The sequence below is a fragment of the Odocoileus virginianus genome, chromosome 18 (assembly GCF_023699985.2).
Source record: "Odocoileus virginianus isolate 20LAN1187 ecotype Illinois chromosome 18, Ovbor_1.2, whole genome shotgun sequence".
In the NCBI taxonomy this organism is placed as follows: Eukaryota; Metazoa; Chordata; class Mammalia; order Artiodactyla; family Cervidae; genus Odocoileus; species Odocoileus virginianus.
Window position 1 is genome coordinate 49,346,140 of NC_069691.1, and position 262,436 is coordinate 49,608,575.

General features: G+C 43.6%; 2 protein-coding genes and 2 long non-coding RNA genes across 12 annotated transcripts; 3 read left to right on the plus strand and 1 right to left on the minus strand.

Annotated features, from left to right (window-relative positions):
- The first annotated feature begins 16,868 nt into the window (after positions 1 to 16,868).
- On the plus strand, positions 16,869 to 20,160 carry HMGB2 (high mobility group box 2). Of its 4 annotated transcripts, none has more exons than XM_070480684.1 (5): positions 17,757 to 17,847; positions 18,201 to 18,384; positions 18,638 to 18,783; positions 18,870 to 19,044; positions 19,604 to 20,160. In XM_070480684.1, the coding sequence occupies exons 2-5, from the start codon at positions 18,235 to 18,237 to the stop codon at positions 19,760 to 19,762; spliced, it is 630 nt and encodes a 209-aa protein (XP_070336785.1). In that variant the 5' UTR covers positions 17,757 to 17,847; positions 18,201 to 18,234; the 3' UTR covers positions 19,763 to 20,160. The 4 variants fall into 4 exon arrangements, with proteins under 4 accessions (XP_070336783.1, XP_070336784.1, XP_070336785.1 ...); XM_070480685.1 differs by lacking the exon at positions 17,757 to 17,847 and adding an exon at positions 17,853 to 17,871; XM_070480682.1 differs by lacking the exons at positions 18,870 to 19,044; positions 19,604 to 20,160 and adding an exon at positions 16,869 to 17,098 and having other exon boundaries at positions 17,661 to 17,871; positions 18,638 to 18,744.
- A 7,350-nt stretch (positions 20,161 to 27,510) lies between these two features.
- GALNT7 (polypeptide N-acetylgalactosaminyltransferase 7) lies at positions 27,511 to 160,056 on the minus strand. 4 transcript variants are annotated; one of them, XM_020898299.2, is made up of 12 exons: positions 159,869 to 160,056; positions 91,643 to 92,103; positions 53,550 to 53,716; positions 48,812 to 48,942; positions 48,492 to 48,571; positions 45,490 to 45,672; positions 42,517 to 42,634; positions 41,014 to 41,136; positions 37,229 to 37,447; positions 34,900 to 34,998; positions 33,906 to 34,034; positions 27,511 to 29,901 (listed from the first exon to the last, which is right to left on the minus strand). In XM_020898299.2, exons 1-12 carry the CDS (start codon positions 159,992 to 159,994, stop codon positions 29,764 to 29,766), a joined length of 1,974 nt encoding a protein of 657 aa, XP_020753958.1. In that variant the 5' UTR covers positions 159,995 to 160,056; the 3' UTR covers positions 27,511 to 29,763. The 4 variants fall into 4 exon arrangements, with proteins under 4 accessions (XP_020753958.1, XP_020753941.2, XP_070336788.1 ...); XM_020898282.2 differs by lacking the exon at positions 45,490 to 45,672 and adding an exon at positions 45,822 to 46,004; XM_070480687.1 differs by lacking the exon at positions 45,490 to 45,672.
- LOC139039527 (uncharacterized) lies at positions 61,231 to 76,187 on the plus strand. Of its 3 annotated transcripts, none has more exons than XR_011492864.1 (5): positions 61,231 to 61,373; positions 73,664 to 73,768; positions 73,958 to 74,041; positions 75,231 to 75,437; positions 75,805 to 76,187. It is a non-coding gene; the product is annotated as an uncharacterized lncRNA (long non-coding RNA). The 3 variants fall into 3 exon arrangements; XR_011492865.1 differs by lacking the exon at positions 61,231 to 61,373 and adding an exon at positions 61,739 to 61,959; XR_011492866.1 differs by lacking the exon at positions 61,231 to 61,373 and adding an exon at positions 71,023 to 71,728.
- LOC139039528 (uncharacterized) lies at positions 158,794 to 182,121 on the plus strand. The gene is made up of 3 exons (XR_011492867.1): positions 158,794 to 159,212; positions 168,979 to 169,085; positions 181,577 to 182,121. It is a non-coding gene; the product is annotated as an uncharacterized lncRNA (long non-coding RNA).
- Positions 182,122 to 262,436: the final 80,315 nt, after the last annotated feature.

The following is a 262,436-nucleotide window of genomic DNA, read 5'->3' on the forward strand; positions in this document are numbered from 1 at the left end:
AAATAAATTTGTTTTGTTTATAAGCTCCCCCCACCCACCCACCCCCCCCAAACGGTATTTTTTATAGTAGCCTAGACAACCTGGGCTTCCCTGGTAGCTCAGCTAGTAAAGAATCCGCCTGCAATGCAGGAGACACTGGTTTGATTCCTGGGTCAGGAAGTTCCCCTGGAGAGGCGATAGGCTACCCACTCCAGTATTCTTGGGCTTTCCTGGTGGTTCAGACAGTAAAGAATCTGCCTGCAATGTGGGAGACCTGGGTTCAATCCCTGGGTGAAGATCCCCTGGAGGAAGGCATGACAACCCACCCTAGTATTCTTGCCTGGAGAATCCCCATAGATAGAGGAGCCTGGAAGCTTACTGTTCATGGGGTTGCAGAGAGTCGGACACGACTGAGTGACTAAACACACAGACAAAGACACATCCCTCAATAAAATTAAAGGAAAAGTATAGACTTAGCATACAGAAGGAAATGATTCACCTCTGGCAAGTAGAAAACTGTGGAGTAGATGACATGTAAATTCACCATCCCTGATTTAAAGTTATCTCTTTAGTAAATCTGTTGTCCCTACAAAGAAATTTTCTTAACAACCATGGTTCATTGTTTATTTCTACAACTTCTCATATTCAGCAGGAGGTGTAGAAATGTTCTAAGTATAACTCAAGTCAAGGTTGGAATCAGGTTTTGGGGAGCTTCAAGTCCATGGGGTCCCAATGAGTCAGACATGACTTAGCAACTGAACAACAACAAAGTTTATATAATCTGAGGGATCTTTAAGAAAAAACATACGGAATTATGAATGCAAAATTAGATACAAGCCTTGTCCAGGTGACGGACTCTGAACCTTATGTCCATTTGCTTCATGGTAAATCTTCCTCACAAGAGACAAAAAAGAAATATAGATTAAACCTAAATAATAAGGGTATTTTTGACATCATCAAAATATTCTTTGCTTTATTAAAAGCTTTAGAGGGTTCAAAATATTCTTTAAAAAAGAATTTTTCCCTGCCTTTCTTCCCTCTAAAGCTTTTAATGTGATTGAATTTTTTTCTAGTTTTACTGCAAAGTAAGCAATTCCATAATTTCAAAAATATGCAAATTGGTCCTTAATCCTCACATGAACATGACTGTAAGTTCTAATGACACAAAAAGATTCAGTATGAAAAACCAAAGACCATTTCCCCTCATCTCTCCAAATCCATGTCCCTAAAAGCAACTAATGTTAATTTCCTATGTTTCCTTCTAAGAAAACAATTATGTATATATACCATAAATTGGCTTCCCTCATGGCTCAGAGGGTAAAGAATCTGCCTGCAATGTAGGAGACCCAGGTTCAATCCCTGGCTTGAGAAGATCCCGTGGAGAAGGCAATGACTACGCACTCTGGTATTCTTACCTCAAGAATTCCATGGACAGAGGAACCTGGTGGGCTACAGTCCATGGGATGGCAATGAGTTAGACATGACTGAGTGAAAAAACATACAAGTATATACATCTTTATACAGGAATAATTCTACTTTATTGCAACTAAGATCATGCTGTTTTACTCCATGCTTTGTCCTAGTTTAAATTACAATAAGCACAGCAAAAAAAGTGCATACCACATAACTGTCCAGTTTAAGCAGTTGTGGTAAAATAACCATCCATATAACTGCAACCCAGCTCAAGAAATAGAACACTGTCAACAGGGCCAAGGCTCAGAAGGCTCAGGGCCACTGCCTCCAACTCCTTACTCTCTCCACTCTGCTTGTAGCTCGGTGATTACCATGATGAAATTCTTAACCGCTTTTTTCGAATTTGTGGGTTCTGTCGGCTCTCTCCTCACCCATCTCTGCTCTGCCTTCGCACTGAAAGCTGATGGCAGGGAGTGACTGCTGGCGTGGGCAGTCCCTCCCTCTCCCTGCCAGCAAGCTGAGTGGGGAATCAGGCCCCTGAACGAGTCTGCCTTTGACCAATAAGAATCGCTGTACCCAAGGGAAAGCAACATTAAATAGCAGATTAGAACAACACTGTAGCAGGTCCAGAGACACACCAAGGAACAAAGGGGAAGATTTTTGTAGGCAGCACCACCAATCGTGCAGCCCACCCTGATTGACTGCTGGCACCCTATGTGCTCCTTTTCCCTCATAATCTTCTCCAGGCCAGCAGCAGCTGTGCTGACTTATGATGTTCACTGCCTCCCTTTTCTTTATAATTTTACTGCACAGTTATGAACTCTTGAAAAGACTTTTTAGTTGCCTGTTTTTGAACTTTATGAAAGTGGAATAGTGTCCTTTGTTACTGTTTTCTCTGACTTCACTGATTTGAAGATCTGCTTGTACCTCCCTTAACTAGCTCTTTCCATTGTGGATGAATAAAATACACTTTATTTAACCCATCCTATTGTTGATGGACATAGGAGTTGGTTCCAGTTTGGGGCCATGATCATTCTTGTGCATGTGCTCTGGTATATCTGTGATCGCAGGTTAATAGGACAGGTATTGGTGAACAGAACTGCTGAATCATGTCTGAATTTCCAAACATATACATATGGTCTGGTAATTCTAAATCCTCTAAAATTTAATGAGGTTTGCTTCTTAACCAAGAATATGGTTAATTTTTTAAAATATTCTGTATGTAGTTAAAAACAATTTATTTTCTGTGTTAGGTTAGTGTTCTATTTATGCCCATTGGGTACTATTAAATGGACTAATCACTCATATATCCTTAGAGACTTTTTTGTCTGTTTGTTTCACTAAGTAAAAATAGCCCACTTAGTTTGATTTCTCTCTTTAGTTCTGTCAATTCTTGCTTTTTGTATGTTAAGACTATATTATTAACACATATTAAAAACTGTTATGTAAACCCAGAGCTGAACATTTTAACATTCTGTAGTGACCTTCTGATCTTAGCTTTAATTGTTTTATCTGGTTGCTATCAATATATCAATAGTTATAGCACCTGTCTTTTATTTGATGTTGGCATGATATATTTCTCCATCTTTTTACTTTCAGCTTTTCTGTATCCTAATGTCTTAGATGTGTTTCTAGAACATGTGGTTTAGCATGTTTTCTTTTTAAATCTAGCCTGATAATCTTTGTGTTTTAACTAGGGCATTTAGTCTATTTAGAGTTATGTAATTACTAATAAATTTTAATATATTTAAATCCAACTATAAATCCATGGCTGATTCATGTCAATGTATGGCAAAAACCACTACAATATTATAAAGTAATTAGCCTCCAACTAATAAAAATAAATGAAAAAATAAAATAAAACAAATCCAACTATACTAATTCTTCACTTTTTGTGCTTTATATTTGTTTTGCCTACTCTATGTTCTTTTTTTGTTTTCTTTTGGATTATTTTTTATAGTCCCATTAATTAGTTTGGAAATTATATATTTTGTTTTGACGCTGAAACTTATGTCTTCTTTACATTTTTTAGCCTAGGATTAATCTTTACCTTGCCCTCTTTCATTTGGGAATCTTTTTTTCTTTTCTGACTTCTTTTAAAAGCTTTTTTCTGTCTTTGATCTTCTGGTTTCATTTAAGGTAAAATGCCTTTTCTTTTTAAAATTCCTACTTGGACTTTATTGGCTTCTCAAAGTAATATATTAGCATCTTTAATCAATTTAAAAAAACTTTTCAGCCATTATTTCTTCACATATCACCTGGTGCTGCAGTCCATGGGGTGACAGAGTCGGACACAACTTGGTGACTGAACAATGACAACAATCATCTGGGCCCTTACTGTCTCATTCATTTCTGGGGCTCTAATTCCATACATATTAGACCGTCCCAGTGTTTCCTCCATGTCTCCTGCTCTATCTTTACTATTTTATTTTCAATTTTGTCTCTCTTTTCTTCATTTGGGATGTTTTGTAAACCTACCTTCCTACTCATTGTCTCTTTAGGTGTGCCTAATCCAACTCTAAAATTTACCCAGAGTTTTAATCCTTTTAATTGTTCTGTTTTCTAGTTATATAACTCCAATTTGGTTATTTTTCAAATCTTAAAAGTCACTTTTTATGGTTTCCAGTTTCTTGACAAATTTTATAAGCTTGACTTTTTCTCATGAATAGAACAAGCATAGTGGTATAAAGACTATGATTGTTATTAAGTCTTTTTCTTTTGTCTGTGGTTTCTGTTGGTGCTGGCTGATTATGACTATCCTTTCATCCCATCATCTTGGATTATTTGCTATTCATTTTATTTGAAAAAGTAATTATGGAAATAATTTAAGGCACTGGATCATGTTGCATTCTTCCAAATAGGAGTTTCATTGCTCTTTCAGGTCCTTAAAGGTGCTAATAGTCTTGAACCAATACTTGAGGATTTCTGAGCCAAACTAATGATCCTAGCCCACATCTCCACTTTTGGGCTATGCTTCTTGAGGTCCTGTCACAGACTGGGAGATGTTTCACTAGGGTTACCATCTTTAATGTGTATTGGACTCCAAGACTAGACCCATATGACTGACAAATGCTCAGCTTTTTTTCTCACCTCTTAAGTTGCCTGGTTATAACTAGTACCGTTCTCATGTTAAAAACAACATCTGCAATCTAATACTGTTCAGAGTCCAACATCTTGGTCAGCCTATCTCTGCTGCTTTCATGATTTTCTTCTCACCAGAATGTGAGGTGTACAAAAAGCAGAGATAATTCGCAGGTAATGTAGGAGCTTGCTCTACAAATACAAAACTATTTGTGGCTGACTACCAAGATGGAATAGTATTAATCTTCAAAAATAAGTTGAATATAGCTTTAAATCCCCAGGATAAACCAGAATTCTCAGGACATCTCTTCATCCATAATCCAACTGGATTATGATAAGATCCAGTAAAACCCTCACAACATTCCTGCACTATGCTCTAATCATCTGGGTCCAGGAGAAACATTTTACAAACAATTCTCTTTTTAGCATATCAAAATAAAATGCAGTTTCTCTCTGAGGCTGTTTCACTTAAAAATTTTATCTACGCTGTAGACCTCATATGATTTTCCATTAAACTACTTTGTCATATTATATTCTAGACAATAGGTTTAGTGTCATAGTAGTTGTGAACATCCTTAAGTGCATGCATTCTAAGTCACTTCAGTTGTGTCCGACTCTGTGTGACCCTACAGACTGCAGCCTGCCAGACTCCTCTGTCCATGGGATTCTGCAGGCAAGAATACTGGAGTGGGTTGCTGTGCCTTGCTCAAGGGGATCTTCCCAACACAGGGATTGAACCTGCACCTCTTATGTCTCCTGCATCGGCAGGTGGGTTTTTTACCACTAGTGTCACCTGGGAAGCCCAAACATCTAAATAACTGGCTGTAATTAGGCTGGTGATAACTAGAACATTCTTGTTCATTATCTAAAGCTAATAATTACAGTACTTTCAGAGACTTTCTTCGTTTCTTTTAAGAACATGGGAGAAAAATTAATCATATAATCATTGTAAAAGAACATGGAGTCTGTTTAGTTCTGAAACTTTTTTTCATTTCCTGAAATCTATCCATAGCAACATGGAAATGAAAATAAATTCACAGAAACAATTTTCAGCAAACAGCTGACTAGCAAAACCCCAACACTCCAAATTACATGTGAATACTGTAGCAGGCAACTGAGACCAGAAAGAGTACGTGTGTGCAGGAGCTCAAAACGGCATTTGGGGAAAGGACTGAGCTTGAACAGAGTTCAAACATCCAAGAGGGTGAGACATGACAGAAAGGAACTAACCAGAGATAGCAGATCTTAGAAAATACCAGTAAAATAACTTTCTAGAAGCAGCAGTATTATTTTGGAAAGCAAAGCCTTGGTCCCTGAAGCCTGTGAATAAATCAGGAAGTTGAGAACTATGTGCAGAAGCTCTTCAGAGCCAGGTTAGGTAGTGAGAGGCAGAGGAAATGTAACTTCATAAAGCTGCCATATTCTAGGGAAGTCATTTGCTATATAGCAAAGGAGGAGAAAGCCCACGAGAGATTAGTTCTGTAGAGTTATCGTGGCCCTTTTTTCTACCTCCTGATGATAGTCTAGGAAAATTAAAATATAAGGATTTTGAAAGTCATATGCATAACAGTTACTGAAAGATACAGTAAGAAAACTGTGAGAGTGGCACAATTTTCTTACAGAAGATGAAACAAATGAAATTTATAATTTCAACATGAATCTGAAAAGCTTAACAAAACAATCATAGCTGTGAAGTAAAATCACAAAGAAATAAGCATAAGACTCAGGTAGCTGGGAGCCAGACAATAGGTTATTAATGTCTACATTTTATGAGAATATAATCAGAGAATTGAGTGTTTTGACATCTTGGGGATGTGTAGTAAAGAATGAACCTTACTGGTTTGGTCTCTGCCCTCATGTCCTGGGAGGTAATTTCTAAGAAGAGTAGCTTTGTTTACCTGGGGCCTGGGCCACAAGGTATCCTTTCTACCTCCAGAGAGGCTGGAGACTAAAAATCAGCCATGAGGGCCATCAACCATGTCCACATACCTGAGCCCCAGTAAAAACTCTGGAAACCAAGACGCAGATAAGCTCCCCTAGATGGCAGTATTCTGTGTGTGTCATTGTACATTGTTTCTGGGAAAGTAATGCTGTCCATGACTCCACTGGGACAGGACAACTAGAAGCTGCACATTTGGATTTCTGGCCTCTGTGTGTGCACCAATTCTCTTGGCTGATTTTAATCTGTTTCCTTTTGCTGTAATAAACCATAACTGTGAGTATAACCATTTTCAGTAAGTTTTCTTCATCCTTCAAATATATCATCAACCCTAACAGGGGTCTTGGGAACCCTGAACTCTGAAGCTGGTGTCTGAAGTGAGGGTGGTCTCCTATGGACCACTTCCCTAACTTTGCAGGAAGTTTTTGAAATTTGGCCACAAAAGAATGTATAATCAGGTTTGTAAGTCACACCTACAGATGATAGTCTGGCCTTTCCCATTTCAATGATCTCAGGTTGCTTTCTTGCTCCCAGGATTAGCATCTTTGCCCTAGGGCTGTCTTCTGAGAATGAAGACAGCACTTTCAGGGCATTTTGGAAGAAGGGCCTGGCTCTCCTCTCAGCAGGTCTCACCTAATGACTGACAGGATGTTGTAACAGATATCCTAACTCTCCTGCCCCTCAGGTGGGTAACTTTGAGGCCTGGGTTTCATACTAATTCCTAGTTTTCCCATGGGATTACTCCAGGCAGTACCAGTGGTAGCCAGCCAGCTTGATAAGGCACTCTTTATTTACTGCCTTCCCTTCTTTGTCTGACTTCCCCACCTCTGACTGGTGTTTCCTGAATCCTCCAGATAAACTACCTGCTGCACTCAAATCCTTGTCTCGGGATTATAGAAGGCATTTCCACAAGGCTATTTCCCTAAAATCCGCCCAGGAGCTAAAGTACTTGGTCCAGTGGGTGAGCACATGATTCAAGCCAAGCCAGCTGGAATCCTTCCCAGGGAATTTTGTTCAATCTGAAATAGGGAGATGGGAGCTCTTTTCCCTCTTTTCTTTTTCCTCCTCCCTCTCAATGTATTTCCAGTAGAACCTAGGACAAAGTAGGAACTTGCTAAATATTTGCAGAATATTTAATGCATACAAGTCCTACGATTTCTTTGCTGCCAAAAGACATTAATGATCAGGCATTAATTTCAAATGTGTGAAACACTCTTATTACAGTATACCACAGTGCCATAGCACAGTGCAGTAGCTGATTGAGCATGGGCTCAGAAACCAGACTGCTTGAGACTCAAGCTCAGCCACTTGCCAGTTGTTTGACTGTAGTCTCTCAGATTCCTTCTCTAGCATCTCCTCTGGATTGCAAGGGTTCTGGAACCCTAAACAACATGCCCCAGACTCACTTGCCAGGACATCTCCAGTTGGGTTCTGCTGACGGGAGCTCAGTAGTCAGGAGGAGGGCGGAAGGCGCTCTTCCTTTCTTGGGGCTCCAGTAGCCTCAGCAGCACTATGCTCCTCTGGAACGGGGGGGGGGGGGGGACCCGAAGGCTGCTGGCTTCCTGTAAAGCAACTAGCAAGATCATCCTAATAATCCAATAGTTCACTTCCAAAAATCTCAGGAGCACACATTTGTGGGTTTTGGATAACACAGCTGTTTCCCCAGGGCAGGGATGCTAAGTCTTCTTGCAGCACCCCCTGGATGGCAACTCTCCCCCTTTTGGCCCTTCAGTCCTTCCGTCAGGATGCCCTCAAAGCAAAGGGAATAACACTCCTGAAATGTCCAAAGTGGCTTTTCTTTTCCTGACTGAATATGAAATGATACTGTAACCTAGGGCAACTAACTTACTCTCTTTGCCTCAGTGACTTCCTCTGTAAAGTGAAGATAACAGTAGTATTTCTATCTCATGGGCATTATTAGGATTAAGTATTTTTAGAGCACTTAGAACAGTGGCTGGCACAAAGCAGACACAATGTTTGTTAAATAAAATGGCATCGCGTATCACATTCTCTTGTTAAATACATATGACATTAGCCTCGAATGTTGTAAGTCTAACACCCCCCAACACACATCTGTCACTATGTGCAACCTGCCCCATGGTCTGCCCTTATCATTACTTACTACTTGTTACAGTCACCTCTCTACCTGTCTTGTCTTCTCCTCTGCTCTTGTATCATAAATCAGCATGTATGTTTTCAGCATTTTTTTTCTCACCTGCTTTAGACATAATACAGGCATTCAGAGGCAGGGAGCTTTACTGTTTCCCTGAAGCTGCTGTAGGGATGGGAGGGGTGTGCAGGCTGGGCAGCAGCACTGGCACTGACGGACAAGCATAGACGCTAACACGAATCCAGACTGTTGAGAGGGGAATGCTACAGGGATTTTGTGCAGGAGAAAGGATTGAGAAATACAGATTCTTTGGGTTAAATCCATGTTAAGATTATTTTACATTTGTATGCAATTATCCCACTGATTTCTGTTTTTTATTTTTGAGCATAGACTTGCTTTTGATTTCCTACTCAGCAGGGAGAGCACACTCAGGTCCTAGGTTACATTTACTCCATTCCCAAGATCCTTGAGACCAGTCCTCACCCTGCCACTCCCCGAACCACCCCCCTCCAAAAAATACCCCTCCACACACGGGTTACTGAACAGACAAAATACTGCTGTGTCTGTACAAAGGAGGGATCATTGTCCAGAGAACCAGTTATAGAAATTCCTAGAATGACAAAGTTCTCCACAAAGTAAGATCAGTTTAACTTTCATTTCAGCTTGTCCTACTAGGCAAAGAAGAACTCTTTCTTCTTTATTAATTAGTCCAATCTTCAACTATGGGTAATTTTTTTAGTCTAACTAGAATTCTAGGCTTTGAATTTAGATGGATTTTTTTTAAAGTGTATCTGAAAAATTTCATATTGTTTGCAATCATATTTTTAAATACCATCAAATTACTAAGCATAGTAAATTATTTAGAAGGCAAAGTTGTATGTCACTTCTATGAGTATTTACTCCAGAATTTACAATTTTTACCATTACCAAACTTTAAATTGTCATTGGCCAGATAAAAGATCTGCATACTATTAATATATCACAAATTGACTGTCACTGGAAACACCTACACAAAAGTAGACAAAAAAAATTTTTTTTTAAGTTACAAGAGTTCTTTTCCTACTGTATGAAAGCAATATATATTCGGTTAAATATGAGCCAAATGAACAATGCTATTACCCAATTCAATAAATGCTGACTCTTCACTACTCTTTTCTAAAACAGAATAGTAGTCATTTCCTCTCAAATGATCCCTGTTTTCATACTGTATTTTGCAGTTCTCGTTGTTAAATGTTAAATTGCTCTTGACTATTCTGGATCCAGTACTCTGCAAATGGAAAAATAAATCATTGGTCTTTGAGGAAAAAAAGCTTTACTGAGGCATATTTCACATATCACAAATTTACCCACTCACATGTACACTTCAAAGATTTTTAGTTAATTTATACAGCTGTGAAACTATCACCATAATTCAGTTTCAGAACATTTCCATCTTCTGAAAAAAGCTTTGTGCCTCTGTACTGTCAAATTGGTTTCTACGTTCAGCCTTAGGGCAACCACTCTTCTGCTTTCTGTGCCTTTTCTAGAAATTTCACATAGACAGAATCATACAATATGTTGTCTTTTGTCTTGCTTGCCTTAGTATAAAGTTTTTAAGGGTTCATCCATGTTATAGCTTAAATTAGTGTTTGTCCATTTTCCCCTTGATTCCTTTTTATTGATGAAGAATTCCAGTATATAGATATACCACATTTTTGTTTATTCGTTCATCAGTTTGTGGACATTGAAATTGTTTCTAGTTTTTGGCTATTATAAGAAAAGCTGCTATAAACATTCATATACATGTCATTTCTGCGGATATAGGTTTTCTTTCCTCTTGGGTAGATCCTAGAAATAGAATTGCCAGATAAATATATATTCAAATCTTGAGAAACTGCTTAACGCTTTTCCATAGTGACTGAATCCATCAGTACATTGATGCGTGAGTGTTCCAATTTTTCCATATCTTCACCCACACTTGCTATTTCCTGCCTTTTCGATTATAGGCACCCCAGTAGGTGTGAGGTAATATTTTACTGTAGGTTTAATTTGCATTTTCCTGATGATTAATAAAGTAAAACACATTTTCATATGCTTAGTAGCCATTAGTCATTGGCTTTTTAGCACAGACTTATTCAAGACCTGGTATCCTACGTACAGGAGGATGATTTTTTGCACATGTACATACCTATATATGTACTTATGTAAATATATATACATATATCCCTATATATATGTGTGTGTGTGTATATATATATATCCCTATGTAGGGATTCCTAGGTGGTTCACTGGTAAGGAAGCCGCCTGCCAATGTAGGAGACTCGGGTTTGATCCCTGGGTCGGGAAGATGTCCTAGAGGAAGAAATAGCAATCCACTGCCATATTCTTGCCTGAAAAATTCCATGGACTGTGGAGCCTGGGTGGCTACAGTCTGCAGGGCCGCAAAGAATCAGACACAACTAACCGAGCACGAGAAATATCTTTGTAACTAGGACCCCAAACAAAGCATGCTAGGCATATTACAGCTTAATACAAATGATTACTTTTATCATTTTCTGATACAACACACAGAAGATCCTTACTATTTAACTCCATTTATTTGTCCTATCTCTTTTTATAGTCTACTTCTGTGCTGTGCTTATTCACTCAGTCATGTCCAACCTTTGCGACCCCATGGATGGCAGTCCGCCAGGATCCTCGGTCCATGGGGATTCTCCGGGCAAGAATACTGGAGTGGGTTGCCATGCCCTCCTCCAGGGGATCTTCTCAATCCAGGGATCAAACCCAGGTCTCCTATATCGCAGGAGGGTTCTTTACCAACTAAGCCACCAGGGAAGCCCAGAGTCTACTTCTACATGCTATAAAAACCCACAGTTCAGTTCACTCAGTCGTGTTCGCTTCTTTGCGACCCCATGGACTGCAGCACGCCAGGCCTCCCTGTCCATCACCAACTTCCAGAGCCTACTCAAACTCATGTCCATTGCGTTGGTGATGTCATCCAACCATCTCATACTCTGTCGTCCGTCCCCTTCTCCTCTCACCTTCAATCTTTCCCAGCATCAGGGTCTTTTCAAATGAGTCAGTTCTTCATATCAGGTGGCCAAAGTATTGGAGTTTCAGTTTTACCATCAGGCCTTCCAATGAATATTCAGGACTGATTTCCTTTAGGATGGACTGGTTGGATCTCCTTGCAGTCCAAGGGACTCTCAAGAGTCTTCTCCAATACCACAATTCAAAACCATCAATTCTCTGGCACTTCAACTCTCACATCCATACATGACTACTGGAAAAATCATAGCTTTGACTAGACAGACCTTAGTTGGCAAAGTAATGTCTCTGCTTTTTAATATGCTGTCTAGGTTGGTCATAACTTTTCTTCCGAGGAGCATGCATCTTTTAATTTCATGGCTGCAGTCACCATCTGCAGTGATTTTGGAGCCCAAGAGAATAAAGTCTGTCACTGTTTCCCCATCTATTTGCCATGAAGTAATGGGACCGGATGCCATGATCTTAGATTTCTGAATGTGGAGTTTCAAGCCAACTTTTTCACTCTCTTCTTTCACTTTCATCAAGAGGCTCTTTAGTTCTTCTTCGCTTTTTGCCATAAGGGTGGTGTCATCTGCATATCTGAGGTTATTGATATCTCTCCCAGCAATCTTGATTCTAGCTTATGCTTCATCCAGCCTGGCATTTCCCATGATGTACTCTGCATATAAGTTAGATAAGCAGGGTGACAATGTATAGCCTTTCCCAATATGGAAAGTACAATATGTAGTATAATGATGTACTCCTTTCCCAATATGGAACCAGTCTGTTGTTCCATGTCCAGTTCTGACTGTTGCTTCCTGACCTGCATACAGAGTTTTCAGGAAGCAGGTCAGATGATCTGGTATTCCCATCTTTTTAAGAATTTTCCAGTTTGTTGTGATCCACACAGTCAAAGGCTTGGGCATAGTCAGTAAAGCAGAAATAAACATTTTTCTGGAACTCTCTTGCTTTTTCAATGATCCAATGGATGTTGGCAATTTGATCTCTGGTTCCTCTGACTTTTCTAAAACCAGCTTGAACATCTGGAAGTTTACAGTTCACGTACTGTTGAAGCCTGGCTTGGAGAATTTTGAGCATTGCTTTGCTGGCATGAGATGAGTGCAATTGTGCGGTAGTTTGAGCATTCTTTGGCATTACCTTTCTTTGGGATTGGAGTGAAAACTGACCTTTTCTAGTCCAGGATAAAAACCCACAGGACATTATTATTCTGTATTAAACAAATAATTCTCTTAAAATTTACATAATTATCCTTGCCTGTAATTTTTTTCTCCTCCTGAGGATTTAGGATCATTTTCCTTAAGCAGGATTGCAGGAAGTGAATTATCAGGGTTTTTTTTTGTCTGAAAACATCTTATTTCAGCTTGATTCTTGAAAGCTTTTTCTCTACACATAGAACTTGGTTAGCTTTTTTTTTTCCTTTAGTAACTTTAAGATGTCATTCTATGATCTTCTGGATTTCATGGTTCTGTTGAAGAGTCAGGATTCAGACTTAGTGTTGCTTTTTAAAATTTACTGTCTTTTCCCTCTGGTTCCTAACATGTTATCTGTCTTTTGTTTTCACATTTTTATTATGATTTGCTCCAGATACCCTCCTCTACTAGCAGAGATTTGACCTTTATTCTATGAGACAGAACCAACCTCTCTAACAGGTAGAAGGATAAGAGGCTGAGTATCTCAATCCAATGAGGGACTGAGTCATATGTATCCAGGCCGTGTTGTGAAGTCTTAGTAAGATGCGGCTCACATCTGCCTCACTCCTAATCCCTGAATATTGTCATATGGGTTTGAGGTCCTAGTGGTCTCTGTCTCCTTATCCTTGAAAGACTGTCAAAGATTCATTTCTGCTCTTTTGGTGGACATTTAGTTTACACTAATTCACAAAAGTAATAGTGTTTTTTTTTAAAGAAAAATAAATAACTTCATTTTCTTATCACTTGTCATTGAAAATGCTAGCAGCAGAAGAGGTTTTAGTTTTTTCTTAAACTGCATTTTCATTTCTTCAAAAATTTACTGTTGAGTGACATCACTCTGTTGACTCTCTGAACAGTTAGGCCTCAGAACTAGTGGTCTACTCACATGTGGATGTACCCATGTGATAACACTTCAGTATGCTTATCCTTCTTTCACCGCCTTTGAAACAACTTGAAAATATTAAACTCCAATGTAAGAGTCAACTCCAATTTAAGATTCATCTTTCAGAAACTAGTATGTGTTGCAGAGCAATTAATAGCTTTCTGTTTTTCATATTAACTATGCAACTTGAGAGAACAATTATTTTATGTGCAACTTATCTTATGGAAAGTATACTTAATTGTGACTATATGAGTTGAGGGGCTTCTCTGGTGGCTCAGTGATAAAGAATCCACCGGCACTGCAGGGGACTAAGGAGACTGGAGTTTGATCCCTGGGTCAGGAAGATCCTTTGGCGGAGGAAATGGCAACCCATTTCAGCCTTCTTGCTGGGAAAATCCTATGGGCAGAGGAGCCTGAGAAGCCACAGTCCACAGAATCACAAAGAGTCAAGACACAACTAAGCAAGTATATCATCAGGTAATGATGAGTTGATAAATGAATAAAATTAATAGTAATTATTGAGAAATTATTCACTGCTTTGTGTGTGTGAGGGGGAGATACAAAAAATGTATATATTTTTCTTCCCTCAAGGTTTTCCAGTCTGATTTGATGATTAGATTATGAAAAGTACAAATTTTTAGGATAACTGACTCAGTAAATCACATGAATTTCAAAAGGTAGTACAACCCAGAACACTTCTACACAATCCTGCCAGGTTGACATTGCTATAGATAAATTCCAGTTTATCTATAGAACAGCTACTTATAGGATAGGGGACAAACTTTAGAAACAGCTTTGATCTTAGCTCATAATTAATTTACTGCTAAATATTTTCACTGTTTACAGTTTGTGAGATGCTGAATTCAGGCAAAGTTTGGCAAATAAAGTGATATACTGGTATCATCTAGTGGAAAAAAACCTTGGTAAGATCATTTTACCAGAAGACTAAGATGACTGAACAGTAGCATGTAATCCAAAGTTTGTTCTATATATTTTAGTACATTTGAGTAGCTGTAAAATTCTTACTTCATCAAATACTGTTCTGAAGTAACTGGGCTCACACTTATTGGTACTTATAATCAAAGGATTTGCTGGAACCAAGTTATTTATCTTTTAATATTAATTATAATCTCTTAAGCACCTAAAAATTGTTAATATTAAAATATTCCTCATATTATGATCACATTGGAGAAGGAAGTAGCAACCCACTCCAGTATTTTTGCCTGGGAAATTCCAAGGATAGAAGAGCCTGGCAGGCTACATTCCATGGGGTCTTAAAAGAATTGGACACAACTTAGTGACTAAACAACACACACACACACACACAGGAGAAGGAAATGACAACCCACTCCAGTATTCTTGCTTGGAAAATCCCATGGACAGAGAAGCCTGGCTACCGTCCATAGCATCGCAAAGAGTAGGACACAACTGAAGTGACTTAACATAGCATGATCACATACGAACAGAATTATAGAGGTTGTCCCCCAAATGTCACTTTACTGTCAACTAAGTGTCTAGAAATGTGAAATGTAAATGTACCATTCAAAAATCACAGCCCTTGTTGGACTGTAATTTATACATTTTAAAAAATAAAAAACATAAACACTTTCCTCTTTATCATCTTTTAGAAAGATGCCAGTATTCTAAAAAAAAATAAATCTGGAAAATTAGTTTTGGAATATACAAAATTGATGTTTCTGAAAAGAAATGGCTTTAAAGTTGACCACCTTTTCTTTGGACATACAATCTTACTTTCCCATTTAGAACCATTGCAGGATTAGAAGCAGAACGAGAAACATCTTTAGTACTATCTCTTCATAGGAAATTTCAGTTTTCTGATAAAGTCACAATAGTATGAATATACTAAGTAATTCATAATAGTGAACTGGCCTTTTGTATATTTAATCCATTCTTTCTGAACAACATTTGGGATTAAGATTTTTGTGTGTGTGATCCAACTCATCATCTGACGCACTTGCTCAGTTGCTTAGTCGGATCCGGCTCTTTGTGACTCTATGCACTGTGTCCTGCCAGGGTCCTCTGTCCATACCAGATTCTCTATATAGTTTCTATTTAAAAAAAAAAAAAAAAAACTGTTCTATAACCAACCACTGTCTAGATCTCACTTAAACCTTATTTCATTTGACTTCATTGTGCATCTCAATGTTACTTTTAGATCAGGAAGTACAGCAGAGTGAAGACTTACATGGAGCATAAAAGTAGACTAAATATAGAAATGTTTTCCTGTTCTTTGCTGTGACGAATAAAGAATGGAAATTGGTGTCAGCAGGGTTGGCTCCTTCTGATGGTTGTAAGGGAAAGATCTATTCCAGACCCTTTTCCTTAGCTTGTAGATGTCCATCCTCTCCCTGCCTTTTCACATCATCTTACCTCCATGCCTGACTCTATGGCCAGACTTAACCTTTCTACTTAAAAGGATACTAGTCATATTAGATTAGGGGTCCACCCAGTTCCAGTATGACCTCATCGTAACTAATTACGTTTGCAATGACCCTATTGTCAAATAAGATAAGTTACAATTGTGCTATAAAAACACACAATCCAAATAAAAAAAATCATATACATTATTCAAATAGCAACAAAAAGATCACTAATGCCTTAGTTTTCAAATTTATTTTTAAACTCAGTGATACTAAGTACACGCATAACATTGTGCAATTAACATCATTTCCATTTTCAAAAACCTAGTTTTTATTAATAAATCTAGATTGATAGCTGCTGGAACTGAGGTTCAACCGAGTAGGATAACTGTATATAAACCAAATAGGAGCACGCAGTCTAACAAATGCCAGCGAACTTACTGAGAAAAAAACAGAATATTTAAAATCTGTTGAAACCAACTGTCACTGTAACATATGCGCCAACAGGAAAAATAACCCTCCAAGCTAAATACGAAACAGAAAAAGCTTAAGATGTCAGTCAACGTCCTCCTACCCCTGGAAGGGCGACTCTTAACAACTGGAAGCAGTAAGTTAAGGTCGCTAGGATGCGCTCGCACCAGAAACTAAAACGAAGGTTCGTAACTTGGGCTTGGAGAACCCTTGAAACGACAGGGCACGCTTAAATGCGGTGGGGGGGTCGAGAGCGTTCACGGGATCTTCGACAGGAAGGTTTTAAAAACGACCTTATTGCGGGGACAGGACAGGGACCATCGCGGTGATAGCGGGCGGGCCTTAAAGGACGGGGTCGCAAGCTTAGAACCCTCGGCGGAGCGATCCGGCGACGGATGATGGGTGAAGGATGGGTGTGAGGTGTGGACCTAGCCCCGGGTTCGTGGCCAGGGAACTAGGCCCGGATGCAGGGGCGGGGCCGGGAAGACACCGCCTACCGGCGTCCCCGTTTACCCCGGAATATGACGCCCAGACAAAGGGAGAGGAAAGAGGGGTCCCGCAGGGACTTCACAGGCGTGGCTATAGCCTCGAGGGCTCGGGAACATCTCCCCCCACCCTTCGCAGGTTCGTGCCACCCGTCTTCCTCTGGTCCTACCCAAGCCTCTGCGACAACCGGCGGGGCTGGCCTTCGGCCGCAGCGCACGCTCCTCAACCTGCCCATTTGTTATTCTCTGGATGGGGCGGCGACCACCGAGCCGGGAGCCTGGGCTGCGGGCCGCGCTGGGGCGGGGGACAAACAGGATCGGGGCCAGCAGGGACGTTACTTCTGCCGCATCAGCGCCGGCAAACCAAGTACCGTGGAGCCGGAAGATCTGCCCTGCGGCTCGCGACTGGGAATTTTTAAATCTGGCTGGGTTTACCCCGCGGGCCAGCCACGCCCCGCGCCGCCTGCCTCAGCCAGTCAGCGCCAGGCCCGCCATTTTTCAAACCCTCTTCTGGCCGCCAATCAGGATCGAGTAGCACATTCCTCTCCTGACCGGTTCTAACGGGTCTGGGAGTTAACGACCCGGGCGACCCACCGAACCTGCTAGGCTGCGGCTGGGGGGACGGACCTGGTGACATACCGACCAATAGAAAGCCGTCTTGGTGAGGGGGCGTGGCCTCCTTGTGTTTGAATAATCCCCAGGGCCAATCGGAGAGGCGGGGGAGTGGCCTGTGACCCGGCTCGTCAAGTTGCCGTGGCGCGGAGAAGTCTGCAAAACAAGAGGCGGAGGATTGCGTTAGCGAGGAACCAGTTCACGCCGGAGCCAGAGCAGCAGCGTCGCGGTGAAACGCGGCCGCTGCGCGGAACTCTGAGGAAAATCTCTCGCCAGGCAAGAGCCCGCTCCGGGCCGTGGGTGCGCGGTCGGCTGGCCTCCTTTCGTAACGGCTTGCTGGGGCGCCGCGGCTGCTGAGGGAGAGCCCCGGCGGTGGTTTCCGGGTGCGGGCCTGACGGGCCGGGTTGCGGAGGCGGGAAGCTCGGTCGGACCCGGCTCCGGAGTCTTTCGAACGCGGGGCGCGAGGCGGCACCTGGGACGCGGCTCGCGGCGTGGAAGCCCGGGGCTTTCCTGTCAGGAAGGGCTGGGCTGGGGCGGGCGGCAGGCCCGCGAGTGTGGCGTGGGGGAGGGCGGGGGCGTTTGGGCGGGAAGCAGCCCCGCCCGCCAGCGCTCGACCGCTCTCCCGCCAGGTGGACACGCCGCCTCCGCCGCAGCAGCAGCATCATGGGGAAGGGCGACCCCAACAAGCCGCGGGGCAAGATGTCTTCGTACGCCTTCTTCGTGCAGACCTGCCGCGAGGAGCACAAGAAGAAGCATCCCGACTCCTCAGTCAATTTCGCAGAGTTTTCCAAGAAATGTTCCGAGAGATGGAAGGTGAGCCGGGGCGCCCGGGGGCCACACGCGGGCGGGTGGCCGTGACTTTGAACTTCCCCTCGCGACTGACGCGCGCGCAAGTTTTATTACGAGTTTGAAGTTCAGGACTTAGGGTGCTTGTTTATTTTAAGGGAACTGAGGCAAAACGGTCCTTACTGAGGAAAACCGGGACCTAAAGAGGATCACGCTCTTTTGGAGACGGATGCGAGTTTCGAGTCCTGCTATATATTCACTACTCTTTTTATGCTTACAGACCATGTCGGCCAAGGAAAAGTCCAAGTTCGAAGACATGGCAAAAAGTGACAAAGCTCGCTACGACAGGGAGATGAAAAATTATGTTCCTCCTAAAGGTGACAAGAAGGGAAAGAAAAAAGATCCCAACGCTCCGAAAAGGCCTCCGTAAGTGTCTTTTAAAACCAACCGAATTACCCCCCCCCCCCCCCCTTTTTCATTCAGGTTATTACAACTTTGTTCCTTCCTTTCAGATCTGCCTTCTTCCTGTTTTGCTCCGAACATCGCCCAAAGATCAAAAGCGAACACCCTGGCTTATCCATTGGGGATACTGCAAAAAAATTGGGTGAAATGTGGTCTGAGCAGTCAGCCAAAGATAAACAGCCATATGAACAGAAAGCAGCTAAGCTAAAGGAGAAATACGAAAAGGTGTGTTGTCCCTTTTTTTTAAGCCAGTGTGAAATCCAGTAATATTTTCTAAATCAGTATGTTGGAAATAGAAGCTGTAGAAATTTGGGAGCTATACATAGTTCTGTGTTAATGGTTTTCAGCTTTGTTTTGAAAAGGTCTAGTGAGAATTGTACACTTAGGCAACACAAGCTAATTGAAACTTTTCTTTTGACCGAAACCAATGTCTGTAGCATTGGTAGGTTGGTGCATTCAGACTCATTTGTAGTAAAATAGGTCTCTTAGTTAAGAAGACTGGAGGGCCAAATGTTTTATGTAGGTGTATCTAAGATGTGAAGTTAGGGGGTGAGCTATGAGATTAACAGATAATGGTAGTGAAAGTACTGACATCAGTCTAATACACCCCAGTTATTTTACGTCATTATCTTTCTAAGACCTTGGGGGATCAAATGCTCTCAGAACCCGAGTTTGACTGTCATTGGGGTTATTGGCCAATAATCGCAGATTGTTTACAATTTAGTGGTTTTCACGGTTGGGTAATGACACCGGATGCTGATTTTATTTTTTTTAACTATTTCAGGATATTGCTGCATACCGTGCCAAGGGCAAGAGTGAAGCGGGAAAAAAGGGCCCTGGCAGGCCGACAGGCTCCAAGAAGAAGAATGAACCAGAAGATGAGGAGGAAGAGGAGGAGGAAGAAGATGAAGATGAGGAAGAGGAAGAGGAAGATGAGGAATAAATGGCTATCTTGTAATGATGTGTGTGGAGTATGCGTGTGTGCTCAGGCAATTGTTTTGCTAAGAATGTGAATTCAAGTGCAGCTCAATATTAGCTTCAGTATAAAAATTGTACAGATTTTTGTATAGCTGATAAGATTCTTTGTAGAGAAAATACTTTTTTAAAAATGCAAGTTGTGGCTTTTTGAGGGGCTACTACATACAGTTAGATTTTCAAGCTTCTGATGTTAAATGTTTCTAAATATTTAATGGTTTCTTTAATTTCTTGACTTGTGTATGGTAGCACAGCAAACTCATAGAAATTAGCATCAATAGCAAATTTTGGGTTTTCTAGAACGAGAATGTTGCATTTTCTTTTTTTAAAAAAAATTTTGTAATAAAATTATATATATTATTTCTATTGTCGTTGTCTTATATGCTAAATTAGCTTTTACTTTCATGGTCTGGAGCCATATCACTTTTTGTCTTTCTGCCTAATAGTTCTTTGACATGGTTGATGTAGTAGAATGTTTTGTTAAAAGTCAAACATGCCCTTATTCATATTTACACAGCATTCTTTAAAAATCAATTCTGGAATTTAATGAACTTTAAAAATTTATACACTGAGCAAGTTTTGTTCTTGACATTTATGTTCATTTGTTAGCTAACTTGTCCCTTGGGCCTTTTCTTTTTAGTTGACATTTTAAGATTTCAAAAATCAGTGTGGTCTTAACCCTAGAAATCTGGGTAACTAACCCAAGAAAGCTTTTGAGATGATTATTGTGATTTTCCATAACTAACGAGATGAAATTCCACTAGGATTTCTATTTACAGGTGAAAGCAGTTATTAAGAAATGCTCATTTGAGAAGGCAGTTGCTTGTATTTGAATTAGGTAACTATTTCAAATCGTTACCAAGTTAGTGAAAGTTGGCCAAGTGTTGGCTGGAAGAGTATAGAAGAAACCTATTGGTTGGTAGTTTGACAGTTAAACCTGACAATCTTGGTTACCTATTCTAGTTTTTACAATAGAAACCAAAATTCTTAATACCCAACCATGGGAGCCTTGGTTGTCTATCTTACACCATATTCAGAGTAAAATATTAGGATTTCTTTCTTACACAACATTGTTAAATGGGAGGTGTAAGTTACAGCATTAATCCCAGAGCAGATGGACTCAGGTAAAATCTCCAAACTTATTAGTGATGGCCATCCATTATCATATCACAGTTGTTATTTGGGGGCCTTTTCTGATCCTAAAAACTACTTTTACGTGTCTAAAAACTATTTCCTGATGTTAGGTGACTTAACACTAAAATATTGTGGGATAATGTTTTTCCCCAGCTCTACGAAATCCTGCGTGGACTTTGCCTGTGGGTTTATTTCTCTCCATTTGCATATGGGGTCAATATCTACTTTGAAGTGTTCTGATGATTAAGAATGTATTTACAAGTAGTTTACAATAGTCCTTAATGCTTAGAAAAGATACTAGTTTCTAAAATTGAAATACAGTGAAAGTCTGTTTCTTAAGGATTTTTTTAAAAATTAGATCCATGAAGCAGACCTATCAGGTTCCTTGTCACTTTTTGAGATTTTTTGGGACTAGTTTCATTTTTTTCTTTAAATGAAATCAATTTTAAATGTGTAAGCTAAGAATGACACATTTTTTAAAAAATGAGCTGCTGTGTCATCTCAGCATTTGCAATGAGTCCTCATTTGATATTTTAAGTGTTGATCAAAATTTGCAACACCCTTGTTTTTAAGACTAAATGACTTCAAGGAGTGGTTATGTTGGAAAGCATTAAAACATGGTTAAGAATCAGGTTCTATTCCAGACGAGTCAGTACTTGGTGGGGGGGGGTGTGCTTATGAAGATCACACCCCCCGTTTTTTTTTTTTAAAACAAGTCATTTCGTTATGTAAATGGGCTATATAGTGGGTAGTTTACAATCTTGATTTCCAACTACCAGCTTCTCCCAAGAGGCAACTCCAGGAGTACAATGATACATCCTTCAAGAGAGACAGAAGCACAATAGTCATGTGATTTCATATTTGTTAATATTACACAAAGGAAGCTTACTATATATGTTGTCCTGCCCCTTAATTCTCATTTTAGGTTCTTGGCTCAACAGAATTGCCACATTCTACTTAAATAGCCATCTGCATAGTACCCCACTGAATAGATCATAATTTAACCAGTTCCCTAAAGATAGTTATGTTTGAATTTTTTTAAGAACATTGCCATGAATATCTTATAGTTACAATTTCAGAAATTTCTATAAAAAGCATTTAAAAGTTTGCACATTAAAAAATGTGCTAATTATAATAGCTAAAACCTGTACTTGGTATACGCTGGAACCTGCTCTCTGGCTGTTAACTTGCTGAAACTTGCCAAAATTGCTCTCAGAAGTTGTGCTGTAACATACTCCGCAGCAATGACTACTGTTTCAGAGGGCCTGTTTCCTCAGCAACGTTATCAGTCTCAAACTTCTTAATCTTTGCTATCCTGATATATGAAAAATGGTTCCTCCTATTATGGATTTAGCATATTTTTATGTTAAAGAGCCATTTGTATTTCCCATGGCCTTCTGTCTCATTGGTCTTTTTTTAGTCATTTGTGGGAAATAAGGAAGATGACCTTTTGTGACATGCATTGTAAATATAGGTATTTTTTTCTTTGTTGTCTTTTGACTTTATGATGCTTGTTTTCATACAAAGATTTATTTTTATGAGGCAAATTTATCCTTTAGTGGCCTTGGGAGACCTTTCCCAAAGTTATCTTTGCTTTTGTCTTATTTAATTAAATCTTTGATCCTTCTGGAATTTATTTTGGTACAAGAACTGAAGTAGGGTCTCAACTTTCTTTCCAGATGGTAGCCACTACTTTTGGTCTTCTAATCTATGAAAGCTGGGTTAGAAGATCCTAAGGTGCCCTACGTATCAAAGCAGTAACTTGCAAACTTGCTCAATGGAAGACAGTAAGCATTTTTGTATTCTGGTTTTCAGCAGAAATCATTTACTGTAAGTGGTAAACCATGTTTGTCTTAGCACAAACAGCACTATCTTAAAGCTAACTTCATTACATGCCACTAAAAATGTTGACAAAGCAGTAATGACTATTTCTTGGGGAATAGCAAGAAGAAAGCTAAAGGACCTGTTTTGCCAATGCATAAGATATAGGCCTTTTAAAAATAAAAAAACATCTGTAGAAATAAGCCATCTGTGTACACGTCATGCCAGAAAGAGCAGGTGATCTATAAACATTTGTAAGCATAAATGCCCAGGGTAAAGGTGACAGCTACTGTTCAGCTCAGTCCTGTTGCCTAATGGAAATGTGAGTCTAAGATCCCAAATCTCCCAAAATTTTAAGCGGAACCAGAATTCTAGATACTTTAAAAAATGTGAAGTCTGAATTGTAAACATTGGCGGTAAATTCAAATGTTGAATTCAAAGAAAACATGTCTGTAGGTAAGATTCTGTCAAGGGTCACGGATTGGTTACTTCTATAAATTAGTGTATGCAAATGTAATGATATTTATTTGAGTTAGGGCTGTTGGTAAAAGTTTATGTATAGGCCTCCCAGCTAAGCATTATTTTCCCAGTTGTCTAGAAACCCTTGCCCTGTATGGAAACTCATCTAACTCCTTATCTTGTACAGTCTCTGAAATCTAAAAGGAATGTCTCTGGGCTCTTGGGCCTTTGTTCTTCAGGATTTGGCCCAACCCTCTCTTACCCTCATCTTGGGAGTCACCATAGCTAATAGAATACTGGCTCAGGAGCACAGTGTTTCACATTAAAATGAAACAACTTTTAAGCAAAACTGCAATTCAGTCATATTCATGTGTTATTCTTCAATTCTCTATATTTCTGCAGTAAAGCTGAGACAGCTTATACAGAGAAAAAACTAAAATACAAACAGAAAAAAGTTATGAAAAATTAAGAGTGAGCTCATTTCAAAAAAGTGAGCTGATGAGCTTATATTGAGAATCAGATCAGTTTGAATAGGGCTCAGTTTCTCTTTTTAAGTGAATTATTTTTTTAATTAAATTTTTTTTTTCTACTTTTTGCCTATGCCATGCAGCATGTGGGATCTTAGTTCCCCAACTAGGCATCAAACCTAATCCTCCTGCAGTAGAAGCATGGAATCTTAACCACTGGGAGGTCCCAAGGATCTTTCTGCTGATCAGTTTGGTAACATCAGACCTGGCGTGTAAACTTTCAGTTTCCTCAGGTGTTAAAATCAGATTTTTCTTTTTCTGAACATTAAATGAGGCAATACATCCAAGACACTTCTCTTGGTGGTAAAAAAAAATATTAGCTAAAAGTATGCATGATAACATGTATATATATTAATAATATAGTTGTCATAATAAGCCTACCAGATTCATTTCTGAGATTCTTAACTCTCTAAGTGGAGAGGAAAACTAGTTATGTGGAAAATACAATAGAAATTCCTTCCACAGAGCTCTGGGGATACTCAATACTGGAGCTGTGTCCTTGACTTCAATACTAAATTTGGGAATTTGGACAAGTTATTTAACTTTTTTTAAGTATAGTTGATTTACAATATTGTATTAAGTTTTAGGTATACAGCATAGTGAATTCAGTTATTTTGCAGATCAAATTCCATTATAGGTTGTTATAAGATATTGGGTATGATTCCCTGTGCTATATGGTAAATTCTTGTTGCTTATCAATTTTTAGTTTGTTAATCCCATACCCCTAATTTGTCATTTACCTCTTTGCTTTACCCTCTGGTAACCATAAATTAACCACTTAATCCCATATTATTTATCCACATATTTTGATCGCATATTCATGTGTGACTTACTGTAGTTTTAGTTGTCTTTAATTTCACAAAACATATTTGTTGAATGGTCTTTTGGGAATTGCCTTTTTCACTCAACACTGCCCTACTGTCGTGTCTATAACCAGTTCATTCATGTTCATTGCCTTCTAACAATCTATTGCGCGATAATACCACAATTGACCCACTCTTCTGTTGATGGATATTTAGGTTGTTCCTGGAGTTTTTGCTGTTACAAAGGACACTGGTATAAAAATGGCTATACAGTTCTCCTGGCTTTCAAGCACAGCCCCCTCCAGTGATCTTGTCCTGTAAATCCCAGCTGACTCGGGCAGCCTCCTCAGCTGGGTTGTTTCACCAAGGCTTGAGCTCCGCTTTCCTGGATGGTGGTTGGGAAAGTTCTTCAGGCAGATGGACATGCTGAACCAGGGTTCACCCTGTGTGCTTCCTTTCTCTCACGTTATCACAGCCTGCTCTGCCTGTTAGCCAGTTCCTGAAAACAGCTGCTGCATATTTTTTTTGTCCAGTTTTATAGCCGTTTAGGACAACAGCATACTGTTGAGGATGGTAACAATTACTATGCTGTAGCCAGACAGGGAAGTCTATTCATCTCTATTTTTTTACTGAAAGTTTTAGTTTTGTTTTGGGCACTTAATCATTAAGACAGCTGGAGTTTATGTGCTCATATCAAAAGCCCCAGAGAAATTTCATTTAAAGATAATTGAAAGAATGTTCTTAGACTTTCTTCCAGATGCACAGTTAAATTATAAAGTAGACCACTGAAAACTACATTCTATACATGGTATGAGGTAGAGGTAACAATTTATTCCCTTGTGGATAACCATTTCAACCCCAGTGTAAGAAGCTTAAGTTATGATCTTAAACTCTTCACTTGGAAAGTGGAGGCAATGACATGTCACATATGAAAGACAGGTGTATACACATACACATAGCCCTAGAGGGTCTACAGTATAGCTGTCTTGTTCTTCTGATTAAAGACTGATTTTAAGACTTTGAAACCAGATAACAATAAGTACCATTTATATTACTCTGACTATATGCCAGGAACTATTCTAAGCATTTCATGTATGTTAACTCATACAATCCTGATAAAAAGCCTATAAAATAGGCACTGTTATTTCCTTCATCTTACTAATGGGAAAACTGAGGCATGGAGAAGCATTGATAACTTGCCAGGGTAACACAAGTAATTTGTAATGAAACAGGGATCCCAGTACAGACAAGTCCACTGTCTGCTATTCATATGAGCAGATTGTAAACATTCTGTTATGAGAATTAAGGAGCCCTCATCCCACTGCTGCTCAAATGCCCAAGGCCTGATCCACTTACAAAACTGAAACACACCAATCAGTCATCAGCATTTCAAAATCTTAAAATTGAGACTGGCAAAGCAATTATTGAATTTAGCTTAGAAACAACCCTTCTATTAATCTCTAATCCCAGGGACAGTGCTTCTCCCAAATCATTCTCTCTTTTGTCCAATTTTTTTTTCAACAGATTCTAATGAATAATAAGCATTCTCATAGGGCTTGGTACTTCTAAAAGTGCTTTCCACATGGATGAATATTCATATACCCAATTACTGATCCATTAGCCGTCTGGCTCAGGTCATGCACTTGTCATGGTCTTCCATTGAATTGTAAGTGGATAAAAAAAAAAAACCCCACACACAGCTTGTCCAGAAATGATGATATATAGTCCTAGATCCCTGTAAAAGAGTACAAGGAAATAAACGAGCTCACATTCACTCCATGCTGGTGCTCTGTCACTTTTTCACGTTCTTCAGGCACAGCAGCTGAGAAGTGAAGCCACAACAACAGCTGAGTTTCCCAGACCAACAGAGCCACTTACTGGAATGCTGGCAGCAGTACCTTCTCTTGAGGTGTCATGGGTTGTGCTATGAGGTCCTACAGCCCACTTCTCACTTCATTTGGGAAGGCTTCCTTTTCTAGTTGATCTAGAAGATTGTAAAGACTTTCCTTAAATTTTTGTTTTTAATAGGCAATGGTATAGGAGAATACACTGCCAAGGAAGATACATGTTGCTGGGGTTGTGTTTTGTATTTGGTAAGTGACTTTAAAAAAGTGCTATACATAAGCAACCAGGGACAAAAATAAGTCTTTATGTTTCCTTCTTAGATATAGGCTCTGAGTATTCAAAGCAAATTCTAATCAACACTCAAGCACATACTCAACATATTGTTGTTGCTGTTAATCAGTCACTGAGTTGTGTCTGACTGTCTGCAACATGGACTGCAGCATGCCAGGCTTCCCCATCCTTCACTATCTTCCAGTGTTTGCTCAAACTTACGTCAGCTGAGTCAGTGATGCCATCCAGCCATCTCACCTGTCGCCCCCTTCTTCTCTTGCTCTGAATCCTTCCCAGCATCAGGGTCTTTTCTAATGAGCTTGCTCTTCAAAGCAAGTGGCCAAAGTATTGGAGCTTTAGCTTCAGCTTCAGCATCAGTCCTTGCAACGAATACTCAGGGTTGATTTCCTTTAGGATTGACTCGTTTGATCTCCTTGCTGTTCAAGGGACTCTCAGGAGTTTTCTCCAACACCACAGTTCAAAAGCACCAATACTACTGTATCTTGCAAACAACGTGTGTGTGTTCTCAGTCATATCTGACTCTTTGCGACCACATGGACTGTAGCCCCATCAGGCTCCTCTGTCCATGGAATTTTCCAGGCAAGAATACTGGAGTGGGTAGCCATTTCCTTCTCCAGGGGGTCTTCCCGACCCAGGGATCGAACCTGCATCTCTTGTGTCTCTTGCATTCATAGGTGGATTCTTTACTGCTGTGTCACCTGGGAAGTGACACAATAAAATAAAACAATAATATAAAATAAAATAAAACAATAAAATCAAGCAATTATTTCAAACATGCAGTGTTTCGATATATATAAAAAGGATTACAAGTACTAAAAAAAAAAAAAACCCATGGATTAAAATACAATATTTTATTTATTTCTCACCTAAAAAACAAGCAACCCAGAATTAAGATATACATAAACCTCTCAAATTTATCCCTAATAAAATTTTGACTATTTATACAATTTCTACAGAAACATACAGTGTATCAAAATCTGCATAAATCAAATTTATAAAATGTGTAGAAATGCATAGTGATATTATCAACTTACAAAGCAAGGATATGGAATTATTTCCAAAACAGCCTACAGTAGAAAATAGTCATTATGGCAGCAGCTTCTGATGTTTTTCATGTTTGGTAAGGTTTCTGATTTCAATATATAGAGTCATTTTTTATAGAGTATCTTAACGAATTGCACAAAATACCCATTTAAAATTTACATGCACAGTTTCTGTGCCACTGTTCTTAGGCCTATGCATAGTTAACAAGGTTATAATCTATTCAACAAGTAAAATGCGACCTATCTGCAAACGCACAAGTATTAAATACCAATTCTCTTAGTTTCTTACTTATGGTTGATTTATTTTGCAATCATATAGGCAAAGAAATGTATTCCTTTTTAAAGATCCCTAGAATGAAAGCTCAAATGGTTGATCAGAGATCAGGAGCAAAATACAAATTGACGATTCAAAATTATAAATAAAACTCTTTAAGATGTTTAACTTTGACTCTCCAAATTTAAGAGCTAAGCTTGGAAGAAGCAAGTTTGTAGGCTTTTCTTTTTAAGTAAATGTAGGTGTTCTTTTCTGTTTTCTTTTTTAAGCTTTAGTGAAACATATTTTTCTCTAGTAGTAGATTGTGAATTCCTTCCATTGATCATGATAACAGGATCAGTCTTTAATTTACTTGCCATTCCTTGCCTCGTTAATTTCCTTTTTATTTTTTTTTTGCCTCTAATGGAGCATTTTAATCTTGTGGGGAATAAGAGAGTATTTAGATATTAAAATCAACTGACCACTTGCAGCATTTGGTTTTCCTCTTGTAGGTACTATCTCAATAAATGTGTAAATTCAAACAAGACTTCTTTTCATTGGAAAAATACTAACAGAAATATGCTTCCTAAAAAAAAATAAGAAACACTTGGGAACTGATAGATAATTGAAGGAGTTCATATTTGTTCATGAACTGTATTTTTCAATAGACTTTTTTAAAATTTAGACTGTGCAGGGAATTTCATGAAGATATAAATGAAAGGTCCATTCACCCTTGACTTTATAAATTGCACAGCTTAGGTTATAACACACAGTAGTCTTGTAAGGCTTAATCCAACAAGGGTTTGGAAATTCTCACCTTGGTTAGAACAAACCTTTGATGTGTTTAGAGTGGTGTTGTGTTATTTGTGTTACCCTTATTTCAAGGTTTCAAAACTGAGAAATATTTGTAGTTTTCTAAAGTGACAGGTAATGGGGAAAAGCCAATCCTCAATGTCAGAGGACATTTTTTCTCAAGTTAGTTAGGCCCTCCTCCCACCTTAGGAGTTGGGACCGACAGAGGGCAATGGAATGCTGACAAGTAGAGGGGTTAATGCCGCGCAAATCTTCAAACTCTACGGAATAGCCCTGGATGTTCCATCTTGTCATTTCTTTTTTGAGCCATACGGCATTCAATTTCAGAGCAAATGGCAGCAAGTAAATTCAGTCCTCAGACAGGTAACGATTCCATCAATACCATCCTACAAATTGCATTCAAAGCTCCTGAAATAGCATACCAAGAAATGAAAGAGGCACTAAATGTGTTGAAATTCACCTTTCAAAAAAGCAGCATGACTGTGAAGGAAGGCCACCTTGGCTAATAACCTGTGGCAGTGCTTCAAAAAGATGTAAAATTAAATAAAGACACAACAGGTTGATAATCACCAAGTTACATAACAAAGTCTGGTTACTCCAACCTTTTTTTCAAGTGTGTTAAAAAAAAAAAAATCAAACTGCCTTTCAGACCCCTGAGTGTAATCCCAAAGAAGACAACAATGCTTTTAACTCTGTTCTAAATAAAACTGAGCTAAATGCACAGATAACCAACATCATCTTAAACAAAACAAAAAAGATGTAAACATCTACAAAGTTTAAGGTAAAAGCAGTTTTGTAAACAGTAACTGCAGATGATCATGTTATTGTAAAAATCACAGTTTATCAACGTCCTCAGGCTCCCTGGGAGCCTCTGGGTTTGGAGCTGTACAGGTAACAATAGTTGCAGCAGGTTTCAGGCGGTTTCAGTCCTGTATAAGTTTACGTGTCAGTAGGTAGGTTACTGATTTCTTTCATTCCTTCTAAACACTATGGATGTTATTTATCTCCCACTTTTGAGTCATTTTGCCGGAGTCGCAGTCAGAGATGAACACTTGATGGAGGACCTCCGAGCGATCCAAGCACTTTCCGGAAGGAATGTGAGTCAGTCTGTGCAGGTTCTGGAAAACACAGGGAAAGAGCATTACACGTGAACTCTGCGCTATCACTGACATTAGACAGGTCACCTCCTGGCTTTCGTAAGAAGACAATTCAAGCAAATTGGTCAGGCGTGAACCAGCTTCACCTCAGACTCTGGGTTTCTCTTGTCTTCTACATCCTTTTGTTGTTCAGGCATGATGTACTGCAGGTACTTCCAATTCAACACATACAAACTTAAATGCATCATCTTCCCCTCCAGACCAGCTTCTCTAGTTCCTATCCAGCTAATCCAGCTGTCCTGAGCTTAGGACAGCGCAGTTCAGGCTGCGTGCCCTCCGTCCTTCCTTTGAGTCGCCAGCTGAGCACGGACATTTGCAGGGACTTGGGCTTGTACCCTTTCCCATCCCCACCGCCCTTGCTTAGTCGAGTCCTTGTCACCTGCTGGAGGTTCCTTCAATTCAGCTCTCAGAGTACAGTCCTCAGACTAGCTAAGATTGGGTCTGTAGGGTCAAAACAATTTCCTAATAACACAAAGACCCTAACTGCCTTTTCCACTGTATGGACATTTATACAGACAGTGCAAAAGCCGTGCTAGGTCAAACAGCTGGGGCTTAGCATCAATCAAGGGGTCACGTTCTCCATAGCCACAGACACAAAAAGAAAAAAGCCAGTTTCATTTGAGAATGTCCTTGATGAAGCACTAAAACATATTAGTTTTATTAAGTCTTGACCCTGAGAGACAGTAGGTTAGAATGGCCAGAACATGGGCAGTTGCTGGACTTGAGGGCCGAACGAGTGCCTTTTCTTGTCCTGTGACTTGAAAGGACAAATCGCAGGCAGATCACAATTATGCAAACATGGGGCTGGGGAGACATTTTCCAGAAAATAAAGTGAGCCTGTCACTTCAAGGGGGGAAAAAAAAAAACAATGTAAAGCTGACAGTTATTTGTTGCCGTTGATAAAATCTAAGTTTTCAAGCAAAAATTTGAGTTTTGGAAAACTTGTATCCATCATCGAGAATGTGACAGCTTCACAAGATTAAAAGACTTTTCTGGTGAAAAGTGTTTATATTTGTGATTTCAGGGGCAGTGTATGATGAAATGTGCTATCATTTGGAAGATCTGCATGACTTAGTGAGTCAATATTTTCCAAATGAGCTGTGAAAGTGTGATGTTACAAAAGATCCACTTGAAGTTTCAGACAGACAAGTGGGTTTAATGCAAGAGGACAAAATGTTCACTGACAGGGATTCCAGATTCCACATTGCAAATAACTTTTAAGAAACTCCTGGTACTTCCCTGGTGGTACAGTGGATAGGAATCTGCCTGCCAATGCAGGGGACACAGGTTTGATCCCTGACCTGGGAAGATCCCACATGTGGTGGAGCAAAAACTGCTGGCAACTCCAGAAGGGCACCACAACTCCCGAAGCCCGTGCTCTAGGGTCCGGGAGCCACAGCCATTTGAAGCCTGCGTACTTAGAGCCTGTGCTCCGCGATGCACCACAACTAGAGCAGCCCCTACTCACAGCAACTAGAGAAAGCCTGGATGCAGCTATGGAGACCCAGCACAGCTATAAATAAATGAATGAATAAAAAGAAACTACAACCTACACACTTGTGTAGCACAATTATCTGAAAAGGCTATTAAATTATCCCTTGTTTTCAAACTGTATGTCTAGACAAGGCTGGATTTTCCTCGGATACTCAACTAGAACAACATCTCACATCAAACTAAATGCAGAAGCAGAGTAGGAATCCAGAGTTCTTCTATTAAACCAGACACTAAAGGCATTTGCGAAACTATAAAACAAATAAACTATAAAACACTCTTCTCATTGTGGTGGGGAAAATAGCTATTTTTTCATTAAGTGTTATTTATATTAACATGTAATACGGTTATGAGTGTTACTTTAACATGAATACATACATCAAGACTCATAACAGTTCTCAGGTTTAATTCCCAATTCAGAAACCCCATTAACTGTAAGCTGCATAACAAATCTCTCTGGGAGTGTGTCAGCAGTTAGTAAGGATGTAAATGGGTCCAGAGGAGCAGAGTGAGAACTGCTGACTGAGCTGGCCTCCTGCTCACCAGTCCATACTTGACAATGTTTCCAGAATTATCTTCCTAAAAGTACCCACTGTTTCCTATCACTGTGATCCTCAGCTAATGTCAGTCACTCCCCAAAGACCATAAAAAGTTCCATGCTCTTTCCCATGGAGGACAACTTAGGGAACCAGAAAACACCCAGCTCCTAGAATTCTCTACACTAAGACACTACGACTCTGCTCACTCATCTCATTTATCCTCCATGAAAAGCCTTATTACACCTCAAGATTCCGTGCAGTGATACTTCCTACCTGAAACTCACCAGAAACAAAGCCTCCTATTAATCTCTCTTTCCCTATCCTATGGCACTTTATTTCTTTAACAGCTTGTTTTTTGTTTCTTATTTATTATTTTTGACTGTGCTGGGTCTTCCTTGCAGGGCACCAGCTTTCTCTTCTCTAGCTGTAGTGAGCAGGGGCTACTCTCGAGTTGCGGTAAGCAGGCTTCTCACTGGGGTGGCTTGCCTTGTGGAGCACAGGCTCTCAGGTGCATGGGGTGCAGTCGTTGCTGTATCTGGGCTCAACAGCTGCGGCTCCCAGGCTCTGGAGCATAGGCTTTGTTGCTCTGTGGCAGCGGGATCTTCCTGGACCAGGGGTCAGACCTGTGTCTCTTGCATTGGCAGGCAGATTCTTTACCACTGAGTCACCAGGGAAGCCCCATTTTGCTTATTTTTATTTCTACATTTTTTTCCTTCTCTTCCATTATAGTATGATGGGCTTTAGCTATTTTTTGAAAGGTCCCAGTGAATATTAATAGTAACATCTGATGCACAAACTGATATTCAGTGCTGTGCCCTTTAAAATATGGTATCTAAAATATGTGCATTTCATTTTTTATCCATTCCTTCTCATATCATTTTGCATCTGTTAACCTTCTTTTACTAGTTAACTAATATTGTCCTTACTCACCCCTAGGCTTTACTGCTATTATTCATCTTTCTTTGTGGAAATAAATGCTCTGTTCTCTGGGAACTATATTAATCTTCTTCTGTGTAACATCAGCAACTGACACAAACTTACCGCTTCTTGGTAATTATCTATGCAACATATATAATTCCCATAACTGGGAATATTCGGCTAGGCCATTAACATCGTCACTGCATGGCAAACAAGTGTTTTCTGGCAGGGAGGGCATGACAACAAATACAAGATGTGTAAAGAAAGTTAAGGGCTGCCAGATTCTTTCCGTTTGGAGGAGCTTTTTCAACTTTTTGTTTCACAATACATTGATTTACTTTAGCCAAGTCTAGACTTTGAAAATTATACAGAGGACCATTCGAATGTTGGAATCCTCAACTTGGCATATAACATTGAAAATTCACAGCTGAAATAGAAACACTGCTCCCACAGAGTCAAATGAAGAACTAAATGTGGCCTTTAAAACAAGCAACAGGCAACACTATCCTGCATTTAACAAACAGCCAGGAGGAGAAGCTGTGAAGCCTGGAATCCAACACGTCACCTGTTCATCTCTATCGCCACCTGCTGGACAGCAGGCAGAAATATTTTAAAAGTTAATAAGCTAAACGAGCCATTCATTAAAACTATATATACATATGTATGTATAAATGAGACATTCATTAAAATTATATATATTATCATTTATATTAAAAAGATCAGATTTTGATATTAGAACAATGGCGATGATTGCCTCAGGGAACACTTGTTTCCCTGTGTGGATAAATGAGCAGTGGGTCTGCATGGACCCTGGGTGGTGCCCAAACGTGATGATATTGTACTAGAGAATAAAAGGGGCACTCTGTTATCAAACAGTGATTCTCCAGTGATCAGGAAAATGAGAGGGAAATGCAAGCCAGTGAGAAAGCAGGTATTCAGGTTTACATGTCTCAATTCCATATGGTAGGTGTTATTAAAATGAAACAGCATATATTTCAGAACTAAGATGCAGAATACCTTGAAGTACTGCCATTCCTTAAATTCATTCAGATTGCAGTGTGTAATCATAACTTTGGATCCATCAGGCCCCTTCGTCAAACACTGGTCGTACTGCATGAGTTGATTGGCTTCGTTGATTCGGAAAAGCTATTTAAAAAAGAAAGAAACTCAACTCTTATAATAAGACTCAATGATTACCCTATTTCTCTATCACATTTCTGTATGTTCAGAACTACAAGTCAAAAGACAGGAATTACTCATTTTGATGGTAGTGAAGACCACTTCTAACTATTAAAAGCTTATGTTCTTTAGCCTGTTAGATGCAGAATCAGTCGTTAAGATATTAATCACACCAACAGTGTAAGAAAATGAAAATGTGGAAACAGACCTGATAATGTATCACCATCTAAATTAGAGACAAGAAAAATACATAGGAAAGGAAGAAAATATGTGGTTGCTGTTCTCAGTCATGTCTGACTCTTTGCAATTCCATGGACTGTAGTTTGCTAGGCTCCTTTGTCCAAAGGATTTCCCAGGCAAGAATACTGGAGTGGGTTGCCATTTCCTCCTCCAGGGGATCTTCCCAACCCAGAGAACGTATCCTCGTCTCTTGCATTACAGGTGGATTTTTTACCATCTGAACCACCTGGGAACACGACTGGCAATAGCATCCCAGCTTCTTGGAGGGAATATGTGGAAAACTGAATGATATCTGAACAAATAAAACTGTTAGGGAGTGAGGCTTACACAATTATACACTCAAGCAAAGAATATATTCTAGTCTCTTACATGAGACACAAATTCTAGATTGCGGTTGCTTACATAAAAACCAATACTGCTCTTATCCCCTCGTTTAAGCAAATGCTTCAGCACTGTTGGTTTTCCAAAGAATGTTTTACTTTATCAAACAATCACAGTTACCAAACTGAAAACCAGGCTAAACCCTGTGCATCAGCTCGCTGGCTCCCAGTGCACACCAGCTGCATCTGGAAGCCTGCAGCCAGCTGTGTACCTGATTCCCGCCCATCCTGTGGCAGGGGCCCAGCTCCACAAAGCCTCCATTGGTCTTCCCCATGCTGTCGATGCAGTACGCAGTTTCAAAGCCTCTGATCTGAAAAACATGAACAAAGGATCACAGGCGGGTAACGGTTTAGATTTCGATAAGCTCTAGCAGGAGGTCAGAGAACTCTGTCTTGAGGCCGAGGTCCACGTGGAGAGTGGGGTATATGCAGCCTCGTGCGGACTATCCTGTCAGGCCTCTGGGAGCACAGAGCTACAGTCATCTCTCAAACCACTTATGGTCTTTTTTTTTTTTTTCCTTTTCCTACTTACAATATTTATTTGTGAAGCAATTTTGTTACATGCATGGGTTTCCTGTTGTTCCTAGATTTATAAGATTGTTTATACATGACTTGAAAAGCCACTGGTTAGGACTTCCCTGGTGGTACAGTGGACAGAAGTCCACCTGCCTATTCTGGGGACAGGGGTTTGATCCCTGGTCCGGAAAGATTCCACATACGAAGGAACAACTAGGCCCATGCTCCACAACAAGAGAAGCCGCTGCAATGAGAAGCCCGTGCACCACACCTAGAGAGTAGCTCCCGTGGGCTGCAACTGGAGAGAAGCAGCCAAGACCCAGCCCAGCCAAAAAATGGTAAGAATGATAACAACTAATTAATTAATTTTAAAAGCCACTGGTTAGATGGTGTGAAACCACTTATGGTCTGAAAGTCAACACTGGAAGGGGCTCATTTCAATGAAGGACCTTGGCCTATAAATTTATATAAAAGACAACAGAAGAAAGAAATAAAAAAATACCATTAGTACCATTTCAGATTCATGAGAAGCAGATAAAGCAAAGGGACCTGACTACAGTGGTCACAGACACTGGCCCTAAGTATCTAGACCATCAGTAAACCTGGGAAGTAAGGCTCTCACTTCTGACAGCTGTATCCAGGGGCTGGGGTTCATGGCGGGGCGTAGGAGTAGCTGTGACCAGCAGGCCAGCCATTGAGGCTCCTCTCTGACTATGGATGTTGTAAGTAATAATAAATAACGTGTGTGCTCAATCGTGTCTGACTCCTTGCGACCCCATGGTCTGTAGCCTGCCACGCTCCTCTGTCCATGGGATTCTCCAGGCAAGAATACTGGAGTGGGCTGCCATTTCCTCCCCCAGGGTATCTTTCCCACCCAGGGATCAAACCCAGGTTTCCGGCATCTCCAGCTTTGGTAGGTGGATTCTTTACCACTGAGTCAAATGGGGGGTGTCAAGATATAGCTGAAAAATTAAATAATACAGACCACCTATGGAAAAACTGTACATGTTGTAAGTACGTGGCAAACACGTGCTTCCACCTCTGGAATGCATGTTTTGTACAAAAACAATCTTCTCCCTTTTTGGAAATACTACTACAGATTTATAACTTGATTAGAGATCACTATTGGTGTCTGCTGGCAGCTGGATCTGCTTGTCGGGGCTCTGGGACAATAGGTCTGGGTTAAAGGTGGACATCTGAGAGCCATCAGCATGTGAAGGGTGGGCTCTGAATCCTGTACTGGGCAAGCTCACCAAGAGAATTCATCCCTTCCGCACAGAAGGCTCTAGGCTAGTGAGGAATTCTTGAGAGCAAACGATAACCAAACCAAAATGCAGTCTGGGCTTTCAGGGGCTCTGGTCCAGTTGGGAGTTAAACATAGCTCATCAAAATAGAAGACAGAAATACAGGACAGAGAACTGTTAGGACAGAGGAGCAGAGAGAGAGAGAGCACATCCTGCTACCCAAACTACTGACCTCTTACCCACAAGGTCAGGTCCCTTTGCTCTGTCTGCTTCTCTAAGTGCTGGGGCTCCGCAGGGAAAGATCCAGCCTCTTACCTCTGCATTCTTCTCATTCAGCCCCGTGAAACATGCTGCTGGCTCCAAATATGCGTTACATCCTTAGATCTACATGTAGCCTCTTTTCTGGGCCCGAGGTCTCCTGGACAGCCCAGTGGGGTGTCTACCAGGCCATGAGTGCCCTCCTGACCCCTCCCCACGCACCCTCACTGGCAACTTCCTCACCGTGGCTGCCACCCAATTTGCTCGGCAAATTATTGGGTTTGGCCAAAAAGTTCATTGGGGGTTTTCTGTGACGGTGCATGGAAAACCCAAACGAACTTTTTGGCCAAACCAATAAAACCAGACTAGCTGTCTGCCTGGCCCACACCCTCCGCTCATTTGCCTTGTTTTCCACCAGACTTCCTTGCCTCAAACTCTTCACTCTTCCCCGACATTTCCGTCTTGCTCTGCTTTCGCCTCCTCAGTCTCCAAACACACACACGACCACCCAGCTGACACTTACTTCTCCCCAGTCGACATTTTTGGGCGGCAGAGGGTAGTGTGAGGTGATGTCATAAGCTATTTCTTCCATGAACCATTTGAAACTTTTACAGTTGTGATCTTCTCGAAACTTCTTCAGCTCTGATATATCCCCATACGCTAAGGCCTTCGATTCAGGGCGACTGGCGTAGAAATAGTCTTTGTACTCATCCCACCAGACCTCTACAACTCTAACATAATTCTGGGGAAAAAAAGAAATTAACATTATTATAAAAAAATAAAAATATCTGTACTATCATAAACAATCTCTCCCTGACATATGAAATATGACAAACTTGTTTCAAGAGGACTGTATATTTAATTAAGTGCATGCAAGCGAGCTTATGACCCTGACATGTCACTGTCATGAGTGTTCAACCAAAGAGTGGTGGACACAGAATCTGGTGTCACTGTACTGAAGGTCACATGTGCATGCATGCTCAGTTGCTCAATCGTGTCTGATTCTTTGTGAACCCATGGACAGTAGCCCACCAGGCTCCTCTATCTATGAGATTCTTCAGGCAAGAACACTGGAGTGGGTTGCCATTTCCATCTCTTAGGGGATCTTCCTGTCGTAGGGATTAAACCTGCATTTCCTGCATTGGCAGGCAGGTTCTTTACCACTGCACCACCTGGGAAGCCCTAAAAATGTTACATGCTCTAAGATAATACATTCTCTCCTGCTGATGAAGCTGAGTGAAGAAAGCGTTCGTGAGAAGCTGGCTGGAACCACCCCCACCACCTCACCCTGTCCCCTGCCCCTGCCCAGAACAATCTCCTCTCTGAGAACCACACTGTTGGCACACGCAGAAACCACAGGGATAAACAACAGCTCTGCTCACTCAGACACAGTCCTGCAGGCGCCTCTGCCTGTCTGGTAACAGCTATACCTGAACCACTTCACTGTAGCCCAGAATGAAGTGGATATTTCCCCCTCCCCACGCCCCAGTGGAGCATCCTGAAAAGCAACCAAAGAACAATCAAGTAAGTTGACATGTGATAAGTAAGACCTAACTTCTTCTGTTTTACTGAATGCAGGTGCGAATGGAAGCAATGGATGTAGTAGAGACCCAGCGAGGTCCTTGCACTTGGACATCACCTGGCGGTAAACTTTATAAAGGACTCGGGAGTCCATCTTTTTGGCTGGGTGGCCACAATGTTTCTGCTGCTACTACTCATCTCTGCTGCTGCACAGGCAACATGCAAAGCAACAGCAGGCCTCGGTTCCAACGAAACTTTACTTACTAAAACGGGCTGCATTGGGCCCACTGGCCACAGAGACTGACCATTCTACATCAGGAGCAGGAATATCTAATATTCAGATTAAATGTTTTCTTGGCTACAAGGTAACTATCATAGGGTGAGTGCCTGGCCATGGGCATGTCGCTACAAAAACCTGTGGGCTCAAAAAGTTCTAAGTGGCAGCCTCCTAAAAGAGCACAATATTACTGCTAAATATTTTGAATTCTTGCAAATGCATCCAAAGTTAGACATACTCCGTGTCTTCTAGGTACTCATGAACATGAAGAATTCAGGGCACATGTATAAGGTTAAAGTAACAAAAAGGAGGAGCATTTAATTATTTGGGATGGGGGACAGGGCTAGCTTGGTTCGAAGGAGTGGTTAGTGAGTTGGGGTTGGGACTTGCAGCAAAGGGCAACACAGCTATGTGACAAACCACAGTGTGTGTGGAGCCCTGAAGGAGATCTGTTACAACCTCTGCATGCAGGATTCACTGAGAGAAAAGCTGCCTCCATTTCTCCATTTAAAGTGAAAAGTGTGTTAGTGGCTCCAGTTATGTCTGACTCTGCGAACCCAAAGACTGTATAGCCCTCCGGGCTCCTCTGTCAGTGGGATTTCCCAGGCAAAAATCCTGGAGTGGGTTGCCATTTCCTTCTCCAGGAGATCTTCCCAACCCCGGGACTGAACCTGCATCTCCTCCAGTGCAAGCAGACTCTCTACTGTCTAAGCCACCAGGGAAACTCCTTCGGATAATAAGAAGTGAATCTGTGTGAAGCATTTAGATTTTTGTACACAGTCAGCTCTCACGAAGTGCCGGCTCTCAGTGATACCAGTGTCGTTTTCAGGGACTTTGCATGTCACCTCTCAGCTGACAGCCATCCGCATAGAAGGGTCTATGCAGGCAGTGGACGTCAGATTCAGTTTTCAAGGGAATAACCCTGACGGGGAGTGGAGATGGCCTGGGGGGGGACTGAGGGGCTGGGTGAGCACCCATGGGAGGCCTGTGGGCCTTTGCTGGGCAAGGAGAGACTGGAACGGGGGCCGGTGGGAGGTGGGAGGTTGTGAAGGGGCTGCCTGCCTTCGTATCTCCTCGTGGGCCCAGGGGTCACAGAAAAAGGAACCATCTTAAGGAAAAGTCAAAGGCTCAGCTCTGACAATGCCGAGTCTAAAACGCCTGAGGGCCACCTAAGATGAGGGTTCTAGGGAATTCCTGGAGGACCGGTGGTTAGAGCTCTGTGCTGTCACTGTCCGATCTCTGGTTGGGGAATTAAGATCCCATAAGCCGTGCGGTGCAGTTAAAAAAAAAAAATTAAAAGAGGAGAAGGGTTCTGGGCAACAGCCGAGGAGAGAAGTTTGCAGTTCAGAGAAGACCACTGGCTGGAGAAACAGCCCTGGAGGCTGGCGGGGACACACGGAAGCAGAGGACAGAGGTGCTGGCGATGGCTGCATTTGCTGGGCTCTGAGAAGACCCATGGTTAACCTGACAGTGATGGGTGTTTCTGTCTCATCTCATCTCTCTCTGTTCCTCGTAGCACAGGCTTTCCCGAACTGACCTGACTTCATGAATTCCTGGTGACTGTGGGGCTGATTCCAAGGGCAGCTTCTCTTCCTGCGAGGCCGTCAGGCCTGGTGTTAACTGGAAACTCTGTCTAACAGGGCTCCGTGATGGGCATTCTTAAGATAATCTGGCCAGTCAGAGGGCTGTGTTGGTTCTCATAGCCTCGTTTCTGCTTCAGTTATCTATTCCCTTTGGGGAACAGTTCTGAGTTGCAGCTGTAGCCAGAAATAAGACTTCCTTCTGCTTTTGACTTGGTTAAGGGCTTTGGATGCGCTTATGGAGGCCACTCAGCTCCTACGTTGCTCCATCAAGGAGTAAGGCCCTGGTCCTGCCAGCAGCGGGGCCTGTAGACTCCAGGGTGAAACTCTCCTGGTTTGTCCCTCATTTGGGGGACAAAAGATACTAAACTATTAAAAAAAAATTTTTTTTACTGTTATTTTTACTTTTTTTTTTGTTTTTTTTGTTTACTGTTATTTTTAAACTTTTAATTCTGTATTGGGGTGTAACCGATTGACAGTGTTGGGATAGTCAACAGAGAGGGCACTCAGCCATACAAAAGATGCTGAACTTTTACAAGCACTGTTCAAAACTTTGATTTTGTTTACTATACAACCTCCTATTATAATCACTTTACTTTTTAAAAATCAGACAAGAACAGTATTTTACTGATGTGTGAATAATAGAAATGGGTATTTTCTTTCCAACTATTTTCCTACAGTGTTAGCTTTTAAAAATTAATTTGAGGTATCTTCACAGAAAATACTCAATATAGGAATGATAATCAGAGTAGGATACAAGGAATAATCTTAAACAGTAAGAAGTTTCACAAATAAGTCTAGCCTAAGTTAAAAGTGACACCCAGCATGACAGCTTCAAAGGTGTCACCCAGCCATCAAGTTGACATTAAGTGACCATGTGGCGCATATGTGTCAGCTCCCCGCCTCCCCACTTTTAACCAAAAGACTCACCTTTAGGGTAGGAGAAGACCCGACGTAGACGGGTGGAGGGTTCCCCTGCCAGCCCTCAAGACGGTAGATGTGCCCAACACGGGAACAAGGGACAAACAGCAACTTGCCCCCACACTGCCAGATCTGTCAGGAAAGACACATGTGCAGCTGTTTCAAATGCCAGCTCTGTCTTACGAAACCTAAACGAGATTGTGTTCACTGGGAATTTACACACCAAACACATCCTGCAGTGACTTCCTGTTTCTCGAGCTCACAAACTAACAAAGATGCTGCTGGGGAACACAGGTGTGCCTGGGACCCAGGACCCCTTCCTGAGTTCCTGCAGCAGCCGAGACACCCCCATGATAACCTGTAGAGCCACACAGACATCCCAGTCCTCACACCCTGCAACCCCCCTCCCCGCTCCACCAGTTAACACGTCTCCCACTGGGGAGTATTCTGATCAAGGCCTCACCAGTTCCTGCGCCTCTGCTCCCCTCTGCCCTCGCCGCCCTATTTATAGTAGGAGATTATGCTGCTGAAGGGCAGCTGGGGGTCATGCCCTCCCTCTCAGGCTCTCTGATGGTTCCCACTGCCTGCTGGATTAGTAACAGCGGAATAGCAGTGGAGGCTCCTCACTGTGGCCCTAAAATCCCTGCCCACATGGTCTTCCCCTGTCATCTGGGTCTGATTCACGCAATGGCTTCTGCCACTGTTCCTGTCTCCTGAACTCTCATATCCCCTGCCCTGTGCCTTTTCCCGTTCTACCTGCTTAGAAGCGGCCCCCAACCAATCTCACGCCCATCTTCCTAGTTCTGCCTTGAACACTTCCTCCAGCAGGATCCCACCAACTGCTCCTTCATCTCAGCAGCTGAATGGACCGGTCCATCTTCTAATTGTGTTATGAGTTTAAGTAGAATTCCCATCTCTTATCGACTGTAAGTTCCTTGACAGCGGGGACTGGGCTTCTCCTCTCATCCCTCATGGTGCTGAGCTCCAGACATTCAAGACAAGTTGAACACTTATCTATTCAACTCAAACTGGAACACCATTCTCTTTCTTTGGGGAAGAGGGTGGGGAGCTGCAGCTCCTGTGTCAGTGTGAGGACGCACAGTCCCTGCTGGGGTCTGCCTCTGTCCTGAAGCCTCCTGTCCTACAGGGAGGGAAGGCAGCTTCAGCAGCTGATGGTCAAATGGGACCCCAGCACCTGCTGATTCCCCCAGGGGCCCTGATAACAAAAGGCTCCAGTATGGAAAGCCTTTGGGGGAGGGCTGGGGGGTGGGAGAGGAGCTATTTTTATTCTGATGCTTGCTGGCCTCCGTTTTTAGCTGAGCCATGTGCATATGTAGTTGGAGCTTGTATTTTTTTCCCCAAAAGGCAAGTATGTTTGCTAGTCATTCCTTATAATTTAGAGAAATGCGTTCAACAGTCCCCCCTAAACCCTGAAAGAAACCAGCCTTGTCTGATAGTCAAAAGAATCAGTAACTGCTTGGAAAAATTGCAGTTGTTTAACTGAAATGTTACCTTGTATGAGATCTCAAAGTTTTCACCACCCCAAATCTGGAGGCCTGGATCGTAGAGACCCAGTTCAAAGAAGAAGTCTCTTTCGATGGCAAATAACCCTCCAGCCATGGCTGGAGACCTAAGGGAAAGAAATGCTGAAACAACTTTGAAAGACAAACACCCAAGACCCCTTTAACCACAGACAACAAGGCTTTTTGCAATACAGCTAAGTAATGCGTAGAAGAGACAAAACTGATGGCCAAACATTAAGGAATTATAAAGCCTTCACCAAACAATTCTCTTCATAATTCCTTATGAATTCACTACAATTTTTAACTGAAATGGTATTATGTATTTCATCACAAATTAGAGTATTACATCATTTCGCCATTAGAGGGCATCTTAGTTCCTTGGTTGACTTAAAAATTAAGCCTTGTGAGTTAAAACAGAATTTTCGCTTTCACACCTCAAAAGGACTGAGCCATAAGCCATGGTTGGCTAAATGTTCCCGCAATGATTTATGAGTCATTCTAAGATGAGTGAAACCATACACCATGGAAGTAGTATCTCATTTTTTAAACTTTATAGCTCAGGGGTTTGCCAAATAAGGGTGTAGCTCATGGGAAGACAGCCTGGGTTCATTCTGAGTTTGCAAATGTGGCACAGAGTGACACAGGAGAATGAGACAGTTATTTACTGTGTCAGGATGCACGGATGCCAAAGGGTGACTCGTGGGCCTTCTTAAGTGGGATACTGAACTGGGTAATTTTTTGGAACAAGAGGAAAAAAAAAAAAGACTTGGTAGCTTTCTACAGTGAGCCCCTCCCACCATCAGGAGACGTTAGAGGAGAATAATTTTCATCCTGTTCCCTTGGGAACAAAGGATTATCACTGCATACGACTCATGTGGGTCCCTCCATCAGAGCCTCTTCATCAGCACACCTGATATCAATCTATCGACAACTCCCGATGATTCCACTGTCAACTCACATGGTGAGTTCACATCGTGAACCCACTTCTTCCCAGCCTCACTGCCGCCACCCTAGACCACGGACGAGCCCTGACCGTGTCCTCTTTCCTGCCCCATCTGAGCTCCTCAGGAAGCTGGGTAATGCTGCCCTGCTCTGCCGACCCCCTCCTGCCCCAGGGCCCAGTCTCCTGCCACGTCCTCCCTTCCTGCTGCTCACATGGCTGGCCCCTCACCCCTCAGGGCCAGCCTCAGGAACACCTTCTGGGCTGCCCTTCTCACCACTCGCCCTACTTGCTGCTCTAGAGTCATTCCTGTAGTGAACTGTTTAATTTCTGTCTCGCCTGCTTCGTGCTAAGTGCCACGAGGGAACACGGCTCATTAAAGGGAAATGTCATCACATCAGGGGAAAGTCATCCTCTCAAAGGCTTTTCTTCTCCAAGTACGCGGCTGAACTCACTAAATAGCACTGGTGCATTTTCAGTTATATTTTCACACCACGTTTATTTAACTGTCATTTAACATTTTTATGACTATGCCCTTTTGATCTTTAAACATATTCCCACTTATCTCAGTACATATTTGAAAAACGTATCTTCATGTGAAAGCCAGTGAGTTATTTAAAGGGAAACCTTCCTTAAATTTTTCTAGCACATTTTAAAAAATTCTCTTTACTAGTCCATGGGTTTGGCGGGAATATACCTGTAGTCACCACCCCTTATTTTTTCCCTCTCAGAATTCTTTGAGAGTCAGGTTAAGCAGATCAGTGGCAGGCTCCTGGACAATTTTGGGGGAGAAAAAAAAAACACCTCAAATGGAAATTTTGAAAATGTCACATAAAGCTGAAAGGTTGTATAATTTCCTTATGTTTGCCATTTCAGTCTCCTGGTATCACGACATGCCCAGACCCCACCAGCTTTTTGCATGACATCAGACACTGTCCCCAAACTGAGTTCAAGCATCATCAGTAATGTAACAGGAAGAGAGAGACCAAAAGCAGAACCATAAGATCAGAAAAATAAAATTAGACACATTTAGAAACCTACACTAGCATCTAACTAAACAATTCATTTGGGGCCAGTCTAAAAGATGGTAAAAATTTTCCAGTAAAAAGACCAAAAAGAGAGAAGAGCATAAATTGTTCTATTTGAAGAGGCACAAGAAGGGAGAGAGGAAGATTCTGGAATAATGTCCCTTTTAATCAAATGCTCTTCTGAGAATGAAGTCTTATGACTTCACTTATAGGAATTTTGTGTAACATTTCCCAAAGTCATGTATTTTTATTCATCAAATTTAACTGGCATAAAATTAGTATATAAAACAAAAGAAAGAAAAAAAAATCTTGTTACTGCCTTTTGTTGTTAACTCTACCCTCCAAGGCATCAAAGTAGACACAAAGCTTGGATGGTAAGTAAAATTTACACATTTTAAACTTACAGATATTATTTAAACTTATAGATATTATTGTCAAAAGAACAAATTTTCATGTCTAGTCCATTTCCCAGGTGGGCTCAGTGGTAAAGAACTGCCAGTGCAGGAGAGATGGGTTCGATTCCTGGGTCGGGACAATCCCTGGAGGAGGAAATAGCAACCTATTCCAGTACTCTTGCCTGGGGAATCCCACGGACAGTGGAGCCTGGCCGGCTACAGTCCATGGGGTCGCAAAGTCAGACTTAGCGACTAAACAAAATAACAAACAAAAAGCTACTAGGAGAAGACTGCAAAGCTTTTCCTTTTTTTCACCTGTATTTGGAACTGATATTATAAAACATGCCCACCCTCCAAGTCTACCCCCAAATGGAGCTTGCTTTTAAGAAGAAAGCAACAACAAAGATGAAAGGGTGAATTTAAACCCCTGAAACAGCACAAAGAAATAAATTCTTTCAGAGTCTGAGACAGCATCTACAGTGTTAATTATATATATATATGTATGTATATATACATATATATATATTTAGCTTGGCAAGAGGTTAATAGGTTAGCAGCGACTGGAGAAGAGAAAACAAGGTAAGTGATTTAGTGATTACCGATATGGTTCAGTTTTTGTCTTTCTCAGTCTCTTCTCTCGGGGCGTCAGAGGCACCCGTTTCCAGAGCATACTCCAGTCCCATGCTCCTCGGGCATACCCATCTTCGTCACCACCCCCTTGGGGCACAATTTCATATGTGTTGCCATTTATGACATCTATGAGCGGCACAGTGCAAATGGTTCTGTGTTGTGTTGTTGATGGATGGCAGCAAAGATGAAATGCAAGGGCGTGTGGGGACCCACGTGTTTACACCAGGACATGGGGAAGGAAGAAAAAAAAGTACTTAGAGAGAAACATTCCACGTTAAGAAGAGGAAGTAGTGAGCTTTACCGATAAGGTTCAGTTTTATGTTTTCTTTTGGCCTTTTCCTTGTGACTCAGGGGGATTCGCTTCCATAGCAAACTCCAGTCCCAGGCCCCTCGGGCAAAACCATCTTCATCCCCACCTTGCTGAGGCTCAATGGAATAGTCATTCCCATCTATGTAATCTATTAGAGGCACAGTGCATGTGGTTCTGAAACATTTACAGAAAATGAAAAAGCATTTAAGAAACCCAACACTTACTAGCAGAGCGGGTCTAACTGTATCATCTCTTGTTATTCTGGGTTGCTCCATTTTTCCCCACTAAGGGACCTCAGGGCTTCACTAATGGCTCAGACAGTAAAGAATCCACCTGCAATGCAGGAGATGCAGCTTTGACCCCTGGATCAGGAAGACCCCCTGGAGGAGGAAATGGCAACCCACTCCAGTATCCTTGCCTGCAGAATCCCATGGACAGAGAAGCCTGGCGGGCTACAGCCCATGGGGTTGCAAAACACTCAGACACAATTTAGCAACTAAGCAGCAGCAGGGGACATTAATAGCTAATGGGAGACAGATTGAACAAATGCCTTGAAAAGTCAAGGAGGCTGTTTTCATAATAAAAGGGGAGAGGGGACATCCCTGGGCTCACAGACAAAATGTTGGGGACAAAGAGCCGTGTCCTTGAACTTAGCAGGGTTTCCTCATTTTCACTCTGGTCCTACAGGCACCCTCTCTTGGTAACTTCGTATTATTTACCAGGTTCCCCTGCCCATTTTTTTCCCTCCTTGCCCCTCCATTCAAAATGAGTGTGTGTGTGTGCGTGAATTCCCTGGTGGTCCTGTGGTTAAGACGTCAAGCTCCCAAAGCAGGGGGCACGGGTTCCATCCTTGGTTGGGGAACTATCAGGAAACTAAGAGCCCACCTGCCTCATAAGGCCTGGCCTAAGACATAAAAAAATATAAATAAATAAAGATTACAGTTTCTTTAAAAAAAAAGATGAGTGGGTGTGTGTAGAAAGATAATACCTGCAACACTTTCAGCAGTGCTCCCAACTTTTTCCTGCTTTTTACTTCTTTGGAAGAAGTTGTTATGTAAATCTGTTTCTGTACATTTACTCGATCTTCTACCCTACTTCTTTTATTGCAAAAAATTAGCTTTTATCACACACACACACACAAACACACACACACACAAAAACACACACACACACAAATCCCTCAAAACCTGCTGAATGACATAAATAGTGGCTTGAGAATTTGGAGCAAAAAATAATACCTTTTATCTGGGCTTCTTAAAAATGCCAGTGCTATATGACTAATTAGGTATAGTGCCAACTCTGCTAAGATAATTGGTACACTGCTTGTTCTGGTGCTCATTTCATCAGAAAGGGTTTTAAAAGGCATCTCCTAAAATGGAGATTACAGTTTTGTACAACCATGGTTAAGGTGCGTTTTAGATGTTTAGAAACCAACGAGAAGGGGAAAATCCTTGGGGCTCAGAATTTCGACACAGGGGCTTTATTCCCTTCTGTGGACTCCTGAGGCCAGTGGAAGGTCGGGGGGATGACCTCATTCACCCTGCCCACACCCCAGAGGACGGCCCACTCTCACCAGGAGAGGGGAAGGCTGGCTATCTCTCCTCATGAGAGTCTCGTGATGCTCGAATTTCTAAGTATGCAGGGGAAGGTGTCCCAGAGGGATCTCACGTGGATTCTTTATAAACTGTCGGAGTTGGGGCAAGTTCATGAATTTCTCTCAGTCTCAGCATCCTCTTTAGTTAAAGAGAGGCAGTAATATCTATTTTGCAAGGTTGCAGTGAGGATAGAATCAGACAGCACGTAGAGATCATTGTTGATAGATCCTGGGATGATACAGTCCTCTGAAAGGTCTTCCTCTGACTCAGGCCACAGACACAGGGACATGTCTTATTTACTTCTTAAAATTTCCATTTTAATTAATTTATTTATTTTTGGCCACTGTGGGATCTTAGTTCCTCGACCAGAGACAGAACCCATGTACCCGGCATTGGAATTGTGGAGTCTTAATCACTAGACTGCCAGGGAAGTCCCCCTTTATTTTTTTCTAGATTCTGAAATAGTAAGGAGTCTGGACTGAAAGCAGGGAAGGTTTTGGGAACCAGAAGACTGGTACTGCTGTCAACAGTTTCAGATCCGCTGTAAACTGAATGGTGATCATTATGGGACATGGGTGTTCCCATGGGACAGCTGTCCACTTCTAAGCTTTACAGGTCATGTGGAAATCCAAGGCTCTGACACAGATGACAGCTGGCCCATACTATGTAAAATAATAATTTCCAAGGTCAGACAAAAACCAGTGGGCATAAATTCAAAGCATGCTCCTTCAAGTCTTCAGAATGTTACCACAGTGTGGAGGGGGCAGTTAACATTGCTCTTAGAGCAAGCTTGTGGAGCTGGAGGAAGTCTCTTTACTGACTCAACCATAAGGAGATTCTAAATGAGATGTGCTGGGCTTATTCCAAGTGTCTAACTGCCTGCATGTGAATCAGTCCCATGTTTCTGCCAAGCTCCACTCAGGGAAACAACTAGCTAGAAAATAATTCTCAACACACAACTTGATACACTGAATGGAAATGAAATCAGGATGGGAATATTATTTGTCCTTCTAGGATGAGGTTTACTTTTCAACCAGGAAAGGAAATAAAAGCAAGGTAATGTTACCTGTCCTTAGATATGGGAGCTACAAGTGGTGCATACCAGTTAACCGCCACCTCACAGTGGGCATCGAGGTATATCAAAACCTTAAAAAAAAAAAAGGCAGGGTGAAAAAAAACTCATCTACAGGACGTCATCTATCACATACAATTTTAAACCAGATGCTAAGATAAACTGGCCATAGAGTCAATTTTGATATTTAAGTTGTCTGCTTAAGTTAGCATTTTCATTTCAATTTTTAAAAATTAAAATGGTACCTAAAAATGTACATGATCTATTAGTTACAAAATCTAAAATAGACACAACAAATATTGAATGTTTCCTACCTGTCCAAGTTTGGCCTTCTGGGCACCGATACTTCGTGCCTGAATTAAACCTTCTCTTCTCTCATTTCGAAATACCTTGACTAGGCCATTCCATAGCTTAATATAGTCATCCAGTTTTTCTTTTAAGTGTTCTATGAATAAAAAAGTCAGTCAATATTATACATTATATTTGTGGTTATAGATCAGTTAAGCTATCATTTTTCTTAAGAAATAAGGATAGGCAACAGGTCAGTAATTTTACATAGAAGCATGCTCAATGTTAATGTATAGAGAAGCAAGGTGAAGTGTATTATTAAAGTTAAAATCCTGAGCTTAATACACCTATGGAGAACTATTAATAGTTAGCCTGAGAATGATCAAAACTCTAAACATACGGAACAAGTAACAACTATGCCAACTAACATGAAAACTTAAAATGATTCAGATGTTAATACCCTATCTAAAAGCTTTCAGGCACAATAGTTCTTTGGCTTTTGGCAGAGGCAATGGTTCAGGATTTCTGAAGATGCACTTCCTATAAATAACATTACATAGCCTCTTGAAATCCATACAGGGTATAGGTTAACATTTGTTTCTGAGCCATCCTCCCCCTACAATCAGTGATGAAGGGAGTAGTCTTGATGTGATGATCAATATAGTACCAATCAAGCTGGCAATTAACAATAAAAAAAAAAACCATCTTCTTTGTATTTTAAGCATCAACACATGTGTGCATGTGTGTGCACTAAGTCACTTCAGTCATGTCCGACTCTGCAACCCTATAAACTGTAGCCCACGAGGCTTCTCTCTCCATGAGATTTTCCAAGCAAGAATACTGGAGTGGGTTGCCATTTCCTTCTCCAGGGGATCTTCTGGACTCAGAGATTGAAGCTGTGCCTCTTACGTCTCCTGCACTAGCCAGCAGGTTCTTTACCACTAGCGCCAACTGGGAAGCCCCCAAAAAGTGTGTATGTGTAAATATTTATAAATATATATCTATATATTATAAATTTATGTATTCATACTTAATTTATAAATAATATTTATAAATTTATAAATAGATATTTACACATTTATCTAACAAATACATATATCATTTACATATTCATGGATGTATATATGGGCTTCCCTGGTGACTCAGTAGTAAAGAATCCACCTGCAGTGCAGGAGACACAGGAAACCTGGGATCAATCCCTGGGTGGGGAAGATCCCCTGGAGAAAGAAATGGCTACCCACTCTTGTATTTTGGCTTGGAGAATTCCATGGACAGAGGAGACTGACAGGCTACAGTCCATAAAGTCACAAAGAGTTGGATACAACTGAAACCAAAGTAACTGAGTATGCACTCACACAAGCATGCATGTGAAAAGAAAAGTGAAAGTCACGTCTGACTCTTTGTGACCCCATGGACTATACATGGAATTCTCCAGGCCAGAATACTGGAGTGGGTAGCCTTTCCCTTCTCCAGGGGATCTTCCTAACCCAGGGATCAAACCCAGGTCTCTCCCATTGCAGGCGGATTCTTTACTAGCTGAGCCACAAGGGAAGACCAAGAATACTGGAGTGGATAGCCAATCCCTTCTCCAGGGGTTCTTCCAGACCCAGGAATCGAACTGGGGTCTCCTGCATTGCAGGTGGATTCTTTACCAACTGAGCTATCAGGACAGCCCTACACACACACACACACACACATGTTTGTAATTTGGTAGAGAAAATTTTGGGTTATAAAAACAAGATACATTTGTTAAACTTTCCATCTTGGCTTCTGAGCTGCAACAAAATGGTTTTTGTTTGTATCATTATGAGCCCATGAAATTGGTTCATCACAGCCACAACTAATTCCTGGATTCTTAAAGACGTTTCTTGAGTCACAAAAGTTCTTTTCAAGTTGTTTAAAATTTTAGCCCACTAATACAAAAACAAGGCAAAAAACGTCTGTATTTAGTGATGAGCTAGTGGTTAATGGGCAATTCAAGCTGTATACTTAATACTTCACTCATTTTTAAGGAGCTTATAATTAGCAAGACACTCACACATGAGTATTCAAAATTGAGAAGAAAAATTTTTTCTTTCTCTATTTTGGCATCCAGTTTTAATGAGAATTATAAATAAAATTCTCATGCTGAATTACAATTTTTCCCCAGAAAGTCTTGGTAATTTTCCCTTCAGTAAAAGGTTTTTTTTGTTTGTTTTTAAAGCTCTTACTTTACTTTTTTTTTTTTTAGTTCAGTACAGCCCTAAGTTGTTTTTTTCTAAAGCCCTTCTGAATTGCCTTAGGTATTTTTTCATGTATGTTATCTAAGTAAATCTAAAATAAATTGTTATCATCAGAAACCTGTTTCTGGGTAAGATAACTTGGCCGCCATGGGGTCTCACTGATGTCAACACTGAGACGGAGGGATCAGGGTCCCAAACAGGAAACACCTCTCCTGGAGGGTGATCATCCTGCCCAGCCTGGGACCACATGCTGGGCCACATGACTTGCTGTGACCAATAAGAGGCAGGAGGAAATGATGAGCAGTTGTGAGCGGAAGTGCTCTTCCAGGCTCCTTTGCTAAGCCCTGCAAGGATGCGTGGTCCCTGCAGCCCTTTGCTGGAGGCACAGGTGTTCTCAGAGGGGTGTTCTCAGTTTAAAGGCCCGAAACCCTTGAGTTTTGAGGACACTATAACTTCCAGAAACTCGAGGCTTCTGAGCAGCACCCTCTTTTGTGGGGTTTTATACTAATTAGTTAAGTGTTTTGTCTTTCAGAGAAAAATTATAACTCAAAGTTTTAATTATTGAATATACTGGGAGAAGAAAACAACACTAGTTTCAGTCAAGTCATGTTTACCAAACTGTATAATTTTACTGAGGCTAGGATTGACAGACGTCAAGGTTGTTTTGAAATTGGGAGAAGTAATTAGAGACTTTCTGAACTTCTGTCCAAGGGTAGCCCCAACCAACAACTCTGCACTCTGAGAGAAGAAGATCCTATATGTAATTGCTTTTAATATGTTACAAGAGGCTGTTAGAGATTTGGAACAATAGAAGCACTGATCACACAAAAATTAAACTGGGCAAAAAACTTAACCACAAAGTTTTGTTTTTCTTTCCTTAGGCCAAGCAAGAAAGCAAGATTTTAGAATGGGAAACACCTTTTGATGTACCTTCACTTTTTTAAAGACTATGCTGAGCTTTTTACCTTGTATTAATGATGTAGTGGTTCTTAAAATTGGTACAGGCCTGACATGGAATTTGTTATTTTTTGTAGATTTAAGTTTTGCTAAATTTAAAACACTGTTGGCACCAACAATATCACTTAAAAGCATATTATCAAATATTTATCTTGAGACAGGAATAGCATTCATAATGAAAATATTCCTACCATAGAAAATTGCAACCAAGATGTCTCAGTTAAAGGCATTTGATGTCTGAAAAATATAAACTTATACATTCTCTCTGCTCTTTACTCTAAAATTATAAATTCTCTGTTGTGATTGGTTGAAGAAAGTGATTAGGTGTATAATGAGGAGGGGAAAAGGAAGTAAGTAGATCTTATTTCTATTTCTCTCCATGCTAATATACTGTGTGCAAGATCAAGATTCTGGTCGTGCCCTTTCAAAAACAGCAGAGGTTTATAAACTTGGTTTAGAACTTGAGTTTAGAGTTCTAAATTACGTTTTGGAGGAAGCTTTTTTAAAGCCATTTGAATGTTTTTTTTCATGCTGACCATGTTCTGACTTCTTTTCTAACATCCTGGAGAAGACTCTTAAGAGTCCCTTGGACTGTAGCATTATCTATCTTTTGATATTTATGTCACTAAGAAGATATATTCAGCTTACAATAATGGGTCTATTTGAAGAAAAAAACAAAAACCCCACCCCACTTAACTGGAAAATTATTGCTCTATCTCTCCCTTGTCAAGTGGAACCAAGACTAACTGATGCCACCATAAATGCATTAGTGCTCACTCCATAAGAAGAATAAAAAAATAAAACAGTTTCCTTCTATTCAGATATCCTAAATCAAATATAGAACAAAGGAAGCTTTAGTAGATACTATTATAAACAAAATAGCCCATGGTTTCTGGTGAAATTCAATGTTTGCACCATCATTCAAATGCAAAATAAAGTGTCCGACATCTTGAGACTCCATGAATCGCAGCATGCCAGGCCTCCCTGTCCATCACCAACTCCAGGAGTTAACTCAAACTCATGTCCATCGAGTCGGTGATGCCATCCAGCCATCTCATCCTCTGTCAATCCCCTTCTCCTCCTGCCCCCAATCCCTCCCAGCATCAGGGTCTTTTCCAATGAGTCAACTATATAGATTTCAGTATATAGATTTAGATAGGGCTTTGGGTGACATTACAACATACATGCCACTGCATTTTTTCAGTCATTTAATTAATTACCTTTACAATTAAATTTTTATAAAATCCAAGGCCCAAAGAATTGGTATAGTACAAGACCGTGATTAAATGTGCAGACTATATAGATGGTGAGGCAGCTGTTAATTACTACATGTCACCTCTGGCAAGTTACTTAACATGTCTTAGTTTCAAGTGCAAAATGAAAATGAATGATATCTCTCACAAGGATTACTGTCAGAACTAAAGAAACTAATTCACATACAATGCTTAGCACAGTGCCAACTTGTTGATTATAGATGCTATCAATGGATACCATTAATTTTTACAGTATTTTGAGATTACATGTTTGCGGCTATTTATAATTTAAGCTTACTTTATAGATTAAATGTCAATCCCTTAGCCATTACCTTTGTTACTGAAATCATCAATTAACACGATTTCTGCTAAGTATTTCCTTGGAGTCCTTTTAATTACACTGTGGACTGTTCTCATAAGAGTAGACCACCCTTCATTATGGAAGACAATGATGATGCTGGCTGTGAGGAGGTTTTCATCGTAATGCCAGTACTTGCATCTGCAAAAGGAACATTTCATCATATTTATTCAGAGATAAGGTGCAATGCTTGGTTCCAAACTGACAATGACTATGTTTTCTGGTTGGATTAAATATTACTGACTTTAAGGTAAGTAAATGAAATCTGTCGTTCAGTTACTCAGTCCTGTCCAACTCTTTGAGAACCCCATGGAATGCAGCATGCCAGGCTTCCCTGTCCTCCACTATCTCTTGCAGTTTGTCCACTGAATTGGTGATGCCATCCTGCCATCTCACCCTCTCTCAATCCCTTCTCCTGCGTTCAATCTTTTCCAGCATCAGGGTCTTTTCCAATGAGTTGGCTCTTTGCATCAGGTGGCCAAAGTGAATGAAATATAACTTTTTATATTTTAACAGAAACCCACAGTAGAAGAGAGAAGCTGCTGTGAGATGAAGTTACTCATATTCAAGTTACTTCTTCACCAACCAGCACTTACTGTGACAAAGAGAACTTATTTGCGAATTTATGCTTCTCAGCTGGGGATGGTATTAAGGTTTGTTTTTCACGTCTTCAAGCTCAGTTTATTTTCTGTTTTAAAACTCGAGCTTCTGGTGCAAGGGATTTATTTCACTTGCTGTGAATAAACCACTGTACAACTGTGTTTGAAAGCCGTCCTGTTCTAATAGGGCTAAAGCATTCAGAAAAAATTAAATGAGCTGAACTTCAGGATATAGGAAGCATTCCAAAATTAACTGCTGGATGAATAAACAAAGTTCTAATAGTGTTTAGTTATTAGATTGGCTAAAGGGACTTTAACTATTTTACACAAAATTGCTTGAAACAACTGTAGCGGGAAGAATGTTGCCAGAAGCCTTTCTCTAATTGGAAGGAAACCCAAAACAGGGCCTGATAAAGACTTGGGGAACCATGGGAGGTTCAGTGAATTTCACAGAACCATCACACACAAACACACAGAGTCAACCATCCATATCTGTGTGTTCTGCATCTGAAGAGTCAACCAACTGTGAATCAAAAATACTAGGGAAGAAATTCGAGAGTTCCAAAAAGCTTGAATTTGCCATGGCAACTATTTAATAGTGCTTGCCTTGTTTTTCTCTTTTGTTTAGTCCCTAAGTTGTGTCCCACTCTTTGTGACCCCATGGACTGTAGCATGCCCGGCTCCTCTGTCCATGGGATTCTTCAGGCAAGAATACGGGAGTAGGTTGCCATTTCTTTCTCCAGGGGATCTTTCGAACCCAGAGATTGAACCCATGTCTCTTGCTTGGCAGGAGAATTCTTTACCACTTAGTCACTTGGGAAGCCCTACATTGTGTTAGGTATTATAAATAATCAATTAAAAGTATACAGGAGAGTGTGTATAGGTTATATGTAAATACTAAGCTATTTTATATCAAGGACTTGAGTATCCACAAACTTTGGTATTCAAAGGGGTCTTGGAACCTATCTGCTGGTGGATAACAAGGTACAATCATGCTTAAACTATGCATATACAAGCGTATGTGTATAGACATATATGTGTGTATGTACACACACACACACACTTTTTCTCATTGGTTATGGGATAACAAGATAATAAGAATACAACAGGCGAATAAGAACAATTTGAGACCCATGTTTTTTCTGCAGGAGTTAGTTTTCAAAACTAGCATCTGGTGCTTATTATCTTCCTCTTGATAAGTGGAAGGGAAAGAGTATTTTTTAATTCCAAAGCTTTCCATGAAGTAGTAAATAAGCTTATTCCCAAGGTTAAATTGAAAACCATAAAAGCAGTCTGGAACATTATCAGCTTGATAACCTACACCATCATTATCTAAAATAGGACCTGGCCCAACAGAGATGCAAACAACTTTATCTCCAGATGTTTATGTCCCTTTCAAAACTCTCAGCTGTCTGTGTTCTTTGTTGCTCTTCAGTCGTTCAGTCGTGTCCAACTCTTTGCGACCCCATGGACTGCAGCACGCCAGGCTTCCTTGTCCTTCACTATCTCTTGTTCCTAAAAGGCTGTTTTTACAGAAATGCAGACTGAGTCTGGAATCCATTTTTTTCATACTTCTTACATCTGCATTTCCTTGTTGAAGTAGAAAGTACATAGTATATTCTGAGCTAGACACTAGCTCAGCATGAAGGAACACACATGCTCTCTGCTCTCATGAAGCCCACGGTCCCATAGGATGGTAAGACATGAAACAAAAATATGAGTGTGTCATTGGGGAAACCATGGTGCATTTGACGGGTAGATCTCACCCAGTCTCAAGATAGGTGACCACGAAGGCGTCCTGGAGCCATGGGGTGAAGGTGAGACCAGAAGGATGATTTAAAAAGCACTGAGACCAAAGAAGTGTGGAGGAAAAGATAAAAGCACAGCAATGAATTGTGTGCACGTGATTCAGATAAAAACTGAGAGGATGGATGATCTATGTCTTTGGAAGGTAGAATTAAAATCTGAAAAATAGCAAAGAAGAAAATTTACAAGGAAGGGCATTTGCAGTCTAATAGTAAATACTAGTATATACTTACTATGTGTCAGACACTATCCCATGTGCTTTACTTTTATTGACTTATTTAACCTCACCACATCACTATGAGGTTAGTACTATTAATCTCCCCATTTTACAGATGAGATGACCAAGGCTCAGAGATGAATGGCTACTTAATATCACTCAGAAAGTAACGAAGCCAGGACAGAAACCTAGCCTGTCTTGGGTTTAACAGGAAGTCTTGTTAAATGTAAAATAAAAGAAAAAAAAAATACTAGCTATACCTATCCATGAATGGTTAAGATGTGGTTTAAGGTCTGAGAACTGATAATGACATTGAATATAATGTCAATACAAGGCACTCACTGAGCTTATTATGTGATAGACGCTCTCTCCTCTTCCCCTCTTCCCTGCCCTGTGCAGCCTTGAGATACCCAAGGAATAGGGTGGGAGGGCAAGACTCCCTTTGGCAACAAATTAAAGCAGACTTTCCAAAGTTGGGAAGGGCCACACGCTCTTTCAGAATAACAAGTTAAAAAATACAGTAATGGCTGTACCAGTTTACATTCCCACAAACAGTGTTGGAGGGTTCCCTTCTCTCCACAGCCTCTCCAGCATTTGTTATTTGTGGATTTTTTGATGATAGCCTTTCTGACTGAAGTGAGGTGATATCTCACTGTAGTTTTGATTTGCATTTCTCTATGGTACAGCCACTATGGAGAACAGTATAGAGGTTCTTTAGAAAACTAAAAATAGAGCTATCATATGACCCTGCAATCCCATTCCTGGGCATGAAAGTGGAAAGTAAAAGTGAAAGTCACATAGTGGTATCCGACTCTTTGCGATTCCATGGACTGTAGCCCACCAGGCTCCTCTGTCCATGGAATTCTCCAGGCCAGAATACTGGAGTGGGTAGCTGTTCCCTTCTCCAGGGAATCCGTTCCCAACTCAGGGATCAAACCCAGGTCTCCCACGTTGCAGGCAGATTCTTTACCATCTGAGCCACCAGGGAAACATATATACCCAGAGAAAAACATGGCCTGAAAATATACATGTACCCCAATGTTCACTGTAGCACTGTTTACAATGGCCAAGACATGGAAATAATCTAGATGTCCATCAACAGAGGAATGGATAAAGATGTGATGTGATGTGTGTGTGTATGAATATTAGTCAGCCATTAAAAAGAATGAAATAAGGCCATCTGTAGCAACAGGGATGGACCCAGAAAGTGTCACACTGAATAAAGTAAGTCAGACAGAGAAGGAGAATTATCATATGACATCCCTTATTTGTGGAATCAAAAGAAATGATACAAATGAACTTACAAAATAGAAAGAGACTGACAGACTTAGAAAATGAGCTCATGGTTGCTGGGGGGAAGGGACAGTTAAGGACTTTGGGAAGGTCATGCTATATTTAAAACAGATAACCAACAAAAATCTATTGCACAGTACCTGGAACTCTGCTCAATGTTATGTGGCAGCCTGGATGGGAGGAGGGTTTGTGGGAAAAAGGTTACATGTATATGTGTGGCTGAGTCCCTTCACTGCTCACCTGAAACTATCACAACATTGTTAATTGGCATTAAAAATAAATAAATAAATAAATAAAAAGCAATATGAAAGATATAAAGATGTTCCAAGTGTAGGAAATAGAAAAGTGTGCATAAATATATTTTTCATTCCCCCCCACCACCAAAAAAAACCCCAAAAAAATACAGTGTGGAGGACTGCAGATCTTGAAAGATGTAATGAGTGTTTCTGGACAGAAACTAACCCAGGCAGGTATGTTTAATTTTGGATGAGTAGGGACAATGATCTCCCTTTAAAAAAAGAAAAAAAAAAAAAACTATAAAAACAACAGTCTGATAAGAGATTCAGGCAATAATTTTCTTTCTCTGAGTCTAACCACTATGCTTAAAGGAGCAGAACCAGATGGGAAAGATACTGATTTTGATTTACATCAGATACTAGAACTGGTGAAAATATTTACATCATGGGAGGAAATTTGGAATTTGCTGATTTCCATGGCAAAAGATGACAGCTTGGGGAAACAAGCCAGATAAGGACTTTGAATGGGAGACAGAGAGGAGTTGAAAACATAGCAGGGATGAAAGAGGAGAGGAAGAGGACAGAGTGAAGATGAGAGGGAGTCCACGCAGGATGCCTTCCCATCCTAGGGACTCCTTGTGGAGACCGTCGGGAGGGGACATGCTTTCCTACAGGACAGGGGGACGAGAGGTGGATGAGTGAGTTGCCCGATTTCCCCATCTTCTCTCAACCACGTAAGGTCTGGAAATAACTCCGAAGATGTAAACTAGATTGTGTGGGAGCTCAATCGCTCAGTCGTAGTATTTTGTGACCCATTACACTGCAGCCCACCAGGCTCCTCTGTCCATGGGATTCTCCAGGCAAGAATACTGGGGTGGAGGGCCATTTCCTTTTCCAGTGGATCTTCCTGACTCAGGGATTGAACCTCCATCTCCTACATTGGCAGGTAGCTTCTTTAGCACCAGTGCCACCTGGTGGCTCAGACAGTAAAGGATCTGCCTGCAATGTGGGAGACAACCTGGGTTCGACCCCTGGGTCAGGAAGATCTGCTTGAGAAGTAAGTGGCAAGCCACTCCAGTGTTCTTGCCTGGAGAATTTCATGGACAGAGGAGCCTGGCGGACTACAGTCCATGGAGTTGCAGACTTGGACGCCACTGAGCAATTCATACAGTGCCACCCAGGAAGCCCTCATAAACTAGTTTACCTGCCAGTAACAACAACTCTTGGTATATATTTTTCCTATTTTCTTTGTCTTAAAAATTATACAAAGAACGGTATTTTTTTCAAATATATCTCCTAAAGGGAAATAAAAACAAAAATAGTGAGATCTCTAATTAAACTTGAAAGCTTTGTGCAGCAAAGGAAACTATTGACAAATTGAAAATATAACCTATTGAATAAGAGAACATACCAGCAAATTGTATGAGTGGTAAAGGATTTATATCCAACATATATAAACAGCTCATGTAACTCAAAATCAAAAAACCTAACAATCCAACTAAAAAATGGGCAGCAGAGCTGAACAGACGTTTTTCCAAAGAGGAAATGCAGATGATCAACCAGAGCATGAAAGATGCGTGACACTGCTGATCGTCAGGGAAATGCGAATGAAAACCACAGGAGACATTATCCAAATCCTGCGAGGCAGAGGAGCCCGGCCGGCCACTGTCCATAGGCTCACAGAGTCGGACACGACTGAAGCGACTTAGCACGCCCAGTGTTCACAGCAGCATTGTTTACAACTGCCAAGGTATGGAAATGACCTAACTGTCCGTAAACAGATGAATGGATAAAGAAGATGTGGGATATACATATACATGTATATGTATTCACCCAACGGAATACTACTCAGTCATAAAAAGAATGAAATTTTGCCATATGCAGCAACATGGATGGACTTTATGCTAACTGAAATAAGTCAGAGAGAGAAAGACAAATACTTATGATATCACTTCTATGTGGAATCTAAAAAAAATACAGCAAATTAGTGACTATAACAGAAAAGAAGCAGATTTGCAGATATAGAGAACAAACTAGTGGTTCCCAGTGGCTGGGGGGAGGGTCAGTGGTGGGAGAGTGGGAGGAACAAACTATTGGGTGTAAGAGAAACAGGCTCAAGGATGGATTGTGTAACAAATGGAAAGCAACCTCTAAAATTATATAAAACTCTTTTAAAGATGGAGAAAAAAATTACTAAAGCAATACAGAATTTGTTGCACAAAATCCAAACAAGATAGACGTTTATAAAGTAAAGGTAAAAGTTCCCTCCTGTCCCTCTCCCCAGCTGTGTCAAATCTTACCTCCCAGAGGAAACCACTGTTACTAGTTGTGTTTATTTAGATTTCTTTATACTCACGCAGACATATAAACATATGTCTGCGTATATGCACAGATATATTCAGATGTGTATGTACAGACTCTCCTTCCATGTGAGCATGTCTATCTTCATGTCTAATTCTTGGCAGCTATTGCAGAACGTTCCATAGTATGGCTGCTCTGTCACCTACGTGACCTCCCCCTTACGGATGGACATTTCAGTTGCCTCTACAGTGACAGTGGTCACTCTAACATGTCAATCTCTATGCCCTTGCCTGGGAATCTTTCCTACAAAAGGCTCCAGACTGTAAGCTCAGTGAGGACAGGAACCTCATCTGTTTTGCTCACCCCCTTCTAACACAGAGCAGCTGCTCCATAAATATTTACCGAATTGCTTTGTGGATATTTTTGAAATGCCTCTGGATGTGTTTTCTCCTCTGAGTAACGTCCACTCTCCACCCCACAGTGCTCCTATTTTGAGGCACTTTCAAGAATAAGTCAATCCATATGGCAGGTGGGGGTGGGAAAGAAAGGGGAGGCAGATGCTCCTCCAGTGGGAGGCTGAAAATCTGGAAGAAAGCAGGTGGCAGGACAGAATAAAAGCAGATGGATACTGGACAAAATAAAAGCAGATGACAACTCACTGACATATACACTGTTGTTACTATGCATAAAATAGATAACTAATGAGAACCTACTGTATAGCACAGGAAGTCTGCTCAATGCTCTGTGGTGACCCAGATGGGAAGGAAATCCAAGTAAGAGGGGATATATGTATAGGACTCATTGGAAAAGACCCTGATGTTGGGAAAGACTGAGGGCAAGAGGAGGAGGAGGGGGTGATAGAGGATGAGATGGTTGGGTGGCATCACCAACTCAAAGGCCATGAATCCGAGCAAACTCTGGGAGATAGTGAAGGACAGGGAAGCCTGGCGTGCTGCAGTCCATGGGGTTGCGGAGTCAGACACAACTTAGCCACTGAACAACAGCAATATATATGTGTAGCTGACCTGTTCTGCTGAACGGCAGAAACTAACACATTGTGAAGCAATTATACTCCAATTTTTAAAAAGCAGATGGCAGGAGGGGCTTGAGCCCAGCTTCTGTTTCTGAACTTTAGGGGAGAGGCCAGGCGGCGAGGCTGCAGTGTAGGATAGAAATGATGCTGGGGATAGTTGGGCAGCAGGGAGCTAGGTAGTCCCTTCCCACCTCCTGTTTGCAGTCTTCTAGCCTCTAGATGGAGCCAGAGAGCACAGATGTTTCCACCTGCTGTCAGCACAGTTCCGATCCAGGGCTTCCAGGAGTCACCACGTAAGGGGTAAGATGTGCAGGTAAGTGACAGGGTGTTGGACTTAAGCCAGGGCCTGGTCCTGGGGTTCAGAGGGCATTTGTACCCACGAGAGCCCAAGTGAAGATGAGTGAGCACCCACAGTGGGGAAGCTTGAGGAGGGACGCTGAGGCAGGCAGGTGAGGAAGTTTAGTACATCTGGGAGTGGATGGCAGAGATGGACGGTACAGGGGCCAACACCGCTTGGACACGGTACCCTCCGGTTGCTGGGTGCTACAGGAGAAAGGGCGACCCCTTGGAGCACAGGAGCAGCCGGAGGGGGTCTACACTGCAGGCTGTCAGGTCCTGTCCCGGGAGACCTTCCAGCCCCCACAGACCGAGTGACCTTTAATCACAAGCCTTCGGTTGCCCCCATGAGCCCGAAGGCAGGCTCAGGACAAAGCTCAGCTCTTTGGGCGGCTCTGTTGACTTCCCGCTGGGAGAGGAAGCTGCTGAGAAGGGTGCAGAGAGTCAGAGCCAGGGACGATGCAGGGCCTGGACCAGGAGACAGAGCTGGAAGCAGCAGCCTGTGCTGAAGTCATACTGTCTGTTCTGCAGCATCTCTCTCGCTTTACTGGCACAGAATCACGGTAAGTTTTAAGAAGGAGGAGGACCTTCTTCTTTTAAGATGGAAACACGAGGCCACGCTGAAAAGGGAGCATTCTGTGATAGACTCAAGACTGATTTCTCCTTTCTGTTTTCCAAGAGACCTTAATGGCCCTGTGACGTCCAGGGCATCATGCTCCAGGGTGAGTTATCACAGACCTGCTCTGGCCACACATGCTCATCTTCAGATCCCTGGTTTGCAGGGATTCAAACTGCAGTTTTCTGTTTTTTAATTTATTTATTGAAGTAGAGTTGATTTACACTGTTGTGTTAATGTCTGCTGTACAGTAAAGTGATTCAGATTTATATGCGTGCATGCTAAGTCTCTCATTCATGTCTGACTCTCTGCGACCCTATGGGCAGTAGCCTGCCAGACTCTTCTGTCCATGGGATTCTCCAGGCAAGAATACTGGAGTGGGTGGCTGTGCCCTCCTCTAGGGGACCTTCTCGACCCAGGAATTGAACCTGCATCTTGTGCGTTTCCTGCATTGCTGGTGGATTCTTTACTGCTGAGCCACCAGGGAATATGAAACGTATCTTTTTCATATCCTTTTCCATTATGGTTTATCACAGGATATTCAATATAGTTCCCTGTGCTATACAGTAGGACTTTGTTTACCCTGTAGTGTTTTTCTTAGAGTAATTTTACAGAATATTTCTAAGACAGCTCTGTGGGCCAAGTGCTTGTATCAGAAGATAGAAATGAAGAATTTTCTTTCTCCTTTTTTTTCTTTTTTGCCACTTCTGCATGACATGTGGGATCACAGTCCCCTGACCAGGGACTGAACCTGCCCCCCTAAATTGGAAGCACAGTCTTAACTACTGGATTCCAGGGAAGTCCCCAGAATGAAGAATTTTCATAGTGACTTTTCTGTAACTTAAAAAGCCAAAAATAGATTTCATAACAGAAAATGACATGCCAATTAGCAATTTTCTTCTGTTTTACACTGTCCCAGCTAGATTTTTTTTTTAACATCTGCAGTTTCATATAAAGCCTTTATGTATTTAGGCTTCATCAATAAATAATATCTAATTCAGCTGACTATGAAAAACCGGTTACAGCTGGAAGGTTGCTTGGCCAGCCTGAGATCTGAGCATCCTGCTGGTTTTGAAAACTGCCTGCTTCCACTTTCACAATAGGGATTGCTGAACAGACCAGGTTCAGACTCGGGGCCCTCCCCCACCAGATGTCTGGGGATACAAGGAATACAGCTGATCGTTGGTTCCTCTGATCTCACCCCGATGTAAGCTAGTCCCTTCTTGATGATATATTCCTTCTTTTCACTGGGCACATAAAATTGAAGCACGATAAATTATTTTGTATTTCATCATTTTCTCTACCTCCATTGTCTTGAAGTTTGTATCCCTTTCCTCAATTATTAGAAAACTCTAGTAGGGTCTCATTACTTTTCCTCAATGTTCTTATCAATCAGTCTTCCCTTGAAGATTAAAATTAAGTCAGTACTACACTGCTATATTTAAAATGGATAATCAACAAGGACCTACTGTATATAGGACAGGGAACTCTGCTCAATGTCATGTGGCAGCCTGGACAGGAGGGGAGTTTGGGGGAAAATGGATACATGTATTAATATGTGTATGACTGAATATGTGGTCTTCTCCAGCACCACAATTTGAAAGCATCAATTCTTCAGTGCTCAGCCTTCTTTATGGTCCAACTCTCACATCCGTACATGACTACTGGAAAAATCATAGCTTTGACTATATGAACTTTTGTTGACAAACTGATGTCTCTGCTTTTGAATACGCTCTCTAGGTTTGTCACAGCTTTCCTTCCGAGATGCAAGTGTCTTCTGATTTCATGGCTGGGAGGCAAGAAACCAGAATGGTCAGAAGGCAGGGTTGATGGTGGCTGCAGCTCAGCATGCCTGTAACCTCTATCAAGTTCACGCCCCCAGTCAGTTCAATCTAAATTAAAAAGCACAGCCTGGCCACATGTGCAAGCTTTTAAGACAAGTTCCCTCGTTCCAACCGGGCAGTTGCATCTCAACTTCATTTTTCTGGGGCTGAGAGTTGAGGGGCTCAGGTTTATCTCCTGTCCAAATGACAACGCATTGGAAGAAAGGGGGAAATTCTCAGCATAGCAGAATGAGTTGGACCAGAAATTCTGTAGTTCATCATGGCTGATTCCTAAGAGAGGAAGTTATAAAATACACAGCTCTATGTATCTCCCATAACAAACAGCAAGACCACCACCTACAAAGAGCCACGGCTGTATGTATCTCATGTAACAAACGGCAAGGCCTCCAGTGAGCGCTGGCTCTCTGAAAAGCCTGTATCGTCCTATTTCCACTTCCTCTACCCTCCTCCGGCAGGCAGATTCCCGGCTTCCCTGCAGGCAGTGGGGGACAGCTGTCCAGGCCTCACCCACGACTGTTCAGTGGCCAGTGACCCTCAGTCAGTCACAGTGCGGCTGGAATTCCCATCTCCAAAGAGCCAGAGGCCTCCTGAGGTTACATCACCGTGGGGCCCTGCAGCGACCTGGGATGGTGCCCACAGACCCTGGGGTGCAGACCATCGAGGACGCTCCGAGAACGCCTACATCTCTGCTGTGCTGTCCCACCAACACTCTGGCTTATTTAGCATCCTGACAAGCCAAGCAAGGGTGAAGGGCGTGCTCTACACTCAGAGGTGCTCTTGGGAAGACAAGGATCTCACAGGTGGCAGGTGCCAGAGTGACTCCACGGGGGGACTCTGTCCCTATGTGGAGTTCACCAAGGAGGGGGCACCAGGACCTCAGGTTTCAGGAGCACTGGCTGGTGGGCCTGCAGGGAGGAGTCCGTGAAGATTCTTTTTCAAAAGAGCTGGGAAGAATTTGAGGGAGCTAAAATCCTAGCGCCGTGGATCATGTTTGAGCCAAATAAGTGGCATTCTTCCTCTTAGTGACCATTATCTCACTTCATCCCAGGCTGGGGAAATGCATTTCTACCAGGCTGCATGGTACATACACGGTCACACCTGAATAGTCCTGTGGGGGCTGCACTAGGGTTACACGATTTGCTCAAAGTCACAGTTGATGACAAGCCAAGATTTAGATGAGAATGGTTTCACTTGAAGATTATTTCCCCTAAACCATAGATTTACTAGGAAATACTCCCCAACATCAGGCTTCCCTGGCGGCTCAAGACGGTAAAGAATCTGCCTCCAACATGGAAGGCCTGGGTTCGATCTCCTGGTTGGGGAGATCCCCTGGGGGAGGGCATGGCAACCCACTCCAGTATTCTTGCTTGGGAAATCCCATGGACAGAGGAGCCAGGCAGGCTACAGTCCATGGGGTCACGAAGAGTTGGACATGACTGAGCAACTAACACACACATACATAACCAACATATGCTTAAAAACAAACAGGAAAATGAATTTCTATTTTCGCTTAACACCCAGGGGATACAGGGTGGTGAACAGATGGTGGCACTCACTTGTGTGGATCAATTTCTGCCTGATTCCAGGGCCAAGGGCACCAAGTGTGTCCAGGCAAACCAAGAAAGCTGACAGTCACTGGGTAGCTGTCTTCAAATGATCTTTTTTTCTTGAAAAGGAAAACATGCTCAGACAGATGTGTCTACTTAATGATCTGAAATATCAAACCACAATTTAGGGGGGGAAAAAATCTGGCAGGGAATCTTAGTACTGGACATATGTTCTTGTGCATTTCTCTAAAACTCCTTGGGAAATGAGAAAGAACATTTCACAGTGGTAGCCATATGCTTCCAGCTATATTGGACTCTCAGCTCACACAGGAGCTTGCATACCATGTTCTGACTTTATGGAAGCACCAGCTTAAAGACCGATAGATCTGAGCTGAGACAAGCACCGCTACAGGAGTAAGGATCTGGGTGCTGTGGCCTGAATATAATGATGCTAAGGGCATTGACCAATGCTGGTTTGTATTTGTAACTTATTAATTTACACTGTGCCTTATTTCACAAAGGACTTCAGGAAGCTTATGAGGACACACAGGATACAACGATATAAAACTTCAAAATAGAGGAAAAGGAAAAGATGAATAAAGAAAGCCTGAGGGAAAAAAAAGAGGAAGGAAAAACAAGGCTTTAAAAGCACATACCAGGGGACTTCCCTGGTGGCCCAGTGGCTAAGACTCGGAGCTCCCAATGCCAGGGACCTGGTTTCGATCCCTGGTCAGGGAACTAGATGCCACATGCGGCAACTAAGAGCTCACATGCCACAAACTAAAGGTGCCACATGCTTTAATCAAGACCTGAAGCAGCCAAAAGAAAAATGGGCATACCAGAAGGCCAAGGGGTCCTGAATGCACAGTCCTGGAGTGCCATTCACAGAGAAGACCCTCGGACCACATCCACCCCCTGACATTGCACCCCACCTCTGCTCCATACCAAGAACGGATGGGTCACAATTTGGCTTGAATTTTCCAGCAGTGAAACCTGGTCAGGGCTGTGTTTAACAAACCAGCTGTTCGAAAAAAAAGTACAATATACTTGGCGTGCAGACCAGATGGGATTTTTTTTTCCCCTGGGGGGCCTCCTTATGGTGAAGGCAGTGATGAGTCTCCTGGGCTGTTTTCATGGAGGCTGTCAGTGGAGACCAATGGCGTTGTACCAAAACACAAGTCAGTGTAACAGTTGTGTGGAGACCAAGTTGGGAATTTAACTTCAACACTGATTTGAAGATCACACTTTGCAAACATTCCTTAAAATGTTTACTGAGTCATCCCCTGTTCCATGTTTCATCGCTCAGTGAGTGATTATATCCCTTCTCCATGTGCTCCAGTTTCAACAAGGAAGTCACCTTGACCATATGGAGGACTTGTATTCTGAAAGGCAGGTTTTGACCCTGGTAATGACTGAAGAAAAGGTATAAGCTTACAGGGAAGCATGGTGAACTTACTCTGGACTGAGCAAATAGTTTCCCACCGGAGAAGTGTTAGGTGTTGAAGGAGTTATCAATATAGGCTGTAGAACATTTACTTATGGAAGGTCTTAAACACTAGCTTATAGTGATGTTCCTACAGCAAAATGAGGAAATGTATATATATTTTATCCAGGGGTTAAGAATTCGCCTGCCAATGTAGGGAACATGGGTTCAGTCCCTGGTCTGGGAAGACTCCACATGTCTCAGTGAATAGCTAAACCTGTGTGCCCCAACTACAGAAGCCCACATGCCCTCAGAGACAGTGTTTTGAAACAAGAGAAACCACGGTAATGAGAAGCCTGCTGACCGCAACTAGAGAGCAGGCCCCTCTCATTACAACTAGAGTGAAAGCCCAAGCAGCAACGAAGATCCAGCACAGCCAAAAACAAATAAATAGTTTTAAAAATATCTATTTATTGGGCTGTGCTGGATTTTTACTGTGGCACAAGGGATCTTTAGTTTCGGGATTCAAAATCTTAGTTGCAGCATGTGGGATCTAGTTCCCTGACCAGGAATTGAACCTTGGCCCCTTGCATTGGGAGCCAGGAGTCTTAGCCATTAGACCACCAGGGAAGGCCACAGTATGTTTAGCAGTTTACCTTTGTAAATGTACTAAAAAGCCAGGTTGCTTGTTTAGCATGTAGTATAATTGACACATCAGTTTAGTTCAGTTTAGTCACTCAATCATGTCCGACTCTGTGACCCCATGGACTGTAGCATGCCAGGCCTCCCTGTCCATCACTAACTCCCAGAGCCTACTCAAACTCACGTCCATTGTGTTGGTGATACCATCTCATCCTCTGTCATCCCCTTCTCCTCCCGCCTTCAATCTTTCCCAGCCTCAAGAACTTTTCCAATGAGTCAGTTCTTCACATCAGGTGGTCAAAGTATTGGAGTTTCAGCTTCAGCATCAGTCCTTCCAATGAACACCCAGGACTGATCTCCTTTAGGATGGACTGGTTGGGTCTCCTTGCAGTCCGAGGGACTCTCCAGAGTCTTCTCCAACACCATAGTTCACAAGCATCAATTCTTTGGCACTCAGCTTTCTTTAAAGTCCAACTCTCACATCCATACATGACTATTGGAAAAACCATAGCCTTGACTAGACAGACCTTTGTTGGCAAAGTAATGTCTCTGCTTTTTACTATGATGTCTAGGTTGGTCATAGCTTTTTTTCCAAGGAGCAAGCATCTTTTAATTTCATGGCTGCAATCATCATCTGCAGTGATTTTGGAGCCCCCCAAAATAGTCTCTCACTGTTTCTATTCTTTCCCCATCTATTTGCCATGAAGTGATGGAACTGGATGCCATGATCTTAGTCTTTTGAATGTTGAGCTTTAAGCCAACTTTTTCACTCTCCTCTTTCACTTTCATCAAGAGGTTCTTTAGTTCTTCACTTTCTGTCATAAGGGTGGTGTCATCTACATTTCTGAGGTTATTGATATTTCTTCCGGCAATCTTGATTCCAGCTTGTGCTTCATCTAGCCTGGCATTTCGCATGATGTACTCTGCATATAAGTTAAATAAGTAGGATGACAATATACAGCCTTGACATACTTTTCCTATTTGGGACCAGTCTGTGGTTCCATGTCCAGTTCTAACTGTTGCCTCCTAACTTGCATACAGATTTCTCAGGAGGCAGGTCAGGTGGTCTGGTACTCCCATCTCTTTCAGAATTTTCCAGTTTGTTGTACTCCACAGTCAAAGGCTTTGGCATAGTCAATAAAGCAGAAGTAGATATTTTTCTGGAACTCTCTTGTTTTTTTCTATGATCCAACAGATGTTGGCAATTTGGTCTCTGGTTCCTCTGACTTTTCTAAAACCAGCTTGAACATCTGGAAGTTCACAGTTCACATACTGTTGAAGCCTGGCTTGGAGAATTTTGAGCATTACTTTGCTTGCATGTGAGGTGAGTGCAATTGTGCAGTAGTCTGAACATTCTTTGGCATTGCCTTTCTTTTGAATTGGAATGAAAACTGACCTTTTCCAGTCTTGTGGCCACTGCTGAGTTTTCCCAATTTGCTGGCATATCGAGTGCAGCACTTTCATAGCATCATCTTTTAGGATTTGAAATAGCTCAACTGGAATTCTGTCACCTCTACTAGCTTTGTTTGTAGTGATGCTTCCTAAGGTCCACTTGACTTTGCATTCCAGGATATCTGGCTCTAGGTTGGTGAGTGATCACACCATCATGATTATCTGGGTCATGAAGATCTTTTCTGTACAGTTCTTCTGTGTATTCTTGCCACCTCTTCATAATATCTTCTGCTTCTGATAAGTCCATACCATTTCTGTCTTTTATTGAGCCCATCTTTGCATGAAATGTTCCCTGGGTATCTCTAATTTTCTTGAAGACATCTCTAGTCTTTTCCATTCTATTGTTTTCTTCTATTTCTTTGCACTGATCACTGAGGAGGGCTTTCTTATCTCTCCTTGATATTCTTTGGAACTCTGCATCCAAATGGGTGTATCTTTCCTTTTCTCTTTGCCTTTAGCTTCTCTTCTTTTCTCAGTTATTTGTAAGGCCTCCTCAAACAGCCATTTTGCCTTTTTGTATTCTTTTTCTTGGAGATGGCTTTGATCACTACCTCCTGTACTATGTCAGGAAGCTCCATCCGTTGTTCTTTAGGCACTTTGTCTATCAGATCTAATCCCTTCAATCTCTTTGTCACTTCCACTGTGTAGTCATAAGGGATTTGATTTAGGTCATACCTGAATGGCACAGTGGTTTTCCCTACTTTCTTCAATTTAAGTCTGAATTTGGCAATAAGGAGTTCATGATCTGAGCCACAGTCAGCTCCCAGTCTGGTTTTTGCTGATTGTATAGAGCTTCTCCGTCTTTGCTGCAAAGAATACAATCAATCTGATTTCGGTGTTAACCATCTGGTGATATCCATGTGCAGAGTCATCTCTTGTGTTGTTGGAAGAGGGTGTTTGCTGTGACCAGCGCTTCCTTTGGCAAAACTCTGTTGGCCTTTGCCCTGCTTTGTTTTATACCCCAAGGCCAAATTTGCCTGTTACTCCAGGTAGCTCTTGACCCACCAGAGAACCACCAGAAGTTACACAGGACTGGGGAAACAGACTCTTGGAGGGCACAAACAAAACCTTGTGTGCACCAGGACCCAAAAGAAAGGAGCTGTGACCTCACAAGCATCTGACCGAGACATGCCCGTGAGTGTCCAGGGGTCTCTGGCAGAGGCGTGGGTCAGCGGTGGCCTGCTTCAGGGTCAGGGGCACCGCGTGCAGCCGTGCATGCACAGAACCTTTGGAAGGAGCTCGCCATTATCTTCATTGCCTCCACTATAGTTTGGCCTCAGGTCAACCAACAGGGAGGAAACACAGCCCTGCCCATCAACAGAAAATTGGATTAAAGATTTACTGAGCATGGCCCTGCCCATCTGAACAAGAACCAGTTTCCCCCTCAGTCAGTCTCACCTATCAGGAAGCTTCCATAAGCCTCTTATCCATATCCATCAGAGGGCAGATAGAATGAAAACCACAATCACGGAAAGCTAACCAAACTGATTATATGGACCACAGCCTTGTCTAGCTCAATGAAACTATGAGCCACGCCCTGTAGGGCCACCCAAGTCGGATGGGTCATGGCGGAGAGTTGTGACAAAATGTGGTCCACTGGAGAAGGGAATGGCAAACCACTTCAGCATTATTATCTTGAGAACCCCATGAACAGTATGAAAAGGAACAGTATAATTGATACATATGTGATGGTTAATATTATAGAGGAGGAGCTTGGTAATACTGTTTCCAGAAACCACTGAAGTAGTCTCTCTCTTTACCTGTATTAAATTATGTTTACTTCTCCCTTACATCTTTGCTTCATTGTAATTTTGTAGAAAATCAAATACTTGAGATGGTAATGAGTCACCAGAAGTGAGATGAAGTTAGTTATCAAAAGGGTTATGACTCAGAGATGAGATGTTATCATAAGGTAAGTTAAATAAAGAAGGCTGAGCACCAAAGAATTGATGCTTTCAAATTGTGGTGCTTGAGGAGACTCTTGAGAGTCCCTTGGACTGCAAGGAGATCAAACCAGTCAATCCTAAAGGAAATCAACCCTAAATATTCATTGGAAGGACAGATGCTGAAGGTGAAGCTCCAATACTTTGGCCACCTGATGCAAAGAGCTAACTCACTGGAAAAGACCCTGATGCTGGGAAAGATTGAGGGCAGGAGGAGAAGGGGACGACAGAGGATGAGATGGTTAGACAGCATCACCGACTCAGTGGACATGAATCTGAAGAAACTTCAGGAGATAGCGAAGGACAGGGGAACATGGAGTGCTATAGTCCTCAGGGGTCACAAAGAGTCGGACACAACTTATTGACTAACAACAAGATGTTACTGACAGGGTAAGTTCATTCTCACCCTGAAGAAGGCAGATGCCAGAAAATCTCAAGCCACAATTTTGGGAAACACTGTAATTCATTAAACTCTGCCAAAGAAACCCAAGGACTGGACACCTCTGAGATCACAAATAGGGTGAGTCATCAGCTTGCTGCCTTTTCTCGGAGGCCCTAGGTTTCTAGCAGGTCTGCAGGTAAACCACACGCGAGGGAGACAATTATCAGAAAAAGAAAGAAAAAAGGAAAAGGGCAACAGGAATCTGATCTGTGTGGGGTGGCAGCTGGTGGAGCAGCGGGCACCAACGGTGTGATGAGTGGTGGGGAGGGTCAAGGAAACACCCCCAGGCACGAGGAAAGGTTACTGATCCTTCGATCTGGTTGGTCCACTGGGATGCGTCCTGCTGAAATCATCCATGCGGCAGCAAGACTGAGCTGGCAGCTACAAGGAGCATCTGTGTAAAAGTTCCTGCCTGGCTGCGAGGTGATTTTTATTTTCTTGTTTTAAAATTTCTGTTAAAGATACTTCCTCTTCCAAAATATTGAGAAGTAATATTGCTACTTGAGACAACCACAGCCAAACAGAACACCACATGGCAGCTTCATAAGCATCAACCCCTTGGGCAAGAGGTCTGCCTGGTGCCTCTTTCTTTTTTTTTTTAAACTTTCTGGCCACACCGTGTGGCATGTGGGATCTTAGTGCTCCAACCAGGGATGGAACTCGTGCCTCTTACAGTGGAAGCCTGGAGTCTTAACCCCGGGACCACCAGGGAAGTACCCTCTGGTAGCTCTTTTCTAACTAAAACCTTCCCATGAGGGATTCCCAGTCCTAGAATTCCCCGTTTCCCACAGCACGTGCTCTGTGGGAGGCTTTACCTGAATGCATCTATTTTAAGCGAGGACACATTTTATAAAAACATGACTATTTACACCCATGTGAATTTTGATTCAACAGTAGGATACTGGACAGATTCTCATGTTAAACTGTGGGTGCCTCTGTGTTTCACTTCTGCCATGCTTTCCCTCCTGATACTGACTGGTTATGCCATCGAAATCCATCTGATTACAGAGCCAGCCCTCCCTGGGGTCTCCATCCCATCGCAGGGGCAGGGCGGGGACAACACAGAACAGGGTACAGGGAGGGGAGGGCGGCTGTCCCTGGAGCTGACACTCTGCAGGGGCCGGAAAAGGCTGCCAGAGAAACAGATGTGAGAGCCGGAGAGCTGGGGGGTGGGGAGGTAAGGAGAGGCTGGCTGGGAGGGCCAGCTTCCAGCCTGGGGAGGTCTACAAATCCCAGCAAGAAAGTCAGTTCTTCCATGTGCCAGCACGGTGTTTCCAGCATAACTGAAAAAGTATATCTAATTACCACCATTTTAGAAAGAAAGTATTTCATGCGGTAGAAAAAAATCATACTTCTTCAAAATCCACCCAAGGCCTTAGAAAGCAATCCTAGATATTGTGAAGCAGTTTTAAAACAGTTCTAGACGTTCTGAAGCAAATTGAGAGATGTTCAATTATGCTTCTCAGGGAGTAAAAAGGTTTGTTTTCAAATTCCCTTCGAGGGACTTCCCTGGTGGTCCAGTAGGTTGACTCAAAGCTTCCACAGCGGGGGCGTGGGTCCAGTCCCTGGTTGGGGAATTAAGATCCCACATGCTGCACAGTGCAGGCAAAATAAATAAATAAAAGGAGAATTTTTAAAAAATTCCTCTCAATACTGTAAGTAGACATCAGTGATGTAACACTTATGCCGACCCCGGTTCCCACACCCTGAGACCCTCTGACCTGCCTGGCTATTTGCCCACATGGTGCTGACCACATATCTGCTGTCCCAGGGGAGCTTCAGAGCGAACACCCCCGTGGTGAACTTTCATACAAAGACCTAAGGCATGAGAGATGGAGCCATCTCTGCAGCTTCCTCATTCCCTAAGATAATAGAAAACCAAAAACCATTTCCCCCCTACAATTTTTATTCACATAACACTTGTTACCCCAAAAAAAAGAAAGCATTTCTTCCCCTAAGCAAGACCTCAGAGGAGCAATTTAATTGAATCCTTTGGTTATACAACGTCTTGTTTTCTGAAGCTGATGCCAATCTGTTCAGTTTCTCTTCTAGGGACCAGAGACAACCATACTACTGCCACAGTTTAAAGGAAAGAAGTTTGTCTGTATTTACTGCCAGAGTATTCCCCCTTAGTTTTTAAAGATTTCTGTGTGATATGATTCATATCCCTACATACCAGCAGTAACAGCACCCTCTGTACCTCTGCAGAACTCTCAAAACTAGTGGCTGTACTTCTAAATATGTTTCATTAGCATTTTGTATTTTCAGATCCTAGAAATACGAATGTGTACGTGCTTAGTCGTGTCTGACTCTTTCTGACCCCGTGGACTGTAGCCCATCAGGCTCCTCTGTCCACAGGATTTCCCAGGCAAAAATACTGGAGTGGATTGCCATGCCCTCCTCCAGGGGATCTTCCCAACCCAGGGATCAAACCAGCGTTTCTTGGATCTTCTGAATTGGCAGGTGGGTTCTTGACCACTAGTGCCTGGGAAGCCCTAGAAATATGCATACATGGGTATTATCTTGTTCTCTTCTTCACAGGACTTTTGTAAATAACTTGCCCACAGTCAGCTGGGTGGGGGGTACGATACTGGATCCCACTTGTGTGTGAGACCTCCCAGCACCATGTCTGCGAACTTTTGTCCTCAACAGCTGTCCATCCCTTCTCCTGCATTATGACAAGTGACTTCATGGCCGTGGTCCGTTAGACTGTGCTCCTCTGAGATGAAGACCTAAGTAAGAACCAGGTGGAATGGGCTTTGTTTATGGGCTACTGGACAGAATTCTAATCACTTCTCTTGAAGAAGCTGCTGCTGCTGCTGCTAAGTCGCTTCAGTCGTGTCCGACTCTGTGTGACCCCATAGACGGCAGCCCACCAGGCTCCGCCGTCCCTGGGATTCTCCAGGCAAGAACACTGGAGTGGGCTGCCATTTCCTTCTGCAATGTGTGAAAGTGAAAAGTGAAAGTGAAGTCGCTCAATCGTGTCCAACTCTTCGTGACCCCATGGACTGCAGCCTACCAGGCACCTCCGTCCATGGGATTTTTCAGGCCAAGAGTGCTGGAGTGGGGTCTCTTGAAGGAGAGGGGAGATAAAATTTGAGCATATTAAGTGTTCCTGATAGAAGCTGAGGCTAGTTACTAGGGAATTAAACATTCAATGCAGCACCTAACCACATAGGTAAGTGATGTGTTGGAGCTTGAAACTAAGATACCACCACCTCCACCTGGTCACCAGTCCCTCAGAAACTCTGGTTAGGTCTGCTCATCAGCAGGGACTATTTCAGCAATAAGTCTAATAAGTATTCTAAACAGTGCAGGACACTTCCTGGTTCACAGCCCCTGGGCCGACTGCAGCAGCCTTTGTGAGCTTTCTTGGCCCCACTCCAGCCTCCTTCCTGAGCCCTGTAGCACTAACCCCCAAAGGAGGTACCAGCAGGTGCGGGAGGAGGAGACAGAAAAGAAAGATGAATGATCGGGCACCCTGAACCACAACGGGGCCAATTTATTTCTGTTCTCTGAATGGAAACACTTAACAGTCTATGCTTTTTGGTCTTGACATTTCAAAATGCCATTATCAGATTTTCTCTCTTGTATGAATTAACAAAACATATTTCGTTTATCAGATTACCATTTCCAGTGTTATGAAGATTTGCATTTACTGTAACAGGACACTAGGCACTTTGTCCAGTAACTATAGACTAAATATTTCTGTGATTAACCTGTACTCCAAACTAAAATATGCAAGGACACAGTGGCTCCTTATTTTTCATGGATTCTGTGTTTGTTAATTGGCTTACTCCTTAACATGTATTTGTAACTCAAAACCAGTATGTGGGACATTTTTTTAAAAGACTTTTTGTTATGTGGACCATTTTCAAAGTCTTTACTGAATTTGTTACAATACTGCTTGGGTCTTATGTCTTAGATTTTTGGCTGTGAGGCACGTGGGCTCTTAGCTGCCTAACCAGGAGTCAGACCCGCACCCCTGCACTGGAAGACAGAGTCTTAACCATTGGACCACGAGGGAAGCTACTTGGGACGTTTTCGTGGTTATTGAAGAGCACGTGCAGAGAGGGGAAATGTGATCAGGTGGACACAAGATGATGCTCTTCCTCTGATACTCCTTTTTACGGTCTGTTTAGTCCACTTATTTCTCATCTTTGTGCTTTTGGTTGCTGAGTTTGCTGTTTAAAACGGCGCCCTGGGCTTGGGATGCAGTGCTATGTGGGATTGCTGTGTGGGGTTCCTGCATGTGTGAGGCTGTGCTGAGACTGAGGGGGAAGCGTGTGTGTTACACAGGCTCCTTGCAGGCATGCGTCCCCTGGGCTGCTGGCCGTGAAGTCAATGTTGTGATGCAACAATACACATTAAGTAATGTGTGTTTAGATAGAAATACACGTAAAACAAGGTGATGAATTGGGGGTGGTAATGTGCCTGAGGCGTGTGAGAACTCATCCTGTGTTTCCTCCATGAGTGATGGTTCTGTATTCCTCGCCCAGGGCTCACAAGGACTCTACGAGCATCACCACCATGACTGCAGGAACTTCCCTGGCAGAAGTGGTTAAGACTGTGCCTTCCAGTGCAAAGGGTGCAGGTTTGATCCCTGGTGGGGGACCTAAGAACCCACATGCCAAACAGCCAAAAAAAAAAAAGAACAAACCAACCAGAAAACAGAATCAATTTTGTAACAAAATCAATAAAGACTTTGAAAATGGTCCACATCACAAAAAAATCTTAAATAATAATAAAAAGAACTGACTGCACATCAAAGTGCAGATGCACATAAGCTATGTGTCAACAATGAGGACAGTGACAGTGGCCACGTGAAGCCTGCCACTCTGGACTGCCCACTACAAAGGGGAAGAGTGGTGGGTGGATTTCTATTCTATGGGCAAAGGCTTCTGGCTGCCAAAATAACCTGCAAGGTGTAAGAGGTACAGACTGAATTACATTCCCTCCATTAAAATTAGATTTATGCTCTGAAAACAATTATTAGACCAGAGAATAGAACTTTAATCAGTGGAGCCATAAAAAGTCAGGGTAAGCTGGGAAAATTCTGTAAAATGTTCAGAGATGCCTTATATAAAAATGTGCCCTGAATACTGCAGAAAGCTGCCAAAAGAATAGAAAAAGAGACTGAAGAAGAGAGACCTTTAGCGCTTAGCAGGGACAGTAACGGAGAAACGGGGCTTCCCTGGTAGCTCAGTGTTTAAAAACATGCCTGCAATGTAAGAGACATGGGTTAGATCCCCGGGTAGGGAAGATCCCCTGGAGAAGGAAATGGCAACCCACTCCAGTACTCTTGCCTACAAAATCCCATGGACAGAGGAGCCTGGTGGGCTACAGTTGATGGAGTCACAAAGAGTTGGACATGACTGAGCTACTAAAAAACAACAGAGAAATGAGCCTGTTTCACTGGCAAGCCTACCCTTTTAAAAGACTACGTGTTCTCTTGCTTAGACGACAGGATAGGCTCCAATGATGCTTAGAGTTAGAAGAAATACAGGGTTAAACTGGAAAACAGACGTGTGTTTTTAGAAATTACAAAGGTGTTTATTATTACGAAGTATTTATTCACATACTACACCCCACAGCCCTTATGTATCTTAATTCTTTCTTCACTTCTCTTAATAATGCAAATTATAGATTCAGTCACCCCACACTTTCCAGTAAACTAGTTCTTCATCTTAAGCTGACATTAAGGACGCCTCCTCCTCTTATGGAACAGGATGACTGGATAGAGGACAACGGAGAGGGCTATATGCCCTAAGGATGGCGCTGAACACACCCCCTGCATGATGAGAGACTCGCAGAGAAAGAGCTTTTGTGGGGTCTCTGCTATGCCAGTTGACAGTGATTTCTGACCAGTGGGGGTCATGATACCCACTGTGTTGTATGACTTTTACATTTTTTTATCCCCTGGAGGAGGGCTATGGCAACCCACTCCAGTATTCTTGCTAGAGAATCCCATGGACAGAGGGAGCTGGTGGTGGGGTGGGGGTGGGGAGGGTGCGCTATAGTCCATAGGATTCCAAGAGTTGGACATGACTGAGTGACTAAACAACATCAGATTTAATACTCACCAGGAAATAGAGTGCGTATGTCTATCACCCATATCTGCCAAGAAGAGGTGCCAGCTCTCTGACTCCTCTCAGCTGTGAGAGGTCCATGCCTCGCTGCACCCGTGGGCTCGGGGCTCCCAGGCACCTGAGGCTCCATCTCCTCAGGCTCCACCCGCTGCCACACCCCGTCCAGAGCAGGGCCACTGCAGAACCCACCAGGTGGGGGCTGCCAGCTTCAACAAACCCAGAGGTGTGGAGACCCATGGACAATTCGGGGGATTGCTCCTCCACAGCATCTCCTCGGCATGAGCTGGAGGCCAGTCCAGGTGACAGGACCTCACACTGATGGCGGATCTGCCCTATCCCTTAATACAGACCCTCTGCTCGAGGACCACACCCCACCCCCCCCACCCCCTGCTCCCCCTGAAGTGTCTTCTTCCAACTCAGATCTAAGCAGAGGCCCCTGCTACAGAGGGACAGGATTTTAAGTGCCTCCAGTTAAAGAGAGTCACTTTGTAATTGATAATACACGATTATGTTTGCTTTGCTCCTAAGCAAAACACTTTATTACTATAAAGATGCTTCATAATCATGCATCACAGATAATACACTGAAACAACTCTCTGAAGAGCAGGCCTCCCTGGTCTTTTATGAGGGTGGTGAGAGGCCCGGGAGGACCAGATGCCTCCTGCGGGCAGGCACAGGGTTGGGGACGGGTTCTGTCCCACCCTCACCCCTCAGTGCCTGCGGCTGCAGGGCTGGAAGCAGAGCAGCAAGTGTCTCTGCCCTGATCCTACGTCCGCTGTGACTTTCCAAGAAGAGCGGTCACACCCTGCGGGGCCAGGGTACCCCTGCCCTGGGTGGGTGGTGGGGATAAGTGATGGCACCCACATCCTGCTAAGCCAGACTGGCAACCGCTGCACACCAGTTCTGCTCAGCTTTGCGTCTAGAGATGCATTAGGAAGACTGGGGGAGGATGTAGAAACATAGAGAAAACTACCTGGAAAATGGAATAGACCTTGGTGGATGCCTAATCGAGTGGTTTCCAAACTGGACAGGGTAGCCTGGGAGTTTCGAGGAGATGGGAGGACCAATGTATGGAGATGATCCCCAGGGAGCCACCGGGAGAGGATTCTGCATATTCTGTGCCAGAAATGAGCTAAAAACACTGGTGACTCCCTTTCTTCATGGATGGGGAAACTAAACTCAGAGTGGGCTGTGGGGGACTTCCCTGGGAATTGTGTGGTTAAGACTCCAAGCTTCCAATGCAGAGAGTGTGGATTTGATCCCTGGTCAGGGGACTAAGTTCCCACATGTTTCAAAGTATGGCCAAAAAAAAAAAAGAGAGAGAGAGACAGAGAGAGAGTGGACTGTGGGGAATGTGTCCTCAGAGAATTCCTGCCCGGTGAGGGCAGAGACACAGAAGCAACAACCAGAGGTGTGACACCCACACATTACACTTCATAGTGGAAACTGATGGGGAAAACAAGACAGTTCAAATGCCCTGCCAGGCTGGTTTTGTCTTGTCAAGGACATGTTATCTTGTATCATAAGCATTCACATCTTAAGTCACTTCAGCTTTGACTACATTCCTCTGATTCCTCTGTGTATCTGCTCAAAGTTTTGCAATCATTAGAACAAAAATAACAAATGCCTAGTGACTACTCAGGTATTATATAGAAGACTCTTTTTTTTTTTTTTAATGGAAGGGGGAGAGTAAAAATAATCAATGCATGTCCTCAAGTTGCTGTATCTTCCTGTTAAAAAGCTTTTGTGTACCCACGAACAATTACTGAAATACCACCAGTGATGTCTGCATGTTTGGCCACAGGTGTTCTGAAGTCCATCACAAAACCCTCACAGATAATAACTAACTTCATTTTACATCTATTTACTTGGCTATTTCACAGATCTCTTGCCTGTCTCCCCCCAAGGCTGTAAGTCTCATCTGTTTTTCCCATCGTGTTACCCACCCCCTACCCTGGTCCCTTCCCCTCCACTCAACATTGTGGTGACCGGCCCTGCAGAGCAGTGATTATTAACCAGGAGAGATTCTGCCCTACAGGGCACATGTGATGAAGTCTGGGGACATTCAGGTTGTCACGGCTGGGGACAGGGAGGGGCTGTGTGTGCCATGGGCATCGGGTGGAGAGATTCCAGAGATGCCGCTAACCACCCTACAAGGCAGAGGACAGCCCACCTGCCAGGACCGCCAATAGTGCTGAGATGGAGAAAACGTGGCCGAGGAGCAGGAAAGATTTCTGCGGCAATGAGAGAAAAACCTTTGCCCTTTTACCCTTTTTCTAACTTTCTGTTTTCCTCTTTTAAAAAAGTGCAGGCTTCCCTGTTGGCTCAGTGGTAAAGGAACCCCTGCCAATGCAAGAGACACAGGTTCAATCCCTGATCTGGGAAGATCCCACATGCCTCGGAGCAACTACGCCTATGCACCACAACCACCAAGCCCACATACTTGGAGCTTGTGCCCTGCAGCTCGCCACCCGACCACAACTACAGAACAGCACTTGTTCGCCACAACTAGAGAAAGCCCACACAGCAACGGAGACCCAGCACAGCCAATAGATAAATAAACTACATTAAATTAAAAAATCATTTTAAAAAGAAGTTCCTTCCATCTTAAAAAAAAGAAAGTTAATGTGATGCATATACTGCAATGAGGGGCTTCCCAGGTGGCGCTAGAGATAAAGAACCTGCCTGCCAATGCAGGAGCAGTAAGAGACACAGGTTCCATCCCTGGGTCAGGAAGATCCCCTCGAAAAGGGTATGGCAACCCACTCCAGTATTCTTGCCTGGTGACTCTGCATGGACAGAGGAGCCTGGTGGGCTACAGCCCATACAGTCGCAAAGAGTTGGACTTGACTGAAGCAAACTTAGCACTCACGCACATGTACAATACACCTGGCCGTTACTGTATCATCACTAACCAGGCAATGTGGTGAGGAAGCCAGAATCAGGGTCCCACCACCCCAAACTTCTAGTTATGCGACCTTCAACTTTTCTGCTTCTGAGCCTCAGTTTTGTCCTCTGTAAACACAGAGGAGGAAAAACACTCGTGCTGTTTCAGCATAAATCTAAGAAGGGAGACAGTGTGTGGGTGAACACAGTACACTGCCAGACACCCAGCAGGTGCTCCATAAGCGGAAAAGGACGCTGTTGCTCCTGCCGGGTGTTAACTGAGCACCCTGTCATCATCAGCTGCGGCAACAGAAAAGTAAGAACGAATCAGCATGGCCACGACAGTTCATCATGTGGGAGTGGAAGACAAGTTTAACCTCATTTTAAGATGACCGAGAGGGACTTCCCTGGCAGTCCAGTGGTTGGGACTCTGCTCTCACTGCTGAGAGTTTGGGTTCAATCCCTAGTTGGGGAACTAAGATCCCACAAACGTTGTGGCATGGCCAATAAACAAACAAAGCAACGAGAAATATTTCCCCAAAACCATAGGAATAAGTGTAAATGAATGCCTCGGGGCTGGAAACTTCGTGTCCTCAGTGATGGCACAGGACCGCAGCACACCCTCTCCTCAGCCTCCGCCCCCCACGGCCCCTACCCGGCAACAGCCAGGCTCCACCACAGGGACAGTTAACTTCAGTTCAGTCGCTCAGTCGTGTCCAACTCTTTGTGACCCCATGGACTGCAGCATGCCAGGCCTCCCTGTCCATCACCAACTCCCAGAGTCCACCCAAACCCATGTCCATCGAGTCAGTGATGCCATCCAACCATCTCATCCTCTGTCGTCCCCTTCTCCTCCTGCCCTCAATCTTTCCCAGCATCAGGGTCTTTTCCAATGAGTCAGCTCTTCCCATCAGGTGGCCAAAGTACTGGAGTTTCAGCTTCAGCCTCAGTCCTTCCAATGAACACCCAGGACTGATCTCCTTTAGGATGGACTGGTTGGATCTCCTTGCAGTCCAAGGGACTCTCAAGAGTCTTCTCCAACACCACAGTTCAAAAGCATCAATTCTTCTGCGCTCAGCTTTCTTTATAGTCCAACTCTTACATCCATACATGATCACTGGAAAAACCATAGCCTTGACTAGACGGACCTTTGTTGACAAAGTAACGTCTCTACTTTTTAATATGCTGTCTAGGTTGGTCATAAATTTCCCTCCAAGAAGTAAGCGTCTTTTAATTTCATGGCTGCAGTGACCATCTGCAGTGATTTTGGAGCCCAAAAAATAAAGTCAGCCTCTGTTTCCACTGTTTCCCCATCTATTTGCCATGAAGTGATGGGACCGGATGCAATGACCTTAGTTTTCTGAATGTTGAGCTTTAAGCCAACTTTTTCACTCTCCTCTTTCACTTTCATCAAGAGGCTCTTTAGTTCTTCTTCACTCTCTGCCATAAGGGTGGTGTCATCTGCATATCTGAGGTTACTGATATTTCTCCCGGCAATCTTGACTCCAGCTTGTGCTTCATCCAGCCCAGCGTTTCTCACGATGTACTCTGCATATAAGTTAAATAAGCAAGGTGACAATATACAGCCTTGACGTACCCCTTTCCCAATTTGGAACGAGTCTGTTGGTCCATGTCCAGTTCAAACTCTTGCTTCCTGACCTGCATACAGGTTTCTCAAGAGGCAGATCAGGTGGTCTGGTATTCCCATATCTTTTAGAATTTTCCACAGTTTATTGTGATCCACACAGTCAAAGAGTCTGGCATAGTCAATAAAGCAGAAATAGATGTTTTTTTTCTGGAATTCTCTTGCTTTTTTGATGATCCAACAGATGTTGGCAATTTGGTCTCTGGTTCCTCTGCCTTTTCTAAAACCAGCTTGAATATCTGGAAGTTCATGGTTCACATATTGCTGAAGCCTGGCTTGGAGAATTTTGAGCATTGCTTTACTAGCATGTGAGATGAGTGCAATTGTGTGGTAGTTTGAGCATTCTTTGGCATTGCCTTTCTTTGAAATTGGAATGAAAACTGACCTTTTCTGGTTCTGTGGCCACTGTTGAGTTTTCCCAATTTGCTGGCATATTGAGTGCAGCACTTTCACATCGTCTTTTAGGATTTGAAATAGCTCATCTGGAATTCCATCACCTCCACTGGCTTTGTTCATAGTGATGCTTGCTAAGGCCCACCTGACTTCACATTTCAGGAGGTCTGGCTCTAGATGAGTGATCACACCATTGTGATTACCTGGATTGTGAAGATCTTTTGTATATAGCTCTTCTGTGTATTCTTGCCACGTCTTCTGCTTCTCTTAGGTCCATACCATTTCTGTCCTTTACTGAGTCCATCTTTGCATGAAATATTCCCTTGGTATCTCTAATTTTCTTGAAGAGATCTCTAGTCTTTCCCATTCTGTTGTTTTCCTCTGTTTCTTTGCATTGATCTCTGAGGAAGACTTTCTTAGCTCTCCTGGCTATTCTTTGGAACTCTACATTCAAATGGGTATATCCTACCTTTTCTCCTTTGCTTTTCACTTCTCTTCTTTTCACAGCTATTTGTAAGGGCTCCTCAGACAGCCACTTTGCTTTTTTGCATTTCTTTTTCTTGGGGATGGTCTTAATCCCTGTCTCCTGTACAACGTCACACACCTCCGTCCATAGTTCATCAGGCTCTCTGTCTGTCAGATCTAGTCCCTTAAATCTATTTCTCACTTCCACTGTATAATCGTAAGGTTGATTTAGGTCGTATCTGAATGGTCTAGTGGTTTTCCCTACTTTCCTCAAAAAAGGAGGGACAGCCAAACCCTAATCTAGGAGGCTCCATGTCTTGCTCAGCACAAACTCTTCTTGGCTTTCAATAAGAACCACCATGTTACTTTCAGGAAGGCGTTCTCTGCCTTCCTGAAGCCCCCCTCCCACTCCCCTCACTGAGAGAAGCCCCGGCAGGCCTGCACTGAGCCCGTCCGCCTCTAGGGGGAGCTCCCGCCTCACAGAAGACGAGGCAAGGGTCTTTGAAGACCACCCCCCTCCCCCCCGCCCCCCAGGCCCTTCCTCTGCGGGGACAGTCCTAGGAACACGGAGCTCAGATGCTTACATCTTTCTCCAGAGCCCTTTTTCCCAGTTCTGATGTGCCTGCCGGGCCTTGCCATTCTGGAGAAGGTGTGGATGTTTTCCTTTTGCTCAAAATGGCAGTGCTCCTTCTAAAAGGAGTTGCCTGTGTGCTAAGTTGCTTCAGTCCTGTCCAGCTGTTTGTGACCCGGTGGACTGTAGCCTGCCAGGCTCCTCTGTCCATGGGATTTCCCAGCTAAGAATACCACTTCCTTCTCCAGGGCTGCCATTTCCCCCTCCAGGGGATTTTCCCCACCCAGGGATCCAACCCGGGTCTCCTGTGTCTCCTGCATTGGCAGGAGTGTTCTTTACCACTAACAGCACCTGGGAAGCCCCTGAAAGGAGTTACTGAGGTTAACTAAAAATGACAATCTTCTCCACATTAGCTACATTTGGGACTGCGGACGCCCCCTCTAGGATTCTGGGACGAGGAAAGCAAAACCTTGGCCATTCCCCAGCAATGAACTGGACAATATTACTGAAGTTAAACTATTTTTATATCATTTTAACCCATGGAATTACTTTGGGCTTTCTACATTTTAGCATTGTTCACCTTACTTGTTGCAAGGATGATGAAAGAGTAATTCTATCTGATACTAAGTGCATTTCTTACATATCTGTCTTAAAGTGAGCAAAGGTGACTAAGAAGTGCCTCCACGGAATCCTACAAGTCCTCCCTGTTGCTCCCCCCACGGCCCCTACTTGAGAAAACATAATGCACTGACTCCCGGGGACCTGCTGTCCCGGGCGGGAGCCGCCTGAGCGCACGGCCAGGCCCCCGGGACAGCTTGGCCCCAGCCACCCCGCCTCACGTACACCCACTCACCTGGCTGACCTCCCCTGCTCATCACGGGGCCTGATCAGTAAGTGCCTGTATACCCGCCCCAGGCCCAGCTAGAGGTTGCTCTAATCTTTGTATCAGAATGTCGCCACTGAGACAGCTGATCAAAGGGGCCGTGAGGGGCAAGCTCCTCTGCTGGTTTCCCTGGTAACTGATGTGCCCACCTCATTTCAATCCCTCCTAGGACTGCCAACCTCAGTCTTCCCCTGCCCGCCCCAGTGAAGCCTGCCACCTTGTTCTGCCCACCGCCTGCCGCCCGAGGTGGGATGTCTGTCACCCCAGGAGCTGGCTTCAGGTGTATAAGCTCTCCCATTCATGGAACCACTGATGTCTCAGTCGCTGACTCTGGGCTCTTTCTTCAGTCCAGGCAAGTTCAGGGTTTGGTCAGGACAATGACCAAACTCTGAAAAGGCCATCAGCTCCAAAACTCAGATGCTCCAGTGGGACAGGGTACCAACCCCCACTCTCCCCCCTTAATCTTCATGCCAGTTCTCCAGACGGGTGGGAAACTCACCCTGGAGAGAAAGGAAAAGTCAAGGTCTCCCTGGCAAGGTCTGTCACCAGGCTGGGCCGCTCTGGGGTACCTCATGGCACCTCCAGGAACATTTCTCTACCTAACCTCCAGGGAACTTACTCGAAATCCCTGGGTGGAGGTGGAGGGTTCCGGAAAAACAAAACAAGCAGTCTGTGTTTGTAACTTTTTACCAGGCAAACCGTGTCCTTCTACAACTTGGTGGTGGAAGTTTGAGGGGAAATGAAGTTATATTAGTGGGAAGGACCTCATTTACCAAATCAGGCCTCAGCATGTTTGGTAACATGTTCCCACGAGGGGTGGGAGCCACCCCACAGGCCATTGAGGAGGGGCAGGGGTTCAAAGGCGCTGCTCTGCTCATTGGGAGCCTGGAGCAACACATGACCTCATACTCAGTTTCTGGAGGCATCCCTCTAAACTGCTGTGCAAGCTGGGGTGACCTAAGTTACCCCAACCTCTACAGTAAGTCCAGTTTTGTCTCCTGTGGTCAGTAGGGCCTCAAACAATAATCAGCTGTGCCCCTATTACTCAGAAAATTCCAGAGTGCAGTGTGTGTGTGTGTGTGTGTTTAGATGTGTCTGTGTTTGGATGTGTCTGTGTTCAGATGTCGGAAAAGGCAATGGCACCCCACTCCAGTACTCTTGCCTGGAGAATCCCATGGACGGAGGAGCCTGGTAGGCTGCAGTCCATGGGGTCGCAAAGAGTCGGACATGACTGAGCTCCTTCACTTTCACTTTTCACTTTTAGGCATTGGCGAAAGAAATGGCAACCCACTCCAGTGTTCTTGCCTGGAGAATCCCAGGGATGGGGTCGCACAGAGTCAGACACGACTGAGGTGACTTAGCAGCAGTAGCAGCAGTGTTTAGATGTGTGTCTATGTTCAGATGTATATGTGTGTGTGTTTAGAAGAGAAAGAAGAAACTGGGAATCAGAACACGATTTATTTCTAAAGTTAATGTGGAAAATCTCTGACCTCACAGAAAGTGGCTTCCAAGAGCAGAAACTTGCAGGCCAGTTAGAAAGCAATACTTTCTGTATGCAAAAGCAGCAGCATGTCCATTGCGGGTCATCCGAAACCAATTTAAAATGTGCTCCTGCATGTAGGTCAGCTCTACGGCTGCCATACTGTACTCTGAGAAATGAGATGTGCTTCGGGCAGTCCGAGACGGGAAAGGAGCGAGTGCCAGTGATTGTGACCTGTGTTTTTGGATGGGGTTGTGTGGAACCAGCACACACGTGCTAATAGAAACTAGGATAAACACTGAAGTTCATGGTGCACTTATATGATTCACACACACATGTGCGTACATCATTTATGTGCTATGCTGTGCTAAGCTGCTTCAGTTTTGTCCAACTCTTTGCAACCCTGTGGACCATAGCCTGCCAGGCTCCTCTGTCCATGGGATTCTCCAGGCAAGAATACTGGAGTGGGTTGCCAGGGAATCTTCAGGGGATCTTCCTGACCCAGGGATCGAACCTGTGCATTTTCAGGTGGGTTCTTTACCACTAATGCCACCTGGAAAGCCCCATGTACATCATATATAGATTATTCTAATATTCATTTTAATCTCTTACGAGCAGCTCCTTACTTCTAGTCCGTGTTAACTGAAACCCATGGGTCATGATCTGTAGAAACTGGAATTAGAAAAGAACTCCGTAGCATAATTTGAAAATATTAATAGCAACTATTTGATAAATTATAGCTCTATGCTCTGAACAAGAGCATCAGAAAGAGCCTTTATCATGGAGAATGAAGACAGCTCACAACCACAGCTACCTTAAATAAAACTAGAGTATAAACGTCAGTGTTTTGGTATCAGGTAAGAATAGAATTACCAAGTGCATCAGGCAGGAATGTCAATGTGTAATATCTTTAAAAAGAAGAAAAAAAAACCTCAGTTTCCCACAGACAAGCTTAACAAAGTTATTAACAATTAATCGTATTAACATTTGCAAAGCTCTTAAGAGTTTTTGAGGCACTTCATTATTTCGCTCTGTCAATGTGACTGAGATAATTTTCTACAAGACAGAAATTCGACAGGAGTCTAGGCAGGAGGAAAGGTTAAACAGGAGAAGCAGATGAATTTGCTCAACTAGTCAAAATATTTAATTAATTTGTTTGAAACAAAATAGCTTGGATTCTATACCCCCCGATTGTCTGTCTTCTTGGGCAGAAAAAGGGCAAGAATAATTTCCATGTATTTGCATCAGCAGTGAGTTTACAGTAAAGGAAATAAAACTCTACGCTTTATTAGAAGAAAATCTAACAGACCACAAACGGCACTTCCTACACATGGGCTGCTCCAGCGGGGCTTTGAGGTGGAGTGGGCTTTGCCCAAGGCTGATGTCCAGGCACAGCAACTCCCAGCAGAGCAGTTCTTCTGCCCTTTGCCCCTCCCTGGGCAGTGGTGTCCTCTTTTGTGTCTCTGGACGTCAAAGCCTTGGACTGACTCTGATTCCTTCTTCCCGCCCCCGTTTTAACTCTCATTTGCTCTCCGAGTCTCCTCTGTCTGCTTCTGTGGACTCCACTCAATTTCCTGTGGCGATGCCAGGCGCCCACCCTCTGCAGAGTCTGACACTCCTCAGGTTCTCCTTAAGCCTCTGGGGGGTGGTCTCCCCTGCACTGCATTCAGCTCAGACTGTGGAGGGCGTTGGGGGCCTGCAAACACGACCCTCGCTGAGCTTCCTACTGTATCGCCACACCTGCTGCGGCATCCACGTGAGCCGCAGCACCTGCCTTCCTCCCAGTCCCAGGCTAGGGACCTGTAACCTTCTCCTGGGAAAAGCCCTCATCCTCGGGCCTGTCTCTAGTGCACCCCCTGAACCCTTTCCTGCCCCCCCTGTAGCTTGCCATGGCCCCCCTCCCCTCCTCAGGCTCTTACATCACAGTGACCTTTCCCATCCCCCAGGGGTGGACGGCGCGCGCCCTGAAGGCAGGGACCACACTTCTTACTGCACTCCTGATGGGCTAGCACAGCACCTCCTTACTGGAGACGCTCCATCTCTGCTGAACCATGCAGAGAGCCATGTGCATGTTTTTTTTTATAGAAAACAAGTGTGAAGGCAGGTGAAGTCATTCTTGGCTCAAGTCTATAAAAAAAGAAGCAGGCCTCCGGTTCACTCAAAACACCGTTACTCACTCTCCTAACGAGCGATCAACAGCCAGCAAGTGAGTCAGCTCGGGGATGGGATTCAAAACTGAGAGCGACGTGAGGGTGAGTCACCCAGCAGCCGGGCGGTCCTGTCCAGGTTTTCATCTGAAAGGACGACCGAGCGGCCACAGGAACAAGCAGGTGAGCCCTGGCAGATGCCGCAGCTGGACAGACGGCCCAGAGCTGGGTCTCTAGGGGTGGCAGGCGGCTCACTAGCATGTGCAGCAAAGGCCAGAGGGCAGGCTGATCAGCCCCCACCGCTGCAGAAGTTCAGGCCTCGTGAGGGACGCTCTCCACAGGGCTGAGTATTCAAGAGGGTGGGCGTGTGGGACATGAATGCATGAGACGCTTTCATGCTGTCTATAGAGCACGTGTGTGCATGCTCAGTTGCTAAGTTGAGTCTGACTCTTTGCGACCCCGTGGGCGGTAGTCCACCAGGCTCCCCTCTCTGGGGGGTTTCCCAGGCAAGAAAACTGGATCACTGGGAAAGACCCTGATGCTGGGAAAGGCTGAAAGCAGAAGGCAAAGGGGGTGGAAGAGGATGAGATGGTTAGATAGCATCACTGACTCAATGGACGTGAATTTGAGCAAACGCCCTCCTTCCTCCTCCCAGGGATCTTCCTGATTCGCAGACTGAACCTGTGTCTTCTGCACTGGCGGGCGGCTTCTTCACCAGAGCCACCCAGGAAGCCCGCCTCTGTAGCAGAAGGAAGGTGTTAGATACAGTGCAGAACTTAGCCGCATTTTCTTTGCTGTTGACCTTTTTATTTTGCAGAGAATTCTTTAAGACTGAGCACATTCTAATTGATGAATAACTCAACTCAGTAACTATTTATGAGTCTACACTGACTTTTAAAGTGTTCAAACAGGAAAGAAGCCTATCCCATTTTTTCCAAAAGGGTGAGAAAGAATCAAATGTTTTAAAGTCATCTGGATTCAGTTAAAAAAAATCTTTTTTCCTGGGAGTTATGATGTTTGAAGATTTTGAATATAAGTTTTCTCACTAGCATAGAATTTGATAAAAGAGCTTAGGAGCAGTTTGTTAAGATAGTCTTGGTCCTTTTATCTGACTGGGGCCACAGTGTTCGCCTGAACATGCAATAATCTCATTTCTGAGCAGTGCTCCAGTTATGCCAGAGAAAAGAACAAAGAGATGATCAGCCTGTGAAAAGGCATGGCAGGAGGGAGGAAGGGAGATTAGAAGCAAGAAGAAAATTAGAAAGGAAGGGAGCATGCATGGAGAATAGAGAGAAAGACAGGAAGAAAGATGATTGTAGGAGAGCAAGACCCAGAGAGACAGGGGCTTCAGAGGTACCTGGTGTGTCTGGGATTATCAAAGGGGATGAAGGCTCTGCCATCAATGGAAGTGTAAGGAGAAACAAAGTCATGTGGACATGGCTGTGTGGGGCACCCACATTTTCCAAAAGGCAACAGAGGACCCCAAAGTTACATAGTTTAGACAAACTGTGACCTGAAGAAAGTACCATAACAATTAAAAAAAAAAAAAAAAGCCACCACTACTTAAGTTTCCAACCACGAGGCCTGCGGTGAGATTCTTAGTCTATTATGTCCTTCAATCCTGATGCCAACCTGGGGGGCCTGGGGGGATCAGGTTCCTGAGGGCTGTGGGGTAAGGAGCTGGTCTGAGATCGCGTGTCTGGTGGTGGAGCCAAGTGTCTGACCTCAGCAGACTCCTTCATTCACTCCTTTATCTACTCATTCATTCTCTTCCCAGATGTTCCCTGCTGGGCATAGCCAAGCTCCTGGATGTCAGTTACTGGAAGGAGCTGGAGAAGAAGACAAATTCCTTGCTCTCAGGACCGTATCATCTAGCAAACCCTGCCCTGAGGCATGTGGTCCAGGAAGGTGTGGGTGGAGGAGAGAGAAGGGCCACGGGGGTAGGACCACAGCTCTGCCATCTTGCTGGGCAGACAAAAAAAGAACTCACAGCACTGAGCCTCAGAACTCACGTTCATATGTGGGAACCCTCTCAGTTTAAGTCCTGGCCTACAGCAGAAAGTCAGTACCCCCTCTTTCCTTCCCCCTCGGGAGGAGAAGGTGAGGAGATGAGGAGAAGACCATCAGGAGGCTGTCTGAGAACCCCAGTGACAGACTCGAAGTCCGAGTCTATCTCGGGTAACTGGCAGGCACTCCAGGTGGGGACCACAGACTCTGTTTAGGGTCCCAAAGGGTCTGTGCACGACAATTCTAGCAACAAGCTCAGCCCCTGCCAGGAGGGCTGCCATAAAATATAGGATGCACAGTTAAATTTGGATTTCAGATAAACAACAAATATTTTCAATGTATAAGCATATCCCATACACTATTTGGGGCATACTTATACTAAACGTTTTTCATTATTTATCTGAAATTAACTTTGACTGAGCATCTTCTTTTTTCTCTCTCTCTCTAAATGAGGCAACTCTGAAGCCAGGCAAACTTCTGCCTTGATCAGGAACAAACTGCTCCCACATCCTCCCTTTTCAGCCCCCTGAGATGCTCCAACTCTTCTCTGTACTGGAGGTTATATCTCTCATCCCCTGGTTCTCTACTTCTTCTCTTTCTTTTTTTCTCTGCGTCTTTCATGCAACCCCTTTCACTCTACCTAATCAATATATGAAGCCTCCGGAGCAGCCCCGATAGGTCCAGAATTCAACTCCATGGTCATAAAGGATGCTGCTGTGGGGTCTGTGTGTGTGCATGTGCCTGCTATGTTCACCTCCTAACATGAGGACTATGTTAACCCCGCCTCACTGGGAAGACACCTGGAAAGTTCCCTAGTAGCATGAATTATGTTTGCATCTACAATAATGGAAGATGCTTAGATCCTCTGAGTAGAATCAGTTGCTGCATAAACTGAGAGAACAGCTTTGAGTTCATCCAGTAAGCACCACAATCAAAAGCCACGAGCTAGAAACCCTTTGTTTTAAGTCACAATACGTGAAAAGGACCTGAAAGTGTGGGTCACGGTTTCATCTGTCTGAGGACACCTTTATACGTACTCGGGACTTTCCACCTCCAGTTTCAGGGCCAAGGGGACAACAGGTAACTGGTGGGAACCCGCGGTACAGCACAGGGCACTTGGCTCGGTGCTCTGTGGTGACCTGGGGGGGCGGCGGGGAGAGGCGCAAGGGAGACTCAAGAGGAGGGGACACAGACATGACCGATGCATACTGTTCAGCAGACACTAACACAACAGTGTCAAGTAATTATTCCCCAATTAAAAACAAAACAAAACAAAAAAACGGAAGGTGGCAAACATCCAGTTAGTTTCAGGAGCATCCCCAGCAGTGTTCCTGTCTACCATCCTACAATGAGACAGGGAGCTCGGTACGGAGGGAAAAACCATGCACTGAGAAAGTTCTGCTACTAAAACACTTTCAGGTGAAACTAAGCAATGCACTTAACAGTGAGTCCACGGCCTGGGACAAGCTCGTTTATCACTGTGGACTGTGAGAAGGGGAAGTTCTGACCAGTGCCTGTCTGGGGACCACACTGTGAGCGGCAGAGGTGTAGAAGACCCCAGAATTTTATATGCCACACCTGAAATAAAATAACACAAATGGGGAGCTCTCCCCTTTCTGCCCATTTTGTAGACCAAAGATCCTCTAATTCCCCTGAAGTAAAGGCATATATACATATATATACACATGCACAGCATTCTGACAATCTAACTTAGTATCTATCCACACAACCATGCCCCCAGTTTAGAAAGAGGAGGAAGGGGTGTGCTTACTCTTCTTGTCGCAAGTCGTTGACACTGCGGTCCAAGGAGATCATGTCACTAGCCACCATATTAAATCCAAACTCTTTGATGCTGGCTTGAACTGCGTGTTTGAATTCTGGTCCCAGAACCAATGGCTTGGCTTTCTCTCCAGGCCCACCGACCACTCCGGGAGGCTCAGGCTCTTTGGGCTCAAAGTTACCGAGGACCCCTGGGCGGAGCACAGGATCACGGTAGGTGAAAGTCTGGGGTTTAAACGTGAGATATTGCCTCTGCATGATGTCTTTCTGGTTCTCTCCTCCGGGGCGGTGCTCTTGTTCATGTCTGGCCTTGTTCCTTCTTCGAATAGACTCCAAGTCCACTTCTACGCCTTCCACATGAGGCCAGGGCACCACGGGTTTGAATCTGTCATCCCCGAGGGCTAGTCCGTTGCCCCCTCTGTCAGGCACGGGGTTATTAACAGCTCTGTCTTCCTACACAAAAGGGAGGGGGGCATACAGTGAGTACATGAAGGCAACCACAGCAGAGTTTATGACACCAATGTGCACATTTTAAAAACAGCCCAGGCAATGATAAAATGGTATGAATCATGAAACTAAAGCAGGCCATGAACCAGGACCCCCTCATCAGAGGAAACCATTCCTGGCAAGGAACAGCATACCAGCAACAGAGTAATTCTTTGTCCCTGTTGTTGTTTAGTCTCTCTGTCATGTCCAAATCTTTACAACCCCATGGACTATAGCCCACCAGGCTCCTCTGTCCATGGGATTCTCCAGGCAAGAATACTGGAGTGGGTTGCCATTTCCTCCTCCAGGGATCTTCCCAACCCAGGGATAGAACTGGGGTCTCCTGCATTGACAGGTGGATTCTTTACCACTCAGGCACCTGGGAGGCCCAATTCTTTGCCTTACATTCCAAAATAAAGGGGTGGATGCATTTTTTACTTCTCTCCACATAAACTCAACTCTCTATCAAAAACCCCTTAATAAAGCACATTGCTGGACTTCCCTGGTGGCTCAGTGGTAAAGAATCCACCTGTAATGCAGGAGACCCTGTTTTGATCCCTGGGTCGGAAAGATCCCCTAGAGAAGGGAATAGCAACCCACTCCAGTATTCTGGCCTAGAGAATTCTATGGACAGAGGAGTCTGGCGGGTTACAGTCCATAGGGTCACAAGCGTCAGATATGACTGAGCGACTAACCCTTACAAAGCACATTGTTACAGGTTGGAGCAGTGAGGCTCTAAGACCTTTGACCAAAGCAGGCACTTAACAGGTCCTGTGTACGGTGTGGTTTTCCCAGTTGTCTGGTGGACAAGGAATATGACGTTCTGTCGGTCACATGGCCACATGGTGCAGTGGTGCTGGGTGTCAGCCCGCCCACAGCTGGCTTAGTGGCCTAAATGGCAGAGGACGGGGGCTGGGCTATGATCTTGACAGCCCCCACTGAGTATTTCTGCTCTGGGAGAGTTTAGCTAAGTTCAGAACTATAAAACAAGCTCTGACGACCGTAACCGAGGCTAACAGAGCTCTTAAACCACACCCAGGACCTAGCTGGCCCCATTCCAAAGGTGGCCCCAGGAAAACTGGATTCTGTGTGCATGAATGTTCCAGAAGGTTGGCCTCCCTTTCTGTCCAGACGCTCCTCGTCAGCTGCACAGATCTTCCTGTCAGAAGCCCTGCATGCTTCTGTCCCTGGGGTCACGTGTGAAGTTTCTGTTCTGTCAGCGCCAGTCTTTGTACAGCCCTGTTTCTCAGCATCAGCCGCACTTCAGTGGCGTTAAATACACTGACGTCAGTGTCCCACCCCTCAGATACCAAGATTTAATGGATGGGAGTGTTTGGAGTTTTAAGAACGCCCCAGGTGTTTTCAATATGCAGCAGGCTTGGGCTCCAATGGCTTAAAGGCACGGCTGCTGGCTGTAACCAGAAGAGAAAGCTACAGGCTGGGTGTGGCCAGTCTAGGGCAGGTGAGTGGGTCAGAACCAGGACTGCAGACCCGGCTAGCTGATCTGCCAGCCTCCCTCCCCATCAAGCCAGGATCCCCCGAGTCCTAAAGAGAGTCATAAAAGAGTTCAAAACCATCTGACCGGCATTTTTCTACAGTGTTAGAGCTATTTTGAAAAGTCAAGTTAAAGACTTTGGAGAGTGCAGAAGTAAGGCTGATACGCAGGCTGCTGTCCAGTGGTGGTTTATTTATAGACAAGGGACTCTTTGGAAAGTCAGCTAACTCAAATGTGAATTTAGTCAATGTCAAAGTTTTGGTAAGGGCTAGCTGAGGACTAAATTGAAAGAGTTCAAAAAGGAACTTAACAAATGTATGGTGAGACTCCATCGGACTGCGAGATCAAACGAGTCAATCCTAAAGGAAATCAACCCTGAATATTCACTGGAAGGACTGATGCTGAAGCTGAAGCTTCAGTATTTTGGCCACCTGATGTGAGGAGCTGACTCATTGGAAAAGACTCTGATGCTGCGAAAGACTGAAGGCAGGAGGAGAAGGGGACGACAGAGGGTGAGATGGTTGGATAGCATCACCGACTTGATGGACATGAGTTTCGGCAAACTCCAGGAGATAGTGAAGGATAGGGAAGCCTGGCATGCTGCAGTCCATGGGTTTGCAGAGTCAGACACGACTTGGCAACTGAACAACAATCTCTTTGTTTAGGTAATACTCTAAGCATGTGATACAACATTCATAGGATCCTTAACTGTATATCATGAAAGGCAATCTTCCTGCCTTCCCTCTGGTACAGGCACTCACAGCCGGCATTTCCTTGTGAATCTTCCAGGTATAAACACACAGGGGCATGGATGATGAGAACTTTTTGCTGAACAAGGGACACAGATTTTTATTGACCCATTAATTTTAAGAAGGAACCATAAGATGTTACAACCAGTTCAAAGGTGAATCCTTTGAATGACCTGGTGAAGAATAGATAAACATATAAACATCAAGAATACTGCAAAGAATTGACAAATAGATGCAAAAATGGTGGTCCATACCCAGAGGGCAATAACCAACTGCATTCCACAGGATTCGGTTTCCATTTCAATGGACAAGACTCTTGCGCATTACTATCAGTTTTCTATCATTTACAGGATTGTGAAACAGGTTGGAGTCCATGCAGGGATGAGATAACCTGCAAAGCTGAGTTGGAAAATGCACCCAGTAACCTTTTGGATCCATTTCAAATTTTTCCCACAATTTTCATCCTATAACACAGAACTAAGTGTAACATGCGGCACCTCGTCCGACCATCTAAGAGGATGCCTTTGCTCAGGTACATGTGGATAAGCCTTCTGCATCAGGCTTCTGACCACTGCACACCTGAGTCAAGTAGCAGGCACTTGTTGTTTAGTCGCTAAGTCAAATCCGATTCTTTGCGAGCCCATGGAATCTGGCCCATCAGGCTCTTCTGTCTATGGGGTTTTCCAGGTAAGAATACTGGAGTGGGTTGCCATGTCCTTCTCCAGGTGATCTTCCCTACCCAGGGATCAAACCCTCATCTCTTATGTCTCCTGCACTGGCAGGCAGGTTCTTTACCCCTAGCTCCACCATGGGAAGCCCATGGGAAGTACTGCAATAAACAAATTAAAATAGAGAAGTCCTTATAAAACTCTAAGATACCAGACTCAAGTTGCTGATGTTGAACCAAGAACCCCACAAAAAGGAGGAAGACTCAGTCTCTCCCTTCAACTTCTCACATCAAGGCTCCAGTGAACTAGTAACTGGAGAGGAAAAGAGTAAGGGGAGGGAAATAGGTTCAGAAAAGTAGACTGAACAGGTCATCAGCTGTCCTAGGACATCCTCTGTGGTGTCTGATATCCCACTGGAAGAAAGCTGCTTATGGGAAGAATGTGGAACATGACAATGAGTGAAATCTAGGTAGCCAAAGCAGGAGACATCTGTTGTGGTTCGGTGGGCAGGTACTGATGTGAGACTCATGAATATAAACATTTCTCAGGCTCACCCACCTCAACAAGAGAATGTTTAATGGATTCAAACCTCATGCTCATCTTTCTTCAAAAGTTGTTTTGATCTTCCCTTTGTCTAACCTTTGACTTTTCTATTTTTCGGTCATGCCATGTGACTTGTGGATCTTAGTTCCCTGACTAGGGATCAGACCTGGGCCCTTGGCAGTGAAAGCAGATTCCTAACTGCTAGACTGCCAGGGAAGTCTCCAGCCTTTGACTCCTGGTATTGCATGTAGATCTTTTAGGAGCCTGCCTGTTCTCCTCCTCGTTCTAGCTATCTCTCCATCTCCCCAGCAAGGTGACCAGGTTCATTTGATCTTTCCTCCCTCAGTGTCCTCAGCCCACATCTTGCTTCTCATCTCTGGGTCCACAGTCAAAGGCTTCCTGAATATTTCTACTGGGGTCACCCTGGCACCTAAACTTAAGATGCCCTGGAAGGAAACTGCTGTGATTCCACTGCACACACCTGCTTCATTCACCGTCTTCCCCACCTCAGGGCTGGGAACTCCCATCCACTCAACTGATCAAACTCAAGCCCTCCACTTCATCCCCAGCCTCCTGTTCTGACATCTGAACAATCACTGACTCCTGCCTGTCCCACTGCCCGCGTGGCTCCGGAATCTGGCCATTTTCTCCACACCCTCGCTGTAGTGAAATAAGATTCCTATTTTATAGCAGGACAAGAAAAAGTTAAAGAACAACAAAAACTTAAAGAACAAAAGCTCTTCTCTGCTTTTTGCCCCCTCCCTCCCCTCCACTATACATTGCATATCTGCATTATGCATCAACCAGACCTCCCCCATCAACAGAAATACCTGCTTAGTCCCAAAGAGCAGCATTCTCCCAGCATCAACAAAACAGCTCCTTAAGATGATAACATTCCTTCTTGGACGTGTAAGGGTTCACGTGACCCATGACAATGATGCTTAGATCTGGATTGCATAAACTGTCAGTAAGACCTCATTTGATGTCCAGCCCTGTCGAAAATACTTACATACCTGTGCCTTGACTTCTAACAGGTGGAACAGTTCTCAAATGCACTTTCTAGATTATTATCCTCAAATCTGGCTCCCATAAAGTCTCCCATATCTTTCTTAGATCAACTAACTTTTTGTGGACACTGTAAAGGCCTAGGACAGGCCACACTCCCCTCTCAACAGGATTACTAGAATAGGAAGAGCAGTGATGACTGCAAACACTCTGTCCTTAAGTGCTTCACACGTATTTATTGTTGCTGTTCAGCCACTCAGTTGTGTCCAACTCTTTGCGACCCCATGAACTGCAGCCTGCCAGGCTTCCCTATCCTCCACTATCTCCTGGAGTTTGCGCAAACTCATGTCCATTGAGTCGGTGATGCCATCCAATCATCTCTTCCGACGTGGCTCAGACGGTAAAGAATTTGCTTGCAATGCAGGAGACCCAGATTTGATCCCTCGGTCTGGAAGATCCCCTGGAGAAGGGAATGGCAACCTACTCCAGTATTCTTGCCTGGAGAATTCCATGGACAGAAGAGCCTGGTGGGCAACAGTCCTTGGGGTCACAAAGAGCTGGACATGACTGAGCACATGCACACACACTGTACAGAAAAAACAGCCCACAGGGAAGTGACCTAATGTCGGGATCAGTACATGGCAGGGTGAAGCGTGCGTCCAGGCAGAGCCATGCTTCTGATTCCTAGGTGTTAGCGCCTCCCATTCCAACGCTGCACTCAATGTCCTTCATCATTATCGTTCTGCAGCCAAAGCAGTGGTGGTGGTGGCAGCTTAGTCCCCCAGTTGTGTCCGACTCCTTTGTGACCCCCTGGACTGTAGCGTTCCAGGCTCCTCCGTCCATGGGATTCTCCAGTCAAGAATACTGGAGTGGGTTGCCATTTCCTTCTCCAGGGGATCTTCCCAACCCAGGGATCGAACCTGCATCTCCTGCATATCCTGCATTGGCAGGCGGAGTCTTTACCACTGAGCCACCAGGGAAACCCGTAGCCAAAGTGACTTCCCTGAAATTCAGGTATGAACACGTCCCTTCTCCTGCGTGCAAGCTCCACGCTGGTCCTCTTCCCCAAGAGAGTGGGTGCTCTTCCTGGGACATTCCCAGCTCCTGCCTGTACTCACCTCTTCACCTCACCCTCTGGAGCAGGAAGCACTCCAGGCTCTTGGACCACAGGGTCACTACAAAGAAGATGTCACTGTAGTGCCCAGAGCAGCCAGACAGGGTGTATGGGTAGGGCTGTGTTCCTGCAAAACCTCATGTACAAAGACAGGCAAAAGGGGATGGGTCTGCCCCTCCCCCTCCAACTCTGCACTAGACTCTAAGTTCCATGAGAGGGGAGGGACCACATCCATGGGATGCGCCACTGCACCCCCAGTGCTTCTGCCATGCAATCCTCAGTAAGCATTTACAAACAGATGCCTGGATCCCATTTCTGCCTGGTTTATGGAAGGGAGCCTGAGAGTGAAAGGATGAGAATGGGGCACACGGACTGGGAAAGAGGGGCTCGATCAGAGAGAACCTTCCTGGCAATGCTCGAGGAATTCAGCAAGAGAAGAACTTGATGTCCCCTGCACAGTGCTGTGCTTTTAGTAACGCTATATAATAGTCACTGGAAAAAAAATTGGATTTGCTCACTTCTCAAATCCAAAAGCAAAACCAGTATGAGAACTATCTGCATGACTTCAAGTCAATTAAGAAAAATCATGTCAAATCCCCACGTTCTATGATTCAAAGGATGCAGTGAGACAGTGTAATAGTAGTAAGCTCCCTGGAGAGAGAGGATACACGCTCCTCCTCCTGGATGCTGAATGAGACCTGAGCTGGCTTTGCGACTTGCTGGTGTTCACACACCTTCAGAAGCACCAGCTGATTCCCTCTAGTCAAAATCAACAGGTCACTGTGGACCAGAAATGGACGATGGAATCAGTGGGTCATTTTCTAAGATCAGTATGTCCATAAAGGTGGAAATGTACTGAAAAGCAGAATCACTTATTCCCAGAAGGAAACAGGGGACTGTCAGGAATCAGGTCAGACTGCTCACTTTACGTCTCACAATTTACAAAGCTCCCCATCACCCCCAAATCACCGTTATGGTATCTTCCTGAGACAGTCATGCCCTGGTAGAAATGATACGCACACAAAGGAATTTAGAGCCAGTGAAAGTAATGCAGGCATGGCTCTGAAATGCCAGGGAAGCCTTGAAAGCTAAGTTGGTAATGAAGAGCTCCTGCACACACCAGAGGTCCTGAGAAGGCAGCTTTGCTCTGCGACGTGGCCACCGCTGATGGCTGCTTGCAATTCAGTTGTCTTTCTGCCTGAGTCACAGAGCTTAGGCTTTAACAGGTCAAACGAAATTCTACAGTTTAAAAGCCCTTTTGATAAAAAAAAAACACCTTTAATTAGAAAAATCACATCAGCATCCCTTCTCTAGCTGCACTTGATCATGCACCAAGAAGCCCAAAAAGTGGAAGAGATCGGGGAGGTGGGGGTGGGGGGTGGGCACAGTCAAGGAGTTCAGAAGACACAGGGTGTGCCCATGGGCTGGGCATCCCCAGCCTGCCTGCAGCAGGATGTGGGTGGGGGCGCAGTCTCTCTCTCATACCTAGAGCTAGATTCTGAGCTGGCCCTTCCCCCGCTGATATCCTGTGCTGATAAAGACCACCACTCTGGCTCCTTCCAGAGAGCTGAGAGCTGACTGCACTGCACTGGGGATCAGTGGTCCATCTGGGTGTGGGAGGTGGGGGGTTGCTGTCAAGTAATTTGCTCAATCAGGGTTTAAAATGGATACACTCAAGATTAAACAGAGACCTTGAAAAGTGAAAAAGTCAAAAGGTTAGTTAGGTCCAGTAGCCCTCCAGGCTCCTCTGTTCATGGGATTCTCCAGGCAAGAATACTGGAGTGGGTTGCCATTTCCTCCTCCAGGGGATCTTCCTGACCCAAGGATTGAACTGGGGTCTCCTGCATTACAGGCAGACTCTTTCCCGTCTGAGCCACTGGGAAAACCCAAATAGAGACTTTACCAGTCCCTGAATATGTAGGATGCATTTTCTTATGGAAAAGGACCCTATTCAAATACATTTTAAGACCAATGGCAATGCCTCCATTGGCAATAAAGGCAGAACTGGAAATGGAGGAGGGTGTGGCTCATCAGTGAGAAAAAGGATTACCTTCTGATAAAAATAACAAATAAATTAAAAGTGGTTGGCAGTAATATTAGTAAGTCTGGGTAATAAAATCCATCATGTTTCCTCAGAAGCACATGGTACAATTTTAAACAAAATGTAGTTGAACCAAATTAACTGATCAAAATGGTTAAAATTGTGATAAAATTTACTTTGTAAAAACCATGTCCATAAGGAAGGTAAACTGCAAATTCCTTAGTAATATAAACTTTCCATTTTCAACATAGAAATTAGTTACAACTGGAAAAGGGGGAGATTTCATACAAGATCCTTCTCTGTATTAACACTATCACCTCTAATGTTCTATTCTCTAAGTATGAAATAAGTTCAAGCCAGCAGTTTTTTGAACTCCACCCCTCCTCTCAGGTCCCAGGATATTTCTAACACTGCCCTTCTCAAGTTGCCTTGGGATCTGTTCACAGGTTTCTCCCCAGACAAACGTTCTCAGGGTGGTTATCTGTGTCTACACAGTAGGTACTCTGTGCATTTCTTCATGGACTGAACAAATGGGGAATGTCTTGCTCTGGGTTGTGTCACCTATTTATTTGCTGGAATATAAACTGGTTTTGCATCCACTGGCTATGTCACTGCTGGATTTGGTTTAAGGTAGCATTTCTGAGTCAAACCAGTCCATCCTAAAGGAAACCAGCCCTGTATATACATTAGAAGGACTGATGCTGAAGCTGAAGCTGAAGCTCCAAAAATACTTTGGCCACCTGATGAGAAGAGCTGACTCACTGGAAAAGACCCTGATGCTGGGAAAGACCGAGGGCAAGAGAAGAAGGGGTGTGACAGAGGATGAGATGGATGGATGCATCACTAACTCAATGGAGAGGAGTTTGAGCAAACTCCAGGAAATAGTGAAGGACAGGGAAGCCTGGCATGCTGCCGTCCATGGGGTTGTACAGAATCAGGCGTGACTTAGCAACCAAACAAAAACAACAACAAAAGTATTTTGAGAATCTGAGATAACTGAAAACATTACTTTCCCTCTGAATCTAAATCTTAAATAATCCTTTTTTAGTTTTTCTTCTTCAGATTTGAATAAATCATGCCTGCAAGTGCAGTTTGTTATTTCGTGGAAAATGAGTACTTTATTTAAACACAAGAAAGTAAATCTGCTGGTGTTAGCCTGAGCCTGTAGGCCAATTTGCCTCACCAATGGTCTCTTGTTAAATTTGGTCCTTGTTATAAAACAGAAATAAACTAGAGATTCTAAATCATGTCAGAAAACTACCCGACAGTACTCAAGAAGGAATAAATGAAAAGAAGAAATGGGCAAATAAAGGACCAGAATATAGGTTAATGTCTACAAATAAAAGGATAATACATTGGTTATTCTTTTACAGAAAATTTTTATATGTGAGACTGTTTAATGGCCTAGATCAAAGTTAATTACCATACACCACTAACCAAGAGGTCTATGAAACATGCAATTTAAACACCTTTATGAAATCCAAATAACTATTTTTCATGCCTTAGCTCATTAACTGAGTTATATACATATGCTGTAGATTTAAAACAATATTTCTTGTTGTGAATATTTAGTATTACATTTTTAGCTGACAAGAACTGAATTTTAAGAATCAACTATAAGTACTAAACAACTGATCAATAAATCATTTTGTTGTACATTTCAAAAGGTGATGAAGCTGTATTTGTCAAAGTTTATGCCACGATTTCAGTGGCAAGAGTACAGACCTTAAGACAGGACTGTAAAAACAAGTCACACCAACGTCATTTAAAAGCCCCATCTCCCACAAGTAATAAAAGGCAGATTATAACACCTCTCAGAAATCATAAAAGGATACAGTTGGGCAGATTTTAACTCTCTGTGTTTGGGAGATAAGCAATTACTGAATTTTAAAAAGAAAGCTCCTAAGTGATATTTTCATCCTAAAAACAGCATATAATAAGTGTTACACAAAATATTTTAATAAAAGTGTCAACATTTCACAATACAGATTCCACCACATTGCTCCCACAAAATGACCTCTCTGAAGATAAGGAAAGGATTGGGGGAAGGGTGAGGAGAGGAAGAGAAAGGCACAGAAAGGGGAGAGAATGGTGAATTAAAGTCTGTGAAGATTTTAAACACACGAATGATGTATGTGTGCACATACATTACGTATGCAGTGGAGAGTGGGGATATGCATTTAAAAGCCAAATCGCCTAGTAGGATGAGAAGCAAGAAATTAGCCCTGCTGAATAGACCCTTCAAAGGGACAGCAACAGCATTTTGTCAGGTGGAGACAGAGGACCCCCTGAGCTGAACCAGCAGAAAAGCGAGCCCCCCACATCTGCTCCTCCTCTGCCCACCCACTCTAGAACCTTCTCTCAGCTGTGCCCGTCAGCTCCACTTTCTTACCTAGAAGCGCCGAGATTCTCCACTCTTCTTTCCAGATCATCTTTATTTATTTTTTGTATTTTTTTGTATGTGGACCATTTTTAAAGTCTTTTATTGAATTTGTTACAAGGCACGTGGATCTTAGCTCCCTGACTAGGGATCAAACCTGCTCCCCCATGCATCAGAAGTACAGAATCTTAACCACTGGATGGCCAGGGAAGTCCCAAAATTATTTTTAATATATTTTAAAAGAGCAAGTCCTTCATTAGTCCCTGGGGACCACAATGTTATGACTTTTTCTTTTTTTAATCCAGGGACGTGCTTATTTAATCCTATCCTTTGGTTTTTGTCACTAATATAACAAAGAATTGATGCTTTTGAACAGTGGTGCTGGAGAAGACTCTTAAGAGTCCTTTGGACAGCAAGGAGATCAAACCAGTCAATCCTAAAGAAAATCAACCCTGGATATTTATTGGAAGGACTGACTCGGAAGCTCCAATACTTTGGTCACCTGATGCAAAAAGCCCACTCATTGGAGAAGACCCTGATGCTGGGAAAGACTGAAGGCAGGAGGAGAAGATGGCATCACTGACTCAATGGACATGAGTTTGAGCAAAGTCCAGGAGACAGTGAAGTACAGGGAAGCCTGGTGTGCTGCAGACCATGGGGTTGCAAACAGCTGGACACAACCGAGAGACTGAACAACGACAAAAACGTAACAATGAACTTCATAGTCTGACACCAGTCAAACCAAACAGACAGTTTCATTCTTCATTCTCCTTCACATCTGGCAATCCCAGTGAAGACACCTAATGATTTCCAAATCTTCCTGAAAACTTTCTTGAAAAGGATGTCGCCACCAGGATCATCAATAATGCTTAGGATGTGAAGGAAAGCATTTTACTGAGGGAGAGCAGAAAGAAGTCAGACATAGCCTTTGTGTCCAAAGAGACCGTTGGGAATACCCTTTAGAAAGCTGAGCAAGCAGTGCTCTTTCATCCTTGCAGGGAAGAGCTCTGGAAAGAACGGAGCGCCCTTAAGGCAGGTGCTACTGCTGTGCATTCCGAGATGCGAGGAGTGCGTCCTCACTCTGCCCTGGAATCTGCCTCCATCACAGCTCAGAAGACAGCACTGCCGTGTGAGGCTTCAAAGCACAGACGCTGTGACTGGGATAAGATAATCTCTTGAAAATCTGAAAAAAGTAATATCACCTCAAGGAAGAAAATACCTCAACGTTCCCAGGGCAGATGCCCCATTTTAAAGTATGGGACAACATTTACTACTGTGTCGTGACAAGAAATTCATTTTAGGAGGTGGTGACAAGGAAACCTATGTACGTGAGAAAGGAAAATACAGAGCAAATCGGGGTTATTCACTAACAAATGTTCTGACGTTTTATTTTTGAATGGCAGCAGGCCTGCTCTCAAGAGGGCGTGCTTCTCCAGGGATCCGGCAGCTCTATCGTGAGTGTTATTTGACGTTCAGGTCAGTATTTATATGTATCATTAAAAGGTGAAAGAACTGTCCTTCTGGTTATCTAAATATTTGTTATAGGTCTGCTTCCTGCTAGACACTCTCCAAGGTATTAGCAGGTGGCCCGGGCTTCTTCGCAAAGGAAGGGAGAAGGCTGGATCTGTGTTTGCAGACACTGAGGCACAGGGATGGGGGGATGGTTGGGGGATAAGAAGCGGGGGGTGAGAATGGGGTTTGGCAGCCATTCTAGACTAAGGCAAAGGCACAAAAGCATTAAAAAGAACAGGGAATATTCAGGGAACTACAGATGGTTTAGTGTGACGAGTGCAGGGGACACCTGGGGAGGAGGCAGGAGATGCGATGCCAGTGTGTGTGCGTGCTCCGTTGTGTCCGACTCTTTGCGACCCCAGGGGCTGTAGCCCGCTGGGATCCTCCACCCATGGGATTCTCCAGGCAAGAACACTGGAGCGGGTTGCCATTCCCTCCTCCAGGGGATCTTCCCGACCCAGAGATCGAACCCAGGTCTCCTGTGCTGCAGGCAGTTTCCTGCACTGCAGGCCGACTCTTTACCAACTGAGCCAGCACTCAACAAGGCTAAAAACTAGGTGTGTTATTAAATGAACGAGAACCCTGAGGCCCAAGAGGCGGCTTTGCTCTGTGGCAGGACTCACTCACGGTTCTGAGACACATGAGGACACCAGCAGGGTCCAGAAGCCTGGGGCCGGGGGTGTTGGGACTCCTCGGGTTTATCTTCTCCCCAAACACAAATGGAAAGAGCCCACTGTTTTATCACCCGGTGCTACAGATGTCCTGTGGGCCTCATGTTCTGAAACGTCCGACTGACGGACTGTTGAGCCCCCGCTCTGCTGACTGCAGGGACACAGTGGTGCATACGCACCCCTGCTCCCAGGGAGCCCTCCATCAAAGTGGGAGACATGCAATCAAGTCATCACACAAACGGGGTGCCCTGGGAGGTCTGGTCTGGCCTGGGAAGTTAGGGAAGGCTATGAGAAGGAAGAGTTATGCAGGACAAGGTCAAGAGAGGAGGGAGAGCGTTCCAGGTCAGGATTGAGTAGTGCAAAGTCCCCCAGAGGCTCCCTGTGGTGTCAGCGCAAAGAGGGGGCGGGGAGGATGGTTGTCTGTGTGTAGACAGTAGGTACTCAGTGCCTCTTTCTAGAATACCTCATAAATGATTGGAGCAATCATTCCATTTCACGAAATGTCCTGGCTCTGTGGGAAGCAGAACCACAGCTGCTGAAGAGAAATGGGAAGCACCTCTCCAGGAGCAGAGGGAAGCCAGTCCATCAGAGATGCTAAATGTCGCTGCTCTGATACATCCCAACCAACCTTGGACAGTCAAACATGACTGCAACCAGATCTGATTGCCCCTCACGACCAGTGGTAAAATTCTGGTACATAATAAGCATGGCACTCGGGACAGTCAAGACTCACTAAATGCTTTGGTTTTATTTTGCCATTAATCATTCAGGTTTTTTTTTTTCCCTTATTAAAAACATTCCCGAGGACTTCCCTGGTGACTCGGTGGTAAAGAAATCACCTGCCAACACAGGAGATCCCACATGCTGCAGAGAGACTAAGTCTGCGCAGCACAGCTGCTGAGCCTGTGCTCGAGAGCCTGGGAAGGGCAACTACTGAAGCGCCCTGCACCCTAGAGCCCTGATTCCACAAAGAGAGAAGCCGCCTCAATGAGAAGCTTGCACACCTCAACTAGAGAAACACCCGCACAGTGATGAAGGCCCAGCACAGCCAGAAATACATAAATAAGATTGCAAAACAAACATTTCCTTCTTGTACTTGGTACTTTGAAGGTAAGCAAGACATTTATCTTGGTATCTACAGATGGAGGGAAAAAAAGGCACAGGGAAGGCTGTGGCCAAGGTGTCAGAGTACATCCCAAGTCTGCAAAGTCAGCACAGAGCCTCCAGAGGTTTAAAAGAGAAAAAGGAATTTAAAAAAAAAAAGACCACAGTGGTAAACCAATCTGTCACCCAACGTGTTTTACTGAATGTTGACTTCCCAAGGTGATGACAGGGGGAGGAGGAGGCAGAACGCTGGTGATGCAATGAGCCCCTGTCTCTGGTCATCCTTGTCATCAGCCTTGGAGCTGGGTATCAGGGCTGTCCCATTCTGCAGATGAGAAAACCAAGGCACAGGGTCTGAGGGACTTGCTGAAAGCCACACGCTCTGGGGGTGGCAGAGGCGAGACACAGACTCAGGGCCTCTGATGCCAGAGCCCACATTCTGAACCCCTTTATTCTCTCCTGGGACGGAGGCACCCATGAACCTTTCATACCTTTTAACTATACAAATTGATAAATATCATTAGATTTCTGAAGTACAAAAGCTAAAAATACAGTCCTTAGAATCACTGTTTTTTTCAATAAAAAATTTACTTTCAAACCAATACTATCAGCTAGAATTAGTAATAAATAGTTCAGAAAGGGCTGTTTTCATATACAGAATATTCTAGAAGATTACTTATATTTCATATATATTTCATATAAATAATCTTATAGAAATACTAAATCCAATGAGCATTTCAAGAATTAGTAGTAACTTGCCATGAGGCCCACTAGCCTAGGTGACTATTGGGATGTAAGAAAACAGACTATATCTTATTTCATGTGACTTTATTTCTGCAGAAAGAACAAGTGAAAGTGAAAGTCCCTTAGTCATGTCTGTTTGTGACCTCATGCACTGTAGTCCACAGAATTCTCCAGGCCAGAACACTGGAGTGGGTAGCCTTTCCCTTTTACAGGGGATCTTCCCAACCCAGGAATCAAACCAGGGTCTCCTGCATTGCAGGCAGATTCTTTACCAGTTGAGCCACAAGGGAAGCCCAAGAATACTGGAGAGGGTAGCCTATCCCTTCTGCTGGCAGATCTTCCCAACCCAGGAATCAAACCAGGGTCTCCTGCATTGCAGGCAGATTCTTTACCAACTGAGCTATCATGGAAGCACTATTTCTGCAGAGAAAGACAGAAATTAGTTTCAGCTGGTCACAGCTCGGGCACACAGGACTGGGCTGCTGTGCCTGCTATTCTGATTTCACAGAAACAGAGAATGGTTTAAAAAATCTTCTATTTGTCTGACAAATATGAAGTAAATGCAATAAGGTTTTCAAATTCACACTGAGGAAGAGTTACAGCATTCAGTTTCTAGTTCCATCTAAACTGTTGGTCTTCTGCCCCTACCTGGGAGCATTCAAATGTTTCTTTCAGTGTCATTTTACGTGTAAGTTTATGAGTATATACCTTCTGCTCTGGAGAAGGAAACGGCAACCCACTCCAGTACTCTTGCCCGGAGAATTCCAAGGCCAGGGGAGCCTGGTGGGCTATGGTCAGTGGGATCACAGAGTCGGACACGACTGAGCTCACAGCACACAGCACAAGACACCTTATTCCTGTTTTCCTGAAAGGCAGCCTTGGTTTCAATGACAGGGACATCCCCCCAAGATCCTATTTTCAACAAATTTCCCACATATCTAGTTTGGTTGATGCATGTTGCTATGCTTCTAGAAAGCTAATCAGTGGTGAACTTGAGAAACATAAAAATGTCTTTTTCTAAACACACATCAGTGGTTCCTAACATTTTTAGGGTCACAAAGATTTCACACCCTCTTCATGGGGAGGGGAGTACAAACAGTGTAACTCTGGTAGAGTTCTTTGTAGAACCATCTAACCTGTATGTACCAACATCCTTAATAACCTTCCTTCTGAATACAAAATTCCAGAGGTGGGAATGTATTCAAGGGGGATAATCCTAATCACAGTGAAGATAGTATGCATAAAATTTCAGTGCAACATATACCAGCGAGTATACTAGAAACAAACAGAATGTCCATAATGAAGACTAGTCAAGAAAACTGTGCTGCACTTATGCAATTGAATAGTACTTAACTATAAAAATGTTAAAGAAAAATAATTCTCGCAGAAAATCCTTATGATATAATGTTAGTTTTTTAAAAAGTAGGAGACATACATTAATTATGCATACTGCTTGCTCCATATGATCTCAAATACAAAAAGAAAAACACAGCAATGACTAGAAGGAAAGTTACAAGTATTAGTTGTCTCTTTGGTGAGACTGTAGATTATATTTTTCTTATGTCCTGGATTTCCTTGGTTTCTATACTGAACATATGTTTGTATAAAGTTTTTAGGAATTGTTCAGCTTCCTTTTAAACTTGTTTTAATAATTATTAACGAAACTTACTCACTAGAAAAACAGTTCATATGATAACTTGAGATTTTCTTTTTTGTATAAGGAGGCTGAACATCAGTAAGCTATAAAGTTGATAGTCAAAGAGGTTGCCATACATGATTTAGGAATAAGACAGAGAATACACAACAAGCACAGCTTAGAGGAGACTCAGAGAAATAGTGCTTATAACCACAGAGGTTCACACACAGGGCACAGCTAGAAACAGTCTTCATTCGAGGACACAACCAAACTTTAGATAGCATTAGAACAAAAACAAACAAACAAAAAAAATCCCCCAGCTTTAGCAAATTCTTAAAACAAGCACAAAAGCCAAAATGTGAATTCAATTATTAATCACTCAGTCATCTATTATCAATCACTTAAAAGCAAAGGATGTCATGAGAATTATATCTTCTAAAATAAGACAGTCATGAGGTAACAGCCCACATTGCACACTGCATAGCACTTAAATGAAGCTGTTTCTTTTTTAAAAAGAACAAATAAGTACTTTACTTCAGTCTGTTCTCTACTGATCTCCCCTATACCACCTACCAGTTATATCATTCTAAGACACTTCTTTAAAGGGAGTTAAAGATATAAATTTAAAACATTAAAGAAGTTAAAAGTCTTTATCTTGTTGTCTCTCGAAAGCCGTAGACATACACAGTAAATTAGAAAGAAGAAATCAAAGGTAATTAATGAAAAATGGATTTTACCATTTATTTTGATGTCATTTTTTATTATATTGTATTTTAACCATACACTAAAGTATATGACATACACATAATTTTAAGACATTCCATTTCTAGTTTAAAGAATATGATAAAGTAAACAAATTATGTTGGTGGGTGCCAAAATTTGGAGTACTGAGAAGTGATTTTTTCTTTTTTAACTTTTAAATCTTGTATTGAGGTATAGCCAGTTGACAATGCCATGACAGTTTCAGGTGGACAGCAAAGGGGCTCGGTCTACACTGACACGCATCCACTTTCCCCCAGACTCCCCTCCCCTCCAGGCTGCCAGATAACACTGAGCAAAGTGCCATGTGCTGTACATGAGGCCCCTGTTGGCTATCCATTTTAAATATAACAGTGTGTACAGGCAACCATAAGGTCACTCGCTAAATCGGAATCCCTTTCTGTTTTGTAAGTGAGTTCCTTTGTATCAAGAAATGATTACGTTTTAAAAACACTACAAAGAACATACTGTATGCATGTATGTATTTCAAGATCCTCCAGTAGAAATGAAGATAGATACAGCCCCCAAAGCAAGAAGGTAACAAATAGCACACGTTCACACTACAGCTGGGACTAATTCAGGTGAAACCATCAGCACTGTCTGCTGCTGACAGCACTGACTCCCCCACATAAGGGAGAGGAAGGCCAGGGGGTCAGGACACCCTACTTCAGCCCTGCACCCCCAGGTCCAAGCAAACTGCTGGCAGGAAGTCTCTGAACCAGGTGCGGAGTACGCAGCCTTCTGCTTCAGCTTCACGCAGAAGACAGAATACTGGGACAGACAGACAGGCAGGATCGGAGAGAGTCACTTCCTTCTTCAGGAGACACAGGATGAAAGACGGAGCTGCGAGAAAGGTCTGGAACTCTGGGGTCCCCTAAGGCAGCATCAAGGCTGTTTCCTGCACTGATTTCTTTGAGAAACTCTCACGTGTGGTTAAAAAGGGAGTAAAATTCTGAGGACTGGATTAGCGATTCTAAACATCTGATGTTTACAAACAACAGTAAAAGGTTTGCTGTTGCTTAGTCAGCTGTCAAGTTCGATTCTTTGCAACCCCACGGACTGTAGCTCACCAGGCTCCTCTGTCCATGGGCTTCTCCAGGCGAGAACACTGGAGTGGGTTGTCATTTCCTTCTCCAGGGATCTTCCCGACCCAGAGATCCCGCATCAGCAGGTGGATTCTTTGCCACTGAGCCACCAGGGAAGGCCTGGTGAAAGGTAACCTGACGGTAAACATCCGGCCTGGCCCGTATCCTGTAACGCGAGGGTTAAAGGCTGACAAAAGTGAGTTGCAAAGAAAGCCTTTATATTTACGATGAGGGACACGAGCAAATTTTTTTCTTTACTTCTTTGAATATACATCTTCAATAGGAAAAACAGGAATAGGATGATCAGCAGAAAATTTTTTTTAAAAGTCTTTCTCAAGGACAGTTTGTCTTGGAGAAACTATACCAAGTTCACTGGTGATACGGTGGGCACCGTGAGAACCCCCCAGGACCTCTGACCCCAGCTGCACGGGCTACGAGGCTGCCTCCCCCGAGGCCAAGGCCCCTCGTGGGATGGGGCAGCACAGAGGGACTGTCCAGGCGGAGGTCCCAGATTCAGCCTCCCTCTCCCCAGGGGAACGCCTGCGATCCGGGCTCTCTGGGGTGGGCCTGGGACTCCTACAGCCCCCATCACAGCTCAGCCTTGGGGCCAGCCCCTCCCTCCCAAAGCCACTGCCCTCAGAGTCCCGGTCACAGAGCCCCACACCCAGCCCAACGCAGGGCCACTTCCTAGAGAACCCAACTCCCACGAAGATAAGCGTGGTGTTTTCCTGAGAAAGCCGTTTGATAAGCAGAGAGCGCAGTCTTTACATCAGTTTCCTCCCTCTAAAGTTGGAACAATAAGAGGCAAGCATAGGGTCACTGCAAGGATGAAGTGAGGTGATGTATAGAAACACCGAGTGCCTGGCAACGCCACATATGTGACAAATGGGAGGCCGTTATTAAAGAGATATTAAAATGTCTTTCAAGACAGATTACTGCTTAAAGCCCTCTGAAGAACTGTAGGGAAGATGCTGGAGAGAACAGACTCTGAAAATATGAAGTTACTTCATGGCAGTTGTTCTTAAGCTCCCTAAATTTCCTAACCATACCCCTCACCCGCCACCAAATTCTTGACTTTTCTTTTGTTTCACAGTCAATCCCTTTCTTGTTTCTTTCCATTTTTTTCTCTGTGCCAATTATTTAGCAATGACATTACAATCAAATTAGAAAAATGTCTCAAAAGGAATAAAAACAGGTGTGGGGGGATTTATTACTCAAAGCAAAAAGATCTCCCACCTTTTAAAAATCCTGAGACTGGGCAGGGTGAGACAGCATGGATTTATTTGTAAAACAGAAACCTACAAGCTGACACTAATAACTCCCAAGGCTCTGACTTAAAAGATCTGGGGAGTATAGAAATTTGTACTTTTAAAAAATTCCCAGGTACAAAAAGAACTGCAAAGAAAATTTCAACCTCTTCAGGGTTTCATTCTTAATAGTAACACTGATAGTCTAATTTCAAACATATGTATATATGAAAGAGGTAAGCAAATATATTACTACGAAGATTTTCAAAATAAGAAACATAAAAGTGTTCAGAAAGTTAGTTAAATTTAAATCGGAGTACCAGTACGACCACATGATTAAAAGAAATCCACATACTGCTTTGTTCTTAATACTGAAAGGGCCTACAAGCAATGACATAAAAGTAGAATTAGTGTGTCTAACGTCAGCTCTTTACTTCTAAATACCATACCTTCCCTGGCAGTCCAGTGGTTAGGACTCTGAGCTTCCAATACAGGGAACTAGGTCGGGAAACTAGGATTCCTTCTGCTGTGCAGCATGGCCAATAATAATAATAATAAATAGAAAAATAAATATCATCTTTCAAGAAAAGGAACCAGGTCCCATTGGATAAATGTCTGATTCTGGGTCTGAGGCAGGAAATTATAAGGTGAATCAACTGGGTTGTGTCAAGAGAGGAGAGTGGAACTGAAAAAATGGTGGGGAAGTCTGATTTAGTGAGAGCTACTCCAGACATGGTAATTAAAAAGAAAGCATTAAGCATTTACCCTGGCTTTTCAGAAGGAGCTATAGACAAGTCTCAGAGGATGGGGGAATGGTCTGCTTCACAGAAGAATGCCAGCTGGGTCTGAGGAGCAAACACTTGGAAGGGACTGAAGGATGCTGAAGCCCTTAGATGAGGACCAGCTGTTGGGGGCCATGCCCATGGTACCCAACATCACCCTGCATCTGACTGGCAGCTCCTACCACGAACAAGCGATCGCACAGCACCGTTAGTAACGGGACGATCTGGCATCGTCCGCCTCCTAATGTGCTGTAATCTGAAGCGCACAACACAATGAAGAAGCATTACCTAAATCAAATCAAGCCGAGACACACAGAGAGAGGAGGTCTATGCGTACAGAGGTAAGTGGAGGAGAGGGTGGGATAGAAAGTGAGTCTGTCAATATTATTAACTGTTGATCTAAGAGGTGTTCATAGGAATGGATGTTCACTGTACTATTTCAACTTCTTGTATGCATGCATCCTTAGTCGTTCAGTCATGTTCGACTCTTTGCAACCCCTTGGACTGTAGCCTACCAGGCTCCTCTGTCCATGGAACTATCTATATTGGAGTGGGTTGCCATGCCCTACTCCAGGGGATCTTCCAGACCCAGAGATCGAACCCATGTCCCACGTCTCATGTGTCTCCTGCATTGCAGGCAGATTCTTTACCAGCTGAGCTATCAGTTCAGTTCGGTTCAGCTGCTCAGTCATGTCCAACTCTGAGACCCCATGAACTGCAGCATGCCAGGCCTCCCTGTCCATCAGCAACACCCGGAGTTTACCCAAACTCATGTCCACTGAGTCGGTGATGCCATCCAACCATCTCATACTCTGTCGTCCCCTTCTCCTCCTGCCTCAATCTTTCCCAGCATCAGGGTCTTTTCCAATGAGTCAGCTCTTCGCATTAGGTGACCAAAGTATGGGAGTTTCAGCTTCAACATCAGTTCTTCCAATGAACACCCAGGACTGATTTCCTTTAGGATGGATTGGCTGGATCTCCTTGCAGTCCAAGGGACTCTCAAGAGTCTTCTCCAACACCACAGTTCAAAAGCATCAATTCTTCTGTGCTCAGCTTTCTTTATAGCCCCAACTCTCACATCCTTACATGATCACTGGAAAAACCATAGCCTTGACTAGACAGACCTCTGTTGACAAAGTAATGTCTCTGCTTTTAAATATGCAATCTAGGCTGGTCATAACTTTCCTTCCAAGGAGTAAGCATCTTTTAATTTCATGGCTGCAATCACCATCTGCAGTGATTTTGGAGCCCAGAAAAATAAAGTCAGCTACTGTTTCCACTGTTTCCCCATCTATCTGCCATGAAGTGATGGGACTGGATGCCATGATCTTAGTTTTCTGAATGTTGAGCTTTAAGCCAACTTTTTCACTCTCCTCTTTCACTTTCATCAAGAGGCTTTTTAGTTCTTCTTCACTTTCTGCCATAAGGGTGGTGTCATCTGCATATCTGAGGTTATTGATATGTCTCCCAGCAATCTTAATACCAGCCAGGGAAGCCCCTAACTTCTTGTGTATTTGAAGACAATTATCATTATAAAAAACTTAAGAGAAAAAAATTTTTTTTAAGTTTTAAAAATGATTCTGAGGTTTGAGAAAGTTTGGGCTAGGGGCCTCATTTATGGGAGTTAGTTTTACTGCAAAAGGGAAGAAAGGAATTGCCAGAGAAAGCATATCCCACAGAATGCACTGTGCAATTTTTTACTTTAATGTTTTTATTGTTGAATACCTTACTCTTGGTCACAGAATTGTTTTACGTAAGAACGGGTATTATCATCTGCCTCTCTTAGATCAAAGTTTAACCACTCGTAATTCAGGCTTAGAAATCTTACTATACTAATTTAAAAAATGACTATTATTTATTCATCAAATTTATTGAACACTTAACAAGGGTTAGAACAAGGCAGGATACGGTATTAAAAGAGGTGGGAAGGGCTACTGCATGACTTTTTGATGATTAGAGTCAGTATCAAGTTCAAAATTCTGAAACTCACTCGTTAGGCAGCTTTCAAAGGGCTCATCTTGTTAAAATGAGAGGACTGCTTATCCTTAGGAAGCTCCATCACAGTACAAGTGGTTCCTGGAACTGATTTAGAGAAGTGCTGACACTAACTAGGATGGGGTTCTTTTTTTTTTTAAAGGAAGAATTTCACTGTGAAGAAAATTAAACTATTATTGTCCCCCAAAGATCCAGAGTCAGAAACAGTCTGGTGCTTTGACCTTAGTAGTCATTTTATATAAAACACTGGAGTTCAGTGATAGAAGGAGGATAGTCTCAGCTCTAAAATAGGAGACAGGAATTTGAGTTTCCAGTCCACATCTTACCCTATCTATATGTTGTTGTTTAGTCACTAAGTCATGTCTGACTCTCTGGGACCCCATAGACTATAGTCCACCAGGCTCCTCTGTCCATGGAATTCTCCAGGCAAGAACACTGGAGTGGGTTGCCATTTCCTTCTCCAGGGGATCTTCCCCACCCAGGGATTGAACCCGAGCATCCTGCACTGGCAGGCAGAACCTTTACCACTGAGCCACCTGGGAAGCTCACATAGTCTCAGGTAAATTGAGTTAGCTCACTGGTAAACAGGGACGGTAGAGAGACTCTGACTTCACAGAGCTGTCACGAGCATCACATGAAGGGACTCTACAGAAAAGTAGATGTGACAGGTCGGGGCAGGAGGGGTTCACAATTTCTAAAGAAGCGTTTCGAGTGTGAAAGTTTTCACTGCTTCATATGCACAACTTTGAAAAGCAGGTGATTTTAAAACAAATCAGTACCAAGGGGACATAGGGGTATAGACCACAAAGCTGATGTTGAGTTCCCTGTGAAACACACGGGACGCTTATGTGACTGCTGAGGCTGTGCTGGTGGGCAGGACTCGATCGAGACCCACAGGAGGGGAGTACAGAAGATTAAGAGGCAGTATTTACAAACTCTAAGGCAATTTGATCGCTTAATCATATATCTTCCAAATCTAATACAGGTTTGAACTGTGTATGTTTTTTATTATAAGATTTTTTTTAAATTTGTTACAATATTGTTTCTGTTTTTTGTTCTGGTTTTCTGGCCAGGAGGCATGTGGGATCTCAGTTCCCTGAGCAGGGATTGAACCCACACCCACTGCATTGGAAGGCAGAGTCTCAACCACTGGACCACCAGGGATGTCCCTGTGTATGTTTTTTTAATACTTTTTTTATAAATTTCCATTTTTCTGTTAATTCACTCTCATTGTATGGCACAGAAATACTGGTTTGTGACTGGATATAAATTAAAAACACCAAAAAACTAAGTGTGTTCCCTTTACAGAGCATGGTGTGAGGAAAACAGTCTGCCTCTTTGAGACTCCTGTTACATACAGTTCAGGCGCATCTCTCACTGGGTCAACCTCTCTGAACAGTAGTAGTTGAAGAGTGGCTGCAGTCGAATAAATCTGAATGGCACGACAAGAACGTTAAGTCCAGTTAGTTAATGTCCTTGCCTATACAGGAAAGTCTGGTGCGACAGCCACACTTGCCAACATTTGAGTCAGATCTGGATTTTAAAACTGGTATCTGACTTGTACCCTTTCCAGATGAAGATAAAATAGTTAACTGAACAACCATTTAATAGTTAATCTACAGAAATATTAAAGTTCTCAATAAGTTAAACGCTAAGAATCTCCCAAGACTGAGTCTAGAAATTGCTCTTTTAGAATCTGGATTGGTTATCTCTATGGGTGATTCCACAACTCTAATTAGTTTCTTTAAAAAATGTGTGTGTGTATGCAGTTGCGTCTGACTCTTTACGAGCCTACGGACCACAGCCCTCCAGGCTCCTCTGTCCATGGGATTCTCCAGGCAAGAGTACTAGAGTGGGTTGTCATCTCTCCTCCAGGGGACCTTCCCAACCCAAGGATCAAAAGACCCGAGTCTCCTGTGTCTCCTGCATTGGCAGGCAGATTCTTTACCACTGGTGCTACCTGGGAACCTAATGCTTCCCTAATTTAAAAAAGTGGGCCTGAGACCTTAACAGGCGTCTCACCAAAGAGGTGTCATCAGGGAAACACCAATTCAAACCGTGAGACAGACACCACGACAGGGCTAGGAGGATGACCAGAGTCCAGGATGCTGACAACACCAAATACTGGAGAGGAGGTGGAGCCACAGGAATCTTGTTCTCTGCTGGTGGGAATGCAGAATGGTATAGCATCTTGAAAATGGTCTGGCATCTTCTTACAAATCTAAACATACTCTTACCATACAACCCAGCAACCACACTACTTGGCAGTTACCCAGGAGCTGAGAAGATATGTTCACACAAAAACCGGCACATGGATAATTATAGCAGCTTTATTCACAACTGCCAAAAATTTCAAAGTAATCAAGATGTCCTTCAGTAGATGAATGGATGAATATATTGTGATACAACCAAACAATGGACTCTTATGCAGGGCTAAAAAGAAATGAGCTATCAAGTCATTTCTTGACTTGACATTAAATATGTAGTACACGGGATTGCAAAGCATCGGACACGACTGAGTGACTAACACACATACACACACACACACACAAGTGAAAGAAGGGCTTCCCTGGCAGCTCAGACAGAAAAGATTCCGCATGCAATGCAGAAGACCTGCGTTCAATCCATGGGTCAGGAAGATTTCCTGGAGAAGGGAATGGCAACCCATTCTAGTATTCTTGCCTGGAGAATTTCACAGACAGAGGAGCCTGGTGGACTACAGTCCATGGGGTTGCAAAGAAGTCACTCATTTCTTAAGTGAAAGATATTATTCTGAAAAGGCTATGAGTCCAACTCTGTGATATTCTGGAAAAGATGGAACTATGAAGACAGTTAAAATATCAGTGGTTTACAGGAGCTAAAGGGAATGAAGGGGTGAGTGAGTGGAGCACAAAGGATTCTCAGGAGAGTGAAAATCTGTATGTGACTATAACGGTAGTCATGCATTTGTCCAAACTCATGAATGTACAACACCAAGAGGGAACCCTAACAGAAACTATGGATTTTTGGTGACCGGTATATGTCACTGCAGATTCATCAGTTGTAACAGGTGTACCAGTCTGGTGAGAGATGCTGATAATGGAGAGACTACATGTGTATAGGGGGTCAGGGGATAGATGAGAAATCTCTGTATCATTCCCTCGACTTTGCTGTGAACCTACAACTGCTCTAAAAAATAGTCTTTTTTTTAAACCTTTCATCTCATTGATTAATTAGTTTCTCACCAAAGAAAGGATCATACTAAATGATTGATTAGATCTACTCCGTTTGAAAAGTTCAGCTCCATATTTTTTGTTCTGTTTTATTCGTGTTGACTTTTACTACTGGACTGGAGATTAACTTCATAAAGGAAGAGATTATTCCTGTCTTTTCACTGCTGTATCCCTAGTACCTAGTAGATCTCCAGGAAGACAAATATTGACAAAAAGAAAGAGAATCACCAAGATGACCAAGCACCTGCAAGCTGCTGGCTACTTGAGAGCAGGGCCCGTGGCTCAGTCATCTTTGCTTACTGAGCACCTAGGAAAGGGCTGGAAAGAGCAGGGGCCAGGGAGGGCTGATAGAATGAAGTGAACGGACAAGTGGATGGATGGATGGAGGGAGGGAGGGATGGAAGCACTGAGCAATTTCCAAAAGTAAGATATGCTTTTCACTCTCAACTAAAACTATTTTAATTTTACAATTAAATTACAATTTAACTCTTAATATACATTTTTATTTCACTGTTATTATTTACATGGCATATTATCAATCCTACAACCCACACAATGTGAACAGTAATGCTCAAAATAAATGTAAACAGGAAATCTAAGTGGTTGAGAAACTTGTCAGACTTACTCTCTTTTAGAGTATGTGTACAGAATTTCCTTCAAATAGCCCTCCATTAAAAAACAGGCACGCACAATATACAACACACACACACACACACACACACACACACACACTTCACAACAGCCACGGCTGGGAGTTGTTTCTATAGCAAAGGAAACAAAATATTCACAGAGAATTTTAGGCAAATGTGATACTATCTTGTTCTCCATAATTAAAAGAATCCTCTCACATTTACTTTAAGATAAAGCTTTTTAGCTTTCAAAAAAACTTCTCACATTTATTCAGTTAGAAAGTTCTTGGAATGGAACTTCTCACCTAATCCCAAATGCCAACAATCTCTTCTAAGCCTGGAGCAGTTGAATAAGTTTCTTTTTCCTCTGAAATATATATATATATCTCAGAAGCCATTTTTCATTCACAAATGAAATGACTTCTAATCTACAGAAAACATCTCTGTGAAGATTTGAGGGTAAACAATCTATCTTCATTATCATTTAAACTTCTTACGAGATTTCACCAAGCCCAGTGAATAGCATAAAGTATCAGAGTTTAATCTGTTTTCCTACCCTGTCTTGAGAAGCCAGGAGAAAATTTAATGAAGTGATTCAGTCAGATAAATTAAGGTGATTATGAAATTTAATCATAGAACTCTGTGGAGCCTGATGGCTTTATGATGGTATTTTATAAACAACTGTCAGCACTGTTAGCATTTTTTTCCCTTTAAGATGGAGCTTCTGTCAGTGGCGACAATCTTCCATAAGCAAGGTTGCAAACTGATCAGCTTGATCCTTGAAGACTGTCAGAGTGAGGTCAGGCTGAAGAATATCTGTGTCTCCCCAAATCTGCAAATCTAATTTATGATGGGTATTAAGTTCCATTCTCACTGTATATCATTAAGTACCTATGGATAAATATGGGCATGAAGGTTTAAGGAAAAATCCAACAGCAAAACCACCTCCTCAGATCACTTGAAGTGAAGAGATGTAAATGACTCTGACACCTGAGTCTCTGGCCAATGTACATATTAAATCCACCTCAAATAAGAAGGCTGTGCAAGGAAATTTTGAGTTTCTTTTCTAGAAAACTATTTTAAAATGCACAAAATAGGGACTTCCCTGTGGTCTAGTGGCTGAGACTCTGTGCTCCCACTGCAGGGGGCTTCCTTGGTCAGGGAACTAAGATCCCCCATGTGGTCTGGCACGGCCAAAACACACACACACACACACACACACACACACACACAAATAAAACTGTAATATTAAAAAATAAAATATAAACTAATTAAAAATAAAATTTTTTTTCAATGCACAAAGTAAAACATGCTTTTCAGTTCAACATTACAGTCTTAAAGGTGTTAGATAGTTACTAATTATAAGTAGGGCAAATTCATGGAATGATGCCACATGAAATAAAAATGGTATCTTTTGACTAAAGTAGAATGTATGAGGGCTTCTCCAGTGGCTTAGTGGTAAAGAATCCTCCTGCAATGCAGCAGATGGAGGAGAGATGGGTTCGATCCCTGGGTCTAGAAGATCCCCTGGAGGAGGGCATGGCAACCCACTCCAATATTCCTGCCTGGGGAATCCCCCTGGACAGAGAAGCCTGGTGGGCTACAGTCCATGGGGTCCCAAAGAGCTGGAACAACTGAGCACATACACACAAGGATCTATGAAACATTTCACTGATCTAGATTTGGAAATATTGACTGGTTACAAGGTTTACATCTACCCTGGCGCTTTTTATGAGGAAAGTGTCTGCAAGAGTAAACCAGTGCTTGGAAAAACATAAATGGAGGGGAGAGTGAGCTCTCGGAACCAGCTGACATGTGGCCTTTCCTCTCAGTAACCACAAGCCGGTTCCAAAGATCCAAATGTTTGGGAAAATGTAGTCGAAACAAGAGTTTCAGAATAACTGACAAAGAAAGTTGTAGTTCTTAAAGGATGCTATAATTCTAACACTTCATTAACCAGAGAAATGAGCTTCCTGGTTAATTCAAATAGGTAGTTTTACTCTACTACCTGCCCGGAGAAGTCTCCAGGTTGCCATCTTCTCAATGACAACTAAACCTAAAGCACTATGAGATTTTCTATACTTACAGGACCTTAATTACTGAGTTTTTCATATCAACTTCATTTTCATGTGATCTTATTTGTCTCATAAAACAAAGACTTTGGCATGTTTTAATTTTTTCCCTTTATATGACTGTTTAGAGAAACAGATTCACATTGTTGTTGTTGTTGTTCAGTTGTTAAGTTATGTCTGACTCTTAGCGACCCCTTCCCTGTCCTTCAGTATCTCCTGGAGTTTGCTCAAACTCATGTCCATTGAGTTGGTGATGCCATCCAACCATCTCATACTCTGCTGCCCACTTCTCCTGCCTTCAATCTTTCCCAGCATCAGGGTCTTTTCCAATGAGATTCACATATAGGCTTTTATTTATTTATGGTTGTTTGTTTTGCTTGCTATTTTAAATACAAAATTACTGTTTTTACAGCTAGACAAAAATACCAATGTTACTGCTGCTGGAACTGTGATCCAACCTTTGGGTCAGCTCTAGAACTTTCTTTAGGAGCCTAGGTGCCAAGCGCCCCAGGGACTATCAGATCACTCCTTGAAAAGATTCCCCATATCCAGGACATCATCTCAGGTGTTGAGATGAGCAGTGGGCCGCTGCCCAGCTAGCAGCTCTGATCCTTACTTAACTATTCCCTCTAGGACTCAAGTACATTTAAAAAGAGAGAAACACACTACCCAGATCAAGAAATAGAATATTAGTAGCATCCAGTGCTACTTATGCTACTCCTAGTCACTATACTTCAAGGTAACCAATATCTTCACTTCTGTCACCACTGATTTGTTTCATAGTTTTGAAATTTGATATAAATCAGTATAAATGATCTCTTTTATGTCTGGTTTCTTTTGATCATCATTGTGTTTTTTGAGATTCATCCATCTTGCTGCACGTACCAATAGTTTCTTCAAATACACTGCTGTATAATATCCTATTATATAAATACATTGTAATTTGTTTATCCATTAAAAAAGAGAGAGAGAGAGAGAGAGAGAGAGAGAAACAGGCATTTCTCTGGTGGTCCAGTGGTTAGGACTTCATGGAGTGCACGTTCGATCCCTAGTAGGTAAACTTAGATTCCGCATGCCCCATGGCTAAAAAACCAAAACATAAAGCATATGCAATATTGTAATAAATTCAATAGAGACTTTAAAAATGGTCTATATACAAAAACAATCTTTTAAAAAAGAGACAAAAAAGTGAGGGGGCTAACTCAGAACCTCTTGGCCAGCTGGATTTGCAACTTCAACTAACTTCCTCTGTTTGCCCACTGTGTTCCCGGCAAGTAACAGACAGAGAGTCCCAGCACCTGCCTTCGAGCGAGGAGCGGAGGCTCTGCGGGCAGGTAGGGAGAGAAGGGAGCTGCAAGCAGTAACGATCAGGTTACAGAGGGCGCGGGTGCAGCGTCCAAACCACAACTTGGCTCCCGGGCCTGGCACGTGGCCACGGCCCGGCAGAGCAGTTCCTGAAGCTCGGCTGCAGGCTGGGGGCCAGGACGGGCTGGTGCGGCTCTGATACGGAGACTGTGCAGTAATGCCCTGGAAACTGTCGGGCAATAATTGGGGCTGAAGGAGGAGAAGGAAAACGATCCACCGAGAGGCGGGTCTGGGAGCCAGGCGGAAGGCAAAGGCAGCAGGTGAGGCCTGAGCCAGGCAGGTGGCTGCAAAGCCTCGGCTGCCCAGCAGGGTAACTCGACGCCATCGGGCTGAGAACTGGGGTCCCTGGCTGCAGGCCTCTATTGAGGGCAGACAAAAACGTGCGCAGGGAAACAGCGTTCTCCTCGTCCTCAGGGTGCGCCGGGCTCTGCCCTTCTTTCCCTCTGAGGATGTCTTACACTCCCTCGTGCCACAGCACTCCCAGTCCCCTGCAGGCATCCTGCCCTGTGTCCCGGGGGAGGCTGCTCAGCGATAGAGGCCTGAGGCCACTGCCACCTAACACAGAGACCTGGGACAAACACGCGCTGATGACTTCTCAGGATAAAGCTTCTTAGGCGATCAAAATCCAAGGGCTGAAATACTCACAACATGGACTCTTCTGGGGTTTTTCGGGAGCTTGGTACTTCTCCTGCATTTTGAATTGAACTTTATTGTTTAAAGGAACAACACTTGAACTTCTTTTAAAACATCAGGTTAGAGGAGACAGTCTAATGATCGCATGTTAGGTGTGCCTTGCAAGAAAATATAAGTAACGATGGGCTGTGTGTTATTTCCAGAAGCCTCCTGATCTTTCTGTGAACATGAGATTGTTTGAGGTTTACCAAATTTGCCTGGACCCATGGGGAAGCTCCTGCATTAACTTTATAAAGTAAAACATTAGCAAAGAGCAGGAATCAACATCTCAATAACACACAGTGGAAGAATCCATTTAAACTTACCTAAAATCCTTAGTCTAAAATCAAACCTCTACAAAGAATTATAAAGAACTGTTCTTAGTAATTAAAGGAAAGGCTGTTACATAATTCATTATGGAGATGGAAGACTTTTTAAAACTAAAGTTGATAAAAAAAAAACTAGATTTGATGTGCTGCATGTCAGTGCTTTAATATTTATTGGAACAGTTGTATTTTTAACTTAATCTTTAATTTCATAAGAGTGGATTTAATTACAAGGTTTTTGGTTTGGAAGACCTTCAAAAATTACTAAGAAATAACCACCATATAGTTATCAGATCACAGTTTTCAGGATACGTGCAAATAGTCTCCTTTATTGATTGCAAAGTATGTGTGTGCTAAGTCGCTTCAGTCATGTCTGACTCTTTGCAACCCCATGGACTGCAACCCACGAGGCTCCTCTATCCATGGGTTTCTCCAGGCAAGAATACTGGAGTGGGTTGCCATTTCCTCCTTCAGGGGATCTTCCTGACAGTATGTAATAAAAATATCAATCTGAGCCTCTTCTAAGACAATGGTGATCATTCCTATTTGTCCATCACAGTTCATCTGTATCAAAGACTACTGCTCATTGCCTAACCAGATTTGCAAATATCGCCACGCTCCCCAGTTTGTTCTGTTCTCATCGGCTTCCAGCCCACTTTTCCTTAACATTCTCAAATTGCATTGGTTAACAGACCCGCAGGTTACAGGGAGCAGCTCCTCATTGAGGCCACCTGAACACACACAGAGTTCAGCATCAGATGTATCATTTTAATTGTGCAATAAAACTTTCCAGCACAGAAAGACAAATGCTACCAGATAGGCAGAGAATGTAAACAGAGAAATCATATTTCTTCTTATTTAGATTAAGGATCTTGGATACTGAAAATACATCAGATCATTTCAAAAAAGGAGTCTTCTGATTATCATTTGGTCAACTTAAACTTATTAACGAATACATATATTTTTCTCAGATATTCAGTATAGTAAAAGTCATTTAAGAGCAACATAAACTCTATTCATGTACAACCCACTGCATTATTTATTATACCTACTTTCACGAAATGGAATTTTCCCTTAAGTGATCAAGTGTGTGAAAAGGGAAAACGGGGTTGTGGTTCTAGGTCTCAGTATTTTCCATAAAAGATATTTTAAAAACCTGGCTATTGTAGTCAGTCCTAAGAAATCTACTTGTGGAGAAATAATCGCTCTCTAATGCCCAATAGTAGACAGACAGACGGAACTCTGAAACGCTGAAGCCGTGCTGCTCGCCTGTATTCCATTGTGTATGTGAGTCCAGAGTCCAGCAGTCAGACCTCAAAATGCTTTTAATCATTCTGTCACAGCAAATCAGCACATACTCACAGGTCAGGGCATTCCAACAAGAGTGTCATCATACCCAGGAAAAAGTGAGGCAAGTCAGAGGAGGAGGGCGGACCAGGAGTTGTCCCTGGGTGACCTGGAGACCTTGATCTCCTCATGTCTCGGTTGGAATTTTTCATTTGTAAACAGTTAGAAGCAAAATTAGGGTTTTTCTGGTGGCTCAGATTGTAAAAGAATTGGCCTGCAATGCAGGAGAACCGGGTTTGATCCCTAGATCGGGAAGATCCCCAGAGAAGGAAATGACAACTCATTCCAGTATTCCTGCCTGAAGAATTCCATGGACAGAAGAGCCTGGCAGGTTACATACAGTCCATGGGGTCGCAAAGAGTCGGACAAGACTGAGCAACTAATACACACACACACACAGAGGCAAAACTATGGAGACTGTGTAACGATCGGCGGCTGCTAAGGGCAGAGTGATGAACAAGTGGAGCAGAGAGGACTTTGAAAGCAGCGGAAACACGCCATGTGATACTGTAATGAAGGACACACAGAACAGGCGTTTGTGCAATCACACCAAGAGGGAATCCTAAGGGGAACTATGAACTTGTGGGTGATGACGTGGTGGGGAAGGTTCCTCAGTTACAAATAACGTACCATCTGGCGGGGGATGTTGATAATGCGGGAAGCTATGCATGTGAAGGCGCAGGGGGTATACTAAAAATCTGTACTTTCCTCTCAACTTTGCTGTGAACCCAAAAGTGTTGCTTTAAAAAGGTTCTGTTTTTTTTTTTTTTGAAAGACAGTCAAGATAATCTAGACTCAAGACTCTTTCAACTAGGAGCTATAAAACCAGCCTGATTACTGTTAAAAGGCTGTTTAAACAGTCCAGAACTTGTAGGGTGCAATGAATACCAATATTTTATTTCATAGGCCTTGTTAATTACTTGCAGTTTCCATAGGTGGACATATACTGGGCTTTTTAAAAAATTATCACCATTTAAAAAAAATTTTTTTTTAAGTTTTATTTTTATTTTTTTGGCCCTGCCAGAAAGCATATGGGATCTTGATTAACAGTTTCCTGACCAGGGATCAAACCCACAGGCCCTGAATTGGGAGCTAGGAGTCTTAAATCAATGCGCCACTAAGAGGAGCCCAGACAAACTGACTTTTAATAAGAATGTGAATTAAAGAACTAGGAAAATATTTAATAATTACAGTCACTTGCCTTAAATAAAACTGTCAGATAATCCTGTAAGTTTGATCATGTCATACTGAGTTAGTGTTGTTTTTTTTAACACTAAGTTTGCTTTTTAGCAGATAGTTTGCTCCGTATTTTTGACTCATCTACAACAATCCTGGCGTTACCTCTGGATGACCTGAGGCTTATTATCTCCCTGTGTGGGACATGGGCTGCTCCTGTCAGCTCTGAGAGAAAGAGAAGAAAGCCATGTGACTCACCAGCAGAGAACTGCATAAAATCACGGGGCCGTCAACCACACAGGGGCCTGCTGTCATCTGTCCGTTCTGTCGCTGGCTGCAGGACATGGAAATTTCACCTGAAAACCTTGAGCTAAATATGTTTTTCACTCTTTGAAAACTGAGAGGCTGATGAACTTTTATATTAGGTCATGATGACCAGAAATACATTAAAATAATTTCAACGGGCTGCAATTTTGATATAGGCTTTTAAAAAGCAGTTTCAAAAGAGCAATTCATGATGCTGCAAACTAATGCTAATGTCTAAAAGACATCAAGGGAATGGAAGTTCATACAAAATTGACCCAGTCACGTCCATCACAATGAAACTTGCATTAACAAGAGCACGTAGACAGTGTATATGTGTGTGTGTGTGTTTGCATGCGCATGTGAATGTGAGCTGAAACACATACCAGTATTTTACGGTACATTTAATTTCCTGGTAATCAAAAGAGTAATCTGAAAGTCATTTTTGCTGCCAATCCCTTTGTTGTTATTGAAGATCTACGTACAGTAATAGTATGCTTCCTTACACATATGTTAACAATAGTGAGAAGCAGGGTACAGTAAGAAGGATGACAAGTTTGTTATCGGAAGACTCAGGTGTGAAGGTACCCTTACTTGGGAAAGCTGGACGGACTGGATGTGTTGAGTCATAGGTAAAATGAAGAAACAGGACTAGCTCAGTGGTTTTTAATTAAAGGAACTTGTCAGGGGACTTCCCTGGTGGTCCAGTTGGGGAACTAGGATCCAGCATGCTGCGTTAGAGAGGTCAACAATTAAAAAAAAAGGTAACTGTCAGAATCACCTATGTACCTTTTTCAAAACACACATGCCCAGGCTCACACACAGATTTTTACCATACCAGATCCTAATGAGGGTCCAGACAGGAATGCACATTTTGAAAAACTTTCCCAGTGGTTCTAGAGAACTCCTTGTTGTAGTTTAGTCACTAATTCGTGTCTGACCTTTTGCAACCCTATGGACTGTAGCCTGCCAGGTTCCTCTGTCCTTGGAATTTCCCAGGAAAGAATACAGGAGTGGGTTGCCATTTCCTTCTCCAGGGCATCTTCTCGACCCATGGGTTGAATTCAAGTCTCCTGCATTGGCAGCTGGACTCTTAACCACTGAGCCACCAGGGAAGCCCTGAGAACTCCTAGAAATGGTTATTTGCAGTACAAGAACAAAGTAAGATAATCCTACACTTAGAAGATGGTCTCATGTGTGGCTGTTGAGTGTTTGAAACGCGGCTGGCCCACACTGAGATGAGCTGTAATACACATCAAATGTCAAAGGGAAAGGAGAATGTTAAAAAGTATCTCATTTTTTTAAGTATTGACTACATGCTGATACTTTACCTTGGCTACACTGAGTTAATTATGTTAAAATTAATTTCACCTGGGTTAAAGCTTTTTACTGGGGCTACTAGAAATTTTAAATTACATATGAGACCTGCATTTAATTTTCTCATAGACAGCACCAGAAGAGAGTTTCAATCAAGTACCTTCCACAGAAAATAGTTAATTTTTTTTTTTTTTTTTTTTAAACTTTTTGGCTGTGCTTCGAGGCATGTGGGATTTTAGTTCCCCCACCAGGGATCTAATCCATGACTCCTGCATTGGAAGCTCAGAGTCTTAACCAGTGGACCACCAGGGAAGTCCCAATTTTTAATTTTTCTGAAGAATAAAAAAGAAGGATGAGACCAATATAGCAAATATAGAAGGAAAAAGAAATAGAGAAAGTAATTTTCTGCTTTCATTGTCTTCTGCTAGAGATGTGTGCAGGGTTGACTGTCTTTCACTTGGCTGTCAGTGTGTTTATGAAATCATCAATGAAGGTGAGTTCTGGATACTGAAATTCTAGCTCCTCAAACACAGGCGCCAAGCCCACACAGACTCAAACCAGAGCTTTCCTGGCATCCTTCCTGCCAGGAGGTGAGTACTCATTTCCCAGGCTGGCACGAGCCGTGCTGATGCTGCGGTGTTTCCATGTGCCTGTTATTAAATATTTCCGGAATTGCCAGGTTCCTGGGTCTGCCTGAGCAGAGAGGCACACGAGGTCAGGAACTGTGCTGAGCCGCTGGGACGGACTGGCAGGCGGGGTGGGAAAGAGCTCAATTCAAGGAGCCTAAGGCCGTCTGCACCCTCCCGAGGGCACAATGCCAAGGTGCGCGAGGCTGCCAGAGATGGGAGGGCGGTGAGATGCAGGGATGGATGCACGGCCATTCCGGCTGAGGGACCATTTTTCTTTTGGCTCCAAGTCACTACAAAAAAACATTCACAGAATCAGGGAAGATTCGGGTTTTTCAACTGGTAGAGAGTGAGACAAAGCCTGGAGGTGGATGGGGTGCATGTGACACAGAAGTGTGTCTCCTCCTGCCACTGCGATGGTTCCCAGAAGAGATAAGAGATGTGGGACTTCCCTGGTGGCCCAGTGGCTAAGACATCATGCTCCCATCACAGGGGACCTGGGTTCGATTCCTGGTTAGGGATCCCACACCGTGCAACCAAGAGCTAGCATGCTGCACCTAAAAGACCCTGCATGCCTCAAAGAAGACTGAAGATCATGTGTGCCTCAGTGAAGACCTTGTGCAGCCAAAAGGAAAGGGAGCTAAGAGATGGGCTGGCCCCAGGCAACCCCACTCAAAAGGGGCCATGCCGAAAACCTTTCTTCCTGCCGAAAGGAACAGTAAACATGACACCAGCAACACAAGGTCAGAGGAGTGTGAAGAAGAGTGACGGGACAGGGTGGGGAGAGACGTGCCCGGCAGATATTAAAACGAACTCTGCAATTACAACAATGGAAGGTTGGGCACCATTGTAGATTAGACAGACTAATGAAACGAAGTTCAGACACAGACTCAAAGGTATGTAAGAATTTAGTATTTAATAAATGTGGTGCTTCAAAACGTTAGCTTGTTTAATGGATGATACTGGAGCAATTGGCAAACCACCTGGACAAAAACTAGATCCCTAAACTAGCCCACCCACCAAAACACATTCTAGAAATTCTAATAACTGAGATTTAAATGTAAGAAGGAATTCACAGAGTACTGAAAGAAAACATAGTCTTAAACTGAAGAACTTTCTAAACTTGGTACCAGAGGTAGCAACGAAACCATTTGTGGCTGTGACTACAGAAAAAATATTAAAATCCTATCCATCCAAAGCCGTGGTAAGGTTTGGCTTTCCTCCTTCTGAGAACCTACTGAAACTAAAGACAAGGCTGTGGTTATTCAGTTGCTAAGTCGTGTCTGACTCTGCGATCCCACGGACTGTAGCCCACCAGGCTCCTCTGTCCATGGAATTGTCCAGGCAAGAATACTGGAGTGGGTTGCCATTTCCTCCTCCAGGGGATCTTCCTGACCCAGGGATCAAAACTCCATCTCCTGCATTAGCAAGTGGATTCTTTACTACAGAGCCACCTGGAAAGACCTAAAGACAAGGTACAAAGAGGAAACCTGTGACTGGGAAGAGAAAGGCAGAAGGCAGAGCATCCTTTTCCTGTAAGACAAGGAGCAGATGCGACAGTGCTGCGAGGCCAGGAGGAGACGGCTGCGGTCCATGCAGACCACGGAGAAGACGCAGGCCCCCACGGGCAGAAGGGCAGGAGAAAGGGGGAAGCGGGTCCCATTCTCACTGTAAGAAGTGGGCTCAGCCCCTCGGGAAGGGATCTCCCAGCTCCACCCATGCAGAACCACCCTGGAACATACCTATGCTCTCCTCCCTCCGATGCCCATCAAGCCCAGGAAGAAGCAGGGGCAGTAGGTCTGCCTTGTCTAGTGCAGGGCTGCACCCACCGATCTGTGTTTCTCCTTCGAGAACTTCTGTGAGGCCCCCCTCAGCACCATCCCCTCACCCCACATTGAGGACTGACCAGGAACACAGCCTTAAAGAGTGTCTGCTTCTCAAGTTCTCAGTAACGTGGGACAGTTGTCACCTTTCAGCAAAACAAAGACACCTGGCATACAATATCAAGAATGCTATGGAACAGGGATAATTATCAGAAAGAAGAAAAAAATTAATGCATATTATGAATGTGAAAATCAGACTTTCTATCAATTCGTAAGGGCTTCCCTGGTGGCTCAGTGATAAAGGATCCGCCTGCTAATGCAGGAGACGCAGTTTTGATCCGAGTCGGGAATATTCCTCGGAGAAGGAAATGGCAACCCACTCCAGTATTCTTGCCTGGAGAACCACCTGTACAGAGGAGCCTGGTGGGCTACAGTCCATGGGGTCACAGAGTCAGACACGACTTAGCGACTACACAACATAATTATAAAAATAGGACCTGCTGAGTTTTCTCTTAGAAAAACTCTTTCCTCTCTTCCTCTCTTTAGAAGTATAAGCTTGGGCAGACTGTCACTTCTCTCAAAACGTCAAAAACCACTAAGAGACAGAGGTGTGACAGTTCGCTGCCTTTCTATGAAGTAAAGCAGCAAAATGGCATTATAACAGGAGTGGATGAAGAGCTGTTTGTGGGGTCTGGACTGGCTGGAGCATTCCCAGGCTCTGCAGGGCAATTAACATGAAAGGCTGTAGGATGCTGCCTGCAGTTAGCAAGAAGACAATGCTCCTCCTAAGATGCCCTCTCTGATACCAATGGTTGGTGTCTGCTCTGAGTAGGAGGGGCATTTCCATTAACTTAACACAGTGTTGAACCTAATCCCATAGACTGAAAATGACTTGCCAGTTCAGCTTAATACAGAAATAGGATATAACCCAGTTCTCTTTGCTCAAAATAGATTGCACTCTTGTCCTACAACAACTTCGAATGCTTCAAAGCACTTGAGGTTTTTTTCTTTTTTTTTTAATTTGGATTCCACAAGGCAGCAAGGTACACTGGGAACAGCATTTTGCAGTTAATCATATTAATATCAACCCTTTCCATTTCCTACCTGTGTGACTTTGGCCAAATTTGTAATTAGTTAATTAAAATCAGTTAACTTAATAATCCTACTCTTTTTCGGAAAAGGATATGAGGTGGTCTACCTAAAGACACTGTTTCTGAGGCGGCTCAGTGGTAGAGACTCTGCCTGCCAAGCAGATGGGTTTGATACCTGGATCGAGAAGACACCCGGAGAAGGAAATGGCAATCCAGTCTAGTATTCCTGCCTGCAGAAGTCCATGGACAGAGGAGTCTGGTGGGCTATGGTCCATGGGGGTTGTAAAGAACTGCACACAACTGAGTGACTAAAACAACAACAACCTAAAGACATGCCATAAAAATACAGCTTTTTTGTATTTTTAAAAAAATTGTTCTTTTAAAAATATCAGGCAGAAAAGAGAAACAAAGACAATAAAATCAAGGGGGGGGGAGACAAACACAAACTTCATTCTAAAAGGTACTATACAGTTGCTAAAAGTTAAGTGAAAAAAAAATCTGGTTTTGAATTTTAAAGACATTAAAACAACGTCTAAACAATCACTTTCAAACCCATTAGACAACATACTTAATCTGAACAAATTTATTTGAGATGGATAACATCACAGATCTTGAAGGTTTACAGTAAGAATTAAATGCTCTGTGAAAACACCTCAGGTAATCCTAGCTCACAGAAGCTGTCCCATAAAATAGTCTCTCTTTCTCTTAGGCTTTGCTGTGATACATTTCCTGATTTTAAGCCGGGGTTCAGAAGTTGAATTTGAGAAAGGCTATTCTAATCCCTTTTTTATTCAGAACATTACTTTTGCCTCACTGAAATAAAAAGCAACATTCAATGCACTCCATAATATAGAATTTCAGGATTATAGAATCTCTGTACTAAAAAGAATGCAAATGACTATATCCTGCAAATTATATTTGCTGCAACGTCCTTAATGAGAAAACATGGCTTTGCACCCCTTAGCATCCTCTCCAGGTCAGAGAGCATTAATTTTCAAAAGGACTAAAACTGCTGTTAGCAAGCAGAGGAGAATATATACTATTCAAATTACTAGGTCTTACACCTGGAACCTTAAAACATGTAGGAGGTTGTCAGCTCTCTAATATTAGTGTGATAAGGATTACCCCTTATGTCAAGTAATAAAAAACAGTATGTCAAGTAATAAACTCATTTTTTTCCCTTTCTTAAAGTGTAGAAAGATACAGATTTTAGAAAGTGCATCTGGGAACAAAGTGGTTTAGAACATGTCATCTGCATGATGACACGTGCAGATAACTGAAAAAGGCTTTAAAAACAATTCACCTGAGTGGCTGTCTTTCTGCCTTAAATAATCGAGGACGAATGTGGCTCTCTCTAAGAAAAAGACCTGACATTTCCTTCTCTTGGCATAAAATTGTCCTGTTGCAGAAGGTGAGAGCTTTTCAATGGAATGCAATGTAATTAATCCCAAAGGCCTGCGACAGAAGGTAGACATGTAATTGGATAGCTAAATGACTTCTTTCATGTGCAAGTAGAATTTGAATCCTAAGCTTCATGAAACTCCCTCATTTATCTAAACGGTCAGCACATGAATTCTTTGGGTTATGAAGGCTTGCGGCAATTGATATTTTTCCTATTCTCTACCTGGACTGCTCAATCTTCTATGAATTTGAAATCAATAAAATGCTGAAGTATTCCCATTAAATTTGAACTTTTGTTGATTCAGAAGGAACACGATGACTCTTTTAGTGCCTTAGTGTCATTATGCTAATTTACTGCTATTACAGAAGCATGACTCTCATCTCACCTCATCCTTCTACAAGAGGCTCACTGTAGATCTGACGTGCTCCATCCTATCTTCAAACTCTCTTACCACCTTCCACTTATCCAAAATAGAAGACAACCAAACTTGAGACTTACAAATCCTCAAGGATTTTTTTTTTTTTTTTTTTGGTTAAAAGTAAACTCGGGTGCTTCCCTGATGGCTCAGGGCTGAAGAATCCAACTGCCAATGCAGGAGATGCAGGTTCGAACCATGGATCGGGAAGATCCCACGGGGAAGGAAATGGAAACCCACTCTAGTATTCTTGCCTGGGAAATCCCACGGACAGAGGAGTCTAACAGGCTACAGTCCATGGGGTCGCAAAGAGTCAGACACAACTGAGCATGCACACACACAATACTCTAGGCAGGCACTTCCCTGGTGGTCCAGGGGATAAGACTGTGCATCCAATGCACAGAGCCTGGGTTCAATCCCAGGTTAGGGAATTAGATCCTGTGTGGCACAACTATGACCTGTGCAGCCAAATAAATAGTTAAAAAAAGGAAAAAATCCTCTGGGCAGCCTGGTGAGGAGGTAGGATCCCCATCTCACACAAGGGTGAGGCTCTAACAGGTTATGTAATATTCCCCAATCTACCTGGAAGCCCAGAGGGTGGGTGAGGGCTCCTGCACACAAGTGTAGGCCCTGGAGCCTTTGAGTCCTGTCCCCCCTCCTCTCAGCCTGCTTGTCCCCTCACTCGAGGGTGCTGGCTCTTGGTGGCTGGTAAGAGGTGGCAGCCAGGAAGCCTCAGAGGTGGAGGACAGCCCAGCTCCCGCTGACCCTGCTTATACAGACCCTGGGATTCCACAATTAATTCCCAGACCAAAAGAAACTGTGGTGACAGTTATTTTTCAATATTGGACCACATTAGGTACAGTGGCACCGAATTTGTTGCTCAGTCACTAAGTCCTGACTGCAGCACGCCAGGCTCCCCTGTCCTTCATTATCTCCCAGAGTTTGTTCAAATTCATGACCACTGAGTCAGTGATGCCATCTAACCACCTCAACCTCTGTTGCCCCTTCTCCTCCTGCCCTCAGTCTTTCCCAGCATCAGGGTCTTTCCTAATGAGTTGGCTCTTCACATCAGGAAGCCAAATTACTGGAATGTCAGCTTCAGCATCAGTCCTTCCAGTGAATTTTCAGGGTTGACCTCCTCTATTGACCAGCTTGATCTCCTTGCTGTCCAGGGGATTCTCAAGAGTTTTCTCCAGCACCACAATTTGAAAGTATCAATTCTCCAGTGCTCAGCTTTCTTTACGGTCCAACTCTCACATCTGTACATGACTATTGGAAACACCATAGTCTGACTATAAGGCCTTTGTCAGCAAAGCTCAAAACAAAATAGGAATATCTCTAATGTCAAGTAGTGCCATTTTCTATCCCTCTACAGGGTAAGATTTCAGAAAGAAGAGAAAGGGCTTTTTCATATTTTAGAATTGAGTTGATTGGGAAATGAATTACTTTTATCACAAGAGCTGGTCCAAGGCTTATCAAAGCCCTTGATACCCTTTCTCTTGTTTCATTTGCATGAAATTTCTTGATGGTTCTAAAAAAGCATGTTATGATAGATGCAGCATAAACTTATAAAAGCTCAAGTTACAGAAATCCTGCCTGGCATATCTGTTTTGTTTAAGACAGGAATATAATTTCAGAGATAAGAGTGTGAGACTCTGGGGTTACTTTTAGAGCTTATAAAAAAGAAGGCATTCATGGAATCAGTCCCCATACTACCTGTATCTTGACAATCTCAAATGATATAGTTTCTTTTGTTTCCCTGCAAAAAATAAATAAATAAAAATAAAAGAGGATCTAAAATTTTCACCTTCTCTGAAATATACATACCTCTCAAATGTACAAATCTGCCCCTGGATGTCAGGTGGGCTTCTTGGATGGCTCAATAGGTAAAGAATCTGCCTGCAATGTAAGAGACTCAGGGGACACAGGTTCCATCCCTGGGTCAGGAAGATCCCTGGAGGAGGAAGTGGCAACCCACTCCAGTATTCTTGCCTGGAGAATCCCATGGACAGAGGAGCCTGGTGGGCTAGTCTATAGCGCTGAAAAGAGTTGGACACAACTTAGCAAGTAAACACATACTAGATGTCGGGTAAAGAACCAAACCTAGATATGCATCAATCTGATATTTAAACAACAGAAATGAAGACAACGTTCAAAAAGCAAAGTTCAAAGTCATTACTACATTCAAACATTCAAAGTTCAAAGGTCATTACTACACTTGTTGTTTAGTTGCTAAGTCGTGTCTGACTCTTTTGTGACCCCATGGACTGTAGGTTGCCAGGCTCCTCTGTCCATGGAATTTCCCAGGCCAAGAATCCTGGAGTGGGTTGCCATTTCCTTCTCCTGGGGATCTTCTCAACCCAGGGATCGAACACACATCTCCTACACTGGCAGGCAGAGTTACCAATGAGCCACCAGGGAAACATTATTACACTACAGCACCCTAACTGCCGAACTAGTTTGTTTTCATGACAACCAAACACCAATCTTCATATGATCAGACTAACAGTGCCTATGCCTGCTTGAACTCCAGGTTCCTTTAGAAGGTCCTGTGGAATACATGAAATGCGTTAGTCAAATACATTTCAACTCTAGACTCTCCACTATTAAAATATGAACTAGGAGACTGCAATGTAATTACCTATAACTTAATATCATGCATTGTTCAAGAATTAATGTTTCCCTGTTAATTAGGGAACTATCAAACAACTATAAGTGTCTCATTCATATGTGAAAAGAAGTGAGCAGTTGGGGCTATTATTAATTTCCATATCACTTGAAGGCAGCTACACTTTTGACTTTATAATATCAATAAGAGGCTCATTTTAGTTTGGGGGTTTAAATTAAAATGTCAACAGGAGCCACATGGTGAGTCTTTTTCCATATGGCATTGTTAAATTCCACATGACATTTTTCAAAGCTTCTTTGCATTCCACACCTGATCCAGTGTCTGTCTGCTAAGACCACACATCTGAGTACATCAAGCCCAAGTTCCCTTCCCCACCTCAAGAACCACATTCACAGGAAGCATGGAACAGGACAAAATCCTTCATAGTGATCACAGACTGTCCAGAGAAATTTGTCAGGATAAGGAGGACTCCGTTTATCTTCAGACCCAGTGTCCCTAGAGAAGAAAGTATATCTCTGGCTTTCACTCAGATACTGGAGGCCCCAGGACATGAGGGGGTGTTCCATGCTGCTTTTGTTTATTTGCAGAATGATCCTAAGAAGGAGAACTGACTCATGCCCGTAAATTTAAATTCTGGAACGAATGGAACTGCATTAGACCCAGAGAAGTGTCCCAAATATGAAACTTACTGTAAAGTTAGCCTAGCCAGTAATTCAGATCCCCTTCATTCCTTGGAAGACAGTTTTGCCTATCCCTTTAACAGCTGGGGTTTTGAAAGTATTTGTGTATTTATTTGGCTGCATGGGTCTTAGTTGTGGCATGTGGGATCTTTAGTTGTGGCATGTGAATTCTTGGTTGCTGCATGCAGGAACTAGTTCCCTGACCAGGGATTGAACCTGGGCCCCCTGCGTTGGGAGTATGGAGTCTTAGCCACTGGATCATCACAGAAGTCCCTGATAGATGATTTTAAATACCCATTAAGATGTAACTAATGTTGGTCACAAATACTTAGGGAAGAGGCTGAATGAGCAACACTAAGGTATAAGAGGTGTGACAGACTTGTTTAATGATACCCTGTCAAGCTCAACATACAATTTCAAATCCCAGAGGCACACTTTGTACTTTGGTCTTGATATTAAAGGAGAGAAATGGCTTTATAAATACATCATGTATGTGCATGTGAAACCAAATCTTATGAACAAATTGAATTTTTAGTATTAAATGGGCACTGAAAACTGGCACCTGCCACTTAACCAAGGGTTCTGGCTGAACTTTAGCAAAGGAAAATCTAGGTTGGAAGTTCCCGGGTTCACACAGGAACTGGTGTTCTTCAGTTCACTGGTCTCTTCAGCAGTCACAAGAGATGGAGAGGACATGGTCTAGAGTCAGGTCTGGGTGTTCCCTCAGCTAAAAGCCAGATTTATCTCTCATAAAATTCTAATCGAAGATTCACATGAAATCACCTCCAAAAAAGGGCTTAGATTCAAAACTTGATATGAGTTTTGATTTATCAGCAGCAGACATCATCTTTTCCCTTGTTTCTAACTGTAATAAATCCCTAAGTTTACACTCAAAGCTACTGCAATTATCAAAGTATTGACAAAAAAAAAAAAAAAAAATTCCCCAAACTTTCCAAACATTTTCTAAAAGTTGCAACATGGTGTTTACCAATCCTTGGTACTAAGACAGACGAACTACCCACATTAAATTTAAATTGTCCCTCTAAACCCAGGGCATGTACAAAACACGCCTCTATAAATACTCTGTATTAACGAGTTACATTAAATCTGACAATAAGAACTCCAATTAGCTTACATCATTAGCTTTCTTAACCTTCTATGAGCTCTTAATGCTTTTAACACTCTGTACCCTAAGCAAATACTATAAAATAAATAATAAGTCATGAAGCAATTAGTTGGACCATTACAGAAATATTTAATTAGACCATCAAAAAGACCTTAAATCCATTTACAAATAAGAAAGCTGAAAACTAAGTCTAACTGCCTTTACTATAAAATTCTGTAACTACATAGTCTGTGAACAAAATTTATATTAATATTAACCCAAAAACTCAGAGTAAATATAGCAATAAAGGATGAGTATTATTAACAACTAAATGTGTTTAGCCTCTTCTTTAAAACTTAATATTGTAGCCTACAGCTTTGGTACAATCATCTATTTTATAATCCACCCAGATACCTCCCAGTAAATGACAGATTTATTCCCTGTTCATTAGGTGTATATTCTTCAGACACCAAGTAAAAATGATACTTTTTCTTAACTGGAAAAAACATTTTAAGTTTTGAGATTATAGTTAAAGCAAATGTACTACTCACTCGTTAGCCCTATTAGCTAAATGCCAACAAATTGAGAGGTAATTCCTTTTTTCTTCTTTGTTGCCTTCTGGGTTATCATTCATCTAAATAGAAATTACTACAAATTCCATATAAAATACTATATATCACAATTAATGATTCTTTGTCAAAAAAGATCAACAGAAAGCCAGGCATCTTTAAGAAATTATGGAAGGGAGGGGGGTTCAGGATGGGGAACACATGTAAATCCATGGCTGATTCATGTCAATGTATGGCAAAAACCACTACAATATTGTAAAGTAATTAGCCTCCAACTAATAAAAATAAATGAAAAAAAATTATGGAAAAACAAATTATACTCTTGTACAAAAACATGCTTCATCTTTGATGGCTGTTTCTTATACACAAAGGTGAGGTCCGGGGAGAGACACGGGGTGGGAGCAACTTCCTGTCTGTGATCTGGGAATCCTGTACAGAAATCTCTAGTTTATACAAAGAACTCCCATGATAGTAATTCATGTGGGTTACAGCAGAAGATTATTTCTGTACAGGTGCATGTTACTCATAAATAATTTGTGTGTAAGTTACAGAAGCCATTTAAGTTAGCTTAAGCAAAATGGCATTTATTATAAGGATGCAAGCAAATGTCATGGAACCTAATTTGAAGGAAGAATGGGTAGGTCTCAGGGAAATGAGAAGGTTGCCAGGCAGAAGTAGAATTGTTTCCTGGGCTCATCCTTCTCTGAACACCCTTCACCTCTGCTTCTGGGAAGAAAGTCCACCTTATTCCTATCTCTGATGACTGGCTTCTTCACCAAGACTTCTAGGTTTTCTTCCCCAAACTTTGCCCTGTAAGTCAGGGGTCCACAAACTTCTGGGATCTCATACCTGATGATCTGAGGTGGAGTTGATGTAATAGTAATAAAAATAAAGTGCACAATAAACATACTGTGTTTGAACCATCCTGAAACCATCCTGCCAACTCCCGCGTACAGAAAAACTGCCAAACTGTTAAAGTTGGGGACTGCCACTAAGTGACTCTGATGCTTAAAAAGCTGATCATGGCGCCGTGTCTACAGACCACCTCTAGTGGGCAATGCCACATGACTCAAAGGTCCCAGGACCAAGGCTGTGATGAACCTAGCTCAGATACGGCTGCTCCTATCAGCTGTGTCCGTGGACAGGGCCATGCCTTCCCCCACGGAGAGGGACAGACACCAGGCTGTGGCCTCAGGTCCGTCTGAGACAATGCTATCCAAGGGATGACATTAACCACTGGCAGAGACAGGAACACGGAGGGCGAGAGGCTCAGGCAGGTGCAACCTGATTCCTTCCCTAAACATTAATTCTGCTGCCTTTCAAGGTGATGATGACCACGCAAGAGCTCACCTGCACAGGTAAAAGTGACATTACCCCCATCCCCCGACTCTGCCCCAGGCCTGGGCTTGGCTCTGTCAATGTCTGGCGATTCTGATACCCCTCAAGACAGGCCCCGTGTATGGAAACTAGGAATTGTTCTGGGAGGGAAAACGAATATCAAGACAAGATGAGACAGCTACAGCTTGAAGGTTTAAGTAAAAAATAACAGGGCTCTTTTGCTTACAAAAATGAACATCTAGGCAAGAACAGGGCTAAAGGACAGAACTGTAATGGACGCAGCAGGAGGGAGAACACCTGTCAAACTCCAAATTCTGAACCGAGAAGATCCTCTTAAAGCCCAAACAAGAATATTTCTAGGGCAACTGAATAAGGCTTCTTTGTAACACAGAGTAAACATAAGAACACAGGCCATCTTAGCATAGTAACTACTTCCTTCTCCCCAAACCTGCAGTTTCTACCTGCCCCCTTCCCCACCACACGCACCCACAACTGCCCCCCAGCATGCCAAGGTCCTCCTTCTGATGATGAGCCCCAAAGTGCATTCTCCTCCACAAGCTTCCCTTCTCCACTTTCCAGGTACAATTCACTCTATTTGAATCTTGTTGTTTAGTCGCTAAGTCGTGTCCAACTCTTTGTAACGCCATGGAATGCAGCCCGCCAGGCTCCTCTGTCCATGGGATTCTCCAGGCAAGAATACTTGAGTGCGTTGCCAGTCCCTTCTCCAGGGGATTTTCCCCACCCAGGGATCGAACCTGCGGCTCCTGCACTGGCAGGAAGATTCTCACCGCTGAGCCACCTGGGAAGCCCTCTATTTTAATACTTATGGTATAATATTAGTTTCTTCACATTTACCTGGTTCCACAAACTAGGCTGTTGCTTGACTGGTGACACAGCCTGCATCTCATCAGCTTTGTTTCAAGGCCAAGCACAATGCAAGAGACCGACAAAGTCTAAGTGGTTTTCAGACGAGTCACATAAATAAAATAAACTCAAGAAAGGCTCAAGGATATGCATAAATGTTTATAGTAGTTTCATAACAGGTTTCAAAAGGAAAGAAAGGGAAGCCCAAGCTGCATCCTTAACTTGGAGGCTGTGAGGATGGAGGCGAGCTCTTTGGGGTCCTGGTGCGAGACAGGTGAGGAACCTGGAAAACAAAGCCTGTTCCTGTCTCCTGGGGAAGATCACAGGATCTGCCCACATCAGAACCAGTCCAGTCCTGTTCTCTGAGTTGTCTCAGTGCTGTTGGGCCCAAAACCTTCAGGCATGAACTTTCCAAACGAGGGCTTTAGACCCAGCAAAGATCTCACTGCTCACTCGACTACTGTCTCTCCACGCCAGCCCTCCCTTCTCTCTCCGACCCTGGCTTTGGGAACTCTCCCAACATTTCTCCCTGGACGACTGTCTCCCCTTTAGGCTTTGCCAACAGGAGACAGGCGAGGGAGGCAGGGAGGTTGGAGAGATATCCTGTTTGCTTGCTATCTGAGTGAAGGCCCTGCACCACAGCAGCATGGATGGTTCCAGAAGCTAGCATTTACCCCACTCAGCCCCCATCCTCATTCAGCCTCGTGACACTCTAGAGAGACAAGAGGCCAGGGCCCCCACCAGGCTGCCCCTGAGGTGTGAACCCTGAGATGCAGGGCCTCTTGTGAGCTGCCAAATTCTGATAACCCCAGCTCCTCCTGTCGCCACTCCCTGGCCCAGGGGTGGGAGCTCTTCTTTCAATCACTCAGTTTTCTCAAGATTCCCATTGTGCTGGGTCACTTCTCCACTGTGAGACCTACTGCTCAATGCTGCCATGAGAATCTTTTGCTTACTCCTCCAACGACCATAACCCTTTCCACGTGGTTGATTACCTTTGCCAACCCTGAAAAGGCCGTACCTCCTCCACGTTTCTGACCTAAAACATCGGATGCAGGGAGGAGGGACTGTCCCAGTTAGCAGGAAAAAACGACCAGAAACCATTTCATCTATTAACAATGCAACAAAGAGAAGATCAGGATTTTAATAACTCATAGTAGCTCAACGTGACAGCAAACTCCCTGAAGGCTTGTGTTAAAAGTGCTGCTTGGTGGGTGCCTAAGTAAAACCTTGTCCTGTTGATGTGAGCTCAGCAGACAAGCCTGAGAGTCTCAGAACCACCAGTTAATCAGGTGACACTAAAAGTAACAGACTTTAGGGACTTCCCTGGCGGTCCAGTGGTTAAGACTTTCCCTTCCAGTTCAGGGGAGGGTGGTTTCGATTCCTGGTCGTGGAGCTAAGATTCCCATATGCCTCCCAGCCAAAAAACCAGAACATAAACAACAGAAACAATATTGTTACCAAACTCAATCAAGACTTTAAAAAATGGTCCACATAAAAAAAAAGTAACAGATTTTAAGTTTGGGTCAAAAGATTCCCAGAGAAGGAAATGGCAACCCACTCCAGTATTCTTGCCTGGGAAATCCCATGGACAGAGGAGGCTGATGGGCTACAGTCCACAAGGTTCAAAAGGGTTGGACACAACTTAGCAACTAAACAAGAAGACCAAACATGCACCAGATACCAAAACCAAGATGATCTTTCCAGGGAAGGGGAAGTTAGGAAGCCTAAAGGTTGAGTGACAAGTGGTTTTTGACCCCTGTTTTATAATTTTTTTGGCGACTTCCCTGGTGGCTCAGATGGTCGGGACACCCGGGTTCGATCCCTGGATTGGGAAGATCCCCTGGAGAAGGAAATGGCAACCCACTCCAGTACTCTTGCCTGGAAAATTCTATGGACTGAGGAGCCTGGTAGGCTACAGTCCATGGGGTCACAAAGAGTCGAACACGGCGAGCGACTTCACAATTCACAATTCAAAAATTACAACTTTATCATCAAAAAAAAGTACATGTTATTATTCTGTGGCCAAGACCACCATTCCTCCCAATTTCCTTTCTCTTCTTCCGTCTCATTGATTTTCACCCATGTTTGTGGACATGTAGAATACAGACACACTCCCAGCATCCCTCAGAGTGAGGACATTCGGTCAGCGGGACGTAGCTGAAGGTGATGTTAGAGGTGGAGCAGCTGCCCCTTTCTGCTTCCATCCTTCCTACTGTGGGGGCGCAGACCACGAGTTAGTGACGGAGCAACAAGGCAGAAGGGGCACCGATGCCAGCAATATCATACAGGACCACCCAGGAGTGGCTGGGTCAGTGTGGATATTTACGTAGCTGGGAAAAGTCCTAACTTTTTAGACTTCTGTGACACTAGTCAAATCTGGGTTTTGACATAAACCCCAAACATCTAAGCACCACCCTTCACGTTCACATGGAACCAGGAGAGCCCTCCCTTTTCCCTGGGACGGCTGGGATGATGGCAGGAGCATCCTCGTGCACACTGAACAGGCACTGAAAATGCTCAAGACGGATGATGCTAATTTTCAACACAGAACTTCCTTGGAGCAAAGGAAGAATATCTATGATTACTGTAGGGCATTTTCAAAATAAAAGGTGGTGCTTTCGGTGTGAACCTTATTAGACGCATATTTTAAACTTAGAAGCTTCACTCAACCTTGCCTACGTAAAAATAATGTATCCACAAAATATATATGACGTGGCTTTGATTTTCTGTGCCTGCAAAATGTCTATAAAAGTATTTATTTGGTTTAGTGGACCTGCTTTGATTATTTTCATGATGTGAAATTAGTTCCCAGGAACTGAAACATAATTTATATGCTGGACATCTAATTCTACATGAATAGAAATCTCATATGGGTTATACCTAAAACCATGTGTCTAACAACCCAAGTCAAAGAACCACTTGCACTGGGATTCCCTGGATAAAATAGATTCTTAAATATAAATACTCAGACTTATCGGGCTGCTGAAGCAATGGGGCAAGACGTAGGACAAGCCAAGCAGGGTTGTTCCAAGAGACCTACTTGAACTGGTCGATAGGATTTTCCTGTAATTGTGAAGTGTGTGCTGCATATGAGAATTTAACAACAGAACTGAAATCATGTTTGATGAATAATACGGCAGGATCAGGGGGCTGTTGGAGAGCAACACAGGAGCTCACCAGACTTTCCAAAGATGATCACAGGGTCCTCGGGTCTGAGGACTGAGGATGAAGGGCAGGTACCACCCACAGACAAGGAGTGTTTGTCACTGGAACAGAAGCTTCTAGAAGGGCTCAGGCCTGTCTTCTCCAGCCAGTAAGACATGGCTGATGAGCAGGAGACCAAGTTGTTATTATTATGCAGTTGCTCAGTCATGTCTGACTTTTTGGGACCTCATAGACTGTAGCCTGCCAGGCTCCTGTGTCCATGGGATTCTCCACATAAGAAAACTGGAGTGGGTTGCCATTTCCTTCTCCAGGGGGTCTTCCTGACCCAGGGGTCGAACCTGTGTCTCTTGAGTCTCCTGCACTGGCAGGTGGGTTCTTTACCACTGGTGCCACCTGGGAAGCCCTATGCAAGGACTAAACAGGCATAATTCTCATTTTTAAACATTCCTAGTATGGAGAACAATATCTGAGAAAAATAAGAAGTGGTGGAACTGAATCAGTAAAAAGAAGAATTAGTCTTCACAGCACAGAGACAGGACCAAGATCAGTAAAGTTAACGATGCGTTTACTAAGCCTCATAATTAACCCCACAGTGATGACTTCAAGTTCTTAACACTCATTCACTAAATGGAGGTTTAAAAGCTCAGACTGCTCAGCAACCACAGTTCAAAATTACGTGTGGACGGTGCAGGGGAGACAGTGCAGGAGACAGCAGGGTGCGCATCCTGCACAGACCAGAGGCTTGTCCAGCTGTGTTCACCTTCCAATCACTTCTGTTTTTCTCCATCTAACTGTCGGGTTAGCCAGGATGCACCCAAAATTAGCTAAACAGCAACTTTTATAAAGCATCTAAAAACTCAGAATCATATTGATGCTTTTTTATTTTTTGGTAAGGGGCAGGTGGAAAAACAACTCTGCAAATATGATTATATATGATGATGTCGGATCTGTGATTCCCAGGATACTGGCATTTCTTTTTTTCTTCCTAACATCCTCTTTCCCATAAATCACCTCCATGCTAAAATGACCAGATGTTAAAAGATTAGCTTACAGAACTATATCTTAGAAACAATATATAAACTGAAATATTTCGACAGTGACATTTTTAAACAGGCAATCCACAAAGTAGTGCAGACACGGCCTGCCCCTGTGCGGTGCTCAGTCGCTTCAGTCATGTCCGACTCTTTGCAGCCCCAGGGACTGTAGCCCGCCAGCCACCTCTGTCCATGGGATTCTCCAGGCAAGACTACTGGAGTTGCTTGCCTTGCTCTCCTCCAGGGGATCTTCCCAACCCAAGGATTGAACCTCCGTCTCCTGCTTTGTCAGGTGGGTTCTTTACCACTGAGCCATCGGGAAAGCCAAACATACATTTTTACTTCAGGAAAAAAAAGTGTGACCTAGAAGTAAATAAATGATGGTGTTTTCCTCTTTCCCCATTTCAGGCTATGAGCTCACTGAAGGGCATAACTGAAGGGCAGAAATCTAAAAATCTAGGACACCCAATCCTTTTTCACTGATAATTCAAAATAATGAATTCATATCAAATTTGCATAATATAAGTATTTTCACTCTTTTAAGCACCCTGGCAACTACAGACAAATGATTATGCTCTTCGAAGGAGGAGGAGAAAGGGAAGGAAGAAAGAGAAAACAGGATGTATAAAACTAGAACTGCAGATTAACCCAGCCCCAGGGCTCCAAGCCAGGTGAACTGTCAGAGGCCCAAGGTTGGCGCTGGGCAGATCCTGGTCTGTCTACCTGCCGGACACGGGGAGAGACTCAGGGAAGCTGTCACCAGGCCAAAGCCACCAGCATGGCTGACACCGTGTGCACCAGGGTTCAACCCAGGTCACTCATACCACGCGATTGATGTCGGTTTTTACTTTTAATCACCAGCATGTCCTGGGGAGGTACCTGCCACACAGGAGGCAGAGTAACATCAACAGAATTCCCCCAGGATATTAGGTATTCATGGGGGTTAACATGCATAGTTATCAGCCCACTTATTTTTAAAAAGAGAAATGTATAAGTGGGATAGGAGCCTCATCCTTCCGGCTCCCCCCATCACGGCTCAGGCTCAACGTCAAGTCCTAGACCTGGACCCTGGGCCTCAGCAGAGCCCTCCCCTCTAGGGGGACCCTCCCCCACTCTTCCCACACCTTCCAGCTCACACCCCCTGCCCGGGAAGGAATAATGTAATCAACTTGAACGCACCTTCCCTAGGAATCTCGTTTCATTAATTCTGGACTTATTTGGGTCTTTTGAAATTTCAGTGAGAGTCAGAAGAAAACACCAGAGAAGCACTGTGTGCTGTGCTGTGCTTAGGTGCTCAGTCCTGTCTGACTCTTTGAAACCCCAAGGACTGTAGCCCACCAGGCTCCTCTGTCTATGGAGATTCTCCAGGTAAGAATGCTGGAGTGGGTTGTCACGCCCTCCTCCAGGGGACCTTCCCCACCCAGGGACAGAATTCAGGTCTCCCAAATTGCAGGCAGGCTCTTTACCATCTGAACCACCAGGGAAACCCTGGATTATTGCAAAAACACGAGGCTGCTGAATCTCCTGACCCTAAACAGAGCTTGTCTCCTGCTTGCCTGTTTATAGGACACACATTCTTTTTTCAGGGCGGGGTGGGGCGGGGGGAGGGAAGATTTTTCTTTAACTTTTAAAAATTTATTTTTAATTGAAGGATAATTGCTTTACAGTATTATGCTGGTTTCTGCCATACGTCAACATGAATCAGCCACAGGTATACATACGTCCCCTCCCTCTTGAATCTCTCACCCCTCTAGTTGTTACAGAGCCTGGTTTGAGTTCCCTGAATCATACTGCAAATTCCCACGGGCTCTCCCTTTCACACATGTAATGTATGTTTCCCTTCTACTCTCTCCACTTGTCCCAGCCTCTCCTCATGTCCCTGCCACCCTGACCCCACCCCATACCGTGTCCACAAATCTGTTCTTTATGGACAGACACGTTCTGATCAGAAGCTCTGCGGTTGCACCAGGAAATAAACCTCCCCACAGCACAGACGTGGCCTCCACTACCCCCCCCCCCCCCGCCGGTAGCTCATCTCAGAGAGGAATTCTGAGTATGCCTGGGCTTCAGGTCTCTTCTGCTTGTGTCAAATACCCAACAGGTTTCAATTCTTTAACACTGCCTGGGACAGGAAGCATTTACGAAGGCTTATAAATCATTCAGCTGTAATCCCTGTATTCTGAGAACCTCAGGGAAGTCTCTCAGTGAATAACTACAGTCATCCAAATGCTAAAGGATGCTAGCTAGCTTCCCCCCTACTCGCCCCCCACGAAGTGAGTCTCCCCACCTTTCTTTCTGAGGCTCATTCTCCTTCACTCCAGCAGTCAGGCAGGCATCTAAGAGGGGTCAACACCCCAGGAGTCCCCCATGTGCCTGCCATCCAGACACTGGACACTGTACATTCTCCAGGCAGAAAAACGGGATTCCAAGTGGTGGTGCGCAGATAGGAATGCAGGTTTCTCTTGCTTTCTGCTTCACCACAGACCAGTCCAAGCCTGCTGGCTTTGTCTGTTGTTTTAGGGTGTCAGTTATCCAAACAAAAGCAGCTATGAGGAGCAGCACTAGCCCCTAGATTTAAGAAATAAGTAAATCTAATACATATCTAAATGGAAGACACTAGAAATAAATCCAGGACCAGACTTAATAAAGCATTGCACATTTTCTGATCTTTCTTTTTTTAACCCATAAATACTCTGACAAGTGGATTCATGCCTCATCATCTGATGAGAGATGGTGGGCATGAAGGGAAGTAGATTGAAACCTTCACTTGCAGGGTGTTAATACATTAAAGCATCACAGTATGGTTTTCTTTTTTTTTTTCAATAATGTTATCAAGTAATGTTGCATGTTCCACTTGGTAATTTTAATTTCATTTGACTTTCATCACTGCATATATGAGGCAGTTTTAAATGAAGCCTATGCCAACCAAGGAAAATCGGTAGTTCTTTGGCAGGAAGGAATCTCCTGCAAGAACACTGCATCTTTCATGTTACTTCCATTTCCGGTCAATAGGTCACAAGAGGCAACAACTTCTTAGAGCATCTTGTCAAAAAGTGAGGCATGTAAGAGCTGTGGGGAGAGGTGCACGGCAGTAACAGAATGAGCAGAAAGGTGGAGAAAAGGGTTGTCTCTAAATTTAGAAATGAAATTTTAATTTTTCATTAGCACTGACTCATCACGAGAGTTATGGGTGTAACTGTGAAGGCTCAGTTATCTTAATTAAAAAGAACTGGGTATTTTCAGAAAATGTAATCTCTGTGTGTTAGAAAATTCTGAGTAAGCCTGCTGGACTTACCATTCAGAGGCAACATGCTGGGTGCCCAAATGGCAGGCTGGGGTTTTCTAGCTACTCTGTGGTCAATAAAACATATGCCTGACATTTTTAACCTTGAAGGAATTATTCTCATATTCAGTACCCACTGGGACCCAGAAACACTAATCAACTTCTCCACAGATGTCTCATAACCAAAGAAAGCAATCTTCTGTCCAAGGGAGGAAAAACTTGAGTAAATTTATTTTCATGAAGAAGTGAAAAAAATAGTAGCAAAGGCATCATAATTCATTAGAAAACAAAAATAGTGAACATGAATATACTACCTCTGCAGTTACCTTAAGTTTGCTTTTCTATAATATTAAATATCTATTTCTCAACTGTCACAACAACGTCCTTTCAGGTACTGTCTGCATTTTATCAGCCCTTTGAAGCCATAAATCACTACACAAGATATGTCTGCTTTCAGACACAAGTAGCTGGTATTTAAGCTAAAGAAGGAGATGCAAATCAGAATACAAGTTGCAAGCCACTCTTTATCTTTGGGAAGTGATTTTTTTTTTTTTTTGCCAACATAGAACAAAGACTTTAGCGCTGACTTTTTCTCTCCGTGTTGCCAGTTAATTGAGCAGAGGTCGAGGATGGTAACTGCCTCTAAGGAAACAGGCCTGTGCACTGCAAAACACTGTACTTGACTCTGCTGTGGCTGTCTTCCATTCGGGCGCAGGTACGGCTGGTACTATTCCAGTGGCAGTAATTCATGGGAAGGAAGATGAAGCCAGGCTCATTAAAGCCTTCCTCAGATTTCAAAGGGGATGATGAAGAGAGAATCTAAGAATACCCGTACGGAATACGTGTCCTCTGGCCCACACTTCAAGCCATGCCAGCGCTTCTCAAAGCTGCGAGGCAAGGAGGACCTGTGGAAAGCATGGCCTTGGGGGCTCTACCTTCCTTGCAGGTTTGAGGTCGCTTTTCAAAGTTTTCAAGGTTAACAACTGTGTTTATGTGCCCTATGCTTTATTTATTTTCTCTAAAGTCTTTTTTATTTTATACTGGAGTATAGTTGATTAACAAGGTTATGTTAGTTTCAGGAGTGATTCAGTTATACATACACACGTATCTATTCTTTTTCTTCTCCCATTTAGGTTATAGCAGATTACCGAGCAGAGTTCCCTGTGCTATACTATAGGTCCTTGTTGGTTACCCATTTTAAATACAGCAGTGTGCACATGGAAGGAAAGCTATGACAAACCTAGGCAATGAATTAAAAAGCAGAGACATCACTTTACCGACAAAGGTCTGTATAGTCAAAGCTATGGTTTCTCTAGTAGTCATGTATGGATGTGAGAGTTGGACCATAAAGAAGGCAGAGTCCCAAAGAACTGATGCTTTCAAACTGTGGTGCTAGAGAAGGCTCTTGAGAGTCCCGTGGACTGCAAGGAGATCAAATCAGTCAATTCTAAAGGAAATCAACGCTGAATATTCATTGGAAGGACTGATGCTGAAGCTGAAGCTTCAGTATTTTGGCTACCTAATGCCAAGAACTGACTTACTGGAAAAGACCCTGATGCTGGGAAAGACTGAAGGCAAAAGGAGAAGAGAGTGGCCGGGGATAAGATGGTTGGATAGCATCACCAACTCAACGGACATTACTTTGATCAAACTCTGGGAGGTGGTGAAGGACTGGGGAGCCTGACATGCTGCAGTCCGTAGTGTCATAGAGTCGGACACAACTGAAGAGACTGAACAAGTGTGTACATGTCAATTCCAAAACCCAGTCTATCACTCCTCCTCCCCAGATCCTTACATTTATTTTTTTTAACTTTGTATTTTGTACTGGGGTATAGCTGATTAACAATGTTGTGATAGTTCCAGGTGAACAGTGAAGGAACTCAGTAGTACATATACATGCATCCATTCTCCCCCAAACTCCCCTCCCATCCAGGCTGCCACACTTACATTTACAGAAGTTATATGTGTCATGGTTTGGAGCTAAATGATAACTACGGAAAGAAGAGTACCTCAATTTCATACTGAAAATGTACTCCTTTAAAATACCAAGGTACTTGGAAGTCATTCTCTTTTATTAGCACATTTTTGGAATAGAGAATTTTAGAAAACTATCTGCTAAAAGTATTATTCTCTTGACCACCCACTAAGAGCTCCCTGGACTGTAAACAAATTTATTTTAATTGACCACCACAATGGAAACACTCTCTTGCAAACTTCTTTTATAAACACTGGGTTTCGAATTCCCCAAGTCCATCAAGAAGAGCAAGTTAATGAAACTGCATGCCTGTATTTCCCCATTCTACCAAGTCTTTGCTTAAGCACTAAAATCTAATTATATATTTTACATGATCAAAATTTCCAATCTTGACAGTGATCATTTAAAACTAAACCCTCTACCATAGTCGAAAAATCTGCATGTGTAATGAGATTTCAGTCTTTTCTATGCCATTATTCTAAAAAAGCACTTTGTCATCATTTGTTCTGTACCATAAATGAGCTTATTTGCCAAAAAATCAAATGGATTTTAAAATTCATTTTAAACACCCTGGCAAGAGTTAGTAGATTTTTGAACATGGGATTTTAAACACTTTCTTTTACAAGAAAAGATGTAAAATCCTACAGATTGTCAAGGTAAAAACACTAAGACTTACATAAGACACCATGCTATATTAGAGACTATGAGACAAATTGTCAGATTAAATTTTAAGAAAAATAATGATCAAATTGTCTATAAGCTATGGTAAAATACTAAATTTCGTGATGAAATACTGGGAGAAGTGGGTTGGATATAAATCATCCCAAGTAAGCAGAATTAAAACCTCTATCTAATAAGTCAAGAACTGTAGAAAATGTCTCATACAAGTTTTCAAATGGCTGTATAAAGTAGACCTTTGATTTTTCATCTATAAAGGCCATGACTAACCAACAACTCCAGTCCAATATAACCTATCACAGGGTAAATTTTTCTAGGCAGACATTTTCCATCACAAGCATATTTTTCTTAGCAGCAATAAACAATCAAGCAAACAAAAATATCTTAATTAATTTAACCCCACTAGGTTTTTGTCATTTTTGAAATGTTTAGACAAGTGACTAACGAGCCATAAATCTAAAATAGCAGTGGAATCTCCCTCCCAATTTTCCATACCTGGACATCTTTATCCAGGTACCTTTGATATATTCTGGCAAAATGAGGCTCGCATGACTCACTTAAGTACAGGGATCACTTTGGTTTCTTCTGGCGGGATAGAGGAGCTATTTTATAGAATAAGAGATGTTAATAATATGTATATGAAATATTTGGGCTTCCCAGGTGGCTCAGTAGTAAAGAACCTGCCTGCCAATGCGGGAGACATGGGTTTGATCCCTGGGTCGGGAAGAACCCCTAGAGAAGAAAAAGGCAACCCAATTCAGTATTCTTGCCTGGGAAATCCCATTAAGAGCAGCCTGGTTGGCTACAGTCCATGGGGTTACAAAGAGTTGGACACGACAGTGCACATGCACACACACACACACATGAAATATTTCCTTTAAATTCAGCAGAATAAAATTATTTGAAGTGCAATAGCAAATGGTGATGGATAAAGAACCTCTAGAGCACAGCAAATAGGGACTCTGTTAACATACTATTGTACCTTATTCTATATTTTTTTCTGTTTAGCCTTTCTAAAGAATTTATCAAAGAAACTTCTCCCAAAAACATAGAGATATTCCACTGGTGTTATGACATCACTTCTCAACAAGTGCAATTCTTAAAACTCTGTATAACTATTCAGAAGTGTCTTCTATCCTGCACTGAAAACCCAAGGCTGCAACTTCACTTCAGTGGCTGGACTCAGCGGGTTGGTTTGAAAGGCAGGGTTCTTGCTGGTGGAATGAGGCATTCCCATCACTGTGAAGCTACTTGCAAACCTCGCTTACACTCCAGAGAGCATTTTTTCATAGGGTTTTCTTTTTCTTTTCCTTCTTCTAGTGTTTTCATCAAAAGGGAAAAATCAAGAGTCAAAGGATAATGACAGACAGTCTCATAAATAAATATGCTGGCACACCCCCCTTCTCATAAGAGTGACAAAAAAAGCTCTGGCAATTTCTCAGTTAACGGTTAAGACATACTTACTCTTTAAGTACCAACTCTTTCAATGAAGAGTAAACATTACCAGTGAATATTTCAATCCTAAACCACCTCATAAAATATGTTATGCACTTCCCTGGTGGCCCAGTCAGTACAGAACCTGACTGCAGTGCAGGAGGCCTGGGTTTGATCCCTCTGTTGGGAAGATTCCCTGCAGAAGGGAACAGCAACCCACTCCAGTATTCTTGCCTAGAGAACCTCATGGACAGAGAAGCCTGGTGGGTTACAGTCCATAGGGTCACACTGAATCGTATTTATAAAGACAAGAATTACAAATGCAGAAACGATGTGTAAGCTGGATAATCACTGAACGCGCAGTTTACTATTGAGCAGAGTAACATCCCTCCAAAGGACCAAATGTATTCTTAAACCCAGGGACCCAATAAAAGATTAAAAAAAGAGAGAGATGAGGTCATCTCTGCTATACTACTCTCATGCAGAACAGCTCCCAACAGTATGTGATTTAATTTTAATTCATCCAGTTTAAAATATCCTTGGTAATAACATATTCCGACTGCTTGGCTTGGAAACCTCTTAGCAGGCTCGTTGGTATTGATATAATGCTGCAGCTAATTGTACCTTCTAGATTTGGGAGACTGGGCTGTTCTGCGGCAATTCTACAAACCTAATTAGATAATGCAAAGTTAATTTTTTCCTCAAGTTTCTGTGTAGCGGTTCTTACACTCGGTGAGCTGGAACAGGCCTCCCTACTGGTGCGTTTAAATGCTTCTCAGGAGCCACTCTTTAAAACTCTCTGAAGGCCAGGGAGCCCAGGAGGGAATTTATAATGGTGCAGAAATGAGAACGTTTCTCATTCTGAAATATTCAGGATCTTGGCAAATGAAGAAACATGCAAGTTAGTCCTCCTCTCTCCAGAAAAGACTGAAGGAAGTCTTGGGTAATTGCAGTTCAGCGTGTCTTACTGCTGCTTTAGGGGTCACGGGACTGAACCAGAATTAAACTGTAGACCTCATTTCATAAAACTAGCACTACTGAAACGCTGAGCACACAGTTTTGTTATTGTTTCTTCCTTTGGTTACACATCAGCCAAATTAATGTATTATTAAAAACTAAAAATTTCCTAATAGCCTCAGTATAAAATTCCTTTCCTTCCCAATTCCAAATAGTAAAATGTTGTTCTAGCCACTGTTTTACAAGTTACTGGGTTTCAGATTAAAAGACTGCTCCAAATGCCTAATATGTATTATCGTCCTATTTTAATATAATGTATATAGTAGACACAGTATGTGTTATCAAAGTTACATAACTGTGGTTCAGCTTAACATATATGCACATGTGTCTATGTCTACACAGGGGTCGGGCTGGGATGTGGAGCGGCACCTGGTTACGGCAGAAGAGAGAGAACCCCACTTCCTAGGTGGCTCAGACAGTAGAGAACCTGCCTGCCAGCCCAGAAGGTACATCAGTCCCTGGATGGGAAGATCCCCAGGAGAAGGAAATGGCAACCCAGCCCAGCACTGTTCCCTGGAGAACTCCATGGGCAGTATTCTTGCCCAGCAGACTATAGTCCTTGGGGTTGCGAAGAGTTGGACAGGACTTTGTGACAAACCAACCAAACCACCTCATTTGTGGGCAGTCCCTCTTCGGGAGTCACACTTCTTCAATAAAACCCTCCTCTCGGACTGGATCTGTCGTTTTCCCCTGGGAAGGTGCGTGTTCCCTGCTTGAATGTTTCTCCTGAGCCAGCGTACCTGGGGTTCCTGTTAACTGGATGCTCCGCAGGCCCTCCTCCACCCCCGGGGCCAGCCATCAGTGCAGGCCCCAGGGGCTCCTGCAGCTGAGCTTCTCTCGAATCCTTTGTTCTCAGCAGTTCTGGTCGAGAAATACTCTCCAAGTCATCTTACTTCTGTCTATAGCACTGATTCCCACTCTGGGCTCCGTCTAACCTGCAGACACCCCAACTCCACTGACCTGGAATCACTTGATGCCCAAAACGCACTAATGTTTGATCTCACAGCCCCCAGCTCTACTCATCCTCTGAACCAGCACTTTGCAGTCTTTGCAAAGACTCTCAAAAATCCAGTGCCTAGACTAGCAGCTTCACCTGGAACTAGCTACCATTGCAAATTCTCCGCCCCACCCCAGACTTCCTGATTCAGAAAGTCTGGGCAGGAGGCCAGATGACCCGGGTTCTAACACACCCTATGGGCAATTCTGAAGCCTGCTCAAGGTTGAGAACTGCTGCTTCAAACGGTTTGTTCCTTCGGAGGAACCAGCAAGGAATCCCCACCACCTCGTCCAGCGAGCGCAGCTCCTGCTCCCACCAACCACACTGGTAATTCTATCATCATCACCTTCCTCCCCACGCACTCGTTTTCCTGGCCCCCTCCTGTTTAGGGTTTGGCAGGAGCCACGGAGATAGTTCTCTCCTCCCTGAAATCCGGCCTCGGCAATGTTCCCAGACCACCCTGTGGAGCCAGCTCGGAACGTTCAGAGTATTCAGTGTTTCCGGCTCAGGTTCTGTTTCTCTCTCCAGGTTCTCTTCCAGACTACCTGTCCCCGGGGTCTGCAGAGATCTTTTCTGCTTCTGCACGTCCATTCCCTGTCCCCATGCATTCAACCTCCAATCCTCCCTCCCAGGGACCAGCTGTCTGACCGCACCCCACGCTGCCCCAGGCTGGATGCTGCTTCCCTGAGACCTGGGACCCAGTAGCTACTGCAGCCCTCCTTTCACCCTCAGCTACTGAAGTTACTTGTGCATCCGGCCCGCAGACTTGACGATCTAGGGCCACGTGTAGCACAATGACCACATAATTCATCATCTGACCCAGAGCATCCCTGAGGACACCTGGCATCTTATCAAGCGCTGCCCGCCCTCCAGACACGCGGGCACCACCACGCAGGCCTTCTCTCTACTTCTCATGCATTCTGGCCTCTCCCACCCTCAGGGTGACCCTGCCTGTCCCCTGGGCCAGCCAGGTTCTGCCCAGAGAGCTGCAGCCAGGCCTCTGCCACCATCACCTCAGCCTTCTCCTCCCTGCCTCAGCCAGCATCACCTCACATGCTTCTCTCTGTCTGAAATGAGTGCTCCAGTATTTCTGTGGCCCCCTCCAGCACAGTCCACGGGAGCTCATCTGTGTTGTTACAATCGGGGGCGGGAGGGAGGGGAAGGGAAGGGGTTAGAGGGCACAGCTGGTCAGGACGCCTGAGAATGACTGTGTACATGACCTTGGGCGGAATTCATGTCTCTGGAACTCAGGGGCCTCCCTTCTACAGTGAGGATTACATGAGACTGCGCCAGAGGGTTATTACTACAATTAACCTCACATAGGACTGACTGTGTTATCTGTTATCACCATGCATTTTCCCGCCTGAGAGATTCACCACTGACCAGTGAGGAGACAACAAGGGTGTGCATCTAATCAGGGAGTCAGCAGCGGAATGTCACCACTCCCCAGCTCCACCTTGGAGGCTTCCAAAATGCTGCTCTTCCTGCCCCATCAGTAACACCCAACCTGGTTCCTTAGCCTCCCATTCAGTGCCTTCAGAACGCGGCCCAGATGTACTCTCACAATCTTGGGTTCCGCCACTTGTCATGAGTAAAACCAGCTTCCATGTGGTCTCGTCCAGAACGCTCTTCCCTGTGTGAACCCCACCCTGCTCCAGGTGGAGCCGAACGCCAGGCTCTGGCCTCCGAGCACGCACCTCCTGCAGCTGTGGTGGGACCTCTGGGTGGGTGTGACACCCCCTGTGGGTGCGAGAGGGGACGGAGCCCGTGTCCAGGACACCCCTACGTCTCCAGCGCCCAGCCGGGTGCCTCCGGGGTCCTCCATTCACTATTGAGAGCAGATGGAAGGCTGGAGGCTGGGAGGTATGGTAAGAAGGCCTGATTCATGGATGAAAAGAAAACTGCTGTTCTAACAGACAAATACCTTCCGTGTGGTCACTGGGTCAAGACCTGAGTAACATGTTTACCACGTGAAAAGCTTTCCACCTCCTCTACGGCACCGAGTCTCTGAGGCCTGGAGCGACGCGTGGCGCTGATGTGATACGTCTGCTGAGGGAGCGACTGCCATGTTTACATGGCAAATACTCTCCCAGCTCTCACGTTGCTAATGCACCTTCTACCCTTTCACCCTTCCCTCTTCCACCTTACAGAACCCGAACAGAAAAACATTCCTGAGATTCCCTGGTGGTCCAGTGGCTAAGACTTCGAGCTCCCAATGCAGGGGACCAGGGTTCCATCCCTGCTCAGGGAACTAGATCCCACATACTGCAATTAAGACCTGATGCGACCCCAAAAAAAATTCATTCTTTTCATAGCCTCAGGTGGTGTCCATTCTGCTCTACAGAAATTTCAAATTCTTGATTTCACTACTTTTCTTCTTCTGTCAGATTGTGCATTTGTTCTACAGGGATGAAAATTAGAATCCAAAATATGAACAAAGCCAACAATTGAAATTGAAGCTGAATAATCACAACCTGGTTCCAATGTTCGAGAGCTGTTCAAATCTTGCTGACCAAGCTTTTTTTTTTAAATAACTCAAGTTGGAAATTACAAATAATGTTTACAAATGGCCCAAGCTCAGAATTCTGACGTTCATTCATAATGCATTACTTTCTCTCTCTCATCTCTAATTTACTATTAACTGATCTAATGCAGTCTTTACCAGAACCAAACTGAAGCCGGTACCTCAACTCCCTTTTCATGCAGCTCGTCCCATCACAAAATAGTTTCCCAAATTCTGTTTCCATGCTTTCTTTACTAGTAATTGTGCATTCCCTGAATGGCTGTTCTAAGCCTTCTCCACCTGCTAAGGAGACATCCTGTGACTGCTCCCGGAGTGAGGTGTCCTCACACAGACACCAGAGTAAGGAGGGGAAGGAACCAAGGCCATGTGGGTGCTCGAGTCTCTTCTTCAACTAGGATGTGACCCCTTTAGAGCAGGGGCTTTTCCTTGAGGCCGTCCTGGTGCTCTCAGTGGGGTCTGGAGCAGGGGGTGGGGGGGTGTCCCAGAAATTAGAATTGTATTTTGGGTATTCATCCCTGAAGAATGAACGTACAATCTGACAGAGGAAGAAAAGTAGTGCTATCAAGAATGTGAAATTTCTAGAGCTGAATGGACACAGCCTGAGGCTGTGAGAGGAATGCTTTTATAGTCAGGGTCTGTACAGTGGAAGAGGGAAGGTGAGGAAGTAAAATGTGTATTAATAGTATGGACAGAGTTCTGTGAGAACTGGGAGAGAGTGGCAGTCACTCCCTCAACAGATGTGTCAAATACCCACCGAGTGTTTGCTAAGCCCAACCATGGCTCTAACAGGACTGATGTCTGACCTTCTACCACCAGATGGAAAATACTTCCACTGAATCGACGGACACAGAAATTCTTAGGGATGTCTGCATTTCCAGGGCGCCCAGCCCTGCAGGGGAGAGACGTGGATGAATGCTGCAGCACCGTGGAAGGGGAGGGAGAAATTCCACGAGCAGAAAACGTGAATCCTGCCTCTCAAAGACTCAGTGCTTCACAGGAACCTTTAAGAAATGTGACAGCTTCAGAGTCTCAACCCAGGAGAATGCATGTGTACATAAAACTGCATTAATTTCAGAAGACTGTAGAACCCAAATTTCTTAGACTTGGTAACATGGGAGTTTTTCACTGCAGGAATGGGAGAGGACGGCAAAACAGAGAACAAAAGCCAGTCCCGGGCATTTCACTTGGGCAACTGAAACAACAGTGACCTCTTCTGACATTACACTTCTGCTAAGTGACAGCTCCATCCCTAATATATGAGCTTTTGTTTGAAATAAAATACCATGGTCAAGGGCAGTTTTTCTGGTTGCAGCCGATCACAGCTGAGATAAAAGGCTTTGCTAGGGTAGAACCTGACCAACTGGGTAGTCAATTCAATCACAGCTTCATTAACCGAGGCTCCTTTCCTCTGTCTCAGCTTATCACATAAAACCTCTCCATCTAGCAACAGGTCTTGAGTGAGTCCTACTCTGCACGCCCTGAATCTAAATGGCTTTAATAGTTTGACTCAAGCAACATTAGCACATACTGAGAATCACCGGCTCACATGCAGCTTCTCACCAGCACTGAATTTGTTATAGGAGAAGCACAGACATCTTTCAACATCTCCATTTTAGACCTTTATTTTTGGAGGCTAATGATTCAATGTTAAACTCTCAGGGCTGGAACCTTGGAGAAATGATCTAGGAGATACTGTCATTTATTTAATTAAAGGAACTGTCTACACTTTGGAAGTGCTAAACAGATGGTTGTAGTACAAGCTGACCTTAAAATATTCTGAGAACAAAGCCTAAAAAGATAAGTCTTCACATTAGAACTGCAAAATGTAACATTAGAATTTACAGATTTTGGTCTTCAGAACCTTCCATGTAATAAACAACCTGTCACTTTCCTATCACTTATTGGGTGCCTCTGGTCACCTTCCTTCTCCTTCACTCCCTTGTGCAAACACCTAGTCCTGGTGCCTCTGCACCTCCATTGAATAGCTCTTGAATTAACTGACTTTTCTCCCCTCCCTCTGTCACTCTGCCAATTCCATCAACATCACATCCCACCAGGGCTATTATAACCTCCAACAGGAATTCCCATCTGCTCCTGCTCAAAACCAATACCGCCAGAGTGATCTCTTCAAAGCACAAATCTGATCGTGTTTCTCCTCTATGTAAAAATCCTTCCACGAGCTCCATCTTTGGAGTTGATGGCTGCTCTAAAGACCTGATCCCTGGCCTGATCTCTGCACCCTCACTCTTCATGTCCTAACTGTAGTTGCTCAGTCATGCCTGACTCTTCATGACCCCATGAACTGCAGCACTTCATGCTTCTCTGTCCTTCACTATCTCCTGGAATTTGCTCAAATTCCTGTCCATTGAGTTGGTGATGCCTCCAACCATCTCATCCTGTTGCCCACTTCTCCTCCTGCCCTCAATCTTTCCCATCATCAGTGTCTTTTCCAATGAGTCGGCTCCCTGCATCAGGAGGCCAAAGTAATGTTCTAACTCCACTGGTCTTATTCTTCCTCAGATCACCATGCTACCTCCTACCTCAGAACCTTTGCACATACTCCCCCATCTCAGGCCTGCCAGATCAACAGTGATCAACAGTTGATCAACTCCCAGATCAACAGTGACTTTTCTTCAGATCCTCAGAGTCTAACTCAAAGGTCATTTCTTCAGATAAGGCTTTCATGCCCAAGCACCACCATTTTGTTACCCGCTGTGGGTTTTTTTTTTTTTCCACAGCATGTGGCACAGTTTTTATTTATAGATTTGCGAAGTCTTGATTAATGTGATTTTTGACCCAGTAGCCTACATGATTCAAAAGTTTAGGGGCAAGGAGTATTCCCTAACAACTAGCACCAGAACATAGGAGATACTCAAAAATGTTTGCTGAATAGATGAAAACTTATCCAACAGAGTATGATTTGAATGGTAAGATCACCTTTCACATCATTCACACCAGAGAAACAGCAAGAGGCCCAGAGATGAGAAAGTGAAAAGAAATGTGTTTCTGTTGTCTTGACCATAGGTGACCTGTTTTGCTGGGCAGATCTAAAGGAGGAAGTAGTCCAGGAAAAAAGCACCAGGCTGCAGCAAACTTTTGTGCCTGGAACACTGAAAGATTAAGGCAGGAAGCTACAGGGGGTGAACCCGCCAGGACCAGCTTGCTAGAGTAGAGGCAGAATTTGTATTTGGTAAATGGGATTATTCCAGACTATCTCAGGTCATTTATCAGAATCCAGAAAGTCCTATAAATGGACCAGCATTAAGGAGAGGCAGATGTTTCACCAAGGCTGGAATATGTGTAATCAGAAAGTAAAAGACCAGATGGGGGAAGGGAAACTCAGGAGTCTTCCCTAAGCAAGATGTCCTTGGATAGCTGCATCTCAGAAGCTCTTAGCTTAGTTTTGATTAAAAGGGAGCAGCAGTACATTATTTGTGCTGTTATGATTTATTGGCTGTTATCTTCAACTGCTTAGTTAATATTTACCTGCAAACTAATAAAACGTTTGGCTCTTCAGATACATAAAGCAATCTTCTTAATGTTATTTGCTTGAAAGTCTTAAAAAGCTAGCTTTGGTCTTTGGCAAATGGCAGAAATTATACTGGATCCACTGATAAACTAATATTCAATAAACTGGACCAAAAATTAAGTTATAACCACCCTCTATAGGTATTAAATGAGCTCGTGGCCCAGTAATAAAAATATTTCAGTATTTCAGGACCTTGGGGCTGACACTCCATCACTCCTTTGGAAGATTTTGTCATCTGAACTGCAGGACATTCTGAATATGGCTAATTCTGTCACTCTTTCCTGAGTTTCTCCCCCAGGAAATGGCGTTTAAACGTCTCTAGCTCTGTTAAAGGCCATGTGTGATCAGAAATATTTTCAAACAATTGCAGTATTCGCTCGTCCTTGGTAACTCATTTTGAAAGCAAAATCATAAAAAGGTCACCATACTTTTTATTATCCTTAATTTAAACGACTTCAAGGGAAACCCCCCACCCCTCCAAGACGTTACAGAGATCCCAGTGCCATTAAGTCTTCAAATAGACGCTGCAACTTCAGAGTACATCTCAAGAGTAAATCTAACCCCATCACAGGGGCAGGACCTGATAAGGAAATCTCTTCCTACGATTCTTAGTGTTGAAAGGATGCCTTGTCACAGAACTTCCAGACGCTAACTTTCCAGAAGGAAAGTTAATAAAGGGGACCCCTTGGATGCAATGCAGATGCTGTTTGCAGAAGGCGCTGGAAGCGGCACGTCTCCCACCCCACCCTCGGTCCCCCGCCCCGCCCCGCCCCGCCGCGGCCTGGTCGCCCCCAGCTCCCGGGAAGGAGGGGCGCGGCCGAAACGGGGAGCGCGGCCGGTCAGCGGTCACCTACGTCCCGGGGCGACGATGGAGCCCCACCGCCGGGGAGCGTCGGGCGGTGGACAGCGCGTCTGGAGGAGCCCCTCGTCGCGGGCGGCGACGGCTCAAGTTAGTTTGGGCGCTCGGCCGCAGCCTGGGGAGGGGCGGGGAAAGGGGTGTTCCGGCCCGACGGGGCGGCCGGGGGAGGGGCTCCGGGACTGGGGGGCCCGGGAGTGGGCGAGGGAGGCCGGTCCCGGGCGAGGCCTCGGCGGCTCCCTGCCGCTCACGGCGCCGGAGCCTAGGGGGCGGCGCTCTTCTTGGGGCCGGGGGCGGGGCCGCGCGCTCCCATCCCGGCGGACGGTGGGGGCGCCGAGGGCCGAGCAGCCGGGGGGCGCCCGAGACGCGCGGGGGCGGCGGCTGCCGGACCCCGGGGCCTGGTCCGCACCGGGCGGTGGCGGCGGCCGCGGCCCCCTCGCCTCCATCAGGCCTGCACGCGCCACAGGCCGCAGCCCGGACCAGCCCCGCGTCCCCGGCCGCCGCGGCGGCGGTCCCGGCCCGGCCCTCCTCCGCTCCCGCCCGCGGTCCCCGCACGGAGGGCGGCCGCCGAGCCTCCGCCGCAGCGTGGGGCGGGGAGGCGGGGAGGCGGGGGCCGGGCTCGGGGGCCCCCCACCCGCCGCGCCACCTGCGGAGCCCGCGCGCGACCCACCGCCCCCGCTCCCGCCAAGCGCGCGAACAAAACAAGTTGTAGGTCGCCGCCGCCGGAGGGGGGCGGGCGGGTCACTCACCCTCATCCTGCTCAGCGGGCTCGGCTCGTCCGGCCGCGGGGACAGGGAGGACCAGAGGACCACCAGCCCCAGGAAGCTGCCCACCACCAGCAAACTGCGTAAGAGGAGCCCGATCTTCAGCCTCATCTTCCTCCGGCGGCGAGAGGCGCACAGCCCGGCGCAGCCGCCGCCGCCACCGCTCTCCCCTCCCCTCCCCTCCCTCCTTCCCCCTCCGCGCTCGCCGCCTCCGCCCGCCCCCGCCGCCCGGCGGCCGCCCTCCCCGCCGCCGATCCGGAACTCCCCTCGCCGGACGGGCCACCCCTCCCCTCTCTCCCTCCCTCCCCGCCGCCGGGTCTGCAGTCCCTGCTCCGCCGCGGTCCGCTCGACCCCTCCAGGTCCTGCTACCTCGCGGCTGACTAACTTACACTCTTCCCCAGGGCTGTCCTCAGCCTCGGCCCCAACCGCTCAGCACTTAAAAGCTGACCGGGTCTCCCAACTTTTATTGTCCATTGGGGCCGTATCTCCGGCCTTAACGCTCGTCCCCCCTCGCCCCCCGCCGCGTTCCCCCAGGCCCCGCCGCGGGGCCGGCAGGAATGGAACCAGGAAGTCGGGGCTGCAGCCGCTGCCGCAGCTCCACGTGGCTGATTTATAGCCGGGAAGATTTTTTTTTTTTTCCTTATTGATCGTTCTCGCTTCTTCACACGGCTTCTTAAGGAGGTGGATTTGTAACCGCCAGGCCCGGTGTGATGTGCAAATATCACCGGACCGCAGAAGCCCTCTTGGAAAGCGGACGTGTCGTACGTCGTCGCCCTGTCTGCAGCTAATTAGAAGAAAGCCAACCTGGTGTGAAATCAGCAATACCTTGTTCAAGGGCTCAGTTTTATGTATCCTCAGGACCGAGGATTTGGGGGGAGGGGGGCTTAAAAACAATACTCCACCCTCATCGCTTCCTATTTCAGTCCCGATTTTTGCCACTCATGGAGGTTCCTTGATTTGTGTTTTTTAAAAGCCTTTCTGCCTGAAACTTTCATTACCCAGGAAGGGATATTGACAAATGTTTACTCACATGCCCCACCCAGAGGAAATAATTTTTGTGCCCCCTGTCTCTCAGTAAAGATGTCAGTCACCTCACCTCATTGCCGAGTTCACATGATTATGTTATCCGTGTAAGAGAGCCTAATTGCCTAATGGAAGCTGAACAGTTTGTTTGATACCTTATCCTAAGTTTGGGGATGGTAAAGATGGATCCTTCCTGTTAATAAAACTGTCTCTTACCTGCAGGTACTTTAAAACCAGTATTTTTAAAACAAGGTTGTTTAAATCTCTAGAATGACATAGAAAATTTGAATCATCAGGCTAGATAAAGAATTTGACCGGACCAACTCCACATGCTTCATGAGTTGGGTTACAGTACCTACTACATTGGGGAATTCCATAGATGGCCTCATGTCAGAATTTCCACACCGTATTTGCACTGAACAACAGTGGGAAATGTAGAATGGATGACAGCATGTTCAGGTCTGTTCTTGGCTGGATAATTGTGCACAGTAATGCGTGTCAGCCCAGTACATATAGCACCTGGAGTACTGTCAAGGCTTGAATACAAATCACTGTCTGACTCAGCATTTTTAATCAACTGCTTAAATCAAAACCAGTTGCTTTTCCTATAGGACAAGGGAGACTTTGCTGAAGACCTTTTTTTTTTTTAAATGAAAAAGACCTGAAATATTTAATTGATAAAAGTATGAATCGTCTGGGTTATGGAGAAAGTTACCACCCACTCCTGGGTCAATTCAGGTTCATGTGGGGACCTAAGCATTACCTGTACCCAGGTAACTGACCCAGCTCATCTGTGCACCATTTTCGGAGAAACAGTGAAAGGAAGGTGTGCTTGGGGAAAGCTTTATTTAGATCAGAGGTCCTCAACCTCTGGGATCTAATGCCTGATGATCTGAGGCGGAGTTGATATAATAATAATAGAAATAGATTGCGCAATAAACGTAATGCACTTGAATCATTCCCAAATCATTCTTCCCCCCACCCCAGTCTGTGGAAAAATTATCTTCCATGAAATCAGTCCCTGGCGCCCAAAAGATTGGGGATCGATGACTTAGATAACTGGAAAACGGGAACAGGGTCATTTCTAGACCTCACTTGGGCTGTTTACAAATGAGGAGGATTCCTGCACAAAACTGCCTTCCCTAGACAGAGTCTGGGCTTGGAGAGGTGACCTTCAAGGGGTCTTACTCCAATCACAAGAGGGAATAATTCCATTTGAAGTCAGCAGCTAAGGTCCACCAGGAGTAATGAAACCTTTCATTTGTGCTCTCATTTTCAGTCAGAGAAGACAGTTTTTGATTATTAGGAAAATAGGAATCTTTATTTGTACTGTTATGAGCATAGTCAGGCAGGTGTGCTCACTGAAAGTGGTGGTTATTGCTAAGGTGAACAGGAGTCTGGGGCAGAAATGGTATTCAGAGAAGACCCTGTCATCCCTGTATGTTTTGCACAGAGAACTTAAAATATGTGTGAAAGGACACAGAATTAGAAGTTGACCAGTGGGTGTGTAGCTGTGAAAGCCCACAGTTCCTCTGAGCCCTAACAATGTTTAAAAGAAACTCAAAGTATGAAATACATGCAACATTTGCAGCCAGGCTTCCTCAGCAGAATTGACCCAGCTCTGCTTAGAAAATGAGCTGTATGTCCACAGCTCAGGTCAGGGTCAGTTAACCTCTCTGAACCTAGGGCTCTTATCTGCCCAATAGCGATTACAGAACCACCTCACTACATGATCAAAAGGAGTAATGGAGGTCAAGTACATACGCAAATATAAGGTCAGATAGAGGAACAGGGCAAGTGCTGGTGTGTGGGGGTATAATTTTTTTTTTTTTTAATGAATACTGTTGCAGTTGTTGTTTAGTCAGTCGTTTCCAACTCTTTCCGATCCTACAGACTGTAGCCTGCTAGGCTTCTCTGTCCATAGGATTCTCCAGGCTAGGGTGGTTTGCCAATTCCTTCTCCAGGGGATCTTCCCGATCCAGGGATCCAACCCGAGGCTCCTGTATTGCAGGCAGTTTCTTTACCACTGAGCCACCAGGGAAGCCGAGAGTTATCTCGTACAAATTACCTTCAAATTTGGGGTTTTGAAACAACAAACTCTGACTGTTTCACACAGTTCTGAGGGTCAGGAGCCCAGACTGACTCTGAGCACCCCTCCCGGCTGGGCGGCCCTGGCTCAGGGTCTCTCCTGAGGTTGCTGCCTGGCTGTCACGGGGGCTGCCCTCATGGCTTAGCTCTGCCTGGAGGCATGTGCCTCCGAGTTCACTCCCAAGGCCTGCAGGCAGGCCTCCCTGGCCACTGTGGGACATCTGTCACAGCGCTGCTCCAGACGAGGCCTCAGGCTCCCTCCAGAGGGTATGATAGGGAGGGAAAGGGAGAGAAAGAGAGAAGACTCCAGGAGCTGCAGTCTGGTGCACTGTGGGAAGGGGCCACGCAAAGGTGTGAATAATCGGAGGCCAGGGGCTTCCGAGGCTTGAGAACAGTGTTGGAAATCAGCATGCTCTTTTTTTTCACTTATCATTTGTAGTAATTCAGTTACCATTATGCTACACTGAAGTCTTTCAAAAAGAATCCAGGTCTTAAATAATTGCTCTTTTCTGATTATCTTACAAGGAAATACTCTGTATACTCTGTGTACTGTCCTCACTTCTTGTAAAATGAAGGCTTTGGACCAAAGAATCTTGAATACCCTTGCCAGTTCTGAAATTCTGAAATTGACCTGTGATGTTAGTAGATGGTTGAGACTTTTAAATTTCTATTCTTGTTTGGAATACAGCCAAGTCAAATTCTGCCTCTATACTCCCCGCCCCCCCCCCCCCCCCCAAGCATGGAATGCTATTTCTGTAATAAGTTTAAAAAGATGGGTAATTCCTGAGTTGTGCTCATCTGGAATAAAGACTATTGTCACTGGGCTTCCATTTGATGAGGTTAATGGTCTCCTACAGTGTTGTGAAGGCAGAAATGCTTATTTAAAAGCACTTTTAGATCGAATGACATAGAATACCACCTCTCTGGGAGCTGGGGCTGTTTTCAGACTCTCATAATTCAGAAGGGCTCTTCTGACTTGACTGTTTATTTAAGTGGTGAATGAAACACATTCTATCTCCTAACACTCCTGTTTGGAACCCCTTCAGCAGCTTCTCTTTTTGCTCTCAGAATTAAGCCCAAACCTCCCAATTTACTCCAAAGACTGTAGCAAGCCCGCCTCTGCTACATCCACAGCCTTAGGTGGCCTGCAAGTCCTCTGTCCCAACCTAAACTACAGCTACGTTGACTTTCTCCTGTTTCTGAAACAAGTCAAGTTCTCTTGCTCTTTTTTTTTTTTCTTCTTTTTCTGGATCATAATGACAACGCAGTTATTCCCTTACTCAGAACACTCTCTTAGTTTCAAAACCAACTATCTCCTACCAAACTTCCAAGCATCCTTCAGAATCAGTTTATACGTCTGTTCTTCCAGAATGCTCCAGTTCTCTTCAGACCCCAGCCCTTGCCGCATGCTCTCCAATCCCCCGTCCACATTTGGTCATGGCGTGTAGGGCTCGGCCTTAGCATTGCTCACCCAGTGGTCTGCCACCCCCATCAGGCCTTGTCATCCGGGGTTGTCTCCCAGATTTATGCAGTGCCTGACACACACTGGGAGCCAGGAAGTGAAAGCAAATTCCCACATGCTTTGTTTCACAAGTTCACTCTGTTTTAAGCAAATTTGGAATCATTGTGTGATAGAAGATATGCTGCATATAAGTACAGGAGTAGAAAATATCCTTGTTAGAAAGTAACTGAAGAAAAGGTGAACTTTCTGGACATCAGCAAGATGCAGTATGACCTGCGTGCATGCTAAGACACTTCAGCTGTTTCCAACTCTTTGCAATCCTATGGGCTGTAGCCCACCAGGCTCTCCATGCCATGGGATTCTCCAGGCAAGAATACAGGTTGCCATGCCTTTCTCTAGGGGCTCTTCCCTACTCAGGGATCAAACGTGAGTCTCTTGCATCTCCATTGGCAGGTGGGTTCTTTATCACTAGCACCACCTGGGAATCCCTGCACTATGACATAATTGGGAAGTAAAAGATTTTGAATTAGCAGTTATCTGCTCCCTCTCCAGCCTCTAATTCTCAAATCTTTCAAGGTAATCTCTCTGCATAATCTCTCTGCAGTCTATACCTCAGTTTCTTTATTTGTGTGCAGTTTGTATGCACGGACAGCAAGGAGATCAAACCAACCGACCCTAAAGGAAATCAGTCCTGAATATTCATTGGAAGGACTCTTGCTGAAGCCAAAACTCCAATACTTTGACTACCTGATACAAAGAGCCCACTCATTGGAAAAGACCCTGATGCTGGGAAAGACTGAAGGCAAAAGGTGAAGGGACCGGCAGAGGATGAGATGGTTAGATAGCATCACCAACTCAATGGACATATATTTGAGCAAATTCCAGGAGATAGCAGAGTACATGGGAGCCTGGCATACCGCAGTCCATGGGGTCACAAAGAATCGAAACAACTTCACAGCTGAACAACAGCAGCTCCTCTGAAATGTCTGAAAAGGCTTCTTGCACAGTCCATTATTGAAAATAACATAATTATTTTTATAACTAATAACAAATATATCAGGTACTTCTGTCACTAAGAAATAAAAATCTTAGAAACTAAAGCTACACACTGCCCCCTGCTTCACCTCAGCTATGAAGTTCTTTACTTGTTTTCCCTAACCTTTGTGAGTTTCAGTGTGTTTGTACCACTTAATGTGTATAGAGGTGGGAGTGCTTTTTCTCTCCCTTGCTTTAATCATTTTGAATTAGCAGATCTTAAAAGGCGATACCATGTAAATGTTTTGTGAAAGTATTTTAGAGGTAGGTGGCTATGCCCTTATGTAGGGGCAGGGGAAGGAGGGTTCACTGTTCTACATTTTTATCTGACCACAATGAGTGCTGTAATTCCTAGATAATAAACCGAAACTACCTATCTGCTCAACAATTGGGAAGTTTATACTCACAAACTGTTGTACTACCTTGACAAATTTCAGTTTTGAAGACTTTTTCCATGTCATTTAACCACACTCTGCTGAGAACTTGAATTTTTCTTCCGTGAATTTCATACCTTAATTTCATGAAATTGTAATCCTTGAAGGGAAATTAGAAATGTGACTAGACAAGTCTCTCACTTTATGTATGACAGGTGGGTTCTCTGTGCCTCTTACTGACAGGGTTTCTTTCTGTTCCACCTCTGGTGTGTCACAGTCATGGTTTGACAAATTAGCAGTACAGTCGTCCATCCATATCTGAGGGAGAGTGGTTTCAGGATCCCTGGGACCAAAATCCAAAGATGCTCGAGTCCCTTATGTGTATATTTACATATAACCTCTACACGTGCATGTATAGTCCTATCCAACTCCTTGTGACCCAGTGAGCTGTAGCCCACCAGGCTCCTCCACCCATGGGATTTCCCAGGCAAGAATACCGGAGTGGGTTGCCATTTCTTCCTCCAGGGGATTTTCCTGACACAGGGATCGAACTCAGGTCTCCTGCGTCTCCTTCCTTGGCAGGCAGATTCTTTACCACTGAGCCACCTGGGAAACCCAACCTCTGCACATCTTCCTTTATGTTTTAAATCATCTCGAGATTGCTTGTAATACGTAATAGTGTAAATGCTATGTAAATAGTTGTAAATACATTGTAAATGCTATTTAAACAGGTCCCATTAACTAGACAAATTCAAGTTTTGCTTTTTGGAAACTTCTGGAATTTTTCTCCTGAATATTTTCAGAATGCAGAGCCAACGGCCAGCCATGTTACCAAGACAGAGCCTGGTTTGTCCTGAAGGTATCAGGTCTCCATATTAATGAACTGAGTTTCTGGCGATGCAGTTTGCCTAATCATTCTGGCCGGGCCACAATGGATGTAGCTGGATAAACAGGGTCTCTGCAGAGACATGAAGACGTATGGACCAGGAGAAAGACACCCAGGAGGAAGGGGGACATTCTCCTGCTCGTCCAACCTGCAGCCCCAAAGGCACTTGATGAGCTTTGCACCCTCTTCTGAATGGTTTTGATTGGTTACAATAAGATTGGTCTGTTTTTAGTAATGGACTATGCTTAGAAGCCATTTCATACCCTGCAGAGGAGATAAGCAAAGTTGCATACCAATGAAATTGAGGTGGAAGCTCAGTATACACAGAGTGGTACCCTAAATGATCCAGGAATTAGAAGCTGGATTGACTGTTGGTGTGTTTGTGTGCACGCACACTTAGTTGATCACTCCGGTCTGACTCTTTGTGACCCTGTGGACTGTAGCCCACCAGGCTCCTCTGTCCATGGAATTTTCCAAGTAAGAATACTGGAGTGACTTGTCATTTCCTTCTTCAGGGGATCTTCCTGACCCAGGGATTGATCCCACATCTCCTGCACTGGCATAAGGACTCTACCACTGAGTCATCAGGAAAGCCTGGATTGAGAGTAGATATCTGGTAGTTGTAAGCCTTATGTTTTCCAATGATGCCATTCCCCACCTTGCTGATGCCCGGAAATTTCATCCTTTTAGTTATTCTCTAACAACAATGAACAGGAGATTTTCTCTTTATTTAAAAGTGTGTCTCTGTGTTAATGACTACTTGGAGAGCCACCCTGGGAGATGTGGGCCCAGAGTGCTGATCTTCACAAGAGCTCAAAATACTGTCATTTAGAACTTTGGTCATATAATTTTTCACTTGTGGGGGTACATGGCTTGCACGGGTGTTATTGTGGTGAAAGTGAAGTGAAAGTGTTAGTTGCTCAGTCATGTCTTACTCTTTGCAATCCCATGGACTATAGCCTGCCAGGCTCCTCTGTCCATGGGATTCTCCAGGCAAGAATACTGGAGTGGATTGCCATTCCATTTTCCAAGGGATCTTCCCGACCCAGGGATTGAACCTGGGTTTCCCTCATTTCAGGCAGAATCTTTACCATCTGAGCTGCTAGGCCTGTATGTAAACTGAGAGTGAAGTATGGCATTCTTGTAGATCTTTTTGCATAAAAAAATACTGTCTTTTAGATCAGTTCAGTTCAGTTCATTCGCTCATTCGTGTCCGACTCTTTGTGACCCCATGGACTGCAGCACGGCCAGGCTTCCCTGTCCATCACCAACTCCCGGAGCTTACTCAAACTCATGTCCATTGCGTCGGTGATGCCATCCAACCATCTCATCCACCATCTTCTCCTCCCACCTTCAATCTTTTCCAGCATCAGGGTCTTTTCCAATGAGTTGATTCTTCACATCAGGTGGCCAAAGTATTGGAGTTTCAACTTCAGCATCAGTCCTTCCAGTGAATATTCAGGACTGATTTCCTTTAGGATTGACTGGTTGGATCTCCTTGCAGTCCAAGGGACTCTCAAGAGTCTTCTCCAACACCACAGTTCAAAAGCATCAATTCTTTGGCAATCAGCTTTCTTTATAGTCCAACTCTCACATCCATACATGACTACTGGAAAAACCATAGCTTTGACTAGACGGACCTTTGTTGGCAAAGTAATGTCTCTGATTTTTAATATGCTATCTAGGTTCGTCATAGCTTTTCTTCTAAGGAACAAGTGTCTTTTAATTTCATGATTGCAGTCACCATCTGCAGTATTCTGGAGACCCCCAAAATAAATGCTGTCTCTGTTTTCATTGTTTCCCCATCTATTTGCCATGAAGTGATGGAACCGGATGCCATGATCTTAGTTTTCTGAATGTTGAGATTTAAGCCAACTTTTTCACTCTCCTCTTTCACTTTCATCAAGAGGCTTCTTCACTTTCTGCCATAAGGGTGGTGTCATCTGTATATCTGAGGTTATTGATATTTCTCCCAGCAATCTTGATTCCAGCTTGTGCTTCATCCAGTCCAGCATTTCACATATCTTTTAGATAATTGTATCTTTTGGCATATTGCAAGGAGTTTTTAAATTTGAATTTGAATTCCATTTCTTGGGGGTAGGGGGAATGGTCTTTGAGAACTTGGTCTTAGGAATGGCTTCCATTTCTGAAACTATGTAAAAAAGATTTTTAACAAACTAAATCACTTTTTATTGTATATTTATAGCTATTTCTATTCATTCAACAGTTTTTGGAGCCTGTACCATGTGCTTGGCATTCTTCTAGACTATGGGATACAGCAGTAAACTAGAGGAGCAGATATCCTAGTGGTCATGGTGTCGGACAATAAACAAGGTATATAAATTGTTACATATTGCTATCAAACACTGGTATATCACTTAAGTGCCAAGTATTATCTTAAGAGCATATAAGAATAACTCATTTAGTTAAGTGGTATGTGTGTGTATGTGTGCTCAGTCATGTCTGACTCTTTGTGACTTCATGGACTATAGCCCACCAGGCTCCTCTATCCATGGGATTCTCCAGGCAAGACTACTGGAGTGAGTAGCCATTCCCTTTTCCAGGGGATCTTCCTGAGCCAGGAATTGAACCTGCATCTCTTGTGTCTCCCGCACTGGCAGGTGCAACCAATGCACCTGTACTACTGTCCCACCCGTTAAGTGGTAGAGTAGAAGATAAAACGCTGTGGAAAGAAATGAAGGGAAATGGGATTTGAAATGTGGACAGGAGTGAGGGAAGTTTTCAGTTTTAAAGAGTCTGAGACAGTCTCAGTGAGGAGATAATATCTGGACAAGACCTGAAGGGCTGAGGGAAAAAGACAGTGGATGCCTGAGTGGAGGTGGCTTCAGGCTGAAAGGGCAATAGGTTACAGAGACCCTGAGGCAAGAACATTCCTGCTTGTTTTGGAAAAAGCAAGGAAGGAAGGAGAGCTTTGGCTGAGAAAGTGAGGGAGAGCATTAGGATCCAAGTGACGACTGTGGCTTTAGTTTAGAGTGAGATGAGGGGCCCTCAACAGTGCCAAGGGGTGGCCTGGCCTGGCCTCACTCATATCCACATGGAATCACAGTATCTGCTTCTGAGATTGGTAAGGGAAGGAACAGAAACTCAACATTCAAAAAACTAAGATCATGGCATCCGGTCCCATCACTTGATGGCAAATAGAAGGGGAAAAAAATGGGAACAGTGGCAGATTTTCTTTTCTTGGGTTCCAAAATCACTTCAGATGGTGACTGCCCTGAAATTAAAAGATGCTTGCTTCTGGGAAGAACAGCTATGACAAACTTAGCATATTAAAAAGCAGAGCCATCACTTTTCCAACAAAGGTCTGTATAGTCTAGGCTATGGTTTTTCCAGCAGTCATGTATAGATGTGAGAGTTGGACCATAAACAAGGCTGAGCACCGAAGGCTTGATGCTTTCAAATTGTGGTGCTAGAGAAGACTCTTGCGAGTCCCTTGGACTGCAGGGAGATCAAACCAGTCCATCATTAAGGAAATCAGTCCTGAATATTCATTGGAAGGACTGATGCTGATGCTGAAGCTGCTATTTTGACTACCTGTTGTGAAGAGCTGACTCATTGAAAAAGACCTTGATGCTGGGAAAGATTGAGGGCAGGAGGAGAAGGAGGTAGCAGAGGATGAAATGGTTGGATGACATGACTGACTCAATGGACATGAGTTGGAGCAAACTCCACGAGATAGTGAAGGACAGGGAAGCCTGGCGTATTGCACTTCATGGGGTTGCAAGGAATTGGACATGATTTAGCAGCTGAACAACAACCACAACAAGGAAAGGAACAAAGATAAAAGCAAGGACCAGTTAGGTAAGGCTAATTTAAAGATCCAGACAGGGGCTTATGGTAGCCTCATGGATGAGAATTCCGATTGTGGAGGTGGTTAGAATAGGTCAGATTATGAATGTATTTTGATTATTCTTCAGCTATTATGGTTCCAAATCATTGAAGTCATGCTGCTTCCAGGCTCTCCGTAAGTAGTTAAATTAATAACCTGTAAAACAAACTCTTTAAAGGCTCTGGCAGCACCCATTATTTAAAGAAACTCTGTAAGCCATTACTCGGCAGTCTGGTTTAGGTTTTCATGTGTCCAGTATGTCTTCAAGCAGGACTACCTGTGCTTGGAGATAGAATCTCCCACATAGCAATGACAGTTTAGGTGCAGGGCCAAATGAGCTGATGAAAACAACTGAAAATACCATGTGGAATACCTTTACTATCTTTCTATAAACACGTCCATGGATAACAAGAAAATCAAGAATCCTAAAGTCAAAGACTGAACACACAAGTTAAGCTGAGGGGAGAAGCCAGCTTTTGCCTTAGGGCTTTAACCAAAACCTAAGGTGCCTGAATGGGTTTCCCAGGTGATTCAATGGTAGAGAATCTGCAGGAGATGCAAGAGACACAGGTTAGGTTCCTGGGTCAGGAAGATCCCCTGGAAGAAGAAACCCAATCCAGTATCTTTGCCTCAGAAATCCCAAGGACAGAGGAGCCTGGAGGGCCGCAGTCCAAGGGGTCGCAAAAGAGTCAGGCATGACTGAGTGACTGAACATAAACACACACATAGTACATTTATTATTGCTTTAATATTTTTCATTAAAATGATATACTTTTATAAAGTTAAGCTTAACTTTGTACAAAACAATGATACCAGTAATATTACAGGACTGTGGTATTACTTTTTCTACACTCATTAAGAGTAATACATAATTATTAGAATTAAAAAATTCATGTTCTACTTAGTTATCTCTTTTATCCCCAACTTTACTACACTTTAGAAATAACTGACTTATTATATGCCATATTTGTCTAGTTAATGTTTTAGGTTCATGCTTCTGTGAATAATATGGGTTTTGTTCACCTGACTGAGTATCTAGTTTTATGAATTGTGATCTAATTTTGTGATTTATGTTAATAAACAGCTGAACATAAAGTGAATGTTTAATGGGTACTATATATAAGTTAATTTATTTTTATTTTATTTATTGGAAAACTTCTACTGGGGTTAACTTATTTTTTTAACGATTTGTTCTAAAACAGTGAATACTCCTTCCTCACACCCATCCCCTTGATGGAATTGCACTGATATGACATAAAATGTTCCTACAGCAAAACAAAATAAGTTAGTTAATATATGGAAAATTTTTTCTAAGACTGGAATTTTTTGGTTTACAGGTATCTTACCTGAGTAAAATACAGAGATAGCTAATGTCTTGAGGTGATATTAATAATTCTGTTGCCAGAGATGATAAGTGACAACAAAAACTGGCCCTTAATTTCACACTTTGGATGCAGATTTCTTTTTGAATGATAAAATATACAAACTTTGGGTTTTGTGACTCAAATGAAAATACGGAGAGAATTGTAAAATCTACATCTGGGGAAATTCTCAGGATAGAGACCTGTTTGGGATGATTTATGTGTTGTCTGAAAGCAAAGGTGTGGTTTCTTAGTTGTTCCTGGCTTTGTGGCTATTAAGTCTTTTTAAAGAGCTAAGTGTTAAGAGGTGGAAACTAGGAAGACAGGGTGAAGTCAGCAAAATAAAACTGAGGTCCATAGCCAAGGGGATGACATAATAGGCTCCATTAGATAGGTTAAGGTAAAAAATCCACAAGATTTTCTTTTCCTGCATTTTAAAAACAAACACTTTGGCCACCTGATGTGAAGAGCCGACTCCTTGGAAAAGACTCTGATGCTGGGAAAGACTGAGGGCAGGAGGAGAAGGAGGTGGCAGAGGATGAGATGGTTGGACGGCATCATTGACTCAATGGACATGAGTTTGAGCAAATTCCAGGAGATAGTGAAAAACAGGGAAGCCTGGTGTGCTGCAGTCCCTGGGGCCCCAAAGAGCGACTGAACAACACACAGCAACAAAAAGAAAACAGAAATCTTTAGCACAAATCCTGTCTACAGAGACTGGGCAGTTTTGAGGACAGGAGCTGACTGACGAACTCTCACACTCATGGTGGGGCGCGGACTCGGAATAAGCCCTTTCCTGAGTACCTACAACCACAGACACATTGGCTGAGCTGTCATTCTTACCAATTAGATGTGACTGAGCTTCCATTACCTGTATTGTCCCATCATGAGATTTAGCCATCAGGTAGATTTTAATTATTGAACCAAGACGTGAGTAATTAGAAAGGAGGAAGCCTAAGAAGAAACACCAGTTCTTCTGCGTTGACCTACAGGTCAGGAACTGGGAGGTGCTTTTAGTTTTTTGTTGTTGTTGTTTGACATTGAAAAAGAAATATTCTTGGAACTTCCCTGGTGGCCCAATGGCTCAGACTCTGAGTTCCCAATGCACGGGGCCTGGGTTCAATCTTTGGTTGGAGAACTAAGGTCCCACATGCTGCAACTAAGACCCGGCGCAGCCAAGTAAATAAATAAAAAGAAATATTCTTACATCTACAAGATAAACAGCAAGAAAATCGAGGAATGACATACTTCTGATCAAGAGCCTGTAGTCAGTGTCCCTCATGCTTGAGCCCTAACCACACCAATGGGGGCTCCAGTGACCCTGTCTCCTGTCCTCTAGGAGTATCTCATCTTTCCTGTTCTCAGGGTATGATTTAAACAGCCTGTTTCACATGTTACTCTAAATCACCTCGTCTTTTTGGAAATTGGATCCAAATGATCAATAATAAATGGTGATTTTGGCCTCACTTTTGACTGACTTCATTAGGCTTTAGATGGGAATCACAGGGACCCATAAATGTACATTTCAGTTGTCCTGGCGCCAAGCGATAATGGCTGGAGTTCATAAATAAAATAAGAGCAACGATTTTTGTCTTGCGTACACTCTGGGGAAACAGCAGACAGACGCCCACTCTGGTTGGGAGCTGGAGGACTCAGGGCAGGCGGGGCAGCCCTGGAGGCAGAGTTGCTGGACAGTCCTCGTCCTGCCCTGATGGAAAGACTGCTGTTTGATGGTTGGTCTTGGCAACCCTGTTGCATGCTTAACAGTCATCTTCAAGGGACTAAAGAATCTCTGCTCTATATATTATAGTACAAGAATCTCTGTGCAAACTATTAAAATAAGTTCTTTTACCTTCTTTGTCAGAAGACCAGGGCCAAGGTCAAAGTAACTGACCTGAGAACACCGTGTGTGCGTGCATGCTCAGCCCCTCAATCGTGTCCAGCTCTTTGTGACCCCATGGACTGTAGCCCACCAGGGTCCTCTGTCCATGGGATTTCCCAGGCAAGAATACTGGAGTGGTTGCTATTTCCTCCTCCAGGGCATCTTCCTGACCCCGGGATCAAACCTGAGTCTCTTGCATTAACAGGCAGATTCTTTACCACTGAGCCACCTGGGAAGCCCAACCTCAGGAAACACCACACTGGAAATAGGATTTGAACCCATTTCTACAAATGCCCAGCCTAGCATTTCATTTACTCCGAGGCAGCTCCTATGTCACGTTGAAGACTTGATTCGTTTGTCCCATTTAATGAAGTCATTGTAAACCGAGTGCAGGTGCTGGAGACACAGGGCTGGGCGAGATGGGAAATCCCCAGCTTCCACAGAGCTCAGAGGCCCCGAGGCGGGGTGGATGGTCACTTATGTGATGTGTGTGATCCTGAGACACAGTTCAGAGTCAGGACACAATGCAATGGAGGCACCTCACACTGCCTAGTCCAGGGGGTCACAGAGGGCCTCCTGGAACAAGTGGCCTTGGAGAGAAGGCTGAGACCGACGGAGCAGCAGGGGTTCCCGGGCCACAGAGGTGGGTGAGGGGGTTGAACGCACAGACTGAAGTCCCTCTGGCTGGTGTGAGTGGTCTCCATTGGGCAATGGCTAAACTGAGGATTTCAGAAATAATCTTTTTTTTTTTTTTTTTTTTTTTAATGTGGGACCATTTTCAGTCTCCATTGAATTTGTTACAATAGTGCTTCTATTTTGTTTTGGTTTTTTGGTTTTGTGGCATATGGGATCTTAGCTCCCCGACCAGGGATCGAACCTGCACCCCCAGCACTGGAAGGTGAAGTTGTAAGTACTGGAACACCAGGGAAGCCCCTAGAGATAATCTTACAGGCGGCAGGAGAGGGAGGAAAGCAGACTCTACAGAGTGAGGACCGAGAGCCACAAAGAGCCCAGAGTCCACAAGGTTTAGCTGAGAGCCCCTCCCCTTCTGTTACGACATAATGTTGTTCAGTCAACAAGTCATGTTCAACTCTTTGCAACCCCATGGAATGCAACACGCCAGGCTTCCCTGTCCCTCACCATCTCCTGGAGTTTGCCCAAGTTCATATCCATTGAGTTGGTGATGCCATCCAACCATCTCATCCTCTGTTGCCCTCTTCTCCTCCTGCCTTCAGTCTTTCCCAGCATCAGGGTCTTTCCCAGTGAGCTGGCTCTTCACACCAGGTGGCCGAAGTATTGGAGCTTCAGCTTCAGCATCAGTTCTTCCAGTGGGTATTTAGGGTTGATTTCCTTTAGGATTGACTGGTTTGATCTCCTTGGTACCCAAGGGACTCTCAAGAGTCTTCTCCAACACCACAACTCGAAAGCATTTAGTCTTCAGTGCTCTGCCTTCTTTATGGTCCAACCCTCACATCTGTGCTTGACTACTGGAAAAACCATAGCTTTGACTATATGGACCTTTGTCGGCAAAGTGATGTCTTTGCTTTTTAATACACTGTCTAGGTTTGTCATAGCTTTCCTGCCAAGAAGCAATCGTCTTCTTAGATAATGTTAAGAACGCACATATGTTTATTTTCCTAAAAGTAGACTAAAGGAAGAGCAGCCAACTTTCTCCTTCAGTTTAGTCAGCTTATGTTCCTCAGATTGCGGCCTCACTCACGGGTGTGTGACGCCAGTGCTCAGTGCTACTGCAGACTCGGTGGCAAGTAAATGTGTCCTGGTGTCTGCTTGCCCACGTGCTCACTGACAGCATCTGACGGGGAGACAGGACAGAGCACACGGCAGCAGCCGGGCCTGTCTACAGACAGCTATTAGGTGGACTATTGAAAGTTTTGACAAATAACCAAGTTGATCTCAGGATTACCTCTGAGAGTAAGGGGGTTTGGGCTTTTGATTTCTTTTTTTAGGATTAAGAGCAAATTTTATTTTTACGCCACCAAGTTACTTTTTGCTTAAAAATTGGGGCACACACCATATGCCAGCCATTACACTAGGGACTCGAATTAAGGACCTTGCCCCTGGCCTCTGGGGATCTGCAGTCCAGGGGGTGGAGCTGAAGACATTGGAACAGTATCACCATGGGTTGTGCTCCAGAAAAGGAGCTACAGTGATGGGGGCGACTTTGTGAACCTGTGGGGGTGACCCCTCACAGGACAAATGAGACCTTGCCTTTCCCACACTGTTCTGTTGACACAGTTCTAAATAAGATGGCTGAAATCCAACACATTTCTGTTTCCTTTGAAAATTTTCCGAATCAGAAAAGGAGCAGGTAGCAAATTGACTCCAGAAATGAAACTGTTTTCATCACAAGGAGACATTTTCCAAGTGATTAAACACTTTTCCATCAGCACCGATCAGAGAACATCAACCAGTGGACTAGGCTCTGGAAACCTTGATAAGAATGTCAGGTTTGCTTTCTTTGAAAAAAGAAAAAAAGAAAATCTATTCACAGTATTAAAAACATTTATATAACTTTCTTCTTACATGCTATGCACAGATTTTCATATCTCAACATGGAAAAGATTGTGGTTGTATTTGAAACATGAAGGTGAAGTCACTCAGTCGTGTCCGACTCTTTGCGACCCCATGTGCTGTAGCCTACCAGGCTCCTCCATCCAGGGGGTTTTCCAGGCAAGAATACTGGAGTGGGGTGCCATTTCCTTCTCCAGGAGATCTTCCCGACCCAGGGATTGAACCCGGGTCTCCCACTGTAGGCAGACGCTTTACCGTCTGAGCCACCAGGGAAGTAATTTGAAACATGTAAGGGCATAATAAACCTCACCATTCACATTGATTTCATCAGTTTATTCATGCAACACGTGTTGAGTGATTGTGCCGAACCAGAGACACAGAGTCCTACAATTGCAGGACTGATAGGTCCTGCTTTTCCAGGAGCTTACAGCCTGGAAAATCCAAATGGAATGGTTAATTGTTACAGAAAGTGTTTCTTTTCCTTGGCTGTTCTTCTCACTACTACCTTTAATTAAAAATTTAAGATTCTATTTTATAACTATTTTCAAATATTCCTTTTTCCTTTTAGAGTTGTGTGAAAGCACTCTTTTATGGGGTACCTGTATTTGCTTTACGCCATAATGTCTGACGCTATGAACATGTCAACAGATCAAGAGATTCACTGTCTTGATTCACCCTAGTTGATGCCTTCTGTTCAAAAGGAAAGAAAGGAACAGAGGAAGGAAGGAAAGAAGATGCTAATGAGCACAGCTATCCATGAAGCTCCTTATGAATACTATATGATAAAAAAAAATTGAAGCAAAAAATTGAAGGAGCAGAAATTTGGACACACAGGAAGGGGGAAAAGTAATAAGTAGAATTATACACCAAATCAGAGTTATTTTTAATCAGTTGAGAAAACAGGAGGTTAATAATCCATCAATTCAGTCTAAGGGAAATCCTCAATTACCTACACCAAGTATTGAGAAAGTCTTAAATCAGATATGTTAGCAAGAGGAAGTAACTTAGTACAATTCCTGAATTCAACATTACATAAAATTTCAGTCACCAATTGCTCTTGTGAAATCTACCAAATGACTTGAACTATGTCTCTGGCCTAGAAAGGAGCCAATTTAATAAATTATTGCAAAGGAATGATGTTTGAAATCATGAGTCATTGGAAGCTTAATAACAAAAGCAAATCAGTCAAGGGAGAAAATAGTTGAAGTCTGTTGAATCTGAGGTTTTAACTTTTATTTTGCTGCTTTAATTTTGAAATCTCAGCATTAGAAATCAGAATTTGTCATTTCCTTTCTCTGTTCTTCAGTCTCAAGAGACAGTTTATTGAATTCATTGTATTATATACAAACATTTTAAAGTGCAGATTGTTTTACCTCATAGGTTTTTAAAAATGTTGATTGCACCGATAAAAAGTGCTGTGAATAAGAATTTGCACCTGCATACAAGCAGGCATTTATTTAGTTAGTTAGTTATTTTAACTTATTTATTTTACTTTACAGTATTGTATTGGTTTTGCCATACATTGACTTGAATCCACTATGAGTTTACGTGTGTCCCCCATCCTGAACGCCCCTCCCTCCTCCCTCCCCATCTCATCCCTCTGGGTCATCCCAGTGCACCAGCCCCGAGCATCCTGTATCATGCATCAAACCTGGACTGGTGATTTGTTTCACATATGATATTTTACATGTTTCAATGCCATTCTCCCAAATCATCCTGCCCTCTCCCTCTCCCACAGAGTCCAAAAGACTGTTCAATACATCTGTGTCTCTTTTGCTGTCTCGCATACAGGGTTATTGTTACCTTCTTTCTAAATTCCATATATATGCATTAGTATACTGTATTGGTGTTTTTCTTTCTGACTTACTTCACTCTGTATAATAGGCTCCAGTTTCATCCATCTCATCAGAACTAATTCAAATGTATTCTTTTTAATGGCTGAGTAATATTCCATGGTGTATATGTACCACAGCATTCTTATCCATTCATCTGCTGATGGACATCTAGGTTGCTTCCATGTCCTGGCTATTATAAACAGTGCTGCAATGAATATTGGGGTATACGTGTCTCTTTCGATTCTGGTTTCCTCAGTGTGTATGCCCAGCAGTGGGATTGCTGGGTCGTATGGCAGTTCTATTTCCAGTTTTTTAAGGAATATCCATACTGTTCTCCATAGTGGCTGTACTAGTTTGCATTCCCACCAACAGTGTAAGAGGGTTCCCTTTTCTCCACACCCTCTCCAGCATTTATTGACAAGCAGGCATTTAAAACAACCATCCATCATTTTAAATATGTTGGGCTTCCCTAATAGCTCAGTTGGTAATGAATCCACCTCCAATACAGGAGACTCCGGTTCGATTCCTGGGTCAGGAAGATCCCCTGGAGAAGAGAAAAGCTACCCACTCCAGTATTCTGGCCTGGAGAATTCCATGGACTGTATAGTCCATGGGGTCACAAAGAGTTGGACATGACTGAGTGACTTTCTCACACTTTAGGATCAGCTAGTTAAAAGAGGAACTTTTACCACTTAAGTAAATGTTCCTTTACTGATCCCCAGGAGTGTGAGCGCTGCCATTTAAGAGCAGCACAGCCTCATGCAGCTACTCACAACAGCTCCAGACTAGCCCTCAGTCTGCATTCAGACCTACCATCTGCCGTTTGCAGAGCTCATTGGGTAGTAAAGTCCCTTCTCATTTCTATCAATTCAAAGAATGGCTGTTTCAAAGCATAAAGTACATAAAGCACAATTGCACTCATCTCACACGCTAGCAAAGTAATGCTCAAAACTCTCCAAGCCAGGTTTCAACAGTACTTGAACCGCGAACTTCCAGATGTTCAAGCTGATTTATAAAAGGCAGAGGAACCAGAGATCAAATTGCCAATATCCACTGGATCATTGAAAAAGCAGGAAAACATCTACTTCTGCTTTATTGACTACACCAAAGCCTTTGACTGTGTAGATCACAACAAACTGGAAAATTCTTTAAGAGATGGGAATACCAGACCACCTTACCTGCCTCCTGAAAAATATGTATGCAGGTCAAGAGGCAGCAGTTAGAACTGGACATGAAACAACTGACTAGTTCCATATCCAGAAAGGAGTAAGTCAAGGCTGTATACTGTCACCCTACTTATTTAACTTATATGCAGAGTGCATCATGAGAAACGCTGGGCTGGATGAAGCACAAGCTGGAAACAAGATTGCTGGGAGAAATATCAGTAACCTCAGATATACAGATGACACCACCCTTATGGCAGAAAGTGAAGAAGAACTAAAGAGCCTCTTGAAAGAGGAGAGTGAAAAAGTTAGCTTAAAACTCAACATTCAGAAAACTAATATCATGGCGTCTAATATCATCACTTCATGGCAAATAGATCGGGAAACAATGGAAACAGTGGCAGACTTTATTTTTGGGGGCTCCTAAATCACTGCAGATGGTGAGTGCAGCCATGAAATTAAAACACACTTGCTCCTTGGAAGAAAAGCTATGACCGACCTAGACAGCATATTAAAAATCAGAGATATTAATTTGCCAACAAAGGTCCGTCTAGTCAAAGCCATGGTTTTTCCAGTAGTCATGTATGGATGTGAGTTGGACTATAAAAAAAGCAGAGTGCAGAAGAATTGATGCTTCTGAACTGTGGTGGTAGAGAAGACTCTCAAGAGTCCCTTGGACTGCAGGGAGATCCAACCAGTCCATCCTAAAGGAAATCAGTCCTGAATATTCATTGGAAGGACTGATGCTGAAGTTGAAGCTCCAGTACTTTGGCCATCTGATGCAAAGAACTGACTCATTGGAAAAGACCCTGATACTGGGAAAGATTGAAGGAGGGAGGAGAAGGGGTGGACAGAAGATGAGATGATTGGCTGGCATCACCAACGCCATGGACATGAATTTGAGTATGCTCTGGGTGTTGGTGATGGATAGGGAAGCCTGGCGGGCTGCAATCCATGGGGTTGCAAAGAGTCCGACACGACTGAGTGACTGAACTGAACTGAAGAATAGCTGTTTCAAAGCATAAAGTACATGAGGACTTCCCTGATGGTCCAGTGGTTAAGAATCGCAGTTAAGAATCTGTGAATCCAGTACACAGGGCACAGGTTTGATCTCTGGCCAGGGACCTAAAATCCTGCATGCCCCGCATGGTAAAGCCAAAAAATAAATAAATAAAAAGCATAAAGTTCAAGACAATGATAGATTGGAGGACTGAACGCTAGAGTTTTGCGCAAGAGGTTTCAACAGAACACACATCCTCACGCCCCAGGAGAGCCTTGGGCTGCTTCGCCGTAACCATCGGGTGTTCACCAAACTCCGCCCCCTTCTTCCCGGAAACACATCCTTAGTACATTTTCTAGTTGCACCTCCTGGGGTCATGTGACAGAGTTCTGGCCAATAGAAGTTGCTGTACACCACTTGGAGGCGTGACTGCTAGTCCTCCTGGTGCCCAGTTCTCCAGATTTTGCCTTTTCCTTTGACCCACAGATGCACAGAATTCAGGGAAGCTGGGGTCCAGGGATGGAAGAGACCCTCAGGTCGAGTATGGAAGACCTCCCCACTTCCCCGCCCGCCCCCTCCACCTGCACCGTGACCCAAGCAAGATCTTAAGCTCTATTGCATTACACGCCTGAGGTTAGGGTCGTCATAGGAGTTAATCCGTGGTGAATAATACAGGTGTAAAAGGAGACGGTGGGCAGGAGAAAGAGAAACCAAATATCCTTGCTTTGCAGTTCGCCACCGTTGCCACGTTACTCTGTGTGGACGGGAATATAGCAAAAATCAGAACCACACGACATAAAAAATTTACTAAGCCGTTATATGAAGCTTCAAATATTACTGAATACCTTGCAACCCTCCACTATGTATTACCAGGAAGTTCTGCAAATCTGCGTCACCTTTCCCCAGACGTGGAGCTGCTGCCTTGCCCTTGGGAACCAGGTGTTCACCTCTGCCCTCCGCATTTCCCCTGTGATTGTATAGCTTCATTAGCCTTCATTCCTTTTCCAAGTTGTTAAAATCATTTTTTATTTTTCATAAGTTGTTGATAGCCGCCTCTTTGAAATTAATGAATTTGCATGGAGAGGAAGATAGACTCAATTATTTCAACATGAATATAAAAGCCAGTTTTTTTAATTGAATTTTGTTCTTGTTAAAAATTAATATTTTCTCTTGTGTTTTGTTTTATTTTTTTTTTCTACTAGATATTGCAGTGTGTTATAATGGTCTAGTCAAAACCAGAACAGTGATGATGCCGCAGTAGAACAATGGCTTGAAATAGAAGACCCCAAAGCATGTCAGAAGCGTAACAGAAAGCCCAAAAGTCTATGTAAAAGCCGCTCTTCTGTGTACTGTTTTCACATATTTGGGGATATTTCTGAAACTTTGAGTCAGCATCTCCTGTTCCCTATATTTGTGTTTTTCTTTCCCCCTCTTTTCTATATTCTTTTTTGAAAATAATATAGTGTGAGAGCAGAGCCTCTGGAATGGCTTCCAGTCTCTCCTGCTCCCTAGTTCTCTTCCCCCGCTGACCACCGTGTCCCCGTCCCCTCACACTCTGCACCAGGGCCGGTCACTGTGGCCCTCGAACACAGCAGGAGTGATGGCATGTCCTTGAGTTTTAGTCCGAGACGTGGTTTCCATCTCAGGGGCTCCCGCGTTTTCTCTCTTGGCTCCCGCCCTCCCGGGAAGCGGGCCATCGCAGCCCCATGAGAGGAGGCTCAGGAGGGACCCCTGGGGCGAGGAGTGAAGCCCGCGGCCAGCGAGAACCCAGCGCGGCCGACAGACAGCTACGCAGGCTGAGGAGGGGGTCATCCCACGGCTGAGACTTCAAGTGACGGTTGAGCCAGGACCCCGGGTGCCACCCAGAGTCCTGAGTCTCAGAAACAGTGTGAGATGACGAGCGTTTGTTGTTTCATACTACCTTGGTAAGTTTTGGGGCAGTTTGTTCCAGGGGTCCCCAGCCTCCAGGATCTAATGCCTGATGATCTGAGGTAGACCTGCTGCTGCTAAGTCGCTTCAGTCGTGTCCGACTCTGATGTGATAATAATAGAAATAAAGTGCATAATAAATGTAATGCGCTTGAATCATCCCAAAACTATTCTCCCCACCTGAGTCCGTCAAAAAACTGTCTTTCACAAAACTGACCCCTGCCTGGTGCTAAAAAGCTTGGGCAATGCTGTTACACAATAGGTAAGAAAAAGACATAGCACATAAAACCAATAAAACCAATACCTGTCGATGATGAGTAAAGGACAGGATTTGGCAAGTTTTGACACTTCTGTTTCATCTTAATTGTCTTCCTCGAAATTACTTCCTTTGAGTAAACATGTGGTTACCTACAGGACATTAGAAAAATTAACATTTAGCTTTGGGAAATAAAATGTAACTAAAGGATTATTTTCCATTTTATTAATCTCATTAAACAGTATTGCAGTGCATTTGTTTCTGTTAAAAAACATGATACCACTCTTTGGGAAAAAAGCTACTTCAAATTAGTCTTAAAACTGTTGCTTCTTTTTAGCAACGTGTAGCAACATAATGATGGCTTAGTAGAAATTCCTAGGAGATGGTCTGACTTAAGCATATATTAACAAGTTCTTCTGCAGTCCTTGAAGAGAGTATATTTCCTGCACACATTCTCCTTTATACGCCTAAGATTGTTTGCCATCTCTTTTATTATTCTGGTAAAGTTAAACTTGAACAGAGTAACCGAATGCTAACAATGTCTGAATCAGTGAAGCCCCAAATGAGTAAGCTTTCTTCTGTGTGATGGTGCTGGAAAGGTTAAAAGCCCAAGTTCTGAGTCGAGGCAATAGTTATGAGCTGCCCAAGTCCCCGCCAGGATTCCAGCTCAGCATTCTCCACGCTTCACTGAGGCTGGAATCCGGATTTTGAAACTCAATTGTCTCAATCTGGCCACAGTGGTCATTTCACTTTCCCACTAATTTTCCTTAAACCAGAACGCATGTGTGCTCAGTCGTGTCTGACTCTTTGCAACTCCAGGGACTGTAGCTGGCCAGGTTCCTGTGTCCATGGGATTTCCAAGGCAAGAATACTGGAGTGGGAGAATACTGGAGTGGGTTTCCATTTGCTTCTCCAGGAGATATTCTCGACCTAGGGCTAGAACCTGAGCCTCGTGCGTTGGCAGGAGGCTTCTTTACCGCCGAGTCACCGGGGAAGCCCCAGCTAGAATGACTAGGAATAGCTGATTTTTCCATGTAGAAAAAGAATAAAAGTGAATCTTTATTTCACAACATTAAAAAAAAAAAAACTGAATCAAGGGCTTATGTTTGAAAGGCAGCACTTTTAAGCATTTTAGAAGCAGACGTAGAGAGATTATTCTCATGACCTTGGAAGAATTTCTTCGTCAAAATACAAAAATGGCAAAGCACAAAGGAAAAGATCAGAAAAATCTGACTACACTGTGAACTTCTCTCTCCTTTTCTTTTAAGTATTATATAACGGGTAATGATTTTTAAGGGGAGTAGTGTGATTTAATAAGCTTCATTATTTTTGCAATTTTGCTGCAGATCTTAGTAACAGAGTCAGAGAGCTGGCTCCAAGATCACTTGTGTGTGTGTGTGATTCTTGGTTTTAATGGCTGTCACAGCCTTAATTTTTTCATTCATATTTTTCTTACATCCTTAATTTTTTCAATTACAGTTTTCTTTTTGTACTGTAGTATCTTTGTAAGTTGCATCAAACCTAAGGGAAGAGGGAATAAATAAGTAAGTTGAGCAAACCATTAGATTCAGTTTATGCTGCCAACATTTAAGTATTTCTAACTCAAGCCTTCAAAAATTATAAAAATTTTATAGTAAACAATAGATAATTTATGGAGACTTTCTGGCAATGATGAATGCAAATATAGGTAAGTCTACAACTAACTCAGATTTGGAACATCTAAACACCCTATAATCTCAGAAACAGAACACCAAGCCTATCAGTTAGAGATGGTACTTACTAGTCATCTAAAGATTCAGGTTGTCGAATCACCCCGTTAATTTTTATCAGGTTGGGTCTTGCATTGTATTTGCTAAATAGGGAGAATAACAGACTCAAACTCTACCTGTGCTTCCTAAAAGCTCTCTGAGAATACAAAGGAGCACGGGGGCCCTGCTTTTGTTCCTCCCAATTCAATCCCGTTATTCGATGCAGAAGTCACAAAGCTTTCATCAACAGTTACTGACTACTTTTATTGTCATTGCCGTGGGAGTGCTGAAAGACTGTTTGAAATTCATTCAAGTTACAGAGGAGAGTGCGTGGTGCAGCCTTCTGCGTTACAGAAAAGTATTCACTGCAATCAAAGGTGCAAGCAGTAGAGAATCAACACAAATAAAACCAGATCAGCCAGAAAGCCTGTAGGAAACCATGGAAGGAAGATCAAAATCGGGTTCTTTGGAGGTGAATGGCATAAAGCAAATACAGTGTTACTTGCAACAGAATTTTTGTAAAAGAAAGAGAAGCCAGAATAGTCTATTAGCCAGCCACTTCTTCACCAACTGAGTTCCGGACAGTGGTTCCGTTTATAAGGACTCCAGCAGAACTGTATGCAACACTGAGGAAAGTTCACAAAAATGCTTGTGACCGTCATGTTCCGGCCAACTCTAATCGTTCACAATTGAACAATCCCTACAGCCTCATCCATCGAAAAACCATGAATGTCTCACATTTTTTTCTCATGAAAATGTGCATAACATGGATTATAGCTGAAGGTATATTAGAAAAATTCCAAAGATTACTTAATAATTTTTATCATAGTTAATTAAAGTCATTTTAGCAGTTGAGAAAATTCCAACCCTAGGTGAAAAGCCTGCATCATTCTGGACTTCTTCATACCCCTCAGAGACCTAGGTGGCACTAGTGGTAAAGAACCCACCTGCTAATGCTGGAGATATAAGAGACACAGGTTCAATCCCTGGGTTGGGATGATCCCCTGGAGGAGGGCATGGCAACCCATTCCAGTATTCTTACCTGGAGAATTCTATGGACAGAGGAGTCTGGCAGGCTACAGTCCATAGGGTCGCAAAAAGTTGGACATGGCTGAAGCGACTTCACATGCATACACGAAGAAACTTGAGTATTTTACGTGAATAGCACTGTGTTACAAAAGTATAATAGAGATTTACTTCGATGACACTGAAAAAGTGAAATGTGTAATTAAAGAATATATTCAAGGTTGATGATGACATCTGCCAGATAATGTAAGGATTGCCTAAATGTAATGCACTATTTATAGATTGTAGCAATTGATCATATTAGCATAAATGTCAAAGTAGGATTCTGAACACCTGAAAGTCATATTGCTTTGGGAGTGAAGATAGTGAGCTGTGGTCCTGTGGTCATCGGAATGGTGGTTTACAAATTCCAGGCTGTCTCTCCATCAACACATGGTAGGGTTGTATTTCCTGTGCACTGGGAATTAGGTGTGGCAGCTCATTTCTCTGCTACAGAAAGCAAAAGCTCCCCAGGCAGCATCTCCGCCCCCACATCCGGTTTCCCTCCAGCTAGCTGATTGACAGTGTTTAAGAGGGCAGGTACTTGGCCGCTTGGGCCACCCCCCTCACCCCGCCCACCCCCTTCCCACCCAGGGGTCATCAGAGACAGAGTCCTGCTTTCAAACGGCACTAGAAATAGAACTTGAACAAGAAATAAGTAAAATGTGTGCTTTAAGCCACTGAGATTTTCTGTGTCACAACCCACTTACCCGTCACAACACCGTATACAAAGGTACGAAAGAATCCCATCGCCGAGAGTGAAATAAAGAACAGGTTGGTAGCCTCAGTTCTGTTACGTTCTTTCCCAAGAACACTCATAATTGCCTGGAGAAAGAGGCCTCCCAGCTTGTGTGCATTATTTGAGAATTCCGGAGATGCCGCTGGTGGAGCCAGGGGTGGACCGCGGTCGCTGGAGGAAGAGCAGCCAAGTCAGGTAGCTAGTGTGCACTCCTCTGCATTTATTCACATTCAATGAAAAGGAAAAATACCGGGTGGTTCTTTTTAAAAGTAATTTGTTCCCATTCCATTTGAGCTCTGATATTTTTCTTCCTGACCAGGCATGAGCCAGGGCAGCAATTTGGGAGCCCTTTTATTTCTTTATTTTTAAAATTCAAATTATATCATAGATACTGTTGACTTTAAGGTTTTATTATTATTTTAAAACAGAAGGAATCTTGTTGATTTGTTCAAAGCAATGTCCCTGGTACCTAGAATTATTCACAGAATAAGTAGACCCCCCCCAAAAATATATACATATATTTTAATTAAAGTATAGTTGATTTACAGTGCAGTGCCAATCTCTGCGGTACAGCATGGTGACTCAGTTATACTCATATATTCATTCTTTTTCTGTATTCTTTTCCATTATGGTTTATCACAGGATATTGAGTATAGTTTCCTGGGCTGTACAATAGGACCTTGTTTACCCATTCTCAATGTGATAGTTTGTATTTACCAACACCAAACTCCCAATCCATCCATCCCTCTCTGTTTCCACCCACCCCTTAGCAACCACAGGTTTGTTCTCTATGTCTGTGAATCTGTTTCTGTTTTGTTGATAGGCTCATTTATGTCATATCTTAGATTCCACGTACAAGTAATATGGTATGGCATTTGTCTTTCTCTTTCTGACTTACTTCATTTAGTATGATACTCTTGTAGCATCCGTGTTGCTGAAAGTGGCATTATTTCATTCTTTTTATGACTGAGTAATATTCCATTGAATGGATAAAGAAGATGTACCGCGTCTCTAGCCATTCCGCTGTCAATGGATGTTTAAGTTGTTTCCATGTTTTGACTATTGTGAATAGTGCTGCTGTGAATATAGGGGTGCATGTATTTTTTGAGTCATGGCATATTTCTGGATATATTATCAAGAGTGGGGTTGCTGGATCATATAGTAGTTTTATCTTTAGTTTTTTGAGGAACCCCCGTACTGTCCTCCGTAGTGGCTGCAACAATTTATATTCCCACCAACAGTGTACAAGGACTCCCTTTTCTCCACACCCTCCCCAGCATATATCATTTGTGGGTTTTTTGATGATGTTTGTTCTGACTGGGTTAGGTGATACTTTACTGTAGTTTTGATTTGCATTTCTCCAATAATTAGTGATGTTGAGCATCTTTATGTGTGCTTACTTGTCATCTGTATGTCTTCTTTGGAGAAATGAGTAAACTAAAAATAGTTTTTAAAAGAATCTATGTTTCTGTTAGAAGTTTTCATTATCTGTAAGATTCAGTGTTAGTTAACAGTCTGATGTGGCTTCCCTAAAACTCAAGTACCATTTTAAACTTCAGTAATAGAAGTGTCAGGTCTAGGACAAATGGAAAATATAGTTCGTTCTACTCTTCTTAGCCTTCTGATTTATGATATTTGGTTAATTTCCTACATCACACATCAAGGCGGGTATTGACAAATTCTATTCCAGAGCTTCCTTAACTTTTTTCTGACACCATGGTGACCCTAGAACATGATAATATTTGTAGAGTAAGTGTGGGTAAAAAAGCTTTCTTGGACCATTCTTAGTGCTGAAGCACTAAAATGCAGGAACTAACATACTTTTCTTTGAAGATCCTTCATTTCTAACAGAAGTTGTTTAAATGCTGATAATGAAAGAGTGGGCTTCCCAGATGACACTAGTGGTAAAGAACCTGCCTGCCAATGCAGGAGATGCAAGAGATGCAGGAAGATTCCCTGGAGGAGGGCATGACAACCCACTCCAGTATTCTTGCCTGGAGAATCCCATGGACAGAGGAGCCTGATGGGCTATAGTCCATGGGGTTGCAAAAAATTTGGACGCAACTGAAGCAATTTAGCATGCACCATGCAGTGAAAGAATACTTACATAACAAGGGAAAAGGACTTTCTTTCATTTTAAAAACTGCCACAGTACACAGGAGAGAATATGAGAACAAACGTGGTGCTTTCTCTCTAACACCTTGGCCAGGACACCCAGAGAACATGATGTATTTTGACAGGCTTGAAACACAGCTCTGCTGAGTCAGGAGAACCCCTGGGAAGAAGAGGGACTTGAAGACTTGGGATAATGGTTATTCTAGTCACAGCTATCTCAGGACTAATTCTAGTTACAACTAACTCATGGGACGTGTAAGGCACTTCGCACACATTGAACGTATGAAGTCCATTTAACAACCATCTGGGATGGGTGTTATTTCTTCTACTTTTTCATTAAGGAAACTGAGGCTTGGAGATGTATAATGTTATATCCAGGTCCATGCAAGTGAGAAATGGCAGAACCAGGTTTGAATCTAGGACTGAGCCCCAAATCTCATGTTATTTTTTCTGGAAACAGAGAGATAGAAAGGACTTATGTGTCCATAACCATCTGCAGACATTAAAGGATTCTTGGTGGCCAAGAGGGTAGCTGTTTCTGATATTCCAGGAGGTCAATTTAGTACTTGGGAGTGGAATCGTGAAGGAAGACAGACTTAATTTCAGAATTTATTGTTGTTGTTTAGTTGCTAAGCCATGTCCGACTCCTTGCAACCCCATGGACTTTAGCCCGCCATGCTCCTCTGTCCCTGGGATTTCGAAGGCAAGAATACTGGATTGGATTGCCATTTCCTCCTCCAGGGGATCTTCCTGACCCAGGTATGGAACCCACGTTTCCTGCATTGGCAGGTGGATTCTTTACCACTAAGGCACCTGGGAAACCCCTTATTTCAGATTAAGAAATGATTCTCTACGAAGATCAGATTTCCCACCCAATTAGTATTTAGTAAGTGACTACTTCTTAGTTTTAGAGGAGGCTCCTGCTTGGGCAACCTTTGCTTTTCCTCCACTTTCAAGAGTGTGATGTTATAGTGTAAAAAGCACAAGAAGATTCTGTTAGAGATGTTGTTTCTCTTACATGCTTTTTCTTAGGAGGGATTTGTTTTTTGGGCTAAGTACATGTAGTTGAACCCTGGAGGAGGACATGGCAACCCACTCCAGTAATCTTGCCTTGAGAATCCCCACGGACAGAGGAGCCTGCTGGGCTCCAGTCCACGGGGTCACTAAGAGTCGGACACGACTGAGCGACTAAGCACAGCAGACGTGGATCAAGAGCCGGTTTCCATGGGAGAAGCTTTAGTGGCTCTCCTGAGAGTTTACAAGGGCCTTTCTTAGAAAACTGCCCTGTTATTCTGAAGCTTCTAGGACCTGGTCAGAAATACATTCATTCTGAAAAATCAAAATACAGTCTCAAACCTCTACCACCAACACGATTGAAATAGAAGATCCATTACTTTTCCCCTCCTTCCCCAACAAGCAAATGGACATCAGTCAACAAGATATCTTAGAGTCCATAGATTGTCCTACTTTGGGAGTGTTTTAAGTAATTTTTAATATGGTCTTGTTGAGGGGTGTGCATGTGTAAGATGTATTTATTTTCAGATTTCCTCCTGTAATTTACTTCTTTTTTAACATATTTTTTTATTACTGTGCAAAGCTACTATACAGTCCATGGGGACTCAGAAATTCATTTAATATGACATATTTGTGAAAGCTAAGTCTAACTGAACTATTTTTTTTTTTTTTAGCCACACACCTCCAGATATGTAAGATCTTAGTTCCCCGACTAGGAGTTGAACCTGAGTCCCCTGCATTGGAAGCATGAAGTCTTAACCACTGGACTGCCAGGGAAGTCCCATTACTGCTTTTATTAGTGGGAATAATGCCTACTTCCTTTTCCCACCACTTCCAGTTCCTGCTTTAGAATTGCAGCTACTCTTATAAATCATAGATTCCCTGGGAAGAATACTTTCGTCCTTGAGAGAGCACAGGAGGATTGACATAAAGCCTCTGCCCTGAGCAGAATGGAGAGATTGCAGAGCGGGGCAGCATCCAGGCTGCTTTGCCCCCCTCTCCACTTTTCACTTCCTTTAGGTCAGGCCAGTTGGGGCCCCAGGAACCCTCCCGTCCCCTGAGAATCCCGGGATGATTTTTGTTTGTTTCGTTTTTAAGAAATAGTTTTGTTTTTTTGGTTTTTTTTGGCTGCACCGGGTCTTAGCTGTGGCATGTGGAATATGGTTCCCTGACCAGGACCTGAACCCAGGTCCCCTGCATTGGAAGCTCAGAATCTTAGCCTCTGGACCACCAGGGAAATCTGCTGGGATGATTCTGGAACTGTAGCTGTTCTCCTCTCGATTTTTCATTTCCCAAACCAGAGATAACTGAGACAAGACTGAGTCAGCACAAGGAAGGAAATTCTAGATGAGGATGTGAACTTTCAGTCTCTTGCAAACCCTTTTCCTTGGTTAAAGGTACCAGTCATTATCAGGAAGGAAGAAAGATTGAAGGTAAAAAGAAAATTTGATGGATCTGGATTCCAAGTAATTCTGTCATTAATAGCATTAATTATTTGGTAAACAAAGGTGAACATATACATATCAATAAAATTTGCTGAAAGATGTCTACCTAGATGAAATAGCTGTATAATTTACCTCCTGCCCTATCCTTCCTATTTTTATTTTTGTATTTATTTTATTTTTATTTATTTGGCTGCACCGGCTCTTAGTTGATGGCGTGGAACTCGCAGTTGTGGCTTGTGGTTCAGTTCCCTGACCGGGCATTGAACCTGGACCTCTTGCATTGGGAACATGAAGCCTTAGCTACTGGAAAGCCAGGGAAATCTCATCCCTACTACTTTGAAAAAAACCTATTATGTGCCTAATAGATGATCATCAATCAATTCTTGTTGAATAAAAAAAATGATACCATATGATTGGGTTAGGGTGGTTTTAGTCTTTGAAATCTGTATCTTGAGAGGTGAAACCATCTTAAAACTGAAGTCCATTCTGTTGTAGATCCATCGGTGAGGACCTAAGAGTCAACACATACCTAATTTTGCTTCGTAACAACAGGGCCAATGATAGTTTCTTCTTTGATGAGCCCAGAAGATTACATAGTGTTTAGAAGAATATTATGAGGATTCAGACTGCTAGGCCCCAGCTCCATAGCTTACCTGCTTTGTCACTTGAATAAGTTTCTTACCTAGATTCCCATGCCTGTAAGTTAGAGGTCACTCCTATGGCTATTGAGAGGATAAATGCGATAAATCTTTTAAGGTACTTAGCATAGGGCCTGACACTCAGTAAGCAGTGAATGAACATTATCATCATTATTATCATTATTAAGCTATAAATATATAGAATAAAAGGACATATGTACACAGGGAAGTGTAACACAAATAAGAAGGTCGTTTGATTTTCGTATCTGTGCACTTAAATTTTCTTGAGCTTTTATTACTGTGTATTGTTTCTTCTGTTTTTGCACAGGTATTAATACTTATAGGAAAATAAACTACTAAATACTACCCTTCTGTAGAAATATATGGGACATGGTTAAATGCTTTAAGTGTCACCAAAGCTAAGCCTATTCAATTATTCTCTCTGTCAAAGTGCTTGTATGTTTTAAACACATACAGTCTCTTTAGTAAGCATGGTCACTATATTATTTGGAGCCAGGCCCTTTGTTATTCTGAAGTCTGGACACATAAGCCATTGTCGTTGGTCAGTGGATTGACAGGTGCTTCTCTGAAGCGTGGGCAGAGCTCAGCATCTTATCCTAGAAGGTAAAGAAAAATCTCATGTCAATAGAGTTGGAAACCTCTTGTTATCAAGTTGATAGTTCAGTACCTTAACATGAACTATCTTCCAGAAAGTTACTCAAGTTCAAGGCAGTCCTTGATGAATTAGTTCAGTTACCGTTATATGAGGGCTTCCTAGGTGGTGCTAGTGGTTAAGAATCTGCCTGCCAATGCAGGAGGTGAAGAGATACAGGTTCGATCCCTGGGTCAGGAAGATCCCCTGGAGGAGGGCATGGCAACCTACTCCAGTATTCTTGCCTGGAGAATTCCCTGGACAGAAGAGCTTTGGTCTACAGTCCATGGGGTCCCAAAGAGTCGGACACTATTGAAGTGACTTAGCACATCATTATGTGGGCCAAAGTGAGTTTGCATACATTCTCACGGAGTCCATAGTGTCATTTGTTACTAGTTTTCAGACTCTTTCGGTTAGCTTTCCACCAGAATGTTTTTTTAAAAAACAACATTTAAATTTAACTTCTGTTCACCTTTCTTACTACTTGTTTTTGTCTAGCATGATTTTTATGCCTTTAGGTGCCTATGAATTATTTATGCACCCATATGCTTTTCTTCCTACATCTCCCTGTTGTGTTTTAAGTGAAAAGTTATGAAAGAATATTAAATAAGATGGGAGCAAAACCAAGAGAAATGCAATATAGTCCTGTGTGTGTACTGATAACGGCAGCTGGCAAGTGTTACTGGATTCAGCCAGGAAAAAAAAAAAAAGCAAAACAAATATGAGATATTCTGTAGCTGCCTTCGCTGGCTGTTCGTTTTATATCACCCAAAGGCAAGATTATTTCCTAGAAGACACCATTCTGTAATATAATCTGTTGTCAACTCAAATCTCCCTAGCCCCCCTGATCCACATGCCAGGTGATTTTACTAAATCATAATACATTTTGTTAGCAGTATGGGGGGAGAGGATTAATGAATGCTGCATCATCTGTAACATTAGTGGGTAAATGACCAAGTGTCACTTCTTCAGATCAGATGCATTTGCAAATCAAACCCTGGTAGCTTGCAAAAAGGCAGACATTGCTAGACTCATATTTTACATTAATTTTAAGTCATAAATCTTTAGAGTGCCTTTTAAGTCCAGAGATACAATTATATATCTCCTTCCATGCTGTTGACAGAGAGGGGGAGAATTTTTCTGTGACCCTTGCACTGTTCAATCCGAACATCTCCATCAATTCATACCCACCACAGGTTTTTCTCAAAGACCCATCTCTCTTCATCTTCTCCAGAAGGCATAAAATGCATGCATTTTTTTCTGTGATGGAGAGACAGTTTTAGTCTGAAATCTCCAACTTTGCATTTTCGTTTTCAAAATCTCTCTGTGGGGAGTAAGCTTCTTTTTTGGCTTTCAAGTCAGGGAAAAAAAAATGGCGTTTCATGTCTAACTTGATCTTCTGTGTCTTTCTATCACCTAACACCTGTTTCTTTCTTCTGTCCTCATAGTCAGCCATACGATTTTTGTGTTAAAAATTATACCGCATCCATCACAGAGTTAGAGATCAGAAAAAGAGCCGATCAAGGCTGTTTGGGAAGAAACCATCTGCTGACTTTCAACTGGATTCAAAGAAGGTGCAAAGTAATACATTTTAGTCAGTTATAGCATTAAGAAAACAAGACCGGGGGCATGAAGTCAGCCACAACAAACAGTGAGTGATTTTTCTTTGCTCTAGCACCTAAACCTGCTACCGTATGTCTACCAAAATAATTTATTTCTTTTTCTTTAGCAATGAAAGAAACCATGCTTGTATATAGTTCTTGTTGTTGTTCAGTCACCAAGTCGAGTCCAACTCTTTGTGACCCCATGGCCTGCAGCACGCCAGGCCTCCCTGTCCCTCACCATCTCCCAGAGTTTGCTCAGACTCGTGTGCACTGAGTCTCTGATGCCATACAACCATCTCATCTGCGAATGTAGAGTGATCCCTGAAGCATCTGTGCAGCAGTGTGGTTGGGGGGTGTGTTTGCGGTCTGGAAATCAAGCACAGTCTCGCTATGTCATTTCTAACCAGTCTCTGTTCTTGTGTGTCCTGGGCGCTGATTTCTCCTTTGTAAGACACACACTGCCTTTTATCTGCTACAGTAAATGTAGAAAAAAAAAAAATCATGAAGGCCTCTTATCAGAGAGTTTCTTGTGTGTGGGTGTGTGCTCTGTCCCTGAGTCGGTCTGACTCTTTTCGACCCCTTGGACTGTAGCCCGCCAGGCTCCTCTGTCCATGGAATTCTCCAGGCAAGAGTACTGGCATGGATTGCCATTTCCTCCTCCAGGGGGTCCTCCCCACACAGGGATCAAAACCACTTCTCCTGTGTCCCCGGCACTGGCAGGTGGATGCTTTACCGTTGTGCCACCTGGGAAGCCCTGTTTACTTGTATGATTAATTTTACTTTTAAGGAGCACAAGTTCATTTACTTTCAGATATCAGCTATGTTATGGCTTCATTTCTCAGTCACCATATATCTTATACTTTAGCTACTGACATCATTCTCTGTTAATGTCTGTCACCCATATAAAAAAATTGGATCCTGAATAGCCAATGCAGGCCTCCCTGTTTTTCTTTCATATCACGCCTGTGTTAAGCAGTTAATTTTAACTCCCTTCTTTGCTAGATTGTTCATGTTGGAAGGAATACTTTCTAAACTTTTCTCCAGTGATGATGAAATGGACCAGAGTTGATAAATCTTGCCATGTACAGATTTTCAAAACTCCTATTGATCCACTGTTGCTTTCATGTTAAAGAGAGAATTGAAACCTCAGGGCTAAAACAAGATGACTTCAGCTCCAGGGCTGAGGAAGCCAGCTGGCCACTCGGGGTAGTTGATTTCAGATGGGTTTCAGAGCATTGCCTCGGTGGATGGTCAGTTGCACACTTATACCTGGGCATCCCTACCATGGGGGTGGCTGGCTTGGGGCTGAGAGATGTGTGGTTCCTCAGGCCAGCCTGGCTGGAGGATAACTTAGTTATCCTTGCAGAAGTGCTCCCAGCATCCCCACAGGTCCCTGCCTCTGCCCACTGCTCAGACTGAAGGCATCTTCTTGCCCCTCCTAAGCCAGATGAGAGAGGAGAACTCAGAGTGACCCATATGTGATCTCATAGCTATCTCATAGCTATGTTGTGACTTGTTTATTTTACTCCTCTGATATGCAGAGTACATCATGAGAAATGCTGGACTGGATGAAGCACAAGCTGGAATCAAGATTGCTGGGAGAAATATCAGTAACCTCAGATATGCAGATGACACCACCCTTGTGGCAGAAAGTGAAGAACTAAAGAGTCTCTTGATGAAAGTGAAAGAAGAGAGTGAAAAAAGTTGGCTTAAAGCTCAACATTCAGACAACTAAGATCATGGCATCCAGTCCCATCACTTCATGGCAAATAGATGGGGAAACAATGGCTGACTTTATTTTGGGGGGCTCCAAAATCACTGCAGATGGTGATTGCAGCCATGAAATTAAAAGATGCTTAGTCCTTGGAAGGAAAGTTATGACCAACCTAGATAGCATATTAAAAAGCAGAGACATTACTTTTCCAACAAAGGTCTGTCTAGTCAAGGCTATGGTTTTTCCAGTAGTCATGTATGGATGTGAGTGTTGGACTTTAAAGAAAGCTGAGTGTGAAAGAATTGATGCTTTTGAACTGTGGTATTGGAAAAGACTCTTGAGAATCCCTTGGACTACAAGGAGATCCAACCAGTCCATCCTAGAGGAGATCAGTCATAGGTGTTCTGCAAAGACTGATGTTGAAGCTGAAACTCCAATACTTTGGCCACCTGATGCGAAGAACTGACTCATTTGAAAAGACCCTGATGCTGGGAGGGATTGGAGGCAGGAGGAGAAGGGGACAACAGAGGATTAGATGGCTGGATGGCATCACCGACTCACTGGACATGGGTTTAGATGGACTCTGGGAGTTGGTGATGGACAGGGAGGCCTGGCATGCCATGGTTCATGGGGTCACAAAGAGTCGGACACGACTGAGCAACTGAACTGAACTGATGCAATGACTTGCTCTGAGCACCGACAGAGGGGATCCCAGCTTTGACAGCAGAGGCTCTGTGGTTTCATGAACCTCCATTCCCGTCAGTAGAGATCAAAATGTTTGTGTGAATTTTCTGCACTTGTCCAGTGTATGTGTTAGTTGCTTAGTCATGTCTGACTTTTCGGCCCCATGGACTGTAGCTCACCAGGCTCCTCTGTCCATGGGATTTTCCAGACAAGAATCCTGGAGTGGTTGCAATTCCCTTCACCAGGGGATTTTCCTGACGCAGGGATCAAACTCAGGTCTCCTGTATTGCAGGCAGATTCTTCACCATCTGAACCACCAAGTAAACCGAGTCACATTACATGACTGGATCCTTATAAACCCAGCACAAGCTGCCTGCCCAGGACTGAGGCCGGGATGAGATGGGCAGGAAGGTGGCTCCACCTGCTTCCAGGGCCTGTCTGCCAGGACGTCCAGCCTCTCTGCTGCACCTTTTCATGCACTGTGAGGTTGGACTGGCAGCAGGCTTGGCCATATAAGCAACGCTGGGGTGCAGGCTTTTTAGGAGGTGTGAGGGGTGTGGTGGCTACAGAGATAAATCCTCTTCCCCAGCAGAGGATTTGCACATGTGAAACATGGTGCTTCCTTCTCTTTTCAGGGTTTTTATGAAATTGCTCATGGACTGACTACATGAGTTTACTTTGTTTTGGTTTTGTTTTTACAATTTTTGACCTTCAGAGCTCAAAGAGCTGGTCTCCTGTGTGCAGCATTCAGAGATCATTCCCATTGTGTGTGTGTTTTAAAAAGTTTGATATCACCTGCAGCTTTCAGAAGGCCTCATATAAAAGTCTCATTTTACATTTGTGTTAAAGTCTCTTTGGAGAAGGAAATGGCAACCCACTCCAGTACTCTTGCCTGGAAAATCCCATGGATAGAGGAGCCTGGTAGGTTACAGTCCATGGGGTCGCAAAGAGTCCGACACAACTGAGCGACTTCACTTTCTTTCACTTTAAAAGTCTCTTAATGCTAATAGTAAATGCAAAACAGGTGCGGAAAAGAGCCCACAGCAATTCTAACAGGGAAAACACAGCAGTCGTGGTTATAATGACCTAACAATTAAGGCTTAGGCGAAAATCACGCTAAACTCGGGAGACTGTTCTAAATCTTCATCACGTACAGGTGCCACAACTAAGCCTGCGTGCTCTGCCCTGTCTTACTCAGAACTGGAAACGCCCTGTGGACTCCTGTTTCCTCACCTCCTGGCCTGCTCCTTTGACCAAAGGACACGACTCTAGGACTTCTGTGAGTTCTGACTTGCCTGCTATTACGAGGCTTCTTTCTGTTATGCGCCCTGCTGTTTGTTGTTCAGTCGCTCAGTCGTGTCTGACTGTGCAACCCCGTGGACTGCAGCACGCCAGGCTTCCCTGTCCCTCACTGTCTCCTGGAGCTTGCTCAAACTCATATCCATTGGGTCGGTGATGCCATCTGACCATCTCATCCTTTGTCACCCCCTTCTCCTCCTGCCCTCTATCTTTCCCAGCATCAAGGGTCTTGTCCAATGAGTTGGCTCTTTGCATCAAGTGGCCAAAATATTGGAGCTTCAGCATCAGTCCTTCCAATGAGTATTCAGGGTTGATTTCCTTTGTGATTGACTGATGTGATCGCCTTGCCATCCAAGGAGATCAAAGCTTAAGCTTAGGCTGTACTCCCAGCTTAAGCTATAAGTGAAGTTACAGGTTTTTGTCAACTGTGCTCAAGTCACATTTGTCTTTATTTCATAAAGTTATATTAATGATATCTAGCATAATCCTTTTATGATCAGCCCTGAAATCCTTTTTTGGGGGGAGAAGTTAACAGACTCAGAATTGGTGGAAAATCTTTTCAAAGACTCAAAGTGCCAATCAGTTGTTTGTTTTTTTTTAACCAATATCAATTTACAGGAGGTTCAACATGACGTGTGATTTCTTCTTGCCAAAGCTAACATTACAGTTCACTTTAATTCTCTCCTCCCCACCTTTAAAACAATTTGTATTGGATAAGGTTTTGGCTCCACGTGTACTATTCCTGCTTTCACGTCAAGGCTGTAATTAAGTCTTTGTTTGTCCTGACTTGCAGTTCCTTCCTGGCACTGGATAAGAGCTAACATGTTGCTTCTGCAGGTCCTTCCCACAATAAAAGTGGAGGTAACAGCAAAATGATTACTAGCTTTAGTAATGGGAATTATAATACACACAATAAAACAAATTCACCTTAATATTAAAAATGGGATGCAGAAGTTTATTTTATCAACCACTTGTCAAGCTAACCCACTTAGGAATTCCAAAATAATTTTTAATCTTTGCATTAATGTTTCTTTCCATTTTCCTTCTCGAAAAACACATCAAATTTTGAACAGTGTGCTATTTCTTGGGTTTATATATACTTTCATTTTTCAAAAGCAAGTAATAGACTATGTTAAAGCATTGCTTCATTTCTTCCAGTCTGGTTTTTTAAGGTCAGAGTGACCATTCAATCCAGCATGTTCTAGAACTAGATGCTTGGAAAAACAGTCTTCTCTTTGGTTACTCTTACACAACCTTGAGTCATTTTCTTCACTCTAAAGAGATATGTTCAGCATTGGAAAAAAGTAAACCTGACCTTGTCATCTTAAGTGTAGCACAAGATTAGGTGTGAATATTTAAGAAATACTTTGCAATCTGAAAAACAATAAAAAAATAATCTTAATTTGGGGGTGGATCTTGCATCTTGTTAACTCTGCAGTTAGGCAACTATCATAAACTAAAATCTGAGATTTTGAGGTTATAAAATGGGTCAGGAAATGGGAATAAAAGCCAGCTTCCATCCTGTCTGTTTTGTGTTTCATTTACTACATGAAAAGGGGGCCAACCTTGGTCTTCTAGAGCAGTGGTCCCCAGACTTTTTTGACATCAGGGACCAGTGTCCAGTTTTTTAATGCATGAAGGCAAGTGGGGGTGTGATTTGGAGATGATTTAAGCACATTACATTTATCGTGCACTTTATTTCTACTATTATTATATCAGCTCCACCTCAGATCATCAGACATTAGATCCGAAGGTTCGGGACCGCTGATCTAGAGGACATGGTCTCTCCATCAGCTCTGCTGGGCTGAGTCCTCAGCCCTGGCAGCGCTGGGCTGCTGTTGAAGGCCATCCGCAGGTGATTGTCCTGGCGGTCGGAGTCGGTTTACCCGTCAGCCCCTCTGCTTCAGTCGTGCGGTCCTTGAACACACTGCTTATTTCTGCTTCTTGACTGAGCTCCATCCTTTCTTTCCCCACACAACGCTGTCTGTGTCTCTGCCTTCCACTGTTCAGCCTTCCACCTCTGGAGGGCAGTCCTGATCATCCTCTCTTTTATATTTATTTGTTACTTATTTGGCTGCTCCAGGTCTTAGTTGCAGCACGTGGGATCTTCAGTCTTAGTTGTGGCACTCAGGATCTTTTTTCTTGCGAGGTGCAAACTGTTAGTTTGGGCGTGTGGGATCTAGTTCCCTGACCGGGGATTGAACCCCCTGCTTTGGAACCTTGGAGTCTTAGCCACTGGACCAACTGGGAAGTCCTCCTACCGAGTCTTCTCTTGGTGCTGTAGTTCACCTCCTTCGCTCCCTCCTCTGAACTCCAAACCTTGTGCCTATGCCGTTTCATCTTTTTCTCTTGTTCGTGTATGACTTACATCGTGCACATGCTCAGTCGTTCAGTCATGTCTGACTCTGCAACCCCATGGACTGTAGTCCACCAGGCTCCTCTGTCCATGGAATTATATTGGCAAGAATACTGGAGTAGACTGCTTTTTCTTCCACCAGGGGATCGTCCCCCCCCGCCCCAGGGATCAAACCCACATCTCCTACATTGGCAGGTGGATTCTTTACAGCTGAGCCACCTGGGAAGTCCTGACATAACATTGCATGTTTTGTATGCCTTATGTAACTGAATTGATGCATAATTGGCAGTGGACTCCTTTTGTTCTCCACCCACTGTTCACAGCCCAGTTCTGGTGATTTGAATTTCAGGCTGAGTGCAGTGGGTCCTCTGTCCTAAATGATGGTATCTGGAAGTGGGGCCTTTGGAAGTAAATAGGCCATGAGAGTGGAGCCCGAATTAATGGGATTAGTGCTCTTATAGGAGAGAGACAGGATGTCTGTCTCTACCAAGCAAGAACACAGCAAGAAGTGGCTGCCCAAGGTCCAGGAAGAGGCCCCTCAGCGGAAACCTGACCACGCTGGCCCGCTCGTCTTAGACTTGCAGCCTCCAGAACAGCAAGAAGCAAATGTTTGTCTTTGAAGATACTCAGTGTATGGTATTTTTGTTGTTATTCAGTCATTCAGTCGTGTCTGACTCTTTGAGACCCCATGGACTGCAGCACACCAGGCTTCCCTGCCCTTCACTGTCTCCCAGAGTTTGCGCAAACTCATTTTCATTGAACTGTTGTTTCTATACAACCATATTATCCTCTGCTGCTCCTTCCCTTTTTGCCCTCAATCTTTCCCAGCATCAGGGTCTTTCCCAACAAGTCAGCTCTTCACATCAGGTGGCCAAAGTATTGGAGCTTCAACTTCAGCATCAGTCCTTCTAATGAGTATTCAGTGTTGATTTCCTTATTATTGACTGGTTTGATTCCTTACTGTCCAAGGGCCTCTCAAAAGTCTTCTCCAGTACCACAATTCAAAAACATCAATTCTTTGGCTCTCAACCTTCTTTATGGTACAACTCTCACATCCATACATGACCACTGGAAAAACCATAGCCTTGACTAGATGGACTTTTGTTGGCAAAGTAATGTCTCTGCTTTTTAATATGCTATCCGGGTTGGTCATAGCTTTTCTTCCAAGGAGCAAGCATCTTTTAATTTCATGGCCACAGTCACCATCTGCAGTGATTTTGGAGCCCACGAAAATAAAGTCTGTCACTGCACTGTTTCCGTTGTTTCCCCATCTATTTGCCATGAAGCAATGGGACTAGAAGCTATGATCTTAATTTTTTGAATGTTGATTTTTTGTGTGTGTGTTTGTTTTTGTTGTAGCAGGCAATGAATGGGTCAGAGTCCAGTCAGGAGAAAAGAACCCAAAGGATACAGTTAAATACAAAGGACTTAACACAGAGTACTGGTCACGGAGGTGTCAGAAAAGCTAACAGAGCAAGGAGCAAGTGGTGAAGCCAGAGAGTAACAACAGGAGGAAGGAGCCAGCAGCTCCAGGGCTGGAGGGACAAAGAGAGGAGGTGGCTTGGCAAGAACAGGGACCACCAGCGTGGGGCTGCCTGGGGGAAGCTGGGACCCTGGAGGGGTCACAGCCACTGCCAGAAATACTGGCCAGAGCACGGAAGAATGGGAGGCAGACTCTGGCCTCTCCCCGTCTCCCATACTGCCCACTCCCAGCTCCTGCGAGTGACGCTGACTGGCCAAATTCACCAGAGCCAACTGGCAAAGAAGGCTGGGTGGTGTGTATTTTGCAGAAATCCACCCTCTGTGCTGCGAACAGAGCAAGGGGAGCAGAGGAAAGAGACCAAAGAGCAAGCAGGCAGATGGCGCCCACGCTGATGGGCCAGAGTGACGCGAACTCACAGCTGTTCTCCTCGTGAAGCTACAGTAGTTCAAAACGGCTCACAACTTACTTATTCCATTTTTAGAATTAAATTTTATTATTACTTATTTTATTTATTTCTTTACTTTTGGTCACACTATGTAGCATGTGGGATCTTAGTTCCTCCACCAGGGAGCAAACCCATGTTCCCCAGCAGTGGAAACATGGAGTCTTAACCGCTGGACAACTAGGGAATTCCCTCCAAAATTTTTACTATGATTAGTCTTTTATTGTTTCCTGGGTCTGGAAGATCCCCTGGAGAAGGAAATGGCATCCCACTCCAGTATTCTTGTCTGGGAAATCCCATGGACAGGGAGACTGGTGGGCTACAGTCCCTGGGGTCTCAGAGTTGGACACAACTGAGCCACCACCACTATTTGTGAATAATCCCCATTTAATAAGTTAGACCTCTTAAATAACTCAAATTCCTTTTATTGTAAATTATAAAATAAATACTAAGTCTGCTTTTTATCTTTGGCCCATTTCAAAAGGACTACAAGCAATCCTGGCATCTAACTGTCATCTTTCTCTAAAGAAAGAATTTCTAAGAGATAGCTCCTCACCTAACCTAGTCCTCTAAATTCTATTTGCTTCCCTACTTAAACCTATTTAATGAATTTTCCATCTGCTAGTATATCGAAAACTAATCTTACCCTTTTATTATTAGCTGTTTTTCATTGAAGAAATAAAAATCCAACTCAAACTAGCTTAAGCCAAGTAGGAAATGCATTGGCTTAATCTAACTGGGAAATCTACATCCTGTATTACAGGCACTCAGATCCAGGAGCTTAAATGATATCACTTACATTCTGTTTCCCTCACTGTGTCTCACCTTCTCCTGGCGACCCACTGGGAAGGCCTCGTCAATGGTGGATTCTGATTGGCTAGACTTAGGTCAGGAAAGTGCCACTTGGACTGGGCTGAAGGTGAGTTTCCCCACCCACATCACACTGCAGCTTGAGGAGGAGGTTGTTTCTGGAGAAAGGGATAGAAAGTGAAAGTCACTCAGTCGTGTCCGACTCTTTACAACCCCATGGGCTACAGTCCATGAAATTCTCGAGGCCAGAATACTGGAGTGGGCAGCCTTTCCCTTCTCCAGGGGATCTTCCCAACCCAGGGATCAAACCCAGGTCTCCCACATTGCAGGCAGATTCTTTACCAGCTGAGCCACCAGGGAAACCCAAGAATACTGGAGTGGGTAGCCTATCCCTTCTCCAGCGGATCTTCCCGGCCCAGAAATTGAATATTGGGGTCTCCTGCATTGCAGGCGGATTCTTTACCAACTGAACTATCAGGTACTCCAAGAAGAAAGGGATACTGAGAAGATAAAGACACATATTCAGTACACTCTTCCTTTTCCCCACCCATTTCTTAAAACAGGGTTTTTGGCCATGCCTCAAGGCCTTGCTTCCCTGATAGCTCAGTTGGTAAAGAATCCGCCTGCAATGAGGGGACCACGGTTCGATTCTTGGGTCAGGAAGATCTGTTGGAGAAGGGATCGGCTACCCACTCCAGTATTCTTGGGCTTCCCTTGTGGCTTAGCTGGTAAAGAATCCACCTGCAGTGTGGGAGACCTGGGTTCAATCCCTGGGTTGGGAAGATCCCCTGGAGAGAAGGGAAAGCCTACCCACTCCAGTATTCTAGTGTGAAGTATTCCATGGACTGTATAGTCCGTGGGGTCACAAAGATTTGGACACGACTGAGTGACTTCCACTTTCACAGTCAAGGCATTGCAGGATTTAAGTTCCCCAACCAAGGGTTGAACCCTTGCCCCTTGTTAGTGAAAGAATGGAGTCCTAACTGCTGGACTGCCAGGTTAAAATATTTTTTACTTTACTATTATAATTTTTTCAGACAAGTTACAAACCACCTGCTCCCTCTCTGTTGCCTCCAGACTAAATCTATCATCCTCTGTTTTTACCTTAGCTCTGTCAAGTTGTCAAAATAAGAAGTTTTACTGTAAAAGATTATTCTTTAAAAAACATTTTATTGGCACGTAGTTGATTCACAAAGTGTGTTAGTTTCTGCTGTCCAGCAAAGTGAATCAGTTATACATGTGCAGGCGTGTGTGCTAAGTCACTTCAGTCGTGTCCAACTCTGTATCCCCCTGGGTTGTAGCCCACCAGGCTCCTCTGTCCATGGGATTCTCCAGGCAAGAATGCTGGAATGGGTTGCCATGCCCTCCTCCAGGGAATCTTCCCTACCCAGGGATTGAACCCACAGCTCTTGCATCTCCTGCACTGGCAATCAGGTTCTTTACCACTAGAGACACCTGGAAAGCACATACTTATACATCGGTTCAGTTTGGTTCAGTCACTCAGTCGTATCCAACTCTGTGACCCCATGGACTACAGCATGCCAGGCTTCCCTGTCCATCATCAACTCTTCAAACTCATGTCCATCAAGTCGGTGATGCCATCCAACAGTCTCATCCTCTGTCATCCCCTTATCCTCCTGCCTTTAGTCTTTCCCAGCATCAGGGTCTTTCACAATGAATCAGTTCTTTGCATCGGAGGTCCAAAGTATTGGATCTTCAGCATCAGTCCTTCCAATGAATATTCAGGACTGATTTCCTTTGGGATGGACTGGTTGGATCTCCTTGCTGTCCAAGGGACTCTCAAGGGTCCCCTCAACACCACGGTTCAAAAGCATCAATTCTTCAGTGCTCAGCTTTCTTTATAGTTCAACTCTCACATCCATATATGGCTACTGGAAAGGCCATACCTTTGACTAGATGGACCTTTGTTGGCAAAGTAATGTCTCTGATTTTTAATATACTGTCTGGGTTGGTCATAGCTTTTTTTCCAAGGAGCAAGTATCTTAATTTCATGACTGCAGTCACCATCTGCAGTGATTTTTAGAACCCCCCAAAAAAATTCTGACAGTTTCCATTGTTTCCCCATCTATTTGCTATGAAGTGATGGGACCCAGATGCCATGATATCAGTTTTCTGAATGTTGAGTTTTAAGCCAAATTTTTCACTCTCCTCTTTTACTTTCATCAAGAAGCTCTTTAGTTCTTCTTCCCTTTCTGTCATAAGGGTGGTGTCATCTGCATATCTGAGGTTATTGATATTTCTCCCAGCAATCTTGATCCCAGCTTGTGCTTCATCCAGCCCGACATTTCTCATGATGTACTTTGTATATAAGTTAAATAAGCAGGGTGACAATATACAGCCTTGACTTACTCCTTTCCCGATTTGGAACCAGTCTGTTATTCCATGCCCAATTCTCACTGTTGCTTCCTGACCTGCATACAGGTTTCTCAGGAGGCAGGTGAGGTGGTCTGGTATTCCCATCTCTTGAAGAGTTTTCTACAGTTTTTTGTGGCCCACAAAGTTAGAGGCTTTGGCATAGTCGATAAAGCAGAAGTAGATGTTTTTCTGGAATTCTCTTGCTTTTTTGATAATCCAGAGAATGTTGGCAATTTGATCTCTGGTTCCTCTGCCTTTTCTAAATCCAGCTTGAACATTGGAAGTTTACAGTTCACATACTGTTGAAGCCTGGCTTGGAGAATTTTGAGCATTACTTTCCTAGCATGTGGAATGAGTGCAATTGTGCAGTAGTTTGAACATTCTTTGGCATTGTCTTCTTTGGGTTGAAATTAAAACCAACCTTTTCTGGTCCTGGGGCCACTACTGCGTTTTCCAAATTTGCTGACCTATTGAGTGCAGCACTTTCACAGCATCATCATTTAGGATTTGAAAGAGCTTAACTGGAATTCCATCACCTCCACTAGCTTTGTTTTTAGTGATGCTTCCTAAGGCCCCACTTGACTTCACATTCCAGGGTGTCAGGTTCTAGGTTGGTGATCACACCATCATGGTTATCTGGGTCATGAATATCTTTTTTGTACAGTTCTTCTGTGTATTCTTGCCACCTCTTCTTAATATTTTCTGCTTCTGGCAAGTCCATACCATTTCTGTCCTTTATTGTGCCCATCTTTGCATGAAATGTTCCCTTGGTATCTCTAATTTTCTTGAAGAGATCTCTAGTCCTTCCCATTGTATTGTTTTCCTCTATTTCTTTGCACTGATCACTGAGGAAGGCTTTCTTATCTCTCCTTGCTATTCTTTGGAATTCTGCATTCAAATGGGTATATCTTTCCTTTTCTCCTTTGCATTTATCTTCTCTTCTTTTCACAGCTATTTGTAAGGCCTCCTCAGACAACCATTTTGCCTTTTTGCATTTCTTTTTCATGGGGATGGTCTTGATCACTGCCTCTTGTACAGTGTCACGAACCTCCGTCCATAGTTCTTCAGGCACTCTATCAGATCTAATCCCTTGAATCTATTTGTCACTTCCCTTGTATAGTTGTAAGGGATTTGATTTAGGTAATACTTGAATGGTCTAGTGGTTTTCCCTCCACTCTTTTTCATATTCTGTTCTCATATAGGTTGTTACAGTGAATTGAATCGAGTTCCCTGTGCTACACAGTAGATCCTAAAAGATTAATAAGGTAGAATATAGAGGATATATGGAACACAGGATATAGGGGAATATACCCTGAATTACTCGGAGTTTTCATGTCACTGTGAATGCATAGATTGCTGTACAGAAATTCAGTTTCATTTCTCTGGATGTTCCTCCTTTTCATATATCACAGGGATATGTAAGCCTCCTAGCCCCTTCAGATGCTTGAACCTATGGGCTTCCCTGGTGGCTTAGCAGTAAAGAATCTGCCTGTAATACAGGAGAGGAGAGTTCTATCCCTGGGTTGGAAAGATCCCCTGGAGTAGGAAATGGCAACCCACTCCAATATTCTTGCTTGGGAAATCCCATGGACAGAGGAACCTGGTGGGCTGCAGTCCATGGGGTCGCAAAAAGCCAGACACAACTGAGCAGGCACATAATGCTGGAAGCTACAAGAGTCAGTTGGGCAGGTGAGCCTTCCAGCACCTGTGGCAAATATCCCTTCTGGTGTCTGACATTCTGGGCCTCTCAGCCGCCTCGATGGCCTCTGTCTTAGCACACCCAGTGACCGCCCATTCCTCTTTCTCTTGGCAGAGAGCACGGGACAGAGGAGGCCCTGTTACTTTCTCCCTTGATCCCTTGACCCTTTAGCCTTTCCAGTAGGGGAACATCAGATGACATGGCATATGGAATGTTTATCAAAACATAGTCACAGTGATAACTGGAAAATTGGCATTAACCTTAATTAAGCACCTTTCACTATGGGGGTGCTTTACGGAATCTCAGCCGCTCTTGAATAAGTATTATTATTGTGCCTGTTGACAGGGCTTCTCTGGTATCTCAGACAGTAAAGAATCTGCCTGCAATGTGGGAGACCCAGATTCGATCTGTAGATGGGGAAGATCCCCTGGAGCAAGGAAATGGCAACCCACTCCAGTATTCTCACCTGGAGAGTTCTGTGGACACAAAGAGTCCCACACACTGAGCGACTAACACTTTTACTTTCTTTCATTGTGCCTGTTGATAGGTGGTTGAGGCAGGTCTTAGAGGGGGAAGAACTTGCCCCAGTGACAAGGTTAGTTACCAGGGGCTGGGGGGGGGTGGGGGAGCCGGATGTTCACCTAGATGATCTCTCTGACCTTTTAACCACCACCAAGACTCAGGTTCTAAATAGTGTGGAGCTTTTTCTGTACATTTGACTTCAGTGACTGCAGACCCAGGGTTTCACAGGTACGTGTCCATGTGCCATCATCTTTCCTCTGCTCTGCAGACCTTCCCTGCATTTCTACACTCTGCTTCATGCGCCCAGGTGTCAGGAGTCCCCTCGTGTCAGCACTGCATCTCTGGGTCCTGCCTTCACTGGAGGCTGGGAGCGCCTGCCTTGCCAGCCCCAGGAATCGCACTAATCCTTGGTTTCACTCCACCCAGCCCACACCCTTCATAAACAGACCTTTTATTCAACTCGCCTCCCTTTTCCTGTTTGATGTATGCCATTTGTTTCCAGCTGGGACCCTAACTGATTCAGTCTCCCTGAGTGTTCCTCAACTCTGACCTGGTTCTGCCTTCAAGTCACACCCCTGTCTCCCTAGAAACCTCCCCTCCCTTCCCCAGGACAGGTTCAACTCTGCCTCCTTCCTGAGTCCTGTACTCAGGGTGACCTTGTCGGGGTGGGGCCTCAGGAGTAGGGTTGGGACCACCTCCAGGTCTGGCTCAGTCCTTCCACCTGGCGGGGCTCTGGTCCCCAGGCTCTTTGGAACCGACTGCATCTCTCCAGAACATACACTAATTGTTTTCTCAGAGACAGCATGGCCTAACCCCATCTAAATAAAAAACATTTCTCTTATGAGTAGGACTGTGGCCCCAACCTGCAGAAACAAGGGGTCTTCACTGCTCAGTTGCATTCAACTCTTTGCAACCTCATGGACTGTAGCCCACTAGGCTCCTCTGTCCTTGGGATTCTCCAGGCAAGAATACTGGGAACGGGTTGCCATTTTCTTTTCCAGGGGATCTTCCCAACCCCAGGATCAAACCCAAGTCTCTTTCATCTCGTACATTGGCAGGTGAATTCTTTACCATTGAGTTGGGATGTTCATTATCGTGCCTTAAAATCCTTGGATTCACATTCTTTTCCGCTCTGCCCAGGGCCCTGGCAGCAGGAACAGAAGCCTGTAATAGCTTAGTGGTTCCCCTGGAGAATGTCACCAACCATGATGAAATGACTTTGTTTCAGAATTTGGGGGATGGGCATTTAGAGAGACCATGTGTCGTGGTTCATGAGTGAACTGAGATGAGCAACCTCACTTCTGTGCACTTGTCTTTCTGCTTCACCTTTTTCTCATGTTCTGAATATAGGAGTAAATGTGGAGTCCTAGGGATAACCTTCACAGATGGACCCAATTTCATTTTGCTTTTTTATTTTTTTAGGTTTCACATTTAGGTCTAGGATCCATTTTTTTGAGTTAATCTTTGTATATGATTGTTGATTGTTGTTGTTGCTGTTTTTCTGCATAGGCTGCTCAACTATTCCAGCACCGTTTGTTGTTCTACACCGCAAGGCATGTGGGAGCTTAGCTCCCAGAGTAGGGATCCAGCCGGTACCCTCTACAGTAGAAGGTGAAGTCTTAACCATTGGATCACAAGGATGTCCCCCTTGTTCCATTTTTGAAGGGTCACAAAGTCTTCCTGCAGGAAGTTATGGTTTTTTTTCTAGTGTGGAGGGAAGAGTTCGTTCAAAGGCACTGAGGCAGGAGAAGGCATGAGAAATCTGGGGAACTGAACAGAGGATGGCACATTCCTCTTCAAACATCCTCAGGTCCTAAGGACGAGAGGCCAGGTATGGCATCAGCAAGACCACATGGGTTGTGTATAGCAGTCATCAATTCTGGGTGGTTAGTGTGCTTATGTAGGGTGATCTAGTTCCCCCCACGCCCATGTGTGTGTGTGTGTGTGTGTGTGTGTGTTGCTCAGTCATGTCCGACTCTTTGCGACTGCATGGACTGTAGCCTACCAGGCTCCTCTGTCCATGGGATTCTCCAGGCAAGAATACTGGAGTGGGTAGCCAGTCCCTTCTTCAGGGGATCTTCCCGATGCTGGGATTGAACCTGGATCCCCCACATTGCAGTCAGATTCTTTACCATCTGAACCACCAGGGAAGCCTCTAACCCCCTGTCACCCATCCCATTTTAGCACTAAAAGGAAACCCTTTCCTCCCAGACAAACCAGGACACATGGCATCCTGGCCTGGGATAGCAGTGGACTGTTTTGGGCATCACCCTGCGTTAGCATACATGTACATGCATGTAACGAATTCTGTGCATGAATTAGTGTTCTTGGGTCCTTGCTGTACAAGGTGATGCTTTAATAATCCTCTTGCTCTTTGAGTTTTGAGCAGGATTTCTAACTCAAACTGTCATCCAAGATGACCTCTCCTCGCCTTGACAGGGGAATGTACTTTTTCATCATTGTGGTCTCTGAGGCATCTTGAACTTTCCTTTCCTGCTAGCAGACTTGAGTTTCCCCCAAGGATCCTTGAAGAACTCTCTTTTGACTTTTCCTGCTCAGAGAAATTTCCTTTTGAGTCTCAGAAGATGACTGGCTGTTTTAAAACAAGCAGGGCTATGACTGGGATGTTTGAAGACTGTTTCAGAAATTGTGGGTTCATTTCAGTTTTCATTTGAGCCCTTGAATCACGTATTTAGTAGAGACCAATTTGCAAGACTAGCAGGTATCCCAGCCGACTTTGGGGGCAGGCTAAGGGCTCCTCCTGTCTGCCGCTCTCTGAGCCAAACAGCTGTGCTCTGAGTCTGTTCTCCAGGCAGCTGCGGTGCTCTGAAGCCCTGTAGGGACAGCTCTGGGCGCCAGGGTCACACCTGGAGGCCTCGAGTGTCACTGGATGAGCCCAGCAAGCTGAGACATTCTACAGAAACGTCTGTCATCACTCCTTTCTCGACACACCGGGACTCACAGACGTCTGCAGATGGTTTGCTGGAATACCGACTCTATGTTGAGTTCAAGGTCCAAAATCTGCCTGTTTAATTGAAAGACATATTCGTGTTTGGAAAGTTTTTTTCATTGCTATGGGCCCAACATTCATGCATAACTTTACAAAGGCAAGTTATTGTCTAGTCACTAAGTTCTGTCTGACTCTTTGCGACCCCGTAGACCGTAGCCTGCCAGGCTTCTCTGTCCCTGGGATTCTTCAGGCAAGAGTACTGGAGTGGGTTACCGTTTCTTTCTCCAAGGGGTCTTCCCGAGCCAGGGTTTGAACCAGTGTCTCCTGCACTGAAGGCAGATTTTTTACCATTTGAGCTCCCAGGGAAGCCCCCATGAAGACAAGTAATGATCTCCAGACTTGCAGAACTGTCGTCATGGCCACAATTACTGTGATCTTCCTTTTGCTAGAAAGCCAGCTTTGGGAACACAGGAGGATAAACCGCTGGGTTCATGTCCCCCGAAGTTACTGGTTAACGTGTCCCCAGAGTCATGTGTCAGCCTTTGCCAGATCCAGACCAGTGAGAAAAACGGGAAGGTTCCCTGGGCTGTGGCCTGTTTGACACATGATGTTAGCCTGCGTTTTAATTTGTATTGTGTCTTCTAGCTTTGGTATCAGAGTTGGCTGCCAACTCTCATATGCTCCTACACCCTAGAGTGATTTATGTGGCATAGAAATGATCTATTCTTTTCTTGGTCTATTCTTTTCTTGCCTTAAAATTATTCTAGTCGTGGTATACTTTAGGAGTGCTTTTTTAATCTTAAATTTTTCTTATGGGTTTTGATATTTTAAGATTTTCAACCTACTTTTGAGTCTGGTTTTTTCTTTCCCTTGGAAATCATCTGTGATCTAGATTTTTAGATTTCTTGGGGCAAAATTATACTTTATCTTCTCATAATAAGAAAAAAATCATGTGTATATGCAAGGCATGCTGCATTCTAATTTCTAATGCTGTTTATTTTGTGCCTGTTATTTTATTCTCCAAAGTTTGATTATTAACTTTTATTTATAGAGAGAGAGAGAGAAATGAGAATGATAGTGTCGTTGTTGCTGTTCAGAAGCTCAGTCATGTCCTGCTCTTTGCAACCCCATGGACTGCAGCATGGAGGATAGAGAGAATGAAGCAATATAAAGTTGTGCAACTTTATTTCTGTCTTTTGGGTCTACTTGGTCTATTTCTTGGACTTCCTGGTGGCTCAGACAGTAAAGTGTCTGCCTACAATGCAGGAGACCCGGGTTCAATCCCTGGGTTGGGAAGATCTCCTGGAGAAGCAAATGGCAACTCACTCCAGTATTCTTGCCTGGAAAATCCCATGGACAGAGAAGCCTGGTAGCTACAGTCCATGGGGTCACAAAGAGTCAGACATGACTGAATGACTTCACTTTTGGTCTGTTTCTTAGAGAAATGTATCACAATGTCACATTTCTTATTTATTTGTTATCAGCATTTGCTTTACAAGTTTCACAGTCATGTTTATAAGTGCAGGAAACTTTGCTACTGTTATAGATTCCTTATGGTTTGTATCTTTTATAAATATATAAAATATGTTTCTTTTTAAAGCCAGTACATGCTTTTTTCTTTACATTTTATCATTTCTAATATTAATGTTGCAGTGCCTGTTTTCTTTTGTCTGTTACAAATCTGTCTGTTATACCTTTTTATTGCCTTTTCTTCCTGCCCCTGTTTGTGCGCTTTTGTTTGCTTTAATATCTGCTAGACCTAAGGCAGCCTGCACCTCTCTCGCTGGCTCATAGTGGATTCAGTGAACTGCCCAGGATAGAGATCAGCGAAAAGGTTCTCCTCCTCTTTGTTTCCTATCCTGTGCAGTGTTCACATGGTATCCAGGTATTTACTGTATGTACCAACTTCAGCCAGCTGCTTGAAGGTGAAAGTGATTTTTTTTTTTTTTAATATTTATTTGTCTGGGCTGGGTCCTAGTTGCAGCCTGCAGGGTCTTTTAGTTGCAACATGCAACCTTAGTCCCAGCATGTGGGATTTAGTCCCTTGACCAGGAATTGAACCCTGGCCCGCTGCATTGGGAGCACAAAGTCCCAGACCCTCAACCATCAGGAAAGTCCTTAAGGTAGAAATGTTTAATCAATCCACGTGGTTCTGGATTTGAGGGCTACTTCTTACTTGCGATGGCAGAGCAGAGGGACAGACAGCGAGGGGGCTTATTCTCAGCTGATGTAAGCAGGCAGCCTGCTTTGTTTCTGTAGAAGCGCCCCTGACTTTTTTTTCATTTAATCGTTGGTGTTCTGAAATTCCTCCAAGAGTAGTTTTCAGTGGCATGAAGTTCAGAGTCTTTCTTTCTAAAGAGTTCAACTCTGGGAATTTTTCTAATGTTTTCATTTGGTTTCCAAACTCACTGATTTACTGCTCGGCTCTGTCTGTTCTGCTATTCAGTCCATTGATTGAGTTTTTATTTTGTCAATTACATGTAAACATTTGCACAGATATAGTGCCTTCTTAAATCTCTCCCAGTATAATAATTATTTATTATTATATACACTTATATGGTAGATAGTCTGTAGGTTTACAACCTTACCTCTATTCTTTAGTTGCTAAGTCATGTCAGACTCTTTTGCAACCCCATGGAGCCCTACCAGGCTCCTCTGTCCATGGGATTCTCCAGGCAAGACCGCTGGAAGTGGTTGCCATTCCCTTCTCCAGGGATCTTCCCTACCCAGGGATGGAACCTTCATCTCTTCCATCTCATGCATTGGCAGGCAGGTTCTTTACCAGCTGAGCCAGCAGGGAAGCCCTCACTCTATTCTAGGTATTGTAATTTATAAAAACTTGCACCTAGATGAGGCTCTGAACTAAGTTTGTTCTGGCCAAGTTTGTTGGTACTACCTGTTTTACTTTCTTGAAGGCATCACTGAGTACTTTCACTAGCCCTGGACCACCCCCTCCATGCTTCTCTCTATATGACAGACAGATACCTTTGATATTCAGTTGGATGGCCGAGGATGCACAGCCATTTGCAATCTCTGATGAATACAGCTGAGTCTGAAGTTGTCTTCCAGTTGCTCTATTAGCTCATTTCTACCGGGTTTTTTTTATTAGGTCCCCTCTGCTTGCTGAGTTTGGTTCTCCTCTCAACAGTGTTGGTTTTCTTCAAGTGATTATAATGCTTATTTATTAAATAAGGACCTCTGTTTGACTACCTGTAGAGGTGACCTTTTTGGTCTTACCTAGTGGCTCAGATGGTAAAGAACCCGCCTGCAATGCAGGAGACTGGAGTTCGATCCCTGGGTTGGGAAGATCACTTGGAGAAAGGAACAACAATCCAGTCTAATATTCTTGCCTGGAGAATCCTGGCAGGCTACAGTTCATGGGGTTGTGAAGAGTCAGACACAACTGAGTGACTAACACTTTCAGTTTTCAGAGGTGACCTTGTCCTGTCAATAATGCTTGTGGGAGAGAGGCAGCCGCATGCCCTTGGTGTGGGACACTCATCTTTCCCGCTGGTAACCAGTGAGACCCAGTCCTGCTTTGCTGGCCCAACCCCAAACCTGTGCTGTGACTGGTACAGGCCACAACTGCCTGCCAGTTGGTTCCAACGGGGTGAGAGAGGGGCAGAGGGGCATAGGAGGATGATGAGCCCTGCCTGGGCGTTCCAAGACAGCTGCCCAGTTAGTCACCCAGGGCTCCCCACCCTCACCACTTTTCCGTGATAAGACCATCGTTTCCCTGAACTCCTGCTGCCCTGGCGGACTTCTCTTGCACGTGATACGTAGTTTTCTCTTGTGATTGTTGCTTTGAGTAGTCATCCAGTCTGCTTTCTATATCAGAAACGTCTCAGAAACTTTTTTCTGTATACTCTTTTTTTATATTTTGGGGCTACTCTGGATGTAACTCTTTTTATTTTTTAATTAAAAATTACTTATTTGTTTATTTATTTTATTTTTGGGCTGTGCTGGGTCCTTGTTGGGGGCTTCCCAGGTGGCACTAGTGGTAAAGAACCCAGCTGCCAATGCAGGAGACATAAGAGATACAGGTTTGATCCCTGGGTTGGGAACATCCCCTGGAGGAGGGCATGATAACCCACTCCAGTATTCTTGCCTGGAAAATCCCATGGACCGAGGAGCCTGACAGGCTATAGTCCATAGGGCTGCAAAGAGTCGGACTGAAGTGACTTAGCACGCACACATGCATGGGTCCTTGTTGCTGTGAGTTGTGGCCAGCAGGGGCTATTCTTTCTCGCCATGGGTGGACTTATTCCAGTGGCGGTGCTTGGGCTCAGTGGATTTGGCACATGGCCTTAGTTGCTCCAAGGCACGTGGGAGCTTCCTGGACCAGGGATTGAACCCCTGTGCCCTGCATTGGCAGGGGAATTCTTAACCATGGCTTACCAGGGAAGTCCCTGGATTCATTAATTTTAAGTCATGGGTTCTCAAGCTTTAGCCTGCGTCTGAGTGCCCTGGAGGTGAAGCTGCTGGCAGTGAGAGCTGCACCTTGAGAACCACTGCTTTAAAATATATCTTTCATCTAATGAGCCTGTGGAAAACAGTTCTGTACATGTGATTAGTTTGCTGTTATTTATCTAATCTCAGAAATTTGGTTCATTTTAAACATTTTATTTTCTGAAACCCAAGATTTTGACAATTGGATCTTCACAGCTAAAGGGAAGACGACCTTGAATGCTGGTTTTAAGTAATCCCCTCCATGCCTCCTCTCCATTTAAAGGTATTTCAGATCTTGCTGTTACTCCTAAGTGATCTTAGCCCTCTTGTTGCCTTCCAGAACTTTTCATGTAGTTCAAATTTGGAGTGAAGAAAAAGAGCCCTGCTCGTGTGTGTGTGTGTGTGTGTGTTCGAGCCTAGTTTGCTATCTTTGCATGTATGGTTGTTGTTGTTCAGTTGCTAAGTCATGTCTGACTCTCTGTGACCCCATGGACTGCAGCATGCCAGGCTTCCCTGTCCTTCACCATCTCCCACAGTTTGCCCAAGTTCGTGTCCTTTGAATCGATGATGCTGTCCAACTATCTCATCCTATCCACATGTAGTTACATAGTATTTATGGACAAAGAAGAATTTGGATATCTGAGCGCTGTTTCAGAAATCTATATTTCTACAAGAGGAAAAGGCCCCAACGTGCTGTGTCTCAGGTACTTTCTATAGCACCATCTGAGATGGGCTCAGATATTAATCATCTGGTGAAGCCAATTCACTAGCTATTTCCCCAAAGTAGCCACTTGTACCTGAGAAATCCAAACAGAAGGGGAAGGATAAATATATACTCCTTCCTTTTGTCTCATATTCTGTCATATTCTGTTTCTTCTTCCAAATTTATTTTTAGGCCCAGGCATATGATTACATGCTGGTTTTCTTTTTTTAAATGTGTTTTTAAAAATATTTATTTACTTATTATTTATTTTTGGCTATACTGGGTTTTCATTGCCACTCTGGCTTTTCTCTGGTTGTGGCGAGAGGGGCCGCTCTCTAGTTGGGGGGCGAGGGTTTCTCATTGAGGGGGCTTCTCCTGTTGCAGAGCACAGACTCTGGGCCATTGAGGCTTCAGTAGTTGTGATGCCTGGGCTTACCTGCTTCCCAGCGTGTGGGATCTTCCTGGGCCTGGGATTGAACTCTGGTCTTCTGCCTTGGCAAGCGGATTCTTTACCACTGAGCCACTGTGGAAGCCCACTAGTTTTCAAGATCAAATTTTCATATCCACTTTAGACTGTTTATCAAGTGTTACTGTAGCTTGCACAAGTATGTTTAGTGGAGTGAGTTGTATGCATGTATGTGGATCATTAGGACACAGAGTGTCACGTGCATAGTCGCTATGTATCATATAATATGTTTATTTTATGGTTTATTTTAGCCTTGAGGCTTCTTCCTGCCTTACGAACAAGACAGCCTTCCTTCCTCTGGGTCTCCTTAACGTAAATATTTGAATGTGCTTTGAGATTACGTTATTTCTACTACCTGTCATTGAGAGCTGAACTCAGACACTGCCTATTTTCAGCTCTAACTAATTTAAATTGGCAAGTGATTATGACCGCTTTGAATCTGAAATGCACACTTCAAGTGCAGAAATCACACTCTAGTGAATCAGCTTTTACGTGTAAATATAAACAGCCTTAGAGTAAAGGAAATCCACATTAACCAGTCTTGTGTGAGCTGTAATCAGAACACATCCCATGTATATTTTCAGCTACAACATTCCCAGTGTAACTGAACAACTAAAAATAATGCCCATGTGCTTGGAGGTAAGTTATGACTGTCATGGGAACCATAATTTTGAACTTGATATTTGCGGTTATAAATCTCAGCTCTGTTTTTGCCTGAGCCTTTACTTAGACAGGAAGAAAAACATTTTGGAGGCTTCTTTGCATGTTGTGATGATAGCAGTTGGCCATACTCTGAGCTAGTACTCTGCTGCAGGCCACCTAGTAGGTATCACTCCCCTTCTTCAAGGGTATTGTTTGATTGCTGTGATACACGGATTGAATTGTCCTTGATGCATGGGGATTTTCTAGGTGAGAAGAGTGAAGAAAGAAGAATAATAGCATCTTGGAGTTTTGTGCACTGTCAATATGTGTGCGTGTGTGCTTAGCCATGTCTGATGCTCTGAAACCCCATAGACTGTAGCCCACCAGGCTCCTCTGTCCATGGGATTCTCCAGGCAAGAATACTGGAGTGGGTTGCCATTTCCTCCTCCAGGGGGTCTTCCTGACCCAGGGATCAAACCTGCATCTCCTGCATCGTCAGGTGGATTCTTTACTGCTGAGCCACAAGGGAAGCCCATACAAATGGTATTTATCTTGAGAACAGCTATGAGCATAAACCTTAGTGGCTTTTCCTTCTGTCTTGTTTGGAGAATTTAATAGCATCTAGTTATAGCCCTGAGAAGGGTTCATTCTGTCAGAAGACCAGCATGCTGACCTGTGACATGGAGGTGATGACACTCACCTTTCCAGGTTTTTGTGAGACCTGGTGAGATAATATGAGTAACACCACATGTAGGTACTTCCTAAGGGATTGTTAGTGTTGTTGAAGAAGCTGAATCAAAGCAAGAGAGTAATGGTTAGCAAAGGAGATATAAACCAAATTTGGGTAGTGTATTATAATAAACAATGATTTAAAGAGTGATCTCTAGGCAGAAATTGCATTAGAAATATATATATCTGTAACTGAGATGGGAGAGAGAATGAATCACTCTGTGTTTTGCACTGTTGAAGTATATTAGCTATCCACTGCTGCAAAACAGAATACAAGAAAGTACAGTGCCTTAAAACAATCCACACTTCTTTTTTTTTCTTAATTTATTTGACCATGTCTTGTCTCAGTTGCAGGACATCCGACGCTTGTTGCAGTATGCAGGATCTTACGTCTGGGTACGTGGTCTTAGTTGCTTCCAGGCACGTGGGATCTTAGTTCCCAGAGCAGGATCGAAGCCGTGTCACCTGCATTAGAAGTTGGATTCCTAGCCGCTGGACCGGCAGGAAGGCCCCAGTCCTGTTACACTCCTTTGTGCTATGGATCTGGGCACATCTTAGGTGGCACCTCTGCTGCAGGGTCTCTGACAAGCTGCTGTCAACGTGTTGGCCAGGGCTGTGGTCTCATCCGAATGCTCCACCCGGGAAGGATTTGCTCCCAAGCTCATGGGGTTGTTGGCAGAATTCAAGTCCTTGTGGGTTGTTGGACCAGCGATCTGGGTTCCACTTGGTTGTTGGTTGGAACAGCCCTCAACTCCTTGCCACTCTGGCCTCGCCAGTGTGGAAGTTTGCATCACTAGTGAAAGCCAACAAGTCAGTAGAGAAAGTCTGCCAGAAAGAGCGGAAGCTCAGTTTGGGTTTTTTTTAAAACTAATTAGTTTTAAATTTTTGGCTGTGCTGGGTCTTCGTCTCAGTGCACCAACTCTTCTTTGGGGGAAGCGTGGGCTTCTCTCTTTATGGAGCATGGGCTCTAGGGTGCATGGACTCTGATGTTGCAGCACGCAGGGTGTAGTTCCCCCGAGGCATGTGAGATCTTAGGTCCCCAACCAGGGTTCAAACCTGTGTCCCCTGCATTGGAAGGTGCATTCTTAAGCCCTGGACCACCAGGGAAGTCCCAGGGACTCAGTTTTATTAACCTGATCATTGCATGACGTCCATCATCTTTGCTGCATTTTATTAGTTACAAGCAACTTGCCGAGCCCACCTATACTCAAAGGGGAGAGATTACGCAGAATGTGAATACAGGAGTTGGGAGTCACGGAGCCCTCCTTAGAGTCTCTCAGCCATAGCAGCTTACATGGATATCATAGAAACTGAAATCACAGCAAAATAAATGTAGCACTGACCATGTTCTACCCATTCTCCAAGAACTTAAATGTTGGTTCATTATTCTTCCCAAGAATCTCATGAGGGAGATGTTATAATTATACCTGTTTTGATAACGATCATTGAATCACAGAGAGCTTAAGTGACTGGTCTGAGATTGCACAGACAGTAAGTGATAGAGCTGGGTTTGGACCTTGACATTCTCACTCCAGAGCCCTTGTTCCCAACCAGAACTCTACCCTTTATGTACCCTAGAACTCTGTACCATAAACGTTACAAAATCATTTATTGACATACATGTCAGATTTTAGTCATTCCTTATTTTCTGTATTTGAAAAAGTTGTCTGACTAGAGTAACTTTACATGAAATGAAAGTGTCCTGAGCAGGCGGGATGATGTTTGTGCTGCTACATAGTATGTGCTTGGTCTGTGTTCCGCGTGTTTTGGCAGCGACATGAGCACAGCAGAGTCAGCAGTCAGGAGCATCTGCAGGGGGATCTTTGAATGACTCAAGATCTAACAGTGTTTATGTATTACTAGCTTCTTGAGGACTGAAAGCACCTGGAAGTGTTTTCCTCAGAGCAAAACAACATCCCTAAGCTCTGAGAGCGAAGTTAGCCTGCTTGCTTTCAGAGTGGCACCCAAGTAGTATCTGAGGAAGTTGTTGGCTTTGGGGGAGTGATTTCAGAGACAGAGTTGAGCAGCATTTGTTTAGAGGGAGGTGGTTTTGGCCTCAGTCCATTAATGACCATTGGTAAATAAAGCAGTTTGCATTACACTTGGACATTAAACTCTGATATCATTTGCCATGGCATAGTGGGTACCTTTTGGGATGCTATTATAAACTGAATTGAGTCTGGATAAAATTCATATGTTGAAGTCCAGCCACCATATTTGGAAATAGGGCCTTTAAGGAAATAATTGAAGTTAACTGAGATCAAGACCATCCCCATGGAAAAGAAATGCAAAAAGCAAAATGGCTGTCTGAGCAGGCCTTACAAATAGCTGTGAAAAGAAGAGAAGTGAAAAGCAAAGGAGAAAAAGAAAGATATGCCCATTTGAATGCAGAGTTCCAAAGAATAGCAAGGAGAGATAAGAAAGCCTTCCTCAGTGATCAATGCAAAGAAATAGAAGAAAACAACAGAATGGGAAACACTAGAGATCTCTTGAAGAAAATTAGAGATACCAAGGGAACATTTCATGCAAAGATGGGCTCAATAAAGAACGAAATGGTATGGACCTAACAGAAGCAGAAGATATTAAGAAGAGGTGGCAAGAATACACAGAAGAACTATACAAAAAAGATCTTCATGACTCAGATAAGCACAATGGTGTTATCATTCACCTAGAGCCAGACATGCTGGAATGTGAAGTCAAGTGGGCCTTAGGAAGCATCACTATGAACAAAGCTAGTGGAGGTGATGGAATTCCAGTTGAGCTCTTTCAAATCCTGAACAATGATGCTGTGAAAGTGCTACATTCAATATGCCAGCAAATTTGGAAAACTCAACAGTGGCCACAGGACTGGAAAAGGTCCCAAAGAAAGGCAGTGCCAAAGAATGCTCAAACTAGTGCACAATTGCACTCATCTCACACGCTAGTAAAGTAATGCTCAAAATTCTCCAAGCCAGGCTTCAGCAATATGTGAACCTGAACTTCCAGATGTTCAAGCTGGTTTTAGAAAAGGCAGAGGAACCAGAGATCAAATTGGCAACATCTGCTGGATCATTGAAAAAGCAAGAGAGTTCCAGAAAAATATCTATTTCTGCTTTATTGACTATGCCAAAGCCTTTGACAGTGCGGATCACTATAATCTGTGGAAAATTCTGAAAGAGATGGGAATACCAGACCACCTGACCTGCCTCTTGAGAAACCTGTATACGGGTCAGGAAGCAAGAGTTCGAACTGGACATGGACCAACAGACTGGTTCCAAATAGGAAAAGGAGTACATCAAGGCTGTATATTGTCACCCTGCTAATTTAACTTATATGCAGAGTACATCATGAGAAACGCTGGGCTGGAAGAAGCACAAGCTGGAATCAAGATTTCTGGGAGAAATATCAATAACCTCAGATATGCAGATGACACCACCCTTATGACAGAAAGTGAAGAGGAACTAAAAAGCCTCTTGATGAAAGTGAAAGAGGAGAGTGAAAAAGTTGGCTTAAAGCTCAACATTCAGAAAACTAAGATCATGGTATCTGGTCCCATCACTTCATGGAAAATAGATGGGGAAACTGTGGAAACAGTGTCAGAATTTATTTTTTTGGGCTCCAAAATCACTGCAGATGGTGACTGCAGCCATGTAATTAAAAGGTGCTTACTCCTTGGAAGGAAAGTTATGACCAACCTAGATAGCATGTTAAAAAGCAGAGACATTACTTTGCCAATGAAGGTCCGTCTAGTCAAGGCTATGGTTTTTTCAGTGGTCATGTATGGATGTGAGAGTTGCATTATGAAGAAAGCTGATCGCCAAAGAATTGATGGTTTTGAACTGTGGTGTTGGAGAAGACTTTTGAGAGTCCCTTGGACTGCAAGGAGATCCAACCAGTCCATCCTAAAGGAGATCAGTCCTGGGTGTTCATTGGAAGGACTGATGCTGAAGTTGAAACTCCAATACTTTGGCCACCTGATGCAAAGAGTTGACTCATTGGAAAAGACCCTAATGCTGGGAGGGATTGGGGGCAGGAGGAGAAGGGGACGACAGAGGATGAGATGGTTGGATGGCATCACTGACTCGATGGACATGGGTTTGGGTAAACTCCGGGAGTTGGTGATGGACAGGGAGGCCTGGCATGCTGCGATTCATAGGGTTGCAAAGAGTCAGACACGACTGAGCAACTGAACTGAACTGAACTGAGGTCATAAGGGCAGGGCTCTAATCCACTAGGACTGATATCATTACAGAAGAGGCAGCAGAGGTTTCTCTCCAGGGCGCACAGAGGAAAGGCCAAATGATGAGCCAGAAGGCGACTCTCCACAAGCTGGGAAGAGAGGTCTCACCTGAGCTGCCCTGCTAACACCTTGATCTTGGATTTCTAGCTTCCAAAGCTGTGAGAAAATGAATTTCTGTTGTTTAAGCCACCCAGCCTGTGATGGCAGACCTAACAGATGAATATGTGTTTCTGTCCATCCAGGTAAATGCCTTCACCTACAGCCCGACCTCACTGCCTGTTTCCTTCTAGTGTGTGAGCTCCAGCAGATGTGGCTGAGTTGCTAGCAAGTGAGTCATACAAGCTTGGCCCCTGAGCACAGCCACGTACCCGAGCCACTCATCGTCAATCCAGGCTCGCCCCACAGATGCTGCCTTGTGGGAGTTCAAAACAGGGACTCAGAACCTTGAGTAGTTTTGCTATTCATAACAGAGTATTTGAAGTCTGGGCTCTGGTGACCTTATGCATGCTGCCCCAGAAAAAAAGTAGGCATTCTGGGAGAAAGAAAATAATAAAGAAGATGTGGGAACAGGCAGAAGAAGCGAGAATCCGAGAGCCTGCTCTTGGAGAGAAAAGCAGCTGCCTTGGACTTTCTAGTTCTGACTTTGTCTTTTGAGGGGCCTTCCTTGAAGGGTCTTTCACTAGGTTTCCATGAAATACCTCCAATTCTTTACAAAAATTCCTCACACTTCAGCTGTCTTTAGGCAGCTTCTGTTTCTTGCAACCTAAGGATTTCCTAATAGACATATGGAAACATTCATAATTAGGACCTAAAGCATGAATTAAGTAGAAATCTGCTAATAAACAGAAGGTTAGTGCATGAATTTGCTAATCCTTTTTCCCTTGCTGTGGGAATAATGAGAATTTCATTCTTAACCCATGGCAGGTATAGGTCTCTGTTTTGTTCGGTATTTTTATTTCATGTTGATTGTTTTTCTGAGGAAGGGCCTGTCTGTGATCTACTGATATGACAAAAGACAGGGAAAATGCATTTCATTCATTCATTTAAAAATTAATGGATGTATACTTTAGAGAAGTGCTGGATTTAATCTTGGGCAAACAAATCTGACAAGTTGGACTGTAAAAAAAGGCTGAGGGCCAAAGAATTGATGTTTTTGAACTGTGGTGTTGGAAAAGACTCTTGAGAGTCCCTTGGACTGCAAGGAGATCTAACCAGTTCATCCTAAAGGAAATCAGTCCTGAATATTCATTGGAAGGACTGATGCTGAAGCTGAAGCTCCAACACCTTGTCCACCTGATGCAAAGAGCAGACTCATTGGAAAAGACCCTGATGCTAAGGAAGATTGACAGCAGGAGGAGAAGGGGGCAATAGAGGATGAGATGCCTGGATGCCATCACCAACTCAGTGGATATGAATCTGAGCAAACTCTGGGAGATGGTAGAGGACAGAGGAACCTGTGCATGGGGTCGCAAGGAGTTGGACATGACTTAGTGACTGAACAACAGCAATAACAAATTTGAATTAAACTTTATTTCTGCCCAAAGTATTTTGTGTTAACTGGTGGAGATGGACACAAGGCAGCCAGGTACAGCCACATGAATTGTTCACTGTGTAAGTCTGGGGATGCCTTTGAGATGTCTGAGCAGTGAGCTCTGAGTGCATAGTTCACAACACTCAGAACCTAACGTGGAGTTCAGAACAGCTCCGCATGAGGCTGCGTGGTGACTGCCACAAAATGCCATGAACTAGTCATACGGGGCATAAGTGATTCTACCCAGCAAGGAGGAAGAAAAGGGGGTCAGTACAGGCTGCACTGAACATGAGACAGTTGACATCCGGATGCCAAATTTCCAAGCAGCAGAGGACGAGAGCGTTCCTAGTACAGGCGTATCAAGGATAAAGGCACAGGGCATTCCCCAAAGTTGAGTCGCAGGAAGGTGGCGTCAGGACCTCTGAAGTTCTGCTCATCCAGGAAAGCAGTAGGAATACTGGCAGAAACTGTCCAGATAAACATTCTCAGGGCTCAGAATTAACCAAAGGCATCTAACTACCCAAAGAGAGTTTATTCAGGAAAAGAAGAGAACCTTGAAACCCAGGAAGCCTCGTGGTTTGCCCTCAGCCCACCCGCTTCCCAAGGTCTGCTGTAGCCCTGAAAGCCGAGAGCTCCCAGCCAAGGTAGCCGGGAGCCCAGCAGCCTCACCTCTGCTGGAGGGGCCGGGCAGCTCCGAAACCCCGTCGCCGGAGACCTCTGATTCCTCGACGTGCCCAGCACCTTCTAGCTCCGTCTTCAGCTGGCCTCTATTGGACCTGACTCAGCAATCTCGCTGGATTTCTCGGGTGGCTCAGTGGTAAAGAATCCACCTGCCAATGCAGGAGACTCAGGTTTGATCGCTGGGTCAGGAAGACCCCCTGGAGGAGGAAATGCCAACCCACTCCAGCATTCTTGCCTGGAGAATCCCATGGACAGAAGAGCCTGGCGGGCTACAGTCCATGGGGTCGCAAAGAGTCAGACACGACTGAAACGACTAAGCATGCATGCAAGGTGAGACTCGGTCAGAAGGGACAACATCCTGGCCTCCACTCCAGTCCTAGAGACAAGGCAGTTTTATCGCCTGAAGATTCCACCCAATTCTTAGCATCCACGGAGGGAGAGTGCTGAGGTTTTCAAGAATGTGGCAAAGAGGTTAAGTAACTTAACAGGAGGAAAGAAAAATAAAGGCATTGAAAGTGCGATAGTTGTGATGCAAATGAACCGTATGTAAATGTAGACACTTACCAGGAGTTCTTTAGAGCTCTTGGGTACATGTGCATTTAAGTAACAATAGTCCATTTTCCAGGAAACATCTTTAGAGCACATTTTCAATGTGGACCTTTTGAATAAAGCAATCAAAAATGTTTGTTCAGATACTGAAGCTTGAAAAACCAGCAATTGAGAGGGAGCAGCTTGACCAAACATGAGGAAAGTAAAGAGAATTCAACTGTTTGCTTTCACTGCCTGAGTATCTGGATCATTTTCAGAGCACTGTCAGCAGAGCTATTCTTTGTTGTTGTTTTTTTAAAAAATAATTAATTAAATTTTTTTTTTAATGTAGACCACTTTTTAAAAGTCTTTTACAATATTGCTTCTGTTTCATGTTTTGGTTTTTGGGCCACGAGGCATGTGGGATCTCAGCTACTAGACCAGGGGCTGAACCTGTACCTTGTGCATTGGAAGACAAAATATTAACCACTAGACTGTCAGGGGAGTCCCTGGAGAGCTATTCTTGATGTATAACTCAAGTTCCCAATATGTGCCTCTATCTCTTGGGGTACAGGTGAGAAACCTGAAGGTCCAGGTAGTCTTTGGAGCAAGGTCATCAGAAGGGAGTAGAAGGGGGTGATTGCCTGGTGGACAGATAGCCAGCCCTGCCTTTCTGCAGTCAGTGATGACTCCTGGCTGTTACTTGCCCTTCTGAAAAACAGGATAAAACTGATGAACTTTAGGGATTGAAAAAGCACTCCTCATAGACAAAGCCTAGGAACACCTCAAAACTCAAAGCCAGGGAAGGTACCAAAAACAGTAAGGCAACGTGCACAATAGTGAAGCCCTGGGCAGGAAGGGTGGAGACAGAATCAGATAAACCACATCCAGTGAGAGGACAGGAAAGCAGAAGAGAAGCACGATGATCTTAAATATGAATAAAGATGCATAAATATGCAGTTTGTATTTCTGCACGTGAGCATCCAATCTGACAGCTATTTATTGAGCGGTGACTCAGTAAGGGTGTATCCTGTGTGAAGGAAGCAAAGCTACCAACGTCCATCATATTTGAGTTTAAGATTCTGAGCCACTGAACTTGTCCCTTGAGATCTGCATAGAGTCTTCAACCATAAGGACTCACGTTTGAGTATCAGAAGGTTATTAAATTCAAAATATTTACAGTTCTTTTCCTGAAAAAAGTGAAACAACATAATTTACACTTGGGTCTAAGATTTTACTCTTCTTAAAAGATAAGTTGACCTATTCCAGCTTTATATATGTAATGTCTTGACAGCAGGATATGAGACCCCAAGACTGGAGACCCAGACCATTTATCACTCACAGCAGGTCAGCAGCCAGAGAGGCATTACGCACTGACTCCTACATCCCAGACCCCACTTGGTGATGTGATGAGGGCCAGTGGTACCCATGGGATGAATGAGAGCACATCCTAGTGGTAGATCCCAAATGAGGGGACTCTGAGCCAAATAGGGTGCCTGGGACATCTACCCAAGGAGAAATGAGATTTCTCATTACCCCGAACTGTGAGCAAAGCCTCTTGGTGGAAGATCTGGGCTTTATCTTTGCTACCCCAGGACTGTTTCTAGTGCTATCAGGACTGTTACCAAGTTTATGATAATTTGTTTACAGCAGGCCAAACAGACTAAGACATCACTCATTTTCAAGGTCTCATATAAATTCATTTGAATAAGCAAACCAATTTATAAGAATGGACACATTCAAGTTGAATTCTTGGGAAAGTGTACTCTGAGATGGAATTTGGTGGGCAGGGTATCAATTCAGGATGCTTTTAGTGGCAACGTATAGAAAGGGAGAGGGGGAGGTAAGACAGGGAGGAGCTGTGAAGACCTGGGACTTCAGGGGGCTCTGGAACTAGCAGAGCCCTGAGGCTTGTCAGTCCCCGCCCAGACCATCACCAGCTGTGGGCTCCCTTGGTCGGGGGACATTTCCGTCAACACATTCCCTAGGTCACAGCACCCCCAGTGCTTACGATGCTTCACTGAGGGGATGTCGGGTGCCCCACAGGGCCTGCACATGCCCCCCGACCCCCAGCGTCAGTCCCTCCTAGACTTGCTCTGGAAATGATTCTGTGCCAAGCCTTTTAAAGATCAGCTTCTTCCCCTCTTCTTCTGGCTATGCTTCAGTCTAGCTTTAGTTCCTAAGCCTCCTGTCACGCTGTCTCCTTGCATGCTCAAAACACAGGCACTGTCTTTAATCTTGCTTCACTTCTTTTCTTCTCTCGTCTCACCTATTTTGGACTCTGTTGACAGAGTTGTCTCATGGACGTTGTCTTTTGACGTTTTGCTCCAGTCTTTTACCTTTGTTTTTTTCTAGCTTGTGCCTGATGAATACTGTAGCAGCTGGAAATATTTATTTGGCTTTTTAACATCTTTGGCTTTGTGCTTTCCATTGAGAGTTTTCTATTGTCTTTTCATAAGTTCCCCTGTTTCCTGACACAGTGAGAGGACACAGTCTTACTCCCCTAGGTAATTTGTCTTATGTTTTAAATTTCTTTCAGTTCTGACAGACATGTTCTTGTTTTTCATTGGTGAAATTCCCATCTCAGAAAGTTTAAAGAACAAACAAAAAAGAAGTCCCTATTCAGTTAGGTGAGGCAAATATACATAAAACAGTTATAAGATAATAAAGCGCTTTAAAGGATTTAGAAATAAATGTCAGAAAAACACAGACACACACAAAAAGAGCCCTGACGTTTGAAGGTCCTTGCTGCATAGATATGACTTTACTATCTGCTATGTTTGGCCACAGAAAGTTGTCAATCCTGTTTGAAAAAATAAAAAGAAAATCACTATTTAGGTTTTCGTCTTTTTTGGTACGATTGTGATTTCATGCTCGGTAAATGGGTCTCTTTCCTTCCAGCTTTACTGAGCTGTCATTGACACAGCACTGTTTGACTTTAAGGGGTATAGCATCATGGTTGGACTTCATACATCCCGTGATGACTCCCACAGTAAGTAGAGTGAACATCCAGCTTCTCAGCCAAACAGTGTTCAAAATGGAAAGAAATACTTTTTCCTTGTGATGAAAACTCTTAAGATTTATTCTTTAGATAACTTTCATACATGACACACAGAGGTGTTTATTATATTTGTCATGTTGTATGTTATGTTCCTAGTACTTATTTATCTACTTGTTTGTCTTATAACTGGAAGTTTGTAACTTTTGACTACCTTCATCCAATCCCCTCCTTCATCCTCTACCTTCTGGTAACCACAGGTCTGATCACTTTTTCTGCCAGGTTTTTTTTTTTTTTTACTCATAATCTTCTTTATTTTATTTATTTTTTTTTAGTTGGAGGCTAATTACTTTACAATATTGTAGTGATTTTTGCCATATGTTGACATGAATCAGCCATGGATTTACATGGGTTCCCCATTCTGATCCCCTGTTTGTTTGTTTTTGAAGTATGACCAGCTGACAACACACTGTTAGTTCCTGGTACTCAGTATGGTGAGCTGATACTTCTGTGCATTCCAAACTGACCACCATGTCAAGTCCAGTTATGATATGTCACTGAACAAAGGTATTATATAGTTATTGACTGTATTCCCCGCACTGTATGATTCATCCCCATGACTCACTTATTTTGCAACTGGAAGCTTGCATCTCTTAATCTCTCTCACCTTCTTCCCTCCCCCATCTCCCTCCCTGCTGGCAACCACCTGTTTGTTCTCTATTTCTCTGACTCTGTTTCCACTCTAGTTACATTTGTTCATTGTTTTGGCTCTTCAGATTCCACATACAACTGAGATCATATAGTATTTGTCTTTGTCTGACTTTCTTCACTCTGTGTAATACCTTCTAGGTCCATCTGTGTTGCCATAAGTGGCAAGATTTCACTCTTTTTATGGCTAATATTCACACGTGTCTGTGTCTTAAACCGCCTGATTTGTGGTACTCTATGACCACAGCCCCAGTCAATGCACAGAACCACGGGGATAAGCCCTGAGCCCAGTTACCTCACACTTTATTTTTTCATTCTTGTTGTTGTTTAGTTGCTAAGTTGTGTCTGACTCTTTTGTGGCCCCATGGACTGTAGCCCGCCACGCTCCTCTGTCCATGGGATTTCCCAGGCAAGAATACTGCAGTGGGTATCTATTTCCTTCTCCAGGGGATCTTCCAGACCCAGAGATCAAACCCGAGTCTGCTGCATGGCAGGCAGATTCTTTACCGCTGAGCCACCAGGGAAGCCCTGCCTTTTCATACTCGGCGTCAGTTTTCAGAGCACAGTTTAAAATGTAGCTGAGCACCGCGGTCCTCTCGCTGTCCCTCCGAGTGTGTGGACGCTGGATCTGGTTTGGATCTTTCTGATACACGCCCTGCTGTCTCCTTGACTGTGTGGCTGTCACCACCCGTGGGTTCCCATGCTGGCTCTGAGCTTCTGCCTTTACTGTCATCTCATCCTTGTTTCCATTCTGTAATTCAGTCCTCTGCCCTCCTTTCTCCTCCAGAAGTATTCCCGCCACTGCAGACCTAGGAGTCTCATTTTCTTTGTTTCTTTTTTTTTTTAAAATTTTTCCCTCTGTGACTTCTCTGAATGTTTCCACTTTCTGACATTTCCTCTTCCAGTAGTTGCAAAGCTATTCCTCTTGAAGCAGCTATACCTTCGATGACTTTTCTTTGAGAGAGACTGCCTATCCATCCTTACCTATTTTATTTCTTTTTACCCTTTTGCAACCAGAAATTCATTTTAAAATATTGTAAATAGGAACTTCCCTGGTGGTCCACCGGTTGAGACTTCACCTTCCAATGTTGGGGGGTGGGTTTGATCACTGGTCAGGGCGCTAAGATACCACATGCCATGCAGTGTGTCCAATAAATAAATAATCATAAATAATCTACATCTTTTCTGGAAATCACTTCTTAGTGAGAAAGTTAATTCTTAGGTAGGTTGATAAGGATTTCAGGGCCCATGAGGAGGAGAAATGAGTCCAGGGTCTAGAGGAGAAGAGAAGGACAAACTCTTTTTTCTACATTTCTTTGTCTTAGTCACATCAGACATTATTTTCTTTAAGCCCAGAGCTAATGATTACACAACAAAACAACTCATCTTGCTCAAGGGTATGTTTTTCCTTTTAGCTCTGTACTAATGATTATACGACCATGGTAATGATTATACGCCCACGTCCAAGGTAAGAGAAACCCAAGTAAGACGGTAGGTGTTGCGAGAGGGCATCAGAGGGCAGGCACACTAAAACCACAATCAAGAAAACTAGCCAATCTGATCCCAGGACCACAGCCTTGTCTAACTCAGTGAAACTAAACCATGCCGTGTGGGGCCACCCAAGATGGTCGGGTCATGGTGGAGAAGTCTGACAGAATGTGGCCCACTGGAGAAGGGAATGGCAAACCACTTCAGTATTCTTGCCTTGAGAACCCCATGAACAGTATGAGAAGACAAAATGATAGGACACTGAAAGATGAACTCCCCAGGTCGGTAGGTGCCCAATATGCTACTGGAGATCAGTGGAGAAATAACTCCAGAAGGAATGAAGGGACTAAGCCAAAGCAAAAACAACACCCAGTTGTGGATGTGACTGGTGATGGAAGCAAGGTCCGATGCTGTAAGGAGCAATATTGCATAGGAACCTGGAATGTTAGGTCCATGAATCAAGGCAAATTGGAAGTGGTCAAACAGGAGATGGCAAGAGTGAATGTCGACATTCTAGGAATCAGCAAACTAAAATGGACTGGAATGGGTGAATTTAACTCGGATGACCATTATATCTACTACTGTGGGCAGGAATCCCTTAGAAGAAATGGAGTAGTCATCATGGGTAACAAAAGAGTCTGAAATGCAGTACTTGGATGCAATCTCAAAAATGACAGAATGATCTCTGTTCGTTTCCAAGCAAACCATTCAGTATTATGGTAATCCAAGCCTATGCCCCAACCAGTAACACTGAAGAAGCTGAAGTTGAATGGTTCTATGAAGACCTACAAGACCTTTTAGAACTAACACCCCAAAAAGATGTCCATTTCATTATAGGGGACTGGAATGCAAAAGTAGGAAGTCAAAAAACACCTGGAGTAACAGGCAAATTTGGCTTTGGAGTATGGAATGAAGCAGGGCAAAGGCTAACAGAGTTTTGAAAAGAGAACACATTAGTCATAGGAAACACCCTCTTCCAACAACACAAGAGAAGACTCTACACATGGACATCACCAGACGGTCAACACCGAAATCAGATTGATTATATTCTTTGCAGTCAAAGATGGAGATGCTCTATACAGTCAGCAAAAACAAGACTGGGAGCTGACTGTGGCTCAGATCATGAACTCCTTATTGCTAAATTCAGACTTAAACTGAATAAAGTAGGGAAAATCACTAGACCATTCAGGTATGACCTGAATCAAATCCCTTATGACTATACAGTGGAAGTGAGAAATAGATTTAAGGGACTACATCTGATAGACAGAGTGCCTGATGAACTATGGATGGAGGTTCGTGACATTGTACAGGAGACAGGGATCAAGACCATCCCTATGGAAAAGAAATGCAAAAAAGCAAAATGGCTGTCTGAGCAGGCCTTACAAATAGCTGTGAAAAAAAGAGAAGTGAAAAGCAAAGGAGAAAAGGAAAGATATTCCCATTTGAATGCAGAATTCCAAAGAATAGCAAGGAGAGATAAGAAAGCCTTCCTCAGTGATCAATGCAAAGAAACAGAGGAAAACAATAGAATGGGAAAGCCTAGAGATCTCTTCAAGAAAATTAGAGATACCAAGGGAACATTTCATGCAAAGATGGTCTCGATAAAGGACAGAAATGGTATGAACCTAACAGAAGCAGAAGATATTAAGAAGAGGTGGCAAGAATACACCAGAAGAACTGTACTAAAAAGATCTTCATGATCCAGATAATCATGATGGTGTGATTACTCACACTCACCTAGAGCCAGACATCTTGGAATGTGAAGTCAAATGGGCCTCAGAAAGCATCACTATGAACAAAGCTGGTGGAGGTGATGGAATTCCAGTTGAGCTCTTTCAAATCCTAAAAGATGATGCTGTGAAAGTGCTGCACTCAATATGCCAGCAAATTGGGAAAACTCAACAGTGGCCACAGGACTGGAAAAGGTCAGTTTTCATTCCAATCCCAAAGAAAGGCAATGCCAAAGAATGCTCAAACTAGCACACAATTGCACTCATCTCACATGCTAGCTATGTAATGCTCAAAATTCTCCAAGCCAGGCTTCAGCAATACGTGAACCATGAACTTCCAGATGTTCAAGCTGGATTTAGAAAAGGCAGAGGAACCAGAGATCAAATTACCAACATCTGTTGGATCATTGAAAAAGCAACAGAGTTCCAGAAAAACATCTATTTCTGCTTTATTGACTATGCCAAAGCTTTTGACAGTGTGGATCACTATAAACTGTGGAAAATTCTGAAAAGATTTCTGGGAATCCAGAAAAAACTGGGAATACCAGACCACCTGATCTGCCTCTTGAGAAACCTGTATGCAGGTCAGGAAGCAAGAGTTCGAACTGGACATGGAACAACAGACTGGTTCCAAATAGGAAAAGGAGAATGTCAAGGCTGAATATTGTCACCCTGCTAATTTAACTTATATGCAGAGTACAGCATGAGAAATTCTGGGCTGGAAGAAACACAAAGTAGAATCAAGATTTCTGGGAGAAATATCAATAACCTCAGATATGCTGATGACACCACCCTTATGACAGAAAGTGAAGAGGAATTAAAAAGCTTCTTGATGAAAGTGAAAGAGGAGAGTGAAAAAGTTGGCTTAAAGCTCAACATTCAGAAAACTAAGATCATGGTATCTGGTCCCATCACTTCATAGGAAATAGATGGGGAAACAGTGTCAGACTTTATTTTGGGGGCTCCAAAATCACTGCAGATGGTGATTGCAGCCATGAAATTAAAAGACACTCCTTGGAAGGAAAGTTATGACCAACCTAGACAGCATATTAAAAAGCACAGACATTACTTTGCCAACAAAGATCTGTCTAATTGAGGCTATGGTTTCTCCAGTGGTCATGTATGGATGTGAGAGTTGGACTGTGAAGAAAGCTAAGCACCGAAGAACTGATGCTTTTGAACTGTGGTGTTGGAGAAGACTCTTGCGAGTCCCTTGGACTGCAAGGAGATCCAACCAGTCCATCCTAAAGGAGATCAGTCCCGGGTATTCATTGGAAGGACTGATGCTGAAGTTGAAACTCCAATACTTTGGCCACCTGATGTGAAGACTCATTGGAAAAGACCCTGATGCTGGGAAAGATTGAGGGCAGGAGGAGAAGGGGACGACAGAGGATGAGATGGTTGGATGGCATCACTGACTCTATGGACATGGGTTTGGGTAAACTCCGGGAGTTGGTGATGGACAGGGAGGCCTGGCGTGCTGTGATTCATGGGGTCGCAAAGAGTCGGACATGACTGAGTGACTGAACTGACTGACCAATGATTATACAATGAGTAGATATACTGTGTTCTGTGTATTATATGTACTATGTACTATATAATGATTACAATGTACTAATGATTATACAACTAATGATTATATAACAACAATATATCTTTCTCAAGGACATGTTTCTCCTTCTTAAAAGGAACCTTCTTACTAATCCTGTTATCTTAAGATGTGTGTTGTGGGAATGGGTCTGGTAAGACCTTTCTATTGTTAGTGACCAGTTCAAAAGTATATAAGGCCTTGATAAGTCTAGAGACTGGGGCACTCTCTGCCCCCTTCTGATGTCTATGTCAGAAGCTTTATCTGTCCCTTTTTATACTTTAATAAAACTCTGCTACACAAAGCTCTGAGTGATCAAGCCTCATATCTGGCCCCGAAGCTAAGTTCTCTTCTTCGGAGATCATGAATCCTACACAGTTCACCGTAAGCTATCATTGGGTCCTATTCTCCCTTGTTACTGTTGTTCAGTTCCTGTCGTGTCTGACTCTTTGTGACCCCATGGGCTGCTGCATCCCAGGCTTCCCTGTCTTTCACTATCTCCTGGAGTTTGCTCAAACTCATGTCCATTAAGTTGGTGATGGCATCCAACCATCTCATCCTCTGCCACCCACTTTTCCTCCTGTCCTCAATCTTTTCCAGCATCAGGTTCTTTTCCAATAAGTTGGCTCTTCACGTAGGGAGGCCACAGTATTGGAGCTTCAGCTCCAGCACCAGTCCTTCCAAAGAATATTCAGGGTTGATTTCTTTTAGGATGGACTGGTTTGATATCCTTGCTGTCCACGGAACTCTCAGGAATCTTCTCCAGCACAGTTTGGAAGCATCAGTTCTTTGGCACTCAGCCTTCTTTGTGGCCAGCTCTCACATCCATACATGACTACTAGAAAAAACAGAGCTTTGACCATACAGACCTTTGTCAGCTGGCCTTCCCTGGTGGCTCAGTTGGTAAAGAAGCTGCCTGCAATGCAGGAGACCTGGGTTCAATCCCTGGGTTTGGAAGATCCCCTGGAGAAGGGAATGGCTACACACAGTATTTCTGCCTGGAGAATTCCATGGACCGAGGAGACTGGCAGGCTACAGCCCATGGGGTTGCAAAGAGTTGGACACGACTGAGTAACTAACATGTCACTTGTCAGCAAAGTGATGTCTCAGCTTTTTAATAGACTGTATAGGTGTTTCATTCTTTCCTGTGAACTCTGTGTTCATTCTCACCTCAAGGGTAAACATTGGCATTGCCAGGCAGATTCTTTACCCCTGAGCCACCAGAGAAGCCCAGGGGAGCCTGGCAGGCTACAGGGCACAGGGTCACAAAGAGTTGGGCATGACTGAGTGTGCACGCAAGGGTAAACAGCTATGGTTGAGTCTGTGCACTTCCTCCTCCCCTTGCCCGTTTCTAATGTCATCACACAGATTTTATTTTTTGGCTGGCCATATGATATGGCTTGTGGAATCTTACTCTCCCCACCGGAAATCAAACCCATGCCTTTTGCAGTGAAAGGGTGGAGTCCTACCACGGGACTGCCAGGGAAGTTCTACCCCCCACTGCACCCCCCATCCTTGCCTTTTAATGACAGACTCCTCAGCTTTTGGCATGGACTTGTCTTTGTGATCCAAGTTTCCGATGAGTATTTTCTGGCACCGTCTCCCCCAGTGAACCTAGTGAAAACAAATAGGCAATAACCAGTGAAACGACGTGTCTTCTGGGGGCCATCTCACAGTCGTTTCAATCTTTCACTTTTCATTGAGTAGAATTGGTTTAATGCTCACACTGACTGTCAAGGAAGTCACACTGATGAGCCATAAATGCCATACAGCGGAAACAAAATGCTCAGCATTGATTCCTCTTCAGCACGGTGCCATAGCATTTTAAAAGTGTTACTAAGTTCATTGCCTCAATATTTACCTCAAGAGCAGCTCGAGAGGGCCTTTACTGTTAGTATTTTCCTTGTCTTGAAAAATATTGAAGCTGGAGTGGGAAGAATAGCTTTCAAAGTTTTATATTTTGAGCCTCCATTTTACTGTAATGACCTTAAACATTTATGAAAGCATTGCAGGCATCGCAGCAAAAAAAACAAATCCTTAGGAGGCTATTCATAGTTTAGTGCCTCAAGTTCACATGGGCATGTTAATCCCAGTCACCAGAGAAGAGTTCATTATGTCTCATGATTAAGCCCCTGTCACTGTGGGAATGCAGAAGTGTGAAAGGATGCTGTTACAGACACACCAAACATGGAGATCTAGACAGCTTGGGGAGATTGCAGACGTGAGTCTCTAATGAGTTTTCTTTGAAGGTCTTCCTTAAAAAGGTAAACTCAGATCGAGATTTTTTCCAACAAAGTGGAATATTATCCAGATTTGCTTCTGAGATTATCTTGCTAGACTGACTGTTTTATTTATTCTTCTTAAATATTTATGTACTGACTTATTTGGCTGCACCGGGCCTTAGTTGCAGCATGCAGGGTCTTTGTTCCCTGACCAGGGCTGGAACCTGGCGCCCGGCACTGGCAACTCAAAGTCCTCGTCACTGGACCACCAGGGACTTAGAACTGAGCTAAACAAAAAATGTAACCACTGAAATAGCACATAGTGAATTGATAGACTTGGAAGAACCAGGGCAGATGGCTCAGAGAGGTGGGGGCTAGGACTTTGGGGTTCCCTTGGGGTTGCGGCTCTTCCACAGAGGAGGAAGCTGCCTGTTTTTCCTGGTGGTTGAGCAAAACAGTCCTTTCTCTCCAGGACTCACCTTCCCTTTACAGCCAGTCTCTCTCTCTCTCTTTTTCTTTTTTTTTTTTAAGTATTTTTTATTTGGACCATTTTTAAAGCATTTATTGAATTTTTTACAATATTGTTTCTGTTGATTATGTTTTGGTTTCTTGGCCACAAGGCATGTGGCAATCTTAACTCCCCAACCAGGAATTGAACCTACACCCTCCAGACTGGAAGACGAAGTCTTTACCACTGGACTGCCAGGGCAAGTCCTAATAGCTACTTTTTTGAAAAGCTTGTTGTCTACACTTACTCTATTTATCCACTTCTTAATTCCTTAATCAGGGCCTCCCAAGTGGCACTAATGATAAAGAACCCACCTGCCAATGCAGGAGACATAAGAGATGTGGGTTCAATCCTTGGGTGGGAAAGATCCCCTGGAGAAGGGAATGGCAACCCACTCCAGTATTCTTGTCTGGAAAATTCATGAATGGAGGAGCCTGGAGGGCTACAGTTCATGGGGTCCCAAAGAATTGCACATGACTGAAACAACTTACCATGCACATACTCCTTAATCAACACATGCTAAAGTAGCCTCTATCCTGTAGAGATGACTTTTCATTATCAAAAAATAACCTTCAGCTCACTAATCTAGCAGGCATATTTTGTCCTCCCTCTGTGACACCTCGGCCCCCGTGAAAAGCACCTTTTCTGCTTTCCCTTTTATTCCTCTTCTGTCTCCTTCCCCTATTCTCTTCCTCCCTAAACTGTCAGCCCCACATTTGCTCCTTAGATAATTTATTCTGTACTTATGCCTTCACTGTCAATATACCAGTTCAGAATCTTCATTTTATACTCTGAGCTGTGGGATAACCAACCAGTATACACACTTGACATCCCTGAAGTACCCTAGGTTGGACATTTATGAGCATGCTATTTCTCACAGCACCACCATCACCAGCCTGCTGGTGCTCGGGTTTCCCTGGAAGTGATGCCAGCACCATCTACCCATGTATAGGGAGAAGCTCGCAGTCAAGTGCTCATCCTGGATGTCTCCTACCCTCCTCTATTAATTTGTAGTTAAGTCCTGCTGATTTCACCTGTATCTCCTCCCATCCCCGCCGCCACCATCCTGAGTCTGAGATACCGTCATCTCCCTCCTCGGCCATCACTCCAGCCTCCTGACTGCTCCCCCACATGTTTTTTTTTTTTTTTTTTTGCTCCTGTCTGATCCCTTAAGTCGCAGGAAATGGGAGATTTTAAAAACATACCTCTGTTCTTACTACTTTCTCGCTAAGTATCCTTCAGCGGGTCCCTGTTGCTTTAAGGAAAAAGATCAAAATCGCCATGGTCTCTGGGGTCCTAGAGCCTCTGTCTCCACTTCAGCCTCATCCCTGCCCCTCACTTTGGCCACAGGGACTCTTCTTCAGCTCCTCATGCGCACCATGACCCACCCCAGTGCCTTTGCATGTGTGTTTCTTATTCCTTGGTTGTTCTTCCCCATTCCTTATCCTTGTCTCCTTCACCAGGGACTCCTCTGTGGGGATATCTCTCAGAAGAACTCTTTTATGTGAGAAGTTTCATTCTCTGCTGTGAAAAATGTTTTTTTCTTATGGAAAAGCAGAAGGAGTCAAAGTACCCATTGTCTGTTGTTCTCAACCAAATTTTATACCAAGATCTGTAATTCCCTCTTCCAGAAGAGAGAATGTAATGCATGCAGAATCTCTTGCTCAGAGACTCTCTTTTGTGTATGTTTTTGTTTAGAGCTTATAATTGCTTGCCTTTTTATACTATTAGGAAAATGGGAGAAATTTGTTTCTGGGCATTCTGGACTAGATAGGAGAATAAGATTATCACCTCAGGTCAGGCATTTCTTTCCTTCTTTTTTGGATGTTTGTAATTTAAAAATTTTTATAGTGGAGTATAGCTGATTACCAATGTAGTATTAGTTTCAGGTGTAAAGCAAAGCGATTCAGTTATACATGTATCTATTTTTTTTTCAAATTATTTTCCCATTTAGGTTATTACAGAATATTGAGCAGAGGTCCCTGTGTTATACCCTTGTTGTTTATCTATTGTATAATGGTGTGTATCTGTTAATCCCAAACCCCTAATTTATTTTTAACGTCCCTTTGCCCCTTTGGCAGTCATAAATTTGTCAAATCTGTGAGCAAGGCTGGCCATTTCAACCCAAAGAGAAGGTAATAAAAGAATCACAGTGCCTTTCCCACCCCTCCTTCCATGCACTAGCCCACCAGCCCTGCAGAGGGACAAGCATCTGCAGTGATGCCCAGAATGGTACAGATGCAGTGGAACAGCATTCTGAGAGGCAGTAAAGCTGCAGAGAAACCTTTTTAACTGCCTCTGCTTCTCAGGGCTAGATACTCCCATCACTTTATATTTACTGAAAAAAATAAAAATCATGCCTAAACTGGCAGGCTCCGCAGACAGGTCTGCTCATCCCTTGGCTGGCAGGGGAAACATCGTTTCCTGGAGAAAACCCTCGCTGAGTCTGTGGACAGAGTCAGGTGGCCCGCTGCAAGCTCCTGCAGCACACAGTTGTACTTCACGTCATTTATCACACGTGCAGCTCTGAAGTCCTGAGGTTATTTGATTGCTTATCTGACGGCTCCATCAGAAGCTGAGCACCTAGGGGGTGGGGACCACATCTGCGTGTCTCACCCCATGTACTTCCTACAGCGCTGGCTTGTACTGGTACTTGATGGACGTTGGTGGAATGAATGAATACTTGGGTGAATGGGCAGAAGAGCAGAAGAAGCCCTTGGTTCATAATATTGTTAGGCGAGTGGTCTTAGAAATATAAAACTGAGCTCTATGGGAAAAGAACCTAAAAAAAGAATGGGTATGTGTATATGTACGGGCTTCCCTAAGCTCAGTGGTAAAGAACCCCCCTGTCAAGGCAGGAGACACAGGTTCAATTTCTGGGTTGGGAAGGTTCTTGGAAAAGGAAATGCCTACCCACTCCAGTATTCTTGCCTGGAAAATTCCATGGACAGAGGAGCCTAGCGGGCTACAGACCATGGGGTCACAAAAGAATCTGACACAACTCTCAGCAACTAAACACAGACAACATGTCTATGTATAACTGATGCACTTTGCTGTACTCTTGAAACTAACACAACATTGTAAATCATCCAGTAAAAATGAAAAAAAAAAACCAGAAATATAGAATCATAATCTGAAAATCTTGTTATAATTTCTTGATAATAGCTGGTTTATATTTAGACATCTCTTATTCAAATTTTGGCGAAGTCTTCCCAAAGAGAGAAAATGGCCTTAGAAGCAACATCATTTCTTTGTGGCTCTAAAGTGCTGTACTGAAAAGGAGCTTTTCTCCTTGATCCCTGCTCTCTAATGTCTGTTGGAAGTGTAACCTCTGCAGCCTGTGTGTGTTTCCGTGTGTGCGTCCGTATGTGTCTGTGTGTCTGTGTCTGTGAGTGTGTCCACGTGTGTGTGTCTCCGCGTGTGTGTCGTGTGTGTCCATGTGTGTGTGTCTGTGTATGTGTCGTGTGTGTCTGAGTCCGTGTGTGTCTGTGTGTTTGTGTCTGTGAGTGTGTCCACGTGTGTGTGTCTCCGCGTGTGTGTCTCCGCGTGTGTCATGTGTGTGTCTGTGTGTGTCTGTGTGTGTGTGTCCGTGTGTGTGTGTCCGTGTGTGTGTGTCGTGTGTGTCTGAGTCCGTGTGTGTCTGTGTGTTTGTGTCTGTGAGTGTGTCCACGTGTGTGTGTCTCCGCGTGTGTGTCTCCGCGTGTGTCATGTGTGTGTCTGTGTGTGTCTGTGTGTGTGTCGTGTGTGTCTGAGTCCCTCTGTGTGTGTTTCACGCGGCCCCACCACCCGCCATCTGGTGTGTACGGCTCTGGGCACACGGCTGTGGTCACCGTCTGTCAAGCCCGCAGCTCTTTCTCTTCGCCCACTCTTCTGTGACTCCATCCCCTGTTTTCACAGTGACTCACTTTCTCCCTGGTGCTTCCCTGAGGCCAAGAGGCCATGGTTGTTGCCCATGTGTCCCAGCTGTGTGCTTTTAATGTTCCTTCCGTGGGTCTTGTTTTGCCTTCTCTGTTCTTTGCATGTTAAATGTCTGCTCAGCTGGTCTTCGCTGGAGCCTGACAGCAGGGCTTCCACACCAAGCCATATTCCAGAGCCTGAAGATCCTGCCCTTCCACCTGCTTTAGGGAAGAAAAGCACACATTTAAACCTGACCTTGAGTTCCTAAGTGACATTTGGGGAGTAAACTAAACAATGAGGTATTTTGCAGTAGCTCAGCTGGTAAAGAATCCACCTGCAGAGACCTGGGTTCGATCCCTGGGTCGGGAAGATCCCCTGGAGGAGGGTTGGCAACCCACTCCAGTATTCTTGCCTGGAGAATCTCCAGGGTCAGAAAAGCCTGGCAGGCTACAGTCCATGGGGTCACAAAGAGTCAGACACAATTGAGTGATTAAGCACTCACAACCCCTCCCAGCGTACTTTATCTGATGGGCAGTTTATTGAATGAGCTTTTACAACATCCAGCCCAATTTTGCATCTTTGCTCCATTTATCCAGCCCCCAGAACCCCACCTACATGGTGAAGAATTCCCTTTGGTGTGTTTAAAACTGCCTTACCACCTGTTTCTGCCCGTGATTCCTGGCTCCTTTCCCTATTTAAAAAATCTCAGCCCCTGAATTTGATGCACCTGTTTTTGTTATTCTTGCATTTACAACTTGGACTCCCTCTCTCTTTCTAAGTTTTATTTATTGTTTATTTTTGGCTGCCTCAGGCCTTAGTTGCAGCATGAGGGATCTTCGTTGTGGTACTTGGGCTCTGCAGTTGGGGTTCGAGGGCTTAGTTGCCAGGGGGGTTGCATGTGGGATCTTAGCTCTCCAAGCGGGAATCGAACCCATGTCCCATGCATTGCAAGGAGGATTCTTAACCTCCGGACCACCAGGGAAGTCCCTGGACCCCCACTTTTGCAAATTCTGTCTCTCTTTTTTTGTTTGCATTGCTATCATCTGTGGTGGGTAATTCATTTCTCCAGCGACCAGCTGGAATGGCAGTTTCTCCCCAACTTTCCTCTGCCTGCTGCTCCACTGGGTGCCACCCCCTCCCCACCCCAGCCCACCCAACAAGGAGATCCAAACCATGGGACTAGGCTAAATTTCATTTTCTTCCAATAAATGTGAAATAAAACAAAACTTTCTTGGTGGTTGACACAGTTTGGGATGTCCAGATTTGGAAAATGAGTGAATTGGGATGTTTGCTGTATAGTGAAAAAGACTGTGATCTATCATTAATTTACTTTTAGAATAATCATTGCTGTGTTTCCAATTAGAACCTACATATTTTAACATTTGTATGAAAGTTCTCATTTTTAGGAAGGTATTTTTTGTTGTTGTTAAGTAGAGAGGTAACATCATATCTAAGTTACCGTAGGTGTTTGGATACTTGTCTAACCACCTAGATGTTGAAGGTCCTTTGTAACCTCATCCATGACCTATTTGCTGCTGCTGACCTGGGCGTCTTTCTGACTCTCCTTCCCCACTTTGTTTTGATTAAGATTTGTGAAAAGAATACTACTCCCTTTATTTCACTCCTTAATAATCCTTCTCTCCACTTTCTCCTCATGTTACCATTCCCATCCTCATTAGTATAGCTCCAAGCATAGGTTATTTTGTAACCTCTTGTAGCAAGCAGGATCTGTACCTGAATAGAGGCTATTTTCTTACCGTGTGACATGTGAAATGTTCTCATGATTGTCCTGAAAATGCCCTAATTCTTGTCATTCTGGTTGGATAAGTAATCAGCCTGGAGCGGCCCACAATTTTAGCCCAGATATTGGTTTCATAAATTGTCAGATTGTTCAGCTGTAGATTGGTGAGAAGCAGGCTACTGTTTGTCTTTGTCTGCTGTAGAATTTTTAATTTATCACATAAAGTGAAGGAAAGACCCATTAAAAAGTCCCCATGTAGATTTTTTAAATTTCACTGCAAACAGATGATTTTCAAATGCATAATGACATGTCTTCAAATAAGATTATGGTTAGTCCCCTTTCCTTGAAATTCAGGAACAGCTTACTTGTGAAAAACACCATGAAGTCTGTCCAGAAGTCTTTGTCTGAGGTCTCCTAGATATAATTAACACTCAACTCTGAATTCAGATATTCTTTAGATTGTGTAACCATCAGCATTTTGGGACATTTTGTTTGAAATCCATGAGGTTAGAGCTATAGAAAAACTGCAACATTTTCACCCTTTAATCAATTCAGAAACTGCACATTTTAGGTTCCTCTGGAGAATTAATTAAACATCCAGCTATTTTAAAAGTGAATCGTTCGAGGGGAAATTGTGATTAAGTCACACATTTGCTGTAAGTGACGCTCAGAAGCTCAGTCTAGAATAAATTGTGGAGGAGGAGGTGTAACAAGCAGTCTCTCACCTTGGGGTTTCTGAGTTTCTGCAGATGTCTGCTGTGCTCATTTCTCCCCTGGTAATTCTGTTATTGCTTCCCTGGTGTTTCAGCAGTAAAGAATCCGCCTGCCAATGCAGGAGACAGGAGATGTCCTGGAGAAGGAAATGGCAACCCTCTCCAGTATTCTTGCCTGGGAAACCCATGAACATAGGAGCCTCATGGGTTGCAGTCCATGCGGTCACAAAAGAGTCAGGTACGACTTACCAACTAAACAACAACCACAAGAAATTCTATTACTGTTTGAAAGAGAGGATTTGTGGGCAAAGATCTGGAGATGTGGCAGCCTGGCAGCACTGCAGAGAGCAGGCCCCGAGACTGGCTCTGCACGGTGTCACCCTGGAACTGTGTTCATGGCTTCTCTCGATGCCACAGTTCAGATCTGCTGAATGTATGCGGTTGCATCAAGTGTAGCAATTTGCCAGAAAAAAAGTCAGGAGCCTGGTGACCTACTGGACTGGTGAATTTTTGTACCAAAGTAATCTTATGTAGAAAGTATTGGTTTACAGAAATGCTTAGAATTTTCTCATCGTATTTGATGTCATTGTTGTTTAGTTGCTAAGTTGTGTCTGACTCGTTGTGACGCCGTGGACTGCAACCCACCAGGCTCCTCTGTCCATGGGATTTCCCAGGCAAGAATACTGGAGTGGGTTGCCATTTCCTTCTCCAGGGGATCTTCCCAACCTAGGGATCGAACCCATGTCTTCTGCTTGGCAGGCAGATTCTTTACCGTTGAGCCACGTGGGAGGCCCATTTGATATCATAGATCTGCATTATTTCCCCCAGGTGATTCATTAAACTCTGTGTGTGTGTGTGTGTGTGTGTGTGTGTGTGTGTGTGTGTGTGTTGAGTTTAAAATGCATAACTTCAGTGCTGACAGGATGCTATGTATCTATAAATATGTTTATTGAACACGTCTGTTTATTAAGTACATAGACTCAAAAACCTATATTTGATTTCATTTGCTTGACCAAATATATCCACTCTTACATAAAAATATACTTTGACAACAACAATAACTTGGGTTTTAGGGTATTTCTTCCATGTCAGACTCTGCACGGTTTCAAATACTTATCCTATTCCATCCTTACCAGCTTCTAAAACACATTTCACAACTGAGCCAGCACACATGACCTCAGGCGGGGTCCCTGTGGGTCCCCTAATGAAGAAGAGGTGATCTGAGCTTGACCCACTGTGAGCCCCAGGCTCGTGTGAGAAGTAGACAGAGGCTTATGCTCATGTAGCTCTCCTGTGGTTGATTCCTGGGGCCTGGTAATATCCTTCCAGAGAATTCCTGCTTGAGTTTCCAGCATAAGTCTTGCCATTCAAGAACACCAGCTGCCCGAGGTCTGTATCACACCCATCTTCAGCTGAGAGTTTGGGTCATGGAAAAGTTGTCTTAATCGGCCAGTGGTCAGTCAGTAAATAGCAGAGCTGAAATCTGAACCCTGATCTGTTTGATGCCAAGCTTGTATTCTGAGCCAGTACTCTCAGTTCCAAATGGAAAGCATCCCAAAGCCTCCCTTATTGTAGTTTTTAGAGAATTAATTCTCAGCTTCAGGGCACACGCCGGGAGTTGGTCCAGGGGGGTGCAAAGAGTCAGACATGACTGAGAGACTGAACTGGGCTGAAGGACTCAGACAATTCACATGGTGCTTGTGCTTAGTTGCTCAGTCGTGTCCGACACTTTGCAACCCTGTGGACTGTAGCCCACCAGGCTCCTCTGACCATGGGACTCTCCAGGCAAGAATGCTGGAGTGGGTAGCCATGCCCTTCCCCGGGGGATCTTCCCGACCCAGGGACTGAGCCCAACTCTCTGGTGTCTCCTGCACTGCAGGGAGACTCTGTCCCTGCCGAACCATCAGGGAAGCCCAGTTCACATGGTAGAGTGGCTCCAAGCACTGAGGCTTCTTCAAGAAAAGATGGCGCCACGTTGATCAACTCGAGAAGACGTCCTGCCAACCTTTCAGTGCAGAACCTCTGAGGGAGCTTCTGTTGGTGGCAGGGCCTCCACTGTCTTTTTGAAGAATCTGCACAGGGTGGAGTTTCTACTTTCTTCTCTGCTTGCCAGTCACCTGCCTCTCTCTTGTTCATTCTTTCTCTGCCTCTAAAAGGCTGACTCTAAAACTGACTCCCTGTGTTGATTCCCACCATAGACTTTTCCGTCTCTGAGAGGAATGTTAGACAGTTATTTTCTCCAAAAAATAGCATGGAATCCTTGTTCTGTTTTCTCCAAAAATATAACAGGTTTTTTTTTCTTTTCTTTTGGCTGTTCTGGGTCTTAACTGCATGCAGGATCTAGTTCCTTGAGCAGGAATCGAACCTGGGCCCCCTGCATTGGGAGCCTAGAGTCTTAACCACTGGACCACCAGGGAAGTCCCTGAATCCTGCTATTTTACAAGGGGCTTTCTGATCCAGAGGACTGGAGAAGTGCTTGTGGGTCCTCAGTGCGGCCTGCTGTATGAGAGGATGGTTACCCCCGGGGGAGATGCTTCACTATCTGGCAGCTCCTTTCCTTAGAGACATTAAGTGTAAATTTCTCTGTCCTTAATCTCACCCCGATTCATTCCCTCTATTCAGCTCAGTAATGACTATGATTGTTGTTTACACTCTGTGGCTGCTTTCTGATGAGAGTCACGTCCCCTCTCAGTCACTCCTCAGCAGAGCGGGGCGTTAGAGAATCCTTTAATCACTTCTTTTCACACATCAGTCCCTTTGCCCTCTGAGTCTGGTTTGTGCTTCCCTCTTCACTTCCTTCAGTGTTTGCCCAATTGGAAAGTGTCTAGCATATGGATTTTTCCTGTTTCTGGCAAGGATTTTACAAATGGTTGCAGAAAAGAAGCTCTGAATTTTTAGAAGATCCAGGGTCTAACCCACCAAATTCCAGTATTGCTTGGGCCAACATCCTTCTTCCAAATCCCTTTTATACTGGATTTTCTTCTGATAATGGGAAGTTTAATTGCATGGCTTTGATTCGGAAATCCAGGTGGAGTTTGTATTTTGTGCAGCTCTCACTCTGAGGCTGTAAATCTCAAACGATAAAGTGGAATCCTAGTTTTCAGCTATCTAATTGTGCTCAACTCCAGGCAGTGTTACTTACCTTAAAAATGATGGTAGGATGCATTAAGCATTAATGTATCTGCAGTGGCTTCTTGCTCTTCTAAGAATCATCACTCTTTCTTCACAGGTATCTCTCTCTAGCTAGGGATCCCCTCTATGATCCTGAAACTCCAGTCTCCTCCGGGATTGAACATTCATTTCTGCGGCTGTCTTCTTATCCAGCAGTGTTCTTTGTTGTGCTTTAAGGCAGCCACACAGGGGTATTTATCAAGGACAGCACGCCGGGCATGTGTCCTAAGTCACTTTAGTCGTGTCCGACTCTTTCTGACCCCATGGACTGTAGCCCTCCAAGCCCCTCTGTCCATGGGATTCTCCAGGCAAGAATACTGGAGTGGGTTCCATTTCTCCCGCCAGGGAATCTTCTCTACCCAGGGATCGAACCACATCTCTATGTCTCCTGCGTTGGCAAGCAGATTCTTTACCACGAGTGCCACCTGGAAAGCCCACAGCACAGTTTAACTGCCTATAAACACTGGGCCTGGGCTGTTTACTCATTGTGGGTGAAAACTGGCAATCAAGACCATCGTCTTCCTGTTGCGATGGCTGGTGCGGCTGGCACATTTCCTGCCTGGTTGGAAAGTATCAGTGAGCTGTTTGATGTACTTTATTTTGTGTGTCCTTTAAGAGAAATTTGAAGCCAGTGTCTGAAAAAAGGGAAGCCTGTTTAGTGTTGGCAGAGGGAATGCCACCTAGTTTGTTAACATTGGAAAATGAAGAGTTTGAACTTGGCTTTATCGGAAGTGTTTGCTGGAGCAGATTAAACTTTGTTCCTCACTGTTTTTTTTTTTTTTTTAATCATCATGCTGGAGCAGAATGAGTGGCCTCATATATTCCATAGGCTGTGCGCTGTTTTCTCAAAGCTTCCCTGGGGAGGGAAAACACTCACAAGCCTCTCTCCTCTACCACCAGAGACCACAAAGAGGTGAAGGAGTGAGGGCTGGTGATGAATTCAGGAGAACGCCCCCCCCCCCCCACCCCCCCGCCAAGGTGTCTGCTCGAATCTTCCTGCCCAGAAACAGGTTACCCTCAATTCTCAGTTTGGATATTCTCAGTTTGGATGCACTAGACCTCTTTCCCATGCTTCTGAGAAAGTGTATCAGAGCATAAGTGAGTGAGAATGATGTTCTGTTAGGGAAAAAAACAATCAGATTCCTTTAACTCCATAAAAAATTTGGAAATTTTGCAGCTTTACATGTTATGACTAAATCAACTGTGACCCAAATGATAACCGATCAAGGTACACATGCATGCATGCCAAGTCGTTTCAGTCGTGTCTGACTTTGTGACCCTGTGGACTGTATCCCACCAGGCTCCTCTGTCCATGGTATTCTCCAGGCAGGAATACTGGAGTGGGTTGCCATGACCTCCTCCAGGGGATCTTCCACAAGTAGACCGAATAAGGAGTGGAGCATGGCTTCCTTTCCCATGCTCCCTGGACGGACTTTTATCAGCTAGCTGGTCTGGCAAGTGGAAATATTTAGGAAAAGGAAGAAGAGATGTTTGCACTACCTGTGTGTGTACTCAGTCTCTCAGTGGTCTTGACTCTTTGTGACGCTGTGGACTGTAGCCCGCCAGGCTTCTCTTTCCATGGGATTCTCCAGGCAACAATACTGGAGTTGGTTGCCATTTCCTTCCCCAGGGGATCTTTCCCACCCAGGGATCAAACCCAAGTCTCCTTCACTGGCAAGCGAATTCTTTATCATGAGACACCGGGAAGCCCCTTTGTACTACCCAGGATGTTTCATTCCTGGTTTGCTTCTTTACATTGGAGCTAACAGGACATTCTTATTTTAGAAAATTTAAAGACTTTAAAAGCACTCTGCATCTTCTTACCGTTTCTTTCTGTCCTATTCCTTGTGTAATCTCCAGTCATTTGGTAAAAACAATGATAAAGCACAGTAAGATGAGTGTGAAGTATGGTTTTCCTTTCAACCTTTGCGCTGGCTGGCTGTGGTTTTATAATCCGATAAGCAGATTTTCAGCCTGCTGGCAAGGTTTGCAGAATATTTGACTAGCCTCCCTGTGAATTCAATTATGGAAACAGCTTCAGCGGAGAAAGCTCTGCCACAAAGGACCATTATAGGGTTTTGAGAACTTGTGTGATTAGTGTCTGCCATTCAGCACTCAATAAATGTTTGATGAATGAGTGACTCAATAACTGATAGAATTAATACATTGTTAGTCACTTGTAGTATCTCTGGGTACCTACAACCCGTTATGTCACTTGTTGGTGGTGCATGGATACAGATACTTTGTTCAGTTCTGACACGACAGTTACTTTTATTCCAACCCTCCAGGCCAGGGAAAATACATTTCACATCCACCATATTAAGTTCTGATAGTGGAACCTAGATCCCTTTCTTGTTTTCTTTTTATTCTAAAAACCACAGACTCTTCCACCATATGGCCGAACCACACCGACTCCGCTTTGTCATTTCCGTCTCAGGCCCCCACTCCCACTCCTTCCCTTCCCTTCCGTGTGACTGAGCTTCAGCTGAACTCACAAGGAAGGAGCCCAGTCCCCTGCCAGTCTTTACCCTTGCCTCCATGGCATATGGGACCTGGGAGAATGTCTTTTGTGGACACAGAGGGTTACTGGTCATGAGACCCCAGGTCAGGGATAGTGACCTCTGGTTCCCGTCCCTGCAGACGTGCTTCCTCCTTGTGGTCAGATTCTCATTTTAGCTTTGCCCCCACCCCACCCCACCCCACCCCCGCTTTTTAAATGTATTTACTTGGCTGTGTCGGGTCTTAGTTGAAGCATGCAGGATCTTTGTTGTGTCCTGCGGGCTCTTTCACTGTGGCACAGAGTCTCTGGTTGCAGTGGGCTTAGCTGCTCCGAGGCTTGTTGGATCTTAGCTCTCTGACCAGGGATCAAACCTGCGTCCCCACCTCCCTAGGTGGATTCTTAACCACTGGACCAGCAGGGAAGTCCTGGCTTTGGCCCCTTTAAATCCTCTTGTACCCTTTTGGAGCATAACCATGAATGGCTCTGGGTGGCCACCCACCAGACGCTGCCCATATGGAAGCTACCGACAAGTTACCCGTAATTGCACTTTATGAAGCTGCGTGCTTCAGTTTCAGGTCTTCTTTCTTTCTTTCTTTTTTTTCTTTTTTGAGAGTTATGTTTTATTAGGTGGGAATTTTTAGGGCTTCAGGCCCAGGAGACAGCATCTTAAGTAACTCTGAGACAACAGCTCCAAGGAGGCAAGGGGAGGAGCCAGGTTATATATAAGTTTTGCAAGAAAGGGCAGGTAGTCTGAACATCAGAATATTATTGTTAACCAAAGAAAACCAGATCTCCCAACTTAAAGAATCTGGTACTTTTCTGTGTATAGGAAGATGTGTGTGGTTTTTCTAAAATTAATTAATTATTTGACTGCACTGGGTCTTACTGAGGCATGTGGACTCTTGTCCCAACTCTAGTTGCAGCATGCAGGATCTAGTTCCCTGACTGGGGATCGAACCTGGAATTGGAAGTACAGAGTCTTAGCCACTGGACCACCAGGAAAGTCCTTAGTTTTAGTCCTTAAAAGTCCCTTCTCAGTTCATATTGCCTCCTCCTTTAGAATACAGCACAGTTTAGGAATGAATGTCCTAAATCTTAGATACTAGGTCATTTACCCGTGGTTATACAACTAATTCATAGCCCAGTTTAACTTTAATAAAATTAGAGCTGGCAACCTTAGGAATTAGAAACAAAAACACTAACAGCTTGCTCCTCCTGTAATGACTAAGAATCAGCCCAGCTGCTCAAATGCAGTGTGTCTTGGAGAAACTTAAGAATATTAATTGTTCCCATAGGTCAAATGGGAAAAGTAATTCTCACATCCATTGCTTCTGATTCACCCTTTCCATGACTCAGCAGTGTAGTCAAAATGAAGTGGAGTCTGTAGGTTGAGGCCAGCCTGTAAGCATTCTTCGGTTACTTGGAAAGTCTGTTCCGATGTTTGCCCTAAACTTGTCCTGTTCGTCAGTTTCATGCACTTCTTGTTGCTTAATTAGTTTCAGAAATCAGTCACTACCCTGGAGAGCTTTCAAATCACGGATTCCTGCTTACAGATGGAGAAATGGGAATGTATGGGGTAAACACACTTGCGGGGCTTACATTGTTCCTTTGGCTCCCTGAGTTCTGGTGCCCCAGGACTCACTGGCAGAGGGTCGGTGCTCCCCCCGCCACCCCCATCCCACCCCCCACCCTATGAGCAGTGAAGAAGCCCAGAGCTATCACACAGTGAAATCAACCCTGAACATTCACTGGAAGGACTGATGGTGAAGCTGAGGCTCCAATGCTTCGGCCACCTGATGCAAACAGCCGACTCATTGGAAAAGACCCTTGATGCTGGGAAAGATTGAAGGTGGGAGGAGAAGATGGAGGATGAGATGGTTGGATGGCATCACTGATGTGATGGACCTGAGTTTGAGCAAGCTCCAGGAGATGGTGAAGGACACAACTGAGCGAGGACGATCACACAGTGGGTCCCTCTGTCTCAGGTTCACTAAGGTCCAGAGCTGTCAGAACACATCTCTCTCCCAAGGGGCTCCATGTAACATAGCTGTATTTGCCATTTCCACCAATAAATAGAAGCTCTCAATATAATTTGTATACATCTCAGCTTATATTGAATCTTTTTCTCAGATTCCTTTCTCTAACTACTGACAGTACCTTGTGACTGTCTTTACAATGTACAAATGTCAGCATGAGCTGGGAAAGGGGAGGGTCGATGTTTTCTGAAATGTGCTTCTTCCTGTGGGGGAACTCCACATGGCTCAGGTGGTGAGAGCAGATCAGTCATGATGGAATCTGTGTCGTCAAGGACCTATGCCTGCTATGGAGACATTTTTCCTGTCCACTGCCCAGTGGTGTGTATTTTAAAAATATTTTCTTTTTATTTATTTTGGCTGTCCCTGGTCTTAGTTGCACCACGTTAGATCTTTGTTGTGGCATGAGGTGTCTAGCTCCCTGACCAGGGATTGAACCCGGGCCCCCTGCGTTGGGAGCGAGGGTGTTCTTAGTCACTGGACCACCAAGGAAGTCCCTAATGACATGTATTTTGACTGTGCCTCATTTTTTTTTCTTGAAGAAATAATTATAAAACAACTCACCATATCAATCAAAATTCCCAGTGAAGGTATATTTATTATGCTTTGGAGAGTGGGCTTCCATTCATATTGCTTTTCTCCCTAAGCCTCTCTCTTTTTTTGTTTCTGCTCCGCATTTTCCAGGTTAAGATACTGTGCTTACTGAGAGGAATACTGGGAAGGATGGATTATTCCTGCCATCCATCCATCCACCCACCCATCCTTTCAACACAACTGTGTCTCTGTGTACTTGCTAAGTCAGTTCAATTGTGTCCTACTCTTTGTGACCCCATGGACTGTAGCCCACCAGGTACCTCTGTCCATAGGATTCTCCAAGACAAGAATACTGGAGTGTGCCCTCCTCCGGGGGATCTTCCCGACCCAGGAATCAAACCGGTGTCTCTTAAGGTCTCCTGCATTGGCAGGCCAGTTCTTTCCTACTAGCTTGGCTTGTGTATATATTTTAGATAAACCAATTTCTGTCTTCACAGGTGGAGTAGCATTTAGGGGACTTCTGTTTGTTTTGTTTGTTTGTTTTCTTTTGGTTGCTGGATTTGGTTCTAAACCAGATGATTTATTGTCTCCTCATTTTTGCTGGGGCTGCAGGATAGCTTGTCAGGAACAGACCCCACAGAAAACAGTTTCATTTTTCATGGAAGCCTTTCCCCAATCTCGAGGTAAAATTGAACAAACACGGCCAGCAAAACCCGCATTCTGAAGGTGAGGCACGTTGATGTCCATCAGGCCTTATTACCTCATTCTGATGGGGAATTACCCCTGTGCAATGAGAAACCAAGGAGTAAATTAGCAATAAAAGCCTAATGTCTTCTTCGCTATTTCATTTTATTGCTAAACTGTCTGACAGCTGCCTCCTTCTAAAATCCTCATTCATCAAGTAAAACACAATTCGATTGGCAATTTACATAAAGAAAGCTACAAAATAGCAATTTTTAATGTCACGGGAAGTGTTTAATAATTCAATTATTTTACAAGTTCTACTTGCCTTTTTAGTTAAATGTATACAATGACATATCAAAATAGAGGAGAAGACTCTATTTCCTGTTTAAGGCATCTGTTTTATAAGATTTTTACTTATATTCTCTTAAATTAAGCTAGATCTTATGATCTTATTTTGATACCCTAATTTGATGAATAAATACTTTAGTGATATTTCAAGCAGTAAATAGCCTGGATATTTTAATCTAGTTGTAAGAGTCTACAAACAGTTTTATTTTAGAAAAAGCTTCATGCTCAAACTTAGAAACTGCAAAATAATGCCACATAACCTACATGATTTCAAAGAAGTTTCCCATAAGAAAATCAAAGTAGTTAATTCCAATAAGAAAATCTAAGTGCTCAAACCCAAATCCACTTTGTAAACATTGCAGGGGGTCTTGATATATCATCCCCCAAATATGCCACTTTGGCATAAGAATTATTTTGAGCTCAGGCATTTGAGTACCTCAAATCCTTTATCTGCTTGAAAGCAGAGTCTACCAAAACAAAATGCAAAAGAACCCATTTTTTTAAAATCCCCTCCCGAGGAAGAATTCTAATCTTCTCTGTTTTGAGAGGAAAAAGTTGGCACCACAACCAAAGACATTGTTACAAAAACTATCGCATCTCTCAGCTGTTCTCCTAAGGACCCATTTGTATTTCCAGAAAGTCACTAGTCTTTTCATAAGTGCCCTTTCAACCCCCTCCCCTTCTAAGAACTCTTTTGTTCTCCTAGAAATGGCCCTCTGCCCCCTACATCCATCCCCTAGTCAGATGTTACATGCATGGGTGCCTGCTAAGTCACTTCAGTTGTGTCTGACTTTGCAACCCCATGGACTGTAGCTTGCCAGACTCCTCTCTCCATGAGATTCCCCAGGCAAGAATACTGGAGTAGGTTGCCATGCCCTCCTCCAGGAGAATCTTCCCAATCCAGGGGCTGAACATGCATCTCTCATGTCTCCTGCATTGACAGGCAGGTTCTTTATCACTATGCCACCTGTGAAAGCCACAGATATATAAATATATACACATACACACATTTAAAAAAAAAATACTATTTTCCATTATGGCTTTTCATAGGTTATTGAATATAGTTGTCTGTGCTATATAGTAGGACCTTGTTACTTATCCATCCTATCTATCTATCTATCTATCTATCTATATATAGTAACTTACATCTGCTAACCCTACCTCCTATTCCATCCCCTCCCCTAACCCTCTTCCCCCAGCAACCACAAGTCTACTCTTTATGTCTGTGAGTTCATTTCTGCTTTGTAAATAGGTTCATTTGTGTCATATTTTAGATTCCACATGGAAGTGATAACATATGGTATTTGTCTTTCTCTTTCTAACTTAACTTGCTTAGTATTATAATCTCTAGTTGCATGCATGTTGCTGCAAATGGCATGAGTTTGTTCTTTTTTATGGTTGGGTAATATTCCATTGTATACATGTACCACCTCTTCTTTATCCATCCATCTGTCAGTGGAAACTTAGGTTGTTTTCCTCCCATCATTATTAATAATACCTCATTTCACTCTCAAAAATGTTCTGGTTTGTATGACAACTTATGTCATAGAGAATTACGTTGCTGAATTGTAAGCTGCCAGAGGACAGGCTGTCATTGAATATGAACATGTTTCATTTACATCTTGTTGGCCAGTCCTGTTCACGCCCGTACCTCTTCAGGAGCGCACTCCTGCAGGGGAGAGTTAGGGAGGGTGAAGATTCACCCAGTTTCAAATGGGAGACAAGGGCTGCAGGGAGAGCAAGAACACCATTTTGGGGGAGCTTTATTTTGTAATTTTTCAGTTGTTAAGTTGGGTCCGACTCCTTGCCACCACCATGGACTGCAACCCACCAGTCTTCCCTGTCCTTCATTATCTTCTGGAGTTTTACTCAAATTCATGTCCCTTGAGTCGGTAACCATCTCATCCTCTGTCACCCGTTTCTCCTCCTGCTCTCAGTCCTTCCCAGCATCAGGGTCTTTTCCAGTGAGTTGACTCTTCACATCAGGTGGCCAAAGTATTAAAACTTCAGCTTCATCATCTGTTCTTCCAATGAATGTTCAGGGTTGATTTCCTTTAGGATGGACTGGTTTGATCTCCTTGCAGTCCAAGGGACTCTCAAGAGTCTTCTCCAACACCACAGTTCGAAAGCACTGATTGTTTGTGCTCAGCTTTCTTAATGGAATAACTCTCACATCCATACATGACTACTGGAACAGCCATAGCTTTGACTAGATAGACATTTGTCGGCAAAGTGATGTCTCTGCATTTTAATACGCTGTCTAGGTTTGTCATAGCTTTCCTTCCAAGGAGCAAGCATCATTTAATTTCATGGCTGCAGTTCACCAGACATTTTTCTCCTAGCTCCATGAACCTTTTATCCTACCATGAAGCCTCACTTGTGTTGGGACTCAACAAACAGTTATCGAAATAAATTTAAAGTGTCAAATCCTCAGAGAAAAAGACCAGCCTGCTGACATTTCCTAAAGCAGTTTCCTCTAGTCTGGGAGAGAAGTCTGGAAGAAATGACCTGCAACAAGGTGGGAGGTTGGCCTCTCACATTTCTCTTGAGCCTAATGAGAAAGATGCCCTGATCATGAGTCACCAAAGGAATGACATTGATCTGATGTCCTGACTTCATTTTGGAGGCTGTTTATCAGGATGGATAGAAATAGGGGAGACTTCATGAGACAAGCGAGGAGAAGAACTTCTTCTTGGGGACCTCTGAGCCCCACCTGGCTGGTGCCTCAGCTCCTGCAGAGCATCTGCCCGCACCTCCGCAGTGGGGACATCCATCAGCCTCTTTAGCAGCTGCACCTGAGCTCAGCCCGTTCCCCTGTAGCCTTTCTCTCTGGCCATTTCAAACCTTACTGTGCTGACCTCACAGGCGGTTTTCTGGAGGCCAAGAGAAGTCTGAGGGCTGTGGGAACAAGGCCATTAGCTCTCCTCCAGCTCAGTCTCTCCTGTCACTCCCAGCCCACGTCTGAGGGCATCTGTCATCCGGACTAGCTGGCCCAGTGAGAAATTCTGGGGCTCTGCATAGATATTTCATCTTTCTTTCAGCTCTCATCCTTTAGAAATCGTTCTCTTCCAACCGGAGGCGCTTCTGGGGACAGTGCGGGTCTGACCCTGGCATCTTGCTGGTGGGGAGACGGTGATGAGAAGTGACTGCTTGCTCAAGTGCAGTGTTCCTTTTGTGAGGCTGTTTCTTTGACATTTCAGCTACTCCAGCACTTCCCCGCTGCTTCCTCCAGGACATTAAAAAAAAAAAAAAACATCTTGAGGAAAACAAAGCACGACTGTTTTCTCTTTCTCTCTCTCAACCTCACCCCTGCTACGGTTCGTCATCTTGAATCCCTTCTTTATAGGATGGGGGGGACCTTGTTTGGGACCCTTGGGTCCTGGGTGCTTACTCCTTTATCAAGAATTCAGAGCCTTGATGATAGAAGTAGATCCTTGTGCTTTGAGATGCACTGTCTAGATTTTGGCTAAAGGGGGATTTTGCATGTGCTGCATTTTTTTTCCCCTGCAAGATATTAATACACGGGGGCTTGGATGATTGGCATGTGACGACATTATGAATTATATAACAAACAATTTGCTTGGTGATATGAGTGTGAATAGCAGGCAGCAGTACAGCAAAATGCTTTTCCACATCATATGTTTTCCTTCACACATTCATGGTACACACACATGTGCATGCATGCATGCTAACATACAACTAGAAAAATACTTGGATAAAAATTGATTTGGAGGATTTACTCTTTGTGCCATTAGAGTGCCATATGAGCTTCTCTGGTGGCTCAGCAGTAAAGAATTCGCTTGCAATGTAAGAGATGCATGTCTGATCCCTTGGGTCAGGAAGATCACTTGGAGTAGAAAATGCAACCTACCCCAGTATTCTTGCCTGGAGAATCCCATGGACAAAGGAGCCTGGTGGGCTACAGTCCATGGGGTTGCAAATAGTTGGACACAACTGAGCAACTAGATAACCACAACATTCTGTGTGCCATTAGAGGCTAGAGTTTAAATACACTGAAAAGGAAAACAAAAACAAAAAGAAAACTATTCTCAGTTAATTTTTACTATTGAAGACAGAGGACAAAGGGAAACAAACTTAAAAAGATCTTAGTATTTATTTTCAGTGAAAAGAAAGTTACAATCTAAGAGAAGGATGCTGGCAATGTGACAGAAATACTCACCTTTACTTTCTGCAACTGTTTCTAGGGAAGTTACCCAATTGAGTTAAGCACAATGAGATACTGTTACACTTACAAAGACTTTTAATTAAACTTGCAGCATTTTTAAAAGATGAGAGGAACCATAGCTCAGTATATAGCACAATGTTTTTGAAAAGATCCTGGCCAGAGATTCACCACCAAAACGTGTGGGTTTTTTTATCTCTCAGGATGTAACTCAAGAAAAATATGGTCTAGGCTAGATAGGAGGTCCCTTGTGGCTCAGATGGTAAAGTGTCTGCCTACAATGCAGGTAGACCTGGGTTCAATCCCTAGGTCGGGAAGATCCTCTGGAGAAGGAAATGGCAACCCACTCCAGTATTCTTGCCTGGAGAATCCATGGACGGAGGAGCCTGGTAGGCAACAGTCCATGGAGTCTCAAAGAGTCAGACACAACTGAGTGACTTCACTTCAGGCTAGATAGGCTGATATACTGAAAAACAAGGTTAAGCAAATTATTTAACCATACTATGCCTTCTTTTAATTTTCAATATTATTCTATAGTAGCATGAAGTTCACTAGTAGAGGAAAGAAAGATAATAATTCAACTGTTAATGCAGTGATTAATGCCAGGCACTTAATGGTAGGGGCCTTGACTTAATTATTATGGTTAGTGGAGAAACGTAAGTGATTAAAAAAGATATCTACTATGATTCTATAATACTGCCTATTTTTGGTCTTCCAGCTCTGTGATCTTTACTTAAAGAGCTTTAAAGTTAGGAGGATGGGATAAACAGATAGACTTTACTATGTGTTTCTGTTATTCTGTCCCTAAGTCACATCCATCCCTCTGCAATCCCACGGGCTGCAGCATGCCAGGCTTCCCTGTCCTTCAGAGTCTCCCGGAGTTTGCTCAAACTCATGTCCATTGAGTCGGTGATGCCATCCAACCATCTCAATCTCTGTCTCTCAATTCTCCTCCTGCCCTCAATCTTTCCCAGCATCAGGGTCTTTTCCAATGAGTCAGCATCAGGTGGCCAAAGTATTGGAGCTTCAGCTTTAGCATCAGTTCTTTCAATGAATACTCAGGGTTGATTTCCTTTAGGATTGATTGGTTCGATCTCCTTGCTATCCATGGGACTCTCAAGTCTTCTCCAACACCACAGTTTGAAAGCATCAATTCTTCAGCACTCAGCCTTCTTTATGATCCAACTCTCATAGCCATACCTGACTACTGGAAAAACCATAGCTTTGACTATACAGACCCTTGTCTCTGCCTTTTAATACACTGTCTAGATTTGCCACAGTTTTTCTTCCAAGGAGCAAGCATCTTTCAATTTCATGGCTGCAGTCACCATCCACAGTGATTTTGGAGCCCAGGAAAATAAAACCTGTCACTGTTTTCACTTTTCACCCAACCTATTTGCCATGAAATGGTGGGACTGGATGCCATGATTTTAGCTTTTTGAATGTTCAGTTTTAAGCCAGCTTTCGCACTCTCCTCTTTCACCATCATCAAGAGGCTCTTTAGTTCCTCTTCATTTTCTGCCATTAGGGTGGTATCATTTGCATATCTGAGGTTGTTGATGTTTCTTTTGGCAGTCTTGATTCCAGCTTGTGATTCATCCAGCCACACATTTCACATGATATACTCTGCATAGGAATTAAATAAGCAGGGTGACAATATACAGCCTTGATGTACTCCTTTCCCAGTTTTGAACTCGTCCACTGTATATGTCTGGTTCTAACTGTTGCTTCTTGACCTGCATACAGGTTTCTCAGAAGACAGGTAAGGTGGTCTGGCATTCCCATCTCTTTAGGATTTTGCAGTTTGTCATGACCCACACAGTCAATGAAGCAGAAGTAAATATTTTTTCTGGGATTCCCTTGCTTTTTCTGTGATCCAACAGATGTTGGCAACCTGATCTCTGGTTCCTCTGCCTCTTCTCAATCCAACTTGTACATCTGGAAGTTCTCAGTTCATGTACTGCTGAAGCCTAGCTTGAAGGATTTTGAGCATTACCTTGCTAGCATGTGAAATGAGTGCAATTTTACAGTAGTTTGGACTTTCTTTGGCACTGCGGTTCTTTGGGATTAAAATTAAAACTGACCTTTTCCTGTTCCTGCTGAGTTTTCCAAATCTGCTGACATGTTGAGTGCAGCATTTTAACAGCATCATCTTTTAGGATTTTAAATACTGTATGTAGAATAGATAAACGACAAGGACCTACTGTATATACCAGGGAACTGTATTCAATATCTTGTAATAACTTAAAATGGAAAAAGTCTGAAATGAGTGTGTATACCCATGTGTGCGTGTATGCTCAGTTGTGTCTGACTCTTTGCAACATCATGGACTGTAGCCCACAGGATCCTCTGTCCATGTATAGCCATATATATGTATAATTGAATCACCCTGCTGTAGACCTGAAACACAGTAAATCAACTGTACTTCAATTAAAACATTTTTTTTTAAATGAAGAGCTTTAAATGGGGGAACTTTCTTCTAATAATAAATATTTATTACACTGAGTTACAGTCAGTTTAGCTTTGAATGAGTTGGGATTTTATCATTTCTAAGTGATGGCTTTTAATTCCAGTCAATCATAAAAGAAATCAGTCTTGAATATTCATTGGAAGGACTGATACTGAAGCTGAAGTTCCAATACTTTGGCCACCTGATGCAAAGAACTGACTCAGTGGAAAAGACCCTGATGCTAGGAAAGATTGAAGGCAGGAGAAGGGGATGACAAAGGATGAGATGGATGGGATCACTGACTCAATGGACATGAGTTTGAGTAAAGTCTGGGAGTTGGTGATGGACAGGGAAGCCTGGCATGTGCAGTCCATAGGGTCTCAAAGAGTCAGACACAATTGAGTGACTGAACTGAACTGATTTATTTCTTTGGCTGAGTTGGGCCTTAGTTGTGGCATGTGGGATCTTTTGTTGAGGCACACAGACTTGGTAGTTGTGGCACATAAGGGTGGGCTTCAGTAGTTGGTGGTACTTGAGCTTACTAGCTCTGTGGCATGTGAGATTGTAGTCCCCCAGCCCAGGATCAAACCTGCATCCCCTGCATTGTATGGTGGATTCCTAACCATCAGACCTCTAGAGAAGTCCCCTGAGAGATGTCTTTTAGATGTATTACATGGTTTCTAAACACATTCAACATCAATAAAACTAGCTTTTAAAGGTATTTTCAAAATGTGAAACTGTACCAGAAAAACAAACAGTCCAATAAAAAAATGGGCCAAAGAACTAAACAGTCATTTCTCCAAAGAAGGCACACAGATGGCTAAAAACACATGAAAAGATGCTCAACATCACTCAGTATCAGAGAAATGCAAATCAAAACCACAATGAGGTATCATCTCACACCAGTCAGAATGGCTGCTATCAAAAAGTCTACAAACAATGAATGCTGGAGAGGATGTGGAGAAAAGGGAGCCCTCTTACACTGTTGATGGGAATGCAAACTAGTACAGCCATAATGGTGTGGAGATTTCTTAAAAACTGGAAATAGAACTGCCATATGACCCAGAAATCCCACTCCTGGGCATACATGCACCGAGGAAACCAGAATTGAAAGAGACACATGTACCCCAATGTTCATTGCAGCACTGTTTACAATAGCCAGGATGTGGAAGCAACCTAGATGTCCATCAGCAGATGAATGGATAAGGAAGCTGTGGTACATCTACACAGTGGAATATTACTCAGCTATAAAAAAGAATGCATTTGAGGCAGTTCTAATGAGGTAGATGAAACTGGAGCCTATTATGCAGAGTAAAGTAAGCCAGAAAGAGAAACATCAGAACAGTATATGAATGCATATATGTGGAATTTAGACAGATGGCAATGAGGACCCTATATGAGAGACAGCAAAAGAGACACAAATGTAAAGAACAGACTTTTGAACTATGAGGGAGAAGGTGACGGTTGGATGATATGAGAGAATAGCATTGAAACATGTATATTACAGTATGTAAAGTAGATGACCAGTGAAAAATCAATGCATGAAGCAGGGCACCCAATACTGGTGCTCTGGGACATCCCAGAGGGATGGGATGGGGAGGGAGGTGGGAGGGGAGCTCAGAATGGTGGGACACAAGTACACCCATGGCTGATTCATGCTGATGTATGGCAAAAACCATGACAATATTTTAAAGTAATTAGCCTCCAATAAAATAAATAAATATTTTAAAAAGAATGAAGAGCAACAACAAAATTTTTTTAATCAAAATCTTTTAAAAAGGTGAAACTGTGGATCTAAGCTAAAGGGTGGATCTCAGACCATCTGAGTCCTCATCACCTAGAAGCTTGTTAGAAATGTAACTCCCTGGACCCCACCCCAGACTGAATGAATCAGAATAGGCTGGGGATGGGGTGGCTCAGCAATCTGTTTTTATTTTATTTTATTTTATTGTCGACACCTCATGGCTTCTAGGATCTTAGTTCCCTGACCAGGGATCAAACCTGGGGCCCGGGCTATGAGAGCTGAGTACTAACTGCTGGACTGCCTGGAAATTCTCAGCAATCTGTTTTGACAATCCCTTCAGGTACTACGGGGGCTTCCCTGGTGGCTCAGTGGTAAAGAATCCACCTGCTATGCAGGAGACATGGGTTCAAACCCTGGGTCAGGATGATCCCCTGGAGGAGGAAATGGCAACCCACTCCAGTATTCTTGCCTGGGAAACCCCATGGACAGAGGAGCCTGGCGGGCTACAGTCTACAGGGTCACAAAGAGTCAGACATGACTTAGCAACTAAATCAATAGGACCGCCAGGTAATACAGTTTAACAACCACTGGTAATGGAAGCTAAAGTCTTTTTGAAATAAGATGTTTTGGGATATGTTCCTCTCAAGGTAAGTGTAGCTCTAGATTACCCCTGATCATTCTTTAGACATCTGTGTCCGTATATAAGAGCATGACAACCACAGCAGGGAATTAACTTGGATTTATTAATACTAGTGCTAAGACGTTAAGAGCTACAGCACAAAGCGGTGTATTGTCTCTTCAGTTGTAGAATTTTCTGTATCTCGCAGCCTTTAGTATCCCCGAGAAATTCTGATTTAGTATCCCCAGAATAGAAAAATTTCCTACAGAGCGAGCTGACATCAGTGCATTTCAGAGTCTCAAATGGCTAATAGCTGTGCTTGGACAGAACATTTCAGAAAGAATATTGAACCTATGGCTGATTCATGTTGATGTTTGGTAGAAACCAATGCAATACTGTAAAGCAATTATCCTTCAATTAAAATAAGTAAATTAAAAATAAAGAATATTGAGTGCTCAGTCATTTCAGTCCTGTCCAACTCTTTGCGACCCCATGGGCTGAACCCGTGAAGACTCCCAGAGCACAGTGTGTGCTCGAGGGATTCTCCAGAGCTAGGCGCACAGCTTTCGTTGACTGCTCCTTCAGAGCACCCTGGACACCTCGTTAGGAGGGAATCATCCTGCATGCAGCCTGGTGCTCCCCCTTTACCCAGCTTGCAAGGAGAAAAGCAAACATCATTACGGGTCAAAGGCAGAGCCCTCCCCCTCCCCCCCCCCTGGAGGACTGTCTACAGCATTCTTAAGTAACTGAGAGCCTCTCATGTTTGGTTTGACTGTGAACCAGTGGCCCTACAGTGAGGTGCGGACACCATGGAGACGGGCAGAACTGAGATGTCAGCATCCAGGCCTGGATTCGGGGCCAGGCTGTATGTGAACTTGTTGTATGCCTTTGACCTGACACACCCCCTGATCTGAATCCCACAGTTTTTTTTCTCTTCCTCCTCCTCCTCCTTTTTTTTAAACATAAGAACTAACCATCTTATTTATTTATTTAAAAAACTTTTGGCCATGCCTCATGGCATAAGGGATCTTCCCCAATTAGGGGTAGAACCCCTGCCCCCACTAGAAGCAGAGTCCTAACTACTGGACCACCAGGGAAGTCCTTGTAGTTTCTCCTAAGGATGGTAATATAATCTACCACTGGGTGTAATCACTGGGTGGTTACAATGGCAGAAGGAGAGGAATGTAAAATCGTTTTGAAAAGCAAAAGCAATATTGTAAATAGAATCTATTTAATATCTATTTATTTACCTGTATCTGATACTATGATATTAAGAATTAATAATATGGCTGCAGGGGGGGGATCTACTGTTTTCAGCTTGCAAAAGTGGAAAATGACTTAGTTGATTTCAAATAAATTTTTTAAATTGTGAGCAAAACATTTAATCTAGAATTGTCTTGATGCAGCAAAAATATTTAGATGGATATAAGGTTGTTCAGATGGTAAATGATCCACTTGCAATGCAGGAGACCTGGGGTTGACCCCTCGGTTGGGAACATCCCCTGGAGAAGGGAATGACTACCTACTCCAATATTCTTGCCTGGGCAATCCCACGGACAGAGGAGTCTGGTGTGCTATGGTCCATGGGTCGCAAAGAGTCAGACGCAACTGAGCTACTAACTCAAGGACTCTTAGGGGCTTCTCTGGTGACTCAGTGGTAAAGAATCTACCTGCCAGTGCAGGAGACTGAGGTTCGATCCCTGGGTGAGGAAGATCCCCTGGAGAAGGAAATGGCAACCCACTCCAGTGTTCTTGCCTGGAGAATCCCACAGATGGAGGAGGTCTGGTGGGCTACAGTCCCTGGGATCGCAAGGAATCGAACACGACTGAGTGAGCACACACGTCTCATACCATAATATTGAGAATTAATAATATGGCTGCTGATAGGGCACTATTGTTTTCAGCTTGGAAAAGTAGAAAATGACTTTGTTGATTTCAAATACATTTTTTTTTTACATCTTGTAAAAAAAAATTCAACTAGAATTATCTTGACACAGCAAACAAATGGTTATTAGAACCCTTAATTGGAAAGTCTCCATCAAGCAACTTGTAAAGAACCATGTGAATGCTTTAGATAATCCCCAAATAAAACTGGTTGTCACCTGGTCCTGTGTAAAGGGAAGGGGTGAGACTCATAATTTCCTGTTGACCCTGGGCATTCATAAGTACTGGACATTTTAACTTTCTATAGAGGAACTAGGAAGGAAACAGGCAGGTAGATTGTAGAGTGGCCAGGTACTCTTCTATCCAAACTAGGACATTTTTAAGAGTAAAAGGAAGCATTAATGATAATTGTTGTTATTGTTCAATTGCTCAGTTGCCCAGACTCTTTGCGTTCCCATGGATGGCAGCACGCCAGGCCTCCCTGTCACTCACCATCTCCCAAAGTTTTCCCAAGTTCATGTCCATTGTATTGGTGATGCCATCCAGCCAGCTCATCCTCTGCCTCCCCCTTCTCCTCCTGCCTTCAGTCTTTCCCTGCATCGGGGTCTTTTTCTAATGAGTTGGCTGTTTGCATCAGGGGGTCAAAGTATTGGAGCTTCAGCTTCAGCACCAGTCCTTCCAATGAATATTCAGGGTTGATTTCCCTTAAGACTGACTGATTTGATCTCTGTGTAATGATAATTAACCAGGCGCAAACTAGGACAGTTCCTGGTAAACCGGGACCTGTGCCTCTGAGTTACAAACTAGTAAGCTCACCCTTCACAAGGTGAGTG

Bases quoted from the DNA above. Each gene is read 5' to 3' on its own strand.
- HMGB2 (XM_070480682.1), top strand. From the start codon at position 16,884: ATGGGTGTGAGGTGTGGACCTAGCCCCGGGTTCGTGGCCAGGGAACTA. The intron at 17,872-18,200 runs GTGCGCGGTCGG...CTCTCCCGCCAG, and splicing joins GAGCCCGCTCCGGGCCGTGG to GTGGACACGCCGCCTCCGCC. The intron at 18,385-18,637 runs GTGAGCCGGGGC...TTATGCTTACAG, and splicing joins AATGTTCCGAGAGATGGAAG to ACCATGTCGGCCAAGGAAAA.
- GALNT7 (XM_020898299.2), bottom strand. From the start codon at position 159,994: ATGAGGCTGAAGATCGGGCTCCTCTTACGCAGTTTGCTGGTGGTGGGC. The intron at 48,572-48,811 runs GTAGGAAACATT...TTTTTTTTTAAG, and splicing joins AGAAGGCCAAACTTGGACAG to GTTTTGATATACCTCGATGC. The intron at 41,137-42,516 runs GTAACATTTCAG...CTTTCCTGACAG, and splicing joins ACTTTGAGATCTCATACAAG to ATCTGGCAGTGTGGGGGCAA.